Raw genomic sequence first — 282,858 nt, 5'->3', positions numbered from 1 at the left:
ATTTGCATGGAAATTACAAGACCTCGTTGTTTTTTACTGCTTAGTAGTTTTCCATTGAGTAGATATACCAAATATTCTTTATCCATTCTTCATTTGAGGGTCATCTGAATTGTTTCTAGATCCTGGCTATTATACATAATGCTGCTATGAACATAGTTGAACAAATGTCCTTATAGTATGATAGATCATCCTTTGGCTGTATGCCCAAGAGTGGTATTGCTGGGTCTTGAGGTAGATTGGTTCTCAGTTTTCTGAGAAATTGCCATACTGATTTTCAAAGTGGATGTATGAGTTTGCATTCCCATTACCAATGGAGGAGTGTTCCCCCCATTCTGCATCTTCTCCAGCATAAGCTATCTTTGGTGTTTTTGATCTTAGTCACTTTGGTGTAAGATGGTATCTTAGAGTCCTTTTGATTTACATTTTCCTGATGGTTTAGGATGCTGAACATTTCCTTAAGTGTCTTTTGGCCATTTGAGGTTCCTCTGTTGGGAATTCTCTGTTTAGATCTGTACCACATTTTTAATTGGATTATTTGGAATTTTGATATCTAATTTCTTGAGTTATTTATATATTTTGTATATCAGTCCTCCTTCCAATGTAGGGTTACTGAAGATCTTTTCCCATTCAGTAGGCTGCCTTAAACTTTTGCTATTTGCATTTGATATGATAGTATATATAAGTGATGCCAAATACTCTACCAGAGAACTCCTACAGCTGATAAATACCTTCAGTAATGTGGCAGGATACAAGATCTAATAAAAAAATTAGTAGCCCTCCTATATACAAATGATAAAGAAGCTGAGAAAGAAATCAGAGAAACATGCCCATTCACAAAAGACACAAATAACATAAAATATCTTAAGGTAACACTAACCAAAGAAGTAAAATACCTGTTTGACAATAACATTAAGTCTTTGAATAAAGAAGATGAAGAGGCTATCAGAAAATGGAAAGCTCTTTCATGCTCTTGGATAAGTAGGATCAATATAGTTTTACCTAAAACAATTTACAGATTCCATAAAATCCCCATCAAAATCCCAACACTAATATTTTGTTGAATAAATAAAATGTAAAAAAAAATTTTATCAAAATTTACAAGCAAAAAATAAACATCCACAACAATGACTCTGATCCCAACTGAGTAGTGATTGACAGAATGTGGTATCTACTGAAATAAACTGACAGTGTCAGAAATAGGTGTTTTGTTATTGTTATTGCTGTTGTGATGGTGGTAGAGGTGGTGGTAGAGGTGGTGGTGGAAGTGGTAGTGGAAGTCGTGGTAGAGGTGGTGGTGAAGGTTGTAGAGTTGATAATGTTTTGAAGGTGGAAGTGGTATAGTTGTCAGTGGTGGTGAAGTGGTGGTAGAGGTGGTGGTGGTTATGATGGTGGTGGTCGTGGAGGTGGTGGCAGTGAGGTGGTGGTGGAGATGTTGGTGGTCGTGATGGTGGTGGTTGTGGAGGTAGTGGTGCTAGTGAGGTGGTGGTGGTAGTGGTGCTGAGGTGGTGGTGGAGGTGGTAGAAGAGGTGTTTGTGGAGTTGGTAGTAGAGGTGGTGGTGAAGGTGATAGAGTTGGATGTTTTGAAAGTAGAAGTGGTGTAGTTGTTGGTGGTGGTGGTGAGGTGGTAGTGGAGATGTTGGTAGTCATGATGGTGGTGGTCGTGGAGGTGTTGGTGTTGGTGGTGATGGTTCTGGGGTGGTGGTAGTTGTGGTTGTAGTGGTGCTAAAGGTGATGGTGGTCATGAATTGGTGGTAAAGCTGGTGGAGATGGTGGTGAAGGTGGTGGTAGAGGTGGTGGTGAAGGTAGTGGAGTTTTTTGTAGAGGTTTTAAAGTTTGTTAAGTCTGTATTCCAGATATATTAATAAACTAAGAAAGAATATAGCTGTAATTTACTATTGATCTGGCTAATAGCTATTTTGATATAAAGCAACTTCTTGGGTTACTTAGATGGGAACCCCTGAAGTGCACACCCATTCACATCTCACCTGCAGTGCACACCTGTCCACATCTCACCTGCAGTGCACACCTGTACACATCTCACCTGCAATGCACAACTGTCCACATCTCACCTGCAGTGCACACCAGTCCACATCTCACCTACAGTACACACCTGTACACATCTCACCTGCAATGCACACCTGTCCACATCTCACCTGAAGTGCACACCCGTCCATCTCTCATCTACAGTGCACACCAGTCCACATCTCACCTGCAGTGCATACCTGTTCACATCTCACCTGCAATGTACACCTGTTCACATCTCACCGTCAGCGCACTTCTATCCACATCTCACCTGCAGTGCACACCTATCCACATCTCACCTGTTGTACACACCTATCCAGTCCTCACCTGTTGTACACACCCATTCACATTTCACCTCTTGCACACACCCATCCAATGCCCTGTACAGACTCTTAGCTGTCAGTGTTGGCTCTTTTTTTTTTTTTCCGAGACAGGGTTTCTCCGTAGCTTTTGGTTCCTGTCCTGGAACTAGCTCTTGTAGACCAGGCTGGCCTCGAACTCACAGAGATCCGCCTGCCTCTGCCTCCCGAGTGCTGGGATTAAAGGCGTGCGCCACCACCGCCCAGCCAGTGTTGACTCTTTTAAGATACTGCATCACTGTGAAATATGAAATCATTCTAACATTCGTGTGAAAACCCATTTGCTAAATATTCTGAGTTCTCATTCTGACTTTCTAATGTATCTTGCATAGAAGACTTCAGAAAGATGAAATCTGTGTTTCATGAGTTATGATTGATACCTGCTTTCCTTACAGTTTTTCTTATGTTGAAGACAAGGGGAGAGCTTAGCCCTGATTAAAACAGCAGCAACCCCATGTCCATATACAAATACACACAGGGAGACGGTGCATGGTGGACCTTCCACATGCTTTGTTCTGACGGTTGCAGTGACTGATGGTTTCCTAGTTCACGTTCACAAGGCTAGGATTCTTGTTTCAATCATCCTCCACGACACTAGAGCAACCCAACCTTGTCTCTGTCACGACAGTTTGCTGGCATTTCTTTGAGACTGATATTCTCTCCCAAGTGGTTGCTTTGGTAGATAATGAATTTGTCCCTGCCTCTAAGTATCTACTTCAGTACTCTCAGAAGCCACCACAGTTTTCAACTTTTCAAGCTGCTTTTTAAATAATTCATTTTTGAATAAATGCTGAAACCACCACCTGGGTGTTTTTGTGCTCAACAAACATTTTATGTAATGCTGAGTCCTTAGAACTCACAATGTGAGCCAAAACTCTCAGAGGACAATCCTCTCCATCAGCTCTGTGCCTTCCGGACTACAGCTAAGAGCTGCAGTTTCCAGGAGTTGTGCTTAGTAAACTCCAAGACAACAGGATCATTTCCCTCTCTTCCACTTTGGGCCACCCCTGCAGAGGATCTGGGAGATTGGACTTTGAACCTGCTCTTAAGAACCTTATTTAGCAGTGTTGTAGGATACAAAATCAAGGAAGATATATCAATTGTGTTTCTGTACACTGTCTAGTTCTTATTGATTTTTTTGTGCTATACGTTTTTCTCTACTCTCCTTCCTGCCTCTCCCCACCCCTTCAAACCTCACCCATGGTCCCAATGTTCCCAATTTACTCAAGAGTTCTTGTCTTTTTCTACTTCCCATGTAGATTAGATTCACATATGTCTTTCTTAGGGTCCTCATTTTTGTCTCGGTTCTCTGGGATTGTGAAGTGTAGGCTGGTTTTCTTTATATTGAGTGAGGTAACCTAGACCCAGAAAGACAAATATATGTACTCACTCATAAGTGACTTTCGACACTATTTAATTTTGAAACATCATTCTAAATATCATCCCCAAAGAAGGAAAACATTGAGGGCGAATCTTAGGGCAGAAGTGTCACAGCCTTCCTATATGGTCTGTGCTTGCAGAATTTTAAAAATTGTGGATACAGCCAAGAGATGAGGAAAAGGAATTTTTAACTAAGCTCTAGAAAAGATTACAAAGAGCAAAAACACGTTCTTGTTTTCTTTGTCTTTCTATGAATCCAAGCAAATAAAACAAAAAAGTGGCCCTGACGCATTTTAATTTTAGGGTATGAGCGGAATGAAATGAAAGACTGGGGAGCAATGCCTACAAAATGCTAAATGATTCCAAGAATAGAAAGCAAGTGGTCAGCATCCATCAGGACCTCTCACAGGTTCCAGGCACAGGGCCCGAGGAGAAGGAATCACTAGGCCTCCTGAGCTCATGAGCACAGCAGGGCGGAGAAGGATCTGAACCAACACACAGTTCCCGTCAGTGTTTGGCCTTTGCAGGTCAGACAGGTAGGTCAGTTTCAGAGCTGCAATTGGCAGGGGTTTGCAGGTGAGCTGTGCAAGGCAGGCCAGGTTCCTGTTTCTGGAGTCTGAGCCAGGCACAAGCGTTCCATTCCATTGTGAGCGCGAGCACTCGCGAGCATGCATGTATCCTCGTTGCTAGGAGACAGAGGGATTCCATTCAAACTGAACCACGGACCTGCCTTGGCAGGACGCTCCTGTGGCGCTTTTGCGGTAACTTGTCTGTGTTTCTAAGTTTCAGTGTGGGGTTTGGAGGGAAGTGGGTGGCAAAGGCAGGGGGATAGGGAGGGTAGGGAGGGCCTTGGCGGTCCTGGGTATGAACCTTGCAGGAAGACACTGATCATGATGCGCAGACACAAACACCAAGTGCTTCAGGGCAGGCACTGGTATGCCCGCAAGTGGGTCTTCTGCCTGGGCTCTGGGTGCCTTGAGGACCAAACCGAGCAGTGTCCTAAATCCTTCATCCCGTATATACCTGAGGAACAGTTCCAAAGGGCGGCCGCCACGGGTGACTTGTCTACAGTGGAGCGCTTTATCACGCCCCGTATAGACCCCGTGGATAATCAAGGCAGGAGGAGAAGGTGAGAGAGCCTGTGCTGGGAGATGGGCAGGAGGGGTGGGGCCAGGCAGGCCAGTCAGGGAGAAGCTCCACCTTCCAGGGTTCCTTCCTAAGGGAGGCTTTGCTTCTGCTTTCACTGAGTCTATTGCGTTTTCTGCCAGCCTTAGCTCCTTAAGCATCTGGAGTCTGCGCACCTTGGAAGGGTCTTGCTTTTGGCCTTTCTCTATGGGAAGCAAAACAGTTGGTTCTTGAAACCTTTTACATTGCCTCTTTTAGAGCATTTTATCGGACATTTTAAAAATGATTTAGCTAGTAAGACCATATACATTTAATTTAATTTATTAAGTATATAAAGACTTTTTAGAGTTCTGTAGATGAGTGTTGTGCTTGTGTGCAATTTTTTTTTGCACCACGTGTGTCAGAGAGGGGCTTGGGATCCGCTGGAGTTATGAACGGATGTGGACTGCCAAGTGGGTGGTAAGAATCAAACCCAAGTCCTCTGTAAGAAAAGTTAGAGTTCCTACCATCAAGCCATCTCTCTAGCCCTTACTATACATGTTTTTAGTACTAAATTATATACTGCAGAAAATTGTATCATGAGATAGATTTTACCATACGACATCAACATTAAGATTTTAAAAAGGTACCAAAAAATCTCATATCAGGGTGACCCATGTTTACTTAAGGATCTTATAAGGAAATTTTGAACAGGGACGGTGACTATGTTCAGACCTCCTCCCTTGATGTGATGTGATGTGATGTGTGTGTGTGTGTGTGTGTGTGTACGGATGTGAAGACTAGAGGCTGACATTGTCTTTCCCTATTGCTTTTTATCTCACTCACTAAAATTGTGTGTGAATGTGTGTGCACACACACGTGTATGCATGTGTGTATGTGAACACACTCACATGCTTGCATACTTGGAGGTCAGAGACAATACTTGGCAGTTATGTTCTGCCACATTGTGGATTCTGGGAACTGGACTCAGGTTAGCAGGCCTCCTTGTGGTAACTTGCTGAGCCAGCCTGTGGTCCCCACACCTCAGTTTTTGAGACAGGTTCTCTCATTCACCCTCCTCCCCTTTGTATTTGATTTACTGTTCTGGAGCTTACTGATTTATATAGACTTGCAGGCAAGTGAGTAAACTCTGGAATTATAATTGTGAAGCAATCCCACACCAGTTTGGATTTAAAGGGGTATTAATTGAGGGGAAAAAATCTTACAGAACACCGACAACCAGGAAAGGAGTGTAGTTCCTGGAGCAACATCCAGAAGCAAGAGAGGGAACAGAGGGCTGCTGCTCTTTTTTTTAAAGAGAAATAGACCACGCCCAGTGGGCTGGTATCTCAGCAGCTATTGGCTGAAGGAGCAGAAGGCGCTCCCACACCACCTCCCCCTTTTGTTTAAGTTAGAGAGTTCTAAACCTACTCCAAAGTTATATACAATAAGAACAAATATCTTATCCTAACTTGCTTAAGTCTTGCATAATAAAAACTTGGCCAAGTCATGAGAGGAAAGTAGCTACAATTATCTAGTCCTGTACTCCATCGAAAATCTGAGAAGGGAAATAATGTTACCTGAGTAATTAGGAAGTGTAATCAAACAACTTCCAAAACATGCAACAAATCACAGAGACAACTGGCTACCTGGTCAATCACCCAAAGTCACATTTGCAGCATTGAAGCAACCAACTTTGACTAAGGCCTAGAATAACTGACAGATTATTTTTAAAGGCAAGAGATTTTTCAAAACCATCTTACCCTGTCTTGGCAAGATTTGACAGTTCTGCTTATCCATTTCCAGATACTATGTATTTTGTCAGTAGTGGAGGTATGGGCAGTTCCTTGCCAAGAAGCCGTTTTTGCCAAGAAAAGACAAGCTCCAAGTGGAGTGTCTTTGGTGCTCAACATTCTCTTGGGAATAGATTGGTGTTGCCAGGAGCGATTGTGTCTCACTACCACAGAACTCTAAGATTAAATTAAATGCCATGTTCTATACCTCTTTGAAGAGGTTGAAGATTATTTATAAAGAATATAATCTCTATGTATCTAAAGAACCTGATCAGTCTAACTATAAATATGACAGACATAGATGACTATTGATCTACAATTCTTAATACCTATCTAAATTAAAGACTAAGAGAATAAACAACTGTGCAATAAATGAGGACAATGACCTCCAAATGTAAACAATGTATATCAATACATAAACAATATATAAGTATCTAAATCAGAGGTAGAAATGTACACTGCAATATGGTAAATATATATCAATCAATCAATCAATATATATATATCAATACATAAAAAATGTTTTAAACAGGTAAATGCATGCATGCATACAATATTCAATATAATTTAACTTTGTATCCATATACAAAAATCCATGCCAATGTATTTGTCTATAAACAATAACTCATAAATACCAATCTATTATCCTATCATCCAATTTTCCCTTTTTTTTCCAAAAAGATCCCTGAGCTTATAAAATTTCTCCCCCAACCCTCAACTAATTATAATCAACCCCTAAATGATGTCCCTACAACCCAAGGACAAACTTTACTGGGAGAAGAGGTGTCGTCCTCTAGAATTACTTCCAGCTGTCGTGAGGGCAACGTTCTTTCTGGGGGATCCTGTGAAAGTAAAATGATGGTTAAATCTCAAGATCAATGTCTTTTAAAATTGCAAATAGTCTGTTTTCTAAACTCATATTTCTTTCTGTCCCATATCATGGCTCTCAACATGAGACAGAAACTCCAGAAACTCTGGGTTTTTCTTTTAACAACAGGCTTGGAATTAGAGAGGGACCGAGCCAGAGTCCAACTTCAAAACCAGCTCTATAAATTTAGAAATATGATTTAGTATATCTTAGATTTTTATACTTACAGAACCTATTCAGTTCTCTTGATAGTTTCTATTGGGTAGTTATTTTTCCATCTGTCAGTATTCAAACATCCAGGGTCCCTTGAATTTTTCAAAGATGAGTGTTTTCCTGCAGAAATAAGAACAGAACCCTGTCCCCATTCTATATGTTTTTCTTACCACCTGTATGATTATCATCATTGTGGATGAGCTGTCATTTCTCCTTTCCACATGTGCCTCCTGTAATTTTTCCTCAACCATCGTCAGTTCCTTTTCTGCTTCAGCTGTCAACTCTCTGGAATGATTCAAATCTTTGTCACCATCTAAGGTTGTGTTTAAATGAATTATTAGATCAGGTGTTATCCCAACAGCTAGTCATAGACTGAAAATGTCTCCTAACAATCTTTGAAAGTCATTAAGAGTCTGTAACCAGTCTCTCCTAATTTGTGCCTTTTGTGTCCTACTTTTCTATAAACCTATTCTATAACCTAGGTAATTAACCGAATCTCCTCTTTGAATCTTTTCAGGAGCAATTTGTAATCCTCATTTATGCAAAATTATCTTTATTTCCTCAAATGTTCTTTCTAAAGTATCTGTTTGAATTGAATAGCAAAATGTCATCCATGTAATGGTAAATTATAGACTTAGGGAATTGCTTATTATTTCCAATGGCTGACTTACAAAGTATTGACACTGACTGGGGCTATTGAGCATTCCCTGTGGGAGGACAATCCACTGGTGTCTCCTAGTAGGCTGAGAGTTATTATAAGTAGGCACTGTGAAAGCAAATTTTTCTCTATCTTTTTCTTGTAAAGGTATAGTGAAGAAGCAATCCTTCAAGTCAATAACTATAAGAGGCCATTCTTTGGGGTAACAGAGAAAGCAGAGGAATTTCAGACTGTAGAGGGCCATAGGTTGAATTACCTTGTTGACAGCCCTTAGGTCTGTCACTATTCTCCATTTGCTAAATTTCTTTTTTACAACAAACTAGAATTCCAAGGGCTAGTTGACTCCTCAATATGTCGAGCATGTAATTGCCTCTGTACCAATTGTTCTAAAGCCTGCAATTTATCTTCAGCTAAAGGCCATTGTTTAACCCATATTGGCTTCTCAGTTAGCCATTTTAAAGGTAGGGCTATTGGTACCTCTAAAGGTTTGTTAGTTGCTTTATGTTCTTGTACAGCCTGAATGGCTGGTGACCTTTGTGCATAGTACCTTACTACATCCTTTCCAGAATTATGAGTTCCTGGGACTGCAGGAATGTTGTTAATCTGGGTATTCCATTGCTGTAGCAGGTCACGGCCCCATAAATTTATTGCAATATCAGCTACATATGGCCTTAGCTTTCCTCTTTGACCTTCTAGCCCAATACAGTCAACCCATCTCATGCTTTGTTTAACTCAAGATATGAGTCCAATTCCTAGTAATTGAACATCTGCCTCTTGAAGAGGCCAATTTGGATGCCAAGATTCTGGAGTGATGATACTCACATCTGCTTCTGTGTCTATCAAGCCAACAATCACAATTTCATTTATATGTACTCTCAGCTTTGGTCTCTGATCATTTATAGAAGTTTGCCAAAATATACGCTTCTTATTTACTAATTGAATTTCTGACTTATTCTCCAAATTTGAGCCATCATTTAGAACTTTATGGACTTGTACAGAAGCTTTTAGAGTTTTTAATTTTCCTGATGTGACCTGTCCTCCACGGTTACTGGGAATGACTGGGCCACTTTTGGCTTGGGAGCCTACAAGAGGCCCATCAGGGAGTTTCGTGTCTACACAGCTGTAGAACTACTGTTTCATGGTGCTAGGGATTCTGAGCTCAGGTCCTGAGGATTACAGAACAAGAATGTTACCAACTGAACCATTGGGCCAGACCCTCTTTTGTTCTTATTTTATGCTAAGTTACCAGGGGGCACCAATATCACACAACAGCAGATTTTACAAAGTCCACTTGCTTCCTTGCTCATTAGTGTAGATCTGAGGGATGCCTTAGTCTTTTAAGGTGGATCTTCATAAAAATACAAAGTAGAAGAATAAATTACTGTTTCCAAAATACTTTTGCTTTACTAGTGTTTTCTTTAAAGCACTGAATTGTCCCACTGTATTGATCCATTATGTCAATCTATTTATTCTACCCACACTATTCAAATATCTACTATACACCATACACGTTCTACTGTCTCTCAAGAGCCTCCCATTCCTGCATCTCTGGGATGGATCCTCCTTGATCATGGAGGATGATTCTTTAAAATTTATTTATTTATTGAAAAACTATCTTTTCTCATTTTATATCGATCCCAGTTCCCACTCTCTTCCTTCCTCCCACTCCCTCCTCTTTCCCTCTATCCTACCCGACCCCATCCACTCCTCAGAGAGTGTAGGGTTTCCTATGGGATGTCAACAAATTCTATAACATTGCTTTGAGGTAGGATCAAGGCCCTCCCCACTATATGTATGCTGAGCAAGGTATCTCTCCAAAGAGAATGGGTTCCAAAAAGCCAGCACAGTAGGGACATATCCTGGTCTCACTTCCAGTGTCTCCACAGTCTGTTCCAGTCATACAACAGTCACCATGTTCAGAGGGCCTAGTTTGGTTCTATGTTGGTTCCCCGCTGTCAGGCTGGAGTTGGTGAGCCCCCATTAGCTCGAGTGATTTTTTTCTATGTTCTTGAATTAGTTTTGCCAGCATTTTATTGAGTATTTTTGCATCAGTGGTCATAAAGGAGATTTGTCTGTAATTCACTTTCTAGACTGCATTGTGTGGTGTGTATATCAAGGTAACTGTCACCTCATTAAAAGAGTTTAACAATGCTCCTCCAGTTTCCATTGTACAGAATAAAATGAGGAGTATTGGTATTAGCTCTTCTTTGAAATTCTAGTTGGAATTCTGCACTGAAACCATCTGGCTTTTTTTTTTTTGGTTGGAAGTCTTTTAATGACTGTTTGTATTTCTGTAGGGGTAATAGAGCTATTTAAATTTTTATGTGGTCTTGATTTAATTTTAATTTTATTCATTTCTTTTAGATTTTCCAATTTTGTAGAGTACTGGCTTTTATGACCTAATGAATCTCTGGATTTCCTCAGTGTCTGCTGTAATGTCCCTCTTTTCATTTTTGACTATATTTTACTTTGAAATTTGTTTTGTTAGATATTACACCAGCTTACTTCATAGGTCAATTTGATTAAAATGTCTTTTCCTCAGGGACTTGAAGAAAGTTCCTCTTTGCTAAAAAAAAAGGGGGGGATTATATCTAGCAGGAGAACTTGGGGCCCTCTCTTTAACACATGACTGGTGCCTATTGTCAAGGTTAATGCTTTCTCAACCCCAGCTCATGTTGTCTCCATGGGGGTCATGCAAAGATAGGGGACAGACCACCAAAGTCTGTTAAAACAGAAGCAAACTTTATTCTGGGAAAAAAATTAAAAAAAATAAATAAATCCCGTTGGGACAAAAAGCTTATCATCTAGCAGAGACTATAGCCAAAGTTGGACTTGTGAGGCTGTGGCCAAGGATGGTTTCTGAACTCCCCCCATTTTTTATTAAATTTTATTGAGCTCTTCATTTTCCTCTGCTCCCCTCCCTGCCTCTCCCCTCTTCTTCAACCCTCTCACAAGGTCCCCATGTTTCCATTTACTCAGGAGATCTTGTCTTTTTCTACTTCCCATGTAGATTAGATTCACGCATGTCTCTCTTAGGGTCCTCATTTTTGTCTCAGTTCTCTGGGATTGTGAAGTGTAGGCTGGTTTTCTTTATATTGAGTGAGGTAACCTAGACCCAGAAAGACAAATACTCACTGTACTCACTCATAAGTGGCTTTTAGACACTATTTAATTTTAAAACATCATTCTAAATATCATCCCCCAAAAAGAAAACATTAAGGGTGAATCTTAGGGCAGAAGTATCACAGCCTTCTTATATGGTCTGTGCTTGCAGAATTTTAAAAACTGTGGATACAGCCAAGAGATGAGGAAAAGGAATTTTTAACTAAGCTCTAGAAAAGATTACAAAGAACAAACACATGTTCTTGTTTTCTTTGTCTTTCTATGAATCCAAGCAAATAAAATTAAAAAAAGTGGTCCTGACACATTTAGCTTTAGGGTATGAGCTGAATGAAATGCAGAAAATCGTATCATGAGATAGATTTTACCATACAACATCAACATTAAGGTTTAAAAAAGGTACCAAAAGAATCTCACATCAGGGTGACCCGTGTTTGCTTAAGTATCTTATGAGGAAATTTTGAACAGGGACAGTGACTATGTTCATACCTCCTCCCTTGATGTGACATGTGTGTGTGTGTGTGTGTGTGTTTGGCAACTACACTGTTTGCCAAGAAAACATGACTTTCTTGTAGTTATCCACCTTACAATGGCTCTGAAAGTCTTTCTGGCACCTCTTCTACAATGATGCCTGAACTTTAGGAGAGGGTATGAGATAGGTGTTTCATTTAGGGCTAAGCATTCTGCAGAGACCAACTGTAGGTCTCTGTCAATCACCATTTACTGCAAAAGGAAGTTTCTCTGATGAGGGTTAATGGGGCAGTTACCTATGGGCTTAATAAAATAGATAGAAGTCAGTTTAACACTGACCTCTATGGGTATTCCAAATGAAATATGCACACCTACATTTTCAAACCTTATTATCTACAAATAAAAGAAAACTTACAATATTGTCTTTGAGGTCTGGGTTACCTCACTTGGAATGACTGTCTCAAGCTTCAACCATTTACCTCTGAATTTTATGACCCAATTTTCTTATCAATTGAATAAAATTCCATTATGTAAATACACCACATTTTCATTCCCTACTCATCAGTTGGTAAACATCCAGGTTCTTTTTACTTTTCTGAAATTTGGGAATAAGACAGCAATGAACATGGATGAGAAAGTATCTAGCAGACTCGTTGGGTAGATGCCTAAGGACTGGAATAGCAGGAACATGTGGTTGATTTATTTGTAGGTTCACAAGGAGCATCCGACTAATTTCCATAGTTGGCTACACCATTTCTCACTCTTACCAGTAGTGAAAACCTGTTCCTCTTTCCCAATATCCAAGTCAGCAATTTATGTCATTTTGGAACCTTATCCATTCTGACTGTGATGAAATGAAATCTCAAAGTAGTTTTAATTTGTATTTTTCTGAGAAATTGCCTAACTAACATCCAAAGGGGCTGTCCAAGCTTGCATTCCCACCAGCAATGCAGGCGTGTTCCCTTTACCCCACACCTCTCCAGCATAAGTTGTCATCAGTGATTTTGATCTTGGAAATTATTACAGGTGTAAGATGGAATCTTAGAGTTGTTTTGATTTACATTTCTCTGAGGACTAAGGATGTTGAATATTTCCTTAAATATCTTTCAGCCATTTTAGATTTTCTTCTATTGAGAGTTCTTTTAGGTCTGTACTCCATTGTTTTTTATTGGATTATTTTTTCTTTGAATGACCAATTTCTTGAGCTCTTTTTATATTTTGGAGATCAAACCTCTGTCTGATGGGGATTAGTGAAGATCTTTTCCCATTCTGTAGGCTGTCATTTTGTCTTATTGATCTTGTCCTTGGCTTTAAGAAGCTTTTCAGTTTCAGGAGGTTCCATTTATCAATTGTTTCTCTCAGTGTCTGTGCTGCTGGGGTTATATTTAGGAAGTGGTCTCCTGTGCCAATGTGTTCAAGTGTACTTTCCACTCTGTCTTCTATAAGGTTCAGTGTGGATGGCTTTATGTTGAATTCTTTGATCCATTTGGACTTGAGTTTTGTGCATGGTGATAGATACGGATCTATTTTCATTCTTCTTCATGTTGATATCCAGTTATGCCAGCACCATTTGTTAAATATGCTTTCTTTTTTCCATTTGATATTTTTTGCTTCTTTGTCAAAAATCAGGTGATTGAAGGTGTGTGGATTAATATCCGGGTCTTCTATTCAGTTTCATTGGTCCTCCTGTCTGCTTTTATGCCAATACCAGGCTGCTTTCAGTACTGTAGCTCTGTAGTAGAGTTTGAAGTCAGGGACTGTGATGCCTCCAGAAGTTCTTTTATTGTACAGGATTGTTTTGGCTCTCCTGGGTTTTTTGCCTTTCCATATGAAGTTGAGTACTGTTCTTTCAAGGTCTGTGAAGAATTTTGCTGGGATTTTGATGGGCATTGCATGGAATCTGTAGATTACTTTTAGTAAGATTTCCATTTTTACTATGTTAATACTGCCTACCCAAGAGGATGGGAGATCATTCTACTTTCTGGTGTCTTCTTCAATTTCTTTCTTCGAAGATTTAAAATTCTTGTCATACAAGTCTTCCACCCTTTTGGTTAGAGTTACTCTGAATATTTTATGCTATTTGTGGCTATTGTCAAGGGAGTTCTTTCTCTGATTTCTTTCCCAGCCCTTTTATCATCTGTGTACAGGAGGACTACTGATTTTTTTTAATTAATCTTGTAACGTGCTACATTACTGAAAGTGTTTATGAGTTGTAGAAGTTCCTTGATAGAATTTTGGGGATCGCCTATCATATCATCAGCAAACAGAGTTTGACTTCTTCTTTTCCAATTTGTATCCCCTTGATTTCATTTAGGTGTCTTATTGCTCTAGCTAGGACCTCAAGAACTATATTGAATAGATATGGAGAGAGTGGACAACCTTGTCTTGTTTCTGATTTCAGTGGACTTACTGTGAGTTTCTTTCCATTTAGTTTGATGCTGGCTGTTGGCTGACTGTATATTGCCTTTATTATGTTTAGGTCTGTTCTTTGTATCCCTGCTCTCTGTAAGACCTTTATCATAAAGGGATGTTTTATTTTGTCAAAAGCTTTTGTGGCATCTAATAAGATAATCATGTGGTTTTTATCTTTTCAGTTTGTTTATATGGTGGATTACTTTACCAGATTTTTGTATGTTGAACCATCTCTGCATCTCTGGGATGAAACCAACTTGATCATAGTAGATCATGGTTCTGATGTGTTCTTAGATTCGATTTGCTAGTATTTTATTTAGTATTTTTGCATTAATGTTCATGAGTGAGACTGGTCTGTAATTCTCTTTCTTGTAATGTCTTTCTGTCGTTTGGGTATCAGGGTAATTGTAGCCTCATAAAAAGCATTTGGCAGTGTTCCTTCTGTTCTATTGTGTGGAATAATTTGAGGAGTATTGGTATTTTTTTTTGAAAGTCTTGTAGAATTCTGAGCTGAAACCATCTGGTCCTGGGATTTTTTTTGGTTGTGAGACTTTTGTTGGCTGTTTCTATTTCTTCAGCAGTTATAGGTCTGTGTAACTTGCTTATCTGGTCTTGATTTAATTTTGGTAAATGATATTTATCAAAAAGTTGCCCAGTCATCATTTAACATTTAAAAAACATAAACTAGACTCTGTAAATCACAAACTAAAAATTAAACATGCTTTTAACACTATATGATTTGCAGGACAAAGATACATAGAGAAGCCCTGTCTCGAAAAGCCAAAAATTAAAAATAAAAGAAATAGAGTTTAAAATAAAGCCATGTAAAGATGGAAAACAAACAGAGAATCTGGATACTGTGTGTTATTATGTTTTCTTTGAATTGTTTGCTGAGGAAGAAGCAACAGCTGACAAAAGATAATTGTTTATAAATGTTGCTGAATTAATCCAAGATGAGTATTTTGAAAACACCTTGACTTCAAAATTGAAGTTAAAAAATATGTTACTTTGGAGAAGAGGTTTTACTTCTGTTTCCACAGGAAATGAGAGGCTATGGATTCATTCTGAGTTAAGAAAAATCAGGTTTGATCAAGGAAGACCACCTAAGAAATCTCTGGTAGGAACAGATGGCCCAGATTTTTGAATTCTATATCTAGAACAGATTCAAGGCTGCTGCCTGAGATGATCAAGCCTCACAGGATTCTCCAGTCAGGACTTGATCATAATTCTAAATTTTCTTTAGGTCCCCATAAGATTATCAGTGCCCCCAATCAGCAGGAAGCAGCCTGGAAAACAATGCCTACATTCCCAAAAAAATGGACTATGAATATTTTCTTTTGTTTAGAATGTTGGTTACAAGTTGTTATAGGTAATGGTCAGGAGAAAAGCTAAACAAAAGATATTGGGTTCAGAGTTCTTGTTCCTTAAAAAAAGGAGGGGGTGGTGTAGTTCCTTCTGTATTTGTGTTCCTTTCAAGAAACTGCCTTGGCTTTCTGATAGAGCAGAAATCACATAGGCGGAGTAGACAGAATGGAATGCTGGGAAGAAGGCAGTGTGGCAGACACCATGGTTCTCCTGCCCAAGACTGACGCTGGTTAGAAGCTTTCCCGGTAAACCACAACCTTGTGATGAACACAGATTAATAGAAATGGGTTAGATCAAGATGTGAGAGTTGGCCAAGAATAGGCCAGGCAGTAATTTAATTAATACAATTTCCATGTGGTTATTTCGATTGTAAGCTAGCCAGCCAGCTGGGAGCCAGGTGTACAGGACAAAAAACAGGCCCGCACCTCATACTACAGATGGGAGTGCTATGGGACAATGGTTTGTACCCTTTCAATTGTATTTTAATAAAATGCTGATTGACCAGTAGCCAGAAAGGAAGTATAAGCGGGGCAACCATGCAGGAAGTAGAGGCAGGGCAATGAGAACAGGAGAATTCTGGGAAGAGGAAAGCTTGGTCTGCAGTTGTGACCCAGACAGCCACAGAAGCAAGATGTGACTGACTGCCTTGCCGAATAAAGTACCATGCCAGATGGCTAACATAGACAAGTACAATGGGCTAATATAAATATTAAGAGTTAATAAGAAGTCTGAGCTAGTGGGCCAATCAGTTTGTAATTAATGTAGACCTCTGTGTGATTTCTTTGGGACTTAACAACTGTGGGAACCAGGCAGGACAGAAAACCCTCAGACAACAATTGCCTGAATCCCTTCTTGGCTTTTGACTAACATTGCAACTTTCCTAGGCCCTGACAATGATAACCTAATTTCAGTATGAAGTAGTTAGGGAAGAAAACAGATTGCCCCTTGTACAAAGGCTAGAATGTTAGGTCAAAAGGAAAGTTCCTGGCATAGGAAACAAAATGGCTACCTATAGGACCTATTGGCATACCAAGAAAGGTACCCATTAAAACCAAATCTATCAATGGGTAAATTCATTAGCTGAAATGGTTCTACAGTATGATAGGGCACTCGACCCGCTTATGCAGGACAAGGAGGTTATTGTGCAGCTTTAAGAAAAGTTCTTAAAGGCTGGAGAGATTGCCCAGCAGTTATGAGCACTATCTGCTCTATCAGAGGTCCTGAGTTCAATTTCCAGCAACCATGGTGCCTCATAACCATCTGTAATAAGATTCGGTGCCCTCTTCATGCAGGCAGAACACTGTATACATAATAAATAAATATATCTTTAAAAAATCCTTGTTTTTATGCAAGCCACTTGAAAATCATTAGAGAAAATTGACAAGGATTCGATTTACTAACAGAAAGAGGTGGGCTTTGCCTCTTCCTCAGGGAGGATATAATAAAAGACAAGATCAGACAACCCTAGACAGATCTCCAAAAATGTAAGGAACAGTTTGATGCCTTGGGCTGGTGGCTCACTGACAGTCCAGTATGGAATTGGATGCCTCCCTTCTTAACCCCTCTTCTCCTCTTCTGAATCCTACTAGTGACACCCTGTCTTACAAACCTCTTAGCTGGATTTTATCAACAAATTCAAAAGGTTTTTAAATGTGCATCTGCATTTTTTGTGTGTCTGTGTGCCTCCAGAAAACCAAGACACAGAGTCAACAAAAAGCAACCAAATATGTGGTGATACACACTGGGAACCCCAGCACTTGAGGCTGGAGGACTGCCACAAGGTCAACCATCACAAGCTGGGGCCACTGTGGTGGTTTGAATGAGAAAAGCACCCCACAGACTCAGGAATCTAACAGCTGGTTCCCATTTGAAGATGTTTGGGAAGGTTTAGGGGTGTGGCATTGGAGGAGGAAGTAGGCACTGGAAGCAAAGAAAAAACTCCTTCAGTCATGGTGTTTAATCCTAGCAACAGAAAGTCACTTATAAATTGGTAACTGGGTATCTGTTGCGCACACACTTAATCTCAGCACTTGGCAGGCAGAGGCAGGTAGAACTCTGTGAGTTCAAGGCTAGCTTGGTCTACAGAGTGAGTTCCAGGAAAGTCAGAGCTACACAAAGAAACCTTGTCTTGAAACAAACAAACACACAAACAAAGACAAAAAAAAGCAGTGGACTTTTTTCTTTGATGGAGGAAATTCAAAGACTACATCTGTTTAATCTGTGGTTATTGTTGCTAATGATTATGCAGGTCTTTGATAAAAAAAAAAGAGCAAGTGGGCAGAATAAACACAAAATGGGCATTGAAGATAAAAAATATAAACGGAAGTTTCTGTCCCACCTGGTCCAGCAGCCGTTCAGTCCCAATGAAATACACAAAACTTATATATTAATTATAAACTGTTTGGCCTATTATCTCAGGCTTATTATTAACTAGCTCTTACAACTTAAATTAACCCATATTTATTATCTATCTTTAGCCACATGGCTTAGTACCTTTTCTCAGTTCAGCATTTTCATCTTGCTTCCTCTGTGTCTGTGTGGCGACTGCAGACTGAGTCTTTCCTCTTCCCAGAATTCTCCTAGTCTGGTTGCCCCCACCTATACTTCTTGCCTGTCTACTGGCTAATCTTTACAGGGTATAAGATCATTATCCTACTGAAAAAAAGGGGCTGGGGTGTACCTTTAATCCCAGAACTTGGGAGGTAGAGACAGGTGGATCTTTGAGTTTGAGGACAGCCTGGTCTACAAAGCAAGTTCCAGGACAACCAGGGATGTTACACAGAAAAACTCGGTCTTGAAACATCAAAATAGAAAAAAAAAAAAATAAAGAAAAAAAAACAAGAAACATTATTACACTGAAGGCATGTACCAAGAGGCTGGAATTGTTGAAATTAGTGCCAGTAAAGAGGAGGTCTGCTCTGCCCTGGGACAGAGGAAACAATGTCTTCAGAGCAAGACCCCACCCAGTTAAGCTTCCTTCCACCAAGGCAAAAGAAGCATGTGGCAGGGGAATTCTTGCTCTCTTAAGAGGTCATTATGTGGCGCTGTGAAAGTGAAGCCTTGGGTGCACTGGAAACCACAATGTATTGGAGATGCCAGACTTGTGGGACTGCTAAGGACAGCTGCACACAAAAAGTGGAACCAGCCTGAGAGGTGTGTTGACAGCATAAGGCTGGGGCGTGGCATCATGTCAACCCTCTGTCACTAGGCATGGAGCTACCAAGTTTGCTCTGGCATCTTTTAGCCCAGCATTTTTCACTATGCTCCTACTGCCTTTTGGAATGGTAATGTGTATTCTGTGCCACTGTATGTAGGAAGTATGTAACTTGCTTTTTGATTTTACAGGGGTTGCATTTAAAAGATTGTCTTGATTCTCAGAAGAGTCTTTGGACTTTTAAGTAGTGTTGTAACTGAGAAAGACGACGAGGATTTTGAAGTTGGACTGAATGCATTTTTTTTTCAGCATGATATGGCAATGCATCTATGGGGGCTGCCTTAGTTAGGGTATGTGTTGCTGTGAAGAGACTCTGTTGTAATATGAGCGGCGGGGCTGTGTCTCCGGCATCCGGCCACCTGCATGGCTTTATCCAAAATAATTACATGGAAATTGTATTTTTTTAATCATTACCTGGCCCATTAGTTTTAGCCTCTTATTGGCTAGCTCTTATATATATTGATCTAACCCATTTCTAATATTCTGTGTAGTACCATGAGCTGGCTTATCAGGAAAGATCTTAACCTGCGTCTGTCTGGAGTGGGAGCATCATGGCGACTCCCTGATTCAGCTTCTTTTTCCCAGCATTTTGTTTTGTTTATTCCATCCACCTAAGGGTTGGCCTATCAAATGGGCCTAGACAATTTCTTTATTAATCAACCAATAAAAACAACAGATTAATATAAGACCCATCTCCATCAAGACTCCATGATCACAGCAACTTTTATAAAGAAAAACTCTTAATTGGGGCTGGCTTACATTTCAGAGGTTTAGTCCATTGTCATTACAGTGGGAAACATTGTGGCAAGCAGACAGACATGGTACTGGAGAAGTAGTTTAGAGTTCTACATGTGAATCTGCAGGCAGCAGGAAGAGAAGTGAATTGCTAGGCCTGGTTGGAGCTTCTGAGACCTCAGAGCCCACCCCCTAGTGATGTACTTCCTTGAACAAAGCAGGGCTACTCCAGTAGGGCTACACCTCCTAATAGTGCCTTTCCCTATGAACCTATCGGGGCCATTTTCTTTTAAACCACCACATTCCACTCCCTGGTTCCCAAAGGCTTGTAGCCATAACCTAATGCAAAATGTGTTTAGTCCAACTCCAAAAGTCCCCATAGTCTTTAACAGTCTCAACACTGTGAAAGTCCACTCTACTGTAATCCCCTGTAAAATCAAAAAGCAGATCACATCCTTCCAATATATTATTACACAGGATATATATATATATTACCATTCCAAAATATGGGGATGGGAGCAAAGTGAAGAAATACTGGACCAAAGCAAGACCAAAACCAGCTGGACAAACTCCAAACTCTCCATCTTCATGTCTGATGTCAAAGCACTCTTCAGATCTCCAACTCCTTTCAATTTTGTTGACTGCAACACATTTCTCTGTCTTGGGCTGGTTCCACTCCCTGTTAGCAGCTCTCCTCAGCAGGTATCCCATGGTTCTGGCATCTCCAGCATCTTGGGGTCTCCAAGGCAACCTAGGCTTCACTTTCACAGCTTCATACAATGGCCTCTTTAGGACTCCACCCAGTGACACTCCTGACACAGACCTGGCCTCAGTAGTGTTCCTTAGTCATGGAGGAAGACTCTATAACCTCTTTCTTCTATCATTGACACTAAAGCCAGAATAACATGGCTAAATCTGGTAAGTTCTGCTGCTTGCTGTGGCTGGAAAGTGGCCTACTTGTTCATTACATCTTCACCAGCTTTCCCTTTTCCAGGGTTTCTTTCACTACCTAAGCTTGTCTGTACTGCAACTTTCTCTGTAGGTCTCAAACTAAGAGGTCTACCTGTGTCTGCCTGAGAAATGTGGGGGTTAAAGGCATGTACCACCACACCAAGTCCTAAACTTTTAATTCCGGTTCACAAATTTGAAGTTTAGCTAGATGGGATTTTGCCCTGAGGTCACCACTTCCTTTATTTTATTTAACGTTAGAATTTAATTTGTTTATTTCCTTGAACACAGGACTTAGCTCCATTCCACTTCCTGGTGCATTTCTCCTCAAATTGTACATTTCCTAGTTTTCCTTGCACAGCTTGTTCTTTTCCATTATAGATCTTCCTAAGAATAAATACTAATAACGACATGACAGAGTCAATACTAGGCTTTTTTGAGATTTCCTCTGCCAATGCAATTATCTAAACTCTTCAAGTTAACTTCAGGCAGATTTTTTTTGGACAGATAGAAAGCAGCCACATTCTTCACCAACAAGAGCAGTTTCTAGGCCACAAACTAATATTCTTTTCCTCTAAAATATTGAGTTGGTCCCTCACAGTTCAAATCACCCTCAGCACCAGTCTTCCATGTAACTATTAGTGTGGCTCATTAAGCCCATTTAAAGCATTCAGCTGCTTTTCTAATCCACAGTCCCTCAAACAGAAGCCTTGCCAGGCCTGTCACAGCAAACCCCACTCCTGGTACCATCTTCTTAGGGTTTCTATTGCTGTGAAGAAACACCATGACCACAGTCAGCAACTCTTACAGGGTTCTTCTGTGTAACAATCCCAGCTGTTCTGGGAACTAGCTCTGTAGACCAGGCTGGCCTTGAACTCAGAGATCCACCTGCCTCTGCCTCCCAAATGCTGGGATCAAAGGTATATACCACCACCACTTAGCAGGAAAGCTTTTAATTGGGGCTGGCTTACAGTTCACAGGTTTAGTCTGTTATTTTCATGGCAGGAAGCATGGTGGGCATGATGGCATGTAGGTAGACATGGTGCTGGTGAGGTAGCTCAGAGTTCTACATCTGCATCTGCAGACAGCAGGAGGAAAAGACAAACACTAGGCCCATTTTGAGCTTTTGAGACCTAAAAGTCCATCCCATAGGGACATATTACCTCCAGAAGGCTACTTCCAGTGAACCTATTGGGCCACCACTGGGGTCAGGAAGTAGAATGTGGTGGTTTGAATGAGAATGGCCCCCTAGGCTCAGATGTTTGAACACTTGGTTCCCAGTTCCTAGTGCTGTCTGGATAGGCTTAGGAGGTGTGGTCTTGGTAGATGTCACTGGGTTGACATTTCTGTAGCTCAAGCTGGACTCCACACTCTGAGGATGCCCTTGAGTTCTGATCCTATAGTGAGAGCTACGGGCTGCGTTCCTGCAGCCTGGCTCCCAGCCACCGGCTAGCTTTACCCAAAATAACAACACACAAATTGTATTCATATAAACACTGCTTGGCCATTTCTATTAATGTGTGTAGCACCACGAGGTGGTCACTTATCTTGCCTAACCCATATTTAGTAATCCGTGTAGCACCAGTCTTACCGGGAAAGATTCAGCATGTCTGACCTGGAGGCTTGCTTCATGGCATCTGCCCTGGAAAGGAGCAACATCGCGCCTGTCTGAGGCGTCTTACCTCACTGCCTTCTTCCTCCCAGCATTCTGTTCTCTTTACTCCACTCACCTATGTTCTAACCTATCAGGCCAAGCAGTTTCTTTATTAATTAATCAATGAAAGCAACGGATATATGACACTCCCACATCATTTCCCCTTTTTCTGTTTAAACAAAAAAAGGCTTTAACTTTAACATAGCAAAATTACATATAACAAAACAGTTATCAAGTAAGAATTACAGTTACAATATTTATATCTATTTTATCTTTTACCATAACAAAGGAAAACTATAACTATTACTAACCATCTTTCAACTCCATCAAAGACTCCAGAAGGACACAATATTACCTAAGTAAATGAGAAGTAAGCAACTTCTAAAACTCTAGAAATGACAGAGACATCTCGCTGCCTGGACAGTCACCCAAAGTTTCTCTGTACTGTTGGGGCATCCATCTTCGGCCTACAGGTCCATAGTATCCAGAGACATTTCCATGAAGCAGGAAATTTCAAAGACAGTTCAGTCACTATCTGCTGTGTCCTGCAGAATGTCTCACAGACTCTTTCATGAATCAGGAACCCCAAAAGATCATCTCACCTTTAGGCAAGTTCAGCAGTCCTCTCTCTGAGGGTTCTCTGTGTCCAGTTTATGCAACAGTCCAGGCAAGAGCAGTTTCTTGCCCAAATGGCTATCAAACTCCATAAGGAGCCTCTTCAATGCCCATCTTCCTCTTGAAGTTGATTGGTGCTGTCAGAAGCGGACATGTCTCATTGTCATGAAAAGCCCTAAGTTATTAAAACATTAAATGCCATATTCTGTAGTCTTTGAAAGATATGAAGAATGTCTATCTAAAATATATCTATTCACATCTAGAAAATCTAACTAACATGACTACAAACTTGAGTGTTACTAATGATTATCAATTAACAACCTATATACATTTTTTACATGAACTACACAATCACAATACCTTAGTCAAGGTCAGAAATACATATACATATAACAAGATTGACCTTAAATTTATATCAATAAAGTCAAATCCATACCGATGCAAATTATTCAAAACTATATGATATCCCCCTTTAAATGTAAAAGAACATTTATAAACAATATTTGGGAATATGGGCGCAGTTTTTTCTCTCCAAACTGCTTCGTGCTGAATGGGGTGCTGTTAATCAGATCTTTCATGGTGTAACCTGTGTGCCAGGTTCATCTCAGTCGGCAATTGAGTAAAGTAATTTTTTGAAGGTGTTCACAGCAACCCTTCAGGAGGGTGTGGTCCATCATACCATATTGGAATAGAAGCAATCCACAGGGTCTCATCCTCTGTGAAAACAAAAGAAGAAACTCCTTTCCAAAGCATCATGTTCTTAGATCCAAATTTTAAAGTCAAGGTATTTTCAAAATATCTATGTTGGATTAGTTCAGCAGCAATTATAAACAAATATCTTTTAGCAACTGGTGCTCTTTCCTCAGCATTCAAACAATTCAAAGAGAGCATAATAGCATACAGTATCAAGCTTCTCTGTGTAGTTTCCATCTTTGTGCAGCTTTGTTTTAACCTCTATTTCGTTTATCTTTACTTTTAACTTTTTGCTTTTTGAGACAGGTTCTCTGTATATCTTTGACCTGGAATAACTCTGTAGACCAGGCTGTCCTTGAATTCTCAGAGATCCACTTGCTTCTGCTTCCCAAGTGCTGGGATTAAAGGTGTTTGCTACCATACCTTGAACTCAACAGAGATCTGTCTGTCTCTGCCTCCCAGGCAATGGGATTAAAGGTGTGTCCTGCCACACCTTGAGGTCACAGATGTCAATTCACCTCTGCCTCCCAAGTGTTGGGATTAAAGGTGTGTACCACCACACCCAACTACTCTCTTTCTTTCTCTCTTAACTTTAAGAACTTTAACTTTTAGCCTGCATATATTTTTCAAACACTGTAAATCATTTAGAGATTTTGTCTTTGAATTTCTCTTTACTGTATATGTCTCTCTTTTTCTGACAACATGAGCCTTTAAATTACTGAGCAATGTGGGTAGGATTAAAGCCATGGCTTTGCAGGCTAGATCCAACCCATTCCTTAGTTTTCCAGCCTCATGACTAAGGTACTGGCTGTAGCCATGTTTATTGCCACAAGTCTATGGCATTTCAAGGTCCCTGCCAGCAAGCAAGCTGCAATAGTATGTCCACAGACAACACCCAAGTCCTCTCTCTGTAGCCGGCCCTCCTGCCTCAAACAGTCAGAGTTTGCCCTGGCAGGGCAGCCTAGAAAGCTGGCATTTTTAAACGGCGCAGCTTTTTTCCTGCTACGGCTGAAAACCGAAAAGCATGCGTTCAGCTTTTCATCAACACCATTTAAGTATTTCGTGGCAGGACCTCTTAAAAGAGTTACAGGGTTTTGCAGGAAGCCTCTCTTAGATGAGAGCGCTTGCTTGCCTCTAGCAAGCAGAGTAGACCCGAGAAATTGCTGCTACCAAGAAAACATGAGGGGCTGGAGAGATGGCTCAGCGGTTAAGAACATTGACTGTTCTTCCGGAGGTCCTGAGTTCAATTCCCAGCAACCACATGGTGGCTCACAACCATCTGTAATGAGATCTGGTGCCCTCTTCTGGGGTGCAGGTATGCACACAGGCAGAACACTGTATACATAAAAAATAAATAAATAAATCTTAAAAAAAAACAAAAAGAAAAGACCAAATTGTTAAAAAAAAAAAAAGAAAAGAAAAGAAAACATGCTTTATTCTTTCCCAAGCTTTTTCAGGCTTTCTGTGGATTCAGTTGTCCACCCGTTGGGCAGCCATTCTGTAGATGGAGCTGCGGGCTGCATTTCTGCAGCCCGGCTCCCAGCCACCGGCTAGCTTTACTCAAAATAACAACACACAAACTGTATTCATATAACCACTGCTTGGTCCATTTCTATTAATGTGTGTAGCACCACGAGATGGTGACTTATCTTGCCTAACTCATATTTAGTAATCCGTATAGCACCAGTCTTACCGGGAAAGATTCAGCATGTCTGACCTGGAGGCTTCCTTCATGGCGTCTGCCCTGGAGAGGAGCAGCATCACGCCTGTCTGAGGCGTCTTACCTCACTGCCTTCTTCCTCCCAGCATTCTGTTCTCTTTACTTCACCCACCTATGTTCTAACCTAACCAATGAAAGCAACTGATATATGACACTCCATTTAGATATTCTGGCCCCATTTAGATATTCTAGCATTACATCTGGCATTACATCTGGCTTGCTTCTGACTCCTGATGCTAGGGACTATCTCCTGTGCAATGTGTGCATATTTTTCTGCTCCAAATTTTCCTTTGCAGAAATTCCTGGGATTTTCTACACACCAGGCCAGCGTGTATATAACACTGAACGTCTCAGCTGAAGTGCCACCCTTTCAGATATGTCCTAGGTATTCTGTCCCCTCCCTGCTGTTCCAGCTGCACCCTGCTTCAGAAGTATGTCTATGTTCTTTGTAGATATCCTTGGTTTTTGAGAAAGTCTTACCAAGTAGCCTTACTGGGCCTCCCAACTTGCTGTCCTCTTCCTCCCAGTGCTGGGATAGCAGGTGTATGCACCATTCCTAGCTTACAGCCCTGAGGGCCAGTAGGCTTGGATACCAATGAGCAAGCTTGTGCATTCTGAATTTGGATATGGCTTACATATCTGTGAACTCCCTTTAGTTAATCAAAACTTTAATGATTTCACTTAAAAGTTTTTTCCTTTTATGTGAATGGTTTTGCCAACATGTATGTTTGTGCACCACATGCCTGGTGCCCTTATTGTTAGAAGGTGGCTTCAGCTCTCTTGGAACAGGAATAACAGGCTGTTGTGAGCCACCATGTTCATGCTAGGAATAGAATCTGGGTCCTCTTGAAAAGTAGAAAGTGCTCTTACCTCTGAGCCATCTCTCCGGCTACACCTTCCCACTGCCCCAACTGCACGAACTTTGGAGACAGTTTTATGTACTCAGAGCCCAAGTGGACCTCAAATTCAACATGCAGCCAAGTTTGCACCTGAATTCCTGATCCTCTTGCATCCACTTTCTGACCAATGGGATTATAGAAATGGACCACCAGGCACAGCTAGTGTCTGATGTAGGTGGGTCTTGCTTGCTGGCAGGGACCTTGAAACACCATAGAGTTGTGGCAATAAAAATGGCTACAGCCGGTACCTCCCCCATGAGGCTGGAAAGCTAAGGAATGGGCTGGATCAGGCCATCAAAGTCATGGCTTTAATTCTCTATAAAGACTCACGTGGACATATAAGCATCCTCCTGAATATTAACCTTCATCAGGCGATGTAAGAAGACAGAGACAGAGACCAACATTGGAGCACTGGACTGAAGTCTCACGATCCAAAGGAGGAGCAGGAGAGAGAGCACGAGCAAGGAACTCAGGACCGTGAGGGGTGCACCCACACACTGAGGCAATGGGGATGTTTTATCGGGACCTCACCAAGGCCAGCTGGCCGGGGTCTGAAAAAGCATGGGACAAAACCGGTCTCGCTGAACATAACGGACAATGAGGACTACTGAGAACTGAAGAACAATGGCAATGGGTTCTTGATCCTATTGCACGTAATGGCTTTGTGGGAGCCCAGGTAGTTTGGATGCTCACCTTAATAGACCTGGATGGAGGTGGGTGGTCCTTGGACCTCCCACAGGGCAGGGAAACCTGCTTGCTCTTTGGGCTGAGGAGGGAGGAAGACTTGATTGGGGGAGGGGGGAGGAATGGGAGGTGGTGGCGGGGAAGAGGCAGAAATCTTTAATAATTAAATAAATTAATTAATTAATTAAAAAAACTCACGTGGTCACAAAAAGAGAGATATACAGTAAAAGAAAGATTCAAAGTCAAAGAAAACTTCTAAATGGTTTACAGTATGTTAAAAATATATGCAGGCTAAAAGTTAAAGTTCTTAAAGTAAAAAAAAAAGAGTAGTTAGGTGTGGTAGTACACACCTTTAATCCCAACACTTGGGAGGCAGAGGTAGATTGACCTCTGAGACTTCAAGGGGTAGAGGTAGGTTGACCTCTGTGACTTCTAGGTGTGTCAGCATACACCTTTAATCCCAATGCCTGGGAGGCAGAGACTGCGGGGTCTCTGTGAGTTCAAGGACAGTCTGGTCTACAGAGTTATTCCAGGACAAAGATATACAGAGAGCCTGTCTCAAAAATAAAAGTAAAAAAATAAACGAAATAGAGGTTAAAATAAAGCTGCACAAAGATGGAAAATACACAGAGAATCTTGATACTGTATGCTATTATGCTCTCTTTGAATTGTTTGAATGCTGAGGAAAGAACAAAAGCTGCTAAAAGATATTTGTTTATAAATGCTGCTGAACTAATCCAACATAGATATTTTGAAAATTCCTCAACTTCAAAATTTGGATCTAAGGACATGATGCTTTGGAAAAGTTCTTCTTTTTTTTTCACAGAGGATGAGATCCTGTGGATTGCTTCTATCCCAATATGGTATGATAGACCACGTCCTCCTGAAAGGTTGCTGTGAACACCTTCAGAAAATTACTTCACTCAACTGCCGACTGAGATGAACCTGGCACACAGGTTACACCATGAAAGATCTGATTAACAGCACCCCATTCAGCATGAAGCAGTTTGGAGAGAAAAAAACTACATCCGTATTTCCAAATATTGTTTATAAATGTTCTTTTACATTTAAAGTGGGATATGATATAGATATAATTTACATTGGTATGGATTTTAAGGTCAATTTTGTTATATGTTTACGTATTTCTGATCTTGATTAAGGTATTGTGATTGTGGAGTTCATTTAAAAATGTAATGTAGGGCTGGAGAGATGGCTCAGTGGTTAAGAGCATTGCCTGCTCTTCCAAAGGTCCTGAGTTCAATTCCCGGCAACCACATGGTGGCTCACAACCATCTGTAATGAGGTCTGGTGCCCTCTTCTGGCCTGCAGACATACACGCAGACAGAATATTGTATACATAATAAATAAATAAATAGATAGATAGATATTTTTTAAAAAATGTAATGTATAATTAGGAAATATAGGTTGTTAATAGATAATCATCGATAATAGTAAAGGTTGTAGTCATGTTAGATTTTCTATATATATATATATTTCAGTTAAATAGGCATTCTTCATATCTTTAAAAGACTACAGAATATGGCATTTAATGTTTTAATAACTTAGGGCTTTTCATGACAATGAGACACTCTGCTCCTGGCAGCACCAATCTAGTTCAAGAGGAAGATGGGCATCGAAGAGGCTCCTTATGGAGTTTGATAGCCATTTGGGCAAGAAACTGCTCTTGCCTGGACTGTTGCATAAACTGGACAGAGAACCCGCAGAAAGAGGACTGCTGAACTTGCCTAAAGGTGGTCTTTCGGGGTTCCTGATTCATGAAAGAGTCTGCGAGACATTCTGCAGGACACAGCAGAAAATGACTGAACTGTCTTTGAATTTTCCTGCTTCATGGAAATGTCTGCTGGATACTATGGGCCTGAAGGCCGAAAGATGGATGCCCCAATGGTAAAAAGAACTTTGGGTGACTGTCCAGGCAGCGAGATGTCTCTGTCATTTCTAGAGTTTTGGAAGTTGCTCATTTCTTGTTTAATTAGGTAAATTATATCCTTCTGGAGTCTTTGATGGAATTGAAGAATAGATAGATGGTTATAGTTTTCCATTGTTATGATAAAGATAAAATAGATACAAATATTATAACTAATTCTTGCTTGATAACTGTTTTGTTTTATGTAATTTTACTATGTTAAAGTGAAAGCCTTCCTTTTTTGTTTAAACAGAAAAAGGGGAAATGATGTAGGTGGATCCTCTTTCTATATGTTGCTTTCATTGGTTAATTAATAAAGAAACTGCTTGGTCTGATAGGTCAGAACATAGGTGGGTGGAGTAGACAGAACAGAATGCTGGGAAGAAGGGAAGTGAGGCAGTCGCCATGCTTCTCCTGAGACGGACGTAGGCTAGAATCTTCCCCGGTAAGCCACCACCTCACGGTGCTATACACATTAATAGAAATAGGTTAATCAAGATGTGAGAGTTAGCCAAGAAGAGGCTAGAGCTAATGGGCCAGGCAGTGTTTAAAAGAATACAATTTGTGTGATGGAGGAAGGTCATTGGCTAATAAAGAAACTGCCTTGGCCCATTTGATTGGCCAGCCTTTAGGTGGGTGGAGTAAACAGAATAGAATGATGGGAGGAAGAGGAAGTGAGCTCAGATGCAGGGCAGCTCCTCTCAGAGCCAGAAGCGATGAAGCAAGCTGCCAGGTCAGACATGCTGAATCTTTCCTGGTAAGACTGATGCTACACAGATTATTAGAGATGGGTTGATCGGGATATGAGAATTAGCCAGTAAGGGCTAGAGCTAATGGGCCAAGCAGTGTTTAAAAGAATACAGTTTGTGTGTCGTTATTTTGGGGCATAAGCTAGCCAGGCAACCACGAGCTGGGCTGTGGGAAGAGGCCCACGGCTCCCCACTACATTTGTGTGTTATTTTCGGTATAAAGCTAACCATGCAGGAGCCAGGCGGGAACACAACCCGCAGCTCCTTCTACAAGTGTCAGTTTTAAACAGGACTACACTTGAGTCTCATACACTTGTAGGATCACAAGTTCATACCTAGGCTGGGCTACATGGGGAGATCCTGTCTCAAAAAAGTAAAAACAAGGCTGGCCAGATGGCTCGTTAGGCACAGACACTTGCCGCCAAGTTCAGGATGGAAGGACAGAACTGACTCTTGCCAGCTGTTCCCTCCATGTGTGCAGTGCCACACACCAACATTTGTGTCCATAGGACTCCTACAATATTTTATTTTAAAATCAGAAATCGGGTATGGGGGCACACACCTTTAATCCCAGTACTTGGGAGGCAGAGGTAGGTGGATCTCTAAATTCTAGGACAGCCTGGGCTATACACAGAAACTACCTCGAAAAACCAAATAAAATCAGAAAGTGGCCTGGAGAGATGGCTCAGTAGTTAAGGACCAGGGTTCAATTCCCATTACCCACATGATGGCCCTCTTCTGGCCTATGTTAAGCACTTGAATACATATGGCGTGAACTGTGCACACACATGCACAAATAAAATTTAATCTAAGAAAATAAAACAAGAGCAGTCAGGTATAGTGGTGGTACACGCCTGTAGCTCCAGTGCTTTGGGAGCTCAAGGCCAGGGCTGGAAATGGTGCAGCAGAGCAGCAGAGTTCAATGCCCAGCACCCAGAGGGCGCTCACAACTGCCTGTAAAAGTAGGTTCCGGGGTCTGACACCCTCTTCTGTGGACACCAGGGATACACATGGGTACACAGGCATACTACAGGAAAATCCATTAACATAAAGTGAAAAATATTTATCTATCTATTTATTTATAGGCAGGGTCCTGTCTTTCCTGGAACTCACTATGTAGAGTAGGCTGAATTGAAATCCTTCTGCCTCCCTGAGTGCTGGGCTTAAAGGCATACACCATCATGCCAGGAAAAAATTTTTAAAAATCTAAAAAACAAATTAAAAAAAAAAAAAAGAAAAAATGTTCAAGGCCAGGCTAGGCTACAAATGGTCTCAAAACCCTGGAGAGAAGTCTAAAATAACTCAGCCAGCAGGTAGACTAAGTGCTTTCCAGTATTGTTCCTAACTTGATCCATGCGAAACCAACTGCCTGTTCATCTACACAATTTGTTCTGACAAAGCCACAGTATACCACTGAATGAACGATTAAGACAGCAGGTTTGCAGGGCATGGTGGTTATTTTAATCCCAGCTTTTGGGAGGTAGATGCAGTTGGCTCTCTTTGGGTTCCAGACCAGCCAGAATTGCATAGTAAGATGCAGGCCACTGGGCTGCAGTGAGTTCCTGTATTTAAGGAAGAGATTAAAAAAAAAAAAAAAAAACACTATTAATAAAAGACAGCAGGTTGGTATGTCTGTAATCCTGCACTTGGGAGGCACTTGCAGGAACAAACATTTGAGACCAGATCAGGCTTCACAAAAACCTTGTCTCTAAACAGCAAAGCCAGGATTGAATGGCGGAGGAATCCCTTTATTTTGCTTATCTATTAATATAAAATCTACCTTCAAAATGGGCTGCTTTCCAACTAGCACCATGAGCTCCAAACACGAGGCAGGGAGAGTGTTTGTGAGAAGTATGTGTTCACTCTACTAGTGCAACGCAGTCTTCTGCCAGGTGCAGAATCAAGCAACCAGCCATGATAAAGCTTTTATTTTTTTTTTTATGGGGGGAGGGAAGGACAGAGTCTTACCATGTAGACCAGGCTGGCCTCGAACTCCAGAGATCCTCCTGCTTCCGAGCATTGGGATTAAATGTTTGGTTCCCTCCACCCCCATCGGATACTCCCTAAAAGTACAACAAATTCAAAATTAACAGGTGTCTCCCAACTCTCAGAAGCACATGCGGTTTCCATTACCTGTTTCCCTTCCATTTCCAGTCTAGATCTATAAGATAACGGCACAAAACGGAAGTTATTTCTCCCGAGGCCACTGAAATACAGTGCGCTAAACTCGGAGCCCGCCCTCCCACCCCAACGTCTACAGGAGAGCTCCGCGCCACCGAGCGACAGGAGACCCGGAGCCCTAACACTTGACATCCTCCGTTTCTTGGTTTGACCTAAAACTCCAGGTGACCTTGGCGCTTCCTTTCCTCCTCGGTTAGGAGTTTCTGTTTTCCGGAACCTGAGCCGCAAAGCGAACGCGAAGGGAAAGACGCCGGGCTGCAGCTCCGCCAGCTCGGGCCTGGCCGCCCCTCAGGCCGGCGACATGAGCGGCGCTTCTTCCTGTGTTCGCGCCCGGTACGGATGCAGAGCCGAGTTGACTGCGTCGCTGAGACCCTGGAGGTTCGCGCGCTCTGCGGAGGCGGCGGCTCTCAGATTTGCCCTTAGGTCCCCTCTGCGCGCGGTCACATGGGGACACGCACTGCCCTGCAGACCCGCGCCTCGGGCTTCTGCAGCGGCGGCGGCTGCGTAGAACTCCGCCGAGGTCCACGTAGCGCGGGTCTCGGTGCAACCGCTGCCCTCCTTAGCGTCCCAATGGCCGTACCATCTCCTCGTTTCTGAGAGCAGAAGGCCCTCATCCCACGCCGCCGTCCCGAGGCAGGACAGAGGACAAATCCGAGTTCCCGGAGCCGTCCGGGGCGCTTCCGACAGGAAGCCCCGCCCTCCGGGCCGGAGTGGGCGTGGTCTCTGGACAGCGTCTGTTGCCCCGCCCAACTGCCTCCCAACGGCTCTCTGGGTCCGGCCGTGCAGAGGGGCGGCGCGACCTGATAACTGCGCATGCCTGCACATGCGCAGAATCAATGGGAGCGGCTCACGAGCCGGCCCCTTCCAAATCCAGCGTCTCCGCCGGCCCCCATCTCCCAGCCTCCTCAGCGTGGCGCCGACGCTGCGTGCGGCGCGGGTTACCCAGAGTGCTCAGCGCTGGGGCAGCTCACTGGAGTTTGGTTCTCGAGGCGGCGGTGTTGGTGGCGGCGGCTCCTCCGTCGGCTCCTCCTCCTCCTCCTTGCTCGGCGGTGGCGGTGGCGGCGGCGGCGGTCCGGGGCCTGAGCTCCGGTCCCCTCCGCTTCCCTCCGTCTTCCGCCATCTCCCCTAGCGCCCCGACCTCCTCCGGCGCCGCGGGGAACATGCGGCTCCGTTCCCGGAGGCTGGCGAGTGACTGACCCGCGTCCCCCCGCCTCAGCCTGCCCGCCCGCCGGCCCGGCCGCTCCCCCCCGCTTGGCTCAGGCAATGACAGCGGCTCCGGCGTCTCCGCAGCAGATGAGGGACCGGCTGCTGCAGGCCATCGACTCCCAGAGCAACGTAAGTGACTGCCTCGATATCGGGGACCGAGGCCGCATGTGCCGGGACCCTCCCCCTCCGACGCAACCCCGGCCAGGGGGCCTCTCCCGGCGGCGTCCTGTCCGCCACAGTCGCTGCCATCTCGGCCTTTCGTTCTCCTGGGTCCGGGGACCGCAGGCAAGGCGGGCAGCCCGGCGGCTCAGGGTACCTGAGGCCGAGGCTTCGCGCGGCCTGGACTGAGGGATCGCTCGGGATTGAGATCAGATGGCTGGTTCTCGGTTGTCTCGGCCTGACCGCCCTTGGTGCTCCCCACCGTGCCCCTCTGCCTCTCGACCCCCTTGCGGGGGGGCAGGGTGGGAAGCAACTAGTGTCCCTTCGATGGCTCAGAGAGCCCGCGTCTCCCGAGTCTCGGCCTTCCTTCCTCTTCGGTCTTTTGGCTGAAATCGCCTTCTTGGGTTCAGGGAGAACCTTAGGCCCTCCTTATCCCCAGCCTTGCAGCTTGGGATCCCTGGAGAGTCTCCCCTCTCTTTTTGACTACCTGAATATAACCTCGGTTAAACTCTTCCTGGGGTCACAACTTAGGAAAGACGACCCTGGAGAAGGTGGGATCCTTTCTGTTACCTTTTTTGGCCTTAATGCACCATTGTATGTCTGACCAGTTTTGGTACTGAATTTTGCCCATCACAGTTGATTGTTCTCTCTCCCCTACCTTCCGGTTCTCTTTCCATCTCTCTTGCCTCACCTGAGCAACGCAGCCTGATGCTTTGGTCTCATAGCTTTCGAGAGTTAGCTGTAAGGGGTCACTTTATGTCTCATCTCCCTCTGCTAAGGGTCCTATGATCAGAGGGGCAGCCTTTTCTTCCTGTATGAGCATCTCATCTGTCCTTGTGTTTTTTTTTTCAAAGGTTTGTTGGCAATGTTGGGAGGGGGAGTCCTTGTTACAGGCAGGAGCAGGGCCGTGGAAAGATGCACAGGCATCCAGGTATGAAATGCTTGATGGGAGACCAGGAAGTGGCCTTTGAGATCACTTTTTAATATGCTTGAGATGGAAGAAAAAAAGATCATCTTGGGCTTGGCCAGGTAACTGCGGTTTAAGCAGGGAGGTTCTACCTATGCTTGACTTGTTACTCTTAGCAATGTGCTGTGTTCTGATGTGTTGAGAAGAATTCACAGTGATTTGTGCAGTCTTGGTAGAAATGGAGGTGTCCTGATCTCTGTAAGATCTGCTTGACAGATCCAAAGTAATTCTCGGCTTCCTGATCTTCAGGCCCCATTAGGATCACCTTGATACTGATTTAGCAAGTATTTTAGACATCTTTGGAGGTGGAGTAGGGACAGGCTAGATAAACTCTTCTAAAAAGTCTTTTTTTATGTTTTTTTTTTGGGGGGTGTCTAGTGACTGATGTTGCTGCAATTACATGATTAGGATATTAAAAGATAAAACAAGTAATATGAAAATGTAGCCTCAGTGACTTTTGCATCTTTTATGAAGCCACAATGTTCACAGTGTAATTTTTTGTTTGTTTGTTTGTTTTGAGACAAGGTTTCTCTGTGTAGCCCTAGCGTCCTGAAACTCACTTCGTAGATCATGCTGCCTCGAACTCAGAGATCTGCCTGCCCCTGCCTCCCAAGTGCTGGGATTAAAGGTTTGCACCATCACCATCCAGCTTCCACACTATAATTCTTAAGTCCTGTATATTCACTCCTTTGCTGAGAAATTATCAGGGATCTGACTGCTGCCTGGGAGAGTGTTGGGATCAGCAAGTGCTTTGACATGCCATCATGATGCTGTAGATCACATGGGACAGGGACCTTGGGGGTCCAAATGCTAGCTAAGGCTCTGACTAAAAGGGTTCTTCTGGAGGTGTAAGAAGGAAGATAGCTGGGTGTTGGTGGCGCACGCCTTAATCTAAGCACTTGGGAGGCAGAGGCAGGTGGATCTCTGTGAGTTGGAGGTCAGCCTGATCTACAAGAGCTAGTTTGAGGACAGGCTCCAAAGTTATAAGAAACCTTGTCTCGAAAAACCAAAAAAGTGGGTGGGGGCAAATTTTAGTTTCTTTTTCTTTTTCTTTTTTTTTTGGTGGGGTAGAGGGGAGCAGGAGTTAAGACAGAATCTCTGGAATTCACTATGTATGTAGACCAGGCTGGCTTCACAGACGATCTGCTTGCCTCTACCCTGGGATTATAGGCATGTGCCGCAGTGCCTGGCCCCCAAACTTAGTTTCTTGAATCTTTTCTTACTATACTCATTGTGTTCTGGGTAAAGTTCTTGGAGTGGAGTATATATCTCAAAGGACTGTAGTGATAAGTGACCTCATTGTGGTAGCTGGAGTCGAGGACTTGTCTCTGAGTGTCAAGGGAAGTTTTTCCCTAAATGCAGCGTGTCAGTGACCATCCATGAACACTGCTAGGTGTATGTGACAGGTGCTGGCTTTGCAGGACCTCTTGGTAGAACTCAGCCTGGAGGACAGTCCTTGATTTCTTCCTGAGGCATTGAAAGGTACCCAAGCATTTGCTCTTTCTCCGGATTGCTCAGGACCCAGGTAAGAGCTGTGTGCTAAAACAGGGCCCTCTGCTCTGCTCTGCTCAGTTATGAATTCTACTACTTGGTAATTGACACATATTTAAGTTGTTCGTGGAAAAAATACAAAAATGGGGACAGAGTTGAAGAGTTTACACTAAAATTAACCCTCTTCAGAGAGAAGTGACAAAGATTGGTGTCATGTAACGCTTACCTTTCTGAGCGTGCAATTATGGTTAACAAATTTAGCTGTTGCTGGAAAGTCAATGCTAGGCAGCTGACCTACTGTCCACAGCCTCTGAAGTTGGGAATGACATCTGTCTGCCCAGCTTCTTGATCCAGGAGGTATCCAGAGGAAAGCCATCTTTGCTCTGTGTTCTAGTCTCAAAACAGCAAGCATTGTCCTTTCTGCCAGGCCTGTATTTCAGAAAGTTCCTCTCTCCCTTCCAAAAAGCCCCTAACAGACTTCCAGAACTATGAGAGCTTCAGTCACCTCAGTGTGTGTGAGCTCAGGGTGTTGACAGTCTCTAAAGTATGTTGTAGGTCTGCTTGTGTCTTTTGTTGAAAGTAAAGGTCAGTGGTATGACTTAATCTTTCACAGAAATCATAGTGAGTCCCCCTTTGGCCAGTGACAGGGTTCTTAGTCCTAATGGTGCCCTCCCTGTTTGAGGAAATCCTGGGCTGTGTCTTCCTGAGATGTTGGCTCCTTGTGGTTGTTCCGTGTCTTGCCTCCTTTTCTAGAGAAGAGTCCTGACCCCTTTCTCCATGATGGTTCAACTCTTGAACCTGTGACTCAAAAGCTGCCTTGAAGCCCCCGTTTTTTCAAGAAGCCCTGGGATTGCTCTGTGTCCTGAAGGCCAGCTGTGGAAGGGCCTATCTGGAGCCTAGATGACTGAGAAAATCACAGGTGACTTGAGATGTGTCTGTGGAGAATGTGGGTGTGACCTTGTGGAGGGATAGTACAACTTCCTGGAAAACTAAGTAGTGGTCTAGGATGGGGCTTGTCAAAGCAGGTTTGTGACCCTGGGTCACAGTGGGAGGCCAGAGAAGGCTTGTAAAGGAGGACTTGATCCAGCTACTGCTACTGCCAGACTCTGGAACAGGAGATCCCAGGAGCTGCTTTCTTCTTCTCACTCCAGAAGAAGCGGTCACCATGGCTGTCATTTGGAGCCACTTGCCTCTGCTGGCCTGTAAATTCTTTGCTGCAAAGTAACTAGTGGGCAGTCGTGGAAGAGCTCCTTCCAGGCCTCGGTTCAGATCTGGGAGGGCTGCTGTGGTCTAAACGAGTTGTTCTGCAAGGCCTTCTCCTGTGTGCTTGCTTCAGGAATTGATGCAGGGTGGATTGTATGATCTTTTCTAGCTGTTGAAGAAGATAATGGACACCCTTAGTTAGTTTGTATGGCACCCTGGCTGTTCTTCTCAACAGCCCCATAAAGGGAGGTGGGATGAAGCCATTTGCCTTTCTGATAGCCTAGTGCTAGTGGTGTCTGCTGTGGACAGGAGAGGACAAGATGCTTTTGTTTCTTACCAACTTCACGTAAGGTGACTGGACCAGAGTTGGGGACTTACCCAGGGTTAAGTGACAACGCTTTTGACACTGAATAGTATTGTGTGTGGTTGAGAAATGGAGACATGACCTTGGTCAAGGCATAAAGCAGGGGTGAGCTGGTGTGAAGAGCAGAGAGGCAGTTTGCTTTCATGCTGGTCTTGCTGCTACTCTGGCTCAGAGCACCCTTTGTAGTTAGCGCCTGTCGTGTTGGGGTGTTAGCCTGGTGGAAGGGTGTCCTGAGCCTATGCTATGCATTTCCTGAGTAGGGAAGGCTGGCCTGCTAGTACTATGTGATTGGAGCTGGATGATAGCATCGCAGGGGCTATTTCCCAGTGCCAGTAGGCATGGAACTGTACCTTGTCTGTGCTCCAGCTTTGCTTTCTGCTGCAAGGTGACAACTCTTGATACTAACTTAAAATGCCAGTGATCCTGCTGGAAAAAGGATGCACGAACTGAGTGTGTCAGTTCTGCTTGGTCCTGTGCAGTGGTATACCTCTTGTTCTCTGCTGTAACTAGGATTTGGGAGAAGATCAGTGTGGCAGTTCTAACTTTGGGAAACAAGGTAACAAATCTCACTTTGGAATCAGATTTTGTTTGATTTTTTTTTTTCTCTGCAGAAGGTAGACTTTGTCTTCAGATAGTTTTTTAGGTGGTCCTCAAAGTTGGAGGCCCTAGAGGCCTGGAGAGCTGTCCCCACACTAACCTGGAAGAAGGGACTTTTGTCCTGGACAAAGTATTATATTGTATTGTCCCTTGACTTAGGATATTGCTATGTGTGCCAGACAGATATCTCAAGGTGCCAGGATCAGGGTTGGGTGAAGGGGCATCTGCTCCAGCAGCCCTCAGCACCACTAGATACCAAACTGGCCCCAGCCTGACTGCTGGGAGACTGTCTGCTTCTCATAACAGACTCCTGTAGCTAGGGCTGGTCCTTTTCATTTCCTGGGAGTGAGCTGTCCTGAGGCTGCCTGACCCTATACCTGGTTGTGAGAATAGGCAGCTGAGTTTGGGGTTCAGCAGGTAATAAGCAGGCAATGTGTTTTCTGGGTGGCCTTACTATGTCTACACTCCTTTCATTCTCAGGACACATGTGTTCTCTAATGTAGGGTCCTATGAAATAGGATGCCTTTCCTAGTGAGGTGACAAGCTGCACTGTGTCTAAACGTCCCCCCAGTCTTAGGTCTGGGAGGCCATACAGTTACATCTTCAACACCAAAGGGGCTTGTGGTTGATAGAGAATTGTGGTAAATCTGAAAAGGTGCCTGAGGAGTTGACTGTTTCTCTCTAGTGCTTAATAGTGCTTTGGGTAGTAAGCAGACTTGAGTGCACTCAGTTCCCTGCCTTTGGGGACCTGGAGCCTGGCAAGGAGGAGGCCAAAATGGTGTACTGTGTGTGACTGTCTGAGGTGCGGTGTTTGACCTTAGGGCTGCAACTCTTGAGCCCAAATGGAACACTTTCCCTGTGTCTTATTTGCAAGTAGGATTCTCTCTCTCTCTCTCTCTCTCTCTCTCTCTCTCTCTCTCTCTCTCTCTCGGGAGAATTGCAAGTTAAGGCACATCTGTGAAGGTCAGAGGACAAGTTTGTGGAGTCAGTTTTCCCCTTCTGTGTTTATGTGGATTCCAGAGGAGTGCACTCTGGTTGCTAGGCTTGTGCACACTGCCTCTATTTGCTGGGCCATCTTGCCAAAGGTAGAATTCTTTTTTAAAAATTTGTGTGTGTGTACCACATATGTGCAGGTGCCTGGGGAGCCAGAAGAGGGCATCAAGTCCCTTGGAGTGGCTGTGAGTTTCTTGATATGGGTGCAGATCCTCTTTGGGTCCTCTCTTAACTGCTGAGCCATCTCGCCAACCTATTTATTTATTTATTTATTTATTTATTTATTTATTTATTTATTTATTTATTTAGAGTCAGGGTCCCTCTGCCTCCTGATTGCTGGGATTAAAGTCATGCACCAACACCATCCAACTAGACCTTTTTTTAATTAAAAAAAAGATTGACTTAATTTATGTGGGTGAATGTTTTGCCTGCATATATGTACCATAAATGTGCTTTGGGAGGATTGTGAGTTACCATGTGGGTGCTGGGAACTGAACCCAGGTCCTATGTGTAAGGGCCGCAAGAGCTCTTAGTCTTTGAACCATCTCTCTAGCCCAATATATAATTCTTTTTGATTTTGTTTTCTAACGCAGGGTTTCTCTGTGTAGTTTTGGCTATCCTGGAACTCACTCTGTAGACGAGGCTGGCCTCAAACTTAGAGATCGACCTGCCTCTGTCTCCTAAGCACCACCACTGGCCCAAGGTAGAATTCTTGAGAGTATGAAATGGCTCTGTGGGATGCACTCTCATCTAGAAGTTCAGAATTAAATGTTTTATAGCAGGTGCAGGTGGTTAGCTCTTCGTTTGTCTCTAGTGTGAGGGGAACAGACTTGGAAGGAGTAGTCTGGTTGGACAAACTGAGCAGTTTGTCCCGTGGACTCCGAGATGGAGCTGTGTACATTTCAAGCTATCTGAGAGGACTCCTGGAGGACGTGGACGTGGGATGAGGCTAAAATTTCATTTTCTTGTTTTAGTTGTCGTCTTGCTCTTCCGCCTTCGGCTAGCCTGTAACTCTTGACTCAGCCTTCCAGGCAACTGGTACTATGTGAGTGTAGACCAAGGGCAGAAGATAGGGATCCTGGGAGAAAACCCTGCTGCCCTTAAGGCTGCTGTCTTGGATTGTCAGCTAGTTAAAAAATCCAGGGTCACCAGGACCCTTGGGCTGTGTGGTGGCCCTCTACTTCTGTGGTTCTCTCTGGATTGTTGTGGGGAGAGTCTCTTCAGGTGAGGTGAGGTAATGTGCCCTCTGGCATGCCAGGCAGCTTCATCACTATCCTGGATCCATCCAGTGGAAGCCCAGGGGCCATCGGAACAGAGAGTTCTACTGGCCTTGGTGGCGCAGGCCTTAATCCCAGCACTTGGGAGGCAGAGGCAGGAGGATCTCTTGAATTCCAGACCAGACTTTGTCTATACGGTGAATTCCAGGCCAGCCAGGGCTATACACAAACCTTGTCTCAAAATAAATAAATTAACATTTAAAAAGGTTTTTCCTGAGCTCAGAGATAGGCATGGTGTCTTCTGTTGGCAGCAGCAGCAGTTGTAACAGCCAGTGTCTCTAGATGAGTACACTGGCTTCTAGGCATTTGCGTGCTATTTTATCCTGGAAGGAGGCACTTGTCTTCAACTAAGGGGCCAGGAGAGACTAAGCAAACTGGGTCTCTAACTAGTGCTGGGTGTCCCTGAAGCTTGGGCTCAGTCCTAAGAGCCAGGATCTAGCTCAGAGGCTCCACTATAGTGGTTTGAAGTGTTTTGCTTGTATACATATTTATTCACTTCCTGGTTCCTGCAATGTTACCTCTTTTACTTAAGAAAAAAACTTTTTTTTTTTTGATTTTCGAGACAGGGTTTCTCCGTAGCTTTTGGTTCCTATCCTGGAATTAGCTCTTGTAGATCAGGCTGGCCTTGAACTCACAGAGATCCGCCTGCCTCTGCCTCCCCAGTGCTGGGATTAAAGGCGTGTGCCACCACCGCCCGGCAAGAAAAAAAACTTTTAAAATGAAAATTGATATATATTTATGTGTCTGAGTGATGTGTATGCAACATTGGTGCAGGTGCCTAAGGAGGCCAGAAGAGGGCATCCTATCCCCTGGAGCTGGAGCTGCCAGAAGTGTGAGCTGTGCTGGAGCTTACTTGGGTCATAGGGATTGCAGGCCGTCTCTCCAGCATATCCCTTTCACTCACTTTTAAACTCTGGGCTCCTTTCCTGCAAGAACTCATTTTCATTTCAGCTTTCCAATCTCCTGTCCTCTCTTGTGTGCTTTGTGTAGATGTTTTGTTGTTGTTTTTAAAATTCTCAAGTTTGGGTGTGGCTCTGAAGTGACATTTTCAGCTGGGAATCGTCTTAGATGAGAAAGCTGGTCTCCCCTGTGTTTGACACCTGGGAATCAATTTTGTACGTACTCTGGTGGGGAGCTCCATTTATCCCCATAGCTCCCTCTTTTTTGGAAATCATTCTTTTTGAAATCCACGTTTCTTCCTGTGTAACATTCATTATTTAAAACCCTACCAAGCTCACGGCACATGTTTTCATTGTTATTGTTGTTGTGTTTACTTATTCATTTAGAGGTAATGTCTCCCTGTGTCGCTCTTGATGTCCTGGAACTCATTATGTAGACCAGTCTGGCTTCTGCATCTGTAGTGCTGGGACCAAAGGCATACACCACTATGACAGGTCACTGTGTGTGTGTGTGTGTGTGTGTGTGTGTGTGAGAGAGAGAGAGAGAGAGAGAGAGAGAGAGAGAGAGAGAGAGAGAGAGAGAGAGAGAGAGAGACCAGATTTTTTGGAGCTGGAGTTACCGGTAGTTTTGAGTCATATAACATGGGTGCTGAACCACTGGAAGATCAAGTGTTCCTAATCACTGAGCCATCTTTTTCCACTTTCCCCTAGTTGTTGTGTTTTGGCTAGGTTTGAATGCCTGAGCTCAAGGGATGGATCTTCCTCAGCCTTCCAAGTGCTTGTAACTAGTGGCCTGCCCCACACTGACCTTTGATTAAGGGGTCTTGTTTTCTGCCTTTTTTATGGGGTTAGAAGCTCCTCCTAGTGCCTGCTGGGTTGTCTGGGAAAGGGGCTGGTTTGGAGCTGTGTTCTCAGCTCTTAAGTGAGCAGGTGAATATCAGGTCCTGCCATCTTTCAGTGCTTCAGAGCACATGTGTGGAGATCCTGTGAGGCAGCTGTCTGCTCTGGGAACTGAGGTTTGGTGGCCACATGGCTAGGAATCAGGCTGACTTTGGAGCTTGGTCCTTGTGCTGGTTGCTTGCGCTGTTACCTGTGAGAGGCCAGTGGGCACTCAGAATGCCTTTCTGCCTCCTGTTCGTGTCCCAGTTTGGTTTTTTTGTTTGTTTGTTTTTTGGTTTTTTTTTGTTTGTTTGTTTGTTTTATTGCTTTAAAACAGGTCTTGCTGTAGCTGTAGCCTTGGCTGGTCAGAAACTTGCTATGTTGACCACACTGGTCTCGAACTCATAGAGATTCCCCCTAACCCTGTCTCCTGAGTACTAGAATTAAAGGCATGTGCCACCATGCCTAGCTTCACGTTCCAGTCTTTAGACCAGGCCACAGTTACCTCCTGATAAACTGAGAGGAGAGTCAGACAGACTGAGTGCCTATTACTTAAAATGCTTGGGCATAGAAGAGACTTGGAGTCTTGGTTTTTACCATGTTCCTATAGACTTCCCTTCAGTGTCACTACTGAATAATGTCACTACTGAGGGAAGAAAGGAGGGAGGTCTAACTGCTGCAGCGACCCCTGGCCCTCTGCCTTTATGCCACGTGATTTGTTGGTGGTTGACTGGCTTGTATTGACTCTGGTCAGGAGCTCTGTGGTGTACACATCAGTGGTTCATGATTTGCTGAGAGGACTGTGGATAGTGATGTTGACTCCACTGTCCTCTTTTCTGTGGTCAGCTCCTGCACTCTTTGAGTAGCCATGTGCTCAGTCTTGTGTGAGGGACAAGGTGGTAGCCACTCGAACCTGAGCTGGGTGGACCCAATAATTGTGGTACGTGTGACAACAAAGCAAGCCATTGAGGGACTGTGTATGTATATCAGTAAGACATAGCCTCTTGGAAGGGCCTAGAGTTTGTCTCCTGGATTACTTATTGTGCCTCACTTCCTTCATTAAATCTTGGCCTGGCTCAGGTCAGGTGGCCACATCTTCCTTGGGATGAACTCTAGTTATCATGGTAATGGTAGACTGTCTTATTTTGTTTTGTTTGCTTGCTTTCTCTTTTCTTTTTCAAGACAATGTTTTTCTGTGTAACCCTGGCTGTCCTGGAACTTACTCTGTAGACCAGACTGGCCTCGAATTCAGAGATCCACCTGCCTCTACCTCCTGAATCCTGGGATTAAAGGTGTGCTCCACCACAGCTAGCATTTTCTTTTCAATTAAAAGTTTTTATTGGGAATACAGGGACCAGGTATACCAGGGCGCTCATGTGGAGATCAGAGGACAACTTTGTGGAATTAGTTCTCTTTATGTAGGTTTGGGGGGCGGGGGGGGTCAAACTCAGGTTGTCAGACTTGCATGGGGCAGGCAGCAAGCACTTCTACTGGCTAAGCCACCTTCTCTAGCCTGTCTGTTTTCAGGACTAGCCATCCTGGAATCCACTTAGGGTGAATGCTGCCTGGCATTACCTGCGTGTCTGTCGTGGGACCTTCTGTTAGATGGGAAGGAAGCCTCTGGCTCACTAGTTTTCATCATTTCCTCCAACATTCACTTAGTTGGCTGGTGACTGGACACCCATTCTTACATCCTTGGCTAACTTAGCAGTGCAGCCTGCTGCTTTACCCTGAAGTCTCATGTGATATCGCCATCAATTAGCTGGGCCCATGGCTGGATCTGGAGAGCTATCTCTGGAGGGCCAGTGAGTCCAACTGAGATGGAAAGTCCAGAGTAAGTGGAGGGTGGTTTGCAAGAAGAGAGGCCTAAGTGCTGCCTGTTAGGGTTTTACTGCAAGCTCTGAATTTGTCTGTGATCATCCCCAGGTGCCAAGTAAGCTGTTAGCTTGTCCTGGTGAAGGTATGGTGGTTTGCCACTTTGGCCCTCACTGTAGTTGAGCGTCCCTTGGTGCTGCAAATCATCTCTCCTTGTGCTTGAGGAACTGCAGAGTCCACACAAGGGCCCCAGGCCAGAGCCCACAGCCTGTGTGGATTGAGGAGTCCCAGGCTTGGGAGCAGGAGGTCTGGTTTGGTCTGATTGCCCTGTCTGTTTCCTCCTCTCTCCCATCTCCCTGGTTAATCTGGGGAACTGGAAACTGGTACCTGTGCTTCTGGACTGCGGCTTCCCTTAGGTTGACCAGACGACAGGCCCAAGGGATGCTTGTTGTGTGGCCACTGCTTTTTCTTGCTCTGTATGCTCTGGGCTGCATGAGAGCCGGTGACTCTGCTCTTGCTAGGTGCTGGCAGCCTGGGGCTAGCTGATACCAAGGAGGTTTGTGAATGGGTGCTGCTGTCACAGGAAATGAAGTAGCTGAGTTCCCACTCTGACAACTGGTGGCCACCTAGGAAGGGCCTGGAACTGACTTCCCAGGAATGGGATGTTGAGTCCCCAGTCCAGGCTGCCATGCTCTCACTCACTTTTTCTCTCCTCCCGAAGCTGAGTCATCACTGTAGTTTGGGGTTAAAGTTGAGGTGGGAGAAGGGGAGGGAACTTCATTTTATGTTGTTCTCAGTGTAATCATTTATGTGGGGAGGGGTCCTCAAGCATAGGCGGTCTTCCTCCATGTGGTGTCAAGAACAGCAGCTCCTTCTGGACCAGCCCAGGCAATTGTGTGGAATCACTGTCTTATCTCCAATTTGGGGAGCTTCTTCAGGAGCATCTGTCCAGATATGGGAAGGGGGGTGCTGTAAGAAAGTGCTAATGCCCACAGGAAGTTTCTAGAAGAAGCAGGATCTACTGTGCAGATAGAAACACAGTAGGTTCCCCAAGAGAGTCATGAAGGTATAGACTGCAGGACCAACAGGTTGGCCACCCTGGTCTGGTCTGGGATTAGAGAGACCACACTTTGTGGTGCATTTGGCTGGTTATGCATGTATGGGGTGCTGCTGTGGAAGGTGCTCACATTGCACTAGTCCTTCCAGGAACTAGGGACATGACCTGGCTCCCGTCGCATATGGTTTCTATCCCACCAGATAGGGAGTATAAAGTGGCATTGTTGGATTTGTAGAATGAAACATCCATGGGCACCAAAGTACCCGCTCTGTTTGTCACCCCAGAATTCCTTCCTGGGTTGCTGCATTGTCTTTGTCCCCATCATGATGCAGCCTCACAGTGAGCCCTAGCCCTTGCCTTCTTACTATGTTGGTGTTCCCTTTCTGTGTGTATCCCCTTCTGGGACCCACTGTCCTTTACCCATCACTTTGACTATACCAGCACCACATGAAGCACTTACCTGGGTTCAGAGCTCTCTCCTTGTGGTGTTGGGCCTCATCTGTCCAGCACCCTTCCAGCAGCCCAGTTGCAATCAAGTAGGTACATCTTCATCTCGGCTCTGAGTGTGCTGAGCTGTGTTCTTTGGTGCTGTGATCTACCATTCTAGGCCACCTGAAATGATCCTGGGATCCCCTACTTCAGGAGATTAAATTTTGGGGCTTCTAGTCATATGACCCTGTATCTCTTCTTGGTTAGTCTCAGAGCCAGTTGCTACAAACCAAGATTGGGTTGTTTACCTGTTGGGACCCACTGCTGACTACCAAGGATCCTCAGTTCCTCGGACGGCATATGTTGAAGACAGTTTGTCTCACTTGTAACCTGGCCTCACTGTTTGCCTTCCACCTTGGAAAAGCATAGGTTCACAGCCTTTTCTTCTCAGGAGGATGTAGACAGCACTGGCTCTGGAGGCTGTTGAGACTGGAATACAATAGCCAGCTCCACTGCCATCCAGTCCCACACCTCGGTCTGGTCAAGTCATAGGGCTCTGTCTTCCTGGCCAGTGATTAGATCGGGGAAGCACTGCGACCCAGGAGAGCCTGTGGAAGTCGTAGCGCTCTGTTGGTGGGGTTGGCGTTGGCGGAGGTGGGAGAGGTGGGAGACGCTTGCTGCTGGGTCAGGCCTTCTGAGTGAGCTGACTGTTCCCCCTTGGAGCTGGCTTTTCTGTCCCTCAAACAATGAGAGTCAGGACAGAATTGTGTGAGTGCTTTGACTCCTAGGCTCAAACTCAGGCCTTGGCTGGTGGATCAGCTCCTGAGCACAGTAGTGCCTAAGATGAGGGGAATGGATTAGGTTTTTTGGGAGGGGGGGGAGTAAGGTTTCATGAGGCCTGGTTATAGCATGAACTTGGCAGTGTGGGGATGATGGTGAGGACTTGGCAGGTCCTTTGGAGAACCTTGGAGAACCTTGGTTCCTCCTGTGGTACATCTGACCTGTGTGTGTCACCCACTCTCACTGAGTGACAAGGTTGTGCATGCTGTTGGGCAGGACCTGCATGAGTGCGTGTGCTCTTGGTCATCTCAGTTGCTTTCTGCTAACCTTGGAATGAGTGTCTTAATGTTTCCAGGCGTGAGTGCCTACTGTGATACGGGGCTAGTGTCATCCTGTGGGGTCTGAGGTGTGATGGTGGTGTCACTATTTAGTCATCGTGCTTGTGAGGGATGCACTGTTTTCCTGCCCCACAAGGAAGGAGTTAGGATTATGGTTCCATGGGTAGTGGTGGCTGCAAATGCCTTTAATCCCAGCACTTAGAAGGCAGATGCAGACATGTCTCCAAGTTCAAGGCAGCCTGGTCTACAAAGCAAGTTCCAGGACAGTCAGGTCTACACAGAGAAACCTGGGAGGTGGAGGCACTTCCATAAGATAGGGATGTAGGCATGCATTTAAAGCATTTTCTTAATTAGTGATTATTGACGGGGGAGGGCCCAGCCTATTATGATCCTAGGTTCTATAAGAAAGCAGACTGAGCAAGCCAGTAAGCAGCACTCCTCCATGGACTTTATATCAGCTTCTGCCTCCAGGTTCTTGTCCTATGTGAGTTCCTGTCCTGACTTCCTTTAGTGATGGACTACAATGGAAGTGTAAAACAAGTAAACCCTTTTCCTCTTCTACTTGCTTTTGGTCATTGTGTTTCATAACAGCAGTAGAAACCCTGACTAGGACATGGTCTCTCTGTGGTTCTGACTGTCCTGGAACTTACTATATAGAGCAGGCTGGGCTCAAACTCACAGAGACCCACCTGCCTCTGCCTCCTGAGTGCTGGGATTAAAGGTGTGCGCCACCACCCCTGACTAATTTATGTCCATAAAGAGTAATTTTTTTTGTGTTAAGAATATATATAACTCAAGCGAGAATAAGACTTAGAAACTTCTTCTTGGTCAGTGTTGGAAACTTTGCTAGAGCTGGGTATGGTAGTGCACACCTTAATCCCAGAGGTAGAAAGAATCTGAGTTCCAGGCAAGCCTGGGCTACATAGTGAGATACTTACTGTCTCAAAAACAAAACATTACAGGCGTTGGCAGATCTAGACCTAGATCCTTTTTTCGTTTGTATGAATGTAAAATACAGTTGTATAAATGGATTTTAATTTCATTCAGACTTATTTCAAGTATTTCAAAACAATCACTCATTCATGCAATGTGGTGTCAGTGTAACAGTGGTGAGTTCTTCAGAGAAACTCACTGGACAAAGTGTGTCAGGCCTATGCCTGGTCATCTCCTGTTGGTTCCAGAACCTTGGGTACCAGGTACACGGATTCTAAAGTGTATTATATAAAATGCCTAGTCTGTACACAACTACAAATACTCACATATAATTGATTTACTTATGTATGTATTTTGGGGTTTTGAAACAGGCTGGCCTTGAACTCCTGACACTCCTGCCTTAGCCTCCCAAGTGCTATGGTGACTGGTATGCAGCACTGTGGCCAGCTGCATATGTTCTGAATCATCTCAGTGGTTTGCACCCAGTAAAGGCTGAACAATATGTGTGTGGTTGCTATACTGTATTGTAGAGGAAATGGCTGGCAAGGTGTACACCTGACGACCTGACTTCTCCCTAGACACAAACAGTGCAGAAAAGAACTGATATCTGCAAGTTGTTCTCTGACTGTCACACATGCATACATAGTATACACACTTACACATGCAAACATACACATGCACATGAAAGACAAAAACAAACTCACTTCATTCACAGTTTCAGGGCTTTTGAAGACTTCAGACTCATAAGTACAGCCCTGTTAGCGTGTCTGTGTTTCCACCAGTGGCTGGCTTCAGAATCCTAAGTGAGGTTGGGAAGAACTTGCCTGCTCCCCACCATTTGCTCCAAATGTATGCACCAGGACCTACAGAAATCAAGCTGCGATAAATTATGGGATAAATAAAACCCACAGGAAATAGTGTTGAGAGTTTTATTTTCTTCAGTTTAATTCTTGATACTGATTCCCAAGGTTCTTGAGCAGTTCTGGCACCCTTACTGGCTTGGATAGGACAGGACTCCCATGGTGCTGAAGAGCACAAGCTTTGGTGTGTGCAGGTGGAGAACTGGCTGCCCTGGTGCTTGTTGTTTCTCTAACTGGGTTGCAGGCTGCAGAACAGCCTCTTGTAACTGGCTTCTGGAATGTTTCTCCTCTTTCTCCTTGACTACATTCATTGCAGACTGAACTGGGACACGGGGTGTTGGTCGTTTTTGGTCTGAAGCTTGACTGGAGATTCTAGGGCTATAAGGCTTAAGTGGCCTACTCCCTGGCCTGTCAGCATAGCTCTTAGTGCATCAACACCATTGCCCCAGAAGGAATGTGAGCCCTATGAGGAAGGGGCAGGACAGGCGACTCTGGCTATGTACCTGCTTGCTCCTCAACAGGAATGGTGTGATTTGATTTTCTTCATCATTAGCATTGAATGCTCAGGTCTCAGCCCTGTTCCAGGGTATAACCCAGATAGATGGCTTTGTACTTGCATGTGCAGATGGCTTTCCCCTATGTTGGAGAGCAGGTACCGCCCCTTTGGAAGCCAGCAGCTTATCTCCTGGCCACTCCACCCAGGTGACTGACCTCACCACTGGGCTACTCAGAATTAACTGGGCTTCAGAATGCCATGTGTTCTGCTGCTCTCAGAGAAGAAACCCATACTCACTGCATCTTCAGGCTGCTTTGTACCAGCAGCATGGGTTTCTTTTTCTGGTTAATCAAATGCCTAGAGTCACAGGAGCCTTTCCTTCTGGCAGCCATGCTCACCTGACCTTGCCCATCTGGAGGTGGGCATGACCAGTGGCTCTGGATGGTGTACTCTGGGAGAGGTGGCGCTACAGCATGCTTCTGTCTGGTTGTTGGTGCACTACTGAGTGCATGCCCTGGTCTTTGGCAGACTTGCATTTGGAATGAACGATGGAGAGGCAGAGCTGGCCTGTGGGATAACAGATCTTTCATGAACACATCTAGCCATCACATGAAGGCTTCAGCTTGTTGTGCTAAGAAAGAAACATGGTGAAGTACTTGGCCACAGGGCCTAGAACTGCCACTGCTCCCTTCTGAGAGTCTTCATCTGGAGGACGAACCTTTCGCCGCCTCCTCCAACACTCATGGGTCTTTACTGTGCCCATCTCCTTCCATACTCAGAATCTTGCACCTGCTCTTCTCCCCACTTGCCTGTATCTCCAGTCTGCTATTCATGCTATCCTATCTGGATATGTGTGTGAGGAGCTAGGGGTGCAGCTAGGCTCACTCTGTGTGCCCCCAATCATAATGGTTGGGTGAAGAGACTCCATGATAGAGCATTTGCCTAGCTTGCACAAGGCCCTGATTCCATTCCTAGCACCTCCCAAAACTAGCAGACATGGAGTTCCCAGCATCTACATGGCAGCTTATAAATAACCACCTGCAACTACGGTTCCAGGATGCTCTCTTCTGACTCTAAGAATACTAGGCATGGTGTGGTCCACATATATACACACAAATAAAACACACACACACATATAAATACATTTTATAAAATAAAAGTGCATGCCCATGAGTGCCTTTCTCTTTTAAGTTCTCCTAATTTTGTCTGTCCAGTTACCACAGTTCTCTTTATAGACCTCTCTCTCTCTCTTTCTTTCTCTTTTCAAGGCAGGGTTTCTCTGTGTAGCAGCTTTAGCTGTCTTTGAACTAGCTTTGTAGACCAGGCTGGCCTCAGACTCACAGAGATCCACCTGCCTCTGCCTTCCGAGTGCTGGGGTTAAAGGCGTGAGCCACCACCGTCAGGCTGCTGTGTGGACCTGTTATTTCCTAACAGCACAGGCACCTGTTTCAAGTTCACTTTGAGATAGAAATCTGAAGCACGTCTTGAACGTTAGGATGAAGTGCTCTATTGTCTTTGTTCTGAGCAGCATTTTGAGCCATCTGACACCTGTTTGATTAGTGTAGTGGTTTAGAGGATATTCTCCGTCCTCAAAAACCCATTCAGCCACAGTCACTTCAGTTCACACCTGGCACCGCAAGTTGGTAATGGCCTGTAGGCAGCTGGTTCTGTTGAGCACGGTGAGGTATGAGGTGTGTTTTCCTGAGTTCCTCTAGAGAAGACAAAGTTCAGAGGTCCTGAATGGACATGTTTCCAAGCTTCCCCTTCCCCCAAGTCTAGCTCTGAACCTTTAGGTCTTGAGCAGGCCTTGATTGCTGGAAATTTGTAAAATGCAGCCTCCTTCCCGAGGTTTGGGGCTATGTCTTTGCAGTGGTGGCCCAGTGTGTGCCTCCTAGATTGGGTGAAGGTGGTCACAATAATGGAGTAGTTTCTAGTTCCAGTGAGAAAGTTACCCCAGGACCCTCTTAGCAGAACGAGGGTGTGGGTAGAATTTACATAGATCTGCCGCAGGTGGGAGAAGTAGTGAGTCCCATCAAGCCTTGTGCACCCCAGCGTTCTATTCCTTCTTAGTGCAGTCCTTCCAGCACTGGCCTGATGACTCCCAGTGGTTCACAGCTCCCAAGAGCCTTGGGCATCCACAAGTGGCCCTGTGAACTTGGGACTGTGGATATTATATCTTCTGCCTAAGTATTTTCTTTGATTCTCCTTGATTTTCAGTATACAGCAGTTAAGGCACTGCTGACAACTGTCCCTGATGCAGTGTCCTGTCTTTTGAAAGAAAGACATGTCAGGAGTGTAGAATATGTTCCACATATAGAGGATATGGCCCAGAACATTAGGAGGTAGTATGCGCAGCTTTTAAGTGAACTGTAAGACAACACAGATGAGGTAGTGCAGCCTTTAATCTTAGCACTTGGGAGGCAGAGGCAGGTAGATCTATGAGTTTGAGGCCAGTCTGGTCTATATATGGAGTCCCAGAACAGCCAGAACTATAGAGACTTTGTCTCAAAAACAAAAGAAACCGGGCAGTGGTGGCGCTTGCCTTTAATCCCAGCACTCAGGAAGCAGAGGCAGGTGGGTCACTGTGAATTCGAGGCTAGCCTGGATTACAAAGTGAGTTTCAGGACAGGCTCCAAAGCTACAGAGAAACTGTGTCTCGAAAAACCAAATAAACAAGCGAAACTTGGTGGTGGCAGGTGGTGGTGGTATTTGTCTGTGATCAGAAGGAGTCAAGGTAGGATCCATGAAGGATGGCTGCTTACTGACTATGTTATTCTTCCTGGCCTGCTTAGTTTGTTTTCTTATATAGCCCAGGACCATCTGCCCAGGGGTTTTGCTGCCCACAGTGGCCTGGGCCCTCCCTCATCCATCAAGAAAATGACCCATAGGTTTGCCCACAGGTCAGTTAAGCTTCCCTCTTCTTGGATGTCTCTAACTTGTGTCAGGTTTACAAAAAAAAAAAACAACATAGCCGGAACTGGGCAGTAATTGTGCAGACATTTAATCCCAACACTCGGGAAGCAGAGGCAGGCGGATCTCTGTGAGTTTCAGGCCATCTTGGTCTACAGAGTGAGTTCCAGGACAACCAGCGCTATACAGAAAAACCCAGTATGAAAACCAACTGTACAAAAAAACTAACATACACAGTCTGTATCCCAGCACTGAGACTGCTAAGGCTGAAAGGTTGCTCTAGCCTTGGAGTTTAGTGCCAGTCTGGCCAACACAGTAAGTCCCTGCCCAGAAAATAAATTCTGGGATTCTCTCAGTTATTATTCTCCAGCTAGTTCACTTCCCATGGCATGTCTTGTGGCTTCCTCCAATAGAAGCTTCATAGATTCTCTGATAGGCTTAATAGATACTCTGATAGGCAGCAAGAGTCGCTCTCCTGAAATGGCTTCCTGAGGCTTACTGACAGAGCTGACTATCCCGTGTGCTTGAAGGCACATAACATAGGCCTATAAGGCACTACAAATGCCTGGTGGAGAAATCCGCAGTACCAGATTTGCAGGGGAAGCTAATGTGGGTATCCCTTGCAGGCAGGATGGGTGGCCTTCACAGCTCTGCTAGGAGCTGCCTTACTCAAGCAGCCATGTTCAGGTGTGGGAAGGAACTCAGAGGTAGAGCTGCTGTTGTGGCTCTAGACTTGCCACTTCTCTCCTGGGGGCCTGGAGAGAGTGCCTGCCCAGTCCCCAAGAAATCAAGGCAGCTGCCATTAGGCGCTTGTCGTATAGTGTAGTCTGTCTGGTCCAGGTTTTTGGTTTGGGTTCTGTAGGCAGTGTATTAGTTACTTCTCTATTGCTGTGATTGAAACAAGGCCAAGGCAACTTCTTTCTTTCTTTTTTTTTTTTTTTTTTTTTTTTGGTTTTTCGAGACAGGGTTTCTCTGTAGCTTTGGTGCCTGTCCCGGAACTAGCTCTTATAGACCAGTCTGGCCTCGAAGTCCCAGAGATCCGCCTGCCTCTGCCTCCCTAGTGCTGGGATTAAAGGCGTGCGCCACCACCGCCCGGCTAAAACAAGGCCAAGGCAACTTCTTGAAGGAAGAGTTTGCCTCTCCAAAACAAGTTAAGAGCTGAACACCATCAAGCTGGGTGTGGTGGTGCATACCTTTAATCCCAGCACTTGGGAGGCAGGTCTCTGAGTTCAAGGCAAGCTTGGTCTATAGTTCGAGTTCCAGGACAGCCAGGGCTACACAAAGAAACCCTTTATCAAAAACCAGGGGAGTGACTAGAGAGGTGGCTCAGCAGTAAAGAGCATTGGCTGCTCTTCCAGGGAACCTGGGTTCAATTCCCAGCACCGACGTGGTGGCTCACGACGGTCGTAACTCTAATTCCAGGGGATTCAGTAGCCTCACACATGTATACATTTGAGCAAAGAACACCAACACACATAAAAATAAATAAATACAAATGGGGGGCTCAGTCTGACATCATCGTGGTCTGGAAGCATGGCAGCAGGCAGGCATGGGATGCTGCCTTGAAATTGCCTCTGCCAGGAAATGAAACTGCTGCTTTCCAGTTTAGCCTCCGGAGTTCTTAAGACAAGGCAGAGGTAGCCACATTCTCTGCCAAATATTCCAAGAATGGTCTCCAGCCCAACTGCTGATACTGTTCCCTCTGAAACCTTGAGCTGGGCCTTCACAGTCCACATTACTCTTAGCGCTACTGTCTTTCAGGCTATTACTAGCATGGCTCATAAGCCGCGCGTACAGCATTCAACCATTTTTTCTAGCTCAAAGTCTCAGTCTTCAATATTCTTCCAAAAAACCAGCATGGTCAGGCCTGTCACAACAGTAGCCTAGTACCAACTTTGTCTGTTTCTGTTGCTGTGATAAACACTATGACCAATAGAGAAGGAAGCTTATTTGGGTTTATGGTCCAGAGGGTTAGAGTCCATGATGGTGGAGCAGAGGGAGCAGGTGTGGCTAGAGCGGTTGAAAGTTGACTTTTTTGTTTTGTTTTCGTTTTTTGAGGCAGGGTTTCTCTGTGTAGCCCTAGCTGTCCTGGAACTAGCTCTTATAGACCAGGTTGACCTCGAACTCACAGAGCTCCACCTGCCTCTGCCTCCCGAGTGCTGGAATTAAAGGCTCACGCCACCACTGCCTGGCGAAAGCTCACATTTTAAACTACAAACACACACATGCATACACACATGCACACGGAATAGTGTCAGGTTTTTGAAATCCCAAAGCCTGACTTCCTCTTGACATACTGTGTCCAGCAAGGTCACTCTTTTTTGTTTGTTTGTTTTAGTTTTTCTGCGTATCAGCCCTGGCTGTTCTCGAACTCATTGTGTAGACCAGGCTGGCATTGAACTTGCAGATCTGTGTGACTCTGCAAGGTTACTCTTAAACCTACCTACAAAGTGCCACCAACTGGGTACCAAGTATTGAAGTACCTGAAACTATAGGGGACATCTCATTCAGATCACTATAGGCTGTATACCCAGAAATGGTCATCTTGAAATGGTCATGGGGAGATGGAGGTTGTTGAATGGGGAGAGTGTGGCATCTCACGGGAGAGGGCACAGGTAGAGAGAACCCACCTTAGGCTCTGTTCAGTTGTGACAGATGGTGGAAGTTCCAAGCAGTATAGTTGGTTACTGGAGGCGACCTGAACGCATAGGGAACTAGAAGGCCTCCAGGCCCTGTTCTGGCATTTCTGTGCCTTTTGAAGACTGTAGTCTTTGTTGGTTGATCATACTCTGGTGTCCCTCATTCCCTGAGCAGCTGGCATGTACTGACACCGGGTCTTCAGTGTCTCTCAGTCACTCCCCTCCACTCCCGCATATGCAGCCTCCTATCTTAGTAGCCTGTGTGGTATGGGCTCTTTGGTCTGTGCCTGGAACCTTCCCTTGCTTACACCCTAACCCCTTTCTGCCTACCATCATCTCGTTTCCTGAAGCTAGCCAGTGCTGTCTGCCTGGCATTCTCTACTAGAGCCAGAGTGAGCTATTTAAACCTGAGCCTTTCACTTCTCAGGCAGAGCATAGCCTTAGGTTTCTCCCTAAACCCTGAATCCCACTTGGCCTGGTGCTGTCTACCCACCCTCTCTGGACATGACTCCCCTTCCTGATCAGCCTGTACACTCCCACTTTCTCTTCGTCTCTAAGAGACTCCCTCTGTTGCCCCTCATTGGAGGCCCCCCAACCCAGCCCTGTCTGCCTGCACTGTTTGAAGTACTTTTTATCAGGCGTCTGTGCCCTTTGAGGTAAGCAGTAAGCTGTGCTTCAAGGCCACAGGCTGTGTGTTGCTGAGAAAGGGAGCTGAGCAATCAGACAAGAGCCAGTGCATGGCCATCAGATTGCCTGTGCCCCAACCCCAACTGTTTGATCCCAGCCAGATCAGTCAGGTGACCTCTAAGTTCCTTGGTTGGCTACTTCTAAAAAGATACAGTCATTTGTGAAGTCTGTGGAGGAAATGCTTGATAGTATAGTAATGCCTGCTTACTTCCACTGAGCCCGAGCCCCCCCATACAAACATACACTGTGTTTGCCGCAGGACCCCAGAGGCACCTCAGCTCATGCTTGAATAGTGCAGAGGTGTGAGAAGAAGGTAGTATTGGAGATTAATAGGCAAGAGGCAGGGGCCTGGGAAGTAGCTAGAAGTTTAGAAAGAAGTTTCTGGGTTTGGTGACGTGGTAGGAACAGTTTTTGGTCAGATGTGGGGCTGCTGTGCATTTTAAGGAACCTGGAGGATTGCTGTTAACTCTGATGAGAGGCCAGGCTTCTTTGCACCAGCTGTGTATATCCTGAGACTCCAGATACAGGTTCAGGGCTGGAGGCAGGAAGGGCATGGAAGTGAGGCCCCAAGGTGCCAGGGAAGGGGTCTTGTTCTCTTGGACTGGTTGCTTTAGAGCTGCTGTGCTTGCTGCTGCCAATGGCAGCATACAGGATGTGCTTCTCTGTCTTGGACAGCTGAGGGCAGGAAGGAGTTTGTTTCTGTGATGGGTGGTTTAGTTATATGCTTTGGTGGAAACTCTGTGCTTCAGGGCAGAGTGCTGTGGTCCTCACTCAGAGTCCTGGAGCACTGACCCTACAGCTGGGGAAGAGACCTTTCTTTAGCCAGCCTAGTGATGCAGGTTTTGAGGGACATTGCTGGGTTTTGCTGGTGGAGCCAGGAAAATTGGGTGTACTTGGACTACTTCTCAGAGAGGATGGGAGTTGCTGTCTGGTTCACTCATGTCTGCCCTACTGTGAATTCTTGAGATACCCAGCTTCCTCAGGACCAGATGAATTCTGGTCCTCTGTCATACACACTAGCACAGCACAGGCTCTCTGTCCCTCATATTTCTCTACTTTAGCCTTGCCTTCTTCCTCCTCCCTACTTAGGTGTTTGTGTGCCCTAGAACATTCTACTTGTCTCTACCGTCAGCAAGGGACACTGGGAGGCGGGGCTTGAGGATTGTTATTCCCTACTCTATGGGAAGCTCCCAAAGAAAATCTGGAACAGTTGGATGAGAACTCAGGACACAGCAGGGCTTCAGGTTGCCAGCCTGGGCTACATAGCAAGATACTGTGTCAGAAAACTGGGGGAGGGGGTGTCTAACCAGAAGTTGGCAATATGAATAAGCACTAGGCAAGGGTTAAATAGCAAGGACTGTGTATGCTCTGCAGCTAGGTACCTGTATTCCCACCTGGTAAGGAAGGCACTGTCACCCTCATTTTGCTCAGGAGTTTGGAGTCAGGTCCAAAACTTGTTTTCTGTTTTATTTCTTAGTGAATATATTACATTTTTCTGACTTTGGCTTTATGTCCCTTTGTGTGTGTGTGTGTGTGTGTGTGTGTGCGTGTGTGTGTGTGTATTGGCAACTTTTGGGAATTTGTTCAGTCTACCATCTGGAGATGTAACTCAGATCATCAGGCATGCACAGTAAATGCTGTATCTGCTGAGCCATCTCACTGGCCTGTGCTGGTTTTTGGTGACAGGGTTTCTCTAACCCTGCTGTCCTAGAACTTGCTTTGTAGATCAGGCTGGTCTCAAACTCAGAGATCTGCCTCTGCCTCCTGAGGACTGGAATTAAAGGGATGTACCTTCTTGGCTGAGTTTCATCTTCAGTGTTGTGAAGGACAGTGGGAAATAGTGGCAACAGCTGCTCCCCTTCAAGAGGAGCTGCCAAATAGTCTGACTTTGTTGGACATGTGGCATTTGAGATCGTGCTAGGCAGAGCTGGGGCCATACCCTTCCTGGGAAGTGGGGGAACGGCCATGCTTTCCATACAAATGTCTTAAAATCCCATCCAGCTGTCCTAGAAAGAAGTCCAGGCCCTTCCGTCATCTTAGCCATGTCTGGTGGACTTGCTGTTAGCTCTGCTGCCTTGACCTTGTGGTGAGGAAGACCAGACTCTCCCAAGCAAGGTGTAGGGCAGGTCAGGACAACCTTTGGGCTCACCTGTCTCATGACTTGTTTGCCCATTTGGGGCTATAACATAGGGTGCCACACACAAGGGCCACAGGTAAAAGGGACTGAGCAGCTGGGAAGGGACAATGAGCTGTAGAGTCTCATCCCAAGCCTCACTTAACCAGCACAAAGGAGAAAGGTCTTAGGAGACTCAGTTAGGCCTTGTTACCCCCTTTCCTTTAGGAGAGAGGTGGGTTTACTTAAGCCTGCTGACCTGCCCCAAACTCCAGGAGCATCTCCACACGGTGCCATCATGTCCCTGAAGGGATGATTGCTTAGTAGGACATGGCAGAGCCTCATTTCCTTTCTGATTCTCTAAAGGAAGGACCCATGGGTGCTCTCTGGTTGAGGCTGGATCAGAAATACAAGCCGTAGGAGTTTCTGGACACTGCCTCCCCATACCCTGCTGGTTGCTAGAGACATGCTGCCATGCTTGTGTAGAGTCAGATCGAGTGACAAGGACAGGAGGGCAGTTCAGACACTTTGGCAGTGCTGCCAAACAGGAGGGCTCAGTTTCCTATAGTTCTTTTCGAAGACAGCACATTTACACCCCCATTCCCATGATGGGATGATAGCACTGTGCACAGCTGAGGATTGAAAACACTTAAGGCAGTAGCAGTTGGCAGAAAAGAATTTGGACGCTTGTGGCCAACTGGAGCCACTGGGATCAGATTCCTAAGGAAAAATTGAGGGAAAGAAGGAATTGTGAAGATACGCTTTCCAGTACTGGCTGCAGGCTGTTGTGAAAGTGGGGTCAAACACCAGAGGAGGAGCCACACTGAAGGTGCAGATGGGGGGAATGCAGGCGTGTGTACTGTGAAAGCGTGATGTTTAGGACACACCGCAGGAAATGGTTACAGTGCCTGCACCAGAACACAGGAGGCCCCCCAATGACTTGGTTCCCTATCCAGTATAGCCTTTGAGATTAGGCCTGATACTGGTCTCTGCACAGTCTGTACTTTATACTAACATGCTCAAGTTATTGCAGGGTATCTTGTCTTGGGCATTTGATGACAGGGATCCCAAGTCTCACCACAGGGCTCCATCCTCCAGCTTTTTAGCCATGGTGAGTTCCTGGTCTTTGTGCAGCTCTAACCATGTTGAGCATGTAATTGGTTCTGGGCCAGAACAGAGTGCTGGTGTGGTCCCTTAGTCTAGCAGGGGTAGGGAGTGGAGCACCTAGCCTTGTCCTGGTCCACTAAAGACTACCCAGTGCCACTAGCCTCCCAAATGCCTCATGGCCTAGTGAGCTGTGGTAGCCTGCTGGTGTGTCCTCATCCTAACCCCTGAGTGCACAGACTTCTGTGTTTACTGCCTTGAAACTTTCCTGTCACCAAGTTCCCACAGCGGTTGTGATGTTCGGTCTGTGCCTGCTTTGTACTTCATACCTCCTTACATAACACTTTGGAATCAGCTAATGGTTTCCAAGAAGGTAGACTGAAGAGCATTTTTGTGGTCCTGGCACCTTCCAGGACCACCACTTTGAAAGAAAGCAAAGATTCTCAAAAGCCAGTTGGCCTTGTTGAGAAAGTGTGGCTTGAAAGAGTAATAGCCCACACTACTGACTAGGGCCTCAATGGAACAGAAGTGGTCTCTGTGCCTGGCTAGAGTCTCCCCAGCCCACTCCAGGATGGCACGTTCATGTTCGTCATGAGAATCATTTCTGTCCTTGTCACCCCTCATGAGCAGCAGTTGAATACAGGACAAGTGTGCTGTCCAGACACTGACTTGATGTATTTAGGGCTCAACTTGCCCCAGAAAGAGAGACCTCAAATATTTGTAGTATTGGAGTAAACATGGCACCCAGTAGGGAGGGACCTCTACTGTTGGGATCCCTGCTGTGTGTCATTGTGGTAGGCATATTTTGAAGTGGAAGTAAGCAAAACCTAGATCCCTGCACTCCATGAACTGGCTTGTGTGTGTGTGTGAATTGCAGAGAATCAAGAGAACTGGTGTGAGGTGGGCTCTATGTGCCCACCCCTTGCTGGAATGGGCAGACTTTCATGGTGGTTGGGAATGGGGAGGTAATATACTGGCTTTTCCTTAGGCCCAGCCTGGAGAATCTGCTACAGTTAAAATGACCATGACTTCATCCTGTTGGCATCTGACAGATGTCACTGGGGGCCAGTGTTGGGGAATTTGTTCTTTTCTCCTTGCTGCCTGTGATCAGTGGCTCTGCCATTTCTCGTTCTGATTTGTGATGGGCACCATAGATCAGTGACTCACCCTGAGAGCTGACAGTCCAAGTGCAGGCAGGCTGTATGCCACTCTTTTGTTGTTGTTTGTTGTTGTTGTTTTTTCAAGATAAGGTTTCTCTGTAGCTTTGGTGCCTGTCCTGGAACTAGTTCTTGTAGACCAAGCTGGCCTCGAACTCACAGAGATCCGCATGCCTCTGCCTCCCAAGTGCTGGGATTAAAGGCGTGCGCCAGTACCTCCTGGCATCTTAAAGTTGGGATATGTAGTGATGTTGCAAGGCAGTGGTTGGTGAGGCAGTTGACTGGACCCTAGGAATACCCCATCCTGTGTTATGGTCTGTCACTGGTCCCACCCCCCAGGAGCTACCAGTATCTCTGCTGGAATCTAGGCAAATACTGGGGGTTGGGGAGGTAAAAAGGGGTCATCCTTATGGCCTAGAGTTCTGAAGCTGAGTGGATGAGGCTGTGGGTGTGCCACAAGTGTGAGCAGTACTAGGAGATAACCAGCTCCCTGCCACATGAGAGTGACTGAGTTCAGCTCTGTACACTTCCTGTGAGTTTAGGGTTGTCATGGAGATACATCTGGTGAGGGTGAAGCAGGAGCCCTCAACCTACTGTTGAGTACAGGTTGGTGCTGGGTGGGGGGTTCTGAATCCCCTAGAAGGCCCCATTAAACAAGACCTCCGGTCCCTCACTAGAAGAATAGTATGAAAACCAGGACTCCAGGTGGCTCTTCACAGACACAGACCACACACCCAGGGTGGGGCAGTGTGCCAGACTCCTACTTCTCTGTCTCACGGTGACTGCAACGCTTGCTGCAGGTGCTGTTATGGGGAGTCACTGTTGTTCTGGAAGCTAAAGCTTCTCTGCCTTTTCTGGGAAGTTGGCTCCTACTCCTGGTGAAGTACAAGGAAACATCACAGGCAGGCTAGAAATTAGGCTTCCTGACGGTGACACTATTGTCAGCACAACTCCTGAGGGCCAAGCCTTGCTGGCCCTGCCTAACTCAGTGCCAGCCTTTCCTTTCCCACTCTTCTGTGAGACGTGTCTGTAGGATGTGCTAAGTTCCAGGAAGAGGAGCTAATGCTGACTAGTGCCTGATGGGGTCTGATGTTAAATCAGGAGTATATTCTGTGTCTTTGTGTCGGTACTTAGGAGACTCCTGGGGTTCTAGGTCCAACCGTTGTCCTCATTTTACTGGAGAGAGACAGAGCCCAAGGAACTGTTTCTTCTCCTGGGGTTAGAGATGCTTGTTCCTGTCCTCCATAACAAAGATACATTCTTGCTGTGGCCTCACTGCTCCTATATTTTGTGCATGTTACAATACCTTACCCCCAATTTTTCAACTCTACTAAACTATAATTAACATACAATAGTGTTGTATGTGTGTGCATAGTGGATGGGTAGATGCATGTAGAGATCTGAGGACAACTGCTTGGGGTGTTTTCTCTAGTCACCTTTACATGGGTTTTGGGATCAACTCGTGGCTAGGCTTCTATGTTGACCCCTTGGGTTGTTATAACTTCTAAGATGATTTACCACCATATTCCCACCAGGAATGTAGGAAAGGTCTAACCCCGGGGGTATGGTGGCACGTGCCTATCAGTCATGTCATTGCCCAGGAGGAAAGAGGATCAGAAGTTTGAGATCATCCATATGAATGAATGGGGGGGGGGGAGTGCTAATTTGCTCATGCCTTGTCAACATTCTTTAGTTATTCATGGAATATGTGTTGATTTCTCATGGGAATTTTACTTTGCATTTCCTAATGACTGATGGTGTTGCTCACCTCTGTGTGTCTGCTCTTTGTATGACGTAAAGTCTAAATGGGCCATTTGCCAGCTGGCCACCCACCACATTTATTTGCCTGATTATTGAATTAAAGGATTCTTGTTACTGTTGTTTTGTTGGTTTTTGTAGGGTGTGCATGTGTGCAGGTGCATATGTGTGCGTGTAACTCAACTTCTGCATGCATGTGTTTAAGTTAGAGAACAATAAGAGTTGATCATCTTCTACTGGGTGTATCCTAGGGACTGACAGCAGGTTGTCAGACTGGCTGCTCAGGGAGTCTCTGAACTCCTTGTGAATTTCAGAATCAGCATGCTGCTTTCCTCAAAAGATTTGCTTGAATTGATATTGATCTTGAGTTGACTGTTGATGAATTTTGGAAAGTGGTGTGTTGTGATGCAGAACCTTGATCTCTGCACTGACTGATGTCTGCTTTATTTTCTCAGCTGTATTTGCAAGTTTTCAGTGTTGAAGTTTTAGATGTAGTAAAATTCATCTGTAAATATTTATCTTGATAATTCTTAAAGAATTAAATTTAACATTCGTTTATTTTTACATGTGCACATATGTGGAAGTCACAGGACAAGCTGGAGGAGTCAATTCTCTTTGGTATGGGGATTAAACTCAGGTTGTCAGGTTTGGTGGCAAATGCCTTTACTTGCTGAGTCATCTCTTGGGCCCTTCATATTTGCTTGCTCTTGTCAGTAGGGATTGGTTTGGAGTCTGACTTGAACCTGTTGTGGAAATGCTCCATCCTGTAGCTTTGCTCAGAAGCCCTAAGATCTTCCCAAGGACTAACATGCACTTGGGGTGTGATGATCACCCCTCCTTCCTGATTGGAAGACCTGTCTTTGTCTTGCAGAACCTCCTCTCCAGAGCTGAGTAGAAGAAGTGGTCACTCGTTTCTTATACTGCTCTGAGGGAGGACACAAGTGTGATCTTGCTGAAGTGAGGCAGATTCTCTCTCTGCCTGGCGGCTGGGTTTCTCCAGGGCCAGCTGCCTTGCCGCCCATGCTTCTGTCTGTCTGGTTTGTGCTTTTCCTTTTGGCCTTCTCTGTTCACTTACCCTGCTTTTCAGATGATAGCCATCTGCCCCATCTCCTCTCCCTCTGCTGCTTTCCTTGTTTACCTGTTCACACAAGTGTCCTCACCTTACTGGAAAGACATGGACATCATGGAGCCAGGTATGTGCCAGCTGCACAGGGCCAGCAGGTGAGGTTGGTCACGAGCTTGATGTATGGAGAGACACATGTCCTGCTGGGTGCAACTCCTGGTGCTTGGTCCCTGGGCAGGAAGCTGCCTTGTACGATGCCTTCAAAGTGCTTTTGTGTCACTTCCTGCTCTGATCCCAGCAGGTGTGGGTGGACTTTCCGTGTGTAGTGCACTCTGTGCTACTGGTCTCAGGGAGACAGGGTTATGGTGACACTGTTCAGACCTTGGTCCATAGGGATGGAGACTGCTGCTTTCCATATTCATAAGATATATGGTTTTAGACTGCAGGATTCATATAGAATAGCTTATGTTCAGGGTTTTTTCATTTTGGGTTTTTTTGTTTGTTTTTTAATTATTTTTTATTTTATTTTTATGTTTTGAGACAGGATGTCTCTGTAGTGTTGGTTAACCTGGAACTTGCTGTGTAAACCAAACTGGACTCAAAGTCATAGAGATCTACCTGCCTCTGCTTTCCTTGGGACTTACTTATTTTATGTATATGAATGTTTTGCTCACATGTGTGTCTGTGTACCACGTGTGTGCCAGTTGTGCTCTGAGGTCAGTAGAGGGCATTGGAGCCTCTTGAATGGTTATGAATGGTTGTGAGCCACCATGTGGGTGCTGGAAAATAGAACCCTGGTCTTCTGCAAGAATAAATGCTCTTAACTGCTGAGCCATTTCTCTAGTTTGGTGTTGTATTTTTGTTTGTTTTCTAGCACTTCTCACCTCCACATATTAGAGATGGAGGGTCTCTCTCTGTAGTCTGGGCTAGCCTTAACTCACTCTCCTGAGTGTTGGGATGACAGGCATGCAACACCACAATAAGCTAACAGGCTGTGTGTTGGTGTTGTGCATGTGCAGGAATGAGTATGTGCATGTGAAGATAAGAGAAGAGCCTCTTGTTGTTGTTACTATTCTTATTTTTGAGGCAGTATGTCTCATTAGCTTGGAGCTTGCCAAGTAGGCTTGACTGACTGACTGGCCAATGAACCCCAGGGACCTACCTGTACCCCACCTCTATTGCTGAGATTGTAAGCACACACCTTCACACAAAAGTTAATTTCTCTGGCTCCCGAGTAGGCTATTTGAAACAACTTTTTAAAGTATAAAATTCTTCAGAAAAGTACAAGTTGTAAAAGTTATTTACATAAATAATATTTATTCATGTGTATGATGTGTGAGCTGCCCTGGAGGCCAGGCCTGGTTCCTGTGGGTGCAGCAGACCAGGTAGTGCACAACATGTTGTTTGTGGCTTCCCACGCTCATGGGAGAGAAACTGGGCTCAGGTCCTGCTTTGGGCTGGTGCAGGATGCCAGGTGACTCCCACCTTCTGCTCCTGATCAGCCCAGGTGTGTGCACAGCCTCACTGCCTGTGCTCAGCTGGCTCAGGAACCTGCTTCCTAACAGTTCCTGAAAAGCTGGCTTGCTCTTGTTTGAGATCTGCCTTGTGTACAAGGTGTGGACCTTGGGAGCCTGCTTCCTAACAGTTCCTGGAAAGCTGGCTCGCTTTTGTTTGAGATCTGCCTTGTATACAAGGTGTGGACCAAGTACTGTGTTCCTTCCTCTGGTGTTGAGCCATTTCCAGTCTCCTGGAGCTGGTGTTCTTACCAGCTCTTCCTATCAAAGAGAGGCCAGGTGGAGGAGCCCCACTCAGCCTTCTGTCTTCAGACACTTGATCACCAGGACCCTTCTGTGAGGATTGATGGCATAAATAGAAAGCTGTGCCTGGTTTGCAAGCTTTCCAGTTACATGGGTGGAGCAGCGGCAAACTCACAGCTGACATGTGGGGCAGCTCAGAGCACTCATGAAGGACCTGTGGACTGGATCCATGGTTTGGAGAATCTACTTTGCGTCTCTGTTCCTGACCAAAAGCCAAAGGGGAGGGAGGGTTGTGTGAAGACAGATATGCCTCCTCTGCCTTTCTCTTTGTTCTTAGGTAGCTTCTGTTACTGAATAGGCTAGCTGTGCATGCTGCTGCTCCAAGCTTTGGGCTTCCTTCTCCTGGGTGCTTTATGGTGTACAATAAGTGGTCTGCGTGCTGTTTGCACCCAGACTGGGTTCTTTATCTCCTGGGCCAGGTAGTGGCTTGCTCTGCCTGTCAGTCAGTGGTCTTTCTTTTGCAGGGCAGGCAGGGTCACTTAGACAATGACGGGCTACTTAGGTGCTGGCTATCCCTTGGGAGTAGGTGGGTCCTATTGATAGGGAAAGGCTTTTATAACTGCTGGCAGTGTTTGTGGGACTCTACCCCACTGTCTTTTTTTCTGAGAAGCAGTGAGTGGGAAATCTGGCCCCAGTGAATTTGAGGTGCTCACCGGGTCCGAGTGGAGAAATCTGCCTTAATCAGGCATCCCAGGAGCTCACATGATCCATGAGACTGATGGCCCAGGGGACATGCACCCCAACAGGTTCCCTGGCTCATCTAGGTATAAGCCAAAGAAGAGCAAGAAACTGTTTCTTCCAGACCATGTCCTGCAGCACCCATTCTGTCAGCTGGGGGACAGAGTGCCGGGCTCAGCAGGGAGTACACAGCACACTGAAGGCTCACAGATTGCCACTTCTGTGGCATGTTTTGGTTTGGAAGGCGCAGCTTGCTTTCTGATCAACACTTCCAGAATCTTTTGAGTTCGGTGGGCTTTATAAATTTTTGTCTAGACCATTTTTCATTAAAAAGAAAAAAAGCCACCAAAAAAAAAACAAACCCCACAAAGACACTTTGTGTTGGTTTTTCAAAAGTCATTGGTGCTGAAGCTTCACTCAGCTCCTGGGCAGGTCCTGAGGACTGTGCTGCACAGTGCGGCTGGGAGTGCTGGTGAGGCACTAGGCCACCAGCATGGTTCTTAGACCATCACTGTATATGTCAGCTTAGGGATCCTGTTGAGTATGAGTTGTGCTGGGATCTGCCTGGTTCTTCATTAGCCCTTCAGGAGAGGCAAATGACACAGCACTGAGGGGCTTCACACAGCTTCAGGAAGCGATTAACTATGTGCTTCTCTGCTGTTACAGGTCAGGGTGAGTACATTACAGGGTGCTAGGTGGAGGTACCCCACACACTCAGGAAAGCAGGTTGTGCATGGTGGGCAGAACCTTATCCAGGCCAGTGGGAAGAGTGTTTTGCCTTCTGTGGTCCATGTGTACCTCCCTGCCCTTCATGGGCTCAGTTTCCTTGCTGTACTATGAAGCTGCACAGCCCTTGGGTCCCATTAGTGCTAGTGCCTCTGGGGTACAATGGCAACTGCCAGCATCTGGGGTTTGGGTGGTGAGCTGACCTGTGGGGACACTGGAACTCTAAGTCTTGGTGTCTCAGTTCCATGTTTCAACTTGTGGCTGGAATTTCCCGACAGGTTTCTTAGGTCCCAGGGGTTTACCAGCACAACCCTGGAGTAGGAATCTGATGGTGCTGTTCTAATTGTAGAACCAAGATTTACCATGAGGCCTGGTGTCTCCTGTTGGGTTTTATTTTAACAAGGACTCCAAGCCTTTGTTGGGGATGGAGTTTGCAGAGATAGTCTGGTCGTCTGGAGAGTCCAGAGTGTGGTCTTCCACTTTGCGATGCTCAACTGAGGATGGTGAGAAGCAGCTGGCAGGAGGCAGGACTTGGTAGACAGCACTTTCCACAGGATAATGTGGCTTGGCTTAAACACCCCTGCATGAAATATCCCCCCCCCATCTTGATGTTCTCTACCTGGCCTCATGTACCACATGATGGTAGTATTTGCAATCCCTTTGCCTTCGGGTAAGAAACGAGGGTTCATTCACCCCTCAGCTTGCCAATTCCTTGCTTGGCCTGCAGCCCCAAGAACCTAGATAAGGTTGTGTAGGTATGCTTCCTGCACTTGCCTCTCCCTGCACACAGAAGTTCTTAAGTTAGTACCATCCACCTTGGGACTCTATGTGACTCCTGTTAGAGACCCACCTCTAGTTGGGCCCTGGCAAACTTTCAGAGTACCATAACTCCTGGGGGTACATTACTTTTTGACTCAAGTCTGTCAGTAGCTCAGGAGCCTTCAGGGTTCTATGAGGTACTCTTGGAGTCTCCACTGATGAATGGCCTTGTAGTCTGACTTCATGTAGCCTGGAGGCATTGGCAGGTGAGCACTCACTGTACCTCCAATCTCCCAGAGTTTCCTAGAGCCAGAAAGACTCTAGCATAAAAGTAGAGGGAGGAGTAGTCAGTGCTTCTGATGGGTGCCACTTGTCATATCTGGGGCTTGACAGTGCTGGACCTGGTGGTTTCTGCCTGGCTTGTTTCTCTTCCTCAGACTCACAGTGAGGTGAGCCCCAGGTGTCATGGGTTTGCCTAGAAGTTGTGAGCAGTACAGGCTGTGGTCTCATGGTGAGGGATGGCCTTTCTGCTTCCTTGGTTCTTGTGATGTAGGTCCCTGCCTGACATTAAGTATATGCTTCCTGTTACTATGACGAAATGCCTAGCACAATCAATTTAATGTTTCAGTGGTGGTGATGGTGGTGTTTGTTTTTGTTGTTGTTTTTGCTTGTCATGCATTGATTGAAGTGGGGGCATTGCCAGAGCATGATCATCTCATGGCAGCCAAGAAGGGAGATATAGGACAAAGAACCTAGTGTCTCCTTAGGGCTCTTTCTTAGGGCTCCATTCATAAATATTCATGTTTCATCTGGGCCTGTGGTGGTTCCTTGCCCCACTTTTGTATGGCCACCACAGAGATGCTACCTGCTTCCCTTTGCCCCTGCTGGCCACTGCAAATAGGCTTTCCCATGGGCATTTGAGCCACTGTGCACAGGCAGGTAGTACCACACTGGGTGCCCAGAAATGCAAATAAAAAAAATGGACAGGGCCTGTAACTGATGGGGAAAGAAGGGGGAGGCACACTTGGCCACACTGCTTGCTAAGGAAATACAAATTGATCTGTGCCTATCCATCTAATGAACAAGTGCATAGCTCAAGGCCTGGTACCTGAGCTCTCCTGTGGTAGAGCTTTAGCAGGGAGTTTGGGCATATTTGGGCATTGGGAATGAGTCACAAAGGACAAAGAACCAGGCTATTCCTAACAACAGCTATAAATGACCCTCGGGCCTTCAATGTGCTCTGTGAGCTACACATCTACCCTGAAGCTGTCCTTCGGGGCACTGCCATGGGTTCCCCAGGCAGCGTCAGAACAGGACCTGTGAGATGAGTGGATGAGTGTTGACACACAGATACATGGAACAACCAAGAAAACACTGGTGGTCTGTTATGGTGGTAACAGTGGATTAGCCCTGACAGCCTTGTCCTAATAGCAGAACACCTGAGCCTGCCTGCCCACATCACTTCTTCTAGCTCATCCCTCACTGCTTTCTACCTAGGCGGGTTAGCTAGCCTGCCCTGGCCACTGCTGTGATGCCTGGTCACTTGACTGACTCCAGATTGTGGCCCCAGCAGTGTGGGCCTTAAAGGTGTGGCAGGTGGTTCCTCAGGTGAGTGGCCTGCAGCTGCAAGGGGACACCGAGGATATGGCATTTTCTTCAGGGTCTTCTGGAAGCCCACACTGATAAGGTGGCCCATCAGTCAGGGTAGAGCCATGGGACACTGAGCACCTAGGCAAAGGCCCCTTAAACTCAATCCGTGCAGCCCATAGTAGACACTGACTGCACAGCTGAGCATTTCTGATGCACCAACCCAACACCTGGTTCCCCAGGTGTTCTGTCCCCTTCTCCTGTCTGACAGCAGGATGGTATCTGTCCAAGGACAAGGACGCTCTGTGCTGCCAGGCTACTGGGTCTTGGGCAGAGTCCTCTCTGCAAGGACTGCTGATCTGGACTATATGGGAACGTAGGGCTCTAAATATACCAGGGTGAGGTCACTGGGTGGAGATGAAGCCATGGAACAAGCTCTGGAGCCCAGTGGTACTGAGATCTAGGCCAAGGAACACTGACTTTGCCTTCCCTTGGGAATGACCTCCTCATAGCACACTCTTTGCATGGGATCCCTACCTATCGCATGTCGGAGGATAGGAGCCATGTCTGTAGGCAGGCCAGGCACCCCTGAAGCAGCAGAGCCAGTGTTGTAACAGTCATCTGAATGTGTTACAGACCTAGTCTCAGACAAAAGTGGAGGCCTTTGTTCCCCAATGAGGGGACTAGCTTGTCAGGAAAGACTGTGGGACAGTGTAAAGGGCTGCTGTCTGCTCTGTGCTCCCTACAGCTTCTCTCCCAGGAGTCAGAGCCCTGAGGGAAGGAGGTGTGATGACTGCCTTCAGCTAGAAATAGGCAGACTAGAAAAGCTGGGGGTGCATGGGTCCTACAGATTGTCTGCCTCCTGGTCTAGGAACCAACCTTGTACCTCACCTGTCAGGCATGACTAAGGTGTGGATTGGAGACAGGAACAATTCTGGGTTACCCATGTGAGTCAGAGAACTGATGTGATCAGGATTCCTGGGGCTGTTATTGAAAGTGGAGGGAGGGCTTGGGAGGCCAGGGACATGGTTTCCGTGAAACTAGGAACAACATTTAGGTGACATCAAGTAAGAAATTAGGGATCCTGACCTGTATGAGTAGGGAATGGATCCTCCCCAAGAGTGTTCAGGAAGGAGGAAGTTCACTGCCCCAGGCTATGGGTGGGCAAAGTAATCAAAACATGAGTAGTAGCCAGCAATTGGGTAGCAGCAGGAGACTGACACTACTGACCTGCAGGTTGATCTTCTGGTCACTGGGTTGTTTGTAGTGTGCCACGTAGAACAGCCTCCTGGGAGCTAGCTGACACCCCTCCCCCAAATGCTGGAGCCGCTGCTTGGCACCCAGAAACAATCTACAGGGGTGTGGACTGCAGCCCCACTTACAATGACAAGAGAAGGCCTAAGTGACCCTCGGCAATGATATGCTGGCATGTGACATTCAGTGACTGGCCTGACCTAATGAGTGTGTGCATACCTGGTTCTACCTGGGGATGTGCTTTTCTCCTTGTGACCCGGTGTGCCAGGTGTATGCTGTCGGTGAAGGGGGCTTAGGGCTGTGGCCAGCCAGCTTGGCTACCAAGAACCTGCAGTGCCATGGCACTGCCGCCCTGTGGGGTTCTTCAGTCTGCAGGTGTCCTGAGAAGTGTTTAAACAGAGACTCTTCATTGTGATAGGTTCAGTTTGTTAGTAGTTTTGACAGTTGGTGCTCTGGACTCCTCGGGAGCACCTATCATCCCACAGTTGCAGATCCTCTCTTGAATTTTTTTGGAGCTTGGTCTTAGCTTGCCATTTAGGTTTGGGGTTCACTGAATTTTCCATGTGCATGTGTGTGGAGCACATAATCACACATGCATAAATAGACCCAGGTTAATGCTGGGAATCATCACTCACTCCTCCACCTGTTCATTGAGACACATCTCTGAGTCAAACCTGGAGCTCACCAACACAGCTAGTCTTACTAGCCAGTTTGCTCTAGGGACCCCATCTTTCCCTTCCAAAGCTGGAATTACAGGGGGCTGTCCTGCAACCTGGCAGGTCCATGGGGATTCTTATGTGTCACAGCAAGTTCAAGTGCCACTCTGACCATCTCCTTAGCCCGTGTTTGGTGCTTTGTCATATTTGCTGGTTGGTGTCTGCTTTCTGAAATGTAGCCCTCCTGGGTACACCAAAGCTGTTCCCACTTACTGTATTTGTCAGTGTGGCTGTGCTGCTGGAATATCCAGTCATATCAGTCATAGCTTTGGTCCTACCGTCTCTGGCCCTGTGAGCCTGCCATGTTTGAACAAGTCAGTGCAGTGATGCATGGAAGGGCAGGCCCTTCTTGAGTGGGATCCCAAATATGAGCCTGTGAATTGTTAACCTCCCTGTCACTGTGAAGCTCAGTGCTAGTGCTGACCCTGTCTGTTCCACACAGAGCCTCCCAGTGTCTCCCTCTGGCCTTCTTTCATGTTCTTGAGGCTGCATTGCTGCTCAGGTGTTGTGCTCCAGAGCCCCTCCTTCTGGCCATGTGACATACATCTTATAGTCTGTAACATCCTGCTTTGTTCAGAGACTCTTTGAAGTCCTTGGGAAGATCATCAGGTTGACTAGTTTATTGTGATCATCTTGCTTTCCTCGGAGCCTTTGTGTGTTATATGTGGTAATTCCTCCAGTCATTGTCCAGAAGCCTCACAGCAAAGCTGTCTGTCATACCAGGGGCAGGTCTGTTTTCATGGCCGTGGGTGGGTGGGTGAGTGTGTGCATACAGGAGATGGTAATCAGGGTTTTGATGGTGCTGTCACCTTAGAAAGCCCTGGGCTGCTTGGCTTTCATTGGGAGAGGGCAGAGCCCTGAGCTGATAATGTGGTTCTTGTTCTTCAGATCCGGAACATGGTTGCAGTATTGGAAGTGATCTCCAGTCTGGAGAGATACCCCATCACCAAAGAGGCACTGGAGGTAAGAGCCATGGCCCAACCTTGGGCAAAATGGGAGATGAGGGTAGCCCCCAGCCAGCTTCTTCCTGTGGCTTAGGCTCTTGGAGTCCTTCAGGGGACCCAGTGGGCAGTGTATCCAGGACATCAGTCTTCCCACAGAACTCTTCAAGAATGAAGGTTTCTGATTTCACTGCTGGGCTCCTTCCCATACCCTGCACACCTCATAGCATTTTTGAGACATAGCTTGAGCTGTGCTTTATTTAGGCAACTGGTTGGTGGCCCTATCCTTTATTTGGGGATCAGGTCTTAGGCTGTGAAAGGTGCTCACCCAGACACCCTGGCAGAGCAGTTGTGTGGCCGTGAAGGCACAGACTCTGCAGGTCCCAGGAGTCAGTGGACCTGTTCCTGAGGAAGCCCCTGGGTTCCAAATCTAAGGATTCATGCTGCTGTATCCAAGAAGCTGGCAGTTTGGGGGCAGGTAGGGAAAAGGTGAGCCAGGAAGGGCAAGCTTACTGGCTCAGCTTCCTTGTCCTGCTGCTATGTTCTCATTCTCTAAGCATGTGTCACTCTCTTGGTTGTAGGAGACACGACTAGGGAAGCTCATCAATGATGTCCGCAAGAAAACTAAGAACGAGGAGCTGGCCAAGCGGGCCAAGAGGCTTCTGCGGAGCTGGCAGAAACTCATTGAGCCCGTGCACCAGAATGAGGTGGCACTACGGGCACTGGCAGGAGCTGCAGGCTCTGCCAACGGGGGCGCACACAACTGCCGGCCAGAAGTGGGAGTGGCCAGCACACCCAAGAGCATCCATGACCTGAAGAATCGCAACGACATCCAGAGGCTCCCTGGGCAGCGACTAGACAGACTGGGTAGCCGTAAGCGCAGGGGGGACCAGCGTGATCTGGGCCACCCGGGGCCACCCTACAAAGTTTCCAAATCTAGTCCTGACCCACTAGTCCCCAATGCATCCCCTCTCCCCACTAACGGGATCAGTGGGAGCCCAGAGAGCTTACCCAGCCCTCTGGATGGTAGTGGGCACATGGGCTCTGATGGCAGCCGCCTGGAGCCCAGCGAGAACGAGAAGCACAGCACCAAGATCCCTGTGAACGCCGTGCGGCCACGCCCCAGCTCCCCTGGCCTGGGCAAGCCCCCCGTGCCCTGCCTGCAGACCAAGACTGCGCAGTTGCAGCATCTGGACAGGGCGGATGAGCCGCCAGGCCCTCCCCATCCCAGGGGGGCCTCTCGCTGCTCCTTCAGCCCCCGGAACTCACGGCATGAAGGCTCCTTTGCCCGGCAGCGGAGCTCGTACACAACGAAAGGCCCCATGTCCAGCCCCTCCTCACGCCCCCAACCACTGGACACCATACAGGTGCCGTCCCCACTCCCACTGGCCCAGCCATCCACGCCCCCTGTGCGGCGGATGGAGCTCCTGTCCAGCGCTGAGAGCCCTGTACACTGGCCAGAGCAGCCCGAGGGCCACCCGCGGCTGACAGGGCCATCCTGCAGGGTTGGGTTGTCGCCAGACTCTTCCAAGGCGGACAGTGATGCTGCCTCCTCGGGTGGCTCGGACAGCAAAAAGAAAAAGAGGTACCGACCTCGAGACTACACGGTGAACTTAGATGGGCAGGTGCCTGAGGCAGGCGTCAAACCTGTGCGGTTAAAAGAGCGAAAGCTCACCTTTGACCCCATGACGAGACAGATCAAACCTCTGACCCAGAAAGAGCCGGTGCGGGCTGACAGCCCCGTACCCACAGAGCAGCCACCTAGGACAGAACTGGACCAGCAGGAGGCCAAAGCCAGTCTCCAGAGTCCTTTTGAGCAGACGAACTGGAAGGAGCTGTCGCGCAACGAGATCATCCAGTCCTACTTGAGCCGCCAGAGCAGCTTGTTGTCATCGTCTGGTGCGCAGACCCCAGGCGCACACCACTTTATGGCAGAGTACCTGAAGCAGGAGGAGAGCAGTCGGCGAGGAGCCCGCCAGCCTCATGTGCTGCTGCCGCTGCCCGTGCCCACTGACCTCCCCGGGCTCACTCGGGAGGTCACACAGGACGATCTGGACAGAATCCAGGCCCAACAGTGGCCAGGGGTGAACGGGTGTGAGGACACACAGGGTAATTGGTATGACTGGACGCAGTGCATATCGCTCGACCCACATGGCGACGATGGGCGCTTGAACATTCTGCCTTATGTCTGCTTGGACTGAGCACTTGGCCTGGTCATCAAGTGCATTCTCACCTTGCAGGGGCTAGGCTGGCCAGCCGGGAGGGCGGGCATGAGGCTCGCTCTCCACCCTCCTTTTGTGAAATGCTGCTACCAGTTTACTAATGATTGCAAAGGAAGGGCCGCTCGGAGGGCAGACGGCAGAGGGAGTTCAGAACTCTATAGCAAGCCAGCTATAAAGCGTTAGTCCCCCAGCCCAGAAGAGGTGCGAAGTACCGAAGGCGGGGACCTCAGTGGCAGGCAGGCACAGGAACCCTGTGGGAGAGGTTACCTTAACAGCAACAGACGCACATCTCATCTCTGCATCTCCTGCTCTTTGGCTCTGGTGTCTCTGAGGTACAGGCCACTTCTCCGGTCTCTGTCAAGCCAGTGTTTTCTTTCCTTCGTGTTGTGCGCTAGAAGCTTCTCTGCTGTGGTGAGCCCTGGCATTGGGCGGGTGGGCCAGCTTCACCCACACTGCACAGATGCCCACCCATCTGTATATGGTTTCAGTTCAACCCCAGTTCTTAAAGAAATGCTGCAGAAACTTCAGTTTTCTCATTTATTTCATCCTTTTTTTCACCTGACCACCAGCCAAATGACTTTTCCTTTCTTTTTTCCTCTTCACATCTCTAGAAAATGCCATCTTTCTAAAGCCCTCAACCCACAAAGTTCCCGAGGGTGCTACTGGCGTGAGTTGCCCTGCTGGGCGAGGGGAATGCCGTCTGTTCGCTGGAAACACTCATAACCATTCCTTTAGATTCGTTTGCCTTACGGTTGTCATAAACGCGATTTGCAAAAACAAGGAGCCTTAGTGAATGTACAGTACCTAGACTTCTGCGTCCGCGCAGAAGGGAGCAACTTTGCTATTTGGTCCAGTAAGTGGACACCTTGTGATATAAATGTGGAAATAAAAAAAAAAAAAAACATTTGCACAAACCAGTTTTTGAGTCATTTCTCATTTTATACTTGATCTTTCTCTGGAGCCCACAGCTACACCCACTGTTCCCAGTCTTGGTGGTATCCCATTTTAACTTGCTTCTGTGGCAGCAGGCAGGGCCCTCCTACCTGCCTTTCATTCATTTGGGATCAACCACATCACCCACCCAGAGAAGGCCCCTTCTGCAGGCCATGTAGCTGGTGACACCTTCCCTCCCCACCAGTACTTTGTGACATGGCAAGGCCCTGAGCAGCGCTCCGGCTGAGTGCACTAGAACTATCTAGTTTTCTCCTCTTCCCAAAATCAATAAGCCATGATTGGCTTTCCAGGTTTGTTTTCTATTCACTGAGATAGACATCTGTTTAATTTCATAGACGAGCAGACAGTTACCCATAAAACAGCTGCATGGGGTCAAGTTCTAGAACAATCTGATTTTTAGGACCACAGCTAACCCATAATCACAGTTTTTTTGTTTTTTGGTTTGGTTTTGGTTTTTTTGTTTTGAGAGCCAGTACGGATTTACAAGGCTTGGTGCAGGATGGTACCACTCCCATTAAAGGCCCATTTGAAGAGGTGGAACCCAGCTGTGTGGCCCTGGGCCCCTGGGCCAGTGTTCACTCGTGAGCGCATGTTCCTGTTGTGAGATGAAAAGGCCTTCACAAAGTTGCCAGGGCCAAATCCAATAGGAGATAAAAGCAACCAAAACCCAGTTAGTGACGAAAGGCTGTGTGCCCAGCTGGAGGGCATTAGGGTACCTACAGAGGCTAGCGTCCTGTCACCGGCTTCTTGTCTCAGACCCGGGCTTTGAAACAAGCCCTTACTACTCGGATCCCAAGGCGCAGGGACTGGCACACCTGTGTTGAGTATCCAGCAACTCCAAGGGGGGTACACACGCGCTACCTCGAGAACAGGGATGAGCTACAAACACACCCCCGACACTCAGCCGAGTTGGGCTGCCATTTTCTAAACCGCTAATAAAGACACTGTAAAGGAGAAAGGCGAAGTCGGTGAGATGACTAAGCGGATACACGGTTGCTGAAGCTAGAGAACAGGAGTTCGATCCCCTGAACCCACCTGGTGGAAGGAGACAACAGACTCAAGTCCTCCTCGGACCCCACCCTCTCACACACATGAATGAATACATTTTTAAGGGACCGGAACAACTCCCACAGCCACTCGAAAGCACACTATCTTCGGAATCGAGTTTTGTCGCTAGGATGACGGTGCTGAAGTCTTGTCCTGCCTCGGGGCTCTCGCCAGCAGCTTCAGCCCGGCCAGAGGGCTCTGCAGACAAGTGTCGCAGGAAGCGCCCCGCCCTGGGTTGTCAGAGGAGGGTGACACCTACCGCACAGCTTCCGAGGACCGGCGTCCTCCGGAGGCTCGGCTTCAGTCGGCATTTCTCCTGAAAGATCTTTTGTTAATCCGGTTCGGGCCCTAGGCATCCCGCTTTCCCAGCCACAAGTGGGCGGGCCCGCGTCGCCCCGCCAGCCACGGGAGCGCGCCGCAGCGCTTCGCGCACGCGCGGCGCCTACGGCGCGCCTTCCGGAAACCTCCCAAGTGGGGTGGGGCCCTCGCCGAAGACGTGTTTGCGGGCGCGTCGGCGGGCGGGCGGTGATGACGCGAGGGAGTCAGCCAATGGCGAACGGCGATGACGCGCGGGCCCGGAGGCCAATGGTGATCTGCGCCTGCCGGCGCGCCCGCCCCCGGCCCGCGTCGGGCGGTCGTCCGGCGGGAAGGGGGCGGCCGCTCGGGCAGGATGGCGGCGGCGGCAGCCGCGGGTCCCGGCGCGGGCGCGGGGGTCCCGGGCGCGGGGGGTGGCGGCGGGGCGCGCGAGGGCGCGCGGGTGGCGGCGCTGTGTCTGCTGTGGTACGCGCTGAGCGCGGGCGGCAACGTGGTCAACAAGGTGATCCTGAGCGCCTTCCCATTCCCGGTCACCGTGTCGCTGTGCCACATCCTGGCGCTGTGCGCTGGGCTCCCGCCGCTGCTGCGCGCCTGGCGCGTGCCACCCGCGCCGCCCGTGTCGGGCCCCGGCCCCGGCCCCGGCCCGCACCCGACGTCCGGCCCGCTGCTGCCGCCGCGCTTCTACCCGCGCTACGTGCTGCCGCTCGCCTTCGGCAAGTACTTCGCGTCGGTGTCGGCGCACGTCAGCATCTGGAAGGTGCCAGTGTCCTACGCGCACACCGGTAGGTGCGGACGCGGGCCGGGGCGCACTGCCTGGGGCTTCGAATTATGGGTACGAGTTCGCGGGCCAAGGCGCGGCCGAGTCTCGGGTTGGAAAAGGTCGGAGGAGTTAACCGCGCGCCGAGCAGAACTGACTCCAGCTATTGGGGTCGGGAGAAAGCCTTACAGAGAGAGAAGGTCGGCGTCGGGTGTACAGGCTGCCGGGACTGCCCGCTGAGTGCTTTTCCTCTCTTTGCAGTCAAGGCCACCATGCCCATCTGGGTGGTCCTCCTGTCTCGGATCATCATGAAGGAAAAACAGAGCACCAAGGTAACCCCGGCTGAAACCCTGGCCAGGGCGGGATTCCCGGTAACTGGCTAGGTTGATGACGTGGTTGGACCGTGGCAGTCCTCGAGCTTCCTGTCAAATAAGGAAGTCAAGGTGTCAGCCCCCTGGGCCTTCCCCAATATCCCACACTCATTTCAGACAGCAGGTGTGTGGGAAGGGGAGATGTCCTCTTACTTATTGTCCCCAAGTGCCACGTCCCTCTGAGGTCCATTCTTCCTGTTTTGATTCCCTACGCTGGTTTGTTGATTGATGATGCCTATTGGGTCCCGTTTTGGCAAGTCACCAAGGAACAAACCAAGTTGAGACAGGTTTTCCTTCTATTCTTTTTAAACATTTATCTGTGTGTGTATGCTGTGCCTCAGCATGTATGCGAAGCTCAGAAGACAGGAGCCCATCTCATCTTTCCATGGTGTGGACGCCTGAGATCAGATACAAGTTACCAGGCTTGGCGGAAAGGGCCCTTACCTGTTGAGCTATCGTGTCCTCATTTTTCCTCACCAGAAAGAATGGTCGGTGCTGGACAGCTGGATCTGATGTGAGATGCTAGGCCAGAGGAGTTTGATGGTGGCAGAATCCAGCCAGTTCTTAGAAATTAAACCTTTGAGGAGCCTAACATGGTATGATGGGTCTGTCATGCCAGTACTCAGGATGCTGAGGCAGGAGGATGGAGAAGTCCAGGATAGCCTAGGCTACAGAGCTCAACTTCGTCTCAAAAAGTCTCGGAGCTGGTCATGGTGGTTCACGCCTTTAATACCAGAACTAGGAAGGCAGAGGCAGGTAGATCTCTATAAGTTTGAAGCCAACCTGGTCTACATAGTGAGTTCCAGGACCCTGTCTCCAACAAAAAGAACGAGAGAGAGAGAAAGAAAAAGAAAGAAAAAGGTTGTAGCTCAGCGTGGAGCCCTTACTGAGAACTCACAGGACAGGGTTTTGCCACTTGTTTAAACCAAGGTTGTGATGATCTGGATGTGGGCCACACAGGGCACCCAGGGCTCAGGGTTGCCTGGGAAATGCCACTGTCCCAGCTGGAAGCCATCTCACCCTGTTCTACAAATGTTCATTTTCTATATATGTCCTATAATTGGTTTAGCTCAGAATGGCTTCCCCCTGAATCACTGTAAAAACTGGGCCACCTCTAAGTGAGCTTTGTCCTCGGGCCCATGTTCATCCTGGCCAGCCCTGTCTCCATTCATGGTGATGTCAAGTGGGGCTGGCCTCCTGGAGTGAGTTGCTGGGGAGGCAGCCAGGTGTGTCACCTGATAACACACCTTGTGTTTATCAGTTTTCCTTGTCACTGGGAACATTGTACAAGTGCAGGTCCTGGAGACTGGCCCTCTTGGGCAGAGACCTGCCCTGCGAGGCAGATAACTCGGACCTCTGAAATCCCTGTTCTCAAGGGAAGATGCGGGATACTGACAGGGCGAGTGGACCATGGCCAGGAGTGCAGGGGCAGGCATCCAAGTCTCAGTGGTCACTTGCCTTGAGGACAGAACCCTCTGCTGCTAAAAGCCCGGCCTGTCTTGCTTTGTTTTTACACATTTTGTGGAGACGTGAGTCCACATGGAGATTAGGGGACAGCTTTCAGGAGTTGGTTCTTTACCCACAAGGAGTTCTGGAGATCAGACTCAGATTTGGGGGGCCTTTATGTACTGAGCCCACTAACTGGGCCCCATTGTTTTTGATACAAAATCTCTGACTGGAAATCCACCTGGCTTCCTACCTTGCTGGATTTTGTTTGTTCTTAGAAACGGGATTTGAAAGTAGCCCGAGCTAGCCTCCTTTTTTCCCCATTTGTTTATGTATTTGCCTGTCTGTGTGGAGGTCAGATGGTAGCTTTCGGGTGAGTCGGTTCTGCTTCCACCGTGTGGGTCCTGGGCATCCAGCTCAGGTGTCAGGCGTGGCAGCAAGTGCCTTTCTCTTCAGCCGTCTCACCAGCCCCAGACTCTTGGTAATCCTCCTGCTTCAGCTTCCTGGGTGCCAGAATGCTGGGCATGAAGATGGGGTCCCCCAGGTGAGGGATAGGCCCACCTGAGGTTTCCTGTAGTTCTGAGTGGTGGATAGCCCTAGCCCAGCTGAGCTCCTCTGCCCCCTGCAGGTATACCTGTCACTGGTCCCTATCATCAGTGGAGTCCTGCTGGCCACTGTTACAGAGCTGTCTTTCGACGTGTGGGGGCTGGTCAGTGCCCTGGCAGCCACGCTCTGCTTCTCCCTTCAGAACATCTTCTCCAAAAAGGTGTGTGTTCCCGCTATGCTGCTTGCCTACAGGGGCCAGAGCAGACGGCCGGGCAGACCCTCCTGTGCCTTCTGTCTGCCTGCGTCTCTGTTCCTTCTTTTGTTTTGAGAGCCGGCCCTAACCTAACCCATTCTGCTGATCTCTTGTGTTCCTTTTTCTTTACAAGTCTTCCTGTTACACTTTGTTTACATACTTGGTGTGTGTGTGCAAGGGCACCGCCATGGCCTGACTGTGGAGGGCAGAGAACAACTTGCAGAAGTCAGTTCTTCCTCCATGTGGGACCTGAGCGTTGAACTCAAGTTCTCAGGCTTGGTGACAAGCCTTTACCCATTGATCCATCTTGCCAGCCCTTCCACATTATTTCCCACTAAACCTGCCACCACCCCCCTTTTTGTCCCATGAGCCCCTGGGATCTGCCTGCAGTCCCCACCACCAAGTGCTTGATTTGCACACACACTTAGCACTATAGCCCACTTCTATGTGGGTGCTAGGGATCTGAGTTCAAGTCCTCATGCCTGAGCCATCTCCCCAGCCCTCCTTTCCTTTCTAGGAACTTGTATGCTGAGCATGCCTCTGAGGTGTGGTCACTGACCCCATCTGGTCTAAGCTGCTCATCAGTGGTTACTGTGTGGTGTCACCCTGCTGCAAAGCTCAGCCGTGGCTGCAGCTCAGAGCTGCTGGGTTCTACCTTCAGCACAGTGGGTCTCCTTATTAGGAATGTGACTTATTTCCAACCTGTTTTAAGAAATACATCTGTGAACCTCTGCAGAACGTGCTGCTGGGTGCTTGGGTTAGGGCATCCCCCTGCGGTAGACCATGGTCTGCAGTAGGATCTGTTTTTGGCTTTTGCCTGACACTGCCTGGTGGGACTCAATAGGCTAAACCAACCTGCACTCAACTCAGAGGGATATCAGCCAGGCATGATGGTACCCGCCTGTCACAAGCATGTGTGGAATGAAGTCAGGATCGCCATGAGTGTGGCCAGCCTAGGCTACAGAGAAAGACAACAGATGCAAATAAAAAAATAGCAGGGGAGGGGGGGCTTCAGAGTACCTGGCTCACCGCACCCTCCCCAGCCTGTGTGCTGCTGGGTCAATTCTGTTCTTCTGTCGGCCCTAGCCCATAGGACAGCACTTTGTCCAGGCATGGCTGTGTTCCTTCCTAAGCAAGCAAGCCCATCTGATACCCAGTCTTGGATATCGGATTCCAGTCTCACTGGGGGCCGGAAACCCAGGCCTTGTTGCTGGTCAAGTGTCGGCGACTCTAATGAGGTGCTCTCCCCTCAGGTGTTGAGGGACTCCAGGATCCACCACCTGCGGCTGCTCAACATCCTGGGCTGTCACGCCGTGTTCTTCATGATCCCCACATGGGTTCTCGTGGACCTCTCCACCTTCCTGGTCAGCAGCGACCTGGTGAGTTGATCAGGGAATGTGTATGTCTTCACTAGCATGTGCTGAGCATGTGCTGCTTCGGGCACTGCAGCCGTGTGTTCCTCCTGGACACTCTTGAGCATCTGTCAGTGCTGGTCTGTCTTCTGTCCCTGTAGTAATACCTGAGGCAGGCTAGTTTATAAGAACATAGGAATCTTTAGGTCTCAGGTCTGGATACTGAATGTCCAGCATGGAGTGTGTTCTTCCGAGGGCTCCTGCCACGTCCTGTGACATTGCGTAAGAGTGACAAGAGCATGTGTGGGAGGAGGAAACCAATCTCGAACCAAGAGCCTGAGGACCAGGCTGACAGAGCCCCTGAGGTGGTGGCTCAGGGTTTCTGGGTTTCTGTCGGCGTGCTTGGCCCTGATGCGTGGGAACTGTGCTGAGCACAGCGGTGTCGCGCTCTGACACTGCTGGAGTGCGTCCAGAAGGGATTCACACTTGTGTTTTCAGGATTTAAGTCTCCTTAATTCAAAACCTAAGTCCAAACGGACTAAAACCCAAACTCTGTGGGCAGCTGTAGGAACTAGAGTCCCGGGAAGGAGAGGCTGGCCCCACTGCTGTCTTAGACACAGCCACGGCACGCTGGAGACGTCGCTCTGGAGTGCACGCACTTACCTGTGTACACACATGCTCTTTCTAGTGGGGCACTGGTCACAGTCTAGAGCTGACCAACGGGGAAGTATTGGTCCCCGCCAAAAGCTGCTAGAAAGCGGAAGCTCCACCTGGTAGGTGGAAGTGAGGAACTGGGAAATAGCCTTGCTGGGAGGGGGACTTTTTCTTCTCCTTTGCTTCCTTAATGAAGTCATTCCTACTACAAAAAGCCAGCAGGTTCTGAGCTGCATGTCAGGACTGCCTCGGGGCTGGCTGTGGCCAGGACATCACTTGCCCTTGACCCCTCAAGGCCCAGGCTCCACTCAACACGACACACAAAACAAGGGACACTTACCTTCTTGTCCCAGGATGCAGGAAGCAGAGACAGGAGGATCAGAATTCAGAGTCATCCTTGGCTACATAACAGGTTTGAGGACAATCTGGGCTACATGAGACCCTGTCTAAAAAGGAAAGGAAATCCTGGGCATCAGCTAGTGGGACCTGTGAGCACTGCCCCACACAGCGTCCCGGAGACTGGGTGGACCTGTGGGCCAGGGCACTGTTGGACAGTGAACACTAAGCACAGAGCTTCAGAAAAGGCTTTGACCATGGTCGCCGTGGGCTGCTGGAGTTTGAAGCCCAGTAGCCTTCTGTGCAAGACTCCAGGAAGGACCAGTGTCTTCTGCTGTGTTGTCCTGGGCATGCTCCATCCTTAGGAAGCACATGATGGAGGGAGCGAGCCAAGTCCTACAAACCGTCTCCTGACTTGCCCCGTGACACACATTGTCCACACGCGTACACCATGATGTTTTGAAATACTTGAGTGGTGTCTCCCCGGTACTTGGGCACGTATATGGGAGGACCAAGACCTTAAGTCATCCACAGCTACATAGGCCAGCCTGGGCTACATGAGACTGTAATTCCTTATCTGGAGAAAGAGACCTTCCAGACCCTCTGTGCTGAACCTTCCTTCCTGGATGAGCATAGCCCCCACCCCTCAAGGCAGAAGCCTCTTCACACCAAATGGAACCCATCACAGCCAGCCACAGCTGGACAGTGGGGATCGGCAGATGTGGGAGCACAGCCCCACTGATACACCCTCATCCCAGCTCCTGCATCACATCTCAGAGAGCATCTGCTTAGAGGGGCCGGGAAGATCCTAAGAGCCAGAATCCCAGGGAGTCCACTGTGAAGCAGTCTCCCTAGGAACGGCTGCATAAACAAGACGGGGACAATATCAGCGGACTTGCCAATCTGGAAGGGAGAAAATCTCACAGGGTCCACCCCAGACAAAGAATTACAGGCCGCTAACGACTGCTGGGAGAGGGAGAGTTAGCCTTTCCCAGGAGGACCCTGGCTGTCCAGTGCAGGGTGGTCAGCTCTGAACCCATGCACACAATGAAAGCAGGCTCAGCAGGTTGTGTGTACATGTGTGTTCACACATGCACGTGCGTGACAGTAAAGAAAAGGCTGTTACTCGGGCGCCTGCAAGGGGCTGGCAGGAGGAAAGGGGTAGGAGAAGCGGTGCGATTTCATTTCAGTTAAAGACATTTTTAAGAAGGAAAGAAGAGCTTCTTTTTCTTCTGGAAACACCAAATGGCGGATGACGCCGGTGCAGCGGGAGGGCCCGGAGGACTCGGGGGCCCAGGATTAGGAGGCCGTGGCGGCTTCCGCAGAGGATTCAGCAGCGGTCTGAGGGGCCGAGGCCGTGGCCGAGGACGAGGCCGCGGGGCTCGCGGAGGTAAAGCTGAAGACAAGGAGTGGATTCCCGTCACCAAGCTGGGCCGCCTGGTTAAGGACATGAAAATCAAGTCCCTAGAGGAGATCTACCTGTTCTCCCTGCCCATTAAGGAGTCTGAGATTATTGACTTTTTCCTGGGAGCTTCCCTAAAGGATGAGGTTCTGAAGATCATGCCCGTGCAGAAGCAGACTAGGGCAGGCCAGCGGACCAGGTTCAAGGCTTTTGTCGCTATTGGGGACTACAATGGTCACGTAGGTCTCGGTGTCAAGTGCTCCAAGGAGGTAGCCACTGCCATCCGAGGGGCCATCATCTTGGCCAAGCTTTCCATTGTCCCTATGCGGAGAGGCTACTGGGGGAACAAGATTGGCAAGCCCCACACTGTTCCTTGCAAAGTGACAGGCCGCTGTGGTTCTGTGCTGGTGCGTCTCATCCCTGCCCCCAGAGGCACTGGCATAGTCTCCGCTCCTGTGCCCAAGAAGCTGCTGCTGATGGCTGGCATTGATGACTGCTACACATCAGCCAGGGGCTGCACTGCCACCCTGGGCAACTTTGCCAAGGCCACCTTTGATGCCATCTCTAAGACCTATAGCTCCCTGACCCCGACCTCTGGAAAGAGACTGTGTTCACCAAGTCTCCTTATCAGGAATTCACTGACCATCTTGTGAAAACCCACACCAGAGTTTCTGTTCAGAGGACCCAGGCTCCAGCTGTGGCCACCACATAAGGGTTTTTATGCAAGGAAAATAAAAGTGAATTAAGTCTGTTAAAAAAAAAAAGAAGGAAAGAAGAGGCCGGGCGGTGGTGGCACACGCCTTTAATCCCAGCACTCGGGAGGCAGAGGCAGGCGGATCTCTGTGAGTTCGAGGCCAGCCTGGTCTAGAAGAGCTAGTTCCAGGACAGGAACCAAAAAAAAAGCTACAGAGAAACCCTGTCTCGAAAAATCCAAAAAAAGAAGAAGAATGGGAGCACAGCGCCTCTGAGATGCCGCCGTACCGTAGTGACACCAGTGAGTCGGCAGAGATTGTCCTATGCGCTGTAGGGCAGTGCCTGTGATCCCATCGCTCAGCCATGATGTAGAAGATTGCCAGAGAGTGAGGGCAGCCTGGGCTACATGGCGAGTTACCGCAAACTGGAAACAACCTACAACAACTGAGGAAAAGCTGGTATAGTCATGAAATGGAATATTACCTAGTAGTGAAGAATATCCTCTTGTTTCTCACAGCCCAGACTAGTGTGAGGCTGAATGGAAAATGCCTGGCTCTGTGTTCTGTGATTCTGTTTATCGAAACAGTGTGCTAGGGACAAACTCCATTGCAGTTGCCAGGTTTAAGGAGAGGGTGAGTGCTGAGGAGCCAGGAGGGCATTTTGTCAGGAAGCCATTGGGGCCTCAGTTGTGGCTCACTGTGCATCCTCTCTGGGCTGGCCACTCAGTTCCCAAAACACATAAATCTGTGAAGCTGAAGTCCTTCCTGCCATGTCTAGGCCTCCTGGGAGCAGAGCAGCACCCCCTGAGTGACCCCAGCGGACTCCTACCCAGCCAGGGCCTTGGGGCTTTTGACTTGGGTGCAGCAATTCCCATCCCCCAAAAAGCTTTATTACGGGAACAGGAAGTGCATCCAGTTTCCGCTCCTTGCAATTTTCCTTCTCTTCCTTTAGGATGTGTGTGTGTGTGTGTGTGTGTGTGTATGTATTTGTGTGAATGTGTGTGTGTGCACGTGTGTACTAGCTCAGCCTCCTGCACCTTCCTCAGTAGCTCCCCCTTGTCTTGCTGATGTAAGATCTCATTGACTGGCTGCCAAGCCTCAGGATCCGCCGTTTCTGTCCCAAGCTTCCTGCCTCTAGCAGTGTGCTCTGTATATGTGCAGCTGCATGGTTTCTCTTGTGTTTTGTTTTGTTTGTTTTTCACATGGGTGCTGGGGTCTGACCTCGGACATTTTCCTGACTGAGCTGTCTGTCTTCCCAGCCCACCATGGTGTTTTTGAGACAGGATCTAGGTCCTGTATGATCTTCCTGTCTCTAGCTCCTGAGTGCTAGAGTAGAAAGTGTGCCCGCCCGCCTGGACTGGAAGCTCAGTATGATTGGGTTGGCTCCGGGGGTTACTCTTGTGGGTCTTCCTTCCCTGCTGTCTCCCTGGCATGCCTGCTAACCACCATGTTCAGAGAGGGTCCGGCTGGGACTTGTGACCGCCACAGGATGGCTGGAAACTGACAGCAGGGCAGGAAGGTGGGTGTGAGGGCCGTCTGAGGAAGCTGATGCCCAAGACTGCCCCGTGTCCTAGCTGGGCTGCTGCATTCTGCTGGCACCTGTCTGAGAATGGGTGGTGGGCTCGGGGGCTCTGTGTTCCTCTCTGGAAGGTGACATAGTTGATAATGTCACCCGTCTCCTCGGGTCCTTCTGGTTTGACACTTTCACTTCCATTTGGTTTGGGGTTTGGGTGCTGGAACCCATGACGTCGTTCGTGCTCAGCACATGCCCCACCACCCCGCTGTGTCTGCTCCAACTGTAGAGAATGCTTTAAAGGGGAGAGCTATGCGATGGCTCAGTGGGGAGACTGCACCAGGAGACGGGGGAGATCCCTGCAGCAAGCTGCACCCTGCCACACACACACACAATTTTGGTGGCCTTTTGAAGAAAAATTAGATGTTATGTGTATGGGTGTTTTGTCTGCATGTATGTCCATGTACAACATGTGTGCCTGGTGCCTTCAGAGATAAAAAAGAGGGCATGTGATCCCCTGGACTGGTATTACAGACAATTGTGATCCTCTATGTGGGTGCTGAGAATCTAATCGGAAAAGTACTCTTAACTGATGAACCATCTCTGCAATCCTTTGGTGGCTGTTTTTGCATCTCTGACAAGATACCCTCAGCTGGGCGGTGGTGGCACACGCCTTTAATCCCAGCACTGGGAGGCAGAGGCAGGTGGATCTCTGTGAGTTCGAGGCCAGCCTGGTCTACAAAGGGAGTTCCAGGACAGGCTCCAAAGCCACAGAGAAACCCTGTCTCGAAAAACCAAAAAAAAAAAAAAAAAAAAAAGATACCCTCAACCACTGCACCATGCAGTGGAGTGGTCAGGAGGGTCAGAGGTCATGTGTAAACTGGTAAAATGGCTCAGTGGTACAGTAAAGGCATTTGTTACCAAACCTGTCTCCCACCAGTTTGAGGCCAACCTGGGCTACGTAAGATTCTGTTTCAAAAAAAAAAAATCTAACCACCTGCTGCACATGGTGACCATCTGCCCCTCCCCTATTGATGCTTCCCACCTGTCTCCATAGGCCTATGTGTCTCAGTGGCCCTGGACTCTGCTGCTCTTGGCAGTTAGTGGATTCTGCAACTTTGCACAGAATGTCATCGCCTTTAGTATCCTCAACCTCATCAGCCCACTCAGCTACTCAGTGGCCAACGCCACCAAGAGGATCATGGTCATCACTGTGTCCCTCATCATGCTACGCAATCCAGTGACCAGCACCAATGTGCTAGGCATGATGACTGCCATCCTGGGGGTCTTTCTGTACAACAAGGTGAGCATTAGGGGCCACTGTCCGCCAGCCAGGCACAGCCTAGGGGAGGGACAAGAAGGAGCCAAGGAGGGTAATTCTGGCTCTGGGTTCCAAAGGTGCCTTACAAGGTGGGTGGGTTTTGTGTACTGCATAAAACATACCCTCCTGCATCTGTCCTGAGCTCTGTCACGGGTGCACAAGACCTGAAGCTTCCTTGTATCTTACTGTTTGTTTTGGAGCAGAGGCTTGTGTAGCCCAGAACAGCCTTGAGCTTCTGACCCCCGACACACACACACACCTCCCAAGGGAGTGGAAAGACAGATGTCTGTTCCATCTGGTTTATGCAGCGCTGGGGTGGAGCCCAAGTCTTTGTGCATGCTAGACAAGCGTTCTACCACAGAAGCATCCCTCGTCCTTGGTTTTGGGGTAACCTCTTTGTTGGTGGTGGTGTTTTGTTTTGTTTCAGTTTGATTTTTTTTTTTTTAGAGTCTCATGATGCCCAGGCTGGCCTCAAGCTCACTGTGTAGCCTAGACTGGCCTGATACCCTTGCCCTTCTGCCTCTACCTCCTTAGTGCTGGGGTGACACTCCCCCACCCACCCAAAGTTCCCTTGTGCCTCATTACTCTCTTTACACAGACCAAGTATGACGCGAACCAGCAGGCTCGGCGCCACCTCCTCCCTGTCTCTACGTCAGACCTGAGCAGCAGAGAGCATCTGCGGAGCCCGATGGAGAAGCCCCACAATGGTGCACTGTTTCCTCAGCAGGGCGACTTCCAGTATCGCAACATTCTCCTCACAGACCATTTTCAGTACGGCCGCCAGAGCCACCCGAACTCTTACGCCCTCAGCCGCCATGACGTGTAGGCGTCATCAGGCCAAGCTTCCTACACCACCTCTGTAAGCCCAGCAGCCTGGCTGAGCACGTAGCAGGCCAGCAGGGGAGCCCTAGAGCCTGATGGGCTGTGGGACATGACCACAACATGGATGGCCACAGGCTCTGATCCTGGTTCACTCTTCTGCTCAGAGGCCATGCTCTGCTTTGGTGCACAGAGGTGCCCCCAGTACATGGCAGAGGTCTGATCTGAACTTCTGGTGACAACAGAGACACACTCTGCAGAACTGGCATTGCTGTGCCGGCAGTCCTGGAAGCTAGCAGGAGGTGGCATCTGGGGCTTCAAGGAGAGGACAGCAGGGCTGTAGTCCAGAGGTATGGAGAGCTGACACAGGTGCCATTACGTGTCCTCAGCAGCAGTGCTCCAGGATGCTCCACAGCAGTAAGCCACTTGCACTTTAGTGCTGACTTGGGTGCCTACAGTGACCATCGGTTCATTAGTGATTGGTGTGACCTTCCTCTGCCTTGTGAGTGTCAGAGCAGGACACAGCCCTCCACTCCTGGTCTGAGTGGCCCTTGGACTCCTGAAGGGGTGGCCAGTGTTAACCTTGGTTGCACCCGTACCCTTCTGATGTTACAGAAGGCAGGATGATGGTAATGGCAATTTCCCCAGAACCTCAAGTTTCCCTGGAGAAGCTTTGGAGCCTAGGTCCCGGCAGGCACTGCACCAGGGCTAGCCAGTGGGTGGAAACCATCTTGATTCATTTCAAAATATGGGCTGTTTGTTACTGGAGCAGTCCCTTGGAGCTCAGTGGTAGCGAGGTGATGCTGAAACATCTTGAAGCTGCAGCCAGAGTAGCAGAAGATGAAATCTACACTCCAGATATAGTGTCGCTTGTCAGTGAGGAGATGGCGTGAGGGTCAGGATCTGAACTGTGTCCAGCGGATGGGACAGCCGGCCGGTCTTAAGTTTTTAGTTAAGAGTCAGTTGAGGCTGGGATGGTAAAGTGCCTCCTCCGCGTGCATGTGTCAGTGGCTTCCGTCTCCAGCATCACAGAAAGCAACATAGTGGTGCGGGCCTACCTTTCCAGCACTCGGAAGCAAGGTCAGGGTCCTCGCCTACATAGTGAGTTCCAGACCAGCCTGGACCACATGAGAGCCTATCTCAAGAAAAAGATCGGTTTTAGGGACTGGCCTGCTGGAATACATCCAGGGGTTGAGCCAGGAGGATGGACATGAGTTTGAAGCCAATCCGGGCTACATAATGAGACTGTCTCAAAAGCAAAACGTTTGGGGACTCATCCTGGTGACCTATTCCTATGGTCCTAGCTGCTCAGGAAGTCAGGGCAGGAGGGTCTCCCAACCCTGTGAATTCAAGGCCAGTGTGGCAATGCAAGGAGAACCTTTTGGTTCACAGAAATGTGGGTTCTGGTGTGGGCACAGCAGGCCAATAGTGGTACCCAAGGATTGTGACATGTTTTCTTTGGCAATCAAGGCACCAGTTTTGGGTTTTTTTGTTTGTTTTTGAGACAGGGTCTCATAGATCATGCTGACCTCGAACTCATAGAGATCTCTCTGTCCCTGCCTCTTGAGTGCTGGAATTAAAAGCATGTGCCACCACACTCACCTGGAGACGTCCCCACTAAGGCTCCCGGACTGATCTTCAACTCTTGGCTTTCTTCTTAGTGTCCTTCGTGCCTCTGTCTCCATCTCTAAGCACTTAGCTGACAAGTGTGTCATGGTGCCCCAGTCCTTAACTCCTGGTTTGTTGGGTACTTGTGCTCTTGAATAATTAGAGGGTTTTTTTTTTTTTTTTTTTTTTTTTGGTTTTGGTTTTGGTTTTTTGAGACAGGGTTTCTTTGTAGCTTTGGAGCCTGTCCTTGAACTCACAGAGACCCGCCTGTCTCTGCCTCCAGAGTGCTGGGATTAAAGAAGCTCTCCACCACCGCCCCGTCCAGATTAATTGGGGTTTTATATCCGAGGTTAGTTCATTCACAATGCCATCCTCAGGGCAGTCCTATCTGCCTTGCTTGCTGGATTGCAGAAGTTCAGAGCCCATCAGCACAGTGGGAAGGGCACCTTGATAAGGTGGTCTGGTGGGTTTCCTCCCTGGGGAAGACACTGAGACACTGGCACTACAGAAGTCTCTGGGTGTCCCTGACGCTGTGCTGAACTCAGAATGAATTATGTCTTTTTGGATTTCCATGATGTTTCTGTGATATGTGTATTAATGCATTTTCCTTTTCCAGTGTGAGGTTTGCCAAGGAGGGAAAGGCCATCTCACTTTTCTTACAGTTTATAAATTAATAAATGGGATATTTAATTCTGTTCATAGGCTCTCAGTGCGTATGAACACTAGAATGGATGTGATAATCAGGTAGACCAGGTGGCTGCGGCTCAGTGGATGCGGTACTCAAACCTGTGCATGAAGCCCTGGACTCCATCCTCAGCATCACATAAACTGATGGTGGTGCATACCTGTTACCCCACACTCAGGAGGCTGAGGCAGTTAAGAGCAGGAGTTCATGGTCATCTCTGGTAACATAGCCCATGGTTTACCTTGACCCACTCAGTGTCACATTAGCCCCCTAGTCTTGCTCGCCCATCGTGTTCACCTCTCTTCTGGGATTCATGTTAGAGAAATTTTGTTGCTCTTTCCATATACCCTTTAAATGGCCAAAACACTTATCCTGGCCCACCCGACTCCTTCATTTTGCAGAAGGGGAAACAGGCTTAGAATGGTTTCGAATGTCTGTTCACTATAGAATACTCAGTAGGGCTTCTTGTAGTTGTTTATTTCTGTGAGATGGTGGCTGCCTGTGTGGCTCAGGCTGACCACAGGATAGAGGGCAGTCCTCCATCCTCAGTCTCGGTGCTGAGGTGACGCAGGACTGCCACACCCTGCACCTTATTTTACACCGTTTATTCTAGGGAAAGAGATGAGCTGAATCTATTGAGGCAGGGAAGTACTTGAGGCTCGATTTCCCTGTGTGTTGGAAGGACTCCGGGCTCCCAAACCTCTGGGTCTGAAATGCAAAACTGTCATGTTCTTGTTTTCCGTTGTCGTCATCCTGAGGCTCCAGTGTCATAGACTGTTCTGTGGATTGCTATTCACCAAAAATAAACGATGGTCTCCAGGGGCTTGAGATTGGATCTGGTTTGTCAGGAAAGGTTTCCTTGCGCTCCCAGAAGCATAAGATGTAAGGAGACTGAAAATCCAGGGTAGGGAAATGGCTTGAGCAGCCCTTGCATGGCAGGAATGGAAACCAGAATTTGGACTCGTGCCCCACTTGCCATCATAGTGCAGGGGAAATGGAGCCAGGATCATCAGAGCAAGCTGACTGTTGGTCAGCTCCAGGTTCAGCTGGGGGCTCTGGCTTCTGTGTGAGTAGAGGACTAATGAGATGGCTAAGTAAGTAAAGGTGATTGCTGCCAAGCCTGGCAATCTGTGTTCAATTTCTGGGACCCACATGGTAGGAGAGAACCGATTCCTGCAAGTTGTCCTCTAACCACATATATACTGTGGCATGCACACGCCCACACAGAAATACTCTGAATAAATAAATACTTTAAAACTTTGAATGTGTGTAGAACAGCTAGGGGAGACACCTGATAGCAATTTCCAGTTTCTGCAAGTAAAAGCATATGTACACTCCTGTATATATACATGGTCACCTACGTGCGAACAACGTGTACACAAACCACATATGTATGCAAGGCATTTCCTTAGATAGCCTTATGTTTTGAGACAGGTCCTCACTCTGCAGCCCAGGCTGACCTCAGATTCATGATCCTTTTCCTCAGCCCCAGGGTTAGTTGCTGCTGTGTACTTGGCACCTGGTCCAACAAGCCCCATGACTCCTCCTGCCTCTACCTCCCAGCACTCCTGGCTTTTTATGTGGGTGCTGACAGTTTGGACTCGGGTCCGCATGCCTTTGTAGCAAGCACTGGCTGCTCCCTGAGGTTGATTCCCAACATCTACATGGTGGCTAAACAACCTTCTAACTCCAGTTCCATGTGACCTTTTGGGCTCTAGGCACTGCACACATGGGGTATACAGACATATATGCAGGCAAACGCCCATACACATAAAATCTTTAAAAATACAGGATCAAGCCGGGCGGTGGTGGCGCACGCCTTTAATCCCAGCACTCGGGAGGCAGAGGCAGGCGGATCTCTGTGAGTTCGAGACCAGCCTGGTCTACAAGAGCTAGTTCCAGGACAGGCTCCAAAACCACAGAGAAACCCTGTCTCGAAAAACCAAAAAAAAAAAAAAAAAAAAAAAAAAACAGGATCAGGGGGCTGGAGAGATGCTCAGAGGTTAAGAACACTGGCTGTTCTTCCAGAGGATCTGGGTTCAATTCCCAACACCCACATGGCTGCTTACACCTGTCTGTAATTCCAGTTCCCGGGGATCTGATATGATACCTTAACACCAATTCACGTAAAATAAAGTGAAATAAATTTTAAAAAATACAGGATCAGGCGCTAGTGGTGCCCACCTTTAATTCCAGCATTTAGGAGGCACAAGCAAGTAGATCTCTCTCAATTTGAGGCTAGCCTGATCTACACAGCAAGTTACAGGACAGAGCTACACAGAGAGACCCTGTCTTGAAAACCAAATGAATAAAAGAATGAGGTAGACCCTTATACATAGCAGTTTTCAAACTCTGTCAGAAAGCTTAGGGTCATCCTTGGCTACACAGGCCAGCAGGAGCTTCATGAGACCATGAAGCTTAAAAACAAAAGTCTTAAAAAAAAAAAACCTCATGGGGGCTGGAGAGATGGCTCAGTGGTTAAGAGCTTTGCCTGCTCTTCCAAAGGTCCTGAGTTCAATTCCCAGCAACCACATAGTGGCTCACAACCATCTACAATGAGACTTGGTGCCCTCTTCTGGCCTGCAGAGATACATGCAGGCAGAACACTGAATACATAATAAATAAATAAATCTAAAAAAAATTATAAAAACTCATGGTGAGAATATTGTTTTGTGTTTATTGTTTCCTTTGGAAAGTAATATGCTGGAGATACCGTGTTACTAAATATTCTTACCGAGAGAGAGAGAGAGAGAGAGAGAGAGAGAGAGAGAGAGAGATGCTATCGATCACCTCTTGGGCTGCTGGCTCTATAGAGTCCAGTATCCTTGGTGTATATTCGCTAAAGCCAGTGTTCAAGCTGAGGGTGGTTGTTGTACCAGAGTGTGTGGTTTTAGTTTCCTGACCTTATCTGTTTCCTGTGCTGTAACAGATGATCTAACACCAGGTGGTTGGTAAGTCATGGTTTGGCTCATGGTACTGGTGCTAGGGCGCCCCAGAGTGTAGTTCTGTGCTCATAACCTGGTGAGGACCTTCCTGCCACACGCATGATGGCAGTGACCTCCCCACAGGTCTCTTCCTAGGCTTTCCTGAGATTTGCAGCAGTCCTCCCGCTTCAGGTGCTGTTTGCCATGCTTGACTCTCGCTCTTCTGTGTGAGGCATCTGGACTCCTGCCTCCACCCTCAAGTGTTGGGCGTACTGTCCTGTAGAGCATTCACATGTGCACGCACGCACGCACCTGAAAGCTGCTGGTTCAGCCAGGCAATCATCCCATCACCGAGGAAGCTGAAGCAGGACTCCTAGTTTGAAGAAGACTAGGTTACATCTGTCTAGATAGCAGTATTTAAAAATAAGCCATCACATCAAAGGTGGGAGAACCAACACCTATGACCTCACCATTAGGAACCACTAATGTTTCCATCCACAACTATTACAAGACTCAAATATGCAGATGGGATGTTTCCAACCATGAAATTTGGGGTGACCTGTTTAAACCATAGCTGGGTGGCGGGCCTCCCCTCACTGAGGGATGACTATTTTGTTTGAAAGAAATGCTGGGACCCAGCTTTCTTGCTTTTCCTCAGTTCAGGGAATGGTGCAGCCACAGTGGGCACATTTTCCCAGCCAGTTATCCTCATCAAGATCATCCCCATAGCCGGGCGGTGGTGGCGCATGCCTTTAATCCCAGCACTCGGGAGGCAGAGACAGGCAGATCTTTGTGAGTTCGAGGCCCGCCTGGTCTACAAGAGCTAGTTCCAGGCCAGACTCCATAGCTACAGAGAAACCCTGTCTCAAAAAAACAAAACAAAACAAAAAAAAAAAAAACAAAACAAAAAATCATCCCCAAAGGTTCACCCAGAGGTCCCTGGGCTTTTCATTCTAGATTGTACTAAGTATATGGTTGGCATTTCACAGGCACTCATGGCTACCAGACTACTACATCTGTTCACTCAAGATAGGATCTCATAGTGTCCAGGCTAGCTTTGAACTCTTGGTAATCCTCCAGGCTCTTTACAGCACATCCCAGGGCAATAGTGGATCAGATCACATCTTGTTAACAGAAGTACAATCTGCTGGGTTGTTGGCACAGTAATACCCTAGGGAACAGGTGAGCTTCAAGGCTTGGCAGGTAGGGACACATGTGCTCACTCATCCAGCAGATCAACTGTATTCCCTCAGAGGCTGCCAGGAGCAATGACTGGGGAACGGGGTGGGGCTAGTTACCTCTCCATTGGGCTGTGTGATAGCTTTTGTGTGTGCACCCACAAACACATGAAGAAGGCAGAGGATGTCAGGTGTCCTGCTTTATTTCATTCTCCATGTTATTCTCTTGAGACAGGATCTCTCATTGAACCTGGAGCAAGGCTGGAGGCCAAAGAACCCAGCATCCTCCTGCCTGACCCCACAGCAGAGGTAACAGGCACATGGGTATGGCCACTCCTGGCTTGATGAGGTTGTGCGTGAAACCAAACTCAGGTCCTCACACTTAGACAGCACTCTTAACCGCTCAACACTTCCCATTTTCTAACCATTTATTTAATATATGTGGGAGGTACACATCCATGGTCACATGTGGAGGTCAGGGGGTTACTTATAGGAGTCAGCTCTTCGACTTGGGTCACCAGGCTTGGCAACAAGTACCTTTACCCACTGGATAGGTCTCATGAAGCTTAGGCTAGCTTTGACCTCACTATGTAGTTGGTCTTGAACTCCTGACTCTGATTCCTGTATGTTGGGCATTGAACTGAAACCACACCCTATGGCTTTAGGACAATTATGTGGCTGTCTGTTGAAATACTGGGGGTGGGACCCTGGGCCTCACATATGCTAGGCAAGCACGGGTCTCTGTGATGCTTGGCCATTTTGTTTATTTATTTATTTATTTATTTATTTATTTATTATGTATACAATAGTCTTTCTGCATGTATGCCTGAAGGCCAGAAGGGGGCACCAGACCTCATTACAGGTGGTTGTGAGCCACCATGTGGTTGCCGGGAATTGAACTCAGGACCTTTGGAAGAGCAGGCAATGCTCTTAACCACTGAGCCATCTCTCTAGCCCCATGCTTGGCCATTTTGGTTTCCCTCATATTTTGCAGCGTTCTGTGAGCAGTCAGGGCAGCTGCCATGGTGAGGGGACCAAATGTGTTGCAAAGTTTTGGTCTTGGCTTGGTGGACAGGGAGTCATTCAGGTTCCCAAAGAGGTTCATTAGGAGGCAGAGTCATTGCCTAAGAAGGGCAAAGCCCAGCTGAGTAGCAAGGAGGCAGGCCTCCCTTGGCAGAACCTAGTTGCCTAGAATTATTAGGGAGGTGAAGGACAATGGGTTGGAAAATAGAAAGCAAAGGCCCAAGTGTGATGGTGCATGCCTTTAACCCCAGTGCTGGGGAGGCAGAGGCCTTGTGCAGGGGTGGCAGTGGGTATGTGGAGCAGGCTGGTGAGATGGCTCAGTGGGTAAAAGCACTTGGCAAACCTGACGACCTGAGTTCAATTCCTGGGGACACTGGAATGGCAGTTAAGAGTTGTCTGACACTTTCCCCCAATAAATAAAACATATTAAGCTTTTAAAATATTTACTTTCTTACGTTCCACTGGTCTTCCCATTGCTTTCTTTCCCCCCCTTGATTGTTCTAGGCAGGGTTTGTCTGTGTCTGGCTGTCTTGGAACTTGCTCTGTAGATCATGCTGGCCTCCAACTCAAAGATCCACCTGCCTCTGGTGGGATTAAAGGCATCCACCACCACAGCCCAGCTATATTGTTTTTTGTTGTCTTGTTTGTTTGAGATAGGGTTTCTCTGTGTAACAGTCCAGGCTGTCCTGGAACTGGTACTTGTTTTGTAGACCAAGCTGGCCTTAAACTCACAGGGATCTGCCTATCTCTGCCTTCTGAGTGCTAGGATTAAAGGTGTGTGCCATTACCGCCCGGCACAGCCAGTGTTCTTGATGGCTGAACCATCTCTCCAGAAACCCTCCCTCACTTCCATTGCTTTAAACCAGGGTATTTGAGTGTCCCTCCTCAGGACTGCAAACAGGTTAACAACGAAAGTGGTATTCATTGTCCCACATCTCATCCACTGTCATGGAGACGGTAAGGAGTGGGCTAGGGGAGAGCTCAGAGCAGCTGAAGGGAAGATGGGTGAGTTGATTTTACCAGTAAGTTAGACCCCTAGTCCATGCAAAATGCTGGGTAGACAGGCTTAAGCAGGAGTGTGACCCGGGAGAGTGGACAAGGTCACTGTCCCTAACCCACCAGCTAGTTGCCTTGCAGTTCAAGATGATTGGATGGGGGTTAGGGCAGTCCGGATGCTGGAAAGATCAAGACAGTGAGTCATGAGTTATGTCAGGGAAGAAGTCTGCAGGGCGCAAGAATGTTCTGGAACAGTCTCAGGTGAGCAGATGTAGACTTTGGTTTGCTGTGAGCCACACAAACAGTTCTGATGAGACAATGTCATTTGGGGATTACAGGCTTTTTAAATTATTTTATTGATATTTTGCCTATATGTATGTCTGTGTGAGGGTGTTGGATCCTGGGGTTACAAACAGTTGTTAGAGGTGCCATGTGGGTGCTGGGAATTGAACCCAGGTCCCCTGGAAGAGCAATCAGTGCTCTTAACTACCGAGCCATCTCTCCAGCCCTTTGTCTGGCTCTTACACTGAGTTCTTGGACATGAGCTCAGGTCATCTTGCTCCAGAGCCAAGCACATTACCGCCAAGTGATCTCTGCAACTCCAAGATTAGGACATCATGAAGGGTTTTCACAGCAGACAAGACAAGGTTTCCAGGAGGGGCAGAGGCACTCTGAAAACTGTAAGGATACCTCACAGACTCAACTGCATCTTTCCTCCTTGTATAATCTTGGTGTGGATCTTCCAGCGGCTAAGGTATCCAAGAGAATTAGAAGTTGGAGATCCCAGCTAAAAAGCCAGAAGACACAGAGGCTCACAGTTAAGGGCTTGGTGGCCAGCACAAATGCAGAAAGTAAATCCATGCCAGAGATGTCAGCACACAGCTCCAAGAGATTCTATGCACTCTTTCAGCCTCCGAGGGCACTGAACTCACCTGCACAAACCCACCAGACACATACATACATTAAAACAGACCTGCTTTTCTTTGTTTATCGAGACAGGGTTCTTCGTATAGTCCTGGCTGTCCTGGAACTCGCTATGTAGACCAGGCTTGCCTTGAACTGCCTGCCTCTGCCTCATAAGCGCTGGAACTAAAAGGCGTGCGCCACCATGCGTGGTAAACTAAGATACATGGAATTTCTTTTTTGTTTGTTTTCCTTTTTAAAGCTAATCGTATAGCTTCGTGCTTGCCTAGCATGCACGCTTTCCTGGCTTCCAATGCTAACTAACACCCTATAATCCCGGCGCACGCCTGTCATCGCCAACAAAAGGATCGGGAGTGCAAGATCACCCCCACGTATACGAGGAGTTAGAGGTCAGTTTGAGTTTCCTGAGACCCCATCTCCAGAAAGCAGAAGTAAATAATAAAATACGTAAACAAAGGAGATGGCTGCCGACGGCTGCTTTCAGTTCTCCTTCCCTAGGTCAGCACACGTCTGCACGGTCGCTTCAGAAGACTCGTCGTTGCTCCAATTCTGTCTGAGGCCGATGTTGGGAAGTCGGGCGCCCCCAGTCCTTCCAAGGCGGAATCGTGTGATTCGCCAAGCCTGGACGGTGCACGAGGCTGTGAAGGACGCAGAGGCCTGAGAGCGCCCGGACGCTCTCGCAGCAACGCAGAAACCCAAATGCTCAAGCCAAGTTCGCTCCACACGCTCTACCGCGTAGCGGAACGGCGGCCGGTCCCGCGCAGGCGCCAAGAATCTCCCACGCATGCGCCTCGCTACCCACCGGCCCCGTGCGTGTTACGCAGCCTCTTCCCGCCCTCTTCCAGTCCTCACTTCCGGGGTTTCCCAGCGACCGCCGTAAATGGCGCGCCAAAGCGACCCGCGAGGCCGTCGTAAACGGCTCCCTTTGCGCCACTTCCGGCCGGCTTCTGCGGCCGGTGCTGGTGGGCGATCGTGAGGCGCCGGAGGTCGTTCCCAGCGGCTGCAGCCATGGAGATGCCGCTGCCGCCAGACGGTGAGGTCCATCCCTGAGCGGAGATCGTTAGGTTCTCCCCGCGTGCCCCCGCCGGCTGGTCGTGCCTCTCCAAGTTCCCGGCTCGGAGACGAAGCGCGCTACGGCCTCGCCGCTCCTCCCGCGGCCTCTCCCGTGGGTCCCCGCATTCCAGCGCGCGCGCTTGGCCCTATTCAGGACCCGTACACCGCCGCCTCGCTGCGGCCCGCCCCAGAGGACCCCGGCCCGATCCCCGGGTTCGAGCTGCCCCCATTGACGCCTTTTCCTCCGTCCTGCAGACCAGGAGCTTCGAAATGTCATCGACAAGCTCGCTCAGTTCGTGGCTCGCAACGGGCCCGAGTTCGAGAAAATGACGATGGAGAAACAGAAAGACAACCCGAAATTCTCGTTTCTGTTTGGAGGCGAGTTCTACAGTTACTACAAATGCAAGCTGGCTCTGGAGCAGCAGCAGCGTGAGTCCCCCCGGCCCTCGCCGCCTCGGCATTCAGTCCGGGCCCCGCCGCAGCCTTTTTCTTTGGGGTCGCATGTTTCGCGGTCTGCAAAGCCGGGCGGTTGTGTCTCTGACTGTTCTTTCTGTCGTTCCTGGGGCCCTGCACCAAGATAGACTGTTGAATCTGTGTGCCATAAGGAGTCATACATTGAAGTGTCATAAACTCTTCCCGGGCGCTGGTCGGGAGTTCCTGGATTGTCTTTGCCCAGGGGATGACGGTCTGCAGGAAGGCGGGAAGCAGAGACTTGTATCTGGGGCAGGAACTGTGTAGCCCATCCTAAAAGCTGAGACCAGAGGTTTCTGTGTGTTTCAGATGCATAGATCAAAAAGTTTCCCCTTTAGTTTCTACAGCGCTTTTTCTTTTCTTTTTTTCCTTTGTTTGTTTTAATTGGTTTTTGACACAGTTTCTCTGTGCAGCTCTGGCCATCCAGGAGCCAGCCTTGTAGACCAGGCTGGCCTCAAACTCAGAGATCTCTGCCTTCCGAGTGCTGGGATTAAAGACGTGCACCACCCTGCCTGGCCTAACTGTATCTTAAAATGTCCAACTAGGTGAGCATCAAGAAACACATGATAATAAAAATAAAATTTAGGAGCCAGATGTGGTGGGTCAGCCCTTTAATCCCAGCACTCAGAAGGCAGAGGCAGCTGGATCTCTGAGTTTGAGGCCAGTCCCGTCTACACATTGAGTTCCTGTACTAGCATGACTGCATAGACCCAGTCTCAGAAAACTGGGGAAAAAATAAAATAGTTAGGAAGCACAGCTGGTCTGTGAGGTCTCACACTGTAGCCCAGGTTGGTCTGGCAGCATGTTACTCGGACTGGCTTCCAACTCAGGCCAAACCTGCACCAGCTTTTCAGGTGTTTGGGATTACAAGTGCAAGCCAGCATACCCCAGCTTTGAATGACAACATTGTACCGGGTAACTCTAATGCCTGGGTGAGCTGTTGGAATGAGTGCTTGCCCTTACAAAGCTACGGGCATTCAAAGGTGACAGCTGCCAAGCCACAGTCCTGATGCCAAATACTTTCTTTGGTGTGCTCTGGCATTATGTTGTGGGTGGTTGATAGAAAACTTGTATATATCAGACTTTTATAGAAAACAGACAAACTTGAGCCCATGGAGCACAGGGACTTGAAGAAACTGTATGTTCAGAGAGGAGCCACCAGTGGCCACAAGTGTGAGCTAAGGGAGGGTTTGGTATGGAGAGTTCTGATATACCAATGTGGACTGGAGCCTGTGGGTCATAAGGTTTTGTCTCCTGTTTAGTCTTGGTAGAGGTCAGCTGTTTGATGTCACTTAGCCTCAGAGCGCCAAGTTCATAACCATCCTAAGGCAACAGAGAGCCACAGAGAGTTCCAACACAACAGGCTGGATTTGGGGAGAGAGGTGATTGATAGTCACCCCTTATAAGGGGGTCAGCGTAAGCGTAGAGGCAGGTGAGATCAAAGGTAGACCAGGGGATAGGTGAGGGGTGGCAACGTGGGAGTAAGTTTTGATAGTGCCTGGAAGCTGTACGGGAAGTCTGCCCATACTTCCCATCTGGACAGTCACTTGTTGGGGCTGCAAAAGGGAAAGGAAAATGCATGGAAGCCATGGCAGGTTGGAGCTGGGATCAGGAGGGCTTTCCGAGAGCCGTGCCATAGTAGGATCTACTGAACAAGACAGGGACAGCCAGGGGTAAACTGGAGGGAGAGTCTTGGACAAGCTGAGGGAGGAGGGCACAGGCTGAGGGTGGTAGGTGGTGGAAGTTCAGAAGAGGGTTTGGGTTTGACCGTAAGGGTGGAGTTGCTTGCTGAGGAGCTATGAGCGTCACCTGGACATTAAGCTCAGAAAGGGCTGTGGGCTGACTCAGTATTTTATCACTAAACCTTGGACTGGTCTAGAATGGAGCTCAGCAAGCACTGTGGTGAAGGCTAGTGCTGAGTTGTTGGTTAAAACTTCTAGTCCACCGTCACCTGGCCTTATATTTGCAGAGTGCAATAAAAGTGTGCGTTATGGGCTGTTGCCTTTCCTGTAGATCATCCGCTGGGCAAGACTGCTCCACAGGCCGTCTGCTGTGTGCACAGGACACAGTTCTCCTGGGTGTGATGCGGGCAGAGGCTGAGTAGAGTGAGGCTATGTCTACCCTCATCTGGATGGACCGCTGGGAAAGCCCAGTGCTGTCATGAGTGAAGGTCTGGGCCATCAGTGGCTCCTCCAGAGTGGAGCTCTCCTCGGAGGAGTGTGGGATTTACAGCTTAAACCAGGCCGACTAAGGCCTAAGTGATACCCGCCCCCTTGCCATACCTTCTTTGTTTTTGTTCAAAGTTCATTTCCTTTGGGTAAGCCTCAGAGGCTCCCACAGATTGGCCATGTTGTTGGCATCAGGCAGGGCCCAGAAGTAGAGGGTAAGCAGGCCATCTTGTTAAAGTCCTGCCTGCAGGCAGGGAAGTCCCTTTTCTCCAGACATACTGATCCCTCATCTGGCCAGCATGGGCCCAGACACTTACTGTCATACCACAGGAGGTCTGGCAGGTCTTGGAGACACTCCATCCCTGTGTGTGCTGGCCAGACCTTCAGAATATGTCTTGAGTGAAGGGAGAGTTTAGGGACCAGTCCCATGGAACAAACACACCCCTAGGGTAGATACCACATCTCCAGCAATGGCCATAGTACCTCAATCCTGGCTAAGAAGGGAAGATGGGCAGATTCAGCCTATGTGGTGAGGAGGTGGTACAAAGGCAGCATTGATGATCTCCAGGAAGACCAGGCACAACAAGGGAAAAAGAGCACGGGCAGGTTGGCCGTATGAGTTGGAGAGTGAACTTAGCTTTTCTTCCATCAACTCCTCCATACTGGTCAAACCTGATGCATCTCAGGGAACCTGGGGCTGGCCCTGGGCTCACAGGACCCATCTCTCTCCTACCAGTCATCTGCAAGCAGCAGGCCCCAGAGCTGGAGCCAACTGCAACCATGCCCCCTCTGCCACAACCTCCGCTAGCTCCCACGGCACCCCTCACTCCGGCCCAGGGCACCCCGTCAATGGACGAGCTCATCCAGCAGAGCCAGTGGAGTCTTCAGCAGCAGGAGCAGCACCTGCTGGCCCTGCGTCAGGTACAGCTGTTTCTTGGGCTAGTGACCATGGGGTCACCTTCCAGTAGGACTGTGGAACATTCACAGGTGTTGCTAGGTGGACTTGTGGATGCCACCACCTGGTGACTTGGTGCCTATCAGGCTGAGTGAGTAGGGAGGGACCTCATTGGCTAATCTGTTAGGCTGATCCTATTGCCAAGTTCTCTAGGGAGGAGAATCAGAAATGAAAGGAGTGATGTAAGGACCTGGGTACTAGCCCCAATTGGTGTTTCCTTGCTTGCCCTTGTCACACACCAAGCATGTGTGTTTGCTACCCAACATAGACTGGACACCAGACTGGCCTCTTAGTCTTAACTGGCTTGGTGGCCCATACTTAGCATTTGTGGTTTGGGTTCTGGTTTGGTTTGCTTTGCTTTGCTTTTGAGACAGCATCTCCCCAAGCTGTCCTAGAATCACAGTCTTCCTGCCTCAGCCTCCCAAGGGCTAGGATCACAGGTGCCTACCACATGTTCACATATTAGCCCTCATTCCTGCCTCCCTGGCTTCATTTTCCTGTTAGTTGAGGCCTGTTCTGCCTACTATGGTGCCTACCGTCACAGGATTTGGCATATGCTAAAGACAGATACCAGTGTATCTGCTAGAGCCCCTGTTCACACCACCTGTCCCTTATGACCTTCCCAGGAGCAAGTGACTGCAGCTGTGGCACATGCAGTGGAGCAGCAGATGCAGAAGCTGCTGGAAGAGACACAGTTGGACATGAGCGAGTTTGACAACCTGCTACAGCCCATCATTGACACCTGCACTAAGGATGCCATCTCGGTGAGGCTCAGTGTGGGGTGGGGGTGCCGTCACCTGCCTGACCACCCACTCACCCTGGCCTGACTCTCAGGCTGGGAAGAACTGGATGTTCAGCAATGCCAAGTCCCCACCACACTGCGAGCTAATGGCAGGCCACCTGCGCAACCGCATCACCGCCGATGGAGCACATTTCGAGCTGCGGCTGCACCTCATCTATCTGATCAATGATGTGCTGCACCACTGGTGAGTACGCAATCCCTCGGGCCATAGCCCACACCTGTAATTACGGGTCTCCCTCCCAGCTAACCAGACCACCCCTGCCACACACACACTGTCCACTGCATCCCCTCCCAGGACAGTCTGGCACCTCCAGAAGGCAGGCCTTGGGTTCTGCTGCCTCCTTTCTACTTCCGCAGCCATCGTGTGTCTGCTTTAGGCTGCTGTCCTCCCTCCCCACCACTGCTCCTCACAGCCAGACACATGGCTACTACACTGTGTGGGCCCTGCCTCCCTCTGTCCAGATATATCCTGAGGGCTGCTTTTGATGACTCTCTGGCTATCAGACTTCTCCTCTGTGCTATGGCTCCAGCCTCTTAGGGCCTGGGAGGTGTGCCTCTGCATGGCTACCGGGTGAGGTCGATGGAGGAAACCAGAACCCAGAACTCTGGCCAGAGGCAGGTGCAGGAGTCCATGCTAGTGTCACATGCTGACAGTCAGCTGGTGCGGGAGTCCATGCTAGTGTCACATGCTGACAGTCAGCTGGTGCGGGAGTCCATGCTAGTGTCACATGCTGACAGTCAGCTGGTGCGGGAGTCCATGCTAGTGTCACATGCTGACAGTCAGCTGGCTGCCTCCCTGCCTTTCAGCATGACCATGACAGCCAGGACACCTGATAAGTGCATGACTCCCAGGAGAGCAGGAGGAGCTGGCCTGCTCCCTGCCTCATCTCCATGTCTGTCCTGCTGGGAAGTGAGCAGTGGCTCTGCTACCTACGCCCTCCTGCACTGCACCTTTTTCTCTCAGTGGCTTGCTGCTGCCTCTGAGGACAGAGCCTCTGCTCAGATGGCCTCTCCCCCACTCCCTGCTATACTCTTCACCTGGACTCACACAGAAGTCTGGCCTGCAATGCCTTTCGTTACCCAGCTCCTGCCAGTCCTTGCTGCCCTGTGACCTCAGCTGTGGGAGCTGAAGCTGCTAGCCTCTGTCTGCATCTTTCCTGGGTCGGCATATGGTTGCTGAGCCACTGTCACACAAGAGGCCTGGATTCACCATACTGCACAGCTGGAGGGGCCTTCTTGGGCTGTTTCTTCCTCTTTGTCCCCTCTCAGTGGCACTGGGCACAAAACCCAGGGTCTTGGCACATGGCATGCAAATGCTGTGCCTGGGGCTGACCATAACCTTTGTGGGTGGTTAGGCTCCAAGAAGCCTCCTCAGAGGCCCTATGGGGCTGGGGAATCCCTGCTGAGCGGGTTGTTGAGCCTGCTTGGGCACAGTGGTAACTAGGTCCTGACCACAGCAGCCCCACTGCGCCCTTTGCACACACGCAAGCCCTTTGGTGGGCCCTTCTGATAGTAAGGCCTTGTTCTGAATAGCCCTGGGGTGCACACTCGCTTGTCTCCCAAGACAAGGCACCTGCATTATAGGTAGTCCTGTGTGGTTGGGGGCATTTCCTGAGGAGAGGGTGCTGTGGCTGCAGCAGCATGGTAACGGGTGCGTGGCCGGGTCCCGCCCCAGGGCCCTGACGCGCGGAAGGTCTCTCCCTCACAGCCAGCGCAAGCAGGCCCGGGAGCTGCTGGCTGCCCTGCAGAAGGTGGTGGTGCCTATCTACTGCACTAGCTTCCTGGCTGTGGAGGAGGAGAAGCAGCAGAAGATTGCCCGGGTATGAGGCCGCTGGGCTGGCTGGGTGGGTGGGTGGGTGAGCCGCTGGGCTGAGGCCGCTGGGCTGGCTGGGTGGGTGGGTGAGCCGCTGGTATGAGGCCGCTGGGCTGAGTGGCATGGCCTCTGCCTCACCAGTCTTCCTCTGCACCAGCTCCTACAGCTCTGGGAGAAGAATGGCTACTTTGATGACTCCATCATTCAGCAGCTACAGAGCCCCGCCCTGGGACTTGGCCAGTACCAGGTGAGCGCCACACAGCAGGGGCTACCCATCACTACAAAGTCTTAAACTGTGGATGTTTATCTTGCATACCTTTTAGCTATCGGGTCCCAGAGTGGTCCCTTGACTGGTGGTGTTCTCTCCACCAGGCTACTCTGATCAACGAGTACTCCTCAGTGGTGCAGCCTGTACAGCTGGCTTTCCAGCAGCAAATCCAGAGCCTCAAGACACAGCATGAAGAGTTTGTCAGCAGCCTGGCCCAGCAGCAGCAACAACAGCAGCAGCAGCCACAGCCACAGCCACAGATTCAGCTGCCTCAGATGGAAGCAGAAGTGAAGGCCACACCCCCACCAGCAGCACCTCCCCCAACCCCAGCACCTGCTCCCACCATCCCACCAACTACCCAGCCAGGTACGCGGTTCCCTCCACCTCTTACAACTGAATGCCTTGGCCAGACAGTGGTGGCACATGTCTTTAATTCCAGCACTTAGGAGGCAGAGGCAGGCAGATCTCTATGAGTTCGAGGCCAGCCTGGTCTAGAGAGTGAGTTCCACGATAGGTTCCAAAGTTACAGAGAAGCCCTGTCTCGGGCGGGGGAAAACCAAACAAAAAAACAAACCTGAATGCCCTAAACGTCATTTATTCCCCTGGTCCCCTGGCCACCTGCTCCACAGCCTGCCCACCGCTGGGCCAAGAGTAATCCGCTTATGTGCTCAGACTAGGCCAGCAGTGTCTGCTCATCATGGCCCCCAGAGTAGGAAAGAGGAGGCAGGCTAGTGCATTAATCCACACTTGGTACACTGTTCAAGGTACCAAGGGCTGGGTGAGCTCAGCACGTGTGTAGCCCAATCCTAAACATACAACAACACACGTCTGATGTCGTGTTTGTAGTGTACATGTGTATGTGTGTAAGGACCACGTACGAAGAAACCTGGGTAAGGTCTGAAATGAGTACTCAGGAAGCTGAGGCAAGAAGATTTTAAGTTCTAGACGAGCGAGTACTTGCCATGCAATCACAAGGGCCTCATTTTAAAAGTCAGGTGTAAGGTGGGCAATCAAGGCACACGCCTTTAATCCCAGCACTCGGGAGGCAGAGGCAGGCGGATCTCTGTGAGTTTGAGGCCAGCCTGGTCTACAAGAGCTAGTTCCAGGACAGACACCAAAGCTACAGAGAAACCTTGTCTCAGGGAAGAAAAAAAACAAAAACAAAAAACAGAGAGAAGGCTGGGTAGAGTAGTGTGTGTCAGCTCAGTGCTGGGAAGGCAGAGGCAGGCAGATTCCTGGAGTTCAGTGAGACACTGTCTCCAAAACTGAGGTGGAGACCAGTAAGGCGACTCAGTGGGTAGAAGCACTTGCAGGCATCTGATGACCTCAGTTTGATCCCTAGGATCCACAGGATGGCAGGAGAGAGCCTGCTGCCAAGAGTTGCACTCTGACTACCACGAGATGAGTTCACTAAAAAAAATAATTTGAGCTGGGCAGTAGTGGTACCTATTTTTAATCCCAGCACTCAGGGGGGTAGGGGCAGCTGGATCTCTGTGAGTTCCAGGACCGCCAAGGCTACACAGAGAAACAGAAACCCTGGGGTGGGGTGGGGCAGTATGTCAACTTATAGACAAAACAGTGACGTGTCATGAGCATTGAGAATGTCCGCTCTTGTATCCCTAGAGGACTGTGGTGGTGACATTGGCAGCAGTGGCTTTCAGTGACTCTAGGAACACAGTTCAGTTCTGTCCTGGGCTGGGTTGGGGGTGTTAGGCTCAACAGTCCTCCTCCTCCTGACAGGCCGCTCCTAACTGACTGTCACCTGTGTTTAGATGACAACAAGCCTCCCATCCAGATGCCTGGTTCTTCAGAGTACGATGCCTCGGCAGGTGTTCAGGATCCTGCAGCTGCTGGCCCTCGGGGTCCTGGCCCCCATGAGCAGATCCCGCCAAACAAGCCCCCGTGGTTTGATCAGCCTCACCCTGTTGCTCCTTGGGGTCAACAGCAGGTACGTCGTCTATTGAGAAGACGTGTGTGACAGTTAAAGGCCTGCTCTGTGTGCTCCTAGTAGGGTCCTGTGGGGCAGCAGGCAGGGGGCGGCCATAACAGCCCAGGGACAGTGGACCCTGAGCAGACGCCCGGTACCACCATTGTTTGGGCCACTCAGGGTCCTCTTTGGCCTGTCCTTACTAGTGCAGCTTTCAGGTCTGTCAGGAAGGATAGAAGGAAGATGTGAAGTGGTGAGCTTCCCCCAGAGGCTGCAGGTGCTGCCTGCAGTGCCAAAACTCTGGGTGACTCAGACCAGAGCAGAGATCACATGGGACATGACCAGCCCCGTAATTTGCTAGGTGAGATTGACTGGAGCGTCTGGGTACAGCATACTTTCCCATCAATGGGACATGGCCATGCCACTGTAGAGAACACTTACGGGTGCCAGGGATGTGTCTCTGGGCTGAGAACTACAGGTCTCAGATCTGAGCCTCACCCCTCACCTTCAGGTTTAGTTGACAAGAGATGCACATCCCTGTCAACAGTACCCATGTCCCAGTGTGGGCTGTGAGTCTGCTGGTGGGCACATGGGAACCTTTGAGGGAGGTATGTGACAGGCTTTGCGTAGGCTCAGTATGATCTGTGGGATGGAGGGCTGGTCCATTGAGGCTTACCAGCCAGTATGGCAGTTCACCACCAAATCTGGAGGTTACAGGCGTTAGCAGCCCATGTAGAGATGGTAAGGTCCTGGATTCTATCCCTAGAAGTGGGGGATAGAACCAGGCTTGTAGTTGCAGTCTTTGGAAGGCTGAGGCAGGAGGATTGAGTTTCAGGCTATCCTGGAACTGGAGTGGAGCGCCGCCCATACCCCTCTTCCCCCAGTAAAAAAGACCTTGAAGCCAATCAGGCTTCTCATCCTGCCTTCATGGTACCTTAGAAATCATCCTGCACCAGGCAGTGGCAGCACATGCCTTTAATCCTAGCATTTGGGAGGCAGAGGCAGGTGGATCTCTGTGAGTTCCAAGACAGGCTCCTAAGCTAGCTACACAGAGAAACCCTGTCTCAAAAGAAAAAGAAATTGTTCCTGCTATTGGATTCGTCTCAAAAAAAAAAAAAAAAGAAAGCAAAAAGAAATTATTCCTGCTATTTGAGAATTCAGCCTTCTGCTTCTCTTGGAAGCCAGAGGAGAGAGCACCCTACTTACCTGGCATGGATCATGTAGCTTGCTGCCAAGCCTTGGGAGTGCTGGGGGACCTGTTGTGGTCTTTCCTGTACCAACCTAAGAAAGGCAGCTGTTGTCCTGGAGAAAGAAACAAGGACAGGTGTCTAGGCTGACCTCAGGCAGTATTCTGGATGAGAGGGTCTCTTGCTATAGAGTGGGGTGGTTTAAGGCACATGGCCCAATTTGTTGGGATGTTTTGTGGCGTGGTACAGGATGTACCCCTGATATGTCCCACTAGGGATCTGGTGCCTGTTGGGCCTGAGGGAGACACATTTGGTCCTGCTTGCTTTAGATGTGAGGTTGCAGCCCCAGTGGGGACCTAGGAGAGAGAGATAACTGCAGACCTTGATCTCATGTCTGTGTTTTGCCTTGCAGCCCCCAGAGCAGCCTCCATATCCACACCACCAAGGTGGACCACCTCACTGCCCACCCTGGAACAACAGCCATGAGGGCATGTGGGGCGAGCAGCGTGGGGACCCTGGCTGGAATGGGCAACGAGATGCTCCCTGGAACAACCAGCCAGATCCCAATTGGAATAACCAGTTTGAAGGACCATGGAACAATCAGCATGAGCCACCACCCTGGGGTGGTGCCCAGCGTGAGCCGCCTTTCCGGATGCAGCGGCCTCCCCACTTCCGTGGGCCCTTCCCACCCCACCAGCAGCACCCACAGTTCAACCAGCCTCCACACCCCCACAACTTCAACCGCTTCCCACCCCGCTTCATGCAGGATGACTTCCCCCCTCGTCACCCTTTTGAGCGGCCACCCTACCCTCACCGCTTCGACTATCCCCAAGGAGACTTCCCCGCAGGTGAGTGGGTAGGGCAATGTAGGAAGGCCTGTTGGGGTGTCCCAGGTATGCCTGGCTGTCAGTGTTGTGGAAGTGACAGGTATAGGATGGGTATGGAATGGGCAGACAAGGGTGGCCTCCACCCTGCACCCACACGCACAGGCCACCTGGACTTTTCTGTCTGTACTTCCAGCACCATATTCCTGCTCTTGCCTTGCTGTCCTTCCTGGCTGTTCGCCCATCTGAAGCTGTACCTGTGTCTTCTTGTTTCTTGTGGTTGCTATGTCAGCCTGAGCTGGACACAGAAGGCATAAGACAAGAGAGTGTGCCTCAGTGGTAGAAATCCACACCCTACTCAGGGTCCTCAGGGCTGGCCTCAGGAAGGCTTCCTCTGCATGTGTCCTCCCTGTTCTCTTCAGAGGACCTCAGGCAGTTGGGGTGGAGTCCAGCAGAGTAGCCATAATGTTATGCTTCAAGGGCAGCTGCTGGCTCAGCTGTCTTGAGTCCTGGCAGAGAAAGACCTCAGCACATCCCCAGGGAGGAGGTGGAAGTTCAGCTTGGTGCCACTGGGTGCAGTGGTGTGGCCCTTCAGTCTTGTCACTTGAGTCCCCTTAGTCGCACCCATATCTGTGAGAGTTCCAGGCCTCCTTATTGGCCTTCTCACTCCACTTGGCTACAGAGCAAGCTGGAGACAATGTTTTGTTTTGCAGAGATGGGACCTCCTCACCACCACCCTGGCCACCGCATGCCACACCCTGGGATCAATGAGCACCCGCCCTGGGCCGGGCCCCAGCACCCTGACTTTGGCCCTCCTCCCCACGGCTTCAATGGCCAGCCTCCCCACATGCGGCGACAAGGTCCACCTCACATCAACCATGATGACCCCAGCCTGGTCCCCAATGTACCCTACTTCGATCTTCCGGCGGGGTTAATGGCTCCCCTTGTGAAGGTGATACTGGACAGGGTGGTAGGTGGTAGTGTATTGTGGAAGGAAGGGTGTGCTGATGTTGGGCTGGGTTCCTGCCCTGCCGCTGTCTTCTACTGTGTGGCCAGGGAGGACTCTGCAGGGCACAGGCAATAGCGTGTTCTCCTACAGCTGGAGGACCATGAGTACAAGCCTCTGGACCCCAAAGACATCCGCCTGCCACCCCCCATGCCACCCAGCGAGAGGCTGCTCGCAGCTGTGGAAGCCTTCTATAGCCCACCCTCCCATGACAGGCCGAGGAACAGGTAGGGAGGCTGGGCCCCAGGCCTGGTTGAGCCTCTGCCCTCCTAGTCCAACTTGCAGGTGAGGAGCTGGTTCCTCCAAACATTCTATGCATTGGTCTCGGAGGCTGGGCATGGAGTACAGGCCTTGTGCCTACCATGTCCTTCAGTGGGAAGGAGGTCTAAACACGTAGCAGAGCCCTAGCTGCCTCCTGGTTAGCTTCCTCCCTGGCCATTATGGCCCTTGGAGGCCATCCCAGGTCTCTCATGGGGGCCTTGTCTTACAGTGAGGGCTGGGAGCAGAACGGCCTCTATGAGTTCTTCCGAGCCAAGATGCGAGCAAGGCGGCGCAAGGGCCAGGAGAAAAGGAACAGGTGATCTGGGTGGGTGTCATGGAGCCAGCCCCGTGGTGTGTGGTGCCCTAACTGGCCATCCTCACTATGGCATTTCCCCTGCAGCGGCCCCTCCAGATCACGCAGCAGGTCCAAGAGCCGAGGCCGCTCATCATCTCGCTCCAGCTCACGCTCCTCGAAGTCTTCGCGCTCCTCCTCACGCTCACGATCCCGCTCCCGCTCCCGCTCCTCCTCACGCTCCAGGTCCAGGTAGGCATGTGGGGCATTGAGAAGCCCGTGCACTGCTCCTACCAGCCTCCATTGTCTCACTGTCCCCACAGAAGCCGTAGCCGGTCACGCTCTTCCAGAAGCCGCTCACGCTCCAGGTCAAGATCCAGGTCCAAGTCATACTCTCCGGGGAGGCGGCGACGCTCCAGGTCCAGGAGCCCCACCCCACCGTAAGCCGCTGGTGTGGGGTATTCAGAGGCACCCCTATTGCTAAAGGGCAGGTGGCATCACTCAGACCAACTGGGCCAGCCCGCAGGCCCTTTCCTGCCATGCTTAAATGGCTGCTCTCGGTGTTCTAAGTCCCATTATAGAGTTCATCAGCTCACCACATAGCTCTCTTCATTCCAGCTCTGCAGCTGGCCTGGGTTCTAATTCAGCACCTCCCATACCAGACTCAAGGCTTGGAGAAGAGAACAAAGGCCATCAGATGCTGGTGAAGATGGGTGAGTACCTGAGTCAGTGCCAGCTTCCTGCATGGGACCCTGCTGGGGGTTCAGTGGTCACACACAGCCTTGCCATGTGCACCTTCTTTGCTCCCTCAAGGTTGGAGCGGGTCTGGTGGCCTTGGTGCAAAGGAGCAGGGCATCCAGGACCCCATTAAAGGCGGCGATGTCCGTGATAAGTGGGACCAGTACAAGGGCGTGGGCGTGGCCCTGGATGACCCTTATGAGAATTACCGCCGCAACAAGAGCTACTCCTTCATCGCCCGCATGAAGGCCCGCGATGAGTGTGAGTAATGGTGTGGGTGGGCAGGGCGGGCATAGTCCTGCTGGAGAGGTGGAGTGACGGCCCTGTTCTCACACAGTCTCCACGTTTGGGGCGAGAAAGGAAGAGAAGGAAGATTAACACAGGCCTCAGGTGGCGCTGCGCAGTGTGGAAGGGGCTCCAGCTTTGCTTGCCCATGTCCTGGAGGAGGTGCTGCAGATACCTCGGCCTCTCGGTGCCAGGATAGCAAAGCTCAAAACCAAGACCACCCCACCCCCACCCCCAGTGATGCACAGCCCAGAGCCAGGCAGTGAGACCCGCACTGCACCCAGCAGCTGGTAAAGGTCACAAGGAATTTCATTTTGGTTCCACCTGGTTTTGTGTTAGAAAAGAGTGAAGGCTGACTCCTGATGTGTGGCGTCGGGAGACCCTCCTCCTCCCTTCGTCGTTTAGCTGCATTTTATCCCTGTCCTCAAATGTTAGCTGTTTGCTATCACCTGGACACAGCTTCCGAGGAGACAGGGTCAGGAAAAGATGGCCTCCAGAGTCCCTCCACCCAGCACAGCCTCAGCCTGCAGCTCCCGCCTGGGGAGCCCAACACCAGCGAGGAGCACCCCAGAGCATGGGGTGCCATGGAGTGCGGGGCACCAGCCGGGCAGCATTTCCTGTGCTGTTTGATTTGTGTGCCCCAGCCATTCCCAGAGGGGGAGGGAGGAGGCCCGGGCGCTCCTGGGGCTGCAGCAGCCTGGTGCCAGCTGTTTGTACAGACTTTTGAGATGTTCTTTTCAATAAAATGCAGAGCCCTCTACAACTTCTCAGCACCACATAAGACACTTGATTTTTGTTTTAGATTTCCCATAGCTGTGATGTGTGCAGACGTGTCTGACTCGGGACAAACAAGCAGACACATGTGCTGTTAACCACTGATTGTGGATTTTACTGTTTTGCCTTCAAATAAAGCCTTTTGTAAAAGATCAGTTTGTCCACCTGTGGGTGAGATGTGCACATGGGCATTGTGCAGGCTGCTCCGAGGTGGATGCCAGCTGTGTTGGACACCGTGCTCAGAAGACCTGTCTCAGCCCCTGGCGTGGAATATTCCCCAAGGGGCAGCTGCTTCCCTCTTGGATGATCCAGACATCTGGCATGTGCAGTCTGTTGCATTGACTCGTGGCTCCATCCTGCTTTGAGTGCCTGTGGCAGGTCCTCAGCTGTCCTCATGACGTACCCACAGAGCCACAAGCTGGTCAAGTGGAGGCTTAGAATCCATGTATGGTTGTTATTGAGCTGAGATTAAGCAGGAGATCCCCAGCCTTATCTGCCCCCACATGAATGAGATGGACAGAGGTACCCAGGTAAGCCTCACCTACTGGGACTTGAAGTGAAGCTCCTCCTTTGCCTCCTGAAGGGCAGCCTCCATGGTCAAGGGTGCAGGCCTGTGACACCTAATGTACTGTAGGACACAGGATGGTAAATAAAATATGGCTGGGCCCTTAGCCTGGGAGGCGGACTGCCCCAAGGTGCTACATTCAAGATGTTTTAAAGTGAAGAGCCACGCTGGGTTCTGGGTGACGTGGTCAGGCTGGGAAGTAGTGATCTGAGGACTCACTGAGCTGGGTGTGGTGGTGGCACACACCTGTAATCCTAGTATTTGGGAGGCTAGGGTGGGGGAATGTAAAGTTCTAGGTCAAGCCTGGGCTATACAGCAAGACCCATCAGAAATAATGTGGAGCCTACAAGATAGCTAAGTGGGGTAAAGGAACTTCCTGATAATCTGACCTCAATCCCCAGGACCCACATGGACGGAGACTCCTGTCAGTTGTCCTCTGAATGAAAGGAGCTGGGTGGGTATGGTGGTGTATGCCTGCCATCACAGCACTTTGGAGCGAGGATGAGGCAGAAGGCTTGCCATTTGCCTGAGGCCAGCCTAGAGACAGACCCTGGATCCAGAATGAAAGCTGGGCAGATGGCTCTAGCTGAAAGCACTGGCTGCTTTTTGCAAAGGACCTGGGTTTGGTTCCCAGCACCCACACAGAGACTCACAAGTGCCTGTAATTCTACCTCTAGGGGATTTAATGTCTTCTGAGATCCTAAGGTACATGTATACATATACATATATGCAGCAAAATGCATGTAAAAAGAAGAGGGTCAGCTGAGTGGTGGCACACACCTTTAATCCCAACTCAAAAGACAGGTAGGTGGATCTCGAGTTCAAGGCCAGCCTGGTCTACAGAGTGAGTTCCAAGACATCCAGAGTTACAAAAAGAAACCCACCATTAAAAAAGGAAAATCAAAATCCCAGCAAAATTCTTCATAGACCTTGAAAGAACAATACTCAACTTCGTATGGAAAAGCAAAAAACCCAGAATAGCCAAAACAATCTTGTACAATAAAAGACTTTCTGGAGGCATCATAACCCTGACTTCAAACTCTACTACAAAGCTACAGTACTGAAAACAGCCTAGTATTGGCATAAGAACAGACAGGAGGACCAATGGAACCGAAGAGAAGACCCGGATATTAATCCATACATCTTCGAACACCTGATTTTTGACAAGGAAGCAAAAAATATCAAATGGAAAAAAGAAACCATATTTAACAAGTGGTGCTGGCATAATTGGATCTCAACATGCAGAAGAATGGAAATAGACCCATATCTATCACCATGCACAAAACAAGTCCAAATGGATCAAAGACCTCAACATAAAGTCAGCCACACTGAACCTTATAGAAGAGAAAGTGGGAAGTACACTTGAACACATTGGCACAGGGAACCACTTCCTAAATAGAACCCCAGCAGCACAGACATTGAGAGAAACAATAAATGTGACCTCCTGAAACTGAAAAGCTTCTGTAAAGCAAAGGACACAGTCAAGACAAAACGACAGCCTACAGAAGGGAAAAGATCTTCACTAACCCCACATCAGACAGAGGTCTGATCTCTAAAATATACAAAGAACTCAAGAAATTGGACACCAAAAGAACACATAATCCAATATAATAAAAATGGAGTACAAACCTAAACAGAGAACTCTCAACAGAGTAATCTAAAATGGCTGAAAGACACTTAAGGAAATGTTCGACATCCTTAGTCATCAGAGAAATGCAAATCCAAACAACTCTGAGATTCCATCTTACACCTGAAAGAATGGCCAAGATCAAAAACACTGATGACAACTTATGCTGGAGAGGTTGTGGGGAAAAGGGAACACTTCTGCATTGCTGGTGGGAGTGCAAGCTGGTACAACCCCTTTGGATGTCAGTGTGGCGATTTCTCAGAAAATTAGGAAACAACCTTCCTCAAGACCCAATAATACCACTTTTGGGTATATATCCAAAGGATGTTCAATCGTGCCACAAGGACATGTGCTCAACTATGTTCATAGCAGCATTGTTTGTCATAGCCAGAACCGGGAAACAACCTAAATGCCCCTCTACTGAAGAATGAATAAGGAAAATGTACATTTACACAATGGAGTACTACACAGCAGAAAAAAATAACGACAGCTTGAATTTTGCAGGAAAATGGATGGAACTAGAAAACATTATTTTGAGAGAGGTAACCCAGACACATGAAGACAATTATCACATGTACTCACTCATAGGTGGTTTTTAAACACAAAGCAAAGAAAGCCATCTTACAAACCACAATCCCAGAGAACCTAGAAAACAATGAGGACCCTGAGAGAGACATAGATATAATCTACATGGGAAGTAGAAAGTATAAAAAGATAAGATCTCCTGAGTAAATTGGGAGCATGGGGACCTTGGGCAAGGGTTGAAGGGGAGGGGAGAGGCAGTGAGAGGAGCTGAGAAAAATGTAGAACTCAATAAATATCATGGAAAAAATAAAAAATAAAATGAAAAAAAAAAAGGAAGGAAAGAGTGGGGAGGGTGCTCTCTAGTGTTAGTCCAAGAAACAAGCAGCTGCAGCCTGTTTGGTCTGGAAGGGCACAATACCCATCCCTAACATGGTGTCCAGAGTGGAGTCCAGCCTGAGGGGACAGGCACCCCAGTCCCATTGCTAGCCCACCCAGGCTATGACCAGTTACCTCTCTGGTTTCCTCCAGGGTGTGGTAGTGAAATGTTTCCCCATCCAGGGACTGCAGGAGGGATGCGTGCAGATGGCGACTGGCCTCGAAGAACTGCTGTGTCAGGCTCAGCTGCTGCTTCAGCATGTCATTCAGCACCAGCACTGCAGGGCTGTAGGCCGTCAGGGCTGCAACCAGCACAGCCCATGTTGCTCAGTGGCTCTCCAGTGCCACCTGTGCCGCCCACACCCCCTCCCAGGGTCCTCAGAGTCCAGATTCCTGCAGACCTGCTGTTTTCTGGCCAGTCTGCCCTCACAGCCATGAAGCTCTTCCTGAGTCTCTGTTCTATATTAACCACACACATGTGCTCCACTTAAGGTCAAGAAAAATCTTTAGCTGGGCATGGTGTCACATGTCTGTCGTCTCAGCAGAGGCATATGAGGCGCTAGGATCTGGCGCTACAAGCCAGCTTGGGCTATGTATGCCCAGAAAACCTCCCACCCCTACCCCCAGTCCACCCTCAAAGACATAAAATGTTGGGCTTTTTGGGTTTTGTTGTTTTTGTTTTAAGAGATGAGGTTTCACTGGGTGTTAGTGGCACTTATCTTTAATTCCAGCACTCAATAGACAGAGGCTTGGCGGATCTAAGCAAGTTCGAGGCCAGCCTGGTCTACGAAGTGAGTTCCAGAACAGCCTGGGCTACACAGTGAGACCCTGTCTCGGGAGGGGGGTGGGAGTGGGAGAAGAGAGAGGCTTCACTATAAACTCCTTCATTCAAGTGATTCCCCTGCCTCCGCTGCCTAAGTAGCTTTGATTACAGGCTTAGGATCGCCAAAGTAGGGACCTTAAAAGAGAACAAAACTGGAGATAGGCAAAAATGACCTAATAGTGACCGCCTGGCAGGGCTGGGACAGACTCAAGGCTTCTCTGATAGCTGACCACCAGCCCATGACTCCTAGACTCCTGGGGTTGGTTAAACCTAGGTGTCCCTTCACCAAAGACAGAAAGAGGTTCTAACCACCTTCAGGCTGTTCAACACCACCCTGTCAGCTGCTGCAGCACCCTCCCCCAGGGACTCCCCAAAGTCACCTTTAGCTAGTATTGCCTGTGCTGCAGGAATGGCTGGGCACTGTAGGGAAGGAGCGAGGTCCCAGCTGTCTGTTACCTTCTATAGCGTCCGCGCTGACAACGTGACTGGCGATGGGTGCTGGGTCCACGTAGGCCCCTCCGAGGGTGGGGCCAATGGCCGCCATGCCACCAGCTGGCGCAAGACAAAGATGGGCTGCTGAGTGTGGTGCAATGACTCTAGCACAATGACAATGAACTAAGCTGCAGTTGCCCATCCGTCTCCTGGATTGCTTACTGGTTGGTTGGAAACGGGTCTGGACACCATGGTACGCAGGTTTGCTTTGAGCTTCTGGGCACCAGAAATCTCCTGCCTCATCCTCTTGGCATCCAGAACCACACATGAACAAGCATCTTTGTTTCGTCTACTTTTCTGTGTGCGGATGTGTGCGTGTGTGTGTGCATGTGCAGACTGATGCTGCCATCAGGAATCCCCCGTGCATGTCCACTTTATTCTGGGCCTTCTGGGGCTGGGATGAGAGGTGGGTCACCACAACCACCTGGCGTTTACATTGGTTTTGGAGTTCTAGGCCTTAATCCTCATGTTTGCAAGGCCAGCACCGGGCCACTGAGCATCTTCCCAGTCTGCACTGTGGACTTTAAAAGCTAATTCAGGTTTTCTCCAAAGACAGGCTGGGCTCAGTTCTCAGAAAGCTCATCCACCTTCCACAAAGCCCAAGTCCATCATCCCCTGATGATCATCATCATCCCCATGCCACAAGTGGTGGCACTGGCCTGTCACCTAGCACTCAGAAAGCTGAGGCAGGAGACCAAGCTCACGGTCATCCTCAGCTACTGTCCAATCTGAAGCCAGCCTAGATTAAAGGAGACCCTTGTCTCAAAAACACAAACAACCCTAAAAGGCATACGTGGAGCAAGGAGGGGGCTTAGTACCTTCCAATGGCCTCCATTGACCGCCGATGCTCTTTCACCACTGAAGAACATCTAGGGCCCGGCCCCCGCGACAACAACGTCAAGTGAGGCTAATATACAGTGAATCCCCAAAGTCAAAACCATCAAGAGAACTGCAGCCTTCCCCATAAGAGGGGGAGGTGTGAACAGTGTAGCCCCCCGCCTGCAGCTGATGAGAGAAAAGGTCCAGAGCAATGCTGGTGAGGAAAGAAGCCTGAGACCACAGCTAGAAAGGACTGAAACATCTGGAAAGTCCCAGTGGGTGTGATAAGAGATGCTTTCAGAGTACACTGGCGCCAGGCGCGCACCTTTAATCTCAGCACTTGGGAGGCAGAGGCAGGCAGATCTCTGTGAGTTGGAGGCCAGCCTAGTCTACAAGAGCTAGTTCCAGGACAGACTCCAAAACTACTGAGAAACTCTGTCTCAAAAAAAAAAAAAAAAAAAAAAAAAAGGAAGCTTACTACACTAGCTACTAACATCAAACATGTGACCTGTGGATGGCAGCCCTTGAAAATTGCAGTCTGGACTGCACCTAGTGAGGACCTGGGTGCAAGGGTTGCAGACAGGTTGGTGGATAGGCATTCTCCTGTCCCCTCCCCATAGCAGGCACCCGGAGCATTCTGCCCCAGTACCTGTGCCCTAAATGTCCACAGACTTAACTATCATCCCAGGGTCTGGACTGGCCTTAAGTCTTTGGTTCTGAAATTTAAGTATCAGAGCTAGGAGGCCAGAAACACACTAGCTGCCGCCTCCTTATCCTGGGAAGATGAAACAGGGGGCCAACATCCTCCCAAAGCTGGTTAATGGCAAGAGCCCAGATTGGAGGACCTGTCCTTTTCTGCCTGCTACCAAAGACACTGCGGTGTCACCTGGGCCCCTTGCTCACCCCTGCTCCACTGACCAGCAAAGGCAGGGTCAAGAGTCTGCACGGCTGTCTCCTTCATGGCTCCAGCCACACCTTGGCCCCACTTTGTCTTTGGGGACCGTCTGGGAAGACGATCTGTCTGCCCGCTGGACGACAGCTGCGATGAAGTGTCCAGTGTCTGCTCAAGTGACGCTTCTGAGGCCAAGGGGCCAGAGTACTGCTCAAAATCCTCAGAGTAAACCAGGCTGGCCTCAAGCGCAGTGGGAGTTTCCACAGACGGCATGCTGGACACACTTGGGGACTGGACAGCTTCGGCAGAACTGTCACCCAGGTGCTCCGAGACTTCAGTGGCAAGGCCCTCTTCCTCAGCAACCACAGTGGCCACGCCCTGAAATGCAGTGCTCTTGTGCCGGGTAGCCCTCTGCTCTTCCAGCCGAGCGGGTGACATGGGTGGAGAGCTTCTGCCTGACATCCCTTCCTTTCCAGAACCTTCCCCCTAAAAGGAGCAATGGCAGCAGAAGTGGAGGGAATTTTAGAAAGGTTAAAAATGCCCCTTCAGCCAGGCACAGCAGCGTACATCTGTGACCCAGCACTCAAGAGAGGATCGTGAATTCTAGGCTAGCCTGGGCTACACGAGAACCCGTCTCAGAAAACCAAAAGTAAAAATAAAGACAGCTGTGGTGTATCACACTTGTAATTTCATTCCTTGGAACACAGAAGCAGGAGGACTGCTCCATCTAAGGTCATGCCTGGCTACAGAGTGAGACCCTGTCCCCGATATCCCCAAAGAAAATAATTAAAAGTATTTTTTCTGTGGACTGGAAAGATGGCTCAGCAGGAGGAGGCAGCACAACAACCTGAATGAGATTCCCTAGACAACATGAGGGTGAAGAGCAGACCCCCACAGCGTACACACATGCACACACATACACACGAGCGCGCACGTACACATTTGCCTCCAGAAACATATAATTAAAAAATAAAATAAAAATACTCATTAAAAGCCAAGGGGTGGTGGTAGTCCACACCTTTAATCCCAGCACTCGGGAGGCAGAGGCAGGTGGATCCCTGTGAGTTTGAGGTCAGCCTGGTCTGCACAGTGAGTTCCAGGACAGAAAGGGTTACATAGTGAGACCCTGTTTGGCAGGGCGGGGGGTAGTGGTTTCATCACTTCTTGTTTTTTGGAAAAGGGTCTCTCTATGTAGCTAGCGCTAGCTATTGTGGAAGTCACTGTGTAGACCAGTCTGGCCTCAAACTCACAGAGATCCTCCTGCCTCTGCCTCCTGAGTTCTGGATTAAAGGAGTGTCCACCAGACCTGGCTTGATCACTTTGTTTACAAACATTATTATTACATTGTGTGTGTGTGTGTGTGTGTGTGTGCATTCGCACACCACCTATCTGCACGCCTATCTCCTCATCCTCCTGCTATTATTAATTCCAGGACTGTATTAAAGAGCAGTAGTGAGAGGACGCACCCCTGCAACTCTCCTACGGTTGTCTTAAACTCATCACTTAGTTCTCCACAGACACTGACTGATGGATTTTCACTGGGTACCTGTAGAACCTCACTGTTTCCCAAAGTCCTTTCCTGCAAATGCTATCAAATGCCTCTCCGAAGTGGATGTAATAGACATGAAAGTATTTTCCAAAATCTTCGTATTTTTCTGCCACTTGCCTCAAAGTGAAGATCTGGTCAACTGTACTCCTGTTAGCTCTGAATCCGCACTGGGCCTCTGCCCTTGATCCTCTGCAGGATAATGGAAAAGATCTTGCTGCTATGGCACAATAAACTAATGCCCCAGTAATCTGAGTAGCCCAGCATTTGGCTGACCATACAGCACTACTTGCTGAAAGTCCAAATGAGCTTCAGGCCATGGTAAACAGTCAGTGAAAACTTTGGTGTGAAAGTAAACACTGAGAAGACTGAGATACATTGGAAGGGAGCACAAGGACTTAAACATCGTAATAAAGAATCCGAACCTCAGGCAAACAGTCAGCTTTGTCTATCTGGGAAGAAACCTCAGTCCAAAGGACGGAACTATTTCAGATGTCAAGAGGAGGACAGGGATGGCAAGGGCTGCATTCCAGGCACTGGGAAAGGTTTCGACAGCAACAAGATTACAAGTGTATGAGACACTTGTCTTGAGCTGACTTCTTTACAACTCTGAAACCCGGACAATGAAACGCTCCTCAGAACAGTGACTGAATGTGTTTGAGATGGCATGTCTCAGGAAGATTCTACATGTAACACAAAGAGACAGGCTGTGCAAGCATGACCTTAAGAAACATCTCCAGCTACAGAAGGAAGTAAATTACAGCGCTTGAGATACTTCAGCCATGTTATGAGAATGAATGACGACAGATACCCGAAGACAGCACTGCTTGGAGGAGTGCAAGGGATAAGGTGAAGAGGAAGGCCCAAAAAACACTGGGTAGACAGCGTAAAGGAGGACTGGGGACCTTGGGTGTGACACTAAGACAAGCATCTAGGATGCCCGGGATAGGGATGCCCGGGATAGGACTGTCCGGGATAGGGATGCCTGGAGAGCCGCCATAAACAGGCTGCTGGCATAAATCATGAAACGGTGATGTGTGCGTACGTGCAAGTGAGCGCACCCGTGTTAGTGTGTGCGTGTGCGCGCATATGCAAGTGCACATAGTATTCAGAGTGTGCAAATGTGAGCTCATGAGTGTAATATAGTGCGTACATATAAGTGCGAGTGCACTGTATTGTTCTGTGTGTGCACATGTAAGCACATGTGGCAGTCTGAGGACAAAGTCAGGAGTCAGTGGGAACTGTGGCTTGGACTCGGGCTGTCAGCCCACGGGGTCCCTTCTGGACTTAGTGTCTCTTTTCTCTCTGTCTCTGTCTCTGTTTCTTTTCTTTTTTGTTATTGTTTTTCAAGACAGGCTCTCTCTGTGTAGCCCTAGTTTGTCCTGGACCTCACCATGTAGACCAGTGGCCTCAAACTCAAGAGATCCATCAGCCTCTGCCTCCAGAGTGCTGGGAATAAAGATGTGCACCTCCCCCACCCTCCGGCTAAACGGTGGAACTTATGACACGTGAGTCAGAACATTCTTTGGTGACCACTGCAGAACACTGAGCGGTTTCCCTGGCCTCTACCCGTGCAGATGCTGGTGCCCCAAATTCAACCAACAGGTCTCTAAATGTTGCCAACGTCACCAAAGGGACAGGACCGCTGTGGCTGAGCCCTGCAGCCTAAACGGAACATTGCAGCTGCAAACTTGCTGCACTCTAAATGACTCATGGAGCACCGCTGTGGCTCAGAGGCAGAACACCAGCCCAGCACAGGCCCCAGGCTCGGTCTAAACAAGTGACTAAGGGCTGCTGCGGCAGCTCCGGTGAGACACGCACCCGGCAATCGTGTCCCCGGGACTCACAGGGAGAAAGGAGAGGCACTTTACCCTCTGTGCCGCGTGTGGGCTGTGGTGCACAGTGCGCATACACACAAAACGGGGAAATGTGTGGCACACGCCTTTAATTCCAGCACTGAGAGGCAGAGGGGAGAGGATGGCTCTGAGTTTGCAGTCAGCCCAGTTGATAGACAGAACTCTGGACTGGTCAGGACTATAGACCGAGAGCCTGTCTTACAAATACATACATACATACATACGTGCATACATACATACGTACATACACACATACGTGCATATATACATGCATAAATACATGCATACATACGTGCATGCATACATACGTACATACATACATACGTGCATATATACATACATAAATACGTGCATACATACATGCGTACATACATACATACGTACATACATACATAAGTACATACATGATAAATCAGTTCAATAAAATGATCCATCATACTTACTTTCTGTTCCACATCTGATTTCTCTCCATCAGCCAGAACCAGATCCTCAATGGACAAAATATTAATTCTAAAATCTGTAATTTAAAAATAAGTGCACCGTGAGATGGTGAACTGGCTCAAGCGGGTAAAGCAGCCAAGCCTGACAGCCAGAGCTCAGTCCCTGGGACCCACAGAGCAGAAGAGAGACCAACTGCTGTCCTTAATGCCCCGCGGGCCCCACAGCAGCTCACAGCCGTCTGTAATGGGATCTGGTGTACATGCAGACCATGAACCCACACAGAAAATGCATAAGTAAGGAAATCCTTTGAAGAAAGAAAAAGAAGCCAAGCAAGATGGCGCTGGCCTTTAATCCTAGGCATTCAGGAAACTGAGGCAGGTGGATTTCTGAGTCTGAGGCCAGCCTGGTCTACATAGTGAGTTCTAGGACAGCCATGCTATGTTGAGAGACCTTATCTCAAAAAGAACAAAAGTAACAACAAAAAATCATGAATCTGAGAGAGGAATTGATGTGTGGGGGAGACAGTCCCAGAATGCATTGCACACGTGTATAAGATTGCCAAAGAACAAAACTACAAAGTTAGTACAGTGGCATGAAGAACATAGCCAATTACTAAAATGTCAGTTCTGACTGGGTGGTGGTACACACTAATCCCAGCACTCGGGAGGCAGAGGCAGGCGGATCTCTGTGAGTTTGAGGTCAGCCTGGTCTGTACACAGGACAGGCTTCAAAGCTACACAGAGAAACACTGTTTCAAAAAAAAAAAATCAGTTCTGCCCCTCGAAGTTACTCAACAGAACCATCTCCTGCCCTTCTTCATCCCACCCAGTGACAATATGACAAAGCAGCAAGACACCCCTGCCACGCAGTCCACAGAAGTCAAGAACCCACTGCCAGGTCAACTTCTGTTCTCTGAATTATCTAGTGTGGGATGTAGTCCCGAGGTACAGCACTTGCCTAGCATGCAGGAGGCCCTGAGTTCAAAGCCCAGCACTGCTAAATGAACCCATTAAATAAATAGCCCAGGGTGTGGACTGTTCCTGAGACAGGGCTGCAAATAACCCAGGTGGGCATCAAACCCAGTAGGCACCTGAGGGTGACCATGAAGCCCTGGTCCTCGTGCTTCCCTCCTGTCCTCTTCTGTGCCAGGACGACAGATGGGCACCACTATCACCAACACAACCACAACTTTTCATTTCTTTTTTAGATGTATTTATGAGTGTTTGTCTTCACGTTTGTGTGTTTAATAACTGCAGAGTCCAGCAGAGGGCATCAGATCCCCTAAAACTGGAGTTATACGCAGTTTTGAGCTACCATGTGGGTGCTTGGAACTGAGCCTGGGTCCTCTGCAAGAGCAGTCAGAGCTCTTAGCTACTGAGCCATCGCTCCAGTGCCACCCACAGCTTTTGAGTGTTTCCCTTTCTCTGACCAAGGGTAGGCTATGAGAGAAGAACAGACTCAGGCCCAGACCTGGCGCACAGGCCCGCCTTCTCAACACTCAGTGGGAGTCACCGATTATCTGTTAGCTATTATCTCAGTGATACAAGGACTGCGTGTCGTGCTGGCCTCCATCTCCACAACGCTGCTCTAGTGGCACTGAGAGAAAGATTGTCAACCAACGGCAGTTCATCTAGGCCTGCTGCCAGTGTGACAGGATCACTACCCACTTACCCCCTGCCCACCGCAATGCCCTGGGACAGCAGGGGAATGGGTTACCATGGAGACTGTCATCAGCAGCTTCTGAGACTGACTCCTCTGAAGACCCCACCTCACTCCTGCTGGGGGAGGAAGCCAGTTTGATGCACCTCATCTTTGAAAGGTCATTTGTGTTGGAAGATGAGGATGTGAAAGAGGCTGTGTCCCCAGCATTGAGAGTCCAGGGGGCGTCTAGCTGAGATGAGGGATGAGAAGGCTTTGAGCTGGACGGGTCCACAGAGAGCAGAGACAAGACTTCTGGCTGAGCTGGAGGCGGGTCCTGCTTTTGTAAAAAGAAAGGGCTGAAGTCACCAACACAAACAACATGAATTCTTACCATTCCATGGAGCCACTAGTGGGTGGACGACCAGCAAGATGGCTCAGGGAGCAAAGGCGCTTGCTGCAGAGTCTGAAGGTTTGAGTTCATTGGGACCCATGTGGTGGAGGGAAGTGAAGTGACCTTGGCAAGTTGTCCTCTTAGCTCTGACACACACTAAAGTGGGTGTGCATGCATACACACACACTTACTTGCAAATAAATAAATGTTAAAATATATATATATATCCAAGCAACGGTGGTGCACACCTTTAACCTCAGCACTATGGGAGGCAGAGGCAGGTGGAGTGAGTCTGAGGCCAGCCTGGTCTACAGAGCAAGTTCCAGGACAGTTAAGAATGTTATGCAGAGAAACCCTCTCTCGAAAAACAAACAAACAAACAAAAAATCCCTCTCTAAGGGACAATGGCAAGTAAAATACCTGCCAAAAGACGTGAGTCTGACCCTGAAATGTGGGTGTGGACACTTTTCATTCCACCTCTGGTGAGGCTGACACCAATGGGTCCCTGGGACCACTGGCCAGCCAGTCTGGGCTCAGCAGTGAGCCTCAGGTCAATGAGATCTTGTAGGGACAGCCAAGACTGACCTCTGAATTCCACACACCTGCACACATGTGTCATACAAGTACACATTTGGATGATCACGGGATTGGGCGTGGCTGAGAAAGGTTCCGAGTTTCTTTCCTGGGTGCGGATTCTGCACCCAGCCTAGCTAGCTGATGCAGGTACAGTCAAGGAGGAGGCAACTGCACCCCATTCGTCCCACCCAGGTCAGTGAGGGTGAGCAGAACAGATGAAAGAGCCCTGGAGAAGGCCGCAGGTATCAAAGTAGGGCCTAGAACCTTCCGGAACTGAGCTGCACCAGTGCCTCTTTGAGTGACAAGCATCTTCAGTCACCTGACACTTGCTCAGAGCAGATGTAGGAACTTCCAAAGTGCTTCAGGACGGTTATGTCTGGTACCCACAAGGTGACTGAGAAAGCATCGTGTAACAGCCCAACCCTGCACACGTGACAGAGTGTACCAGGGGGATAGGACTGAGTCAAAAGTATGCACACCTGTAATCCCAGTGCTCAGAAAGCAGAGGCAGGCAGCTCTCTGTGAGTTCGAGGGCAGCCTGATCTACACTGCTAATTTCAGGACATCCCAGGGTACATAGAGACCCTGTCTCAATAAAAAACAAAACAAAACAAGCCGGGTGGTGGTGGCGCACGCCTTTAATCCCAGCACTTGGTAGACAGAGGCAGGCGGATCTCTGTGAGTTCGAGACCAGCCTGGTCTACAAGAGCTAGTTCCAGGACAGGCTCCAAAACCACAGAGAAACCCTGTCTCGAAAAAAACCAACCAACCAAACAAAAAACAAAACAAAACAAAAAACAAGAAACTCTCCCCTCCATGTAGGCTCACTCTTGTAGTGCCAAAAGGTAGCACTCAGGGTGCAGGGGAAGCAGGACCCAAGGTCCTGCATGCTGATGACAGCAGCGCTAGGCAAGAGCAGTCAGCTGCTGGGTCAGCGGCATCAATCAGCTTCCTGACTGGACTTAAGGCCCTTCCACAGGGGTCACCCAAAACTGCTACTTTGAACTTAAATAGAATCCGGGCCCAGAAGAGTCAGGCTTGGGGAAATCAAGACATCGAGAGCCATGCTTTGGTATCAGTCACCCTGGGCTACGGTCATCAGCTGTCTTTCGGTCACTTCTGCTCCTTAAGTATCCCCAGGAAACTCATTCATTCTCCAAGCTGGACCAGTGCTAATTTTGGTTTCTTTTGTCACTGCCTCCACCTGGGCTGGGATGTCTGGTCTCATCTCCCTGGTGATGGTGCCACACCACAGCTTGCTCCCACGGGCTAGTACAGCTTCCTCACACAACCCAGGCACAAGATCACAGTAGGCTGAGCCCTCCACATCAATAAACAATTAATAAACATCAATAAACAATTCTTCAGAACACAGTGGTGGGCCCATCTGATGTGGGCAAGCGTTCGACTGGAATTCTCTCTCCCAGGTGGCTTCTGGCTGTGTCAGGTTGACAAAGCTAACAAGGATGAGGCACTTGCTGCTCTCTAAGGGGACCTGAGTTTGGTTCTCAGCACCCGCATCAGGTGCCTCACAACCCTCTCTAATTCCTGTCTCTGTAGGCACCTGTGCACACATGGGGTGTCACACATACAGACGCACATATATGCACAAAAGCGGGGGGGTCTCTGAGGTGTAGCTCACTAGCTGACCATCTGCTTGGGATGCTCAAAACCCTGGGTTCCATCCCCAGAATCACAAAAATTCTAAAACATTGAAACCAACAAAAGAAAAGCTCACCGAAGTCAACTTTCCAGGATCGCTCCTGCTGGCTTTGGTGCCAGTGAGCACCTGGTTCATATTTGTTTCTTTCTCTCTAGAAGACTCCGTCAAGCTTCTGAGCAACATTTTCATTTCCTCTTCGTCACTGTCGGGAGCATCACATTTTCCAGCAGGTTCTTTCTGTCTAGGTGGTGGGACGCTCTTCCCTTTCTCCACCATGGGCTCCGGGGACCTAGCTTCCGTGGGCGGCTCTCTCCTTTTCAAAAACCTGCTACCTTGCTCTCTTCGCCCGTCGCTCTTTGCTGTGGGGCTTTTACAGGCTTGTTTCTGGAAAGTTCTGTGTGGATGCTGAGAAGGAACATCAGACGCTGTGTCTGTCCCCTTCAGACTTCGCCGCTCGCTGGTCTTCGAGTCAGACTCCGTGTCAGACAAAGCCGTGGGCGCCTGCCTCCGCCTCCGGATCTTGGTTTCAATCTGGGCCAGCTTCCTGAGGGCCTCATTGGCTCTGGTCTTGGAGGAGACAGCGGGGGGCCTCGAGCCCAGCCTTGGCCCCCTCCCTGGCGTAGTCTCCTCTTTGGGCATCAGATATTTTTCATCCACCGTCTGGTGTCTCTTTAGGATTCTGTTCTGCCCCAGTGTCACTTGGCCAAGACTTCGGGCTTGAATGTTTCTCATCCCTTCCATCCTTGAGTCCTCTAAGAACATATCACTGAAGTCAAATACACCATGGCAAGGCCCAATGGGTCTTCTTGTGGAAGCCATTCTAGAAAAACCAAGATTGTGTTTTTAGTTTTTTAAAGTATTCATTTATTTTTGTTTCATTTCATTTTGCTTTTTCAAAACAGGGTTTCTCTGTGTAGCCTTCACTGTCCTGGAACTCACTCTGTAGGTCAGGCTGGCCTTGAACTCAGAGATACACCTGTTTCTGCCTCCTGAGTGTTGGGATTAAAGATGTGCACCACCACTATCTGGCTAAAAGTCTTTTAGTCAGCTGTGATGCTACACACCCTTAATGTCAGCATTCAGGAGGCAAAGGCAAGGTGAACCTCTATGGGTCTGAGGCCAGCCTGGGCAATGGAACTCACTTCTCTTTCCCCAGTGCTGGCCCTGGGGGCCTACCTAGCTTCAGGTGGCTCTTTCTTCTTTAGAAATTCGCTACCTTTCCCTCTTTGGTAGCCAGCCAGTCAGAGCTATGTAAGGAGACCTCAAAAAAGACAAAAATTAAAAATATGTGGATGTGTACACGCTTGAGTGTATGTTTGTGCACCTTAATCATGCAGGAGTCCTTGGAGGTTAGAAGAGAGGTCAGATCCCCCGGGTGCAGGAATTGAACCCAGGTCCTCTGCTAGAGCAATCAGTGCATCTCTCCAGCTCTTCTTTTTAAAAATTATCTTAACATTTGATTGGATTTTATTTATTTATTTATTTATTTATTTATTATTTTTGTTGTTGTTGTTTTGTTTTCTGAGACAGGGTTTCTCTGTAGCTTTGGAGCCTGTCCTGGAACTAGCTCTTGCAGACCAGGCTGGCCTCAAACTCACAGAGATCTTCCTGCCTCTGCCTCCCGAGTGCTGGGATTAAAGGTGTGCACCACCACCGCCCGGCTCATTTTATTTATTTAGTATGTGTGTTTGCACTGTGGAGGTCACAGGACAAACAACAGAGCATTTGGGTCTCTGCTCTACCATGTGTGTTCTGGAACTAAGTTCACACCTTTCCAAAGTGCCATCAACTCACTGACCCAATGCGGTTACTTATAAGACTCCCTTATGTTGGCCGGGCGGTGGTGGCGCACGCCTTTAATCCCAGCACTTGGGAGGCAGAGGCAGGCGGATCTCTGTGAGTTCGAGACCAGCTTGGTCTACAAGAGCTAGTTCCAGGACAGGCTCCGAAACCACAGAGAAACCCTGTCTCGAAAAACCAAAAAAAAAAAAAAAAAAAAAAAAAGACTCCCTTATGTTACTCGCCTGTGTGCCAAAGCTCCCACGTGGTAGAAAATCACAGTGCCTGACAGAGAACAAACACAGTTGTCTCCACACACAAAGAGGAAAGAAAGAAAAAGATACAGGGCAATAAAATCTGGAGTAAGTCACTCCAAAGGGGCCGGTGAAACGGAAATGTATGAACATATTCATAGGTCATTCACAAAATACACAACTGGGAAATAACTCAGATGCCCATGAACTAGTGCGCAAACCGCGGGAGTAGGAAATACAGTGGATAGGGTGATATTAACTTGTAAAAGGGAGGGGAAGAGTCCTAGCTCAACCCTTGCCCACAACGACCTGAGTTTATTCCGAGAACCCACATGATGGAAGAAGAGAACTGATTCCTGCAATTTTTCCTCTGACCAAACAAATAAATGTAAAAACTTTCATTGTATATACTTTTTAAAAAGTTTTATATATTCACGAGCGCGGGGGTGCATGTCCGCAATCTCAGTACTTCGAAAGTGCTGCACGCGGGAAGATCAGGAGTTGAAGGGCAGCCTCGACTACACAGGGAGCTCTAGGCCAGCCTGGGCTACCAGAGATGCAGACTAACATAACACACAAGATAAAGGAACTAAGCAGTACACACTGTCGCCACTCAGTTTCCTCGCCTTTGGGAGCAAGCCTTACGGGATCACGGTCTGGCACGCTCCAACTGGCGAAACTGAGGTGCGGGGATGGCGCCCCTTTCCCGAACTCCCCCGCGAGCCCAGATGCTCACTGTGAAGTTACCTGAGGAGCTGCGTCGGCCTCTTCTCGCATTGCCTGGCCGCAACGACAGAGCCTGGCTTTTGCCGCAAAGCACAGGTCCCGGGGTGCCGTTGCCCCAGGAGACTGCCCCAGGGCCATGGGAGACTACATCTCCCATCGGACACCGCGCTCCACCCACCAATGAGCGCCTCAGGTCATAATCGCGAGGCGTCACGGGAGTGGTAGTTTCAATGTGCACTCTCAGGGTCCCTCAGGTCACAATCGATACGCATGACGGGAGTTGTAGTTTCTGGGTCGCGCCCGGTGGGCAGGGCAGACGCCTGAGAGCCAAAGAGCGAGATTCGCGCGCTCAAGGATGGCCCGGGCCCGGGTGTCGCTCTGGGCCATCTGCATGCTGCGCGTGGCGCTGGCCACTGTGTACTTCCAGGAGGAATTTCTAGATGGAGGTGAAGGCGATGGCCGTGGTGGCTGGCGTTCTCGTCCACCATCCGTGCTCATCATCCCTAGCACTTGGCAGCGCTAACCCTCCTGTCTCCCCACAGAGCGCTGGAGGAACCGCTGGGTGCAGTCCACCAATGACTCCCAGTTCGGCCACTTCAGAGTCTCGTCGGGGAAGTTCTATGGGCATAAAGAGAAAGACAAAGGTTAGTGTAGAGTGTGGAGTAAATAGAGTGGCGTTAGAAAGCCGCACGGCACCCTGGCGGCGCACCCACCACTTAAATCACGGCATTGAGTCACATGCAGGCTCTGCCCTACCTTGTACAGGTTTCCATTAAAATTGGTAGGGTTGTTTTGGTTTTAGTTGAGACAGTCTCATGTAGCCCAAGATGGCCCTAACTCCCAGCAGTTCTCCTGGGTCAGCCTCTCAAGTACCGATTACTTTTTATGTATCCTATGTATGTTTGGGGGAGGCTGTGTACCCTGAGCGTTGGAATGACAACCAAGTGTTCAGGAGTCTTCTTGAGTACTGGAATGATAACTGGACCAGCAAGAACGAATGTTTTGGTATGTTTTCAGTAGTTGCCCAAAATTGCTTCATTTCATAAAAGTTAGAACAAGGCTGTGGCACACACGGGTGAGAAAAATCACAAGTTCAAGACCAGCTGGCTCTGGGCCAGCCTAAGATATAGTCAGATCTTGTCACAAAACAGACACAGTCGAAATGAAAAATGGAGCCAGCAAGATGGGTCAGCAGGTAAAAGAGTTTATAGCCAATCTTGATGACCTGAGTTTGATCCCCAGGACCCACAGGGTAGGAGAGAATCTATACCTACAAGTTGTCCTGTGACCACTACACATGCTCCCACATTACAAAATAAATAAGTAGATGTAATTTTTATTTTATTTTATTTTTATGAGATATGGTCTCTCTTTGTAGCCCTGGCTGCCCTGGAACTCAGTGAGATCCGGGATTAAAGGCGTGCAGCACCATACTTGGCTAAAAAATGTAAACTTTAGCCGGGCGATGGTGGCGCACACCTTTAATCCCAGCTCTAGGGAAGCAGAGACAGGGGGATCTCTGTGAATGTGAAGGCAACTTGGTCTACAGAGTGAGGTCCAGGACTGCCAAGGCTGCACCTAGAAACCCTGTCTCAAAGAAAGAAAGAAAGAGAGAGAGAGAGAGAGAGAGAGAGAGAGAGAGAGAGAGAGAGAGAGAGAGAGAGAGATGCTGGCAGGAGGATTAAAGGTCAAAGTCATTCTTAGCTACATAGCAAGTCAAGGACAACCTGGGCTAAATGAGAGCTTGTCTGGAGAAAAAAAGATGTTTTATCTGAGACAGGTTCTCTCTAGGAAGCCCAGACTGGCCTGGTACTCCAGATTCTTCTGCCTCAGTCAGCCCCATGCCTGGTTCACAGGTATAAGTCACTATGCTGGGAAGTTGCATTTTGGTTTCTCGAGGCAGGGTTTCTCTGTATAACAGCCCTAGCTGTCTTGGAACTTGCTCTGTAGACCAGGTTGACCTCGAATCTTAGAGATCCACCAGCCTCCAGAGTGCTGGGGTTAAAGGCTTGAGCCACCACGGCCAGGCTGGGGAAGTTTTTATTGAAACATCTGCACCACAAATGAAATGCAGTCACAGCAGTTCATATGCATATCCCTTGGATGCTACAAAGTAGCTCAAGAATTGAGACGGAGACCTGGTGACCCCAACCAGAGTTGGGGTGGGGCTCAGTCTTGCCTAGCATGCCCAGAGCCTCTGCACTACAGAAACGGTGTGGAGAGAGCAGAAGGAAGGGGGATGAGGAGAGAAAGGTCAGAACTTCCAGCTAAGAAGCCAGCAGCTGGTGCTTGGGAGGCAAAGGCAGGCGGATCTCTGCGTTCGAGACCAGCCTGGTCTACAGAGTGAGTTCCAGGACAGCCAGGGCTACATAGTGAGACCCTGTCTCAGAGGGAGAAAAAAAAAAGTAGTATCAATAATAATATAAAATAATTTTAAAAGAGAAACAGCCCCCCAGCTTTATGACTAAAGTGGGTAAACCAACTATGGCATGAATGAGCCAGAGGATGTAGCTGTCTGCCCACTGATTTTCTGTCCCACAAAACCCTCTTGAGTAAGAACAACAGATCGGGCCTGGTGCCTGGGCTCTGGAAATCTGGATTCCCTGCATGGTCTCCAAGGACCATGACCTGGCAGTCACAGATGGAAAGATGGTAACAGGAGAGAATATGGCACCTGACACAGAAGTGGGGAATTGCATGACCCTTGGGACTGCCTGGCTGTGGGGGTAGGAGTGGGGTGGGGCTCTGAATCCCATGTGGGAATGGGGAGCTAGCTTGGAATTGAGGCTTAGGTGTGTGGATCAACACCAAATTTGGACCCTTGAGGTAAAGGAGCTTGATACCAAGACTAACTCCCCACGTGAGCCCTGGGACCCACATGGTTGAAGGAGAAACCTGATTGTCGCACGTTGTACTCTGACCCTCACATGTGTGCTATGACGCATGCTCTCTCCCCTCACCCTCACACACATACAAAATAAATAAATGTAAGCTTAAAAATTAAAAGAGCCAGACGTAGTGGCATACAGGATACAGACACAAGCAGAAGTCTGTGAGTTCAAGGACAGCCAGATCTATATAGAGATACTGTCTCAAAAGAAAGAAGGAAGGAAGGAAGGAAGGAAGGAAGGAAGGAAGGAAGGAAGGAAGGAAGGAAGGAAGGAAGGAAGGAAGAGAAAGAAAGAAGCAAAAAACCAAAATACCAAGTTCATTTTGGGGAACTTGGGGTTTGGTTGGTTGCTTGCTTTACTGGTTTTGGGTTCTGCTGTTTATTTTGAGATGAGGGTCTCACTATGTAGCCCTGACTAGCCTGGTCTTGCTGTGTAGACCAGTCTGGCTTCAAACTCATGGATATCGGCCTGCCTCTACTTCCCCAGTTCTGGGGTTTAAGACACAAACCACTTCAACCAGCCACAATAATTTTTGATTTTAATATTTTAAATTATTTTATTTCTGTGTAGAATGTTTTGCCTGCTTGCATATTTGTGCACCAACTGTGTGGTCCCTGCAGAAGTCGGAGGAGAGCATTGGATCCCCTGGAACAAGAGTTACAACCTGTTGGGAACCACCATGTGGGTGCAGGAATCAAACCTAGGTCTTCTACCAGAGCAGTCCGTGCTCCTAACTCCTGAGCCATCTCTCTTGCCCCTGATTCCTGCTCCTGACTCCTGAGCCATCTCTCATCCCCTGATTCTATTTTTGGTTTATTTGAGATAGGGTCTCAGTATGTATCCCTGACTGGCCAGGAGTTCACCATCCATCTGCCTCAGCCCCAGCATACTAGGATATGGCACCATACCCATTCAGCTAAGCTGCCGTCAGGTAGCAAGGGAAAACAAATACATCAGAACTGGCTATTATGGCTCACACCTGTCATAGAACCCTGACGATAAAGGCAGGAGGATGAGGAGTACAAAGTTATTCTGCTGTGCTGGCTGCTTTTATGTCAACTTGACACAAGCGTGGGTCGTCTGAGATGATGGACCTGCAATTGAAAAATGCCTCAGTAGCGTTGGCCTGTAGAGGAACCTGTGAGAGATTTTCTTGTGACTGTTGTGGGAAGGCCCAACTCAGTGTGGACAGTGGCACCCCTGGGATGTTGGTCCTGGGGTATATAAGAATGCAGGCTGAGCAAGCCATGGGGAGAAAGCCAGTAGGCAGCCTTGCTCCATGGTTCCGCTTCAGCTCCTGCCTCCAGGATCCTGTCCCAACCTCCCATCATGGTGGACTATGAGCTGTAAGCTGAAGTAAACCGCTTTTTTCAGATTGCTTTTGGTTATGGTGCTTATCACAGCCCAGAAACTTACTAAGATACTTGGCTAAATGGGGAGTTTTAGGCCAGCCTGGGCTACATGAGACCTGTCTCCCAAAAAAAGTACTGCTTTGTTTTCTTCAGTAGCTATACAGCCTTCATTGTAGATTCTTTTTCTTTCTCGTTTTTTTTGTTTTTCGAGACAGGGTTTCTCTGTAGCTTTGGAACCTGTCCTGGAACTCCTTCTGTAGACCAGGCTGGCCTCCAACCCACAGAGATCCGCCTGTCTCTGCCTCCCTAGTGCTGGGGTTAAAGATGTGTGCTTCTATCACCTGGCTCACTGTATATTCTTGCCTCATCAAAATTAAGGTAGCAAATTAAGCTTTTCCATATTATATCTAAGGTTGCGGTATAGGCACGTGTGTGCACTGAAGAGATCAGAAAGTGTCCTGTCTGTCACTCTCCACCTTATTCCCTCACTGAACCTGGAGTTTGGATGGTGGCCACACCACCACACACACACACTAGCAATGAAGTTACAGACACGTGTAACCACACCTAGCTTTTTTAAGTGAACACTGGGGATTGACGTTCAGATCCTCCTTCTGCCACCTCAGTGAGGACTCTCACAATCTCAACCGTCTCTCCAGCCCCTGCTTTTTTTTTTTTTTTTTTTTGCTTTTCGAGACAGGGTTTCGCTGTAGTTTTGGAGCCTGTCCTGGAACTAGCTCTTGTAAACCAGACTGGCCTCGAACTCACAGCAATCCGCCTGCCTCTGCCTCCCAAGTACTGGGATTAAAGGAGTGTGCCACCACCGCCCGGCTCAGCCCCTGATTTTTTTTTTTTTAAAGATTTATTTATTACATATACAACATTCTTTCCATGTATGCTTGCAGGCCAGAAGAAGGCACCATGTGGTTGCTGGGAATTGAACTCAGGACCTCTGGAAGAGCAGTCAGTGCTCTTAACCTCTGAGCCATCTCTCCAGCCCCATCAGCCCCTGCTTTTTAAGTGTTGTGTGTGTACTTGCCAAGACACAGATATAGAGGTCAAAGGACAATGTGTGAGAGTCGGTTCTCCCCTTGCCATGTGGGTCCTGAGGACCCCACTCAGACTTCACAGCAAGCACCCTGACCTGCTGAGCCATCTTATTAACCTGCTGTGTTGATTTTGAGGTGGTTTCGTGTAGCCAAGGCTGGCCTCGAACACCGGGCCCTTCTGTCTCCTCCCGATTACTTGGATGGTTACTTGGATATACCACTCCCATCTATGTGTTGCTGGGGATGGAGCCCAGGTCTCTGGCACAGTAGCTGAGCTTCCAGCTGAGCCGCACCCCGGCTTAGGAATTTTATAACACGAAGTCTAACAGCGGTGGAATTGAGAATGTGGTCCAGGTGGCTGGAGAGATGGCTCAGAGGAATATAGCACTGGCTGCTCTTCCAGAGGTCCTGAGTTCAATTCCCAGCAACCACATGGTGGCTCACAACCATCTGTAATAAGATCTGGTGTCCTCTTCTGTACTGCAGGATATATGAAGGAGAATGTGGTCCAGAGGGAGAGCCGGTGCCGAGGATGTGGTCCAGGGGGAGAGCCGGTGCTGAGGATGTGGTCCCGGGGGAGAGCCGGTGCTGAGGATGTGGTTCCGGGGGGAGAGCTGGTGCTGAGGATGTGGTCCCGGGGGAGAGCCGGTGCTGAGGATGTGGTCCCGGGGGAGAGCCGGTGCTGAGGATGTGGTTCAGGGGGAGAGCTGGTGCCGAGGATGTGGTCCAGGGGGAGAGCCGGTGCTGAGGATGTGGTCCAGGGGGAGAGCCGGTGCTGAGGATGTGGTTCCGGGGGGAGAGCTGGTGCCGAGGATGTGGTCCAGGGGGAGAGCCGGTGCTGAGGATGTGGTCCCGGGGGAGAGCCGGTGCTGAGGATGTGGTTCAGGGGGAGAGCCGGTGCTGAGGATGTGATCCGGAGGGAGAGCCAGTGCTGAGGATGTGGTTCCGGGGGGAGAGCTGGTGCTGAGGATGTGGTCCCGGGGGAGAGCCGGTGCTGAGGATGTGCCAGGTCCTGTGTTCCCAGCACCTGGGAGGCAGAGGCAGGGGATCTCTGAGTTCAAAGCCAGCGTGGTCTACAAATCGAATTCCAGGACAGCCAGAGTGACATAGTGAGACTCTGTCTCAAAAAAGAGTGTATTTTTGTAAATTGTGTGTATGTGTGTGTACCAGGCACGTGTGATAGTGTAGAGGGGCAGAAGTGCCCTGACATGTATGTGGAAATTAGAAGACAGCTTTTGGAGTTGGCCTTCTTTCTATGACATGTGTCCTCAATTGTCTAACTCCGGCCATCAGGCTTGGTCACAAGCACCTTCACCCACTGGGCCCTCTCACTGGCCCCAGCAAAGGATGCATCTTAAGTCCACAGGTGTCTGGGTGTGTGAAGCGCAGGTCTCGACAGCAGAGAGCTTCTTATGGCATACTTCAGCACAAGGCTGTAGGCGGACGTTTCCTGTCCTGACTGTGTTGGGTCCCAGGAGAGTCGCACAAAGATGGGGACAGACCACCAAAGTCTAATAAACCAGAGGCAAACTTTATTCCAAAAACCAGATTCCAGGAAAACCAGAAGCAAATGTAATACAAAAAAATAAAAAAACACCGCAGAGCACAGAAGCTTATCAGCTAGTTGAGAGCACAGCCAGAGATAGTGTTTGTTAGGCTGTGGCAAAAGGCCAGTTTCTGAACCCATCTTTTTATAGTAGGGGCACCAAGCATTAGGTCTGAACAAAGGAGTTTTTACAATCTTTCCCAGGTCAGTCAACATAGACCCTAAGGAGGGGAGTGAGTTCAAACATCCATGGGTAACTAGGCAGCTATCATGAAATATGTTTCAGAGGAGATTATAGCGAAAGTCACTAATTGCAAGAAAACAAGTGTCTTTAGCAATTAGTTAGAAAAAGGGACTGCTAGTAATATCAGAAGGTTAACAAATTAGAATTAATTGGTTCTTAGGCTGGGAACTTAGAAGACAGCAGAAAGCTTTTCACACTATCTCAAGGTAAAACTCAGATACAGACTGCCATACTTTACAACCCCCATTATCAGAGCTCATTAGTCAAACCAGGTGTTTGCACCTTGTCCTCTGTCTCTTCTGGTTCCTCCAGGCAGTGTATACTGGAGCCTCATGCCTCCCCTTCGTTGGTGTCAATTTCCCGTAACAGAGACAGTGCCTAACCCAGACATCACGTATCTCTGTCTCCTAGAGGTTAACTCAGTTCATATCTGTCGTTTATCAAGGAAGGCCAGGACACTACTCTGTTTGCAGGGAGAAGCTCCGGCCTTGTAAATAGAACAGCCAGTTGTAAAATGAAATGACCTAGGCTGATGGAGGCTTCTTAAGCGTCTGAGAAAATAGCTCACTGTGAGTGACTGACCCTTGATCTGCTGAGAAAGCTTCTGACAGTCTGTTCTCATTCTCCTGGACTTATAACTTTATATTTCTTTATTTCTACATTCCTATTTCTGGAATCTACATTTTTATCTTCTTATTCTTGGACTCTTCAACTGCCTGGTCCCAAATAACCACTCAGAGGCTTAATATTACTTATAAATGTTCAGCTGATAGCTCAGGCTTGTTACTAGCTAACTCTTACATTTAAATCAACCTATTTCTAGTAAAATCTATGCATTGCCACGTGGCTCATGGCTTTACCTGTCCTCTAGCATGTCTGCTGGGTGGCTGGCTGGCGTCTCTCTGACTCCGCCCTCCTTCTTCCCATCATTCTTAGTTTGGTTTTCTCACCTAACTTCCTGCCCAGCTACTTGCCTGTCAGCTTTTTATTAACCAATGAGAATAACACATATTCATGGTGTAGAAAAGGACTGTTCCACAGCACACTAGGGCTGCTTTGTGCACAGTAGGTAATGCAAACAGGACCTCTGTTATTGGGAGGTCACTGGAGTCATGAATTTATGGTCCCTACAAGTTGCTGAGTTCATCGTTCGACTCAATCAAGTTTGTTTTCTGTTGGAAGGCCTGCAGACAACTCAGAACAGCCGGTTCTATGCCATCTCTGCAAGCTTCAAGCCGTTCAGCAACAAAGGGAAGACCCTGGTAATCCAGTACACAGTGAAGCATGAACAGAAGATGGACTGTGGCGGTGGCTACATCAAGGTATTTCCCTCCGACCTGGATCAGAAGAATTTGAACGGAAAGTCTCAGTACTACATCATGTTTGGTAAGTTCAGCAGGGAGGGCAAGCATTTCCAGCCTCACACTGAGGCTCCGCCGGCAGAACTAATGGAGTAGTATTGAACCTATCTGACCCAAGGTTTGTAGCACTGTTAATAAACCAACGCAGGCTGATGTTCTCAGGACTAAGAATCAAAAAGCCGCCAGGCGGTGGTGGCACACACCTTTAATCCCAGCATTCAGGAGGCAAAGTCAGGTGGATCTCTGTGATTCTAGGCCAGCCTGGTCTACAGGGCGAATGCCAGGACAGATTCCAAAATACACACAGAAATCCAAAAAATCAAAAAAACAAAGGACTCTGAATCTGAACCTGGGGTTTTTGTTTTTAATTCATTTAATTTACATACATGTATGTGCAAATGTACATGTAGATGACTGCAGAGGTCAGAAGAGGCTGTCAGTTTCCCTGGAACTGGAGTTACAGGCAGTTGTGAGCCATCATATGGGTGCTGGGAACAGAACCTGGGTCCTCTGCAAGAGCAGCCAGAGCTCTTTATGGCTGAGCCATTCCTGCAGCTCCAGTAACTTGAGGGAGTCAGTTCTTTCCTTCCTCCATTTGAGTTCTGGGAATTGAATTCAGACCTTCAGGCTTCACGGCAAGTGCCTTCACCTGCTGGTCGTCTCACTCGCTGGTCCTCAACGTGACTTTGTTTCAAGGTGTGAGCGGAAAACATACATTTAAAGAGTGAGATGCTAGCCAGGCCATGGGGCACTCTTAATCCCAGCACTTGGGAGGCAGAGGCAGGTGGATCTCTGTGAGTTCAAGGTCAGCCTGGTCTACAGAGTGAGTTCCAGGATAGGTTCCAGAGTTACAGAGAAACCCTGTTTAGAATAACCAAAAATCAAAACCAAATCAAACCAAACCAAACAAACAGAACAAAACAAAAACAGAAACAGAGAAAGAGAGTGAGATGTTAATGGTGGTCATAAACACACCTCCCCATGGTAAACTCTGCCTCCCCAGCACCTAGGAGGGAGGCTGGGAGATTGAGAACCAGATGCCAGCCTGGTTAAATAACAAGACCTGGCCTCCAGAGATTCAAAACAGTGATAAAGTCTGGGGTTTTAGTGGGGACATGGGACAGGTAAAGTCAACACCCCTTCCCCAGAGTGACAAACTCTGGCTGCTGAAACAAGTCCAGACTGTCAGACAAGGGAGGTGGGCTTTCCGGCCCCTTCTCAGAGCGCAGTAAAGCATGAAAGATTCAAAGTGTGGGCTGGGGCTGCGCTCAGTTGCTAGCATGCCAGCTGCTTAGCATGCAGAAAGCTCCGGGTTTTCTCCATCCCTGGCACCTCAGAAAGCCGGCATCATCCCAGTTCTTGAGAGGTAGAGGCAGGAGGATCAGGAGTTTAAAGTCATCTTTAGCTACAGAGTTTATGGCCGGCCTGGGCTACAATGACACCTGGTCTCAAACCCCTCTAAAAGTGTAGAAAATAAAATAAAGATTGGGGAGATGGCTCGGGGGGTAACTCTATTTAAGTTTAAATTCCCAAAAGTCACATAAAAAGCCAGATGTGACTGTGTGTGTCTGCAGTCCCAACACTGGGAGGTAGAGACGGGTAGACCCCTGAGAACGCCTCAGGCTGGCGGGCTGGCTGGAAGGACCAGCTTCCGACTCAGTCAGGGTCCTATCTCAAGGGTGTAAGATGGCAACTGACAGAGAAAACCTCATGTCTTCCTTCTGCCCTCAGCATGTGCACACAGGCAGAGCATTCTACACGTTCATGTGTGTTGACAGAGGTTTCTGTCCCACCCAGTCCCTCAATAAACACGCAGGGCTGGGCGGTGGTGGCGCACGCCTTTAATCCCAGCACTTGGGAGGCAGAGGCAGGCGGATCTCTGGGAGTTTGAGGCCAGCCTGGTCTACAAGAGCTAGTTCCAGGATAGGCACCAAAAGCTACAGAGAAACCCTGTCTCGAAAAACCAAAAATAAATAAATAAATAAATAAACACGCTGAAACTATATTATTTGCAATACTGTTTTACCAATAGCTTAAGCATATTGCTAGCTAGCTCTTACATCAATAATTAACCCATTTCCGTTATTTTATATTTTACCCTGAGGCAAGGTTCCAGCTAGCTGCTCGTGTCTTTCTCTTCTGGAAGCTCCATGGTGTCTCTTTGACTCCTCCTTCTTTCTCCCAGTTTGGTCGAGTTGTCTCCATCGCCACCCCCAGCTCTACTCTACCCTATCACAGGCCAAGACATATTTTGTTTTGTTTTGTTTTGTTTTTAGAGACAGGGTTTCTCTGTAGCTTTGGTGCCCTTCCTGGAACTAGCTCTTGTAGATCAGGCTGGCCTTGAACTCCCAGAGATCCGCCTGCCTCTGCTTCCCGAGTGTTGGGATTAAAGACGTGTGCCACCACCACCCGGCCCAAGACATATTCTTTATTCATTAACCAATACAAGCAACACATATACAGAAGGACCTCCCACACCACGTGTGTACGCATCACACATGCAAGCATGAATGTGCATGCACACATATGCACACACACACACACCTTGTGCTAAAATGATATAAATTCTTTGGGCTGCAATGTACCCAAATGATGAGCACTTGATTGGCTAGTGTGAGACCCTCTGGGACCCACTCTCACCATTGTAAAAAAGCAAAAAGACCAAACAGCACAAAATGCCTTAGCTCTTTTTGTGCTTTTTGTTTTGTTTTGTTTTTTGAGACAGGGTTTCTCTATGTAGCTTTGGAGCCTGTCCTGGAACTTGCTTTGTAGGGCAGGCTGGCCTTGAACCAACAGAGATCCGCCTAGCTCTGCCTCCCAAGTGCTGGGATTAAAGGCATGTGCCACCACTACCTGGCTTCTTTTTATGCTTTTTAAAATTGCATTTTATTTTCCTGTAATTTTTTATTTGAATTAAATCCAAACATTAAAATGAGTGTTTCTTATTTTAAAGGACATATATATTTGGGGACTGGAGAGGCAGCTCAGTGGTTCAGAATGCTTTCTGCTCTAGTGGAGAACCCCAATTCAGTTCTCACACCAGAGATGGGTGGTTCATAATCACCTGTAACTCCAGATCCAGGGGATCTGACTCCTCCTAGTGGCCACCACAGGTACTGGCACACACGTACACAGATTCACAGACATACACACAGTCACACAAAATAATCCTTTCTAATTTATTTATGCGAGGCATGCATTGCCATAGTGCACATGCGGAGGTCAGAGGACACAGTGCAGGAGTGGGCTACCTTCCTCTCAGCCTTCTGAGCCTTCTTTCCAGCTTGCTGTTTTGCTCTGAGTCAGGAACTGTATGTGCCACCCAGGCTGAAATCGGTGATCTTCCTGCCTCTGCCTCCCAGCACTGTGAGCTCAGTGGTGGACACTACCCAGTTGGGCCTTGTTTTCTTTCTTTAAAAATTTTAAAACGATTTCTTTTCATTTTATGTGTATTGGTGTTTTGTCTGCGTGTGTGTCTGCGTGTGAGTGTCAGATCTTGGACTTACAGATAGTTGTGAGCTGCCTTGTGGTTGCTGGGAATCGAACCTGGGTCCTGCAGAAGAGCAGTCAGTGGTCTTAACTCCAGCCCCCGGGGCCTTGTTTTCTTGTGCATGCTGAGTCACAGTGTGGTTGAAGGTGGCTTTGGCAGGAGGGAGCCAGGCACCAGACCTCTGCTTCAGTGTCTTCTGGTGAAGTCAGAGTGCCTCGGACAGACGTGTCTCCTCTCTGTGTTGGGGGAGGATGCTTAACTGAGTGTTTCTGTGTGCTGATGCAGTCTGGAAGAAAATTGAGAGCACCTATTTTTTTTTTTTTTAGGACCTGATATTTGTGGATTTGATATCAAGAAAGTTCATGTTATCTTATATTTCAAAAATCAGTATCATTCGAACAAGAAGCCGATCAGATGCAAGGTGAGCACACTAACGTCACAGTGAGCAAGCGGCTCTCTCCATCCGCCCTCGTTCTCCTTCCCTCCCTTGTCCTCCTTGCCCTCCTTTATTCCTTTCTTTCCCTCCTTCCCTTATTTCTTTTAAGCTTGTTATTTGTAATTGTGTGTGTGTGTATACACACATATTTGTGCACACAAATATTTTTGTTTTTTTGAGACCTGGTTTCTCTGTAGCTTTGGAGCCTGTCCTGGAACTAGTTCTTGTAGACCAGGCTGGCATCGAACTCACAGACATCCACCTGCCTACTTTTGCCTCCCGAGTGCTAGGATTAAAGGTATGCGCCACCACTGCCCGGTTCCTCGCTCAGATTTTAAGATAAATAAAAAGAGCTAGGCATTGTGGTATGGGCCTTTGATTTCAGTATTAAGAATGCAGAGGCAGGAGGGTTTCTCTGAGTTTGAGGGCAGCCTGGTCTACACAGTGCGTTGCAGACCAATCAGGACTACATAGAGAGACCCTATTTCAAAAAGGAGAGGTGGGGAGAGCAAAGGAGCCAGACTCACTTTGGGTGCGTGAATGACTATAAAGTGATGGACAGAAACGCCATCCCCTGCCCCAGAACGTTTTAGCAGAAGATAAGGAAAGGCCACTTTAAAGGGTCTGTCCCAGACGATGCCTCCCTGGCTGGGTGGCTAATAAATCCTTCCCACCTCTCCTAGACATTTTACTCCTTCTGAGGGGAGTGGGAAATACCGTTTCTCTTCTGTCTAGTCCCTGTTGAACGGGGGCACCCATACCTCTTTAGTTAGAATAAAACTCTGATGGAGGAAGGTCATTGGTTAAAAATAAAGAAACTGCTTGGCCCTCATAGGTTAAAACATAGGTGGATGGAGTAAACAGAACAGAATGCTGGGAGGAAGAGGAAGTGAGCTCAGACTCGACAGCTCTGCTCTCTGGAGCAGATGCCATGCTCCCCTCTCCTGGGCAGATGCAGGGCAGCTCCTCTGAGAGATAGCCACCATGCTCTCCTCTCAGAGGCAGACACGATGAAGCTCTGACCCAGGATGGACATAGGCTAGAATCTTCCCGGTAAGCGCACCTTGGGGTGCTACACACATGAACAGAAATGGGCCAAGCAGTGTTTAAATGAATAGAGTTTGTGTGTTGTTATTTCTGGTGTAAAGCTAGCCATGCAGGAGCCGGGCAGGACGAAAAACAGGCCCGCAGCTCCTACTACAAAACTCTCCTGATCAGTCCTAGAGTCAACAGAAGCAGGTGACACTGGCTGGTGAAGGCGAAGGCATAAGTCACAAACACCAGTTTGGAATTATGATTAATAAAATGGTTATTTATTTAAAAGGGAAAAAAACTTACAGATCACCGTCCCAGACAACGGCCCTCTGCGCAATCAGGAAGGAGTCTAGTCACTGGAAGTGGAGCAGGAAGAGCGCGAGGAGGGAAGTGGCCGCTTTTTTAAAGGGAGAGAGACCACGCCCCAATGGGCTCGTATCTCAGCGGCTATTGGCTGGAGGAGCGGAAGGACCTCCCGCAACACTTCCCCCTTTTGTTTAAGTAAGAGAGTTCTAAACCTACTATGAAATTATATACAATAAGTACAAATATCCTATTCTAACTAGCTTAAGTCTTATATAATAAATAGCTTGGTCAAGTCATGAGTGGAAAGTAACTACATTTATATAGTCTTCAACCCCATCGAAGATCTGAGAAGGGAAATAATGTTACCTGAGTAATTAGGAAGTGCAATCAAACAACTTCCAAAACATGCAACAAATTACAGAGACAACTAGCTACCTGGGCAATCACCCAAGGTCACGTTTGCAGCGTTGAAGCAACCAACTTTGGCTAAGACCTAACACAACTGACATACCATTTTCAAAGGCAAGAAACTTGTCAAAACTATCTTACCCTGTCTTGGCAGGATATGACAGTCCTGTTTTATCCATTGATGCACGCTCTGTATCTCGTCAGTGGTTGAGGTATGGGCATTTCGTTGCCCAAAGGCCAGTTCAGCCAAGAAGAAAGGCTCCAGGTGGAGTGTCTTTGGTACTCAACATTCTCTCGGGAATAGAGCGGTGTTGCCAGGAGCAATTGTGTCTCACTACCACAAAACTCTGAGTTAGATTAAAGGCCATTTTCTACAGCTCTTTGAAGAGGTTGAAGACTATCTATCTATACTGAGTATAACCTCTATGTATCTAAAGAACCTGATTAGTCTAATGTAATGGAAAATTCTTTCTTTAGTCCTTTACTATTGACATGCTTTTTATGAAATTCTGAGGCCTGCAACATGCTTCCAATCAATAATTGATCAATCTCAGCATTGCCTTGTGCTAGAGGACCAGGCAGACCTGTATGGGACCGGATGTGTGTTATGCACATCAGACAAAGCCTATTCCTGATTATGTCTTGCACCTGGATAAACAATGAAGTCAATTCTGTGTCATCTGGTATAAATTCAGCAGTTTCAATATGCAAGATAACTCTACCTGACCAGCTAGATCAGTGACTGAGTACAGAGAGATGCTACCTCAGTATGGAAGGTGGAGAGCCATCGAGGAAAACATGTGACCTCAGTCCCCGGTCTCAACATGCAGGCACATACACCTACAGGTGCCTTGCACACATATGCATTGTACACATACATACAGAGAACAGAAATGTACAAGGGCTAGAGAGATGGCTGCTCATGCAAAGAACCTGGGTTTGCTCGCAGCTCCCATACAGAGGCTCACAACCATCTGCAACTCCAATTCCAAGGAACAGAAACCATTTTCTGGCCTCTGTAGGCTGTGTTTATTGAGGGGGGGGTCATTATGTAACCCCGGTTAGCTTGGTCTTACATTCACAGAGATCTGTCTTCCTCTGCCTCCCAAAAGCTGGGCATTAATGGTGTGCGCCATCACATCTAGGAAAATAACAGCTTTTAATCATTTGTAAGGCTGCTTCCTGCATGCTTTTAAAAGCATTCTTGTGGGGGCTGAAGAGTCAGCGGTTAAGAGCACTGACTGCTCTTCTGAGGTCCTGAGTTCAATTCCCAGCAACCACATGGTGACTCACAACCATCTGTAATGAGATCTGGCACCCTCCTCTGGCGTGCGGGCATACATAGAGGCAGAATATTGTATACATAATAAATAAGTCAATCTTTAAAAAAAAAAACAGATTCTTGTAGCCAGGTGGTGGTGGTGCATGCCTTTAATCCCAGCACTCGGAAGGCAGAGGCAAGTGGATCTCTGTGAGTTCAAGGCCAGCCTGGTCTACAAGAGCTAGTTTCAGGACAGGCTCCAAAGCTACAGAGAAACCCTGTCTCAAACAAAACAAAACAAAAACCAAAAACCAACCAAACAAACAAAAACCATTTTTGTGTTCTGTCCACTCAAAGGCAGAGAAAATCTTCCAAGAATATGAGGGCTTGAGGCCGCTTTTAGCGTGGTGAGCAGAGTCCTCCAGCCACACGTCACAGAATAGTCATCACCAGCCTGAATATTATGGACTTGCCCCCATAACCTGCTGCCAGAGAACCTTCCCCTGCCTGCTTCCTTGTATCAGCAAGGAGCTAGAACTGTGACGAGCCCTACTAAACACTGAAGACTAGGGAAAGAGATGGCTCGGGTTAAGAGTGCAGAGGACCTGAGTTCAGACCCCACCACACATGCCAGGTGGCTCACAACTGCCTTACTCCACCATGTGGCATCCAGTGCCCTCTTCTAGCTTCCACAGGCATCTGTATGCATAAGCGCACACACACACGCGCGCACACACTCATACACACATACACACACAGAAGCATTCACACAGTAGAACTAGCTAGTTCTAGCTAGTCCTAGAACTAGTTCTGTAGACCAGGCTGACTTTGAACTCAGAGATCTGCCTGCCTCTGCCTCCTGAGTGCAGGGATTAAAGGTGTGCCACACACACACACACACATATTTAACACAAAAACAATCTAAGAACAAGGGGTTGGCAAGATGGTTCAGTGGGAAAACCCACCAAACCTGACAACGTGAGGTTGAGCCCTGAACACCACACGGCGGAAGGAGAGACTCTACTTCCCAAAGTTCTATGTAGTAGGAGCAGTGGGCCGCTTCCTGCCGCCCCGGCTCCCGGCCGTCTGGCTAGCTTATGCTCCGAAATAACAACACACAAATTGTATTCTTTTAAACACTGCTTGTCCCATTAGCTCTAGCCTCTTACTGGCTAATTCTCACATCTTGATTAACCCATTTCTAATAATCTGTGTAGCACCACGAGGTGGTGGCTTACCAGGAAAGATCTTAACCTGCGTCTGTCTCGGGTGGGAGAATCATGGCAACTGCCCAACTTGGCTTCTTTCTCCCGGCATTCTGTTCTGTCTACTCCGCCTACCTAATTTTCTGTCCTATCAGGGCCAAGGCAGTTTCTTTATTAACCAATGAAATTAACACATAGACCGTCCTCCAGTTCTAGTCTGTTCTGACCTCCATACTCTAAGGATGCACATGTGTATACACAGATACACATAGATACAAATATAATCTATATTATCATTATATTGTAAATATATCGCATGACCTGTGGCTCCCAGTGCCCTGTCAGGAGTCCGGGTTTACAGCAGAGATTCTGTCCACGATAGGGTGGTGAGATGCTCAGCAGGAAGAGGTCTTGCTGCCAACCTGAAACCTGAGTTCGATTCCTGGGCCTCACATGGTAGAAGAGGAAAACCCAAAAGTCCTCTGACCTCCACCTACCAAAGAAAATGTAATAAAAAGAAATCTGGAGAGATGTGGGAGGGGCCTAGAAAGACAAGTTGAAAATGTCATTATATTTTTTTTTAACTCAGATAAAAAAATGACTTTGGCTGGGCAGTGTGGCCTTTAGTCCCAGCACTCTGGAGGCAGAGACAGGTGGATCTCTGAGTTTGAGGCCAGCCTGGTTTACAGAGGGAGTCCCAGGACAGCCAGGGCTATACAGAGAAGCCCTATCTCAAAACAGCAACAACAACAACAAAAAATTGACCTTGGCATTTTAGGGTGTTGAAATGTAAAATTATAAACCTGTGAGCTCCAGCATAAACAACCAAAGCCAATTTGTAATCTCAGCACTCAGTCGAGGTAGGAGGATCACCATGGGTTCCAGACCAGCCTGGGCTATAGAGTGAAACCCTATCTCAAAAGACATCAGAGAACTCAGGGAGAGAGGCAGGGTGTGGTGACTGGCACCTGGCTGAAGCAGGAGGGCAGTTGCCAGTTGGAGTATATGGAGGAGTGAGCCACCGTCTCAAAAGGACAAAGGTGGGCTCGGGAAGGAGCTCAGACAAGGAACTGCTTGTTGAAGAAGCAGCCCAGGGACTTGAGCTTGAGCCCCAGCCTGGAAAGCCAGTGTGAGGTCTGCGTTGTAAGGAGACAGCAATCAGTCTAGCCCCGCTGTTGAGCCCCAGACACCCTGTGACTGAAAATAAGGAGGGCAGCGATAGTGGGAGGAACCTGACCCAACCTCTGTCCTTCACGCAAATGCACTCAGGCTAGTCAGAGGCTTGTGGTCTCCCTGCCTCAGCCTCCCAAATGCCAGGGGCAGAGGCCTGTGCCACCCCCAACACACCCAGCTCTGTTTTATCTGCACTGCTCTCTGTGTGTGTGTGTGTGTGTGTGTGTGTGTGTTGTGTGTGTGTAGGTCAGAGGACAGCCTGTGGGAGTCATTTCTCTCCTTCCACCAATGTGGGTCCTGCGGGTTGCATTCGGGTCACCAGGCTTGGTGGCAAGTGCCTTCCCCCACTGAGCCATCTGCCACCCCTGGTTCCTGTTTTAAAGTACACATCTGGACACACAATAAAAGTGCTCCTCACTGTGGCTTCTGTGCAGGTTGATGGCTTCACCCACCTCTACACCCTGATTTTAAGGCCAGATCTTTCTTACGAGGTGAAAGTTGACGGCCAGTCCATTGAGTCCGGCAGCATCGAGTATGACTGGAACCTGACGTCGCTGAAGAAAGCAGAAACTCCATCAGCAGAGGCTAGGGACTGGGACCAGGTGGACGGTGGCAGAGCCCAGGTAGGTGGGCCGTAGCCTGGGATGCGGTGAGGGTCCCTGGGGCCTCCCTGCACTGCATCCCTGCCACACAGACCTCTCTCCCTGAGGACTGGCACACACTCAAGGGACTGCAGAAACAATTTTAATGGGGTGTTCGTTTTTCACAGAGACTCACTGTGTAACCCTGGCTGACCAGGAGTTTACTATGTAGACCAGGTTGGCCTCGAACTCACAGAAGTCTACCTGCCTCTGCCTCACAGGTGCTGGCACTAAAGGTGTGTGCCACCAGGCCTGGCCATTGTGGGATTTTAGTCACAAAGATATTAGGTCCAAATCAGGGACAGGCTCTCACAGGAAATAATAACAGCCCAAGACAGTTTGCTTCTGGCCTGTAGCTTTCTGGTGCTCCATTGTCGTGAGGTTTCTATGCAGTTTCTCTCCCTCATTCCCTGCTTCCACCCTAAAATTAGCTGAAGAGAGCAAAACCCGTCACGGCCACAACACAAGCCAACAGACAAACAAAAGCCAGGTGGGCACACGTGCTGGCTTGGTGGGGCACACGTGTCGCTTCATGGGGCACACGTGTCGCTTGGTGGGGCACACGTGTCGCTTGGTGGGGCACACGTGTCGTCACTTGGTGGGGAACACGTGTCGTCACTTGGTGGGGCACACGTGCCACTTGGTGGGGCACACGTGTCGTCACTTGGTGGGGCACACATGTCTCTTGGTGGGACACACGTGTCACATGGTGGGGCACACGTGTCGCTTGGTGGGGCACACGTGTCACTTGGTGGGATTGGCAGTCCCACAGCCTTGGTGTCTTCGTTAGGGTGACTATCACTGTGATGAAACTCCATGGCCAAAGTAATTTGGGAAGGAAAGGGTTCCATCACTGAAGGAAGTCAGGACAGGAACTCACACAGGGCAGGAACCTGGAGGCAGGGGCTGATGAAGAGGCTGTGGAAGCCATTGCTTACGGGCTTGCTGCTCATGGTTTGCTCAACCTGCTTCTTTTTCTGTTTGTTTTTGAGACAGGGTTTCTCTAAGTACCTCTAGAACTCACCGGGTTGGCCCCAAATTCACAGAGATCTGACTCTGCCTCCCGAGCACTGAGACTAAAGGAATGTGTCACCACTTCCTGACTCAGCCTGCTTTCTTATAGAACCCAGGGCCACCAGCCCAGGGATGGCATTATCCACAATGGGCTGAGCTCTCCCCATCAACCACTAATTAAGATGGCCAGAGAGATGGCTCAGTGGTTGGTTAAGAGCACTGACTGCTCTTAACTATAAGGAAAAGAAAACTGCCTACAACCCAGTCTTATGGAGGAATGTCCTTCCTTCCCTCCCTCCCTCCCTTCCTCCCTCCTTCCCTCCCCCCCTCCTTTCTTCCTTTTTCCCCCTCCCTCCCTCCTTCCCCCCTCCCTCCTCCTTCCTTCCTTCCTTGGTGCGGGAGAATTGTCTGTATTCTGTCAGTCATGTTTTAAATAAACGCTGATTGGGCCAGATCACCGAAGAAGCAGGATGTGACCTGTCCCACTGAAAGAGGTACCGAGCCATGTGGCTAACATAGATAAGAATAATGGGTTAATATAAGCTACAAGAGCTAATAAGAAGCCTGAGCTCATGGGCCAATCAGTTTATAAGTTATGGAGACCTCTGTGTGATTCTTTGGGGCTAATGGCTGCGGGAACTGGGCAGGACATAAACCCCAACAAGCAGGACCTAACGCTACACTTCCTTCCTTCTTTCCTCTCCCCCCCTCTTTTATTTTGGTTTTTGGAGACAGGAATTTTCTTTGGAGCCATGGCTTTCCTAAAACACACTCTGTAGACCAAACTGGACTTGAAACTCAGAGGTCCGCTTGCCTCTGCACCCCAAGTTCTAGGATCAATGGTGTGCACCACCAGCCTCTGGAAGCATTTTCTTTCTTTTCTTTTCTTTCTTTCTTTCTTTTTTTTTCAGTTTATAAACTGATTGTCCCATTAGCTCAGATTTCTTATTAACTCGTATAATTTATATTAGCCCATTATTCTTTTTTTTTTTAAAGATTTATTTATTTATTATATACACAGTATTCAGCCTCCATGCCTGCAGGCCAGAAGAGGGCACCAGATCTCATTACAGATGGTTGTGAGCCACCATGTGGTTGCTGGAATTGAACTCAGGACCTCTGGGAGAGCAGTCCGTGCTCTTAACCTCTGAGCCATCTTTCCAGCCCCTTAGCCCATTATTCTTATCTATGCTAGCCACATGGCTCTGTACCTTTTTTCAGCGAGGCAGTCACATCTTGCTTCTTCTGTGGCGGACTTACCTGGAAGCATTTTCTTAATTGAGGCTTCCTCCTCTCAGATGACCCCAGCTTGTGTTAAGTTGACATAAAACTACCCACCACACTTGGAAACCACTCTAGTGAACAGGAGAGGGTATTGTGACAGGAGTTAAGGACCCGGCCTGCTAATCTGTTTCTAGGTTTTCCAGCCTATATGCTGGTGCCCACCATCTTCTGTCGGCCATCTGAGCTCTGTCCCAGCTCCACTGAGCATGTTGGCTCCTTAGGTTCCCCTGCCATCTATACTAAAGAATTTTATGGGGGTGGTGAGTTGGCTCAGCAAGAAAAATGCTTGCTGCTAAGCAATGAGGACCTGAATCTGATCCCTGGATGTTGTTGGTTCCCAGTTGCTCAGCTCCAAAATAACCACACAGAAACTGTACTAATTAGATCACTGCTTGGCCCATTGGCTCTAGCTTCTTATTGGCTAACTCTTACATATTAATTTAACACATTTCTATTAATCTGTGTATCGCCATGAGGCTGTGGCTTACTGGGTAAAGTTCCAGCATCTGTCTCCAGCGGGGCTACATGGCTTCTACCTATTCCACCTTTCTTTCTCCCAGCATTCTGTTTAGTTTTCCCAGCCTAGCTAAGTTCTGCCTTGCTATAGGTCCAAAGCAGTTTCTTTATTCTAGTGGTAATCACATCATCCAGAAGGGACTCCCACATCACCTGTAACCCACGTGGTGGAAGAGAACTGACTCCAGCGAGTTGTCTTCTGACCGCCACATGCACACATATGCATAACAAGTGTAATACAAACATTTTAAAAGCTTTCCTTTTTCCAGTGTGCCTCTGGTGTCATGCTTTCCTTTCTATATTTGAAGGACTGGGAAAAGCATTTTCTGGATGCGGGTGCCAGCAAGCCAAGCGATTGGAACAGTGAACTGGAAGGGGACTGGCTGCAAAAGCCACCATACCAGGTGTGTGGCTTCTTCCTGCAATGACTCTGGACCCTCGTAGTGGGCCTTGCCTCTGTCCCCACCTGTGCTGTTAGAAAAGAATATTTTCAGTGTCACAGGAAGTAAAAGTAACCTGGCAAGGCAACTTCTTTTTGTGAAAAGGACACATCGTGACCCAAGCTCGCTAGTAAGCACATGGGCGGGAAGTTCGTTTAGTTTTTATTCTAACACAGGTGGTGACTGTGTCTCAAGGGAACCTGATCGTACAGTCTTTTGAGGTTGGCTACTTTTGAAAGAGTTTATGCAAAGGAAATGAAGGGAAGGAGGAAGGGATTGGGTAGCTGCAGGCTATCAAGTTCCAAGAATTAGGTGCAGAGTGCTTTTAATTAAAAAAAAATGTTTTTAACCAGGTCAGGGAAGCTAAAAGATTTGCATGGATTTTTTTTTTAAGTAGGGGAAATTAAAAGACTTGAATTCCTTTTATAAGTTGCAGAAAGATTCATGGAATACTGGCCCTTGGTGGACTAGCCACCTTGGATAGGAAAAACCAAGAAACAAACCATTTCTGGTGCCTGTGATCCAAGCCTGGCAAGCATCTACCTTTCCAGGATGGCCTGAAACCTGAGGGCATCGATAAAGATGTGTGGCTCCACCGGCAGATGAAGCCTGCCCACTACCTGACGCAGTATGACCTCTCAGAGTTCGAGAACATCGGTGCCATTGGTCTGGAGCTGTGGCAGGTGACTTATCTTTAAGTTTGCTTTGCTCTGGGGCTGGAGAGATGGCTCAGAGGTTAAGAGCATTGCCTGCTCTTCCAAAGGTCCTGAGTTCAATTCCCAGCAACCACATGGTGGCTCATAACCATCTGTAATGGGGTCTGGTGCCCTCTTCTGGCCTGCAGGCATACATACAGACAGAATATTGTATACATAATAAATAAATAAATATTAAAAAAAAGTTTGCTTTGCTCTAATAGCTCTGGGCTGGACCTTGCTGTGTAGCCCAGGTTGGCCTTGAAATCATTATCTTTTTGCCTCGGCTCCCTCCCGAGTGTTGGGATGCTAGGCATAGGCCACATGGCCTGCTGATTTAATAACTTGAACTTTAACATAACCCGCTTAGTACACAACTGTCGTTTTTCCGTGTGTGTGTGTGTTAAACACAAGTGGGCAGAAGCCAGAAGAAGATGTCTAGTGTCTAACTATGTCACTCTATCTTACTCCTTTGAGAGAGGGTACCCGGAGCAAGTCTGGCATCCAGTGAGCCCCAGCATCCCCTGCCTCTGCTCTTCCTGCCCCCCAAATACTGGGAGTCATAGGCACCTGCACAACCATGTCTGGTTTTCCATATGGGTGCTGGAGATTTGAACTCGGGTCCTGAAATGCTTTCTCAGTGACATTCTCACCTATTGATGATCTCCAGCCCTTGATGTATTATTTTTTATAGCTGTGTGTGAATTGTGTATGTGCACATGCGTGCAAGTGTCCTTGGAGGCCAGAAGAGGGTGTCTGATCCCATGGAGCTGGAGTTCCAGGCTGTCATGAGACACCTGGTTGGATCCTATGACCTGAACTCCAGTCTGCTGCAGGAGTGGCAAGCACTCTTAGCCTACAGCCCTCTCTCGAGCCCCAGCCTGTAGTTACTTTTCATTGAACACTTTTGTTATCATGTGGTCTTGAAGACACAGCATGTGCCTGACATTTCTGCCCCATAGAAGCCCCTTCCTTTGGAGCTGACTGTCACTCCTGTCGGCTGTGGGATGTGCACTAGGGGTGGTGCCTGGGCTTCTGTCCCAGCTAGCCCCCAGCTGATGCCCACTAGCCACACTTAGGTGCTAGCAATGTAATCCAGGTCCTCCTGCATAGTAAGTGTGCTCCACCTCCACCTTTGGGGCACCCTGAGCCGCACTGGATTATGCTTTGCTATCGTAGAAATGGGTTTAATCACAGCCAATGACAGCTGATCATGGGTGCATACTGAACTAAGCTCCCCTGATCATGAGAAAGGTTCATCGCCCACTGATGAGGGCCCATTTCCATCCATAGGTGAGATCTGGAACCATCTTTGATAACTTCCTGATCACGGATGATGAAGAGTATGCAGAGCGGTTTGGCAAGGCCACCTGGGGGGAGACCAAGGTAGGCACAAAACACCCAGCTCACTGTTTTTGCTGTTGGTTTGAGATAAGGATCCACTCTGTATACCACGCTGACCTCAAACGTACCCTCCCCTGCCTCCCAAGTGCTGGACTAAAGGTGTGCACCGCCAAGCCTGGTTTTCTTGTCTGTAATTACATCTGCACATGGGTGCAGTGTCCACAGAGGCCATCAGACGGCGCTGGATCAGTCGTGAGCTGCCTTGTGTGGGTGCTGAGCACTGCCTCAGGTCCTCGGAAGAGCAGTCTGTCTGAGCCATCCTGCGGCCCTTGTGTCCTTGAGAGGGGGGCGTCTTGGTAGAGCTCTGCCAGCAGTGGAACTCTCCGAGTCACTCACAGGAGTCTGCTCTCCTGTCTGCTTCCCAGTGCTGGAACGACGGACGTGTGACAGCAACCGCGCTGTGACAGTAGTCAGCGTCACAGTCCTCCAGACTGGCCTTCACCTTACTGTCAGGGTGACCTTGGACTTCCGATGACCGCGCCTGTGTGCAGGTGCACCATCACGCCCAGTTTTTCCCAGTCCAGGGCTAGGCAAGCATTAACTGAGGCATAGGCACTCTACCAGCTGAATCCACACGCTCTTGTGTGTGAGCCCCAGCCCCAGCTCCGGCCTCTCCTACTCTTGTCCCTTCAGGGTCCAGAAAAGGAGATGGATGCCATACAGGCCAAGGAAGAAGTGAAAAAAGCTCGCGAGGAGGATGAGGAGGAGCTGCTGACGGGGAAGTTCCGCCAGGAGCTGCTGACGGGGAAGTTGCGCAGGCACGACAACCATTTCAGCAGATTCCACAGGCAAGGCGAGCTGTAGCCGTCCCCACTCTGAATGAAGAGGACTGGCCCAGCCTCCACTAATACACTCTGAATGTCACACACGTCTGCATGGTCATTTGTCCAGTTCCTAAAAAACAATTCCATGTGTGTGCTGGGGTCCCCTAATTTCCCCCAGTGCACAGATTAGGAGGTTTCCCTCGGCTGCCTCTGGGGCACACACCTTTAATCTCAGGACTTTGAGGCAGAGATCTCTGGGAGTTTCAGGCCGGCCTGGTTTATATATCACATTCTAGGGCAGCCCTAGTTACATAGTGCGACATTGTCTTAAAAAAAAAGTTTCCTCTACAAAGAACAGACCACTGGAAGCCCAAGACCTGTAAGAGTCTGGCCATAAATGATATACCTTTTTGAACCTCTTAAATATTTTCATGAAATAAAAGATGGTAAAATGAAATTTTAAAAAATTATTTATTATGTATACAGTGTTTTGCCTGCATGTATACCTGTAGGCCAGTAGAGGACGCCAGATCTTATTATAGATGGTTATGAGCCACCATGTAGTTGCTGGGAATTGAACTCAGGTTCTCTTCAAGAGCAGACTGTGCTCTTAACTGCTGAGTCATCTCTCCAGCCCAGTAAAATGAATTTTGAAAAATATTTTATTTTTTTACTTTAAAGATTTATTTTTTTTAAAATTTGTGTGTCTCTGAGCGTTTCTGTGTTTGTTGTACCACATGCAGTTACCCATGGAGACCAGAAGAGGGCGTTGGATTCCCTGAAACTGGACTTACAGGTGGTTGTGAGTCACCTGACATGGGTGCTGGGAACTGAACTCGTCCTCTGGAAGAGCAGCCAGTGCTCTTAACCACTGAGCCCCCTAGTTTTCTTTTGAATTATTTGAAAGATTTATTTATACGTTTAAGTGTTTTGTCTATGTGGTGCTTTGAATAAGAATAACTCCCATAGGTTCATGTATTTAAATGTCAGGGAGTGGCACCATTAGAAGGGATAGCAGGTGTGGCCCTGTTGAAGGAGGCTTTGAGGCTCCAAAAGCCTACATGTGGCCCAGTGTGTAGACAGAAGTCGTCAGCTGCCGCCCCAGTGCCATGCCTGCTGCTGCCATGCTTCTTGCCATGATGGTCAAGGACTCTATTCTGGAACTGTAACCCCCAATAAACTCTTCTATAAGCTGCCTTGGTTATGGTGTCTTTTTAATTGATATTTATTGAGCTCTACATTTTTGTCTGCTCCCCTCCCTGCCTCTCCCCTCCCCCCTTCAACCCTTGCCTAAGGTCCCCATGCTCCCAATTTACTCAGGAGATCTTATCTTTTTATACTTTCTACTTCCCATGTAGATTATATCTATGTCTCTCTTAGGGTCCTCATTGTTTTCTAGGTTCTCTGGGATTGTGGTTTGTAGGCTGGCTTTCTTTGCTTTATGTTTAAAAACCACCTATGAGTGAGTACATGTGATAACTGTCTTCATGTGTCTGGGTTACCTCACTCAAAATAATGTTTTCTAGTTCCATCCATTTTCCTGCAAAATTCAAGCTGTCGTTATTTTTTTCTGCTGTGTAGTACTCCATTGTGTAAATGTACCACATTTTCCTTATCCATTCTTCAGTCGAGGGGCATTTAGGTTGTTTCCCGGTTCTGGCTATGACAAACAATGCTGCTATGAACATGGTTGAGCACATGTCCTTGTGGCATGATTGAGCATCCTTTGGATATATACCCAAAAGTGGTATTACTGGGTCTTGAGGAAGGTTGTTTCCTAATTTTCTAAGAAATCGCCACACTGACATCCAAAGGGGTTGTACCAGCTTGCACTCCCACCAGCAATGCAGAAGTGTTCCCTTTTCCCCACAACCTCTCCAGCGTAAGTTGTCATCAGTGTTTTTGATCTTGGCCATTCTTTCAGGTGTAAGATGGAATCTCAGAGTTGTTTTGATTTGCATTTCTTTGATGACTAAGGATGTTGAACATTTCCTTAAGTGTCTTTCAGCTATTCTAGATTCCTCTGTTGAGAGTTCTCTGTTTAGGTTTGTACTCCGTTTTTTAAAATTGGATTATGTGTTCTTTTGGTGTCCAATTTCTTGAGTTCTTTGCATATTTTGGAGATCAGACCTCTGATGTGTGGTTAGTGAAGATTTTTTCCCATTCTGTAGGCTGTCGTTTTGTCTTGTTGACTGTGTCCTTTGCTTTACAGAAGCTTTTCAGTTTCAGGAGGTCACATTTATTAATTGTTTCTCTCAATGTCTGTGCTGCTGGGGTTCTATTTAGGAAGTGGTTCCCTGTGCCAATGTGTTCAAGTGTACTTCCCACTTTCTCTTCTATAAGGTTCAGTGTGGCTGACTTTATGTTGAGGTCTTTGATCCATTTGGACTTGAGTTTTGTGCATGGTGATAGATATGGGTCTATTTTCATTCTTCTGCATGTTGAAATCCAATTATGCCAGCACCACTTGTTAAATATGGTTTCTTTTTTCCATTTGATATTTTTTGCTTCCTTGTCAAAAATCAGGTGTTCGAAGATGTATGGATTAATATCCGGGTCTTCTTTTCGGTTCCATTGGTCCTCCTGTCTGTTCTTATGCCAATACTAGGCTGTTTTCAGTACTGTAGCTTTGTAGTAGAGTTTAAAGTCAGGGATTGTGATGCCTCCAGAAGTACAAGATTGTTTTGACTATCCTTGGTTTTTTGCTTTTCCATTCGAAGTTGAGTATTGTTCTTTCAAGGTCTATGAAGAATTTTGCTGGGCATTGAATTGAATTTGTATATTGCTTTTGGTTAAAATGTAATTTTAAAAAATGCCAGGGTAAGCCGGGCGGTGGTGGCGCACGCCTTTAATCCCAGCACTTGGGAGGCAGAGGCAGGTGGATCTCTGTGAGTTCGAGACCAGCCTGGTCTACAGAGCTAGTTCCAGGACAGGCTCCAAAACCACAGAGAAACCCTGTCTCGAAAAACCCAAAAAAAAAAAAAAAAAAAAATGCCAGGGTAGCAGAAGAGATGGTTTATTGGTTAAAGGTCCTTGTTGCTTTTCCAGAGGACCCAAGTTCGGGTCCCACTCACACGTGGAGGCTCATAGGTGCTCTTAACTCCATCTCAAGGGCATGCAGCAACCTCTTCTCTCCTCGGCAGGCACTGACGTGCATGTAGCAGACACACAGACATGCATACATAAATTACAATAGAACCAAAAACGAACCTCAAACCAAACTGTCAGGCCACACCCACATCTGCAAACAGAATCAGAACCAAGTCTGCAAGTCTGTTTAGTAAGTCCACTGGGTTATACCGACACCGCACAGGGCCCACGCTGGACTTGGGTGTCATGGTACTTTTGTCTGTTCCTATGTTCCTGGGAAAAATTCAGTAAACCCTAAGCATTTGTAGGGGCTGCTAGAGTAGAGAGGTTAAGACGGAGCCTGAGTTTTGCCAAACTCCGAGATACCGACCCAGACTGGGTGGCGCACAGAGGGCTAGGAACAGGAGAAGCCTAGAGCATCCCCAGCAGTGAGCCCTCCACCCACAGGGAGGCCCGCAGCCTGGAAGGGAGGCCTACTGCCCTCTGGTGTCCCTGCCCCTCAGAACCTGCCTAAGCCACGTCCCGGGCTCGTTCCTTCCACTCCAGTCAGTCTAGGCACACGAGTCACGCCCCCAGGCCGCCCACCCCGCCCACTCCGGGCCAGCTGTGCTCCCGATGCCCCGCCCCTGGTCCCCACTAGCAGGTCTACTCTGGACGACTGCGGTGATCCAGGCCGACTATAGCCTGTAGGCTCCGCCCTCGATGGTAATCGTGCCCATCCCAGTCAGCCTGTGCGCTAGAACCGGTCCATCAAGGCCCTGCCCCTCCGGGCAGACGATGCTCGAGGCCTCGCCCCTCTACTGCAAAACTGCGCACGTGAGGCCCTGGGTTCCCATCTGCGCATGTGTACTCTTGTCCTCCAGCCCCCAGGCCTGTCATCGCGCTGGCCGGGCTGCGCGCGCAACGCATCCGTCTTTCGTCCTAGTGCGCACGCACGGCTCCGCCCCCGCCCCTTCGGCACTCGGGAGGCCGAGTCCGCACGAAGATGGCGGCGCCGCTGGTCCCCCTCTCGCAGCAGGTACGGTGCTGGGGCGCGCCGCGGGACGGTGCAGGCGGCTGGTGCAGTGGGAAGGGCGAGGCACCGCGGAAGCGCGGCTCCAGGGAACGGCGGCGACGGCGGCGGCGCGCGCCGAGGGCTCGGGCGGCTCTGAAGGTGACAGGCCGGCGCGGCCCGCGGACTCTCGCGCCCGGCGACCCTCCGAGAGGCTGCGAAGAGGTGACGGGGCGCGGCCGCCGCGCGTGTCTGCTCCGTCGGGCCCGGCCAGGCTGGCAGGGGCCTGTGAGCCGCGTCGCGCTTCGTCTCCGCGGAGGTGGGCGAGGACAGTGGGCCCAGTTGCCAGTCTTTGTCTCCCGCGGGGTCGGGCGTCGGGGCGGATGGCGTCCCTGCGTGGAGCCGCGCGGGGATCCGGGACGCGCTGCAGCGCCTCCCGCCGCCCAGCCCTCCTTCCCCAGGGAGCCGCTTCCGCTGCCCCTGAGCGCTGCGAAAAGCGCGGATCCCACGCCCCCACTGTGGGCGCCGGTCTGCGTCCTCAGAGTCGCCCGTTCTTTTTTTTTTTTTTTTTAAAGAGCATCAGACGCCACAGGGATGTCCAGAAAAGCCACGAGAAAGCCTCTGTGCTTCTAGGCAGAGTCATTCATTCATTCTTCAGCCCCTCTAACGTGCGTGGGGTCAGGTGCTGGGAGCGCAGCAGTCTCTCACTGACAAGGTCGCTGGTCAACTGGAGGTGACACCCATAAAAATTAGAAAGTACTCCTGTCCTGCTAATTTGCCAAATTACCCGTTTGTCCCCACAGCATATTACAAGCCCTTTGCTAGAATCATCTTGCATGGAGTCATGGTTACCAGTGAGGAAACACCTTTTGTTTAGATCTTGACCCTAGCTCTTCCTCTTCCTGACTGTCCTTGAAGCAAGCTTCTTGGCCTCGCACACATCAGTTACCTACTATTTGAGCTATAAAATGCATTAGCGGAAGGTGAAGAACTATGCCCAGTTTGAAGCTCTTTTGTTCCCATCGCTAAATTTGGGTGTTTGGGACTAGAAACAACTGCAGGTATGAGTGCCAAAGCCGGTAGGAACTGATAGGCAGGTTGGTGTGCCGGCTCAGCTGGGCCGAGGGAGAAAGAAATGCACGGTTGTAAGCCCTACAGGCAAGCACTAGCCGCCCAGCAGCCCTGACACTAAATTAGCAGTGTGGAGACCAGGGGTTATTAATTAGCGTGTTCTTACAGCACCGGTGAATGTGTTCTGATGTGAGATATGTGTTAATAGTCTGGCTTCCAGTTTCCAGTTCCTGGTCTCACTCCATCCTCCTGCTCTAGGCTTCCCAGTTGGAACTGCAGGTGATGTGGCCTGGACATGAGGTATCATTGTTAGTAGGCTTGGAAGGGATGTCTCCGTTAAGCCCATTGAAGGAGTGAGTGCTCTTGGCTGTGCTTTCTTGATAAAAGTGTGTGTATGTGTGCACTCCTGTTTGCAGAGACCGGAGGACAACCTTGGGTGTCCACCTCTTTTGTGACAAGTTCTCATTGGCCTGGAGTTCATCAATTATGGCAGTCTGTCCAGCCAGCAAGCAGTTCTCTACCTCCCCAGCACTTATAAGTACATGTCACCATGTGGTATTTGTGTGAACTCTGGGGAGAGAGCATGATTGTTACCAACCGAACTGTCTCTAGCCCAGGCACTACCTCTGGCTTTTGGAAGAAGGTCTTTTTAAAGTTTCTGATTTTGACATTGGCCATAATTTGGATTTTTTTTTTTTTTAATTTGGGCCATGGTAGTAGCTGGTGGTTATTGAGTGCATGGGAGTTGGGTACATGCTGTCAATTTTTCCAAAACACCAGAATATTAAGGAGGAGGTTCCTGGCTAAGCATGGTGTTGACTCTCAGCTAGCGCTCCAGAGACCCTGCTTCTGATTTACTGATAAAGTAGCTGCAGCGTAGGATGGTATTTTGTCACAGAGATGTGACCCATGCAGAAACATGAGTCAGTTCACGAGATTCACCTTAGAACCTTGTGGAATAGAATCCTGATTCTCCTTTTCCCGGTGAGCACCAGATTTTGACTTGCCTGCCACATGCTCTCGTTGGCACCACAATGTGGCCAGTTTTCTGCTCCTTGAATATTCCAGCCGTCATGGTGTCCCTGAAGGCTGTTCCTCCTTCCTGAAGCACTCTAACATTTTCCCCTTCTGTGATTTGGCTCCTGGTTCCTTCCCTTCCTTCAGTGGCAGCTCAGATGTCATCCTTCCCAGAGAGGCCATGTGTGCCTCACACGACCCCACAGCCTTCTTTTTAGTCCTCAGAGTTGCTTGTTTGTCTGCTGTGTCTGTGTCAGACCTGTCACCAGTGGGAGGACAGGCTACTTGCTCAGAGGTCCAACATTCAGGAAGTGTCGTCCAAGTGGGTAGTAGTCCCCACGTGGCCTTTCTTCCCTGTGTGGGATGAGCTGTGGGTGGGAACAGGAGCTGAACCAGCAGTGGAGACGCTAGCTTGCTGTGGCTCACAAGTTCAGGTTATACCTTCTAAACTGCTTCCCGTCCATGCTTGTATTTTTGTGTTGATTATTTTAATATTATTTTTATATTTATTTAGTTTATTGTTGTGTGTGTATGTATGTAGGAGTGTGTGCCATGGTGCATGTGGTGGTCAGAAGGCAACTCTTTTTGTGTTGATTCTCCATATGAGTCCAGAGTCTTGCTGGTTGCTCAGGCTGGCCCCAAACTTGTGCTGGCTCTCCTGCCTCAGCCTCGAGGACTGTGATCACAGATAATACCTGACTGCACTCTATCCCCTTATTAGCAGAAGGCCTGGTTCACAACTCCCTTGCCTGCTCCTATAGGGGCAGTGTGCTGAGGGCTGAGTGCAGGGTTTCACTCACACTAGACAATTACTTACTGAGCTGTCCTTAAATTTATGTGTGTGGAGGTCAGAATACAACTTAGGAGTTGGTCCTCTACTTCCATCATATGGGTCCTAAACACCAAACAGGTCGTCAGGCTTGGTGACAGCCATCCTTACTTACTGAACCATCTTTCTGACACTAAGTTGCCCAAACTGGCCTTGAACTCACCAGTTCTGCCTCGCCCTCCTAAGTACTGGGATTACAGTATGTGCCACCTGCTCAGCTTCTATACCTTTCCCTGCCTTGATTTATTTGCTTATATGTATGTGTGGGTGTGTGGGGGGGGTGCGTGCCTGAGTTAATTATACCACCTGTGTGCAGGTGCGCATGGAGGCAAGAGGGTGTCGGCTTCACTAGAACCGGAGTTACATGTGGGTGCTGGGAACTGAACCTAGGTCCTCAGTAAGAGCAGTTAAGTCCTCTTAAAGGCTGAACCACCCATCTTTCTAGCCCACTGTGCCTGCCCTTGAAGCTCAGACCCAGGTGTGAGACAAGGTCCTTAGAGCCAAGCCTCGGAGCTCACATAGGACCCCAGGGAAATCAAGGGGAGGATTCTGGGATACCATTTGGATGGTTGAGGTGTTCTGAACAGAAGACTTCGGTGTGGTTGAGCTTCCAGCCACAGGACCAGTGGAACTCCACTGCTCTTCTTTCTCCACCAGCCCCAGAGGACATTTCCTGTTATCCTCTGCCTTCCTTCCCAACACCACCCTGGCCATCGGATCTGCAGTTCTGCCTCTACTTCCCAGCAGATTGCACATGAGTGCCAGCAAACCCAGCCTCCACCTTGCTCTCCCTAACCCAGGAACCCTTCTTGCTCTTTCAGAGGTGCTGGGACAGAGCCTGAGGCCTTGTGCACAGCCTCCTCCTTTGTCCACTCAGCTTCCTCCTTTCTGGTCAGGGGCTTTTGCCATCTCCCACCTCTCTGTTTGCCTTCTTTTTCTCTGCCTTCTGGTCCCAGCCTCCATACCCAGCACTCTAAATCTGCCATCAGCAGATGCTCCTGACACACCCTCTGCCACCGCTTCGGGGCCTGCTGGACTCTGGAATAGGCCACTTCCTGAGCCTTGCAATTCTCTGGGGCATCAGTCTCATTTCCCTCTTTTCTTCCTAACACTAGTGTGGGATCTTCTAGCCACTCCCTTGCTCCAGAACCTTCCATTACTCTCATTCTCTCAGCAGAGGGATAGGGAGTAGCTCTGGTAAAGTGAGTCTGGACTGGTGAGCCAGCACCCCAGGCCCACTCTGCTCCGCTCTGGCCCACTTGGCCTTGTTGACTAGCCTTGCTACTCCAGCCTCACGTTCTGACCCTTGTCTTCCACTTACCAGCAGGCTCTGTTGTTGCTGGTGCTGTAGTGGCGCAGGGAGACTGCTGACTTCCCTTCTGCCCTGCTGGACCTCAGATTTCATCCTGCCCGCTCCTTCTGTGGGTCTGCTGTTCATAGTCCTCACCCTCATACTGAAGGTACCGCAGACTGGAGGAAAGCACCTGCTTTCACGTCTTACTTCCAGGGGATTTGGGGACACTTTATTGAACCAAGTACTGTGGTTGTAGGTTTTGATTGTTTCCAGGGCTGTGGATGAAACCCAGGCCCTTGCACTTGACAGGTGGTGCTTTACTAGCAAGCTATCCCCCAGCCCGTCTAGAAAGACCGTTTATCACATGGGAAGAAGCTGAGACCGCAGTAGGCAGGTGACTTGTGAGGTCCCATACCTGTGGGTGCCACATTGGAGTTGACCCACAGCTGCCTACTGAGGAGGCCCCCCACCATCCCATTCTTCTATACAGCCTGCTGGTCACCCTGCTCAGAGCTCTGAGCCAGGCTAGTGTGTCTGGAATGAATGTTGAGGGCCTGGGGACCCTCATTTGTCCCCTTGTGCCTGTGTTATCTTTCTGAAAGGCTGGTGACTGTTCAGTATGCCTTGATGGACAAAGAGCAGGGGTCTGGGGCAGATTTGGCCCTGGAAAAACCGTACTCCCCTGGCTGCTTTGTTGACCTGTGTTGCCTGCTTTTTGCTGACTCCTGATGCCCTCCCAAGCAAGATCACATGCTTCCTTCCTCAGCGCCCCCCCCCCCCCATTCCCATGCCCGTCTTTGAGCCTGGGTTAGCTGCTTTTAGGAGCCAAGTGCCTGTCTTTGCCTGAGATGCTCTGGGGAGACCTCTAGACTGTGTTACCAGCCATGATGCACAGCTGCATGTTAGTCTCCTCAGCTTGGCTTCCCTGGAGCAGCCAGTGTCCCTCTAGAACGCCGTTCTGTGCAGTGGGTCTAGGCGGGCAGCCTGTCACCCAGCATTAGGTAGGCAAAGGCAGGATTTCTGTGAATTGAAGGACAACCTGGATTGTGTGGTTCCAGGTCAGGCAGGACTACGTAGTTTAAACCTGACTAAACAAAGCCAATACACATTGAGAGAGAAGAGGGGAGGAGCTGTATAGTGGGTTGCTGGGTTAATCATCTGGGTCACTCTGGTCATTGTTGTGGTTGTTTACTGTGTAGAGGGGTAAAGTGAGTCGGAGCCATCTGGTCCCTGGTTGGGGTTGTGCCTGGCACTTTTACCTGGCCAGGCTCTCTGACCCAGCTCTTTTTATTGTGCTGCGGTTTCCTGTCCTGGAAGGATTGTTTCCAGGTATCAGACACAGATGTCACTGGCTGCCTGCAGTGACTTCTCCTCAGAGCACCTGCTTGTTATATCCTTGTACTTTTTTAAAAAACATTTACATATTTGTGTGTGTTTGTGTGGACATGAGTGTGTCACTACTGTGTGTGTGGTCAGAGGACAAGTGGCCCCAGGCTTGGCTTTTACCTGCTGAACCATCCATCTGGTGGTCTTCAATGTTTTGTGTACATTGTGTACATTTTGGGGGAGAGGGTTAAGACAGGTTTATCACCTGGTCTCATCTAGAACTTGCCTTGCCATCCTCTCTCCTCACCTCCTGAGTGCTGGCATGCCTGACAGCACCTGCCTTCCATGTTCTTTTACTGTGGGTAACTTAGGGACAGAAGGAGGAAGGTGTTTGGAAAATAGGACGTGGTGTGTCTGGACTGCAGATGAGTCTGGGACAAAAGGCTGACAGGAGGCTGCTTGTCTAGAGCTGGCCTGAGGCCAAGGGTTGCAGTGGAGTGACACCTACCCACTGTCCTCAGGCAGGGTCACAGCTTGCTGATGGGTAGGGTGGTGGCTCCAGTGGTCTAGGGCATGATGGATTCCACTCCCTGTGGAGTTTGAGCCATTAGCTGTTGTGGCTGATACAGTCTGCCACGCTTAGTTTGGTGTAAGAGTGCTAGGGTCTGAATCAGCATCAGTGCCTCATGTATTCTATCTAGGCAAGTGCTTTTCCTCTGATTTCCATCCCAGAAACACCGATGCTACACATTTGACTCCTGCTACTTGCTGCATGGGAGATCTCTCACCTTCTGTTTCTAGCCAGGCTTGCATCTTACTGACTGAAAGCTGGAAGAGGCATAAGAAGCCCTGCTTGAGAAGGGCTGCTGCTCATCAGCATCGGGGCGGGGCGGGGAGCATCCCAGGGTTCCTATCTCCTAGCACTGCCTGCCTCGTTGGCTGCCCAGGGGCCTTTGCACCTGCAGTGGCCTGTCTGGAATCCCCCTCCCCTTCTTCCTGTTCACCTGCTCTTCCTGCCTCAGCTGGGCTGTCTCCTCAGGGAGCCTTTTCTCACAAATGACTATCTGGTGTGATGGACACCCTGTGCTTTGCCACATGCCTGCTCGTGATTTCTGTATTCTTGCATTCTCTCTGTCTCATTTAAAAACAAAAACATCTTTTAAGACAGGCTGTCATAGAGCCCAGGCTGGCCTGGAACTTACTGTGGAGAGCAGGATGGCCCTGCAGTCTGGTCTCCCTGCCCCTGCCTCCCAAGTGTTGGGATGACAGGCATGCACTACCATGACCATAGTATGTAGTGCTGAGGGTGTACGCTACAGCCTTATGCATGTTAAGATAGTGCTCTAGCAACTGAACTATATAGCCCTGGAAATATATATATATATATATATATATATATATATATATATATATATATATATATATATTGAGGCAGCCCCCCCAATGTAGCTCAGGCTGGCCTCAAAGTTTCATCTCCATGTTTCAGTCTCCTGAGTAGCTGGGTGGTCACAGCAGCTGCTGTGCCTGGCTTGGGATCCTCAGTAGAGTGATTGACACGTGATATATATGTTGCCTCTCCTGCCAATGCTTTTTACTCATCCTGTATCCCAGGGCCTTGATATTAACTGCCAGGCTGTTAGGGAATATGAGAAATACTGGGTGGGGCTGTGTTGGGGCCAGCACTGCCACAGGGAATGCTGGATGTGCAGTGGCAAAGGAGCTGGTCAGAGGGCTTCAGGAAGAGCAGCGGGGTGGCTCATGGAAGGGATGTAGTCAAGAGAAGCAGTAGCTGTGGGGACCTATGAGGTGACTCATTGGGTAGAGGCACTTGCCACCAAGCCTGATGATTTGAGTTCAGTTCTGGAAGCCACATGGTAGAAGGAGAGACCCAACTCCTGCAAGTTGTTTTCTGACTTCCACAAGTGCTGTGCTCATGCTCATCCCCTCATTCAACAGATGAATGAAAGAAGTAGCCATCGCCTATGCAGACCAGAGCCTGAGGCTAGCCCTCCGTGCTCCAGGGCAGCCACGGGACACCTCTTACCTCTGCTTTACAAACTCTTTGGAGGATGGAGAGGGCCTCATCACAGGAAATTAGCCTGCCCTTTCTCCTGCCCCCAGACCTTATTTTTCTGGTGCTGGAAATGGAAGCCACTGACTCACCCATGTTAGAACGTTTATCTTTGCTGGAAAATGTGAAATTGAAAAGCATGCTCCTTTTGGATTAAGAGAAGCCAGTTTTCAAGCTGGTGTGTGGCTGCAATTTTAAGCAACATTATTGCCCCCATTGGGCTGGATGAACCCTCAGGTCCCCTCCCTGTCTCTGTTGGAGTCCTAGATGCAGCTGAACCTGGTGGGGTCTGGAAGGCATTTGCCTCTTAAGTTTGGTTCTTAGGAAGGATCTCTAAGGCTGTCCCCATCACTCCTGGGAGCTTTAGAACCTTGTGGGTGGGGCTGGGAGTCTGGGCTGGCTGGGTCTGCTGAGCGCCCTGTACCTTGGATTGGTATCCTCTCTCAGGCCAGATTCTTTCACTTGAGGGCTCATAGCTTAGTGGCAGGTATGTGCCTGGTGTTGCTATGGGGCTAAGGGAAGCAGAGAACAGCCAGTCACAGCACTCAGCATAGCAATAATTTGTGACACTGCCTGGATGTGTGGTGACCTCAGCTGGCAGGAAAGGAAGGAGAGAGTACTGCTGTGAGTGTGACTGAGGGGTAGTGGTGGATGTGTCGCTGTGAGCTTGTGGGTGAGTGACTAGCCTGCATGGTCTCTTTAGGGTTTTCTGTCATTGCAATGGCATTCAGTAGAGACTGGAAACTTTCTCCTCTAGTCTTCCTCGGCCTGGTCCGCAGTGGTGTGTCCTTGCCTTTGGAATGGTGAGGCCTCTGAGTAGAGGAGGGCTCTGTGCTAGCTAGCAAGAGGGCCATGCAGAGGGGATACTGGGTTTCACTCTTTCTTATCTAGATACACTTTGATCCTGGTCCTCTCACCCAGCCAGTGCACTCCTGTGCCTGTGTCAACTGATGGGCCTCAGCTCAGGGCCTGCTGTCTAAGGACTCAGCTAGTAGCTGGCCAGTGACCAGGGTTATTGATGTCACCAGTGGTTGTCCAGAGTGGGAAGGTGCAAAGCTCAGGGTGGGATCGAGGAGTCCCGGCAGATGGGAAGCACCCCAGGAGGAGGTCAGATGCATTCAAACTCAAGTCCTAGGACCTGTGTCCAGGTAGGGACAGCAGACCAGGCCGGGCAGTCAAGCTGGAAGATGTAAGGTAACAGCCCTAGGGCCATGGAGGAAAGGAGTCTCTTACGGCCAGGGTGTCCTTGAGAGAGTGATGTGCAGAGTGGGCTACTCCGGAAGTCTACTGAGCTAAGGTGCCATTTGGGGTGACTATCTCCAGGCTTTCCAGGGTGCTGTTCAAGCACAGGCAGAGTGGGAGAGGATGGTCTCTGAGCTGGGTGGTGGGCTGTGTCTGGAGACTAAGAAGTCTCGGCTTCTGGGTAGTGTTACCTGGTATGTGTTGACTGTCCCCTAGACAGACTCTGAGAAGACTGCTCTGAGCAGAGTCTTCCTTTCTACTGCCCCAGCGCTTTAATGGCATCCTGCTCACAATCACATTTGCACCTCAGGTTCTGCCAGGGTAACAGCCACTCCCCTAGCCCTGCATTTCCTTCTGCACACTAAGTCTGAAAGGTCAGTGTGGGGGTGCAGTCCTCCTGGCCCTCGGGTCTGTAGCCTTGTTACTCAGCGGGTGCTCTTCTGCTGGGATGACTCCTACACCAGCCCCCAGTCCTGTCGCTGTTGTTGGATGATCGCTGACATGGTCCTCCCTGCTGCTGGGGTGACAGGTCTCAAGACACTTGGCTTCTGTCGTCCTCTCCTGCAGAGCCCTGGATCTGCTGGATCCTTGCACCAGCCATGAAGCCCCTCATGTGTCACACCGTCCCTGTCTGTCATTCTGGGTTCTCTTTGTTGTAGACTGTCCTTCATGAAGCTCAGAGCACTGTCATGCACACTGCACCCTCAGGGCCTCATTGATGATGGAATAAGCAAGCAGGGGAGGAGTAATGGAGCCAGAGGCCTACCTCTTACCTCTCTTTGGGGAAATCGTTTGTAGAGGGTTGGAGACACTTGAGTGGAAGCAGGGTAGATAGGATGAGCGAGTGAATCAGTACAGCCGAGGACCACAAGGCCTTGGTGGTGGAATGTGGAGACTGAGATCCAGAGAGGAGACCTACTGTCCCAGGGTTGCCCAGTGAACCAGGGCTCAGCTAGGAAGGGAATCCACATCTGTTGAATAGCGCAGTTGACCCCTGCACAGAGCTGTTTACTTTAGCTCAGGCTTGCCTGGAACTTAGAGCCAGCCTCCTGCTTTAGCCTCCTAAGTGCTAGGGTGACAGGCATGTGCCACCATGTCAGACTGGGACTTCTTGCCTTAGTGAGGTCAGTTAGGGTAGGTGGAAGAGCTGGCAGAGCCAGGTATGCTGTCTGAAGGTGGGCTTATCTCAGAAAACTGCTATTCCTGACCTGGGGTCATTTCTTGTAGTGGAGGCTGGGATCCAAGGTCACCTGGTAGCAATTGATGCTCTCCACTCTTGAATCTGAGCTCTGGCAGTGTGGATGGAACAAGTGAGACCTTAAGATTTTCCTACTCTGTTCCATGTGATCTTAACCACTGAGCCATCCGTCTCTCCAGCCCCATTTGAATTCGGGAAGTTTCCTTCCTTCCTTCCTTCTTTCCTTCCTTCCTTCCTTCCCTCCCTCCCTCCCTCCCTCCCTCCCTCCCTCCCTCCCTCCCTCCCTCCCTCCCTCCCTCCCTTCACTTCTTTTTTGAGACAGGGCCTTTCTCTCTGTGTGTAGCCCTGGCTGTCCTGGAACTCGCTCTGTAGACCAGGCTGACCTCTAACTCAGAGATCCTCCTGCCTCTGCCTCCTAAGTGCTGGGATTAAAGGTGTGCGCCACCACGACCCAGCATAAGAACTCATTTTTATTTGTTGCTCCAGTGCTGTGGATGGAACCCAGGACACTGCATGCACAGTAAGTGCCTGGGATGGGCCTGGCCTGAATGTGTAACCAGGTCTTGTGTGCAATCAGCAGGCGCTCTGGCTTCTAAACCGTCACCTAGCCCTGGATTCTAAAGATTTGTCTCCTGTGCTTTCTCCTCAGTGTTTCGTATGTTCACATTTTACATTGAAGTCTGTGCTCATTTTTTTTTTAGTTTTCACCTGTATCTTTTATGTGTCAATCACTAATGTGACCAGCAGCTGTGGTCCACTTTGTTCTGTGTTTTGCTTCCTCCAGCACTGTGCTGAAAACTACCCTTCTGGCCACCAGGCCACCTCCTTCCCTCATAATCTTCAGATGAGGCCCCTGGTGTAACTTTTACTTCTTAAAAAGAAATTATCACACTTATTTATGTTGGGGGACACTATAGTATGTGTGTAGAGGTCAGAGGACAACTTACAGGAGTAGGGGTCAGACTCAGGTTGTCAGGCTTAGTGGCAATCGGCTTTACCCACTGAGCCACTCACATCTCATTAGAGTCCATTGGAACGGGGCTAGGGTCTGACCCAGTAGTAGAGCTAGTATGTGCCAAACTCAAGGCATTGCAAACATGGGGTATCGTGCAGGGCAGTGTGGTGCTGCAGTCCCGGTGCTTTGGAGGCTGAAGCAGAATGACTGCTGGAAGTTGAGATCCGTCTGGGCTACATAGTGACATCCTGTCTCCAGATGCCATAATAATAATGAGCAGATGGGTCCATCTAGGCTCTGCTCTGCCCTACATGGTGCACACTGTCTTCTGCCCCATTATGCCATAGCTGCAGAAAGCCTTTCTTCCTCCTCTTCTGGCTTGTTTATTTTTATTTGTGTGTGTGTTGGTTCCTGCATGAGTTTATTCGAAATGTATATTCAGGTGCCTGTGGAGGCCAGAGGAGGTGTCAGTTCCCTGGAACTAAAATTAAAGATGGCCGTGAGCTGCCTGACCCAGGTTTCTGTAAGATCAGTATGTGCTCTTACGCACTAAGCTGTATCTCCAGCACCCTTCACCATTCATTCTTTTAAAAAGGGAGGGAGGCTAACAAGATGACTTAGTAGGTAAAGGCACTTGCTGCCAAGCCTGACAGCCATGAGGTCAATCCTAGGACCCACAAAGTGGGAGAAGAACGAGTCCTTTGACCTCCACTTATAAGCTGTGGCATGTTTGCATACACAACTTTTAATTGAAATAGAATTACACATGTACACACATTTTTTTTAAAAAAGTTTAAATATAAATTAAAACTTTAAGGTTGATGAGATGGTTCAGCTGCTAAAGGTTCTTGCTGCCAAACCTGATAATATGAATTTGACCCCTGGGACCTACATGGTGATGAGAGTCAACTCTCACAAAGTTGTCCTCTGACCTTTGTGTACACTGGCATATACACATGCATAGGCATATATTTTAATTCTGCTTTTGTGTGTCAATCTGAGAATGATCCCGCAGTTAGCAGAAGTCTGGCTGGAGTTTGGAGGAGTTGCTTACACCTGCACATCTGGGGTGCATAGGTCCAGCTCCTGCAGCTGCATTGTTCCACCTCCAGAGCAGGGCAAAGAATGTGTGCATGTGCTTCTGCCGGCTCTGCTCCATGACTGGTCTTGACTTTGCCAAGTAGACAGCAAGGCTAGCACTTCTGTTCTGTAATACAGGCTGTGCATTGTTTTGCTTGAAATCCCAAATGAGCAGTACCCCCAAATCCAAAAGTTCTTCAGACATGGCTCCACAGGCAGGAAGTTACACACCTGCCCTTCTGGGACTAGCTTGCATGAAATATGGTAGGAAACTCCTAAGCTGTGTGTGTGTGTTATGGTAAAAATAAAATGCTGTGGATACCCAAGGGCGACAGTGGGCAGTGGGCCATGAGACCATGTGCAGGTCCCCAGGCGGTGGCAGGCAGTGGGCAGTGGGTCCTGAGACCGCAGTGGTCCATGTGGCAGATAAGAGACCAAGATGGATAGGCATGCCATGCAGAGTGAGGTTGGATATTTGGTTAGTGGGTTATGGGTGGGAAAGGGAAAGGTGGTAAGGGGAGAAGGGAGAAGATCAGAGAAAGAGAGGAGCGGGGGGTGGGGGGGAGAAGTGGGGAGAAGAAAGAAGGCAGAAGCTGCTTCTTTGGGAGAGAGACTGAAGAAGGACACTTAAAAGGAATCCCACCTAGCTCAGAATTGAGGAATAGACAGTTATTTATTTAGGGGTAGACTCACAAATCAGAATCCTCTTCTGGACGGAGATCAGAAACTGAATACCACAGCCGGAAAAGAGAGCAGATGGCATAAATAGTGTAAGAGGCCACACCCCAGTGGGTGGGTAACCACTGGCTATAGGACTTCCTACAGCACCTCCCCCTTTTGTTTAAATAAGAGTTCTAAGCCTAATACAAAATTATATACAATAAGAACAAATATATTCAATAATTATCCCATCCTAACTAGTTTAAGTCTTGTATAATAAATAACTTGGACAAATCATGAGAGGAAAGTAACTACAACTATCTAGTCTTCAACCCCATCGAAGATCTGAGAAGGGAAATAATATTACTTGAGTAAACAGGAAGTGCAATCAAGCAACTTCCAAAATGTGCAACAAATGACAGAGACAACTGGCTACCTGGGCAATCACCCAAAGTCTCATTTGCAACGTTGAAGCAACCAACTTTGGCTAAGGCCTAGAATAACCGACAGACCATTTTCAGAGGCAGGACACTTTTCAAAACCGTCTTACCCTGTCTTGGCAAGATTTGAAAGTCCTGCTTATCCATTTCTGGATACCATGTACCTTGTCAGTGGTTGGGGCATGGGCAGTTCTTTGCCCAAAGGCCAGTTTTGCCAAGAAGAAAACAAGCTCCAAGTGGAGTGTTTTCAGTGCTCAACATTCTCTCGGGAATAGATCGGTGCTGCCAGGAGCAATCGTGTTTCACTTCAACAGAACCCTAAGTTATTTAAATGCCATATCCTACAGCTCTTTGAAGTGGTTGAAGATTACCTATCTATGCAGAATATAATCTCTATGTATTTAAAGAACCTGATTAGTCTAACTATAAGTATGACAAACATAGATGACTATGGATCTATAATTCTTTTTTTGTTTGTTTGTTTTTTGTTTTTGTTTTTTTTTGAGACAGGGTTTCTCTGTAGCTTTGGAGCCTGTCCTGAATCTCTTGTAGATCAGGCTGGTCTCAAACTCACAGAGATCTACCTGCCTCTGCCTTCCGAGTGCTGGGATTAAAGGTGTGCACCACCACCGCCTGGCTAGATCTATACTATGTAACTTAAAGACTAAGACTTCATATTAGAATATTATACAATAAACAACTGTGCAAAAACTGAGGACGATGACCTCAAAATGTAAACAATGTATAAGTATCTTGATCAGAGGTAGAAATGTACATTGCAATATGAGAAATATATATCAATATATAAAAAATGTTTTAAGCAGAGGTAGAAGCATGCATTCAATATTCAGTATAATTTAACTTTGTATCAATATATAAGAATCTATACCAATGTAATTGCCTAAAATAATAACTCACAAGTATTCACTCTATTACTATTATTATTAGTGTTAGTAAGGTCATACCAGTCTATTATCCCATCCAATTTCCTTTTTTTTTCCAAAGAGATCCCTGAGCCTATAAAAATTTCCCCCCCAACCCCCAACCGTATACCAATTATAATCAACTCCTAAATGATGTCCCTAATCCTGAGGACAAACTTTGTTGGGAGAGGGGAGGAGACTGAAAGACAGAAGAGACTTCCTGCAAGCAGGAGGGATGATCTGCCTGCCTCAGCAGAGGGGGTGAATGGGGCTTGTCTCTTAAAGGGACAAGACAGATCATTACAGTGTGTGCTCCTGGGAAAAGCTGAGTTCTATGTTTAGACTTGAGTTCCATTCAGAAGATGGTGCTGTGTGGTATGAAAGAGCCCTAAAGCCCTGCTGACCTGGGCACCTTATAGCAGGATGTTCTGCCAGCATAATTGCTAGTGGGGGATGGCCTGCCTTTCTCAACCATTTTTTTTCTCTTCCTAATTTTTACCTTCCTCCCTCTTCCCCTCCTCTCCTTCCCTCATTTATTGAAGTGGTGAGAATAAAACCTAGGACCTTGTCCACACATTGATGCTCTACCACTGAGCCCCAGCGTTGTCTCTTTGTTAATTTAAAATTATTTTATTATTATGGGTGGTGGGAGAGCATTGCCACTGTGTGTAGAGGTTAGAAGACACAGTGTATATATGGAGCCACCCCTCGCCTTCCATGTTTGTGTAGGTTCTGGGAGTGAAGCCAGGTCATCAGGTGTGGTGATTAGAATACAGATGGCCTCATAGACTCATATTTGAAGCTTAGTCACTAAGGAGTGGCAGTATTTGAAAGGATTGTAAAGATTAAGAGGTGTGGCCTTGTTGGAGGAAGTGTGTCAATGGGGCTGGATTTTGAGGTTTCGGAAGCCCATGCCAAGCCTAGAGTCTCTGTCTATGTGTGCAAGTCATACTGCCATGATCAGCTTCTCTTTCTGACTGTCCCCCCTGTGAAGTTCCTCATTCCCAGGCCCTGCCTGAGCTCTGGCCTGGCCTAGAGAGAGCTGTTACTCTGGGGGTCAAACACCCATGTAGTGGAGTCTCCTTCCTGCCACATACTTGCCACATGACGGAATGTAGGCCAGCATGCCCTGGGGGTAGGGCTGGCATGATAGGACTGGCACTCATACCTCTGCAGGGCTGTGCTTTGAATCATATGGGAGTCTAGGCTGTCCCTTCTTACTGTGCCCAGCGCAACCAGGATTGGGTATGGGCTCCCCGGGGAAGCAGCAGGCTGCACCTGTTTTCAGATGACTTTGTATGCTCAGTGTCTAATCACGGCTGCTTTGGTTTTGTAAAGTGCGTCATTGTGGAGCCTCGAAAGTGCATTTTCCCAGGTCACATGCCTATGTAACTGTCCCACACCCAGCACTGCTACACATGGGCTGTCTTTGTAGCAAGTTAGAATCAAGTGAAGGCCTCCCAGCCTGGAGCTCCTGGAACTTCAGCACTCACTGCTTGCATGGGCTCGCGTATTATCTGCCCTATAGCCTTGCCTTATAGGAGGATTGAATGAGTAGCTCAAGACCAGGCATGGTGGCATGCATATACCGCCAGTAGTCCCAGCCTTAGGAAGCAGAGGCAGGAGATTGCTGAGGGTTTGAGGTCCGCCTGAGATAAATCGTGAGTGCAAGATATGCCAAGAATATGTACCGAGACCCTGCCTGAAAATGAAATGAGATGGAAGTGTTGGATGTAAGACATTGAGTGAACAGTGAGGAGTGTCCTCCATCAGGAGGGGTAAGATGGTCTCGGATATCCCAGGGTTCCCTCAAACTCCACACCAACCTGAGATTGCCCTGAACTCCTGACCCTCATGCCTCCACTTACTTGGGGGAGTTTGGGGATGGCAGATGCGTGCTGTCATGCTCCGCTATGATCTGTTTATTAGGAGAGTGGATTATACATTTTCCTAGAAGTCTTAAATTCTTTATTATTTATAAATGTTGCCACCTACTAAGGGCTTTAGAGCTTCTAGACCCTCCAGATTAGGGGCTGGGAGCATAGTTCAGGTAGAGCTAGACTAGGATCAGTCCTGAGGACTGAACACACACACACAATAAGCCCTCCTCAAAGAGTCACATTCTTTAAAAAAAAGGTGTGTGGGTGAGGAGTGGAGCTCTTGGCAGGATCCTGCCAGGATTAGGGTTGCTGTGATGTGATTGCTAAAGCACCCCCTCCTCAGAGTTGCTGCCATGTTCCATATTCTCTAATGCGCATGAATTGTGGTGTTGCAAAGCTGCTTCAGCAGCAGTGTGTAAAGCTGTACCATGTCCTCTTCCTGCCATCTCACCCCAGCTGGAGGAGAAGCTGAGGGACCTCGTGGGTGGATGCTATGTTGGCTATGTTGTAATGGACAGTTATGATGTCCTGGCTGTGTAGTGGGCCTGCCCCTGCAGCTTCTTGCCCTCAAAGTCTTGTCATCTGGCTGGTTCCTCTATGTCTGTGCCTCTCCCATTGGGGTCAGACTTGTGAGCATAGCTTGTGTGGCAGCTGTGGGTCCAGTGGCCTCTGTCCTAGCTTGGGAGCTCACTCGGGGGACCACTGCCCTTATCGTGAGCTGGCTGTGACTGAGGTCTTTGCTCATGCTTGTTTCACAGATTGGCCATGACTGAGGCTTGGGTGGTGTCACAGTGAACACTAAGGCAGCCTGCAGGTGTCACTTCAGTGTCCCTGGGAAGCCATGACATAAGAGGGATCATGGCTTATGTCTCATTTGCCCTGCTTTCTTGTGTCTGTCCACAGTATTCCAGTGTGAGCACTAATAAATAAAACCTTTGCTGTTGTTGTCCTGCCCCTAGGCTTATGGGACTGTGGCTTCTCAGGATGGATGCCTAGCCCCAGGGGTGGAACAGGCTTTCGTGAACCTGGCTGTGGCCGCCTCTCTGGATACTGGGCTGTTTCTCTTGACCATGAATCTGGTAGTTTTGCTTGTTTTGGGTTTTGTTTTGACTGGGGCCGGCTCTCTCTGTGTTGCTCAGATTAGTTGGTTTTGAACTCATTGGCTCGAGTGTGGCTCTTGTTACTTCTAGGCCCTTGGGAAGCTTGAGCCAGATGGTAATAATTGCATTGACATGCACCAAACCTACCGCTGTCTATCATTGAGCCACAGTGTCTTGAGAGTGGATGCTTGGTGTACTTGGGTGCTATGGAATTGAACTACCTCCAAAAACCTGAGGAAAATATTTTCAGTCTAGACTTTACCAATGAGACCTGTGAGGTAGATGAGCTATGGCAGGTACTGTGCCATTGGCACCTTTTCTCACACATGACAAACAGCCTGTCTCCTTTCTGTCGGTCTTACTGCTCTGGGGAGGTTGTTCTAGAGACTTGCTGAAGTATTTAGTTATGTATGTGTGTGCATGCATACTGCATGCCTGGAGAGGTTAGATGATAACTTGAGGGAGTCCGTTCTCTCCATCTTATGGGTTCTGGAACTCAAATTCAGGTTATCAGGCTTGTAGAGCAAGCACATTTACCTGCTGAGACGTCTTGCTAACCCTGCATAGTGGCATTTTCATATGTTCTTTCTCTAGCATTTGCTCCAAGCCTTAGGTCTTTTCCTGCTGTTCCACCTCTCCCCCTCTCTCCCCTGCAGCCCTCTGTACTTTCCCTCCTGCCTCTCATTGTCTGGGTATTTTGCTCTGCTCACAGGTGCCTGGTTCCCCCAGAGAAACTAATTATAATTGCATTGTTTTGAATCTGAAGTGATCTCGTGCTGATTAGTGCTGGTTCAGAGGTTGGGGTTCTTGCCCTGGATTATCCTTTTGCAGTCACAGGACAGCATCCCTTCTGACTCAGTCTCTTGACCGCTAGCATCACAGGCAGCCCAGGCCAAGGAAGTTTATTTATTTGTTTATAAAGACAGAATCTCACTATGAAGCCCTAAGTAACCTGAAACTCACTATGTAGATCAGACTGGCCTCAAACTCACAGAGATCCTCCTGTCTCTGCCTCCTGAGTTCTGGGATTTGAAAGTGTGTGCCACAACTTAAGGAAGGTTTGATAAACCTCTTAGGAACGCTCAGCTCTCAGTCTCCCTGCAGCTGTGTGGATGACACCCTTTAACTTACCCATATCTCTCTTCACTCGACCCTGGTGTGTTTTGTGCTGGATGTCCAAGGCTGGGCCATTGGTCTAGAAGAGATTTGCCTCTTGTAAGCTCTGGTGGTTGGGAAGACCAAGGAGGGCACCTACATCTGGCCAGGCAGAGGGAGTGAGCAGAACACTCCCCTGTGGGGACAGGGTGATACCAGCCTGATGCTTCAGAGTATGGAGCCCCCTTCTTGACTGTTACTTCTCCCAGTTCTCACTGGGATTGATGCTGCCTGCATTTGAGCTTCAGCCTCCATAAAACACCAACATAGGGAAGCCCTTTTCATATAGTCACTTTTTTTTGGGAGGAGGGGCAGGGTCTCATTACATAGTCCAGGTTGTCTTGACTCACAAGACTTCTGCCTCAGCCACCCCTCTGTCCAATGCTGGGAGACCCCACTGCTGCGTAGTGGCTGTTTACTTCCTCACTGGGGTAGTTTGCTCCCCCAGATGACTTCTTCCTCCCCATAGAGGGGTATCCTGTTGAGGCCAGTGAGGGACGGAGGTGGTAGTTAGAGCCCGATAAGTGACCTTACTTTCCGGGCATGTTCTGGGCTGAACAGGGGTGTCATTGGTGTGGAATGGAAGACTCTTGGCTTCCCGCACAGATGAGTGGATGCTTTCAGTGTGAGGCTGTCTGCATCCTGGAGGATGCTGCAGCATGAATCTGGGTGCTGTCACTTGTCGGGAGACTGGCAGAGGACAGGACGGGTGCATTCTGGTGACACAGGGTCACATCCAGAAACTCCACCCACACATGGGGTGAGGAAGGAGGCTCCATCACTGCCTCTCCCTCGGCGAGCCTCAGTGCTGGGGTTTGGCTTTGCTCTGGCTGCCAGGTGCACACATTTTTACCAGAACCAGGGTGTATTTTGGTGATGGCAGAACATTGTGTATTGTCACCTTAGGAGTCTGGCAGGAGACCACTTGACCCTAGGAGTTCAAGAGGAGCTTGGGACTGGGTGTGTTTCTGCCTCTAATATCAGCACTCAAGAGCCTGAGTCAAGAGGATCACTAGGAGTTTAAGGCCAACCATGGCTATCTAGCAGTGTCTTGTTCCAACACAAATGAAACAAAACAACCAAAGACCTGAAGAGGAAAAAGCCCAAGGCGGGAGGGTACTTTTGTGCTGTCAGGCCATATGTCCACTTGTGACCACTTTCTGACTTTTCTGTTCTGTTCAGATTCCCAGTGGAAATCCATTATATGAATCTTACTACAAGCAGGTATGCCTAATTGCTATCTTCTTGTTTTACATTTTAATTTATCTTACTGTGCAGGTGTGAATGTGTTCACTTGTGCCATCGGGTGCCTATAGCAGTCAAGGAACAACTCTTGGGGTCAGCTCTCTGCTTTCGCCATGTGGGTCCCAGAGATCAAATTCAGGCTGTCAGACTTGGTAGCAGGAACCTTTGTCCACTGACCATCTCTCCAGTCCACCAGTACCTTTTTATATATTGTGTATGTAATCATGTGTGCATGTGTGTGCTAGTGCTGGAGATGGAACCCAGAGGCACCCATCTTTGTTGTTGAAGTTGGGAACACACTTAAAGCAACTTTTTGTGAGCACATATGGAGACAGCATCTATGAGTGGGTGTGTTGGCTCCTGTGAACACACATGGAGATAGCACAGCTACTACCTCTGCATCTGTAAGTGACCGTGTCAACTCTTGCTGTCCTTGTTCAGGTGGACCCTGCCTACACAGGGAGAGTTGGGGCCAGCGAGGCTGCGCTGTTTCTGAAGAAGTCGGGGCTCTCTGACATCATCCTGGGGAAGGTAGGGAAGATGAAGCATAGTCTCCTAGCTATGCAGATCCTCCCTGGGTAGGGCCAGGACACTCAGCGCTTCTTTGCTGTAGCTGGTGGAGCTAAAGGCCTTTAGAACTAACCTTTCAAGCCCATCCTAGCATTTGAGAGGCTAACGCAGAAGGATCATGAGTTCCCAGCCAGCTTGGGCTAGATAGTATAACCTGTTTTGAAAAAATAAATCAAAGCAACAGTGCTAAGCATGGCAGAGAGCTCCCTTAATCCCAGCTCTCTGGAGGCAGAGGGCTATGGATCTCTGGAGTTTGAGGTCAGTCTCAGATGGTGGTCCCCGTCAAGGTAGAGTGCTTCTGGTGTCTTGATAGCTGTGGGTTTGCATTGCTATGTAATGACTGAATAGGGAGCTAAGTGGGCATCTGGGGTTCTTTGGGCCCTGCCACCAAATAGCTGTGTGCCTGGCAGAGTTATCGGTCCCAGCGCCCATGGCAGAGAAGCAGTCAATGTGACTTGTGACGACAGTCACACTTATAGGCATTTTTATGTCTCCACAGATATGGGACTTGGCAGACCCTGAAGGTAAAGGGTTCTTGGACAAACAGGTATATATACACACACAGAGCAGGGGAGGGGCTGGGCACCCCTGAGGCTGGGCAACTTGTACATTTCTTCCACTGTTTGCTATCATCCACACACAACTGCCAGGCTCAAGTGAGGAATTCTCACTTTGGAGTACAGGTCTGTAAGTACCCAGCCCCTGACTCGGTGACTGCCTTTGACTGTCTTGGGCTGTCTGAGCCTCTTTACTGCTGGTGTCATAGAACTGCCCTGACAGAAGCAGCTCTGGTGAAAGGGCACCTGTGGCTCACAGCTCCAGGCACAGCCACTTGGGACAAGGCAAGCTGGAACCTGAAGTAGCTGGTCACATCCAGTCAGAAGCACAGGGACAGGGACCTGAATGCTCTCTTCTGTTCATTCAGCCCAGGGCCTAGCCCAGGGGTGTTACACCCACACATCCCAGGAACCTCTCACAAGCCCACCTAATTGAAGCAGCTCCTCACTGAGACTTCTTCTGAGGTAGTTCCCATTGTGTCACTAAACAGCAAAGGGGCTGGAGAGAGGACTCGGCTGTAACCAAGTTCAGGTACCAGCACCCACATTTGTCAGCTTACAGCCACCTCTAACTCCAGCTCTGAGGGATCCGATGCCTTCTTCTGGCCTCTCAGAGCACCCACCCTTACATACATGTATAAATACATACACACCTTTAAACAAAACAAACCTAAATATCGTGATGAATTTACCAGTGATTAAAGCACTTTAAAGATTTAAGGTAATTAAAATAAATTGTACTGTGTATGGTAGTGCACACCTTTAATCCCAACACTCAGGCAGCAGAGGCAGATGGATAGATCTCTATGAGTTTGTGGCCAGCCTAGTCTACATATGGAGTGCCAGGCCACCAAGGGCTACACAGTGAGACTTTGTCTCTTAAAAAAAAAACAACCAAACAAAAAACCCCACAGGGGTGGAGGGGAGACTAGAAAAAAAATTGTGTGTGTATGCGTCCAGACCATGGAGGTCAGAAGGAGGTGCTAGATCCCCTGGAGGTGAGGTGATCGGAAGTTGGGAGCTGCCTGATGGGGTGCTGGGAGCTGAACTCTGTGGGAGCAGCATGTGCTCTTAACCACGGAGCTATGTCTTCAGCCTAAAGACTGTTGTTTTTCAAAGTAATTTTAGAATTCTCTAAAGAGACCAAGCGTAGTTGAGTGGGTTCCTACACACCCTTTCTAGCCCATGTTTGTAGCCAGCTCTTCCCAGGGATGCCTGGTCATACAGTTCCAGTGCTGTGTCACTGCTGTGGTTACAGCACTAACCAGGGCTTGCAGCCGGGCCGGGTGTACCATGGAGGTGTGTACAGATCAGCCTGACTCTCTCAAGCCTCCCCTTGGAGCCCTGGGATCTGCTCTTCCGGAGTATTCTGAGTGGAATTGTGTTTGTCCCGAAGTTCTGGCTGTGGGAGCCTTACACAAGACTTTACAGTGCTGTGCTCACAGGGCCTGGGTGCAAGTGAGTTCCCCAGCTCTTCCCCCAAGGTACTGTCTGAACTGTTCTGTGTCCTAAGGCCTCAGCCTGTCCGTCTGCTGGCCACTGACCACCAGCACCTCCCGCCCTTGTGATTGGGTTGCTCGGTTGCTTAGTGAAGGTGCTGAGGGACCTGATTTGATCCTCTGACCACCATCCTGCCCTGTTTTCCTGTGATTCTCCACAGCTTCTGTGAACATCTCTATGAAAGGCGTAGCTCTCCCCGTGTTCTTACGCCAGGAGAAAAGCTCTGCTGTGGGGTGCATACCTGCCCTAGCCTGTGTCACTGATAAAACCACAAGCACCTGGAGAGGAAGGGTTACTTGATTTACAGATTACAGTCCATCATTGAGGAAAACCAAGAACTCCGGGCAGGAACTGGAGCAGAGGCCATGGAGGATCAGTGCTTCCTGGCTTGCTTCCCTGGCTTGCTCCATATGGTTTGCCCAGCCTGCTTTCTTACAGAATTTAGGACTGCCAGCCCAGGGGTGGCACTGTCTGTGTGAATCATTAAGTTCTTTTTCAGCTGACTTTATTTTCTTCTGGTTGACAACTCATCACAGAACACAGGTCCTGCTGGCACTCAGGAGGCTGAGGCGGAAGAATTGAGAGTTCCCCTTTAGACTCAACTGCATAGTTAAAAGAATCTGTTTCTAAAAAGGAAGCCAGAGGAATGCTTACTGTTCTTGCAGAGAATTGAGTTAAGGCCCCAGTACCCCCAGGCAGGACTGCTCACAACTGCCTGTACCTCTGGGCTCTGAGGGTGGCACACACCTTTAATCCCAGCACTTGGGAGGCAGAAGCAGGCAGATCTTTGAGTTTGAGGCCAGCCTGGTCTACAGAGCGAGTTCCAGGACACAAAAAAACCCTGTCTTGAAAAACCAACAAAAGAAAAAGAAAGAAAAAGGAGGTCAGTGAGATAGTCCCTCCTGTGAAGGTGCTGCCAAGCCTGATGACCCGAGTTCAGTTCCTAATCCCTAGACTCACACGGTGGAAGGAGAGAGCTGAATTCCCTCAGGATGCACATGACCCTCTTCCCAAATAAATACTAATAGGTCTTCCTTCCTTCCTTCCTTCCTTCCTTCCTTCCTTCCTTCCTTCCTTCCTTCCTTCCTTCCTTCCTTCCTTCCTTCCTTCCTTCCTTCCTTCCATTTTTTGAGACAGGGTTTCTCTGTGGTTTTGGAGCCTGTCCTGGAACTAGCTCTTGTAGACCAGGCTGGTCTCGAACTCACAGAGATCCGCCTGCCTCTGCCTCCCGAGTGCTGGGATTAAAGGCGTGCGCCACCACCGCCCGGCTACTAATAGTTTCTTTAAGCAAAAAATTTAAATCCAATACCTGGGCTGAGGCCCGGTTTAGGAGAAAAGTTCTGGCATGGTATTCCTGAGGCTTCAGGTCCTATGCCTGCTCCACAAAAACAGAAAACAAAGCAGGCTGTGTATATTTGAACTGTCAGTCATTGTGAGCGTGTGGACTACTCCAGCATTGTGACCTAGGAGCATTGCCTTTGAGAAAATCTCTTTGCTTGAAACGTTTCAGTGCTCAGTACTCACCAGTAGCTGCCTGCTATGGTATCTGTGGTCATCATAGTGGAAGTGAGAGCTGTTCTGTCCTGCCTTATGCTGTTCATGCCTCCTCTTTTTGGGTCCACAGGGTTTCTATGTTGCACTGAGATTGGTGGCCTGTGCACAGAGTGGCCATGAAGTCACCTTGAGCAATCTGAGCCTCACCATGCCACCACCGAAATTTGTGAGTGTGCAAGCCATCATACTCTCTTGGTACCTTGTGTATGCACATCTGTGTGAGTGATGCTTCATGTTTTCTCTTGTCTTTCCTGTGAGATGCGTATATCATGAAATTCCCCATGTTTTACATGCGCAGTTCAGCTAGCATGGTGGCACGCCTTTAATTCCAACATTCGGAAGGCAGAGGCAGGTGGATTTCTGAGTTCTAGGCCCTAGGCCTACCTGCTCTACAGAGCTAGTTCCAGACAGCCAGGGCTATACAGAGAAACCCTGTCTTGAAAATAAAGCAAAATAAATAAAATGCATAGTTGGGTAACCCTTAACACATTATTACAGTGTTGTGCAGCCGTTAGCCTGAGTTCCAATTCTCACCTCCCAAAAGGAAGACTTTGGGCCATGTCTTATTCTTCGTCTCCCCATCTCCCCGTCTTTGGTAGCCACCCATCTTCTTTCTGTGTAGGTTGTCTTTTCTGATGCTGCTCTCAGTGGAGTCCCACAGAGTATGGCCTTGTGTGTACATCTTCACTCAGTCTCCCAGATCAGGACACTGTACTGTTGTGACTGTGGCTGTCCGTTTGCTGAGCTCTGTGATGTTGCCTCTACCTTTGGCTGTTGGGAGCAGCACAGCCGTGAATGGATTTGCGAGTGCACCTGTGGGTTTATACCTGGGAGGGGAGCTGCGGGGTCATAAGTCATTCCCTGTTTGTGACCTTCCCACTTTGGAATGAGATCCTTTTGGTTGTGTTTGCATATGTGATCCTGTCCTTTCTTTCCTCAGCATGACACCAGCAGCCCACTGATGGCCACACAACCATCTACAGAGACCCACTGGGCCGTGCGTGTAAGTGAGGGGACAGTGCCATAGTTGATGCGTGCCGTGTGTATTGTTTGAAACATTCGGAAGCACCTTTGCCATCTCTATGTCGTCATAGAATCGGAGGATCATATCTGTGCTTGGATTTTGTTTTTAAGATTTTATTTTTAATTGTTTGTATGTCTGTGGTGGGTATGTTGCCCTTGAAGACCAAAGACCACAGGGTTGGGGGAGTGGGGGGCGGCCTGGAGCTGGAATTACCAGCTGTTGTGAGCCACCTAACTAGGGCATTGGAAGCTGCACTTGGCTACTCTTAACCTCTGAGTCATCTCTCCAGCCCTTGTTTATTTTGTTTTTTGCTTATTGAGAAAGGGTCTCATGTCATCCAGTCTGACATCAAGCTCAACTTGTAGCTAAAGCAGCTCCCATCTTCTGATCCTCTGCCTCTGCCCCCTAGGATGGGGAGGGCAGGCACTCTCCCTCTGCCTCTGCCCCCCTAGGATGGGGAGGGCAGGCACTCTCGGCTTGAGAAATCAATTTTCACATTCTTTCAGTGTAGCTGGCAGCTGTGTAGGAGCAAAGGAGCTGAGGATCTGAGGTTGCAGTTAATTTCTTTGCTCTCAGGCTGCATCTGGGGCTGTGTTGCTTGTATTGGTTCTTCAAGATAGAGAAGAGACACACTGCTATACAGCCGTCCAGCTCTGCCGTGACCCATCTTTTCCCTCTCTGAGATGCCTACTGCTCTGCAAAAAACCTCACCCAGCTCTTAAGGTGTTCCTTTTCCACGTAGAAGGACAATGTGGTCCTGCCCCTTGGAAGGACAAACAAGCACAGTGGCTGTCTTAGTGTCTATTTCAGTGAGGAGACACCGTGGCCACCACAGCTCTTAGAAAGGAGAGCATTTCAGTGGGGATTCCTTATAGTTTCAGAGGTTTAGTCTATTAGCGTGACAGGAACCTGGTGGCATGTAGACAGACATGGTGCTGGAGAGGAGCTGAGAGTTCTATATCTGTATCCACAGGCAACAGGGGGAGAGAGAGCCACTGGACCTGACTTGGGCTTTTGAAACCTCAAAGCCCACCCACAGTGACACTTCCTCCAACAAGGCCACAGCTCCTAATAGTGCCACTTCTTGGTGACCACGCATTCAAATCTATAAGGCTTTGGGGGTCCGTTCTCATTTAAACCACCCACATTCCTACATCCTGGCCCCCATAGGCTTTGTAGCTATAATACATTCAGTCCAATTTCAAAGTCCCCAGTCTGTTTGAAAGTCCAAAGTCTCTTCTGAGACTCATGACCACCTCTCTTTGTCTGTCTGTCTCTCTTTACAGGGTTTCTCTGTGTAGTACTGGCTGTCCTGGAACTCACTCTGTAGACCATGCTGGCCTCAAACTCAGAGATCCTCCTGCCTCTGCCTCTCAGTGCTAGGATTAAAGATGTGCACCACCATGCCTGGTCCTAAACTTATCTTTAATTTCTTTTCACAAGTTGGAAGTTTCGCTGTTTGGAGTCTTGTTTGAAGTCACCACTCCCTTTATTTCACTGAGCACTGTACTAACTCCATTACATTTTCTAATGCCCTTTTTCTCCTTAAACTGGACCTTTTGTGATTTTCCTTGCTCAGCTTGCTCCTTTTTTGTGTTAGATCTGAATGAGAGTGACTACTACCAATAGTCAGGCTGCGGAGGTGCACACCTTTAGTCCTAGCACTCAGGAGGCAGAGGCAGGAACACAGATGCGCTTCTTGCCCCTCTTCTGGACTTGTCCTGCTTTTTCATTAAGCAATAGTTTGAATCACTTTTGCCTTGCTAAGAGAAGAGGAAGGAACCTATGACTATCTCAGGGCAAATAAAAAAAAAAATCAGAAAGCTGGGCCAGGCAGTGGTGGGACACACCTTTAATCCCAGCAGATTTCTGTAAATTCTGTAAATTCAAGGGCAGCTTGGTCTACAGAGTGAGTTCCAGGACAGTCAGGACTATACAGAAAAACCCTGTCTTAAAAGACAAAAGAAAAGCGAGAGAGTGACCTGTTGTTGGGTTTTCTTTTACTCTAGCCCCATGTTGGAACACTAAAATGTTTTTTTTATTCTTTTGGCTTTTATTGTGGAGCCTGCCACTCAGCTGTCAAATCACGTGGAGGGAGGCTTATCCTTAATTATAAACGCCTGGCCTTAGCTTTTCTTAACTTATCCCAACTACCTATTGCTTCGGGCTTTTCCTTTTCTTACTTCTGTGTATCTTACTCTCACTCCTCCATGGCTGGCTGGGTGATTGACCTCTGACATCCTCCTCTGCCTATGCTTGGACAGACCTTGAGATTCTCAGGAAGGGCTTTGCCACCAGACTATACCCTTAGCCCTGTTTAGTTTGTTTCTCTGACACAGGATCTCCTGTAGCCCAGTCTGACTTCAAATCTCTATATAGCCAAGAATGACCTTGGGTCCCCACCTCCACCTCCTCAGTCCTAGGATTGCAGATGGGCCCTGTGGTTTATGCAGTGCTGGGGATGGAGCCCAGGGATTTTTGTGTATGCTGCACTGAACCACAGCATACTTTAAAACTTCTTTCTTAGTGATGAGATTAGAATTTAAGGCTTCACTGTGCTGAGCCCCATCACAGCTTATGTTTGAACTTTGAGAAGCAAGACTTCTGCTCTTTAAATTGAAGACAGGGTCTCCCCATGTAGCACAGGCTAGCCTGAAGCCCTCCATCTTCCTAGTTCCATCTTGAGTGTTGGAATGAGAAGTATGAGCCATTGGACCCATTAGAGGTTGATTTGGACCATGTTTGCTACCAAACTAGACATCTAATGAGGTTCCTTGAGACTGCAAAAGCATCGCCCTACTTGGCTAGGTCCCTTTTGCCATGAGGCAGAGCAAGATATGGACCAGCTTCTCTTCTGCTCACCATGGCCCTCAGGCCACAGTGCCAGGGAGCTATCCCCCCAGGCTATAAATTCTCCATCCCCAGCTTGCTCACCCTAGAACAGCTGAGCTCTGTATAGACAAGCCTGGATTTGAATCCAAACTGTGTACTCTGTACTCATTCCAGCTCCTTCTTTCCTGGTAGGTGGAGGAGAAGGCAAAGTTTGATGGCATCTTTGAAAGCCTTCTACCAGTCAATGGTCTACTCTCCGGAGACAAGGTCAAGCCAGTCCTTATGAACTCGAAACTCCCTCTGGACGTGCTGGGCAGGGTAAGGCCTGGGTGCTCTCCCATCCCGTCCTGTACCGTGGTGTGTCTGTCCGCTAACAGTCACCTTTTCCTCCCACCGTGCACTGTGCCACCAGGTGCGTCCTGTGTGTCTGGCTCTTCTGTAGTTGAGGATCAGGACTGCTCTTCTGCTGCTGGGAAGATACTGGCATCCATCTTATGACAAGAGGCAGGGGCAGAAGGGAGATGGCTAGACGTGCCTGTGAGAGCAGAGCCTGCTCCAAGCCTGCCCAGCACTGAACCCCTTTCTTTTGTGTATTTGTTTCTTTCCATTTCTTTTTAAAACAGTGTCTGCACAGGAGTAGATGTGCGTGACGACTTCAAAGGACAACTCTTCAACTGCTGGCTACTGTTTCCAGACAGGGTCTCTCCCTGGACCTGGAATATACTAAGTAGCTGGTTGGCCAAGAGTCCAGGCTTCATTCTGTCTCTGTCTCTCCAGTACTGGGGTTACAAGTGCATGCTACCACACCTAGCTTTGAAGAACAAGTGACATTGATTTTTTTTTTGAGATTTCATTGTGTTTCCCTGGTTGACTTGAAACTTATTATATAGACAATATTGGCTTTGAATTCACAGAAATCTATTTGCCTCTGCCTCCCAAGTGCTGGATTAAAAGCATGTGCCACCATGCTATCTACATTTAAAAACTAAGTGTGTGCATGATAGTATGTGTGCACACCGTTGTGTATCTGTGAAGATCAGAGGACCTAGGGAATCAAACTGAGCTTATTAGGCTTTGCGGCAGCACCTTTACCTGCTGAGCCATTTCATTGGCCTTTGTCTTCTGTTTTTAAGCAGATGCTTTTTCCTGCCTGTCAGTTTTGAGGTTTAAGCATTTTCAACTCTGTTGCGGGTTTAGAAATAATCTTAGATATTCCTTTTTTGGTTTTATCATTTACCCCATCTTGACTGGGGATAACCTTAAATTCCCAATCCACCTCCATAGTGCATTTCATCTGTCTGTCTGTCTGTCTGTCTGTCTATCTATCTGTCTATGAGCCTTAGTTTTAGTGGCTGTGGACATGCATACCTATAATCCCAAGAGACTGAGGTAGGAGGATCTAAAGTTTGAGGCCAGCCCAGTCTGTAGCAGGACCCTGCATCAGGAGCCCCTCATCAAAAATGAACCTCAGATTTGTTCATATTAGTGTAGTGTGTTTGGCTCCAGACCCCCCAACTATAGGCATGATTCCTTTAGAGGGATGTGGCTGTGGCCTAAGACTTCATCCTGCCAGCCTGCTGCCTGGTGTATGTGGGCCAGGCAAGCTTATTGTCATCTGTGAGGTCTTGCTACAGAGGGACCATGGTTGTTCAGTCAGAGCCCAAGGCCCTAGCCTCCAGTAGAGCCTAAAAACAGCAAACATTGTCCTTGGTGGCTCTCAGAGATCATTTCCTGATGCTCATTAGATGTGCTTCTGTCACAAGTTCTAGCTTACAGGCGTGTGCAGCATTTCCAGTTACATTTTAAATTAGGCTTTAAAATCTATGATACAGGGCCTGGAAAGATGTCCTAGGGCTTAAGAAAACTACAGAGGACCCCAGTTTGACTCAAATTTCAGTTGAAAGAGTTGCCTGGGATGTGTTTTTTATTCTAGCCTCTGTAGGCACAGTGAACATGTTTTAGGAAGGGTATAGGTCTCAGCTTTGGTCATCAGCTCCCTCAGAGGATGGTTTTCAGAGAGCTGCAGGGTGGCAGGGTTGTTTTGATTTCTTGTTTTGATCTTTTTAGGTAGGGTCTTAGTCCGTGTTCTATATTGCTGTGAAGAGACACTATGATCATGGCAACTCTTAAAAAAGGAGGCATTTAATTAAGGTTTGCTTACAGTTTCAGGTTAGTCCGTGACCATCACTGCAGGAAGCATGGTGGCAGGCAGGCAGGCAGGCAGGCACAGTGCTGGAGCAGTAGCCGAGCGCACACATTTGATCCACTGGCAGAGATGCAGGGAGAAACTTGATCTGACCTGCTTTGGGCATTTATCTTGCAGTGACACAACTCTTCCAACAAGACCACACCTCCTAATCCTTAACAGCTGAGGACTAAGCATGCACATATGTGAGCCTATGGGGGCCATTTCCATTCAGACTACCACAGATAACCTGTATACTCCAGGCTGGTCTTGAGCTTCCAATCCTCCTGCCTCAGTCTCTTGTCACAAACCAGCTCTTAAATGCTTTTTCTCCTCCTCTTCCTCTTCTTCTTTCTCCTCCTCCTCCTCTTCCTCCTCCTCCTTCTTTTTCTCCTCCTCCTTTTCTTCTCTCTTTCTTTCTCTCTCTTTCCCTCCCTCTCTCTCCCTCCCTCTCTCTCTTTGTGTGTGCGTGTGTGTGTGTACATATGTATGTGTGTGTGTATGTGGGGGGGTGTGGAAAAACAGGTACACAGCTTCTTAAGTGCCTCTGATTGCTGTGGCCTCATTCACTATTAACTCAGATGTTGCTTGTGCTGGGTGAGACTTTATAGGCTACTTCCTCCCCTTGTATCTGTCTGTCCGTTGCAGGTCTGGGACCTCAGTGACATCGACAAGGATGGACATTTGGACCGAGATGAGTTTGCTGTGGTAAGTCCTCTGTGTCCTGCTCTTCCCTTTTTGCGGCCTGTGGAAGTACTCACGGGGTGGGTGTGGAACATCTTCTAATACTTAGAAAAGGTTCAGGGGCACAGCAGAGTCCGCAGCTGCCTTCACTGATCCAGTGTAGTCTTACAATACCTGTTCACCATCCTTCCTCCTTCTCCTCTGTCTCTTTCTTCTCCTCCCTCCCCACTTCCTCACTCTTCCTCCTCCCATCCCCCCCCATACACATACACTTTTTCCTGGATCATTTTCAAGGAGATAAATTGCAAACACAGTGCCTTTATTTTTGTAATAATTGGAGCTGGTCCTTTTTTTTAATTTTAATTAAATATCCATTCAAATATTTACACTTCCTTCCCTCCTCCCAATCCCCTACGAGGGGTTGGTTCACCAATTGAGGCAGTGTGCCTGTTCTAATGGGAGGTCACCAAATTCAAGCTGGACCGGGTCTGAATGAGCATGTGATCAAACCAGACTCTGATTGGAGCTGGTCTTTTTGTTTGTTTGTTTTTGTATTTTTTTTGAGGCAGGGTCTCAGATAATTGGAGCTGGTCTTCTTTTGTTTGTTTTTGTGTTTTTACAGAGAGACAGGATTTCACTGTGTAGTCCTGGCTATCCTGAAATTCATTCTGTAGACTCAGCTGGCCTCAAACTCAGATATCCGCCTGCCTCTGCCTCCCAAGTGATAGGCTCAAAGGCTTGTGCCACTGCTGCCTGGCTTGAAGCTGGTCTTAAACTCCTGATTCTTCTGCTTCTTATTTCCCTAGTTTTAGAATTATACATGAACAGCACCTGGACTTCCAGTTACATTTTAAAATAGACTTTAAAATCTGTGATATTGGGGCTGGAGAATTGTCTCAGGGCTTAAGAGCATAGCAGAGGACCAGGGTTTGATTCCCGTCTCCTACATGGAGACTCACAGCAATCTGTAACTTCAGTTACAAGAGATCTGACACCCTTTTCTGGCCTCCATGAGCTCTGCACACACCTAATGGACAGACACACGGGCAAAACACTCATAGATATAAAAATAAATCTCGAAAATCTGTGATTTTTGTCAGTGTGTACCTGTCATCCTAGTACTCAGAAGGCTGAGGCAGGAGGATTGGGATTCATATCAAGACTGCCTCCATATAAATAAATACATAGACATGATTTAGAACACGTCCCTCTGCTCCCCCTGCCTGTCCTCTCTCTGTCCCCTCTGGGATCTACTCCGTGTCTCCTGAGTATTTTGAAGTAGAAGCTCCTTTCAGGGTCTGTGCACTTCCAGATTTCAGAAATTTGGTAATCAAGCCCTGGGGCTTAGTGGTCATACCTCATACTGATGGACTCAGGACTGTTACATACATGTATTTCACTTTTCCTGTCTGTTCTTGGCTATTACAACTTTTTTATTGCTAATAGATTAATAATGATTGAAATAAAGTAATTGCAGCAAAGACTGGGGCTCAGTGGGTAGAGTACTTATTAGCGTGCACAAAGCCCTGGGGTCATCCCATGCCACATAAATCAGGTGTGGTGGCACATGCCTGTAATCTCAGCACTCTGGAGGTGGTCACGGCAGGAAGATCAGGTGTTCAAGGTCAGTTATTTAGTGAGCATGAGGCCAGCCTGAGAAACATGTCTCAAAACAGTCATGGCAATGTACTGTAATAGAAATGTTATGAATGTGGTCTTTTGTTTCTGGAATTTCCTACCTAACATTTCAGACCACGGGTAACTCAACTTGGCAAGGAACCCTCAGATCTGGCTGTGTGGTGTCTGGGCTGTTGTCTGTGCTCACAGAGAACCCTCAGAACTGGCTATGTGGTGTCTGGCGGTTGTCTTTGCTCATAAGGAACCCTCAGAACTGTGTGGTGTCTGGATGGATGTCTGTGCTCACTTCACTTGCCTAAATTCAATATGGCTCAAGAAGCTGCAGAGGAGGCTGATGTCTGAGAAAAGATGAACAGATTCCTTGGAGCCTTTAGGGGTTCCCATGGCTCCCAAGACTGCACGAGACTCTCTTTCAGTTCTGTGGCCCCTGCCCCTCAGTTCCTTTCTCTTCTCGTTGGCACCACAGGCCATGCATTTGGTGTACCGCGCCTTGGAGAAGGAACCAGTGCCCTCTGTCCTGCCCCCATCCCTCATCCCACCCTCCAAGAAGAAGAAGACAGTGTTTGCAGGAGCTGTGCCTGTCCTACCTGCCAGCCCCCCACCCAAAGACAGCCTCCGCTCCACGCCATCCCATGGCAGCGTCAGCAGCCTCAACAGCACAGGCAGCCTGTCTCCAAAGCACAGTGTCAAGCAGACTCAGGTCAGTGTCCACTGTCTGGTCCTGCACCTACCTACGTTCCTTCCTTCCTTCCTTCCTTCCTTCCTTCCTTCCTTCCTTCCTTCCTTCCTTCCTTTTTTTTTGTTTTTTTTTTGTTTTTTTTTTGGTTTTTTGAGACAGGGTTTCTGTGGCTTTTGGAGCCTGTCCTGGAACTAGCTCTGTAGACCAGGCTGGTCTCGAACTCACAGAGATCTGCCTGCCTCTGCCTCCGAGTGCAGGGATTAAAGGCGTGCGCCACCATCGCCCGGCCTTTTTTTTTTAAATTGATTTGTATTGAGCTCTACATTTTTCTCTGGTCCCCTCCCTGCCTCTCCCCTCTCTTTTCTTTTATATATGAGGGTGCCCTTGAATTTGGGGCTTAGATGTTCAGTATTGAGATTTCCTCTTGATGGATTTTTCCTGTGACTAATATGAAATGTCCTTTGTCTCTTTTGATTGATTTTAGTTTGAAGTCTGTTTTGTTAAGTATTAGGATAGCTACACCCACTTGTTTCTTAGGTCCATTTGATTGGAATATTTTTTCCCAACCCTTTAATCTGAGACGATGTCTATCTTTGAGGTTACGGTGTGTTTCTCGTATGCAGAAGAAGGATGGATTCTGTTTTTGTATCCAGTCTGTTAGCCTATGCCATTTTATAGGTGGGTTGAGTCCATTTATATTAAGGGATATTAATGACCAGTGATTACTATCTCCTGTTAATTTAGTTTTCTTGGTTGGTGATGTTTATTTGTGTACTTTTCCCTTCTTTGGAATTTACTGCTGTGAGACCATCAATTGTCTGTTTTTGTTGGTGTAGCCGACTTCCTTGGGTTGGAGTTTTTCTTCTAGTATTTTGTGTAGGGCTGGGTTTGTGGCTAGGTATTGGTGAAATCTGGTTTTGTCATGGGATATCTTGTTTTGTTCTTCTGTGGTGATTGACAGTTTTTCTGGGTATAGTAGTCTGGGCTGGCATCTGTAGTCTCTTAATGTCTGCATAACACTTGACCACGACCTTCTGGCTTTCATTGACTCCAATGAGAAGTCAGATGTAATTCTGATAGGTCTGCCTTTATATGTTATTTGGCCTTTTTCCTTTGCAGCTCTTAATGTTCTTTCTTTATTCTGTATGTTTAGTGCTTTGATTATAATGTAGCGAGGGGACTTTTTTTTTTTTTTTTTTGATCCAGTCTGTATGGTGTTCTGTAAGCTTCTTATATCTTCATAGGCATATCTTTCTTTAGGTTGGGAAAGTTTTTTTCTATGATTTTGTTAAATATATTTTCTGTGCTTTTGAGTGAAACTTCTCCTTCTTCTATACCTATTATTCTTAGGTTTGACCTTTTCACGGTGTCCCATATTTCCTGGATATTTTGGGTTAAGCTTTTGTTAGATTTAATGTTTTCTTTGACTGATGAGTCTATTCCCTCTATTATATCTTCAGCGCTTGAGATTCTCTCTTCCATCTCTTGTATTCTGCTGATAATGCTTGCGTTGCGGTTCCTGATCATTTTCTCATGGTTTCTGTTTCTATAATTCCCCCAGCTTGTGTTTTCTTTTTATTTATTTATTTATTTATTTATTTATTTATTATGTACACAGTGTTCAGCCTCCATGTATGCCTGCAGGCCAGAAGAGGGCACCGGTATAGATGGTTGTAAGCCACCATGTGGTTGCTGGGAATTGAACTCAGGACCTCCGGAAAAGCAGTCAGTGCTCTTAACCTCTGAGCCATCTCTCCAGCCCCAGCTTTTGTTTTCTTTATTGTCTCTATTTTAGTTTTCAAGTCTTGAATAGTTTTTTTCCTATGTTTGATTGCTTTTTCTTGGTTTTCTTTAAGGAATTTGCTGATGTCTTCCAATCTTTTGTTTGCCTTTTTCTCCATTTCTTTGAGGGAATTTCTCATTTCTTCTTTAAGAGTTTCAAACATTCTCCTGAAGTTATTTTTTAGGTCATTTTCTTCTTCATCATCTATATTTGGTTGTTCAAGTCTTGCTGTTGTAGGGTCTTTAGGTTTTACTGGTGTTGTATTGCTCTTTGTGATGTTGCGTGTGATCTTACCTTTTCTACTCATCTTTTCCTCTAATAGGTGTGGTGCTTGCTGTCTGTGTTCTGTTGATTAATGTAGGTGCCGGTGAATCCAAGACTCAGATGGTTGTTCCTCCTGGTACAGTCAGTGCCACTTTTCTAGTTACCCTGTTGGTCACTCCCGGACTCTGCTCCACTCCCTTGGAGTTTGCTGTCTCAGGCCTGCTCTAGCTTAGATTTTCGGCTCAGACCTGTTTCTGTAGATGTCCCTGGTCTGGATCTGTTCCTGCAGAGGTCCCTGGCTTGGGGTTGGTCCTGTACAGGACTCTGGCTCTGACCTACTCCCTTGGAGTTCCCAGGCTCGGATGCGCCCAGACCCGTAGAGAACCTTGCTTAGGCTCTGGGACCCTCAGAGGTCCCAGACTCATGCCTGGACCTGCAGAGGTCTCTGGTTCCTGCCTACTCCCTCGGAGGTCTCAGATTCACAGAGGTCCTGGCTCAGGCCTAGTTCCTCGGAGGTCCTGCACCATTATTTCTTTTTTTTTTTTTTTGTATTTATTTATTATGTATACAATATTCTGTCTGTATGTCTGCAGGCCAGAAGAGGGCACCAGACCTCATTACAGATGGTTGTGAGCCACCATGTGGTTGCCGGGAATTGAACTCAGGACCTTTGGAAGAGCAGGCAATGCTCTTAACCACTGAGCCATCTCTCCAGCCCCACCATTATTTCTTGACAGCAAAAAAAAGAGAAAACTTTGATTCAATTCTCTAAAAAAATTTACTAGAGCCGGGCGGTGGTGGCGCACGCCTTTAATCCCAGCACTCGGGAGGCAGAGGCAGGCGGATCTCTGTGAGTTCGAGACCAGCCTGGTCTACAAGAGCTAGTTCCAGGACAGGCTCCAAAACCACAGAGAAACCCTGTCTCGAAAAACCCAAAAAAAAAAAAATTGACTAGAGGTATGGGGCTGGAGAGATGACTGCTCCTCCAGAGGACCGGGTTTAATTCTCAGCACCCACATTGCAGCTCACAGCAGTCTGTACTTATGCATGTGATGCATAGACAATAACACCAATACGCATAAAATAAATAAATAACCTAGAAAAATTTTTAGAAGGATTCAGAATTAACTTTCTTGCTCACTTGCAGGTAAGTGAAATTGTTCCCTGGTATCTGTGAAGCCTGGGCTCCAGAACCCCCAGGGTGCCAGTGGCCTGCAGTGGTGTCCTCATTGAAGTGATATAGTGTCTTCACAGAGTCCAGAGTGTGTGCTCCTAGACTCTCCACATTCAGAGAAAAGACTCACCTGGGTTCAAGTCCCAGCACCCAATGGCAGCTCACAGCTGTCTGTAACTCTTGTTCCAGGGAATCTGATGCCCTCATGCAGACATACCTGCAGGCAAAACACCAATTAAAAATAAATAAGTTATTTTAAAAAAATGAAAAGAAAGCCTAGATGTTAGCTCAGACTAGAACAGGGCTCATGGGTAAGTCACTGTTGTAATATGTTTCAGCCGCCAGTAGCCTGGGTGGTGCCTGTAGCAGATAAGATGCGCTTTGATGAGATCTTCTTGAAGACAGACCTGGACCTTGATGGCTATGTGAGTGGCCAGGAAGTAAAGGAGATCTTCATGCACTCGGGCCTCACACAGAACCTTCTGGCACACATTTGGTAAGAGTGGAAGCCATGGTGGAGGTGGCTCTGAGAGGCTAGGAAGTGGGCAGACAGGAGGAAGGGCTCCAGTTTCCCAGGTGCCAGTGAACAGGGAAGTTGGGTCAGCCTTCGTACTGGAGAGCTCTGTTGGGACAGTTTCTCCACAAGCCTTACCTTGCTTCAGTTACTTGGGACAATCATTCTGCCTGCCACTTGGGTAAGCCGGAGAAGGCCTTGACAGTTTAGTGAAGTCCTACTTGAAAGGGCAACACCTGCTTCCAGCAGGGAGGAAGGTAGGGGGTAGGACCCTTCTTTGTTCCTCAGTATTATGGGAACCCTTTCCTGGCGAGATGTAACAACCCCCCCCACACACACACACAGGGCACCAAGGATAGACCCAAGTCCATACCACTGAAGTCCAATGGGACACCAATGACTTAACTGGGCTTGCAGTTGATAGGTGAGATGTTTCTTACAAGAGTGTGGGGCACCCCAGAAAGGCCGATGACCTCCACAGCTGCACTGATGGAGTCCGCTTCAGTTAACTTTCTACACTCGGTCGATCTTGGCACATCCTGAGATATCCTTAGCTATGTGAGATTAGCACAGAATTACATACAGTGTTTGGGATGTGTAGATGAGGGTCTAGCAACCCTCCCCACCCTGTCCTCCTATGGGAGACTGATTTAGTTAAAATTTCTATTGTTGTGATAAAACACTGACCAAAAGCAATGTGGTATGGTTTATTTTTGCTTACATTTTCAGATAACAGTCCATCACTGAGAGAAATCAGATAGGAACTCAAAAAGGAATGTGGAGGCAGGAGCTGAAGCAGGGGCCATGGAGGAGTGCTGCTTACTGGCTTGCTTGCTCCTCATGGCTTGCTCAGCCTCCTTATACAGCTCAGGACCACCTGCGAAGGGACCACCCACAGTGAGCTGCCCCCTATTTTCAGTCATTAATCAAGAAAATGCCCGCACAGAGCTGCCTATAGTCCAATCTGATGGAGACATTTTCTCAAGAAGCCTCTACCCAGATGTGTCTTGGTTGTGTAAAGTTTAAAAAAATCAGCCAACACAGGGACAGTCACGAGCCAATAGGCTCACTCTCAGGGTTCTCACGACTGTTCTGGTGTAGATGTTGGCCACTGTGTAACACTTGGTGCTGGGTGGAGGAGCCACCTTCATCCTCCCTCTGCCATCTCAGAATGGGGTTCCTGTGGTTGCCTGGTTCAGGGCCTTGAGTGACTTCCTGACCACAGCAGGAAAACTGAGCTGGTTACATGATGGCCAGAAAGAACCATCTTGAATAATCCTAGCCGGGCAGGGAAGAGAGCTGGCCAAGGGGCCGCGGTCACGGAGTTGCCTCTTTAGACAGGCTGCTGGCTCCTTCAGAGCTGAGCTGCTGCACTCAAGTAATGGAGGAGCTACAGAGAGCAGCCCAAGTCTGCTGATTTTCAGCAATGCTCTGCAAGTAGCTGCTGCCAGAGTGGGCCCTTGAAGACCTTGTGCTCTGCCTTTGGCAGATGACTGCATTTTAACATAACTGCATCGGTCACCAGTAGTGGAAGTGTTTGCCCCTCACGAGGCCATTCACTGCCAGTTCAAGTCTGGGGCATTCCTGTTCTCTCTTATTCCACACTAGGATCAGAGAGGCCAGAGGCAAGTTCCTGGTGGTACAGACACTGTGGCAGGGACTGTGTCTCCAGACCTCCATAGTGCAGCTCTTGTCCCCACTGACTCACACACCTGTAGATCTCCAGATTCTCCAGGAATCAGAGTGTAGGCCTGCGCCTTCTGCACTGGAGCTAATGGGGCAACTACGTGTCTACAGTACCTTGAATGAGGTGAACCAAGAAAGCCTTGACCCTTACAGTCAGCTGGAAGTGTATGCTAGGGGCAGGGTCCTTCCTGAGACCGGGCGCCTCAGTTGTGTAGGCCAGACCCTCACTCCTGTACTTTTGGCCTGTTACCAGCCTCGGGTAGGTGCTCATCAGCACTGGGGAAATGTGGAGGCCATGCTCAGGGCTTGCTTGGTAAGTGGGGCATGCTCAGGGTAGGTGGCAAGCACAGCTGTGGTGTGTAATTGCATCCCACGTCTCTCCCAGGGCCCTGGCTGATACGAGACAAACGGGGAAGTTAAGCAAAGAGCAGTTCGCGCTAGCTATGTATTTCATTCAGCAGAAGGTCAGTAAAGGCATCGACCCTCCTCAAGTCCTCTCGCCAGACATGGTTCCACCCTCGGAGAGAGGCACTCCCGTTCCAGTGAGTAACCAGACACCCTTGCTTCTGTTGTTCTCACCACCCACCAGAAGGTGGTGCTGGTGCTCCAAGAGTCCCTAAGTCCTCAGTCCCCAAGCCCAGGTTGGGGATGGGTGTGGGGTATCCTGTGACTGGGCCACCTGGAGTGTTCTCAGGCCATTGGCCAGCACTTTGATCCCCTGCTGTACCAGAGATGGGACTGTTGGCTTCCTGTGACTCTGTGTCTGACGTTTTATCCTAGGATAGTTCGTGTGCTCTCGGGTCCGGGGAATTCACAGGTGTCAAGGAGCTGGATGACATTAGCCAGGAGATCGCTCAATTGCAGAGGTATGTGACTGCCCTCTTCCCTGGTGGCTCGTGATGCAGTGGCCTTGTGTCCATGCCCCCAGTAAGCCTCTGAGGGACGGGAGGACACAGTCTTTTCAGATCTGCTTCTGTTTGGGTCTTTGTTGCTCTGAGCCCACACTGTCCAGGTAGCCTCAGCAGGTTGTGGCTACCCAGTTGCACAGGGACACAGACAGCAGGGATGAGCCCAGCTTAGGAGAGAGACCCTCGTCTGGAGCACCTGGTCTGCACAGTGGGCCAGTTCCTCACTGCCCTTCACCACAGTGGGAGACTGCTGCTGCTCTCCATGTCACTCCTCATGGCTCCCGAGCCCAGTTTTGTTTCCAGTCCTGCCTTTCAGAAAATTCTACCATGTCTCCTCACGCCCACAACAGCTCCTCAGAGTCCACTGTTTGTTGTGGTGCTGGTTGGCATTCATGTGCAGACCTTTGTCCCTAGTGTCCCTCTACTCTTGTTGAGTGGGCCCTCAGTGTCAGACTACTGAGTAGCATTTCCCTGGGTGTGGAATGTAGGGATGGTATCTCTGCTACAGTCATGGAACTGAGCAGTGTGGTGACATAAGTGTGTTATGGAGATGCCTGTACCAACTGTCTGGGGTGTTGGAGCCCATGGAAAAGGTGTGTGCCTGAACTTCTCTCTGGGTCCTTGCCCCTTTGGGCCCAAGCTCTCCATTTTCTTGCTGGCTGTCAACTGGGGTGGGGGATTGCTAATGTTGGAGACCACTCTTATACCTCCCTGTTTACCTCCTGAACCTTCAGAGTTCGTAAAGGCTTGGCTAGTCCCTGTCACACTTAGGAGTCTCCATTTTCCTCTTTGACTATCAGATGGGGAAGACACTGTGCTCTCAGGCAGTGAGCACTGGGAGAGGGGCCTCTTGTGTGCAGGTTCGCTGTGCCCTAGGGTGGGGGATTGTTGGTTAGTCCAGGAGTGTTGCTGTAAAGAGTACCTAAGACTAGGTAATGTATAAAAGAGAGCGGCTTCTTTCCCTCAGTTTAAGAAACTGATCTATCTGGCCTCTGATGAGGACCTCAGGACATAGGCTGTCACAGTGACATAGGACCAGTTTTATGGCAAACCTGAGGGGACAGGACACATGAAGGGTCAGGGTCACAGCTGTGTACCATGAGTATGGACTCACTTTTTCTGCGTTGTCTTTAAACCTGCAGAGAGAAGTACTCACTGGAACAAGACATCCGAGAAAAGGAAGAGGCCATCAGACAGAAAACCAGCGAAGTACAGGTATGGATGCTGCATCTTGGCTTGTATTTTTTTCTTCTGATACAGGGTTTCTCCGTGTAGCCCTGGCTGTCCTGAAACTCACTCTGTGCACCAGGCTATCTTTGAACTCACAGAGATCACCTGCCTCTGCTTTCCCAGTGCTGGAATTAAAGGTGTGTGCCACCACTGCCTGGCAGCTTGGGCCTGCTTTGTGCTGAGTGTAGGGAACATGCTTTAGAAACAGCTTTGGGGTTGCAAAGTGTTTTTGTTTCCTTGCTGGCATCGGTGATGGAACCTGGGGTTTCATTCATACTTGGTAGGCAATGACCATAAAAAACCCTGCCTCACCTGTGCTCAGGTGCCAGACAAGAACCCAGGACCTCATGCTCACCCTCAGCCAGCACGGGGATGGAGCATCATCTTGCAGAGGTCCAACAAAGCCACAGCCAAGCCCAGAGAATCTTTTAATCTCTCCTTGTTCAGGGCCATTAACAGTGTCAGTCAACACCTTCCCATTTCCCTAGGAGTTACAAAATGACCTGGACAGGGAAACCAGCAGTCTACAGGAACTTGAGACACAGAAGCAGGATGCCCAAGACCGCCTGGATGAGATGGACCAGCAAAAGGCCAAGTTGCGGGACATGCTGAGTGATGTGCGGCAGAAGTGCCAGGATGAGACCCAGATGGTGAGTCCCACGGTGTGGAAGATGTTCTGAGTGTCCCTAACAGCCAACAGATGACCGAATGCCTGGAGTGGAATCTCCCGACCCGTGAATGATCCCTCCATCCATAGAGATCAAGTTGCAGAATTGCATGGCTTTCATAACCATGGCCTGGACACCTGGCTGTGGTCTGTGTCCCACATCAGGAAACAGCTCCGGGTGCCTCTCTGCCGCTTCCATTTTACGTGCATTGGTATAAAGGTGTCAAATTCCCTGGAACTGGATTTACAGACAGTTGTTAGCTGCCATGTGGGTGCTGGGAATTGAGCCCAGGTCCTCTGGAAGAGCAGTCAGTGCTCTTAACCACTGAGCCATCTCTCCAGCCCCCCATTCTGCCTTTTAAAAAATGTTTATTATTATACTTACTCATTTTTTGTGAAAGATTGTGTGTGTGTGTGTGTGTGTGTGTGTGTGTGTGTGTGTGTGTGTGTGTGTAGGTTAGAGGATTTCAGTGGGGCTTCGTCCTTTCCTTTTACTCTGTGCACCCACCCTGATCTTGAGGCTCGGCAGCCTCCATGTGTACCCACTAATACCCACTAAGCACCTCCCCAGCTTCACACAGTGGAGAAGTTCGATGTCTGTCTTTCTGTCCCTGACTCGTGAGCTCCTTGCCTGTCACTTCAGATCTCATCACTGAAAACGCAGATCCAGTCCCAGGAGTCAGACTTGAAGTCTCAGGAGGACGATCTCAACCGGGCCAAGTCAGAGCTGAATCGGCTGCAGCAGGAGGAGACACAGCTGGAGCAGAGCATCCAGGCGGGACGTGCCCAGCTGGAGACCATCCTCAAGTCCCTGAAGTCCACGCAGGATGAGATCAACCAGGTATTTTGACGGGGCTGGGGGCTAACTGAAGCTGGGTCCCCTGTGCGGCTGCACTGTTACTTGGGCTTTTTTGTCTCACCTGCCTGTGTGCTGTGGGTCAGTGGTGCTGAGGAGATTAACTGGCGGGGGCTTTATGCAGTGTGGCTCAGGGTGCCTGGCATGCTGTTCCATGAGTGCTTGGGCCTCTCCTGGCACCTGGGAGGAAACTCTGACCATGCCCTGTCCTTCTGCATATAGTGAGCATTGAATTTTGTGGTGGTCTCTGGGATGCAGGCCACAGAAATAGGATGGTACTGGGCTTGATACATAGGAAAGAAAACCTGTGTCCTCTAGACTGAAAGTGCTTGCCTGCAGGTTACAGACTGGCAGGGCAACGTGGGAGTTAATTCTTTGGGATTGTTTTTAGGCTTTTTCCTCCCTCCTTCAGAGTCTTACATGGAGGTGGTCCAAGATGCACATAGAATTGCTGATAGAGTAATAGTTGGTGATGGTACTAGACAGATGTCACTGTGTAGCCCCTGCAAGTCTGGAACTGACTATGTAAACCAGTCTTTCCTTGAATTCATAGACCCTGCCTCTGTCTTGAGTACTGGGTTTAAAGGTGTGTGCCACCATGGCCATCATCATTCCTTTGTTTGTTCTCGTTTTCATTTCAGTTTTTTTAGATTTGAGGTTTTTGTTGTTGTTGTTGTTGTTGTTGTTGTTCTTGAGACAGACTCTCATCGTATAGTTCAGGTCAGCCTTGAATTTGTGACATTCTCTGCCTCAGCCTTTGCAGGCCTTCCGCTGGCTTCTCCTCTTCCCCTTCCTCTTGTTTTCATTAGCAGATACTACACAGCAGGTATCATTTTGACGTTCCTGTGTTTGCCTTCCCATCATTCCAATACTTGTTTTTAAATTAGAGGAGACAGAAAACAACAATTGTAATCACAAAAAGCTGGACGTAGTAAGCATGCCTTTAATCCCAGCTCTTGGGACACAGAGGCAGGTGGGTCTCTGTGACTTTAAAGCTAGCCTGGTCTACGTAGTGAGTTTTAGAACATCCAGAGCTATGTAGAGAGATCCTGTCTCAAAACAAAACAAAACAAAACAAAAATAAAGAAACAGAAGTTGGGTCCAGGACCAATTGGTTACACTGAGCTGTCTCTGTTGCATGTGTCACTGTCCTCCGTGAGTTCTCTGTCTGGGAATGAGGGAAAACATGCGCGTAGTGAAAACCTGAGGGGTAACAGATTGCCATCCCAGATTCTGTATAATTGTAGTTGATTGAGAATTGGCAAATGTTTGGGGGAGCAAGTGCTCCTCTGGGGGTTGGACTACAGAGCCCTGGAGCAGTAGGGTATCTTGGTTTTCATGGATCAGTGCATCCTGAGTAGTATACAGCATGCGCAGGGCAGTCCTTCCCATGAGCATGATCCCCTGCATCCTGCTGGCTGCACCTCGAGCTATTCTTGATGTCCATGTCCATCTTGCAGGCGAGAAACAAGCTGTCGCAGCTTCAGGAAAGCCATCTAGAAGCTCACCGGAGCCTGGAACAGTACGACCAGGTGCCCGATGGGGTCTCTGGTACCAGCCTGCCTGACCTGGCCACCCTGAGTGAAGGCGTCTTGCTGGCAGAGAGGGGCGGCTTTGGAGCCATGGTAAAGGTCGAGTAAGCGTCACCTGGTCCTCGTGGGCTCTGCTGCAGCTGCAGAATCTGCACACAGCACTGGCTCCCTCGGTGTATGGCACCCCTTGTTTTTGATGGCAATCTGCACAGGGCCCAGGGGCTGGTGGTCAGATTTATCCAGCTGTGAAGTCCAAGTGTTCCATTTCCACAGAAGTGTTTCTTTTTTTTTTTTTTTTTGGTTTTTCGAGACAGGGTTTCTCTGTGGCTTTGGAGCCTGTCCTGGAAACACAGAAGTGTTTCTGTTGTAGAGGACAAACCTAACCAAAGCCAATGTGGTCCCATGCAGTTCTGTGTTCCACTGATGGTGCTCTTGGGGTGCACGTGTGTTCAAGTCCAGTGATTCTGAAAGATGAGAAAACCACTGGAGGTACAGCTCGTAGTGAGCACCGCAGGTCCCAGATTCCATCCTGCAACGCACATTAAAAACACCGCAGCTTGTCTGCCTTCCAGGTGCTGTGTGGTCAGCTGTCAACTGGCCTTTCTGGGAGAACCTCAACACTGTGTGGCCTTTACTGCTTGTGAGCCATCAGCCCAGGCAGTGTAACCCTTCTCTCAAGTTGTCAATGCCCGTTGTTGGAGCCATCAGTCCCCGCCTACGGATATCTCTGTGGTTAGGCTTATGAGTCCTGGTATCTGGGCTGCTATGCTGCTCTTAACCACTTGGCCGCCTCATCTTCCAGGGCTCTGCCTTGCTCCGGCCCTGCTGCTTCTCCCTCTTTGTCCTTTCCCTTCTTGTCTTGTGCTCTAAACACAGCCACCTTTCCCTCTCTTCTCTGTGTTTCTTTCTCATCCAAGAACTTACAGGGAAGTCTGTAAGTCTGTCCCTTGTGTCTGCCCACAGAAGTTCCCTTCACTCCTGGACTCAAAAGCAGGTGACTTCCTGCCCACCTCAGCATCTCAGGCTTCACTGTTCCATGGGATTCCCATGGATTCCCTGCGCTGTGGCCTGTAGCTGGTTTCTTGTGACTACCCTCTCCACTTGGTCTCGCCATTGCTTCCCATGCAGCTGGCTTGTCCTGTGTCCTGGGCCAGGGAAACGCTCACTCTAAGCCTGCCCTTGTAGACTGCTTGGTTTGTTGTTTTCTGTCTGTCTCTTGAAACAGGATGTCACTGCAGGCCAGGCTAGCCTGGAACTCCAGAGATTCCAGTTTGGGGGATTAAAGGTGTGTGCCTGGCTCTCCTTGGCTTTTATCGGGCTCACATCCTGGGCTGCATCTTTGCAGTGGGTGACAGTTTGCTGGTGGCTGGTCATTTCTGCTACCACCTGAGGCTTTTGTACCTGGGTATTTTTGTTCATTGTTGAAACAGGTGGAGTTTGCATGGTTGACTGTCACTTGTACAGTGTAACTGTCAGATATATTACCTAAAAACTCAGTACTTGTGTCTGAAGGAACCCACATCTCTTTGTACAAATAGTTTTAAGATAACTTCTGGGGCTATTGCCATTTCTTAATATTAATAAACACTTTGAAGCAAGGGCTTTGTTCAGTTTTCCATCTGGGGACTGTCTGGAGCAGAATGCTCCAGTTCTCTTCATGGGGTGCAGCTAGGGGCTGTGCTTATGGAGAACAGTGCAACCAGAGTGGACATCTAGAACTTTCTGCAGGCGATTCTTTTTTTTTTTTTTTTTTAAATATTTATTTATTTATTATGTATACAATATTCTGTCTGTGTGTATGCCTGAAGGCCAGAAGAGGGCGCCAGACCTCTTTACAGATGGTTGTGAGCCACCACGTGGTTGCTGGGAATTGAACTCAGGACCTTTGGAAGAGCAGGCAATGCTCTTAACCACTGAGCCATCTCTCCAGCCCCCTCTGCAGGCGATTCTTGAGTCACTGAGTTAAATGTTAAGTTCCCATGGTGGAGACATAGGATCTTAAGGCCATGCTAATTTCTGTATGTATATCCTTAATTACTTTTTCTTTCACAGTGCTGTAGGTGGAGCCCAGGGTCTAACATGTTAGCAAAGGTGGAGCCCAGGGCCTCATGTGTTAGCAAAGGTGGAGCCCAGGGTCTCGTGTTAGCAAAGGTGGAGCCCAGGGCCTCATGTGTTAGCAAAGGTGGAGCCCAGGGTCTAACATGTTAGCAAAGGTGGAGCCCAGGGTCTAACATGTTAGCAAAGGTGGAGCCCAGGGCCTCACACATGTTAGCAAAGGTGGAGCCCAGGGCCTCACACATGTTAGCAAAGGTGGAGCCTAGGGCCTCACACATGTTAGCAAGTACTTAACCACCAAGCCTTGAACCAGCCCAAAGTCATGTTTATTTCTTGTGACTGATGGGTACACAGCCCACCCAGCAGAGAAAAAGCTGTGAACCATCCCATTTGTTACTTTGACTCATCAGCACAGTTAGATCCTTGGTCCCTTTCAGCCCCGGTAACATGCAGGACCAAGGTTATGAACTCCCAGCAAGTAAAAGAGAGCTACTTAGCTGGTTACTTGAACTCAGCTGAGAATGGGAATATTAAATCAGGGCAGTTAGCAGGAGCTCCAGCATTGGGCCACTACCCAACACACTTTTCATTTTGTTTTGTTTTGTTTTGTTATTTGAGGCAGGGTCTCATGGTATAGCCATGGCTGACCTGGAACTCAATTATGTAGATCAGGCTGGCCTTGGGCTCAGAGAGATCCATATGCCTCTGCCTCCTAGTGCTGAGATAAAAGGGATGCACCCCACACTCAGCCCCCAACACTGTAAAAAGCAGGAATGTCACAGAAATTTTTTGGTGCCCTCTGTGACCATATCTGTACTCTGAAAGCAGGCAGAACTTAAGGCTAATTGCTGCCTTGCTTTTGAAGGCATTGTCTGCATCTGAACACATGGCTCATCAGTGGGGGCTTGCCTAGTGTATGTGAGGCCCTTGGTCCCATCCTCCATGCTGCAAAACCTAGTAATTGTATGAAATTAGTTAATGTGTTTTACCTCTGTGAAGGAACTTATCACCCATCCTAATGTAGTCACCGCATCATTGAGTGACCACATGATTCAGTGTTCTGGATTGGTTCGTTTCTGGGCATATGCTGACAGCATGTGTCCCGTATTTGGAAGTGCCACAGGCCTGTACTTAGCCTTGTATTCTGTCTCCCAGAGTGACATGCCCTTCGTTCTGGCTGGTAACTGGCTGTGTTCTCATTTGTGGGTAAGGAAAAGCCTTCTTTCCAGCTCCATTTCTTCCTTACTCTTAATGTGAGCCAGTGCCTTGGCTACAATGCTGAGCTGTACCAAGCTGTTCTATGGCCTCCTTCGGGAACGATGTCAAAGCTGCATGAGGTGTGCGATTTCTCCTGACATTGCTGCATAGGCCCCACCATCCCACCATGTGAGAACTGGTAGTGCACTTCACAGACACGTTTGTGCCATTGAAACCCACTCACTCATCACCCTCCCTTCAGAATTGTAAGCAATAGATAGTACTCTGCCCTGTCCATAAACGGCAGCGCAAACTTCCTTTCTGAGACCAAGCTCCATCCCTCATCCCTTTGTCTCTTAGAAACAGCCCATTCCTCACCCAGAGCTAGTACAAGAGTCTTCTGCCTGACTCGGCTTTCTTAGGTCATAATCTTCTGCCAGTGTCTCTCTGTCCTTGAACCCTAACAGCTGTGTGCCCTTCCTTTGCCCATGGTGTGGCAAAGAGGTCCGTCTTCTGCCTCAGTGCACGGGGCAGAGTCTCCCATCACATTCCTCTCCGTCCTGAACCCCAGCAGCTGCACTGGGGTGTGCATCTCGGGGCTGGCAGCACCCAGGCGTCTTCAGCAGATGCTGCGCTGACTGCATCTGTGCTTAACCTCCCTGAGCGCCAGGCCTGGCTTCCCTAGGAAGGCCTGTGCCCAGAAGCTCTGAAGAATTGGTCCCAGGTAAGAAGATGGCCCACCACTTCTTCAAGTTGTAACTACTGCTTACTATTTTTTTAATCTTTATTTCTTCATTTCCTGATAATCTTGCTGTGTGGCCAAGCTGGTCAGGAACTCTTGTCCGAGGTGCTGGAAGCCTTATTAGGATGTGTCCCTTTAGACACTTGTTTGCTTTCACAGATGCTTTTTTTTCACAGATTGCTTTGACTGACTTGGTCATGGGAGAGTGCTGCTGTAAGAAGCCATCTGCTAGCCATGATAGCGTACACATTTAATCCCAGCAGTCAGGGAGGCAGAGGCAGGCTGATGTGTGAGCCCAAGGTCAGCCTTGTCTACATAGTGAGTTCCAATCTAGTCAGGGCTGCACAGCGAGACCCCCTGTCTCCTTGGGGGAGGGCAGGATTCCAGTTCAGTAGCCCAGTTTCTTGGAGGATTGTGTCTCTCTTAGGCAGAACAGACCCCTGATTCTCAACCCAACATTCTGCTTGCAGGGGTCACCCCACCCCTTGGTCCATTTCCACTATGGAAAAGCACTCTTCAAAAGTAAATGTTTTTTTTTTTCCTGCTGCTTTGAATACACTTGCCAGTTTCTAGAAATAAGCACCTTTTTATATAAATGCAAAATGCCCTGCATGCTTTAGCAACTCCCACTACACCAGGGTCACCCCAGACCTTACTTCCTGCTTGAGCAGAAACGGCCCACTTCTTTCTTGACATAGAACTGTGGGGGCTGGGGGCTGATGGCACTGCCCCCCCACCATCATTCCACTTTCTGCCCCTGTGAATGTGGTAACTCCAGGGGCTTTTTATGAATGGGATCACACAGCATTTATCTCTCTGTCACTGACTTCTTATTTCTATTTAGCTTCACATCCTCAAGTCTCCTCTTTTTCTATTTATTTCTTTTTATTTTTTAAAACAGTCTTTTCTCATTTTACATACCAATCCCAGTTCCCTTTCCCTCCCCTCTTCCTGCTCCCCCCACCTTCCACCCACCCACCATTCACTCTTCAGAGAGAGTGCGGCTTCCCATTGGGAGTCAACAAAGTCTGACACATCCAAGGCCCTCCCCTTATATTGGGGCTGAGCAAGGTATCCCTCCAAAGAGAATGGGCTCTAAAAAGCCATTCAAACACTAGGGATAAATCCTAGTCCCACTGCCAGTGACCCCACAGACTGCCCAGCTACACAGCTGTCACCTGCATGCAGAGGGCCTTGTTTGGCTTATGCTGGTTCTCCCGCTGTCAATCTGGAGTCAGTGAGCTCTCACTAGCTCAGGTCATCTATTTCTGTGGAACCATCATAATCTTGACCCTTTTGCTCATATGATTACTCCTCCCTCTCTTCAACTGGACTGTGGGAGCTTGGCCCAGTGCCAGCTGTGGATTCTGCATCTGCTTCCATCAGTTGCTATATGAAGTTTCTATGATAACAGTTAAGGTAGTCATAAATCTGACTGCAGGGGAAAATCAATTCAGGCACCTTCTCCACTATTGAAGTCTCCTCTTTTCACAGCAGAATTTCCTTCCTCTTCAAGGTTGGATATTATTCTACCATATGGGTGGATTAGATTCCATCTATTTGCTCATTTCCCTCAGTGATGTTATTAGAGTTGTTTTAGATTTATTGCAACACTGCAAAGCTGTGGTGCAGAGTTTCCATGTGTGCCATGCCTGGTTTCTATTGCATCTCAGCAAATAAACCAGCGTCTAGGGTTGTTTTTCTAAAATGTCCATTTGTGGGACTACTCTTGAGGTATTCTGTCCTGGCTCACACTGTGTCGAGTGCAGGTCTGATTTAGGTGTAGGTCAGAAGTAACTCAGCGCCTGTTCTTTCTTCACAATCCTAGGATGATCCTTTCAAAAACAAAGCCTTACTGTTTAGCAACAACTCCCAAGAACTACATCCAGACCCTTTCCAGGCGGAGGACCCCTTCAAATCCGACCCATTTAAAGGAGCTGACCCCTTCAAAGGTACACCCAGCCTGTGAAAGGACTGTTGTTTCCCCTCCTTTTTAAATGTTTTCTTACGTGTATGGGCTTTTCACCTACATGTGTATGCATCATGTATATTCAGTGCCACTAGAGGGCACGAGAGGACGTCAGAGCCGCCATGTGGGCACTGGGACTTGAACCTGGGCCCTCAGCAGGATCAACTGACACTAAGCCACAGACTTTTGTTTTTTGTTTGTTTTGGAGATAGGATTTCTCCATGTAGCGTGGCTGTCCTAGAACTCGCTCTGTAGACCAGGCTGGCCACGAACTCACAAAGATCCTCCTGCCTTTGCTTTGCTTGTGTTGTGATTAAAGATGTGTGCCACCAGGCCTGAGGAGCTTTCAGATTTTGATCTTCGATGTAAGGGACAGATCCAGCAGCTTTGGCTGTCACAGGTCATTATGACATGACCAGGACAACCACTGTCTCTATTCTCTGACTAAGCAAGATAGGAGGAAATACAGGAATCCAGAGTGGAGAAAGAAAAGTGAGTTCATGAAGATTGTAGTTCTTCTGTAGCCAGCCAGGCATCTGAGCCATCTTAAGTGTTTTCCTGCTTGAGACTGCCACTTTCACCCACGAACTTAATGTGGCAGGGCCAGGGTGCACAGGGTCTACTTTTTTCCCTTAAACCAGGCAGGAGACACGTCTGCACTGTCCTCCACTCAGCTGACTGCTGCTCTCTTTGCTCCAGGTGATCCCTTCCAGAATGATCCCTTCGCAGAGCAGCAGACGGCAGCCACAGGTAAAGTCTGGCTTTCTTGTGTCCCTGACAATGCTCAGTCTCTCCAGACTCTGGGACACGGTCACTTGTGCCATAGCTGCCTATGTTGGATGTGTTACGTAACTGTCACACGTGGGATTTTCCACCACTCATGCCAGGGACTGTGATGTCATAGGAAAAGACAGCCATCATATGTCATGTGTGCCTTTTTTTCCTCCTGTGTTGGCATTGCCTAGTGTGACCAAAAGCCTGGATTCCTTCTCCAACCACAGAAATAAAAAAGATTTGGAATATTTGCATCCCAGCAGAGACTCCCATCCTGTCCAGTGCCTGGTCCACCAGTGTGCTTCCTGATTACAGAGCAGAATGTACCTATCACAGATTTCTCCTTTAACCCCAGAACTCAGTAACTCAGTAGGCAGAGACAGGTGGATCTCTTGAGTTCAAAGCCAGCCTGCATAGCAAGATCCTGTCTCAAGAAACTTCTAACTGTTGTATGTGTGTGTGCCACGTGTGGAAGTCAGGGCACAGCTTGCAGGAGTCAGTTCTCTGCTTCCTCCATGTGCATCAGGCTGTTAGGTTTGGCAACAAATGCCCAGTAAAGCTTTTGACAGATGTGTGAAACCGTGGAAGTTTGAAAGACAGTCCGTCACCCAGAAAGTTCTCGCTTGTGGCCAGTGTCCCATCCTAACCCTGGGGCAACTGATCACTCACGAGTTGTGCCTCGTTCTGAGCCTTCTCTCCCTGGTGTCCACTCCTTACCTCTCCCTGGTGCCTGCTCCTTATTACGTATTTCTAGTATCTTTGCTCACCAGTTGTGCCCTCTCTTTCTAGACCCATTTGGAGGGGACCCCTTCAAAGAAAGTGACCCATTCCATAGTTCAACCACTGATGACTTCTTCAAGAAACAGACAAAGAATGACCCATTTACCTCAGACCCCTTCACGAAGAACCCTTCCTTACCTCCAAAGGTGAGTAGAGTAGTCTCTGTGTGGGGTCCACTTGAGCAGGTCTGATTTGATGTGTGTTTGGATGGGGCTGTGGTGTTCAGGAGGCTGGCTGGCTTGGCCAGGAGCTGGGATTACAAGGGTGGTCTCATTCCTGGTCAGTGAGGCGGCTCCCAACACTGTCTGTCCATTGCCAAGTCCTGCCTTGTGAGCCAATGTAGTACAGTACCAAGTCAGGGCGAGGGCAATTCCTCAAATAGCTCTTGTCCCTTCCTGTCCCTCTCCTCTGCTGTGGTCCTCTGCCTCCCACCTCCACTCCATCTCCTCTGCTGTGGTCCTCTGCCTCCTACCTCCACTCCATCTCCCACAGCTGCAGTAAAATATCACGAGTAGCTGGACACTTGTTGTCCTCTCTGCTCAGGAGGGTGAAGGTGGGAGAAGAATTGAGCCCAGGAGTCCCAGGTCATCCTGGGCAATATGTATCTATATGAATTTGTGTGTGCCACACGTGTCCAGGTGCTCACATCATATCCCCTAGAACAGGAGTTCAATTTGCTGTGAGTTACCTGACATGGATGTTGGGAACCAGACTCAACAAGAGCACCAAGTGCTATTAACCACTGAGGAGTCCATAGCCCCTTGTGTGTGTGTGTGTGTGTGTGTGTGTATACACTTGTCAGTGCCACAACATATGTTGATGTCAAGATAACAAATTGATATCTTTTCCACCAAGTAGGTTGTTAGGATTGTTGACTTAGATTGTCAGACTTGACAGCAAGCACCTTTGCTTGATGAATTGTCTCTTGGCTGTGCTCTGGGATCTAGGTGGTGCAAATCACTGAGTTAGGTAACTTTTGAGTTATCACCCTCTTGGGTGTTGGCATGTTTTCTGTTACTCTAACAAAATTCCCAAGGCTGACACTTAATAAAGCAAAGAGGTTTATTTTGGTTCAGAGTTCTGGAGTAGTGTGGCCACTGGTTTTGTTGTGGGGGCAACATAGCAGCAGCCAGAGAAGGAAAACAGCCCTGCCCAGAAGGAGCATTTTTGTGGAAGTAAGGAACCAAAAGGCTGAGAGGTGCCAAGCTTCTTACTCTTCCCTCCATGTAACTTTCAGAGGACCTGACTGCCCCTGCCAGACCTGACGTCATGTTACAAGTGACCTCATGTGGCTGGACATATAGCCAGGGCACAAGTGCACTCAGAATGCTGTGCCAGTTTCCCTTCCGGCTGTTTATAGAATATAAGAAACAAGAGAATTCCAGGCCATCCTGGCCATCAGAGCAAGTAGTGAGGCATTGTGAGACACTGTCTCAAAAACAAAAACGAAACCCCAACGGGGTAGGTGGTGGTGCTGGGGTAACGCGGTGCTGGAGTGGTGGCTCGGCAGTGAAGAACACAACTGTGAAAACCTGAGGTGGGCGTGCAGAACCCAGCACCTGTGAAACAAGTTACCTGTGATCTTGGACATGTACAGCGTGCCCTGAGCTGGATAGAGACAGGAAGATGGTTGGGACTTGATGGTCAGCCCAGCTTCAGGTTCAGTAAGAGACTGCCTAAAAGAAATAAGGCAGAGGCTGCCTCTGGCCTTTGCTGTACACACTCAAACCCACACACTTAGAAACAAATGGATTTCATGTTGAGACTGGGGTCCCATCCCCAATATAGCTCATTATGTATGTACAATTTTACATCTTCTAGAATCCAGTCCCTTTGCCCAACATGTTGGAGAGTGAATCACAACCTATAATTGTTTTTCTGTTGAGATTTTTTAAAGAAAAGATTTTAAGAAGTTTTTACTTTATTTGTATAGGTGTTTTGTCTTCATGTCTGACTATATACCACATGAGTGCCTGGTGGCTATGGAGTCCAGAAGAGGGCATCAGATCCTTGCACCTTGAGATACATACAGGTGCCGGGAGCCCAGCTCTGGCCCACTGGAAGGACAGTCAGTGCTTGAAATCACTGAGCCACCTCTCCAGCTCTGAACTTTTTTTTTTTTTTTTTAAATGAGACAGGTATTCTCTGGCCTGGAACTCATAAATCTGCCTTTCTCTGCCTCCACAGTGCTGGCAGCATTTGTTATTTTTGCTTTGATCCTTTCTATATGGATCTCTCTCTATCTTCTATTTCTCTTTTTCTTTTGAGGCATATTCTCTCTGGATAGTCCCAACTGGCCTCAAAAGCCTGCAGCAATCCTCCTGCCTTGACCTCCTGTGTGTTTGGATGACAGGCACGAATTTAAAAGAGTTAACCACTCCATTTTATTTATTTATTTGTTATTTATTTATTTTGGCCTGAAACAGGGTTTCTCTTTGTAGCCTTGGTTGTCCTGAACTCACTCTGTAGACCAGGCCTGGCCTCAAACTCACAGAGATACACCTGCCTCTGCCTCCCCACTGCTGGGATTAAAGTCGTACGCAGCCAAGCCCTTTAAGTACTCATAGAATTGGCCAGGCATTTGTCATTTGTCATTTCTGACAGACTTCCCTCCCGTTATTGGGCCACACCGTCAGCACCTCACTGGGGAATTCTAGGCAAAAAGGTTTTACCCCTGAGCCATGCCTCTAATCCTCACTGAGGGATTCTAGGCACGGGCTCCACTAATGCCAGATTTTAATGCCCTCTGTGTCTGTGGCTTTGGCTCACTTCTTAGGCCTCCATTTTACCGGTAATTTGTGGGGACAGTAGCATTGGTTGCCTGCTGCAGGGTGCAGGTTGAGGGTTACCCTCCACAGCCCAGGTTTGTCTGAATCACCCCACCCTCCCTGAGGTGTGCTATTGCTTATGGCATTTGAAATTGTTGGAAAGTACAGGTATGAATGGGTAGATGACTGAATAAATTCTTTCTCTCTTGTCCCTCAGCTCGACCCTTTTGAGTCCAGTGATCCTTTCTCTTCCTCCAGCATCTCCTCAAAAGGATCAGGTGAGACCTGAGGCTCTCCCCCTTCTCCCCACCACTTTACACCTTAGTAATTCCCTCAGTCCCTAGATTTGTATAGCCTTAGGTAGACCATAAGGCCGAAGTGGATGCTCCCATTCCACATAGGCCTGTCTGTCCCAGCAGGAGCTGGCGTCCTTCCAGACAGTCTATCTGTTAACACCAGTGCTGGCGGCCATTTGCTCATTGTCCTTAATGGGAATAGTCCACAGTTTCCAAGCATGGTGGCCCTCACCTCTGACCTCAGCACTGGGATACAACCTAGAGGATCTGGTTTTGAAACAGACCCAGACATGGTGGTGCACACCTTTAATAAGCCCACCACTCAGGAGTCAAGAGACAGGAGGATCTCTGTGAGATTTAGACCAACCTGGGCTACAGAGTGAGACCTTATCTGAGAAGCTGGGGATGGGGGACCTCTCCTAACTGATGGCCCCCCACACACATAGACTGTGTTGTGCCGGCCACCCTCAAATGGCTCATTCTCTCCATGTCACCTGCTTCTCCTGGACTGCTAGGTCGGCAGAACCAGTCTCTCCTTTGATCACTGTGATCCATGAGCCTCACAGAAGCCATCTTCCCAGAGACATTCATGGCCCCGGGTTTCCTATTCCTGGACCCTAGGATTACCTCTTGATGCTTAGGCACATCTCTTCAGACCATAACCCCACTGTATTGGTGCTTCTCACAGATCCCTTTGGAACCCTAGACCCCTTTGGAAGCGGCTCCTTCAGCAGTGCCGAGGGCTTCGCTGACTTCAGCCAGATGTCCAAGGTAAGACTCCTCCCAGGAAGTCCCAGCCACAGCTTGTGTCTACCTGCCTCTTGTGGGTGGGCAGATATAACTGTTGCCACAATGTATGTGCTTGCACTTGTCACAGTCTTTGAGTGCAGCTCTACACAGCAGAGAGCGGATAGGGCCTAGAAAATGCCCTGACCTGGGATAGGATATATTACCTGTGTACATTTGAAGCTGCCATGGCCAAATCCCTCCTGGTGCAGTCATTCCACTGCCCATCTTACTCCTCTGTGACACTCAAGGTCAGGGATGGCCCAAGGCAGCACAGTTGTCTGTGTGCCTAGGGAAGGAAGAGTCAGACGCGGTGGTCCCAGGAGGCGTGACAGGCCTCAGGTTTAAGGTGTCTGGAGAAAGTGGACCACACAAATGTCTGGAACCTCCAGGGACCAACTCCTGAGGGTATTGAATGGTGAGGCAAGCTCACAGCAGAGGTGAACAAATACGCACATGAAGACAGCTTGTACTGTTCAAGGACGGAAGCCATAGCCGTGTTCTCAACAGGGTCCTGTAAAGCTTCCCTGTCTGCTCTGGCTCTGTGACGCACAGTGGCTAGTGTCACTCACTGAGGGGACATGGAGTCTAAGAGCTCAACATCTTGAGCTCAGCAAGCAGTCAGCCCAAGTAGAGCAGCTCAAGGCCTAGGTGGGTGCGCATCTTCCTCCAGCACTTGGTAGTGGCTCAGGTGACTTGGAGGCTAGCCTGGGCTACTAGGAGCTAGCCCTGCCGGAGAAGAAAGCTGCAGGGCTCATCCTTATGAAGAACTTGCTAATCTGGAGTTGTGGTCTTAGTGAGATGGACTTAAGTCACCAGTCCCTGCCCAGCACGCCAGTGAATGTATGTTGGTATCATCTTTGGTAATGAATTAAAAAGTCAAACCAGCTGTAGCAGCAAACCGTGGATGGCTGAGGCAGCCAGCCTGGGCTGTGCAGGGAAGCACTGCCCCCAAACAGCTAAGAACAGTAGTGCTACAGGTGTGCTCTCCTGTCCTGCCTGGCAGGGCATCATATCTATGCTTGAAACATGTGGTGTGCCTTGCAAATGTTTCTCATGAGGCTCAGTTTCCCTAGCAGAATCCATCCTTCTACCGGGGCCAGGTGGTGGTGAGAGTCACCAGGCAGCAATCCTGTCCCCTATTGGTTTGGTTCCGTTCACCTGAAGGAGGCAGTAGGAGGGCATTCTGAGGGCACGGGCATCCCTTGGTATCCATAAAGATGTATTGCATGATGCCCAGGGGATATTAAAATCCTCACTAGCATCCCTCCTGTGATTTAACTCAGTGCCACAGACTGCATGTCTGGGCGGCTTCGAGTGTCCATGGTTCTTTTGCAGTCAGAAGGAACGCTGCCTGTGTGCACTCACTGTCTTTCTGTCTTCAGTGTGAGGGTGGTGGAAACCCCAGGAGATGGAGGCCAACCACATGGGGTCCCTGCCCTCCCCCACCATGCCTTCTTTTCACTCTGTCCCAAGTGTGCAGTCACTCTCAGGTGCCAAAGGCTGGCAGCTGTAGCAACATGCAATGTGACATGCTGCTTCCAAAACACACTTGACATGCTGCAAGTTTTGAACACAGTGACAGACCTACACAGGTGCACAGGGAGGCAGGCCTGGCTTCCAGCACACTCAGGGGCCCATACATGCAGGTCCAGGAGCTGCCAGTACCTCGGCAGCACCTGACTTTGGAGAAGCAGAGGCAGCCCTGGGAGCCCAACTCCTACAGTCAGGGCATGTTGGCCACATGGGGGCAGCAGCTTATAAGGGCTGGTGATCAGGAGCTATGGGCTCCTTTCTGAGGAGCCAACTGTTCTTGGCTTGGAACCTGTTCCCTGTTCATTGTCCGTCCCAGGGAAGGCCTAAGCAAGTGTACAAGGTATCTGCAGTTGTAGGTTGCTGATGGGAAGGGCGTTTTCTCCACTGCCCTGTGGCTAGACACTGGCTGGTTGCCCATGCTCATGTAAGCAGCCCTAATTAAGCTCAGAATCACAGAAACCAAAGACGTGGAAGTAGGAGTGAAGAAGGGGTTTGTGGGAGTGGAAAGGAATGACAGGACTACGGGAATACATCACACACGTGTGAAAATGTTAGCGAGTTCTAAGTGTTCACTGAGAGGTCATGACCATCTGTGTGGCTGGGGGTCAGGGCCTGGGCCTCTCTCCACCTGGGATGCTGGGATTTGAGACTGGAGTAGATGCTAGCTCCTACCCCTATCGAGTCCTTCCCTGTCCCTCTGCCCAGTTACTGTCCAGTTGCAAAGGTCCCCTTCTCCTGATGAACCCCCCAGATAAGCCTCTGTCTCCCCCCTGCCCCCCACAACTGGGATAGGAAAGCCAGGCCCACTTCCTGTTCTCGGCACCAGGCCAGGACACAGTTGGCTGGGACTGTGGAAAATCCTGTCCCATACACTGTTTACACCATCCTGCGGCTCTTCAACTTCATGACACTTGTAAAGCCTGTGCCCGCCCCACCCCCACCCCCCACTGATTTTCCTCTCTGGTTACCTTGTTAGTTTTCAAGAACAACACCCGGTATAAATAAGTCTGGAGGGAAATGAAAGTAGAGTGGTGAGGGCTTTTTTCTTTTAGCTTTCTTTTTTCTCTTTTTAACCATCACCACCACCAGCCTTCTGCACCTGATCAGGGTGGGGCCGCAATGCGTGCCGTTCCTCACTCCTCAAGTTAAGAGTGTCCTACCTCACACAGCTGTGCTGAGGAAAGTGACAGCAGGCACCTCAGGGAGCCCTTCAGGCAGTGGAGGGCTCTGTCTTAGGGGTTCTGCTGCTGCAATGAAAGTCTGTGACTAAAGCAACTTGGGGGAAAAGGGTTTATTTGGCTTCCACTTCCACATCACTGTTCATCATCAAAGGAAGTCAGGACAGAAACTCACAGAGGACAAAAACCTGGAGGCAGAAGCTGTGGAGATGCTGCTTACTGGCTTGTTTCCCCTGACTTGCTCAGCCTGCTTTCTTACAGAACCCAGGACCACCAGGGATGGCCCCACCCATCATGAGTTGGGCCCGCCCCATCAGTCAGTAATTAAGACTGCAGGTTGGCCTACAGTCAGATTTTGCAGAGGCATTTTCTCAACTGAGGCTCCCTCCTCTCAGATGACTCCAGCTTGTGTCAAGTTGACATAAAACTAGCCAGGACAGGTTCCCAGAGGAATATCTAGGCAGTTGTTGAGCTTTGGTGACATTTGCTTGCTTTAAAAATGAGTTCCCCCGACTGCAGGTGCGGTCAGTGGCACGAGCCTGCAGAGCATGATCAGGGCCCTGGGTTCATCCCAGCACTCCAGCCGAAAAGGAAATCAAAGTAAGTAAGTTCTCTAAAGTGTGTTCATAGAGCACTTCAGAATGTAAATAAGGCTAACTTCTTTCACCTTCTCTCCACCCGCACCCAGAAGAAAAGCCACCTGTGAAGTAGCGGGGTGGATGACAGCCCATTTTCAGTGACTTTTCAACCTTGTCGTGGTTTTTTTTTTCTTTCTTTCTTTTTTTAAAAAAATCTTTGCAGTGGTGCTAATGGAACATAGGGTCCCCTGCATGCTAGGCAGGAGATTCACCCTTGAGCCATGCCCCCAGTCCTTTTTGACTATTCCTCAAAACTGCTTTCCAGAAGGTCTAAGCAGTCTACATTAACACAATTCTGAGGCCGTTGCAATGGTCAGCTCACTCCTGCCTCTGAATTCTTGATGTCATTGGAAGCATACCTGTTGCTCCCCAGTTCCCAGGCTTCACAGGAACCTCGACTAGGAGAGAGCCTGATCCCAAAGGAAACATGGTGGTAAACCTAAAATCATCAAAACTAGGGATACAAGCTGGCCTGGTGAAAGACATCTTTAATCCCAGCTCTTGGGAAGCAGAGGTAGGTGGAGCTTTGTGAGTTCAAGGCTAGCCTGATCTTCATAGTGAGTTCAGGTCAGCCAGGGCTATACAGTGAAGACATTTCCTCAAAAAAGAAAGAAAGGGAAGAAAGGGAAGAAGGAAGGAAGAAAAGAAAAGAATAAAGCTGGTACTGGGAAATCCCTGGGCATTGTGGCACTAGACAAGATAGAACACTAGAGGAGAGCCAGGCTGACACAGCTAAGCCCCAAGGAGACATTGCAGCTAGCCAGAAGGTCAGAAGCATTGTCACCAGGTGTCAGGGTTTCCCAAGTCAGGAGACCAGGGAACTGTGTCCACACTGCACCCTCTGTCCACTTCTGTATTTCAGGCCCCAGGCCCAGGACTGTATCACACAGGCCATCACACAGTTAGACCTTCAGCTAACAGGTGACTTCTCTTTGGGAGGAGTGGTGCAGGTGTTGTGGCACCATGTGGAACTCAAGGATAGCTTGCTTGAGTCAGTGTTTTTTTCCACCATTGAACCTGAGGATCAAACTCAGGTCAACAGGCTTGCTTGCAAGTACATTGAGCCTCTTGCCAACATCAAAAGACTCTGAGAGGCACACACCTTTTCTGTTATCCTGTGTCTTGTCTGGAGGCTAGAGAAGCATGCATATAAGGGCAGCCTTGGGTTTATAGTGAGACCCTATCTCGAAAAATCAACCACTAGCCTGTAGATGGCCCTAGTCTACCTCCTTCTGCTCCCCAGAGGCAGGAGGAGTTGAGGGTCTGTAGACACAGGCTCCAGAAAGAGATAGGATCCTGCTTGTGTGCCTCACCATATTCTTAGCCTGTGGAGACCCATCTTGGGAGCCCTTCCCCAATGGATGCCTGAACCTCGTATTCACTTTCCTCTGCACCTGCAGTTCTGACACAGTATGACTTTTAAACAAGGCACAACTGGCGAATGAACAGTTACAGTATGCTGCAATGTTACTTGAGATTCAGGAGCTGTTTTTCTGGAACTCCTTCTCCATACTCTCAGTATGAGGGACTGTGACAAGGTGGGGGCCGCTCTATTCATTATGGCATCTCTGCTGATGTATCCAGTGTGTGGCAGACATTTTCCCTAACTCTTCCTTTCCAGGACACTCTTGACAATGAGGCCAATTGTCTCTGTCATGTCACAGATGGGAAATCAAGGCAGAGAGCTGGGCTGGGATTTCAGCCCAGCTTGGGAAACCCAGCTTACCTCATACCATAGACACATGCCATAGGTGCTGCAGCACCTGGCTTTTCCCGGGGTACCAGGAAGCTCAGGTACTTGACCTGTTGGCTGTGTCTCCAACCCTAGAACGCTGTTTTCTTTTGGAGGAACTGCCTTCTCCCCTGAAGCCATGTGTGTCTCCTTCAGCCTGAGAATGGGGAGTTCTCGGTGTCTGCCCTTCAGACAGTGCCGTGGAGTTAGTCCAAGTCTGGGTAGTAGACAAGCTGTACTAGCCCTGGGTCAGCACTGACGTGCGGTACAGTCTGGGCAAGCCTTCCTGTGCCTCAGTTTACCTGTGTGTGATGGCAGTAGGGCTCTCTCACAAGTCCTGGGGAAGAAGGTGAGAGTAGCAGGACCAGGCCCTGAGAGGCCTGGGGAGGAGCTGTAGCTGCTGCAGGCCCTGCCGTGCCCCTGCTGCAGGCCCTGCCGTGCCCCTGCTGCAGGCCCTGCCGTGCCCCTGCTGCAGGCCCTGCCGTGCCCCTGCTGCAAAGAACTTGTGACTGGAGCCCAGCGTCTTCCCTGTGACCGGATGAGCCACACTCTCCCCACCTCTCCAGCAGTGCGATGGGTGCATTGTCTGAGTGCTGCCTTGGGTTCTGGGTGCTTTGGTGACTCTGTCCTCGGCCTGCCCTGCGGGGAGGAAGTAGAAAGCACCCACCCTCCCCTCACTCTCTGGGTTCCTTTGAGGAGTCTCATGTCATTTTATTCTCACGTCTGCCCAGTGCTGTAGATACCCTGTGGTGGCAGCTCTGCCATCACACCTGGCTTGGTCCTTCTGGTTTTTGTCAACAGTGAATTTATCTGACCTGGACTTTACTATTTTATATGTTGGGTGAAATGTGTTCTTGTTTACTTTGTTTAACATTTTGTTCTTTTTGAGAAAGGGTCTGTCTTAGTTAGAGTTCCTTTTTTTTGGTTTTGCGAGATAGGGTTTCCCTGCGTAACAGTCCTAGCTGTCCTGGAACTAGCTCTTGTAGACCAGGCTGGCCTCGAACTCACAGGTATTCACCTGCCTCTGCCTCCCAAGCGCTGAGATTAAAGGTGTGCACCACCACGGCCCAGCTCAGTTAGAGTTCCTATTGCTGTGATGAGACATCGTGACCAAAGCAGCTTAGACAGGAAAGGGCTCACTCCACCTCCACCTCCACCTCAGAGGAGGTCAGGACAGAGATTCAGATGCACAGGAGCCTGAGGCTGGGGCTGATGCAGAGGCTATGGAGGGAAGCTGCTTACTGGCTTGCTCCCCATGACCATCAGACCAGAGATGGAACTGCCCTCAATGGGCTGAACCCTACCCCATCAACCAATAATTAAGAAAATGCCCTACATGTTTGCCTGCAACCTAATTTTATGGGGACATTTTTTTTAATCTTTTTTTTTTTTTTTTTTTTTTTTTATTCCAAGACAAGGTCTCTCCTTATAGCTCTGGCTGTCCTGGAACTCACTCTGTAGACCAGGCTGGCCTCTAACTCAAGAGATCTGCCAGCCTCTGCCTCTCAAATGTTGGGATTAAAGGCATGTGCCACCATCACTCAGCTGGAGGCATTTTCTTAATTATAACTCCCTCTTCTCAGATGATGTTAGCTTATGTCAAGTTGACTTTGAATTGTCCATGACAGAGTCTCACCCTGTAGCACCCTGACTGGCCTCAAACTCAGACAGAGATCTGTCTGTCCTGGGGTTAAAGGTGTGTGGCACTGTATCCAGTCAGATATTTCACTTAAGAAAGAATTAGTTTATGTGTTTTGTTTGCATATATGTCTTATGCAGCATAGCTCTGTTAGACTCCTGGAGCTGCAGTTACAGGTGGTTGTGAGTTGTCATGTGGACCTCACAAGAGCAGCCAGTGCTCTTCATCATCCATTGTCCATGCATTTCACTTAATTTTTTTCCACCATATTTTATTTGTGTAAGTGTGCCAAATGCCCCAAGTTGCACAAGTATTAGAGGAGTTTCTTGTTTCCACCATGCAGGTCCAGGGATCACAGCAATCCCTCTTAGCATTTCCATTTCTCTTTCCTATTTTCACGCTCTCCACCAGGTGTGATAGTACCTGCCTGTCCTCCTAGCACCCAAGAGACTGAGGCAGGAGGATCAGGAAACCTACCCCTTGCCATACCACAGAGATCTTTCTCCCACATGGGAGGCTCCAGCTCTTCCCTGCAAGTATCTCAAATGATCTGGCCACTGTGCTTTGTCCACTGTCTGTCAGAGGGTGTCTCCCCCATAGGTAAGAGGCACTGCATCCCTATGATGCTGACACACAGGCACCTGCCAGCCACAGACACTGACCCTGAACCGGGAAGGATGCCATGAGTGGTGGGAGCCCTTTACCAGCAGGGGGAGGCCCAGGCCCACCACTGAATCAGTGCCAAGACAGAGTGATTATTGACAGGCAGGACTCAGACCAGAGTGGGGTCCATCTGCTAAACTTCCCCTGGGGTCTCTAGTACTTGGCCGAGTTCCCAGGGGCCTCATAGAGCTTCACAGTCCATCGTATCTCCTCCTCATCATCTATGCCCTGGCAATGCTTACGTGTCATGGGCAGCCTGTCTATGGCGGTTCTCCAGCTGCTCCTGTCCTGGGCAGTCCTAGATGCTTTGTTACTGTCACACCGAAGGTCCACAGTCCTCCTCTGTGCTGTCTGTCTGGTGTCTTTTAGGCCTTCCTCTTCACCTCATCTCATGCACCACCATACCTAGCTGTATTTATTGTTTTGTTTTTTGAGGAGATGGGCTCAAAGGAGGCCAAGACTTGGCACCTGTGCGCCCTGAAGAGCGCTTAGAGTGTGCTTGGTACACCAGCCCCATGTGTGGTCTGACTTCTATTCACCACCCCTCCCTCCTCCTCCTTTCTCCACCCATCCATCCACCAGACTACCCCCATCAGTCCACTGTGCATCTCCCTGCTGTCCTCCACCCGTTTCCCCATCCATCTGTCCTGCGCTTCTCATGTTGCTGTCATAAAATATCCCGGTCCATCACTGTGGGGAAGTCAGAGTGTAGCTTGAAGCAGCCAGTCATACTCACAGTCCAGAGCAGGGGATAAATGCGTGAATGTTTGTATTTAGCTCTCTATCTCTGCTTATAGAGTCTGTGGTGCCACCCACAGTGGGCAGGTGTTCCCACCTCAGTTCATGTAATCGTAATCAAAATGGTCCCTTCTCCCATGCCTACAGGCCAACCTTATCTAAACTTGGAGCCCTCATTGTTGAGAATTGCTTCCTTGGTGATTGTGGATTTTGCAGGTTGAGGATTTAAACTAACCATTCTACCACCCATTCACTACACACCCATGCATCTACTCACCCATTTAACCACATCAGTCTATGCCTTCATCCATCTACCCTCACCCACGTCACATCCACGACACGTCCCACCCATGCTCACCCACAGGTCCCATCCACCCTTACCCACATGTCTGTCTATCCATTCACCACTCCACACATCATCCACTCCCTCATCCATCTGTTTATAACTGTCTTAATTTCAAACAGGAATTGGGGCTTTAATTGAGACTAAAGCCTTGGGTAGGGAAACAAGCTGAAGTAGAAGTAGCTGCCCCGAGTGGGTAGAGCTAACGGAGGTAGTGTGATTGTGCCAGCAGATGAAGGGGGCAGGCACTGGAGCAGACACTCCAGCCTGAATCACTCAGCGGGCTGCAGCATACAGGCTCTGGGGGCATAGAGAGGGTCTGTTCCAGCATCAGGCCAGCAGAGGCTAAGGCCATACGCATCTCTGGACATGAGCTGAAGTCCCAGGAACCCATGTGTAATGTTGAGCTGAGAAAGATCCCATAATGGAGCAAGAGAGACCATTGGGAAATAGGGTTACCCTCTGCAGCTTGTATTGGTGGCTTCTCTTTCATTCAGAGGGCCTGACTTTTGAGGGTGGAGGAAAGTGGAGTCTTGAGAGGACCTTGGTCTTGCCAGGGCTCTTGGTGCGGGAGTATTTGCCCAGTGCCTTCTTTTTAATGTCTGTTTTTGCCTCTTTCGTGTCCTCTCTTACAGCCCCCACCTTCTGGCCCCTTCTCCTCCTCCTTGGGAGGCACAGGATTCTCAGATGACCCCTTTAAAAGTAAACAGGACACTCCCGCTCTGCCTCCGAAGAAGCCCGCTCCTCCACGGCCCAAACCGCCCAGCGGTCAGTACGCTTCCTCCTCTCGCGGCACCCGCCCGTGGGGACAGGGCGGCGGGCACAGGGCCCCTCGATTGAGCAGTCCAGAGTAGAGTAGACCCCAGGGTAGGAGAGTTTCCCCTCTGCCCCAATACCTCCCCATTGCCCTCGGCTTGAGCTGTGTGTGCTATGCTATTTCCCTGTCCCGAGGTGCAAGCTGTGACAGTATCCACATGAAGGTCCCCCTGAAGGCGCCTGCATCAGTGTACCTATATCTGCACCATCCCTTAGTGTACAACATCTTCCTGGCCTCATGCCGTTCCCACGGTGGCTGCAGCAGGGACCCTGAGTGTTGGGGTATGGTGGTAGTTTTGACCCACCTGGTCAGGAGAAGGCTGCCCCAGAGGGGCTTCCTGCCCTCTTCCCTATAACCTCACAATCCTAAACCCTGCTCTCCAGAGAGGGCCACTGTGCCCTCCCCTAGCACATCCTGAGTATTTGTGACTCCCATATGAAGGGTTGAGGACAGAGCTCAATGGCCTTGCATGCCTGAAGTCCTGGCTTTGATATCTAATACTGAAAAAGAGAAAACATTTCTTTCCAGTCCCTAATAAGAGCAGGTGGCCACAGGGCCACAACTGTCCCTACAGGCTCCCGTCCATCATCCATCCCACTCTGCTATCCAGGTTGTCCTTGGCAGCAGGACACCTTCATAGACCACCTACAGAAGATAGAGGGAGGGTTATCCTGAAGAGGCTGCCCTCCCCTGCTGTCACCAGTGCCCCTCAGGGACAGGTTGGCAGACTGTATGATGAGAGCATACTCTGTGAAAGGGCGGGAAAGGGGCACCTGTAAAAGACCCTGGCCTGGAAGTACAGGGAGTCCTTCCACTGTGGGCAGCACCCTGCACTCCATCACCTTGGGTGTAGCATGTAAACACATGTGCACACCTGCACATACATGCCCCTCATTCACAGGCAGTGTGTGTGCATGCCCACATGCATGTTCCATCACTGAAGGCTCACATGCACTTTGAAAACAAAGGCTTGAATGTGTGTGTACCTATGTATGTTTTGCGTATGTACTCATGGTGTCAAATGTTAGAGTGTCAAGTGAGCATTCATTCCTACAGTGTGCCCACTGCCTGTGTCAGATGTGCCACAGGCATTCACCTGCACACCTGTAAACACTACACTCACTCTGCCTCATGTGTGTCCACGGATGTGCTCTCATGGACACAAACAGTGCTGACACTGTCCCACATGTCCTCCCATGTCCTTGTGTGTCCTCTCCTCACGCTGAATTTAGAGAGCAGGCAGCTTGTGAAGTGTTGAGTGCTCAGGGACCCCATACCTCGCATTGCAGTTGAGTCTTCTCAAGAATCGGCCCAGGATCGGGGCCTCAAGGCCCTCAGCCACCTGTTTGAGGCTCTGAACCTGGTGCATTTTCCATGATGCAGATCTGGGTTCTGTCACAGCCACTGTGCCTTGGGTGTGTGTGCATGTGTGTTCTTGCTGTCTGACTTTGGGAGGCCTGGTGCATCCCTTAATTTTTCTGATGCTAGTGAGACCCTGTGATAGACAGGGCAGGCAACACAATGTCTACTTACCACAGAGGAAGGGGAACAAGAGGGCATGGGGCCCACCCAGAGTCACAGGGGAAGATGGCATCTGCACCTGGACTTGGTCCCCATGTCCCCTCCATCAGTTGTCTCTTGTTACTTGCCATTTGCTCTTACATCAGCAATCAGGAGAACCCAGCCAGGAGGGTCCCAGCATCCTGAGAACTGGGTCTCTCGTGCACTGTAATCCTGAGCAGCTGCAGAGTACCTGTGGGGGCCTAAGCATTTTTCATTTCACTCTACCCAGAAGCAGCAGCTGGACAGAAAGGCGCGGCCATGTACACACTGCTGGGTGGTAGGTACAGATGTGTGTGGGCTGCATGTAAGCCCAGCATCCTATGCTGTGGTTGTGTCAATCTCATGCTAGTCTCTAACCATGCAGGTACCGCCATGGTACCAGTGCACAGCCCAGGACCCTCCCCCGCCTTAGCTGACTTGTTAATTAGCCCTGTTTGATGGGAAAGCATTTGGCATCAAATGCCTGGTTCATGCATGGATTTGGAGCCCAATCTTGCACTTCTTCCTGTGTCCCATCCATACCACACATGCCACAGCTACTCTCAGGTGGATGGGGCAACAGTTCACACTGACATGGCTGGACTTGCTCAGGAGCCAGGGCACTTTCTTTCTTCTGACCACTTAAGAAGGGACATAGCCAAGCTGAAGTGGGGCCTTTATTTTATTTTATGTCTGAGACAGGATCTGTCTCTGTCATAACCTGGAACTCGACAATTCTCCTGCCTCAGACATCGTGCCTCATCATGCCCTGTTTTGGGATGGTGCTTTTCTGCCCACCCTTTTTCCATTGAGGAAAACCACATGACCAGTGTACAGCAAAAACAGCCCTCAGCTCCATCGTTCAGACCCTCGCGATATCACATGTGAAATTCTGCAGTGGGAGAGCTGGTCCTGGCATGGCTAGGAGGGGATGGAGGAGGTAGGGCACCCTGCTCCCAAGGACCCCTACGGGTGAATGTGCCTGGCAGAGAACGTGTTACAATGGCAGTGCTTCTCCAGACTGTTTCAGCTGATTCAAGCAGGAATCGTGAGTGACAGTGGCTTTCCTCATTGTGACTGCCCTGCATGTGAGATGTGCTACCATCTTCCTGCCCTGGCTTTTCTAGCCCAGGGACAGAGACTCTCTGAAAGACCCTGCAGAGTCCGTGTGCCTGGGAGTGGCCACTTAGCTTTGGTCAACCTTTCCAACAAAAATCTAAGGAGTTGTTCAGTCAGGCTGCTTTGGGGACACGAGGACCTCAGGCAGATGTCCATGGGCTGCCTTGGACACGTGCCCAAAGCTCACCTGCCTCAGTTTTCCACAGCCTGGGTCCAGGCTTGTAAGTAAAGCACATGGCATGATGAATGGTGTACAGGTCTGCCTTGCATTCCTGTGCACCTAGCCGTCCCAGGTGCAGGGTCCCCTGAGGGTTGCGCTCAGGATGTATAGTTTGAGTCTGGGCGGCATATAATTACATGCTGCGTTCTCCCAGCTCCATGTCTCTTGGGGTCTTCTGTTTGTCCTAGCTCATTTCAGTTCACCTAGGGATCAGCTGCATCTGTTGTGGTGCCCCCCACCCCAATGCCTTGAAGCTACAGAGTATGTAGGCTGCTGGGGTGTGCAGAAAAGTTGGGTGTTTTGAAAGCACTGCATTTTCATGCCTGGAGATCTTTTCTAGAAAGGTCTGTCAAGGTATTAAATAACCTGCAGGTGTCTGTCTGAGCCTGAGGCAACTGACTGCTTTCAGACGCATGCAAAACAGCTTGAAAACTGCCAGTGAGCGCACACCTCCCCCAGGTAAACAGTGGTGTATTTTCTGCAACGGACGAAGACGGAGATCAGTCAGAACTCACCGCTAAAGTTTCTAGGTAAAAGTTGTTGATTTGCAAAGAGAGAAACAGATTTTTTTTTTTTAAGTGCAGGAAACGGCTGTGTGGGCGTCAGTGATTGGGCTGCCTGAGATAGCGGAATCCTGACGAGCCCCACCCTGCCACTTCCTGCCAGTGCTGCCCTGCGGCTCCTAGCAGAGCCTGCCCGCTGCCCCAGCGGCACCCACTCACCAGCCAGTCACCTTTAACCTCTCCCCGAGTTAATGATCATCTTTATTACTACTCATGACCTCTTCTCTACAAGGCCAGGCACACGATAGGGATAAGGTCATAGTAGCTTTTTGCCCCTTCCCACAATGTCACTATCAGTACATTTACGTTAGCAAATATCTCTCACTCAGGCAACATGAGAATGGTCTGGACTTGTATTGAATTTGATGCCCTTTCCAAAGCAGAAGCAAAAAGTCACTTCTTAAAAAAAAAGTCACTTCTACCAGGACAGACACATCCTCTCCCACCCGTGTGAGATCTATGCAGAGTGGCATGAGTTCCTCACAGGGTCACTGTGGCCGGCAGAGTACAGGCACAGAGAATGTTCTAGGACCATAAGCATTCCACTCCAGTGTGCTTTCAACCCTCCTGTGAAGTCCCAGGCCAACGACAGAACCTGCGTGTCTGGGCCCTGACACTGGCCATACTGTGCGCGAGCCTCTCAGTGCTGCGTATTGTCAAATGGCATCGCCATCTGAGCCTGTGGTTAGCACCTCTGCCCTGAATATAACTACTTTAATTCCGTTCCCACGATGGTGGCAAAGAGATAATGCAGCGGGTATACTAGAGAGTTTAGAATGGGACACACTTATTCCATTTCAGGAAGACGCTGGCATTTGCTAGCCAGCCAGGAGGGGCAGAAGGCACCCAAGCCACCTGAGACACCTAAACTGGTGGAGCACCATCACCCCCATTTTGCCCTCACTGTACCCACTGCCTGTGCAGATGCTGGCTGAGGAGGCACCCATATGCTGAAAGGGCTGCTTCCCAGGCTATGGGTTAATCCATGCTTCTCCAGCTGGTTGCAGTAACCTTGCAATTCCCGTTCTGCAGAGTTAGCAGAACAGTTTGAAGTAGAAGTATTTGCCTACCTTGTCACACCCACCCCACTGTACCCAATAGGATGATTCCAATGGATGTCCTGTAACTCCATTACCTGGTATGCAGTAGCGGGTAAATAGTACTCCAGGGGTGGTTCACATCCAGACAGTGGAGGTCCTGGGGAGCCTGCGGGACATAAGCCCAGAGAAATAGGGTCTTCCTTCCCACCTGCATCTGTGGTGATGAGTGGGCACAAGCAACTAACTTCCAGGCCCTCACTGAGCTGAGGGTCTACCGTTGACTCACCTAAAGGACTCAGGCTATTGGCTCCAGGTACAATCTCCCCGGCCCTCTGGCAGGGTCAGTGTGGTCGCTCACAGCTTGTCAGAAATTTCACCAAGTAGAAGGGCTGGAGAGATGGTTCAGTGGTTAAGAGCACTGACTGCTTTTGTAGAAGTCCTGAGTTCAATTCCCAGCAACCACATGGTGACTCATAACTGTTTATAATGGGATCCAATGCCCTCTTTGTCATGCAAGTATACAAGTAGAGCACTCATGTACATAAAATATATTATAAAAAAAAGAGAGGAGCTGGAGAGATGGCTCAGTGACTAAGAACACTGGCTGCTCTTCCAGAGGACCTGGATTCAATTCCCAGCACCCACATGGCAGCTCACAACTGTCTATAACTCCAGTTTCAGAAGATTTGAAACCCTTACACCAATGTCCATAAAATTAAATATTTTTTTTTTTTTAAAAAAAAGGAAAAAGAAAAGAAAAGAGAACCAAGTAGGGTTCCTCCCCCTCAAGCCTCCTCGGGCTCCATGAGCCTGTGACCCTTTCCAGCATAGGTCATTCATTCCCACTGCAGACATCACGGTCTGTGCTGAGTTCCTCCTTCACAGAGGTAGCATTCTGGCTGTGTTGGCCCTTGTAGGGAAGAACAAAGGTCCCTGGCAGCCCCACGGCTGTGCATAGCAAGCACTAAAGACTCCCCACCGCCACTTCTCTGCAGAGAACATCTCCCTGAACGCCCACTGGAACAGAAGGATCGTGTCAAAAGTGACTTCTCAGAAGACTGATGTGTGCCAGAAATGGTGGCTTGTGCCTGTGATCCCAGCACATGGGGCATAAGGTCCCAGGGGGACTGCAGAGTGAACACCAAAACAAATGACAGAACACAGGGCAGGTGGTTTGTAGCAATTTGTGTCAGCCCTGCCCCCAGCCTGTTTTCTTCTGTAGGCTAATGTCACCCCGTTCACCAGTTCCTCGTTAGAGATCAGAGTGGCCCTTGTGGAAACTCAGAATTGTCTCTCTTGCTTCAGACCTCTTTGTCTTTTGTGGACCCTTTCCATGGTGGGGCAGCGCCGTGGCTGCCAGCCCCGCAGACTCCCATGACCCCTGCCCGTATCACAACAGACAAAAACAGCCCAAGCACAGGTGGGGATAACAAATATTTGTTCAGCTTTTCTCCTCAGCTCAGACCCAAACCTCATCCTGTCCCTTCTGATGCGCCAAGCAAGACTTCTCAAAAATTGGTAAATATTCTGGGTGGGAAGTTTTGGCACCACGATATGATCCGGTACCTCAGATTTTTATCTTCTGGACTATGCTGCTATACGGTGCTCTGATCTGCCAATGTGCAGAACTGCCTGCAAGCCCGCAGTGGCCTGGACACCAGGGCTGCCAGAACTGTCAGTGGGAGAACGGAGGTGTGAGCGGAAAGGACTCCTTTCTTATGACAGTTGAAAGTTTGAGTCAGGCAATCTGATTTCTCTCTCCTCTCTGTCCCTACGTAGTCTCTGCTTTGTTGGTAAGCTATGAGCAAAAAGAGATGAGATCCTTGGTGACTTCTTGGTGTCCCTCACCTAGTTCCCGACAGAAGGACTCGCAGAAAAGCCTGGCAGTGAGAACGACCAATGCTGTCCAGGGCAAAAAAGGACAGTAACGGTGTGTGGGTGCCCATGTCGGTGCATGGCAGTGTGGGAACGACCTGGGTTGCAGTGGGTAATGGCTGGGGTGGGGCAGCTGCCCTGACCACAAACCTTTAGTCTTTGTTTTCTAGTTGTCTTTTTTAGGGGGTGTTTTTCCTGTATTTATCTCTCATCTGCAGAACTGCGTTTTCTAAGTACAGCAATGAATTGTGTCAACAGAACTCAGAGTTTGACAGGGGCAAGCACATGCTCTCTCTTGGGTGCAAATTTTTTTTTTTTTTTAATTTTTTCCCCCCTTTTACAGCACAATGTTGCACTCGACAGCCCAGACTGGTTTGCCTGGAACTAATGATCCCCCTGCCTCCGCCTTCTGAATACACCAGAGCCCGGTCCTGATATTTGATATTCTCCTTAATCAAATTTCTAGGGCCCCTGCACCCCAGACCTCTTGACTGTTCTTCTGTATCAGTCACCCTTCTTGAAACTGATTATTGAGATCCAGTGTGTTATTCAAGCCTGGCTCTGGGAAGGAATGGCTCGGGATCCCTGAGAAGCAAGCCCAGAAAGGCAAAGGCACTTCCCTGATCTTTAGTCTCTGGCTGTGCTGACTTTCTGTGCTGGGAGACAAACAGCCTCGAAAACCTGAAAAATAGAAAAATTAAAGAAATTCTTCCAGGGTGGGGCCGGCCACTGAGTAATTTTTTTTTAGCAGAGTGTGCTGTGGTAAACCATGGAGTTCGTGTTGTTTTTGCCGAAGTCAGTGCTGTGTGTGGTTTCGGTACACCGCTCGGGTGGCTGTTGAAACTGCTGTGGTTTCCACATACGACCTACTGTGCTTCTTCAGTCCCCTCAGCTAGTGCAGCGGCCGGAGAGCACGGCCAGGGGTACCATGCCCCCTGTGGCATCAGTTATCACGCACCATCCCGTTAAATTTTCATGAAACGTTTTTATTTTCATTTGTTATTTTGGGGCGTAGCGGGGACGGGGGGTCATCTCATTCTCCCTGCCAAGCCTCCCAGTTCAAGGTGTGTGCCACCATGCCTGGCCAAACAGTTCTTTTATTGTTGTTTATTTCTTCCCTTTGTTTTGGTTTTCTACATTTATTTGCTTGTGTGTGTACTTTGGTCAGTGACACACAGGTGAGGCTCAGAGCAACTGTCAGGACAGTTCTTTCATTGTGTGAGTTTGGGGATTGAACCTAGATGTCAAGCTTGGGAGCAAGCAACTTTGTCTGCTGAGCCATCTTGCCAGTTTTGTCTTTGAGACATGGCCTCAGTCTTTTTTAGTTTTTTCTGATCTCTTTTCCGCAGCCATTTCTCCATACTCGTGTCCCAAGAGCCAAAAGCACTGTGAATTTGCTTCCTACTGCTGGGGTAGACAGAGTGACTTTGTCACACCCGGGATCAGCTTCACCTCGAAAAATGGGGAAAGCGATGAAGGAGTTAGCAGAAGTGGTTACATAAAAGCAGGAACTAGACCCAGCCTTGAAACAATACAGCCACCAAAAATAACTCAGTGCCAAGTAGGAAGCCACGGCCAGGGTCTTCCTTCATTGCTCAAGTTGTGGGCACAATCCAGGGCCACACCAACCTGCAAGTGGCAGGGACCTGCAGCACCCAAAACACAGGCACCTAAGAGAAAACCGTCCCCCTCCTGAAAACAAGAGGCAGCAGTTGCTCCTGGCGGGTTTCATGAGCACAGTCGCGATGTCTAAATAACGGTTTCGGCTGCAGCGAGTCTTGGTGTGAAAGGCTCTTTTCATCTCTGATCGCCTCTCTGCTCTCAGAAGCCTCAGTTGACTGCAGCCGGCTAGGCTCCTGACTGCCCTCCCACCAAAACAGTTTTTTGTGTCTTGTTTAATCCCCAAGCCAAGGGAGAAAAAGCTCTTCATTAAATAGACGAAGAGTGGTCCAGAAGTGGCTAGTCGCCTCCTTTCCCTGCTTAGCCTCAGCACACCCTGCAAGAAATGTCCTGCTCTTAAATTCTTACTGTTCATTGTTTTTGAGACAGAGACTCATGTAGTCCAAGCTAGCCTCAGACTCTGGTAGCTAATGTTGAACTTGAACTCCTGGTCCTCCTGCCTCAGCCGCTGTACTGGAATCAAAGGTGTGGCTAGCCACGCCTAGTTTTTAGTGGGTAGGGAATGAAACCCAGTGCTTCACTCGGGGCTGAACAAGCGCCCCACCCTTGTTTATACTTTAGATGGGGCTGGCTAAGTAATACAGTCTAGCTTCAAGCTCATAATCCTTCCTCAACCTCCCAAGTACAGGATGACAGTCTACATAACACGGTCAAGGCCAGCCTGGGTTACATGAGACCATTTCTCAAAAAACAATAATTTTAACAATAGTGACCTCTTCATAACTGGGGGTCAGGACTTCTAGCCATGAACTTGATGGAGGGGTATGGAGACAGGCTGAGCAGGCAGCAAGGCTGTGTGGAATCCCGGGGGCCAGCTGGTTCAGTCCCTAGCCTAGGATCTTGCCCAGTAAGTACTAGATCTGCACAAGCATGAGTTAGTGTGTATTTATGCATGGTAGGGCATAAGATAGCATCTAATTTGAGAGTGCCCAGGTTTGGGATCACTGCAGAACCCTGGGAGGAGAGTCAGTGTGGTTCTGGAGCTTTTCTAGTACTCTAGTACCTAGGGAACTCAGATTTTGTGCTATAACGAGCTACATTTCATCAAAGGCCCACAGCCCTTCCTCCCTCCCTCCCAGCTCCTGATTGGGCACTGAGGATGGGGAGCAAGGTCCAGACTCAGGGGCGGAGGTTCCAGACTTCGAGAAGAGAATGAGAAAGCACATAGTGACTTGACCACCAGGCGTGGCAGGGAGGCATCTGAGCCAACAAGTGGGCACTGGAATGGCCTCCACAATATGACCTTGCATGTAGATGGGCTGTGCAGATGAGGCCGAGTGCATGAGGGGCTGATGGGGAGGGCTCTGTGGCAGGACTCCTGGCAAGAGGGGGGTTGTTTAGGGTGGAAGTTACAGAGACAGTGACCAGAGAGGGTCCCCAAACGAGGACAGGGACCCCTCCTATGTCACACTCCTTTTGCCTGGGTGAGGCTCCCAGACCACAGGATGAAGGAAGAGGCCCAGGACAACAGTTGGGCCCTGGGTCAGTACCAGAAGTGTGCTGGAGCCTTGCGGGCCTCCCCAGCCTCTGCTGGCTGCCTTTTTGTTCGTGCCTGTTGGGTGGGCTTGCTGGTGATTGGCCTGCAGGGATATTTGGGAGTGGGAGAGAGATAGGCTTTAATAAGCCACAGGGGTCAGAACCTCTGTAGAATGAGGTGTGTACCTATCCTTCTGACAAGGGCTCTTTTATCTTTTTTTTTTTTTTTCTTTTTCGAGACAGTTTCTCTGTGTTGCTTTGGAGCCAGTCCTGAAACTAGCTCGTTTAGACTAGGCTGGTCTCGAACTCACAGAGATCCGCCTGTCTCTGCCTCCTGAGTGCTGGGATTAAAGGCATGTGCCAGCATCGCCCAGCTATCTTTTTTTAAGCGGGGGAAGCAGCATCCCGAAGGAACAATACAGTGATGCTCACTGGACTCCTCCCATGGCCATGCACCTGCTGCGCCCTCCTGTTACCAGGTTCCACTCCAGATGTGTCTTGTGAGTGTGTGAAATGCAGTGGTATAGCAACTGCAAGAACCCTTGCCTACCCTGTCAAGTCCTTACCTCCTGGTGGGGGCAGCAGGCCACTACTGTGTGAAACTTCTCATGGTGCTACACCTCTAGCGTTAGCTAAGCTGAGAGACAGCCTGGCTCCAACTATTGCACTTTGCAGCTGTCTGGACCCAGGCTGCCATTGATTCTCAGCTCCCGAGTATCATCCTGATAACACCCCAGTCTCCTTCCTCCACCACACATGAGGAGAGAACTTTTCCTTCACGAACCCCAGAGCAGAGAGTGGAAGGTGTGAATTGAGTTTGGAGCCCTAGATGGCTGGAGTGGGGTGGCTCAGTGGTCTGGGGGGAACAGAATACAATGCTAGGACTTTTTACTTGCATTTTTTCTTTTGCTGGGGGTGGGGGGTGAATGCCGTGGCACATATGTAAGTCAAAGTACCTTACAAAGCTGCCTGTCCCTCCCATGTTGGTGCCTGGCGTGGCTCAGGTCGTCAGGGTTGGTGGTAAACGCCTTACCTGCTCAGAAATCTTGCCAGCCAAACTGCTGTCAGGCTGTGCACTGGTCTACTTTCTTTCTGAATGATGATTTTGAAACCATGAGAGCCGGTGTGGGTAGTTCATTAACACCAGGGAGCTGTGCTGACCTGGCCCTTGGGACTGATGTCTCAGCCATGTTGGATGTCCGGACCCTGTGCTTGGACAGAGGTGCAACATCAGGATGCAGGAGTACCTGCCTGCCTTGGAAAGTGTGTGGTTGGTATTTGTCATTTGTAATCTTGCCCTGTGCTCTGCTCTGCCTGTGACCTTGTCACCAGGGAATCCTCCCTGCCCCCTCTTGCTGTCCTTAGATGTTTTTACTGTATCTCTCTGCTCAGCTGTGATGGGAAAAGTGTGATGGGCTGGGCTAAAGTGAGTCACGTGCAGACAGCCTGCCTGTCTCATCCTAGGTATTCTCTGAGTGGAGTAGTAACTATAGGGAAGTGTGGGCCAGTGACACCTCAGAACCAGGACCTCGGTACTGGGAACCAAACTTGAGTTCTAATGTGTTTTTAACTACTAAAGACAGGTCCAATTTTAGCTGCTGGTGGGTCTGTGTGTGTTTATGTGACCTGAAGTGATCTTGGGCCAGGTGTGGTGGCACAGACCTGCCATCCCAATCTCTTGGTAAGGTGAGGCAGGAAGATGAGTTCAAAGCCCAGCCTGGGCTGCATGGGAAGACCCTGTCTCAAAAATAACTTTAAAGCAATTAAATCATTCTTCTGGCACCGCTCACAACCCTGTTGTTCCTCTATTTGGGGTTATTATCAACAAACAGCATGCTGTAACAAGTAGAGTGGGCATAGGGTCGTGGATTCCAGACCCCCCCCTCCAAAAAAAATATCAGAGTCCCCAGGGCCACTGCTCTCCCCAGAGAGGCAGCCAAGGGCCCCACTCTGTCCTCCACCCTGTCATAGTGAGTAACTTGTATTTCTTTTTTTGTTTTTGTTTTTGTTTTGTTTTTTCCCTAAACTTTCCAGGTCAGAGTACACCTGTAAGCCAGCTTGATTCTTCAGCCTTCCCCGAGTCCCCCGATCCATTCCAGCCACTCGGGGCTGACAGCGGCGACCCGTTCCAAAATAAAAAGGGGTTTGGGGACCCATTTAGTGGCAAAGATCCATTTGCCCCCTCCTCCTCATCTAAACCTCCTAAGGCCTCTTCCTCCGGCTTTGCCGACTTCACCTCTGTAAGTTGAGTCCTCCCTCGGCTGCCTTCCTGCCTGGCTTGCTGCTTCTTGGGGGTGGGGGTCCCTCTGCAGCTACAGACACTGCTCCTCCTGCTGCTGGCCCCTCCCACCATCCATCTACTACTTTTGTTAATTATTCTGCACTGGCCTCTAAGAAAAATAGGTTGTCTATAAAGATAAGAGCTACAGTTTAATGGACTGCAGGAGGATGAAATTTCTCCTGGGAGAGTGGCACGGAATGTGCCTGATCTTTGTCCCTCAGAGGATATTGTGTTCACTGGGTTTCTGTTTGAGACATGGTCCCTATGTAGCAGAGGCTGGCCTGGAACTCAAGAGTCCACTTGCTTCTTCCAAGTGTTGAGACTAAGGTGTGTGCCACCATGCTGGTCCAGTGAATTTTGGAGATTGAGCGTGCAGGCACTTCCCAAGACTGACTGAATATTTCCTCAGGCCCTCGGAGTCTTCAGAAAGGACTCTGAGCCAGGGTCGCAGTCCTGCCTAAGCGCATTGTGCATGTAGGAGAAAAGAGTCCAGGCAGGGCATCCGAGAATGAGAGATTCGGCTATTTTCTGTTCTGTTTTGTTCTTTCCCCAATTTCTGTTTGATTTATTAGCAACGATGAGAAAGAATCCACCCTAGACGACCACCCTGGAACCTCTTCTCTCTTTCAAGGGTTCAGAGAGGCCACTTTCCCAGGCCAGGGTCTTCCTGGAATCAGCCTGGCTCCTTCGGGGCATTCTCAGCACCTCTGCCGCCTCAGGGCAGCCTGTGCTCTGAGTGTACTGTTGTCCCATAATCCGTGTCATTTTCCCAGAAGCGTTCCTTTGTAAAGGTTTGTGAGTTCCTCGCTGGGTTGTCTTGGGAGGCATTGGGATCACTGCTTTGTTTACTCATATCTTACTGTTCTTCGAGATAAGCACAGACTGTAGTTTGTAGCCTAGAATTAGTAGTCGTGAACTACTGATCCTCATGCCTCCAAACAGACCTGGAGGGCTGAAGCGTGGCTTGGAGGTGAGAGACTGGCAGAGCCGCATTCCCACTACAAACAAACAACCCAAAGCACTTGTATCAGGGCATAGTAAATACCCAGGTGCTCCCCAGCTGTTAGTGACATCCATGGGATGTGGCTGTATTGCGGCTTTATTTGAATTACATAAACAGAGCTGGGCCCAATGACACTTACCTCTTTTCCGAGTCCTGGGAAGCCGAGGCAGGAGGATCTCGGGGTTGAGGCTAGCCTGAGGTACATGGGGAGATGATGTCTAAAAATAGTAATAATAATAATACATTGTTCCTGGCCCTCGTTTGGCCCCTGGGGAGCTGTGACTTTTCCAAGATGCAGCCCATTCATCTCTGTTGGTAGCACACACAGTGTGCCTTTAGAAAGAGACAGAAGCTCTTTGAGTTTTTTGGATAGCACCAGGTGTATTTTCGTGTGGGAACTATTAACCAACAAGGCCAGGACTGGTGCTGTGTCCAGTCCACACCAGCTCTCTTATCTTAGCACTGGGCAGGTAAAAGCAGGAGAATCAGGAGTTCCAAGTCAGCCTGGGCTACGAAAATAAAATAGTTCGTTTAAAAAAACAAACAAACAGGGCACAGCTGTTGCCACGTGACTCCAGTGCTCGGTTTAGGCAGGGAAGAGTGGTGGTGGAGCTGAACCACAGTGTAGAGAAATGACTGTGGCCTTTCTGAAAAGCCAGTTCACTTCCTGTGCCCGCACCGGCGGAGCGCTCCGTTCCTCTGCACAGTTTCTCGTAAACACCAGGTTCCGAGCTGTGCCTGGGCTAACGACTCTGTTGTCCCAGAGTGCTTACTGGCTTCAGGTTTATGTTTCAAGTTTATCAGTTTGTTGTTTTGGTCTCGTCTAGGCTAGCCTCAAACTCTTAGCTTCTGGGTGCTGGGATGTTGGGTCCTGTACCCATACCTAGATTAACTTTTCATTTAAACACCCTCATCTCCAGATGGGAAACCAAATCCCGCCTGGCCTGTGTTCCCATCAGCATAGTGCGGTCCCCACCTGCGGCAGGGGTCCAGTGGGATCGCCCTCCCTGAACCTGAGTGCTGTGCTGGCTGTGCAGGCTCAGAAAAGGCTGTAGTCACCTGTGGAAAACAGCTGGCTGGGGTAGACTTCTGGAAGCTGATGTCACTCATGCAGGCTGGCCATGTTGTCCTTGGCACCTGCTGTGGCACCCCAGAGCTTTCTAACGGTGAGCCATTTCCCTCGGTAACTTTGGAAGCTGCTTTTTTTATTATTATTATTATTTTCAAGACAGGACTTTTCTGTGTAGCCCTGACTGTCTTGGAACTCACTCTGTAGAACAGGCTGACCTCGAACTCACAGAGATCCATCTGCATCTGCCTCACAGGTGCTGGGATTAAAGGCTTGCACCACCACCGCCTAGCTTTAATGGAAGCTTCTTTTCTTGGGCTCTGGCTATAGCTCAGTGGGTGGCGCTCATGAAGCCCAGGGCTCCATCTCCAGCATCCAGTAGTTGAGAAGTTAAAGATCATCCTCAGCTGGTTCAAGTCCAGTCTGGGCTATAAGAGACCCTGTCTCAAAAAAGGACTTGGTAGTTGGTACCTTTAATCCCAGCACTTAGGGAGACAGATAGATCTCTGAGTTGAGGGAAACCTTGGCTGTATAGAGAGAACTTTTCTTGAAAACAACAAAAAAGTTTCTTTACATCCTGGCAAGCAGGGCACAGTGGTGCCTATCAGAGGCCCAGGGAATTCCAAGTCCCTGCCCTAGAAAACAGCCACAAACAGCCATTCTGCCTCGGGCCTCACGTGTGTTCCTTAGAAGCAGCCAGGGGTGCGAATTTAGCAGAACAGCTGACAGCCTGCACAGCTTCCCTAGGAGCCAGGCAGACATCAGATTGACTTCTCTGGGCCTTGCAAAGGTGTCCATGAACACACTGAGAAGTGGAGACAGAGCCTGTCTGTACGCTCCATGCAGACAGATTTCAAGGGGCTTCAGAAATAAAAACTTCTTGACCAAATTACTTCTTGACCAAATTCTCAATGATGATGGTGTCTGAGAAAGGGGACTCCTTGCAGCTGACAGTACAAAAGGGAAGCGGCACCCAAGCTGCTGCTCAAGGGGCACCTAAGACACCCCAGACTCAGGTCACCCCTATGTGACCCAGGAAAACCAGAAATGGCTTAGTCTAAGCATCTCCAATCAGAGCTAGTCAATACTACTGAGAAAATATCCTTGCTAGAAACTTCTCTCGGCCCAAGTGCGTGAGGCAGATCTGTGTGGGGTTCTTTCTCTTGGCCTCTAGCTCAGAGGCACCCAAGTTTGTGGCATGAGTGAGGTGCAGCAGAGGCGGGGGCTTGTTCATCTGGGCTGTGGAGGATGAAGCCCTTCTTTCTGTGGCCCATCTTTTTTTATTTTGCTCCCCACGAAGTTTTGGGAAAATTTCGTAAGACAGTGAGGGGGAACAGATGAGGGGACCGAACCTGAGCCCTGGTGAGGGTTCCTGGGCTCCACCCCTTCCCTGGGGGGCCACACTCCCGCCAGCAGCATAGCTGAGTAATACTCCAGGAGATGCCTTGTCACTGGCTGGGAAGTCACAGTCCTGTTCTGGGACTCTTCGGTTCCTTGTGGCCCCCATATCTCCCACCTAGACTCTCCAAGGTCCCCAAGCCACTATCCGTGTCAGTTACTGGTGACAACGTACAGACAGTTCATTCTGAGGGCCCAGTGCCCTGGTGAAGCAGCTGCCTGTGCTCCTCTCCACTGTCCTTCCCTCCTTCCCCAAGGAGGTTGTGTTTCATCCCTTGTCTGCTGATGTCTGTCTGCTCTCGAGGACACAGATCTCCACATCCACTAGAAGGGATGGTGATTAGGGGACTGTTGAGGTCCCTATACAGGCAGTGTGCTGGCTCCCTGGGCGCTTGAGGCCTCTCAAGAGGACTTGGAGGAATTAAGTAGCTGGGAGGGTGTGGCTCCAGCCTAAGGAGGATGGAAACTTTGACAGTTGGGGTAGCTGAGGCAGGAGGATTGGTCAGCCTGGTCTCCATAAGGAGAACCTGTCTCAAAAGGAGAGAGAAAGCTGGAGGATGTGCCTCCAGAGTTGGTGGGCCTGCCTGCTAGAACCTTCCAGCACCAGGCCAGGCTGCCTCTCTCTACAGGGGTGGGTGTCTGGTCCTCCAGTTGGCAGCTCAGGTTGGATGCACCTTGCTTCTTTGTACATGAGGTGACGTCAGGGCCCCTCCGCCCACATTCTGGGTCCCCCTCTCACTTTCCCAATCTTTTTTTATAGTTTGGCAATGAGGAGCAGCAGCTGGCCTGGGCCAAGAGGGAGAGTGAGAAAGCGGAGCAGGAGCGGCTGGCAAGACTCCGGCGGCAGGAGCAGGAGGACCTGGAGCTGGCCATCGCGCTCAGCAAGGCTGACATGCCGGCTTAGGCGGTGCAGGGAGGCCGCCCATGCTCAGCACGCGCCCCGCTTCAAGCCGTGCTATGCCACAGCCACCAAAGCCAAGGACAAGCTGGCCGCAGAGCCTTGGGCTTTGGGGCCTTGTTCAGAGGCAGTAGATGCAGCTTACCCCTGTGGTTGGGCCAGGAGGGCAGCTGGCTTTTGGCCTGGAAGCTGCGGGTCTGTGTGCAGTGTGATGGCCATCAGTCAGGCTTCACCTTCCAGGTCATTCAAAGGCAGAGGAGGCCTCCAGTCTCCTGACTGCAGACAGGTCCCACTACTAGACCCTCCCCACATCCACAAGACAGCCCCCCACACATGATGTATGCATTCGTTGTATAAAAATGAAGTTTGAGTGATTAATATAAAATATTTTAATACAAAACATGAAGCTCCCTTGTTTTCAGTCTAGGAACGTGGGTCAGTGGCTCCCTGGCAGACTGAGGACAAGTGCTCCTGCAGCAGGGGTGAAGAGAAGTACTAAATTGTTTGCTTGTGCATGGTGCGTGTGTATGCCTGTAGGTGCTGGCAGAGGCCAAAGGGGCTATTATATCCCCTGGAACTGGAGGTACAGAAGTTGGGAGCCATACAGTGTGAGTGCTGGGTCGCCATCTTGGTCCTCTGCTAGACCATACACACTCTTAGCTGCTGGTCCAGCCCTGCACTGCACTGCATACTTGTCTTTTTTATTTACTTATTTTTGCATTCCATTTATTTATTGTGTGTGTGCACATGCATGAATCCATGGTGCACAGTGAAAGGGCAGAGGTCAGTTCTTTTCTCCAACCCTGTGATACCTTCAGATTAGAATAAGGTCATATTAGCAGCAAATGCCTTAACCCAGCGAGCCATCTCACAGGGCCGTTTTGTTGTTGATAGTAGTGGATTTTGCTTTTTGTTTTTATTAAATGTGTATGACTGTTGTCTGCATGTATGTCTGTGCATCCCTGGTACCCATGGAGTTGGAAGAAAGCGCCAGAGCCCCTGGAGCTGGAGTTACAGAGCCACCATGTGGATGCTGGCAACTGAACTTTGGTCATCTGCAAGAGCATCAAACACTCTCAACCACTGAGCCATCTCCCCACACCCGCTCAGTTACTAAGCTTTGAAGGCAATTTATTATCACAGATAAGCCAGTTTGACTTATCTGTTTTCTTTTTTTTTTTTTTTTTTTTTTTTTTTTTGGTTTTTCAAGACAGGGTTTCTCTGTGGCTTTTGGAGCCTGTCCTGGAACTAGCTCATGTAGACCAGGCTGGTCTCGAACTCACAGAGATCCGCCTGCCTCTGCCTCCCAAGTGCTGGGATTAAAGGCGTGCGCCACCACCGCCCAGCTTATTCGTTTTCCAAAATGCATCCTTCTCCCTCTGCAGGAGACAAGTGCTTTTGAAATGCAGTTTGCTGGCACACCCTAGGACAGAGACAAAGGTAGGCAAGGGCAGTTGGTCAGCTTGTTCTACATGAGTTCCAGGACAGCCAGGGCTGCATAAAAAGATCATGTCTCAAAGAAAGTGATGCAGGTCAGGCACCTGGAATCAGAACTGCTTCTAGATATGCAGCTTTCTGAGTGAAGATAAATCAGATGCTCACACGGCCGTCTATCACTGGGGCAGGTGGAAATGCTGCCTGGCCGCGTGAGGGCCTCTGGCCGTGGTGGGAGATGACCTGTTTCCCTAGAGCTCAGTTTATTTCATGTGTTTAGAATCTGACTTAGGGATGGAGTGGGGAGCTGGATAGATGCCTGCTGCTCTTGCAGAGAACCCAAGTTTCATTCCCAGCCCCATATCAGACAGTTCAGCTGCAAGTGTCCCCGGCTCCAGGACACCCACTGCCCTCTTTGGCCTCCTTGGGTGCGCGTGCGCACACACACACACGCACACACTTAGTGGTGGTGCACGCTTTTGACCCTACTGCTTGGAAAGCAGAGGCACAAGCAGGCAGATCTGATTTGGGCCAACCTGGGCTATGTAGTGACTTCAAGGTCGCCAGGGCCCCGTAGCCAGACTGTTTCAAAATAGGGACTAGAGAGACAGCTTAGGTTAAGAGCGCTGTCTGTTCTTGCAGAGGACCCTGGCTTCATGTCCAGCACTCACGTGATGGCTCACAACTGTCTGTACCTCTGCTCTAAGGGAATCACTACCCTCTTCTGACTTTGAGTACCAAGCATTTATGTGTTGCACATACGTTTATGTAGACACACACTTACATATATACAGACAAACCTGTTTGTTTGTTTGAGACAGGGTTGCTCTGTGTAGCCTTGACTGTCCTGGAACTCGGTCTGTAGACCAGGCTGGCCTCAAACGCATAGATCTGCCTGCCTCTGCCTCCCTAGTGCTGGGATAAAAGGTGTGCATTATCACTGTCCGACTTCTTTCCCAGTTTTTTTAAAAAGTGAATTATTAGCCTGGGCAGTGGTGGCGCATGCCTTTAATCCCAGCACTCAGGAGGCAGAGCAGGTGGATGTCTCTGAGTTCGAGGCCAGCCTGGTCTACAGAGCAAGTTCCAGGGCAGCCAGTGCTACACAGAGAAGCCCTGTGTCTGGAATGAAAGAAGAAGAAGACTCTACTAGCTTCAGGAGAAAACTATACTAGCTTCAGGAAGCACAAACCTTCCGTCGCCTCTACCAGCAGAAAAGCCAGGAGTCCTCAGCAGCTCCGTTCAGGTCAGGTAGCCTGCTGTGAGATGTCTCCATCAAGGTATTTGAAAAGCCTTTGATTTGTGGCTTTATTTTCTTACTCTAAAAGCTCCACAAAACTGCCTGCCTATGGAGGCATGGAGCTTCAGGTGACACTGTTTTGGCATCCACCAGCTGTCAGACTTGACGACAAGCACATCTCTACACGACCTCTCCAGCCCTTCTCTTTCCGTTTTTATGACCATTTTAGATTTAGGCTCACAGGTGTACAAGAGTTCCAGAAGCCCCTCGCGTCACGGCCTGTTCATTTGGTCAGCAGTTACCCAACCAGCTGTCATGGCTTGAAGCTGCCCCAGCTTCCCCTCAGCTCCTGTGCCATCCTGGGTCCATGTGGGCCTTTAGCCCTCGGTTTACTTGGCTTCTGTGGGCTCTGGCCTTGGGCATTTCCCACCTCCCTTTGATTGTGTGTGTGGGTGTTCGGCCTGCATGTGCCTGTGTACCAGGTGTGTACAGTGCCCTCTGAGGTCAGAAGAGGGCGTCGGATTCCCTGGAACCAGAGTTACTGGCTTCCCAAGCAGTCGTGTTGTAGTGGAACTTGAACTTGGGTCATCTGCAAGAGCAGCCAGCACTCTTCACCCTGAGCCAGCTCTCCAGCCCCAGCCTTGAGCCTTTTAAGGCGCAGAGATGAGGTATACTGCCCACATCCCTCCTTGGGATTCATGTTGTTCACAAGGCTAGAGGAAGGCTACAACTTCATGGGCAGAAACACACAGGCGTGGATACCCTATCTGTGCACTTACCATGCAAGCATGAGAGTCTGAGTGCAAATCCCTAGACGCTCTGCAAAATAAATCCAGGCAAGGTGGCCAAGCTGTACCCCCAGTGCTGGAGGCAGAGACAGGAGGATGTCTGGGCTCGCTGGCTAGCCAGGTTAACCAATCTTAGCTCCAGGTTCAATGTGAGACCCAGTCTTTAAACAAAAACAAAAGATGGAGAGAGACTGAGGAAAACACCTGACGTCAATTTCTGGTTTCTACAGCCAGGATACACACAGGATAGCCGCACAGAAGAAAAAGGGTCCCTACAGCCAACCGGGTGTGGCAGTGCACACCTGATCCCACACATGGGAAGCTGAGGCAGAACTAAACAGCTGTGGGAGAGGCCGTGTCTCAAGAAAGGAATAGCAGGAAGATCTGCTGCCTGTTGTGCAGTCCTGCACTCCACTCTAGGACCACAGAAGCTGGGTTTGGGCATGCACACAGTCATCCCAGCACTGCAGAATCCAGGCAGAAAGTTTGGGAGTTCAAGGTCATCCTGAACTACAGACCCTGACTCAAAAAATTAATGTTTAATAACAAAAAGCCTTTAATCCCAGCACTTGGAGGCAGAGGCAGGAGGATCTCTGTAGTTTGAGAACAGCCTGGTCTACGGAGTGAGTTCCAGAACAGCCAGGGCTACACAGAGAAACCCTGTCTCGAAGAACAGCAACAATAATAATAATAGTAAACAGTAAAGGGGGGCTCGGGGTGGTGTTCAATGGCAGAATGTCCTCAGCTTGGGTTTGGGGGAGCCACTGCCTGTGCCAGGCAGATGGCAGATGAGCTGAGTCAGGACTCAAGAGGTGGTGTTTTGCAGACTCTGCGATTCACCGTGCAGATGGCCTGAGGTCACGTTGAGGGCGGTTGGGAAGATAGAAAGAGTCAAGGTACAGAACTGCCCCAGCCCTACAACAGTTTATTACTGCAAGGTCAGACTCCTATGAGACTGAGTCCCAGCTTCCAAGCCAGTTTATGAGATGGCCGTCCATGTCCTGAGCCCCTTCTATGGGGCTATTTTAGGACCAAACAGGAAGCAGCCAGAAAACAAACTTGCCACCAAAAATAATAGACTTGCTATTTTGGCCCTTTATCAGCTCTAGTCCCTTTCAAACAAGGGCCTCCCACCCTACAGGTTTTTTCCTCAGTAAAAAGTTCCTAGGCACTGGACAAACTGTATCAGGAGGTGAGATTGGGAAAAAGAAAAAACATAGGGGGAAATGGAAACATGATCATTATCTCTTGTTTATTCCAAAGAAATTCCATGTTGGGGGCAGCGCCGAGCTGTGTGGACATGCGCAGGTCTGTAGGATGAGCTCTGGTTTGTTTTCTGACTGATAGACGGGAACCTCAACCATGGGTCCTGTTTTCCATCTTTTCTGGGTTTTGTTTTGTTTGAGGGGAGGGGTTCTGTAGCCTCCAGTTCTCTGTGCAGCTAAGGCTGGCCTTGAACTCCAGCGCCTACTTCAGCCTCCTGAGGTTCACCCTCGTCTTCATCAGAAATCCTTTATCAGGGACCGGGATGTGGCTCAGTGGGCAAAGGCACTTGCCACCAGGACCTGGTTCAGTCTCTGGGACCCACTTGGCAGAAAGAGAAAACTGACTCAAATTCTCCTCTGATGTCCACGTGCACATGTGCACACACAAGCTTGTGGCACGTGGATTCCCCCACAATCCATCAATCAATGCAATAATTTAAAATACTTTTAAAAAGAGAAAAACTGTTAAATGTCTGTTTTGTCAATGGGTAGTGGTGGTGCACGCCTGTCCTAGCATTTGGGAAGCTAAGGAAAAGAGAGTGGAAGTTTGAGACTAGCCTGGGCAACATAGCAAGACCCCTCCCAATTAAAAACAAACGTGACTAACTTCACTGGCTGCCTAAGAGAGAGGCGCAAACCCTGCCTCAAACATCGACTCTGAAATGGTCGATTTAGCTTGATAAACACAACCCGGAATCATTTCACTCAGCCGTGGCAGCATGAGGTACGGCAATGTCATCTCAGCACGTGGGAGGTGGAGGCAGAGTAAGGACTTTAAAGCCAGCCTGGGTTTCTTGAGACTGTCTCACACAACAGCAAATAAAAACTAATAACCAAGGATGGGGACAGACGCCTTTAGTCACAGCACACAGGAGACAGAAGCAGGCAGATCTCTTTAAATTAGAGCTAGCCTGATCTTCATGGCAGGCTCAAGTCAGCCAGGGCTAGTAGTAAGACTCTGTCTCTAAATAAACAAGTCTCGCTGGCCAGGGAGATGGCTGAGTGGGCAAAGGAGATTGCAGCCAAGTCTGAGGACCGAAATTCTAGCCTGGGATACCCACATAGTAGGAGCTGACTCCTGCAAGTTGTCATCTGACCTCCACCTTGACCATGGCCCTCGGACATGTACGCACATATTAAATAGATAAATAAATGTAGTTTTAAAGGTGACATTAGCATTATGCTAATCTGGGTGTGGGGAGCACTCCTGATACCTGGGCTACCAGGTGAGACCGTCCTCCCCTCCAGAAAAGTTGGCTTTGTTTTTATGGGCTTTGTTGTCAGTTTCTTAGTTTTGAGATGGTCTGAGGTGTCCCAGGCTGGCCTCACGCAACGTGCAGTGGTGGATGACCTTGAACCCCACGATCCTCCGCCTCGGAAAGAATGTAGGGGAGCAGGAGAGGGGGTCTCAGTCATACTCAGGCCGTAGGGAGTCTGAGGCTGGAGGACCAGGGATGCCATACCTTGTACCCCCCCCCATAGTTTTTCCTTTGTTTTGTTTTTTTAAAGGGAAACTTGCGGATGTGACAGTTCAAAGTTGCTCTCTTTTCAAACTAGGAACAAACAATAGAAAAATCTGGGCTTGACTGGCCTGGCTTCTGTAGGCAGCCTCTTTTGTGTGAGGCTCAAGACTGGGAGGAATTCTCTTTGTCACGTCAACTGAACAACCTTGGTTAGGTCCTGATCCTTCCCAAGGTCAGAGAACCAGTTCATCCTGGCTCCCAGACTGGCCTCTTGGGTTTCAGTCGCTTTGTCAGACCTGGTACCACAGCATAGAGCCAGACACTAGTACTCACAAGTTTGCTGTAGAACTTTCCTTCCTGGGTGAGGCCTGGCCACACTGAGGAGCATGCTGGTTAGGAAACAGAGCCTCGTGTAGCTCAGGCTAGCCCTAGTATGCTACATAGCTGTGGACCATTTTGAGTGCCTTCATTTCCCTTGTGCTGGGATGACGGGTGTGCCACCTGGTTGATGTTGGGGATGCCCAGGGCTTGGTACAGGCTGGGAGAGTGTGCTGCCTACTAAGCACCAGCCCCAGAACAGGGCTTGCTCACAAATCTGTATCTAGCAGGCAGTTAAAGGTTTTGAAGCAGGTGGAGTGTGGTCCCATCTTGTCAGGACATTGCCTATGTCAGAGAGTTTGAGATCAAAGTGGGCAACAGTGTGAGAGTCTGCCTGCAGCACAGCACACAGCCAGGGCTGGTGAGATGGCTCAGCAGTCTCAGGCTCTTGCTGCCAAGTCAGAAGACCTGAGTTCCAACACAGGCCCCACAGGTGGGAGGGAAGCTGGTTGCCCTTGACCTCCTCAAGGAATGAACAAATTAACAAGAAAATGGAAATAAATTCCCAGAACTAAGCGGTCCCAACCGATCCTCTTTGTCTTTCCTTCCAGGTCAAGTGACAAGCTGGCTCTCCCACAGAGAGCAGTTCCTCTGGCAACCCCCGGGACTTCAGCCTTCCCCCTGGGAGAACTCTGATTTCTTGGGGTTGGTTCATTGTTTTAAGAATCTAATAACCAAAGAGAGGGGCACAAGCAGAAAGGTCAGGAATTCAAACCCACTCTCAATTGCATAGCAAGTCAGAGGCCAGCCAGGTCTGTGGGAGACCCTGTCTCAAACAGCAGAAAATGGGCTCAGCAAGTGAAGGTGTTTGCAGCTGAGCCTGATGACCTAATGGCCCCATGGACACACATGGCGGAAAGAGGCAACAGCTTCCAGCAAGTAATCCTCCGACTTCTACGTGTCTGTGGAAGTGTGCACAGGACAGATGTAAAACCTATCCATGTGCACGGGACAGATGCAAAACCGATCCACATCCTGTGAGGGTACGTGTGTGCCTGAGGCTCTGGGTCTCACACCATCACTGCAGAACCCCCAAGTCCCCCCAAGACAGTAGTAAGTAAAGCCTCCCCCACAAAATAAGCAAGCCAGCAAGTAGAGTGTGGGGGGTGGGGAGCGGCGTGAGAAAACTAGCAAATGGCGTGAGTAGCGTTGGTCTCCGGTGTTTGTAGGAAGACAGGGTGACCCCCCACAGGAGTCCCTCCAAGAGAGACACAGCTACAGCAGTTGCTCAGCAGTAAACGCCAGCTTCAGTGAAGGACAGCAGATGCTCTAGATCTGAGGACGGGATATCCCTGGCCCCACCTCGGGCTGCTCAGTTGCTTCTGCTGTTGCCGCTTCCCCTCAGTATGGGTGTGGAGGTCAGAGGACAGCTTTCAGGAGATGCTCTTCCTCCAGCCTGTGGGTCCCAGATAGAATCCCAGTGTTCGGCCTTGGTATCAAATACCTCTACCCAGTGAGCCCTCTCACCAGCCCCTCCTTGAGACGCTTTCCAACATACTTGTTAACAGACTGTGATCATATTTCATTCCCGTTATGCTCTCCTGCCCCCTCACGATTCTGGTGACCCCCTTCTATTAGGGTGACCCCTATGCCCAACCAGATCCCCTTCTAGTGTGCACATGTGTGCACACGTGTGACCCAAAGGGCCGAAGAAAATGTCTCTCCATCCCTTGACAGCCATGAACCTATTAACTACCTCTCACGCTCAGGGATGGGTGAGCTTCCTGAACCCTCCCCCATCCATGATGGAGTGCTGAGGGCCCAATCTGTGCAGGTGGTGACAGCTGACCAACAGCACTAAGGACCACCATGTCATACGTGGGAGACAGCTATCAACAGTTCTCTGTCTCTGACCAGTAGACCAGGCTGGTCTCAGACTCACAGAGATCCATGCGCCTTGCCCAGGCACTGGGATCTAAGGTTTCTGCACCCACCTGGGAATTTGGCTGACGATGGGAGACCCTGCCTGCTGCTTTCTGAGGGATGGTGCAGGCTCACTGTCCCCAAAGCCTTCTGGAATCTGACTGTTCACATGACCCCTTGACGTTGGGGTGTCTAAAACCAGGGTGCTAACTTTAAAGGAAGACACCCCCCGGGTGGAGAGGCCACTGCCCTCTGTGGCATGGCTGGGCAGCATCACAGCTGGTCACAGCTTCCACAGTGGTTATTTTTGTAGCTGACAATGAGCCTTACTGGAAGTGGCTTGGCGCTCAGAAAGTGTCTGCATTCAAACTTGAGCGCTTGGAATACATAAACCCCTGGGAGCCCACAGCCGGTCCAGAGCGTGGCCCAACCACTCTAAACTCTTCACAGTAGCTAGACTGATTCTGCCTTTGAGCCCCTGTCCTCCGCTGTGCCTGCCCATCCTCCTGTCTTCCCAGGGTCGTCAGTCCCCTGCCCCTATCCCTTGTCCAGAGAGACATTCTGACCCGTAGAGGGGAGGAAACACTCCTTTCCAATTTCCAACTTTTTCCTTCTTTTTCAAGACTCCAGACAGAACCCCGGGCTTTGCACAAACGGGCTTTGCACAAACGGGCTTTGCACTCTACTTCCCAGCTAGGCTTCCCCAGTCCAGCGGCGCACAGCTTCCAAAAGACACCACAGAGTGTGCACGCGTGCGTGCACACACACACACATACATGCACTTTCACACACACATTCACACAAACACACACCAGAGTAGGTGCAGGAATGCCCTGCTGTTGACTGGTGGGAACTGGTGTTCCGCTGTGGCCACCAGCTTCTGAGATGACAAGCCTTCCTTCACAGACTCAGGGATGACTCAGAACGATCCTCAGAGCCCCTGGCAATATGGCCCGAGTCACCCCGGGGCCACACTGAGGAAATGAGGCATCAGGATGTGTTTGAGGTTTTGGGGTTCAACTGAAGTGCTCTGGGAATATGGAGAATTCTGTTCCCAGAGCCCAATGGGTTCCTCTGGATCCAGACAGGGACTAAGTGGCCCCCCAACTCCTTGCCCCAGGATTCCCTCTTTGTTCTGGAATACCACTGAATACAAAGGCTCTGGTTGCTGAGTTTGTTTCTCTTGATTTTGGGACAGTCCCCAAAAGGCCAACCGAAGGTTAAGGTTGAAAATAAGGTTTGCTGAAGTGAAGGTCGGCAATTCAGGGCGTGCCACAGCAGGCTGCATAGGAGCCTGCTAGGAAGAGCATCTGCTGCTCCTCGTGGAAAAGGTAGTATCTCTCAGCTGTCAGTGATAATTCATTCGCAGTATAGACAACTGCTGACAGCCTGCAGCCAGGACGCCGATGCTCCCATGGGACTCAGGTGTGCCCCCCTCCCCCGCACTCTGCACGCCGATGCTCCCATGGGACTCAGGTGTGCCGCCCCCCCCACTCTGCGGCGCCAGGACGCCATGGGACTCAGGTGTTTTCCCACGCTCTGCAGCGCCAGGATTCCGATGCTCCCATGGGACTCAGGTGTACCTCCCCCCCCCCCCCGCACTCTGCAGCGCCAGGATGCCGATACTCCCATGGGACTCAGGTGTGCTCCCCGCACTCTGCAGCGCCAGGACGCCGATGCTCCCACACGCTATGCCGTGTCTAGACTCTGAAGCTCCTACAGGACTCTGGTGTGTTCCCCACATTCTATCCACATTGATATCCTTGATATCAAAAATTCTTGGATGCTAGATTTCTGTCTCTTTCAGGGACAAAGTCACAAGGACAGGCCATAACTGCTGTCTTCTCTGTTGACTTCAGGTCGTGGTCCCTCTCCCTGATAGTGCCTGGACTAGCACAGGCGGCAGAGTACTCATGGGAACCAGAGTGGGTTTCCCAGATGAGGGATGCAGAGCTGGGCCATGGATTCCGGAAGGGCCTTTGTAGTGTAAGGAACATTTTACAGAGAAGTGCTGCAGAGAGCAGAGGGAAGTGGGTAAGGAAGCGAAAGGCAGGAATGCAGAGTGAAGGTGTTTTTCTCAGTGCTCTAAAGCTCCGAGCTCTACTGCTCAGACAGCCCCAGCCCCTCACTGGGGCACTCTAGGCAGGGGCTCCACCCTGAGCCACACCCCCAGCCCCTCACTAGGTCTACCACTGAGCCACCAAAGCCAGCATTTCTTGTGCAGGCTTGATCCCCAGCCCCAGCCACTTTTACGCTTTGAAGACAGGTTCTCCTTTTTCAGTCCAGGCTGTCCCGGAACTTGTGATCCTCCTATCTCAGTGTTTCACGTTCTGGGAAGACAGGTGTGACAGCATGCTGAGGACCTTTATTCCCAAGTCTCCCTCAGTTCCCCTTGTGGAATGTGGGTCCGGTCTTTGGAGGTGTCCAGGCCACAGCTGAGAGGCGAGGGCGAGTGGGCCGGGTGTGAACAGCACATACCCCACAGGCTGCTCCCAGTTCCAGCAGCCCTGGCTGCTGCTAACCCGCAAGTTCCGGATGGCACCCAGAAACTGGCCCACTGTCCGGGTCTTCCAACACCCCCCTAGCTGTCACCCCATTTCATAGAAGAGGAAACCAAGGCCTAGAGTGTGGTGGGACCCAGCTGACACTGAAGTCACTTGGTGTGAATCCGCAGATGGCTTGATCAGACTTCTTTCTGTAGCCATTGCTTGTTTGTTTGCTATTGAGTCTTTTGTAGCCCAGGCTGCCCTCAAACTCACCCTGTAGCCTTGAACTTCTTACCCTGCGGTGCCTGAGTTTGGAGAGCTGGAATCACGTGTGTACCACCACGTCTTTAGCACGTGCTGCGGGAGATGGGCCCAAGGGCCTCGCGCTAGCTGGTCGAGAGTTCTGCCCGCCTAGACAGCCAAGACCTTATCTGTATCTTCTTTGTAACGTCTTCTGGTCTGTGGTGAAGGGTGTTGGTCTCCAGGCACTCTGCCGTGGAGGTGCAGCTCCACACTTTAAAAAGCAGCCCTTGTCCCTTTTAGCTTTTTATGTTTAAGGGCTGGAGAGATGGCCCAGTGGTTAAAAGCACATGCTGCCCTTAGGGGGCACCTGCTCCACACAGCTGGATATACTTACATAGGCACACCTGTATACATCAATAAATACATATTTTTAATTTTAAAATTTCAAAATTTTGAGACAGTCTCAGTAAGCTGTTCAGATAGGGTCTGGACTTGAATCCCTCTGCCTCAGCCTCCTGAGTAACCAAGGGAATTAGCCTTCACCACCTCACCCAGCGACAAAGTTGCTTTTTTATGTGATCTCATTGGAGACAGGTTCTCACATAGCTGAGGCTGGACTTGAACTCCTGATCCTCTGGCCTCAGTCTTCCTAGTTAGTGCTGGGATGGCAGGAACACACCACTAGGCCTGCTAGGTATGTTGTGACATGTTGGGTGTGGTGGTGCATGTCTGTGATGCTGGGAGGCCATCCTGGGCTACAAGGAGTTCCAGGCTGGCTGGGACTGTTGTGCGTATTTATTCAGTACAAAGGAAGAAGCCAGCCCCCACTTCTCCCTGGAGATGGCGTAGAAGGTCAAGTACAGTGACACCTGATTGTCATCCTAGCTCCCAGGAGGAGGACCATTCTCCTTTACACAGTGAGTTCAAGGTCAGCCTTGGGCTATGTGGAAGTCTTTTTTTAAAAAAAAAAGCTGAGTGTGGTGGCGTGTGACTTATTTCCCAGCACTCGGGAGGCAGAGGCAGGAGAATCTCTGAATTTGAGGCCAGCCTGGTCTACAGAGTGAGTTCCAGGACAGCCAGGGCTACACAGAGAAACCCTGTCTTGAAAAGAAGAAGAAGGGGGAGGGGAAGCAGCATAGTTTCAGTTTGGGAGGTGAGAAAGTTGTGTAGAGAGATGGAGGGTGATGGTTACATAACAAAAGTTCAGTGAGCTGAGCTGTGTTCTTGAGAGTAGTTCCCTGAGTCATCTGGCTCCAGAACCCTGGGTACCTCACCAGCACTGCAAGGTGGCAGGTTTTTGTTTTGGGTTTTTAACCACAATAATTAAGGAAGAAAGGCTGGGCAGGCTGCGGGCACATGCCTGTCATCCAACTACCAATAGACTGAGGCAAGAGGGCCATTAACATATGACTGGCTCAGAATAGAGGGGAAAGGTGCAGGGGTTGCGGCTCGGCAGGTTAGTCTCTGCTCTGCTGACTGCAGTTCTGATCCCAGCACTGACATCTGGAAACTCAAGCTCTGAGGGATGAGATACCACTTTCCGGACCTCAAAGGAGGTCGTTCACTCCCACCCAAAGTGAAAGAGTTATGGGCATGGCTTAAGGGAGGAGCCCCTGCCTAGCATGGTGGAGTTTCATCCCCAGTATCATAAAAAAGGAAAAGAAAAGCTTCTAAAGGTACAAGCTGGAGAGGGTAGAGGGATTTCCGTGTCCTCATTCCTAGTTTCAAAATTCTTTGCGCAGTTGTGGAGGTAGCTCCCAGCGCTGACAGAAACTTGGCCAGGTATTTACCCATGGAGTTCCGGTTCAGAACCAACAAGATCTTCTCCCAAAAATCCAGAATACAGAACCCTTTGATACACGAAGGGGAGGGTGTGATGGGTCAGAGGGGAAAGGAGGGTCCCCTCCCAGCTAAAAGTCATTGCAGAGAAGCCCTGCCACAGGACACCAGGCTGAAGGCCACTCTCTGCCCTGACCCCTCCATGGCTCCCTAGGGCCGCCCATTCCTGCCGCTGGCTTATTCCTTTCTCTTGGAATGTATTCCTGATGGGATGACCTCTAACACTCCACTTCAGGAATCACACACCACTGCTCTGCTGGTGGATGGGGGACCCCCAGAGACAGAGACTGTAGGGCTCTGTAAATATGCTGATGGGTTGGAGGACAGGTGGCAGGGGCACGGAGGTCCTGCTGTGAGAGATCAAGAGCCATTGCTTCATCAGACTCAGGGCCCCAGGGGGCAGAGGGGAAAATCCAGGACCTGCGAGGGGAGCTATTGAGCAGGGTGGTCCATGAGTCACAAGTAGTGGTTCTGGCTTTCGGGATGTGTGGGTTTCTGCATTCCTGGGCAGAGAGCTGTTGGATGGCAGGTGTCTCCTGGGGCCTGTGTCTTGAGATGCCATCCCAGAGAAACAGCCTTGCACTCTTGTTTTTAGAGATGCTCTGAGGCCTCAGGTGTCTTATTTCAGTGCCCCTTAGCCTGTCCTGTCCCGATAGGTAAGTGCATTTCTGCTGGATGTTCAGTGTCTTGGCAAGAGCATGTAGGGGTGGAAGTGGGCTGGCAAGATTGTTCTGTGGGATTTTCAGGGCAGAAAGGATGCTGGGAAGAAGAAAGGGAGATGCCAAGAGACAAGCAAGACATGCAGGAGGAGAGGTAACAGCCATGAGCCATGTGGCAGCACACAGATGAACAGAAATGGGTTAATTTAAGCTGTAAGAGCTAGTTAGAGGGCTGGAGAGATGGCTCAGAGGTTAAGAGCTATTGCCTGCTCTTTCAAAGGTCCCAGCAACCACATGGTGGCTCACAACCATCTGTAATGGGGTCTGGTGCCTTCTTCTGGCCTGCAAGCATACACACAGACAGAGTATTGTATACATAATAAATAAATAAATATTTAAAAAAAAAAGAGCTAGTTAGAAATAAGCCTAAGCTATCAACCAAGCTTTCATAATTAACAGTGTCTCCACGTCATTACTGGGGAGATGATGGTCCTAACTAAAACGTCCGACTACAAATGGCATCCAGTGTGGGGTCACGCATTTCCACATAAGAACTGAGAAAGCTTAAAAAGGCTCCAAACACAAAAACCAGAGCCAGATGCGGCTGCCTAGTCCCCGAGTCTCTCACTCAGGCCACAGTGCAGGGATGTCTCATGGATGCTTGCCTTCGGGCTTGAGGCGCCAGCATGCCATAAACTAACCTGTGAGCTGGCTTAAGATTTTGCTCACGGTGGCGCACGCCTTTAATCCCAGCACTCGGGAGGCAGAGGCAGGCGGATCTCTGAGTTTGAGACCAGCCTGCTCTACAGAGCTAGTTCCAGGACAGGCTCCAAAGCCACAGAGAAACCCTGTCTCAAAAAACCAAAAAAAAAAAAAAAAAAAAAAAAAAAAAAAAAGATTTTGCTCATGCAGGCAGAAAGGGTTACATATACACTGTAAAGCAGATTCAGACAGAAAAACATTTGAACAGGTCACAGTGTGTTTAAAAATGTGTGTAAACTTTTTTTTTTTTTTTTGGTTTTTCGAGACAGGGTTTCTCTGTGGTTTTGGAGCCTGTCCTGGAACCCGCTCTGTAGACCAGGCTGGTCTCGAACTCACAGAGATCCGCCTGCCTCTGCCTCACGAGTGCTGGGATTAAAGGCGTGCGCCACCACCGCCCGGCTTAAAATGTGTGTAAACTTAAGAAAGAAAGGAAAATAGGTATTGGCAATCATAGAAAAAGAAATAGTTTATAAATAATAAAAAAGAATAGGCCGTGTAGAGATGGGAAATACACAGGGAGTCTGAATCCTGTATGATGTTGTATTTTGTGTGTGTGTGTGTGTGAGAGAGAGAGAGAGACAGGGTTTCTCTGTAGTTTTTGGAACCTGTCCTGGAACTCACTCTGTAGACCAGGCTGGCCTCGAACTCACAAAGATCCGCCTGTCTTTGCCTCCCGAGTGCTGTGATTAAAGGCGTGCACCACCACCATCTGGCAACTTTAAATTTTTTGATTGCTGATGAGTAAATGATAGTTCCTGGGAGAGACTGGGTTATAAAAACTATTAAATTAAACCAACCTATGTATTTAAAAATGCCTTAACTTCAAAATGGAAGTCAAAAATATGTTACATTGGGAAAGAGGTAATGCTTCTGTTTTTACAGAAAACAAAAGGCTGTGGATTCATTCAAGGTTGATAGAGATCAGATCTGATTAGAAAAGACCCCCCCCAATAAAAAAATTCTGGCTACCGACATAATGAAATAAACCTAAACAAAAACTGCATTACAGGTGGCATGTATTTTATCTTCTCAAACATAAAACAAAAAAAAATCATCTTTGGCTGACTCGTGTACAATGCACAGTCCATGCTTTTATTAATGCAGATACATATGTTACCTTTGAAAATTTATGTGTTTTCAGAACAAGGGGACCAGACACCAATGAAAATGGGTGTCACAGGGGACCCACCCTCTCAGAGCGCCTCTGCTGCAGTCTCCTCAGAGTTCTGCATCCAGAGCAGCTCCAAGACTGCTGACTGAGGTGTCCAGCCTAACAGCCTAGTCTAGCCAGGGCTTGACCATTATCCTAATTTTCTCAGGGTCCCCCAAAGACTCCAGCATCCCAAGACACCAGGAAGCAGTCTAGAGAGAACAGAACACCCACATTCTCAAGAGATAGGGTATGTGGTTTTTGGTCATTCCGTGGGTTATAGATGTTTGTCATTGTTTGGGGGGGTTGGTTACAAATTGCTATTGGTCATGGTCACAAAAAATAAAAAAAAACCGAACAAAGGAGATTAGATTCAGGAATCTATTTCTGAAGAGAAAAAGTGGATATAGTATAGAAATGATAAAGGGGTAGATTTTTATACCTGTTTTCAGACTAAAAAAACCCTACTAGTCTCAAATATTTCACATTGGTATGGATTTTTTTATATTGATACAAATTTAAGGTTGTTTTGTTACACTGTATATATGTTTCTACTCTTGTGTAAGATATTTTTGTATATTGATACAAATTTAAGGTTATTTTTGTTATAAGGTATATATGTTTCTACTTTTGTGTAAGATATTTGTATGTTGATACAAATTCAAGGTTATTTTTGTTATACTGTATTATATGTTCTATTTCTTGTTTAAGGTATTGTACCTATGCAGTTCATTTAAAAATTAATGTACCAGGGGTTTGCATTGGCCCTAGTGGTCGCTGCTGTGGACACCATGCAGATGACCGTGAAGGCGCTCCAGGGCCGGGAGTGCAGCCTACAGGTGCCGGAGGACGAGCTAGTGTCTACACTGAAGCACCTGGTCTCGGATAAGCTGAATGTCCCTGTGCGCCAGCAATGTCGGCTGTTCAAGGGCAAGGCCCTAGCAGGATTATGACAGGTCCCTGAGCCGCCTAACACTGGATGACATCGAATGTTTGGCCAGCCGCTTTCTACACCCTGAAGTAACTGAGGCTATGGAAAGAGGGTTCTCCAAATAGCATTCTGGGATTGGGGGGAGAAATTCCAGGTCAGGCCACAGCTGCATGTTGCATTAAATGTGTTCTCATGTCGCAAAAAAAAAAAAAAAAAAAGTAATGTACCAGCACTCAGGAGGCAGAGACAGGTGGATTTCTGAGTTCAAGGCCAGTCTGATCTACAGAGAGAGCTCCTGGACAGCAAGAAACTCCAGGACACAGAGAAACCTTGTCCTGAAAAACCAAAACAAAACAAAACACAAAACAAAAAAAACCAATGTAGTGTAAAGTTCTAGTTCTTTTTTTTTTTTTTTTTTTTTTGGTTTTTTGAGACAGGGTTTCTCTGTGGCTTTGGAGCCTGTCCTGGAACTAGCTCTTGTAGACCAGGCTGGTCTCGAACTCACAGAGATCCACCTGCCTCTGCCTCCCGAGTGCTGGGATTAAAGGCGTGTGTCACCACCGCCCAGCGTTCTAGTTCTTTTTTAAAAAATTTATTTATTTATTATGTACACAATATTCTGTCTGTATGTATGTCTGCAGCCAGAAGAGGACACTGGACCTCATTACAGATGGTTGTGAGCCACCATGTGGTTGCTGGGAATTGAACTCAGGACCTTTGGAAGAGTAGGCAATGCTCTTAACTGCTGAGCCACCTCTCCAGCCCCAAAGTTCTAGTTCTTGAAAGCTACTTAGTATAATAAAGAAAGACGGATAATAATTAGTCATCTATAACAATCAAACTTATAGACATGTTAGGTATGTTTTTAGGGTTAATCAGAGACATATTTTAAATAGGTAGATGGTCTTTAAACACTTCAGAGACCTACAGAATATGACATTTTAATGTTTTGATAACATAGGGCTTTTAAAGACAGTGAGACATGTCTGTTCCTGGTAACACCAATCTACTTCATAAAAGGATGGTGGTTGTCAAAGAGCCTCCATATAGAGTTTGCTTTCTTTTGTGGCAAAAGCTATCCATCTGAGCAAGGAACCGCCCTTGCTCCACTGCTGACAGTGTGCTATTCAAACTAGACAAGCAGGACACAAAGAAAGCAACTGCTGAACCTTGCCAAGAAAAGGTAGGACAGTCCTTCAAAGATTCCTGCTTCACAGGAAAGTCTGTCAGATCATCTAGGCCTGAATGTTGCAGAGGAAACTTGGAGTGTCCAGGTAGTCAGACGTCTCTATCATTTCTTAGTTTTAGAAGTATCTTGAACTGCACTTCCTGTTTACTCAGGTTATGTTATATCTCAGGTAATATTATATCCTTCTGGGGTCTTTGATGGAACTGAAGACTAGATAGTTATAGTTTTTCTTAGTTATGATAGAAGATAAATTAGGTACAAAACTTTTGACTCATCAGGAGAGGATAGATAATGTAATATTTTCTCTAAATTTTCCAAATACAAATGGACTGAACATTGTAAATATAATTCTTATCTGATAATTTTTCTTATTGTATATATGTTAGAGCTAAAACTTTTCCCTTCTTTTAGACAAAAAGGGGGAAACTGTGAAGATGTGTCACTTGGGTTGGTTTAATAAAAAGCTGAACACTCAATGGCTAGGCAGGATTTTTGAGGCAGAAAGGATGCTGAGACATCAACAGACAGGGAACAAACAAGATATGCCAAGCCGGGCAGTGGTGGCGCATGCCTTTAATCCCAGCACTCGGGAGACAGAGGCAGGCAGATCTCTGTGAGTTCGAGACCAGCCTGGTCTACAAGAGCTAGTTCCAGGACAGGCTCCAAAACCACAGAGAAACCCTGTCTCGAAAATCCAAAAAAAAAAAAAAAAAAACCAAAACACAAGATATGCCAGAGGAGACAACCACGAGCCACATGGCAGTACATAGATTAGTGGAAATGGGTTAAATTGTAAGAGATAGTTAGAAACAATTTCATTCACCCAGTTTTTATAAGTCTCTGTGTCATTGTTGGCGAGATGATGGTCCTGATAAAATCCGACTCCGACCACACACACACACCTCTTTTATCCCAGCACTCAGGAGGTAGAGGCAGGTAGATCTCTGGAGTTGGAAGCCAGCTTGGTCTACTGAGTGAGTTTCAGGACAGCCAAGTTTACACAGAGAAGCCCTATCTCTGCATAAGTAAGTAAAATTCGGGGTGTTTGTTGTCCTAGGCTTGCTGAGAGGGTAGGAAATTGGTCCATGAGGATGTCCAGAGTGAATGTGCTACGAGGATTCTGGAGGGACCAGAAGTAGGTCTGAGCTTCTCGGTCACATGATGGGCACTTGTCACAGGCTCTTGGTTGGGGCCGGAGGCTGAGCTAGTCTGAGTCACTCCCGATTGTCGGTGATGGTGGCAGGGGACAGGAGGATGAGGCCTCGGGAGTAAGGGCTGAGTGGATGAGTGGATGAATGGGGAAAGAAGGGGGAGCTCAGGGAGGAAAAGCTGGGTCTGAGGCTAGCCTGAGCTACATAGTAAGACCTTGTCTCACCAAAGAAATAAAGGGAGAGGGAGAAGGATGGAGAGGCAGCTGGACTTGGCCTCTCCATATAGCTGGGGATGGCCCTGAACTGATCTTTCTGCCTCTACCTCCCAAGTCCTGGTCAAGTGTGCGTCATCATGGGTATCTCTTCTGGTTCTTCTGAAACAGCTTCTGAAGCGCAGACTTTCCTTGAAGCAGTGGTCCTCGCGCTTGAGCCGCCCACACTAGTTATTCAGCTGTGCAGGTCAAGTCACGGCAGCTCCACTCCTAGTCCTCGGCATCCCATACATCCCCTGAGAGAGAAGATGCTCCCTGGCAGTTGAGAAGGGAGACTGGGTGGAGGACCAGTGTGGGAGACTGGGTGAGGAGCCAGGTGAGGGGCCTGAGTGGGGGACCCAGTGAGGGACCAGAGTGAGGAGCCAGGTGAGGAACTGAGTGAGGGACCAGGGTAGGGAACCAGGTGAGGAACTGTGTGGGGAACTGGGGCTCTGCTTAATATTCAGGTCCCAGAGATGACCTAGAGCCCTCTGTCAATCAAGCTGAGATGGAGTTACACTGGCACAGATAGGAGCAGGGGACCAGAACTGCATAGTACCTGTGTCCTGGTGAACCAGCTCTAAACTGTGTGGGGTGACTCAGCAGAGATGGATCCTCCCTGCTGAGAACGCCCTGAAGGGCCCCTTAGAGGCAGGAGACGCCAAGTGGGAACTTGCATCTTTGGAGTCTTCTGACTGCATCACTGCTCCCAGCTTCATCCTGTCTCCACTGTGATCCCTGCCCTGGGGACCATCTGATGTCCAGCCTTAGACCTCACAGGAGTCTGACCGAAACCCATGGGCTTTCACACGTTTGCTAAAATTGGTACAGTGGGGGCTGGAGAGATGGCTCAGAGGAGAGTACAGTCGGATGCCGGGTTCCCATGTAACTGCCGCGTGGCTGTGGTAACCCACCTGCAGTTCCAGCCTCAGAAGGCAGAGATGGGATCCCCAGAACATCCATGAGAGCCTGCCTCACTGGAGGAGAAAGGAGATGATCTATCATCCCGACCTCAACCTCAGGGCTCCACACACGTGTGTACATGCGGGTTAAAATACCTGACACGTTGGAGAAACACCATGTGCGCTGTTAGACTAGAGGATAAGAGAAGGAACACAGAGACCACTGTCCCCCAGCTCGCATAGGCACCCCTAGAAGATCTAACTGAAGGGCAGGAAAAGCAAGGAAGAGAACGTGAAAACCTTCACCATATCACTCTGGAGAGAAGGGTTACACTAACAGAGCTTGTGAAAGCAATTCAGTCATGAGCCAGGCACCCGCAGACAAGGCCAGAGTGGAGGGTGCAATGGCTTATAGACTGTGAACATTTTATAGCAGACTTTGGTTTTAAAGACACAGAGACCAATTTAATATGGATAGAGCTTTGAGACTGAGGAGGCACCATGAAGTTGGTTTTAAAATGAATCGTCTCTCTTTAGTTATCATTGGATGATATCAGAACTTGAAAAACTTTGATTTTGATTGTTACTATTTGCTGGCATTTTATGTCTTAAAATTCAGATCATGAAAAGGAATGTTGACACCGAAAGTTTACATATATGTGTATGTGTGTGTGTATCCCCATCATTTTGCATTTTGTATGTTACACGATTGTTTAATCCTTCTTAAATCATTTATATATTAAGAGTATTTTTGAAAAACAAATCTTCAGCAATTTGATGACTAAAAAGCTAGTTAAATTTTAAAGTATTTATTTTGTGAAGGTGGTACATGTGCCGTGCTGCAGGCATGGAGGCCAGAGGGCCACTGTAGAACTGTTTGCTCTTCCAATCATGTGGGTCCCAAGGATGGCAGGAAAATGTTCTGCCTTGGCAGCAACCGGTTGCCTTCAGCACCTTCCTCCACCGAGCCTCTCGCCAACCCTGACATTTAACATTTCCTCCAAGGCCAAGGATGGCCCTGCCTGGGATGCGGCCTTTAGTCTCAGCACTCTGGAGGTTCTGGCAGGTAGATCTCTGAGTTTGAGACCAGTCAGGGCTACATAGAGAGCCTGACTCAAAAAAAAATTAAATTAAAAATAAAACAGAAAATGGACACGAACAAGGTTGTGGAAAGTTTTTCTAGGGGGAGAAAAATGGTCCTGTGCCTTATCTCGTCCCAGAATTCTCAAGAATGGTGACAGAAATTTTCCTCACCCCGCTGGGCCACACTGCTCTTAGACTGGGCCCCCTCTTCAGCCTCAGAGTGGCTCACACGGGCTGCTCTGTGTATCTTTTAGTTGCCAGCCAGCGGGAGCCTTGGGGCAATCAAAAATGGTCCACACCGACTCCACCCCCAGTTCCAAAGGCGGTCACCAGAATACACAGGTAACATTTGTCTGAGAGAGGCAGAGGAATGGAAGGAGGCAGAATCCTTCTGGGCTGGCCCAGGGGGCACACTAATGCCCAAGCCCATTGCCGGAGGAGCCTCCGACCCCTCAGCAGCACACAGGAAGCAGTCCAGCAGCACCTGAGGCTCAGGTAGCCTGTTTCAGCGTCAGAGCCCTTCAGGGGACAGCTGAAGTACTTATGGGAAAAGAAAACAGCAACACACCAAACTTGAGGCCAGCCTGGGCTGAGACCAAAAAAGTACACAAGAAAAATGGCTCAAGGCTGTAGCTTCAGGGAAGACTGCAGGACTGTGCACGTAACTATTTACGTCTGAAGGGCTCAGGGTGTGGCTCCGAGGCGTAGCACTTTCTACCCCAGCAAAGCAAACCAAACCGGCAACAAAAACCATACCATGGGAGGGGGCACTCAGTGGTGGTGACACTTTTAACCCCAGCTATCGGTGATCTCTACAAAGTGAGTTCCAGGACAGCCAGGGATGTACTGTGAAATCCTATTTTGAAAAACTAAACAAAAAGGCAAAACAAAAAAAGATTAAATTATGGGTGCCTGGTAGTCTAGTTAGTTCTAGGGCCATGATCCTGGCACCACGAAATGTAAAAACAAATCAAAAACCAACACACACCAACCCTGTTAGGGAGTGCTTTCCTCCTCCAGAGATAGCTCTGAGCAAGAAGGGCCCGTGCCTGGGCTGAGGGCCCCTGTGGGTTTTGCAGAAGTGGTTCACAGAGGGCAGAGAGCTCACACACCCTCCCTTTGCAGCGGAAGCAAGCCTGAGCATTTACTCTCGAAATATGAATCACATTATCGTCCCCATTTCTGCTTTTCACAGATTACCAAAGAGCCGTCAGCTGTTTCCAGGGCCAGCGAGGCTCCGAGGCTCCGGGAGGGGGAGGATGGAGAGGAAATCCCTGCCTCTGTTGCAACTGGGGTGAGAGTGTGTTAAAATCTGCCAAAAGGCTATTTTCACTTTCTGGAAGTAAGTTGGGCAATTGTTAGTAGCCATGGTTGCTGGGGGCCGGAGCCCAGGGAGTCTGCCAGGCAGAGGCTAATGATGGGCATTGTTGGAAGACGTCAGTCTCCAAGACAACACAGATGGGTGACTGCAAAACCATCGCTGTGCCCGGGGCAGGAGGCACGCGTCATCCCAGCCTGTCCAAAGTAACGAAAATCAGTCAGGTGCCATGTCACCATGCTTACATGCCATTAGTTCAAACTTCTCAGCCGTGAGACCTTGAAGTTTTGAATCAAAACAGGGACTGTGAGGCAGTTCAGCCAGGCGGGGGCTCCTGCAGACTGTGACCTGCTAGGGGAGGCAACTCCAAGCGAGCGCTGCTCTCCACACCTCACTGCCACATGTGCAGTTTCCCCAAACACAAAAATAAAAAGATCCACCTCAACACTTGGGAGGCAGAGGAATCTGAATTTGTGGCTAGCCTGGTCTACACATTAAACCCCTGCTTCCAAAAATAAAAATTTAAAAAAAGCAGCGAAACGTCAGCATACTCCTTAAGTTTGGCTAAAACCCCAGAAGTTACCAGAAAAAGATTTTAAATTTTCCTTCTCTCCCCTCCTGCAGCTTTGATAGCCACATCAGTGGGACCAACACTTTTCCCAGCTCTGGGGAACAAGGGGGCAAATTATGGCTCAAAGTAGCTGCCTTAAAATAACCCGTGCTCAATCCTAAAACGCCATGTTGACATTTATAGAGAACCCACAGGCCCTGGCAGCTGGGGGCTGCAGCTGGTGACCTTGGCCACAGGCGCCACTCCCTATGCCCCTCAGGGCCTCCCCACTCCCCAGCCACATCACTGCGGTGATTCTTCCAAAGATCCAAAACTTTAATTAGAAAATACCAAGTCTTATAAAAATGAAGCAGGCGGCAAAGATGCCATCGTCTCCCTTATAGTAAATACAATCTGCCAGTCACTTATATACAATATCATAAAAAAGACACGGGGGACAGTACACTCAAAGGCCATTTCTCACAAGGCATCTAGCCTCGATCCTCTAGTGGGGACCCAAGGGAAATAAGTCAATTAATTATTGCACCATTTTGAAAACATTCGTCACAGGCTCCTGTCTTCTTCCCCGGGGCCTTCAGTCACGGTGGGGGCCAGAACTGGTGGCAGTCATGCCACATTCCCAGCCCCGTCCTCAGGGTCCAATAAATAGCAGTCAGTTTGCAAAAGGACCGTGCCCGGCGCGTGGGACCCGCCACGGCCGTGCATGGAGTAGCCAGGTCTACCCAGGCTACATATGTCGCTTCATGTGCAGGGCCAAGTGGTCGGACCTGGAGAAGGCGCGGTCGCACAAGTGGCACTGGAACGGCCTGTGACCTGTGTGCTTGCGGTAGTGGCGGGTAAGCTCGTCTGAGCGCGCGAACTTCCAGCCGCAGCCGTCCCAGTTGCAGTGGTAAGGCTTCTCACCTGCGGGGGAGGCAATGGCAGTCAGTTTCCCCGAAAGCCTAGTTCTGGCACCCAGCGCCCAACGGCACCTGCTCCCTCCCTCTCCATTCTCATCTCCACCCACTTCCAGTCTGGAGAAGAATCTTGTGCTCCCGAGGCTGTCTCAGGTGCGCCTCTCCCCTAACATTCTCTGATAAAGTATGGAGTACACTAGGCTAGCTGTAAATTACTGATCCTCCTGCTTATGACCACTGGTGCCAGGCGTTATATGCAGGGCTGGGGATGGAAATCGTGTCCTCCGCAGACCCTAAGCCCGCACTGGTGCCCCAAGCCAACATGTTAATCTGCCACGCCCCCTTGCCAGGACCAATGTTTGGTAGCAATATGTACCATTTCCCTTCCCTCCGTAGCCTAGCCTGGGGCTGAACTCGCGGTCATTCCCCTGCCGCAGCTCCACCCCACTCCCGGTGAGGCCAGGCGCCCACCTGTGTGCGTACGCAGGTGCGCTTTTAGGTGCGAACTCTTGGTGTAGGTCTTGCCGCAGTTGGCATAGCTGCAAGTGTGCGTGGCGGCGCGCTTGCGGGGCCAGGAGCGGCGGCCGCGCTTGGGCTTGGCCTCCAGCAGCTCCAGCGGGGATGAGGGCGGCGTGAGGAGACCGCGGGTGGCGGGGGGAGGTAGGCCCAGGGCCGCCGCCGCGGCGGCCGCGTCGTCAAAGAGACCGAAGGCGCCGGGCGCGGGCTGCCCGTAGTGCAGCGCGGGACCGGGGCCGCCGAAGCCGGGGCCGAAGGGCGGCGGGAACGGGTTGCGGGGTCCCGGCGCGGGGAGGCGCGTGGGGCCGTCGGGGCTGAGCGGCGGCGTGTCCGGGGGCGGCGGGGGACGACCGGCGGGGCCCCGCATGCATGCACCTGCCGCTCCCGGGGCGCCCTCGAGCTTAAGCCCGCGGGTCAGGCCGGGCGCGCAGCCGTAGCCGCCGCCGTCCACCTCGGGGGGCTCGGCCTTCACCAGCCGCCCGGGGGGCGCAAGGACGAAGCGGCCGTGCAGAGTCGGGCCCGGGGGCGCGTCCAACTCCGGGCGCAGCAGCTCGGTTCCCAGGCCTGCCGCGGGGGTGCCGTAGGGCGGCGGGGCGCCCGGCTCCGGGTAGTAGAACGCAGGCGGCGGAGGCTGTGGCGGCGGCTCGGGAGGGTTCTCGGCACCAAGACCGTCCAGTCCCATGGACAGGATGAAGTCCAGAACGCTGTTGAGGTCCTCATCGGTGCCGCTCGCCTCGGGCTCGTTGCGCGGCCAGCGCTGCTGGAGACAGGACACGGAACGTGAGCCCGGAACCGCCTTTTGCTCCCCGGTACCCCAAGGTCTAACTCAACTCCCAGGCGCCCGCGGTCTGCACCCGGTGTTCACCCATCCCATTATGTGTGCGCGGGTCCTCAGCCCCTGCGCCCGAGATCTAACTAACTCCCCGGAGCCTGCGATCCGCACCCACAGGTCGTCATCCTCGCGTGGGGTCCTCACCTCCTGCGCTTACTTCTCTGTTCCCCCACAGCCTGAGGTATAACTCTCCGCAGCCCTAGGTCTCCCCCGCCGCCCGCGGTCTGCGCCCTGGCGCTTGCCATCCCCAGTCCTCGCCTCTGCGCCCACATCCTGTGGCCTGGTCCTCTGCTGCCCCACCACCCGCGGTCCCCCATCGCCCTCACCTCCTGGAGGCCGCGCTCGCACGGGCTGGCGAAGGTGGCAAAGGACGGCAGGATAGGCTCGCTGAGCGCCATGGCAGAGACTGTGTGTGTGGCGGCCCGGCCCGCCCAGGCCTTATAGGCGCGGCCGGCAAGGGGGGGCGGGCCAGGAGGCGGTGGCGGAAACGCGTCCCGGATGGGGACGAGCTCTGGACTTAGCCTAAATTTAGCCGCGGTATATAAGCCTGGCGGCGGCGGCGGCGGCACCCACTGCAGGAGCCCGGGCTGCTCGCCCCAGACCCCACCCCCTGTGTCCAAGGCCCGCCCCCGTCCGTCCCCATGACGACGGCGTCAACACTCCGGGCACAACAGCCAGACTAGCATGCGGGGGTGGCACCTGGGACTCCGCGGGGAACACGGGCTGAGGCTGAGGAGGCTTCCCCGGTGTCTCCCCAGCCTCAGGCCCTCGGAAACCTAGACCGATGCATGGGAAGTCTGGAAGTCTGTTGATCAGAGAGACGCTCTGTGAAATTGTTATGTGAGCCTGACATGTAAGCTACTCTGGAAGCTAAGGCAGGAGAAAGAAGAGTTTGGGGCCTGTCTGGGCTGCCGGAGAAAGTTAAGGGGCGGTCATGTAGACTCTCTTGTCGCTCAGACAGACAAACACAAGGAAAAGCATGGTGATATACACCTATCCTCTGAACACTTGGGAGATTGAAAGCATTAGGTTCAAACCAGCCCTGACTACAGGAGACTCTGTCTCAAAAAAACAAAACAAAGCAAAAAAAAAAAAAAAAAAAGTGGAGCAGGCAAGACGGCTCAGCGTTTGCTTTCAAGCCTGACCCACAGGCCCCAGGAGGTGAGAATCTATTCTCATATGTCACCTTTGACCTCCACAGCGCACTGTGGCACACATGCCTAGACACACACACACACGCGCGTAGTAAAAAGTTGCAATGCAATAATTAAAAGTTACAATCAACAGCTGGGCTCCAGTGGTGCACACCTTTAATGCCAGCACTCGGGATGCAGAGGCAGGAGGATGTCTCTGAGTTCGAGGCCAGCTTGGTCTACAAAGAGAGTTCCAGGACAGTCAGGGCTATACAGATAAATGCTGTCTCAAAAAACAAAACAAAATAAAATAAAAAGTATAATAAGTAGATAAATACCAAGTATTGGGTCTGGGACCTTTTTACCTCCCCCATGAACCTCAGATAAACCCTTCACGTGCAGGGAAACTGAGGCCAGGGTGCTGGGAAGTGTTGTCATCTGGCTGACACAAAGGGCAAAGAGTGCTTCCAGTGGGGGATGGGCATGTCAAATAAATATGCATAACACCCACAGGGCCCAAGCAGAAAGAAGGAAATAATGGAGGAGGAGGAAGTGTGTGGTAGGGCAAGCCTGACCCACCCAGGAGCAATTGAGGTGAGATCTGGAAAAAGCAAGGGGGAGCCATCTGGGTAAGGGGGAGCAGTGTTTCAAGTCATACCTGAAGCAGGTGCTGAGGGGTGCAGTCAGCCTGGGTGCCAAGGATCCCAGGGGCAGCCCCTTGCAGCAGGGCTAGGTGGCTGCAGGTTCCGTATTGACCCAGCCTCTGCCCCTTACCCATGGTGTGACTCTGTGTAGAGGCCTTGCCTCTCTGGGATTTTCCCAACATCTGTGAAACACAGATACATCGGCCCCCAACACTCCTCGGGTCGTTTCCATACAACAGCAGTGTCTACACCAAACCCGCACAGTCCCATGAACTCTAACTCTCCGTGGAGCACCTCATCACAGAGGGGGAGAACATCACGTGTTTCTCACAGATAGCAAAAGCGGCCCAGAGCTGTTTGTTCCGGATCAGAACGCGGGGCGGAAGGAGTCTCACCTTCCCTTTGCCATAAGAAGCAAAAGATGCGATTTGGATCATTTCAGCCAAGGTTTAGGATTCTGGGGGAATTGCTGAGTAGGGAGTCTTGTTCGTTTTTATTTGGGGGGCGTGTTTTTCTCACATAGCCGAGGAAGGCAATCTCTCTGCCTCTCCCTGCCTCCAGAGTGCTGAGATCCCAACCAGAGGCCACTGGGCTGCAGCATCAGTAGGGGTTGAGTCTGTTTTGAAAAGCAGACTTCTTTTCCTTGTCGTTCCTAGACGATTCCGAGTGCTGTGACTTCCAAAGCTGTCCTGTCTTAGAGGCAACCCACCCGGTGGTATTACTGTGAGGATGCTTGCCTGTCATCCCAGCACTGGGGGGAGGCTTTGGACCTGGAAAGATGACTCAAAACAGTAAGGATGCAACTGGGGTTCAATCCCTAGGAGAGTCCTGGCTCCTGAGGTCCTCGGGCCTCCACACACTTTAAATAAAATAAAATAAAATACAACTTTTAAAACTATTGAGAGCTCCCAGGGTCTAGGAGCTCTGGCCAGGGCTCCAGCTAGGGCTTCCCGACCTGAGCCAGCCCTAGCCTGAGGAGTTTGGGAACTTCTCCTTTCCCGCAGGACAGGTGCTGGTTGCCTCAGTCGCCAGGCCCAGGCTGGCTGGGGAGTTTTTGAAATGCGGATTTCTCTTTCTGCATACTTTCTCCTTGTACTGCTTTGTTCTGACACGTGCGGGTCTTCTGTGCTCAAGCGCCTGGGCTTAGTCTTTTGAGTAATTTCAAATGGAGTGTTTTGTTTGCTTCTGGTTACCTTTGCATCTTTTGTCTTAGTTTATAGCTGTCCTTGGTCTTTACAAAGATTTCTCTCCTAGTAGGTGGCCTGCCTTCAAATTCTCGTAAGGGCACTCTTTGCAGGGTACATTTTGGATAAAGTGTCTTTTAATTTTATTCATTATTTATTTATTTATTTATTTAGAGAGCTATGCACCTCTTTGTGAAGTCGTTTCTCTCCTACTGTGTGGTTTCCGGGATTGAACTTGGGTTGGCAGGCTTGGTCACCAGAGCCTTAACCTCTGTGGCCCTCACTGGACCTTGGATTTTGTTTGTTTCTTTGTTTGCTTGCTTGCTTTGTTTTTTCAAGACGCTGACCAGGATCTTGAATTCTTGACTCCAGTCCTGGGATGACAGAGAAACACCACCATGGGCCTGGCTTCCATTTTTAACTCTGGTGGACTCCAACTTTTTGATTTTTCCTTCCTTGCTTGAGCCTCTGGTGTGGTGTCCTGTCGGCCCTGTGGTCCCCTCAGCTGTCAGGGACCTAACGGGCTTCTGTCTCTTTATGGTGACTTTGGGGCTGGATTGGGCTGGTACCCTGGGCCTCTGGGCCTTCCCCAAAGCCAGTCCTCTGCCTTGGAGTTTGGACCTCTGAGTTTGCAGGTGAAGAATGCACTTTGTGTAGCTGTTTTCCTAGTAGGACCCGCTCTTTCCTCCGTGGGAGCCGCTGCTCTTGGCCCGGTTCACTGGTAGTTCCCGGCACACGTGGGTTTCGAGGTGTCTTTTGACCTCCCTGCGCAGCCGCTACTCTTTTCTGAATGGGTTTTCTTTTAGTGTGTGTGTGTGTGTTCTTTTTATTTACTGCTAGAGAGAGAGAGGGTGTGCGCCTGCGTATGCATGCTGTGAAGGCACACCACGTACCACAGCACGTACGTGGAGCAGAGGAACTTGTGTCTCCCTCCTCCTACCATGTGTATCTCAGGGATCCAACTCATGTTGGCAGCAAGTGCTTTTACCCATGAGCCATCTCGCCTGCTCTTGTTTTTAGTTTTTATATTTGGTATTTGTTTTAGACAGGGTCTCACTGTGTAGCCCTGGCTGGGCTGGAACTCACAGAGATCCTTCTGCCTCTGCTTCTCAATTGCCTAAACTTAAAAAAAAAAGACCAGGAGTGGCGCACGCCTTTAATCCCAGCACTTGGAAGGCAGAAGCAGGCAGACCTCTGAGTTCGAGGCCAGCCTGGTCTACAGAGCGAGTTCCAGGACAGCCTGGGCTACACAGGGAGACGTGGTTTCGAAAAATAAACAAAAAGCATGGATTTACTTTATGTGTATAGATGTTTTACTGATTGTATGTCTGTGTACCGTGTGTAGTATCCTAAGAAGAAGGCATTGGATCCCCTGGGACTGGAGTTGCAGACAGCCATGAGCTGCCATGTGGGTGCTGAGAATTGAACCCTGGTCCTCTGGAAGAGCAGCCAGAGGTCTTAGGGGCTGAGCCATCTCTGCAGCCCCCAATGTGTGCCCCTTGATTATCTCTACATGAGGAGATGCCCTGGGATTGAAGTCAGATCAACAGCCCTATGTCTCAGAAAAGCTGTGCAGCTCTGAGGGGCACCCACAGAGGCAGTCCTGAAACACCCATACAGATGCTCAAGGTGTCCCAGGAGTCCTGACACACACCTAGAATCCCTGCCCTTCAAGAGTTGAGGCAGGGGGATGGCCATGAGTTCAAGGCAAATCTAGGCAACAGAATGAGAGAGAGATCTGGTCTCCACAAACAGCAAATCAGAACTGATAAGATGGCCTATTGGTGAAGGCTGAGCACCTGCGTGCGTCCCTGGAGCCCATGCGGTGAAGAGAGAGGAAGGCCTCCCATAAGTGGTCCTGAGTCCCCTCCCTGCACACCATGGCGTGCACACACACAAACATGTTTGCATACAGGAACACGAAATAAATGTGGCCTTCCGAAAGCAGCAGCTCGGGTTGCTGTGGTGGCCACCTGTCACCCCAGCACTGGAGAGATGGAAGCAGTAGGGTCCAGGCCAGCCTGGGCTACATGAGACCCTGTCGCAAAGAGAGAGAGAGAGACAGAGAGAGAGAGACAGAGAGAGATAGAGAGAGAGACAGAGAGAGAGAGAGAGACAGAGAGAGAGAGAGAGAGACAGAGAGACAGAGAGACAGAGAGAGACAGAGAGAGATAGAGAGAGAGACAGAGAGAGAGACAGAGAGACAGAGAGGGAAGAGAACTCAGAAGCCCAAAGGAGGTGCCAGGTAGGTAAACGGAGGAGAACCTCTGTTAGTGTCCTTGAGATTCCTCAGCGTGGGGATCAGCTCCGGGTCTGTCCCGCACCCCCCTCTCCATGGGATGCCCTCATCTCACGGCCCTTCTGTTTACACTTGGTCACCATGGCTAGGACAGCACGGTCAGTGCAGTCAATCATTGAGCTGGGCCTCATCAAACATTATTATTTTCATTAAATTGTGCTTAGCATTTTAGAATCTTTATTTTTGAGAATGTCACATTTGTGCAATGTTTTCTGTGGTTTTGATTGTTTAGACAAGGTCTGTATGTCACTGGCTGGGCCAGAATTTGCTATGGAGACCAATGTGGCCTAAATCTCAGAGAGTTGCCTGCTCCTCTGTCTCCTACTCCTCAACTGCTAGGATTAAATGGGTGGATCACCAAATATCAGGTACAATGTATTTATTATTATATTTATTTGTTTATTGAGGGACTGGATCTGTATGACTGAGATCCTTCCCAGCTGTGAGCCATGGACACTGCACTCCTCTAGGCTCAGGCCTATAAATCAGTGCTGTTTGATTGGCTGTGTCTGTGATCTATGATTGATTAGTGATGTCTGCATTGAGTGAAGGATTGACTAAGTAGTATGCATGTAGCTTTGCCAGACTGTCTTCATGGGGCTCAAGAAAACCTACAAGTTTCAAACTCTGGGCTAGAAATAAATGCTGATACTCAGAAGACATGTAGATTGAACTAAAGAAATATATGGTCTATATCCTCAGTAGTCTCAAACTCGTGTGTGTGTGTGTGTGTGTGTGTGTTTAGTCTTTGTCATTGTAGGAGCTCATGATCCCCTGTTTCTGGCTCCTGGCCATTTCTAGGTTCCGTTCATTTTTTTCCACAACTGGATTCTAGACCGCCCTTCTCTCCACCAGCTGTTTTCTCCAAAATTGTTATTGTGTGCAGTTGGCTCAAATCCCTGAGAGCAAGCACTCAGGAATGCGCCCAGTAAGACCTCACATAAAATACAGCTGAGCTTCCAAGACCTTCTGAATGCCCTGGAGGGATCGCAGTGACAGCAGAGGCAGAGGAGGGCACGCCCAGCCGAGGACCGAAGTGTTTCCTGCGCAGGCTCGGGACTGCTGGGAAGTTTGCGATTGCTAAGTTTCTTTTACTGAAAGTGCTTTCCAGTGGCGGTGCACACCTTTAATCCCAGCACTCCGAGCAGAAGCAGGAGGAACTCTTTGAGTTAAAGGCCAGCCTGGTCTACAGAGTGAGTTCTAGGACACTCAGGTCTACAAAACACAAAGTTTGATCCTGCTTTTCCTCTTTCTTCCCCCCCTTCTACCTCATCTTGAGATGTGTGGTTCTGGAACTCTCCCTGCTACACAGGCTGGCCTTGCCTCCATTGCTCAGTGCTTTTGACCCCTGGGCCTCCTGGGTGCAAGGATGGCAGATGTGTGTCCCAGGCCCAACTTTATGAAAATGGACTTCTTGTCCTCGGCTCTTGTAGCAAAATGCTGTGAGAAAAGTCACTGTCCAGTTGTCGTTGTTTCTGGTACTTCCTTATTTATGTCTGTCTGTCTGAGACAGGCTCTCATGTAGCCCAGGCTAGCCTCAACCTATGCCCCAAGGATGACCTTACCCTCCTACTCTTCCTCCTCCAACCTCCAGAGTGCTGGGATAGACCCAGGGCTTTTCAAATGCCTGGCAAGCCGTACTCTCATTGCTGGGGTGAACTGCACCCCGCCCCAACCCTCCTGGGCTCTGGTCAGATCCTGTCTCTTCCACACAAGCTTCAGTCTCGTTTGCATGGTTTATTGATCACCTGCTTTATGCAGGGCCTGGCACTGAGCAGTACCTTGTGCTTTCTCATAGAATCTCATCTTCATTCATGCAGTGCACTCTAGGGTTCCTCATCCCCCAGCAGGGCTGACGCCCGAGCCGCGTGTGTTCATAGCAGTCAGGTTTGCTGGGCTCAGCTGTCATCCAGAATTCAGGAGGCTGAGGCAAGAGGTTGGGCCTGAGTTTGATGCCAGGCTGGAGTTTACATACTGACGTCCTGCTCCCCAAACAAGAAAAGGGCTGGAGGGGCAGTTTGGCAGTTAAGATCACTTGTTGCTCCTGAGGAGGACCAAGTTCAGTTCCTTGCTTCCAAGTCATGCAGCTCACACTGCCTGGGGTAGGGAACCCTAGCTACAAGAGGCATTCTATGAAAGCTAAATCTCAGCTGGTATAAATGTGTTTCCTTGGCATGGTGCCACACTCCCACTCGTGGCTTCTTCAGCAGACAGAGGACTAAGTCGCCTTAGAAGATGCCATATGGTGGACAAGAGCAGATCCCAACCCTGCCTGCCTGAGCTTCCAGTGGGGAAGTGGGCCCGGTAGCCTTTAGTCTCCAGATCTTCAGTACTCACCAATCCTGTTGCCTCTCAAAGTACATTTAATAGATGCTGTGCTAGCTCTCATGGGCCACGTGTGGGTATGTCCATGCCATAGCAACATCCTGGCCGCCAGCTCCGGGGCAGGCGGGAAGCTCCAGTGACAGGACACAAATGAGGCTGCGCTGGGAGGTGAAGGGGAACGGGGCCTGGGAGGCAGCCTCAGGCCTGGCTGTGAGTGTGACGGTGGGCTTGGTGAAGGGTCTTGCTCAGCAGGCAGGAAGAACAGATGGCACACACCTGCCTGTGAAGATACAGGCGCCAGCTTCAGCTTACTGCTGACGGAGAGCTGGCTATCACCTGTCAATCATCTACTTACCACCTATCTGTTTTCTTTCTGGGTAGACCAGGCTTACCTAGAACTCAATATGTAGACCAGGCTGAGCTCAAAGGCACAGAGATCCTCCTGCTTCTGCTTCCTGAGTGCTGGAGTTGAATGAGTACACCACACCCTCCTATCGTTTGTCCGTCACCCATCTGTTCCTGTCCGTCACGCATCTACCCCTATCATCTTTTTGTTTTTGAGGCAGGTCTCACTATTAGGCTTCAGTTGTCTGTGTTCTTGCTGTGATAAATCACCCTCCCAAAGCAGTCCGACAGCGAGCTTTGTTCCGGCTGCAGTCTGAGGGTGCAGTCACCATATGAGAACACCAGTGCAGCAGCTGTCTGAGGTAGAGGGTCACATTGCAGGGTGAAGGGGGCTGCCGAGCTCTACGGCTTCAGCCATCCGGGGGGTGACACAGGGAACGGTGCCGCCCACCTCAGTTAAAGCCACCGTCAAGATAATCCTTCACAGATGTGCTCAGAGGCTCACCCAGTGTGATTCTAGTCATGCTATGTTAGCAGTTGACATCAGCAATACGGAAGTGCAGCCTAGCCTTACCCTTGTGTGCTGTCCCTGCCTCTGCCTTCCCCAGTATCGGGGTTCCAGGTAAGCATGGCCACATTCAGCTATGATCTGTGTGTGTACATGGAGGCCAGGGGTCACCAGATGCCAACCAATAACTCTCCACCTTGTCAATGGAGGCACGGCCTCTCACTGGACCTGGCGCTCAATGACTGGGCCAGGCCGGCTGGGCAGCTACCTCCAGGACTCTCAGGTCTCTGCCTCTGCAGCCTTGCATGCACCAACACATCTGGCTTTTTACATGGGTGCTGGGTATGGCACAAAGGTTCTCATACTGTTGTGGCAAATAATTTAATACTACTCATCTGTCTTCCTAGTCTGTCTGTCTGCATCTATCTATCTATCTATCTATCTATCTATCTATCTATCTATCTATCTATCTATCATCTATCTATCTATCTATCTATCTATCTATCATCTATCATCTATCTTTGAAACACTATTTGGCCTTGGCTGTTCCGGAACTCACAGAGATCTGACTGCTTCTGCCTTCTGAGAGCTGGGATTAAATCCTACCACACCTGCAGTTACAGTTCCTTATTTTTTATTTATTGTTCCCCATTCACTCATTCATTCACTGACTCTTTTTTATTATTTTTTTAGGTAGTGGTCCTTATGTAGCCCAGACACCCAGCTGTGGCCTTTTATTTTTGTAGAGGCTTACTGCAGCCCAGGCTGGCCTCTGTCTTCCTACCATGGCTTCCCCAATGCTGGGGTGACAGGAACACAGCAGGGGGTCTAAATTGAAACAGATGTCTTTCCCCTATTTTATTGTGTGCAACGGCAAGTGTGTGCGTGTAGATGTGTGTGTGTGAATGTGTGTGATTGTGAATGGATGTGTGTGTTAGCAGATGTGTGTATGTGAATGTGTGTGATTGTGAACGGATGTGTGTGTGAGCAGATGTGTTTATGTGGATGTGTGTGATTGTGAACGGATTGTGTGTGAGTGGATGTGTGTGATTGTGAACGGATGTGTGTGTGAGTGGATGTGTGTATGTGAATGTGTGTGATTGTGAATGGATATGTGTGTGTAGATGTGTGTGTGTGAATGTGTGTGATTGTGAATGGATGTGTGTGTAGATGTGTGTGTGAATGTGTGTGATTGTGAATGGATGTGTGTGTAGATGTGTGTGTGAATGTGTGTGATTGTGAATGGATGTGTGTGTAGATGTGTGTGTGAATGTGTGTGATTGTGAACGGATGTGTGTGTGAATGTGTGTGATTGTGAATGGATGTGTGTGTATGTAGATGTGTGTGTGTGTGAATGTGTGTGTATTGTGAACGGATGTCTGTGATTGTCTTCCATGTGGAGGTCAGAGAAAATTTGTAGGAGTCACCTCTCTCTTTTCACCTGCGTGTGGGTTCCAGGCACTGACTCAGGTCATGAACTTTCATGACAAGCAGTTTGTCCTCTGAGCCATCTCACCAACAACGGCTTTTGTTTTTGAGATTGAGCATTAATTTGTAGCCTAGCTGGCCTTGAAGTTGCGACAATCCTTCTGCTTCAGCCTTTCTAATACAGATGATGGCCACCAAAATCATCACCAAATTCTCCTTCTCTTAGCAGAAGACAGCAAAGTGGTTGAGTTCACCCAGAACAGGCAGTAGGAAGGTGGGGGAACCAGCACAGGGATCCCCGACAGGGTTTTCCAACCCCATTTCTAGGCCTCCATTCCCTAGATACCAGGACCTTTCTTTCACCCCTGGAGGATGGGCTGCCCACCCCTGTGCTCCAGACCTGGCCTTGTGGTGTCACAGCTGGAGACTGGGCTCAATTCCTAGCAATTGCAGGCTGGGGGCCACCATCCCCTTGCTGTCCTTGTCACAGACCTCTCAGGAGGCATTTAGGAAAAGCTTCTACTCTTGTCCCAGTTCACCGGGACACTCTTGCTGGGTGATCCGTAGTGTTTACCACAAATAATGTCTCAGTAACTGAGGAGAGGCGTCACGTGTGGGGAGCTGACTCAGACGATGTGCAGGGCACACTGCCAGGGCTTGAGTCACCAGTGCCTGTCACACCTGGCTTGTCCCCAGGAGAGATGGCGCCCTGAGGAAATGTTGGCTGAGTGCCCAGACAGCTCAGCGGGCAGCCTGGCCAAGTGCCACCTCACACAGGACAGGGGCAGAGCCTCTGGAACAGCTGTGGAGGAATGTGGGACCTGAGCACAGTCCCCAAGAGGCACGCTGAGGGCTTCCGCTCGTTTCTGGACATTTCTGTTTTAAATGCCTCCTCCTTGTCCTGTGAAACAGAGTCTGCTGTAGTCCAGGTTCTCGATGAATTCGAACGCTTCATCCTCCTGCCTCACTACACCTGACCTTTGCCGCAAGATGTCTTTCCTTCTCTTTTTAAAATATATTATGGGGGCTGGAGAGCTGGCTCAGTGGTTAAGGGCACACACTGTTCTTTCAGGGAACCCAGGTTTGATTCCCGGCATCCACATAGTGGCTCACAGCTACCTATAACTCAAATTCCAGGGCTTCTGATGTCCTCTTATGCCATCCCTGGACACTATACTTACACATATATGCAGGCAAAACACTCACACACTAAATAAAAATAATAAACATTGAAAAAAACAAACTTATTTTGCCCAGCTGAGATGGCTCAGCAGGTAAAGGTACCTGTAGCTAAGCGATCGTGGTGACCGGAGTTCACTCCCTGGGACCCACATGTTGGAGGGAGAGCCGACTCCCAAAGGCAGCCCTGTGACCCCCACAAGATTATGTTGGTGTGCCCCCCAATATAAAAGATGTATTTTAAAATTTATTCCTTTAATTCTTTATTTTTGGCAGGAACTGCCTCCACTTCCCAGGTGCTGGGATGAGGATGTGTGTCGCTATGCTAGTCCTCATGGCAGCCTAAACGTGGTAAATTTCCGTGTTAAGGCCGTCCCTCCTGCCCCCTTCTGCTGATCCCTGTCTCCTCTCTCCCCCTTTCTGCCCTCACGACCTACACGCATTTATCAGTTGAAGTCGGTTCTGTCTGTGAGAGAAGCCTGAGCTGTTTGAGCCCGGCTTATTTCACTTAACCAGAACTTTTAGCACCATCCACTTTCCTGAAAGCTTCATGATTTCATCTTTCTCTCCAGCTGAGTAATTTTCCACTGTATAAATGTACCATGTGTCCCTTATCTGCTCGGCAGCTAAAGGGCATGCAGGCCATGCGCATCTCCTGGCTGTTGGGAGTAGTCTCTGGAGTAGGCTGTGGAGGCCTGTGGGTACAGCTGGCCCCTGTGGTTAGTGTTTCTCTGGAACTAGCTCTTGTAGGCCGGGGGTCTCGAAGCTCTCATTGTTTATGTGCATTGGTGTTTGTCCCACTTGTACGTCAGGTGCCCTGGAACGTGAATTACAGATAGCTGTGAGCTACCATGTGGGTCTGGGAGTTAACACAGGTCTTCTGTGTTCAGTTAACCCCCGAGCCGTCTCTCCAGCTTGTATCTGCAGCCTTTTGAGGACTCTGCACCCTGATGTCATAGTGTCTGCACCAGTTTGCTCTCCCAGCAGTAAATAAATGTCCCCTTTCCCCAGCATTTGTCTTCAATTTTTTTTTTGATGGTAGCCACATTGATTGGGTGAAACAGCAATTTTTGTTTTGTTTTTTGTTTTATTTTTCAAGACAAAGTTTCTCTGTGTAGCTCTGTCTGTCCTGGAATTTGCTCTGTAGACCAGGCTGGCCTTGAACTCAGAGATCCACCTTCCTCTGCCTCCTGAGTGCTGGGATTAAGGCAAGTGCCCAGCCAAAATTAGCCATTTTTAAAGCAGATTACAGGGGCTGGAGAGATGGCTCAGCAGTTCAGAGCCCTTGATGTGCTCAGAGGTCAGGAAGTGCATGGCCCCTGCAACTCGAGCTCCAGACAGAGGATCCACCAGTCCTGCTCAGCCCTCACGGGCCCCAGTGAGAACACACACACACACACATACACACACACACATACACACACACACACACGATAGATGGATAGATATGTAGGTAGATAGATAGATAGATAGATAGACAGACAGATAGATAAAACAATCTAACAAAAATAAAAAGTGAACAGCTCAGAGGCCAGGAGATGCTTCAGTAGGTAAGTGAGCTTACTGTGTAAATATGAGGTTTGTACCCCAGCACCCACATAAAAACCCAGACATGATGGTGCACACCCATAACCCCAGCAATGGGAGGCAGAGGCTGGGGGATTTTTGGGGCTTAGTGGCCAGCCACCCTAGCTGTCAGCAAGCCCCAGGCAAGTAAGTGACCCAGTCTCAAAAAATGTAACAGATTGAGCAACATGGCTCAGTGAAGTCTCTATAGACACAAAGGGAAAATCACAGGCACCCCCTGAGCTCCGCACACAGCCAAGCCCATGTGCCCACATGCAGGCCATACCCAACACTGACATCTGCCTCCACAGGTGCACGCACGCAGGAAAACATACACATGCATACACCACATAAGAAACTGCACACACAGGAAGACGCACACGTGCATACACCACATAAGAAACTGCACACACAGGAAGACGCACACGTGCATACACCACATAAGAAACTGCACACACAGGAAGACGCACACGTGCATACACCACATAAGAAACTGCACACACAGGAAGACGCACACGTGCATACACCACATAAGAAACTGCACACACAGGAAGACGCACACGTGCATACACCACATAAGAAACTGCACACACAGGAAGACGCACACGTGCATACACCACATAAGAAACTGCACACACAGGAAGACGCACACATGCATACACCACATACAGAAACTCCAGCTAGGTAGACAGGTCCTCTGGGTATGATGTTCAAGGCTGTGATCCCACCACATCGGAATCCCAGGCCCGCCCAGGATATACGGTCAGAGCATGTCTCAAAAGACCAAACACAGGGGCTGGAGAGCTGACTCTGAGGTTAAGAGCACGGGCTGCGCTTGCAGAGAACTTAGGTTGGGATCCCAGAACCCACATGGTGGCCCGCAAATGTCTGTAACTCTGGGCCCAGGGGAATTAACATCCCCTTCTGGTTTCCATGGGCACCAGGCACAGTTAATAGACGTGTGCAGGCAAAACATCCACATACACAGAATAACTGAACAACAAAAATGGGAGTAGTGGTGTGCACCTCTAATCCCAGCACTCTGTGAGTTCGAGGCCAGCCTGGTCTATGTCTGGCTTCACGCCTTCCAGGGCTACGCAGGGAGACACCGTCTTACAAACAAAACACAGCTGGCCCAGAGCGGAAGGGCACTTGTGGCCAAGCCTGACAGCCTGATCTACAGGATGTGCATGAAGAAGGACAAACTGAACCCTGCCAGTTGTCCTCCAGCCTCCACATGTGGATCGAGACACACGCTGGACCACCTACCACCCCCACAAGAAATTAAAAATTGTAAAAAAAAGATTAAACTGAGTGGTGGTGGTACATGTCTTTAATCCCAGTACTCGGGAGGCAGACAAGCAGATCTCTAAATTCCAGGCCAGCCTGGACTACACAGAGAAACCCTGCCTCAAAAACAAACAAAAGAACTACTACAAAAATATTAAGAAAAAAATGGAAAGTAAGTGTTTGTGTGGAGGGAGGACTTGCACACGTGTTCAGTGCTGGTGGGAGTGCCTAGTGGGGCTGCCGTTAGAGCCTTCAAAGGGTTGACAGAGGCACTCCAATACGTGCAGCTCTGTTCTTACGGATTGAGGTGCACGTGTGCGTGCGCGCACACACACACAACCCTCTCATACTCAGATATCACACATGCACACACACTCACCCACTCTCTCTCACACACACACACTCACACACACTCACCCACCCTCTCTCACACACACACACACTCACCCACCCTCTCTCTCTTACACACACACTCACCCACCCTCTCTCACACACACTCACCCACCCTCTCTCTCTTACACACACACTCACCCACCCTCTCTCACACACACTCACCCACCCTCTCTCTCTTACACACACACTCACCCACCCTCTCTCTCTCACACACACACTCACCCACCCTCTCTCACACACACTCACCCACCCTCTCTCACACACACTCACCCACCCTCTCTCTCTCTCACACACACTCACCCACCCTCTCTCTCACACACACTCACCCACCCTCTCTCTCTCTCACACACACTCACCCACCCTCTCTCTCTCTCACACACACTCACCCACCCTCTCTCTCTCACACACACACACTCACCCACCCTCTCTCTCTCACACACACTCACCCTCTCTCTCTCTCACACACACACTCACACACACTCACACACCCTCTCTCACACACACACTCAGCCACTCTCTCTCTCTCTCTCTCTCTCTCACTCACACTCACCCACCCTCTCTCTCTCACACACACTCACCCACCCTCTCTCTCTCTCACACACACACACACACTCACCCACCCTCTCTCACACACACTCACCCACCCTCTCTCTCACATACAAACACTCACCCACCCTCTCTCTCACACACACACACACCCTCTCTCTCTTACACACACACTCACCCACCCTCTCTCTCACACACACACTCACCCACCCTCTCATACTCACACAATCACACACATGCACGCACACATTCACACACACTCACACCCTCTCATACTCAATCACACATATGTGCACACACACACACACACTCACACACCAGATGCTCAGGGCAGCAATGTCACAACAGCCAGAATGTGGAGTCCGCTCCCCAAGGGAACATTGCAGCTATGAGAAAGAACAAAGCACCAACTCACACTGTACCCTACATGGACCCTGAAAGACTGAAACTGAGGGACAGTACCCGGACACAGAAGGGCCATGGTGTCTTTGTGACCCCACTAATGCCAAACGCCAATTTCCAGAGACAAGAAGCAGATGAGGGGCTGCCAGGAGCTGGGAACAGCCTGAGAAGTGACTGTGGAGGTTGGGGTTCCTGGAAGATGGAATATAGAGGAATTAAACAGGGGCTGGTTGGATTTTCTATATTTTTAAATTTTTAATTTAATTTTTTGGGTTTTTGTTGTTGTTAAGACAGTCTCACTATGCAGTTGTGCCTATCTGCCTTCCCAGTGCTGGGATTCGAGACGCTTGCCACCAGTCCTGACTGTTTTGATCCTCTATATGTGTCAGATCTGTGCGTGCGCAGAGTCAGAGAGGAGTCTAGCCCCCGAGGCTGGAGTCACAGGTGGTTGTGAGCCGCCAGATGTGGATGCTGAGAGCTACAGTCAGGTCTCTGTGAGCAGCAAGTGCTCCTAACCCCGAGCTATCTCTCCAGCCTGGAACTGTCTAGTTTAAGAAATTCATTTATCTATTTTTTCAGTGTGTGTGTGTGTGTGTGTGTGTGTGTGCATACATAAGGAAGTCAGAGGGCAACTTTGCAGAGTCCACTCTCTCCTTCTCCCATGTGGGTTTCAGGGATCGAGCTGAGGTGGTCAGGCTTGGCAGCAAGCATCTTTACCTGCCGAGACAGCTTGCTGGCCCCTTTTAATTTAATTTGCTTGTTTGTTTATTGTTTTTTTGTTTTTCAAGACAGGGTTTCTCTGTGTAGCTCTGACTGTCCTGAAACCTCCCATAGTAACTCCCTTGAAGGTAGCAATGGCCCTGATGGCCACTGTTAGTTACTCCAGTGCCCATCATGGTAGGTGTGTCTGGGAACTGACCGCCACACCACACAGCCTCTCCTGACAGCCACCACCTTTTATATACAGCGTCTCCACACTGTGCTCACCCTGAGTCAGAGGGTGGAGCCAGCGCATCCCCTTGTCTGGAACTCTGGTCTGCTGCCAGCCTGTCCCTCAGCAACTGTTCAAAGTGGGTCCCTTTGGAGCTAGTGAGAACAAAAACCAATGGGCAGCCAGGTGTGGTGGCTTGCCTGTCATCCCAGGATTCAAGAGGCTGAGACAGGAGGATTGCCACAAGCTCCAGGACAACATAAACTACACCTTGAGATTATCTTTTAAAAAATTAAATTAAGCCGGGCGTTCATGGCAGTGCACACCTTTAATCCCAGCACTCAGGAGGCAGAGACAGGAGGATCTCTGTGAGCTCAAGGCCAGCCTGGTCTACATAATGAATTCCAGGCTACTTAGGGCTACATAGTGAGACCCTGTCTTTATAAACAAATAAACAAACTTCCTTAGCCTGGATGCTAATCTAGCATCTATGTCTATTCTGGCTCATGGACTTGGTCCATCCTAGACTCCCACTTAATACTTCAGAGGGTGGAGAGGGTGGCCGTGGGGATCTCTGAACTTAGTGCATGGTGAGTGCTTGGTCACACTGTCCTCAGTGACAGCTAAGCTGGAGGGAGCCCTCCAACACCCTGATTGTGCACACGTACACACACACACCACACCACATCACACCACACCACACCACAGTGCATGTGGTGGTCAGAAGCCAGCTTTGGAGCTGATTTTCCCGTCTCTATCTTCCGTCTCCTGGTGGAGGTGCTGGGGTTACAGATGCAGTTGCCTGCAGCCATCGTTTTCACTTTTTTACGTGGGTTCATGGTCTTAGTCTACGGGGGCTGCCTGAGAACGGAGCCACGGCTTAGTAACGCAGCACACACCTGCCAAGGCAGGGGTCTAGAGCTGTCACCTGAGCTGTGCACAATGTTGACTTCCCAGCCTGGGACCCCAGGGACACTGTGTCCACGTCCGTCTCCTCTCCTCAATGACACACTACACAGCTTTCTCCTTGCTCTGGATGCAGCAGGCAAGTTTCCTTCTCCCTCCTGCTGTATGGTATTCCATCAAAAAGCTAGCAGTCCCGCTATAATGTTCAAAGTGTTCTAGAGCCATCGGCACTGCCAGAAGCTGCAGGTACCGCATTACCGTGTGTGTGCATGTGTGTGTGCACGTGCATGTGTGTGCGTGTGTATATGTGTATGTGTATGTATACGTGCGTGCGCGTGTGTGAACAATGGACATTTATGGGGCTGAAATAATGGCTCAAATGGCTTAGCGGTTAGTATGTTACATTTCTGGCCAAGCTTTGGTTCCCAGCACACACATTTGGAGTCCTAAAACCACCTGTATCTCCAGCCCCAGGAGATTTGATGCACTCTTCTGGACTTCAGGCACAAATAAAGAATTTAATGTGTTTATTATTCAAGTACGAAATTAACAATAGTTAATAATAAGCTAGAGTTATAACATTATGCTGGATTATTTGTTATTAAAAACTCTGGAAACAGCTGGGTGGTGGTGGTGGCACACCTTTAACTCCAGCACTCGGGATACAGAGGCAGGCAGATCTCTGTGAGTTTGAGGCCAACCTGGTCTATAAATTGAGCTCCAGAACAGCCAGTACTATAAAAAGAAACCCTGTCTCAAAAATAAAACAGAACAAACCAAATTTAGGAATCAGGGTCTGGGGAGAGTGGCCAGTGGTCAGAACCCTGGCTGCTCTTCCAGAAGACCTGGGTTTGGTTCCCAGCACCCATACAACCCCTCACAACATCTGTAACTCTAGATCAAGGGGACCTGATGTCCTTTTCTGGCCTCTGGGCACTGCACATATGTGGTGCACAGACATACATGCAGACAAAACACATATATACATAAAACAATAAATAAATAATCTCCTTCTCCCAAAAAACTTAGGAGCTGGGCTGAAGAGGGTCCAGCAAGTGTTTACTGCACAGATATAAGAACCAGGGCCCAGATCCCTGGCACCCATGTAAGTACCAGGCAGGCGTAGCAGACACCTGCCATCCAGACTCTGGAGAGAGACAGGGATTCCTGGTGCAAGCTGGCCAGTTGGAACAGGCGAGCCCTGGTTTCAGCGGGAGACCTTGCCTCAGTATGTGCCGTGGAGGGCAGATGAGGCATCATCAACCTCTGGCCTCCACACTTTGTACTGCACCTATGCAGACATGCACGGGACACATCTCATACTCGTCCACCTACAATAGAAAAAGTAATAAGATTTTTTTTTTGTTTCTGTAGCTTTTCGTTTGATATTTTCAGACTGTGGTGGGCCACAGATCTCCAGAGGGCAGATCGTGGGTAGACATGGTGTTTCTTATTTCCTGACCATGAATAACATGGCTAGGAACACTCCTGGACATTTCTTTTGTGTGAATATAGATTCCTCTCCCAAATTAAATTTTTTGGGACAAGATCTTGCTGTGTAGCCCAGGTTAGCCTGGACCATGCAGTCACCCATAGCCTCTGAATGCTTGGAATTACAGGTGCCACCATGTCACCACACCCAGATCTTGTTCATCTTACAGGTAAGACTGGCCAAGAGCAAGAGTTGATCTTCCAATCGTAACCCCACCAAGGGGTGAGCAAACCGACCTGTGTTGTAGTTCAACTCACACAGAGTGGGCTTGAATTGGACAATGCTTTTGCCTTAGACTTCCAGAGTGTTGGAAGGACAAGCATGTTCCTGATGCTCTCTGTCTCCCTCTTTCTCTCTCCTCGGTTTTTCAAGTCCTGGCTGTCCTGGAGCTCACTCTGTAGACCAAACTGACCTCGGACTCAGAGAGATCCACCTGCCTCTGCCTCCTGAGTGCTGGGATTAAAGGCGTGCGCCATCACTACCTGGCTCCTTATCTTCTCTTAATGGGCACACTTAGTCTACCTTTTTCTCCTACTTACAGTAAGGATTCCAAGTTTCAGGGGTGGAGCCTCTGCCTAGAATCCCCAGTGAGGGGCTGGGGTGTGGCTCAGGGGTGGAGCCCCTGCCTAGGATCCCCAGTGAGGGGCTGGGGGCGTGGCTCAGGGTGGAGCCCCTGCCTAGGATCCCCAGTGAGGGGCTGGGGCATGATTCCGGTGGAACACAGGCCAAGTTTTCGCAGATCCTGGGTTCCATCTCCAGCACTGAAAAAAAGCAAGTGAAAAGATAAAGCGACCCTGACAACCTGAACTGCAGCCAGCACAGCGTTTTGGGTCCCATGGCTGGAACTTGTGAAGACTGAGACTGTCTAGCACCTCCCCAGCTCTGGCCTCCCTACTCCACTGCCGGTCCCACTCCTCTCTGGGGCAGCTGGGCGAAGCCTGAGCGTCTCCAGCGCTGGCTACATAAAATCTCTTGCCTCTTGCGTAAGTTCTGAGCTGATTTTTGGAAAATCCCGCCTCCCCACTTCTGCTAGAAGATTTTCTGGCGTCATCTAAACTCCCAACAGTAGGGAGGGGCTGTTTACAGGTTCCCATTGGAACACTATGTTTGAAAGCCAGGGCAAGATCTACCCGTGCCTTTGGGAGTGGAAAAACATGCTATTTGAGAGGGAAATAAAAGGAAAATGAAACAGAAAAGTGTTGGTAGGTTGAGCAACTTTGTGTTTTTCTTACTATTTTAAAAAAACCTGTAATCTACATTTCATTTTGTGTGTGTAGCTGTAGTAGTGACTGGCAGAGCAATGTCCCCGACCGAGTTCAATCCCGACACTGTGTGTCTTTACTTTGTTTGTTTGTTTGCTTTTCCTATGGGGGGGGGGGTCTTTAGTAGCCCAGGCTGGACTCTAACTCTATATAGTCTAGGTTGATCCCTTACTCATGGCAATCCTTCTGCCTCAGTCTCCTGAATGCTGGGGTAACAAGCCTAAACTACCAAGCTCTGGCAGGAGTGCTTTGAGACAGGGTCTCTTGTGTTCAGGCTGCCCCCCCCCCACACACACACACTCAAATGTAGCCTCAGGTGACCCTGAATGCTAATCCCCTGCCTCAGTCTTTGCAGGATCAGGCCGATGGTGTGCAGCCCCCTGTGCTTGGTGACCATATAGTTTGGGGATCCCATTAGCTGCTCTTGCTACTGGCTCCAGCCCAGGAGTCTGTTGTCCCCATTTCTCCCGGCCATCGTCTCTCGCTCGCTCCCGTACTCTGCCTGGCCAGAACTGGAGGTGCAGCCCAGACAATTTCTGTGCCTTAGGAAGGAATGTTCTGGAATAGTTTAGGTTTCTTCTGGCAATCTGACAGCTGAACCCCTCACCCTGTGCACCACAGCGGTATGTGGCAAAGAAGGACAAACGGCTCCTTTCACAAGTTGGGGGTGTGTCCCTCGGGCACTTAAAATAGCTAGGGTTTATTGCAGACCCGAGCCAAACAATCAGGTTTTTCTTGAGCCGTTAAACAAAAAAAAAAACAACTTTTCCACGGAAAAAGGGCGGTTTTTAAAACTATGTGTAGTAAGGGTTTTTTTTTCTCCTTTTCCGGAAGAGATGGGAAAGTCTAAAGTCAAAAGTGGGGTGTGTGTGTGTGTGTTACAGAGAGAGACAGAGAAAGAGAATTTGGTGGGACAGTATAGAATAAAACAATTAAATGTGGCCAGGTGTGGTTGTGTACACTTTTAGTCCCAGCACTTGGGAGGCAGAGGCAGGTGGATCTCTGTGAGTTCGAGGCCAGCCTGGTCTACAAAGTGAGCTCTAGGACAGCTTGGGCTACACAGTGAGACCCTGACTCAAAATACTAAAACAAACAAACAAAAATAAATAAATAAAGCCCAAAAGACTCAGCTAAAGGTTGATTGAGCCCCCGAGAATACTTTTGAACTTGATAGGTCAGTAACACCACTGACTTTATCGTATATGGGGAAACTGAGGCACAGACAACCCCCAGCTGAGCTCAGATTTGTGAGTGGCTTTTTAAAAATGATTTTTATTTTGCTGTGTCTGTGAGTGTGAGTGTGCATGTCCCTGCCCAGCACGTGTGTGGGGGTCAGAGGCCAGCTCAGGAGTTCATTCTTTCCTTCCACCGTGTGTCCGAGGAACTGAGCTCAGGTTGTCAATCCTGATGGCAGCCACCTCTACCTGCTGAGCCGTCTCACTGGCCCAGTTCTGTTGTATCTGAAGGAGTGGGTCTGCCAAAGCATATGTAGCCCAGG

The 282,858-nt window shown here is 49.1% G+C and overlaps 7 protein-coding genes and 1 pseudogene across 19 annotated transcripts; 6 read left to right on the top strand and 2 right to left on the bottom strand.

Annotated features, from left to right (window-relative positions):
* The first annotated feature begins 32,701 nt into the window (after positions 1 to 32,701).
* On the top strand, positions 32,702 to 73,591 carry Med26 (mediator complex subunit 26). The gene is made up of 3 exons (XM_057752578.1): positions 32,702 to 33,116; positions 70,381 to 70,455; positions 71,015 to 73,591. The coding sequence occupies exons 1-3, from the start codon at positions 33,045 to 33,047 to the stop codon at positions 72,632 to 72,634; spliced, it is 1,767 nt and encodes a 588-aa protein (XP_057608561.1). The 5' UTR covers positions 32,702 to 33,044; the 3' UTR covers positions 72,635 to 73,591.
* Positions 73,592 to 75,307: 1,716 nt separating this feature from the next.
* On the top strand, positions 75,308 to 89,549 carry Slc35e1 (solute carrier family 35 member E1). The gene is made up of 6 exons (XM_057752521.1): positions 75,308 to 75,753; positions 75,990 to 76,060; positions 78,174 to 78,311; positions 79,598 to 79,723; positions 85,351 to 85,596; positions 86,213 to 89,549. Exons 1-6 carry the CDS (start codon positions 75,327 to 75,329, stop codon positions 86,438 to 86,440), a joined length of 1,236 nt encoding a protein of 411 aa, XP_057608504.1. The 5' UTR covers positions 75,308 to 75,326; the 3' UTR covers positions 86,441 to 89,549.
* On the top strand, positions 81,932 to 82,861 carry LOC130862734 (40S ribosomal protein S2-like; annotated as a pseudogene).
* A 7,170-nt stretch (positions 89,550 to 96,719) lies between the features above and the next one.
* Positions 96,720 to 110,747, top strand: Cherp (calcium homeostasis endoplasmic reticulum protein). 2 transcript variants are annotated; one of them, XM_057752395.1, is made up of 18 exons: positions 96,720 to 96,804; positions 97,080 to 97,253; positions 100,200 to 100,384; positions 101,045 to 101,182; positions 101,253 to 101,404; positions 102,929 to 103,040; positions 103,191 to 103,280; positions 103,406 to 103,667; positions 105,074 to 105,249; positions 106,828 to 107,263; positions 107,953 to 108,191; positions 108,339 to 108,472; positions 108,736 to 108,822; positions 108,907 to 109,050; positions 109,122 to 109,238; positions 109,417 to 109,511; positions 109,612 to 109,797; positions 109,874 to 110,747. In XM_057752395.1, the coding sequence occupies exons 1-18, from the start codon at positions 96,780 to 96,782 to the stop codon at positions 109,912 to 109,914; spliced, it is 2,793 nt and encodes a 930-aa protein (XP_057608378.1). In that variant the 5' UTR covers positions 96,720 to 96,779; the 3' UTR covers positions 109,915 to 110,747. The 2 variants fall into 2 exon arrangements, with proteins under 2 accessions (XP_057608378.1, XP_057608379.1); XM_057752396.1 differs by lacking the exon at positions 96,720 to 96,804 and adding an exon at positions 97,709 to 97,840 and having other exon boundaries at positions 97,137 to 97,253.
* Positions 110,703 to 127,710, bottom strand: C20H19orf44 (chromosome 20 C19orf44 homolog). 3 transcript variants are annotated; one of them, XM_057752397.1, is made up of 9 exons: positions 127,608 to 127,710; positions 124,903 to 125,647; positions 122,273 to 122,534; positions 120,559 to 120,632; positions 116,725 to 117,199; positions 114,967 to 115,062; positions 113,823 to 113,989; positions 111,137 to 111,223; positions 110,703 to 111,028 (listed from the first exon to the last, which is right to left on the bottom strand). In XM_057752397.1, exons 2-8 carry the CDS (start codon positions 125,644 to 125,646, stop codon positions 111,137 to 111,139), a joined length of 1,905 nt encoding a protein of 634 aa, XP_057608380.1. In that variant the 5' UTR covers position 125,647; positions 127,608 to 127,710; the 3' UTR covers positions 110,703 to 111,028. The 3 variants fall into 3 exon arrangements, with proteins under 3 accessions (XP_057608380.1, XP_057608383.1, XP_057608382.1); XM_057752400.1 differs by having other exon boundaries at positions 116,740 to 117,199; XM_057752399.1 differs by having other exon boundaries at positions 110,704 to 111,028; positions 122,273 to 122,531.
* Positions 127,711 to 127,899: 189 nt separating this feature from the next.
* Positions 127,900 to 152,666, top strand: Calr3 (calreticulin 3). The gene is made up of 9 exons (XM_057752781.1): positions 127,900 to 128,032; positions 128,129 to 128,230; positions 135,851 to 136,054; positions 139,846 to 139,940; positions 145,778 to 145,966; positions 149,107 to 149,202; positions 149,790 to 149,921; positions 151,227 to 151,319; positions 151,971 to 152,666. Exons 1-9 carry the CDS (start codon positions 127,942 to 127,944, stop codon positions 152,139 to 152,141), a joined length of 1,173 nt encoding a protein of 390 aa, XP_057608764.1. The 5' UTR covers positions 127,900 to 127,941; the 3' UTR covers positions 152,142 to 152,666.
* Positions 152,667 to 156,149: 3,483 nt separating this feature from the next.
* Positions 156,150 to 236,709, top strand: Eps15l1 (epidermal growth factor receptor pathway substrate 15 like 1). Of its 9 annotated transcripts, XM_057752277.1 has the most exons (26): positions 156,162 to 156,209; positions 166,260 to 166,342; positions 175,606 to 175,647; positions 176,110 to 176,199; positions 176,738 to 176,785; positions 179,920 to 180,015; positions 180,790 to 180,852; positions 183,898 to 184,023; positions 186,539 to 186,598; positions 188,679 to 188,912; positions 192,451 to 192,608; positions 194,698 to 194,854; positions 195,093 to 195,178; positions 196,363 to 196,435; positions 196,939 to 197,100; positions 197,761 to 197,958; positions 199,434 to 199,598; positions 205,328 to 205,451; positions 206,168 to 206,218; positions 207,032 to 207,168; positions 210,008 to 210,068; positions 210,775 to 210,857; positions 219,975 to 220,107; positions 221,949 to 221,996; positions 231,706 to 231,911; positions 236,183 to 236,709. In XM_057752277.1, the coding sequence occupies exons 2-26, from the start codon at positions 166,334 to 166,336 to the stop codon at positions 236,324 to 236,326; spliced, it is 2,754 nt and encodes a 917-aa protein (XP_057608260.1). In that variant the 5' UTR covers positions 156,162 to 156,209; positions 166,260 to 166,333; the 3' UTR covers positions 236,327 to 236,709. The 9 variants fall into 9 exon arrangements, with proteins under 9 accessions (XP_057608259.1, XP_057608262.1, XP_057608265.1 ...); XM_057752276.1 differs by lacking the exon at positions 166,260 to 166,342 and having other exon boundaries at positions 156,150 to 156,209; XM_057752279.1 differs by lacking the exons at positions 166,260 to 166,342; positions 221,949 to 221,996 and having other exon boundaries at positions 156,156 to 156,209.
* Positions 236,710 to 259,582: 22,873 nt separating this feature from the next.
* On the bottom strand, positions 259,583 to 261,928 carry Klf2 (KLF transcription factor 2). Of its 2 annotated transcripts, none has more exons than XM_057752659.1 (3): positions 261,854 to 261,928; positions 260,651 to 261,455; positions 259,583 to 260,186 (listed from the first exon to the last, which is right to left on the bottom strand). In XM_057752659.1, the coding sequence occupies exons 1-3, from the start codon at positions 261,923 to 261,925 to the stop codon at positions 260,011 to 260,013; spliced, it is 1,053 nt and encodes a 350-aa protein (XP_057608642.1). In that variant the 5' UTR covers positions 261,926 to 261,928; the 3' UTR covers positions 259,583 to 260,010. The 2 variants fall into 2 exon arrangements, with proteins under 2 accessions (XP_057608642.1, XP_057608643.1); XM_057752660.1 differs by having other exon boundaries at positions 260,651 to 261,452.
* Between the last annotated feature and the right edge of the window lie 20,930 nt (positions 261,929 to 282,858).

Source organism: Chionomys nivalis, chromosome 20, assembly GCF_950005125.1.
Source record: "Chionomys nivalis chromosome 20, mChiNiv1.1, whole genome shotgun sequence".
Lineage (NCBI taxonomy): Eukaryota > Metazoa > Chordata > Mammalia > Rodentia > Cricetidae > Chionomys > Chionomys nivalis.
This window is presented reverse-complemented; position numbering and strand designations above follow the sequence as displayed.

Excerpts from the sequence above, each read along its gene's own strand:
- C20H19orf44 (XM_057752397.1), bottom strand. The coding sequence starts at position 125,646 with ATGGCTTCCACAAGAAGACCCATTGGGCCTTGCCATGGTGTATTTGAC. Across the intron at positions 120,633-122,272 it reads TGCTGATGACAGTCTCCATG|ATTTTAGAATTAATATTTTG; the intron begins GTAACCCATTCC and ends TTTAAATTACAG. Across the intron at positions 111,224-113,822 it reads CCCTGGAGGAAACCAGAGAG|TACATTAGGTGTCACAGGCC; the intron begins GTAACTGGTCAT and ends TGTGTCCTACAG.
- Calr3 (XM_057752781.1), top strand. The coding sequence starts at position 127,942 with ATGGCCCGGGCCCGGGTGTCGCTCTGGGCCATCTGCATGCTGCGCGTG. Across the intron at positions 128,231-135,850 it reads GCATAAAGAGAAAGACAAAG|GCCTGCAGACAACTCAGAAC; the intron begins GTTAGTGTAGAG and ends TTCTGTTGGAAG. Across the intron at positions 145,967-149,106 it reads TGGACGGTGGCAGAGCCCAG|GACTGGGAAAAGCATTTTCT; the intron begins GTAGGTGGGCCG and ends CTATATTTGAAG.
- Klf2 (XM_057752659.1), bottom strand. The coding sequence starts at position 261,925 with ATGGCGCTCAGCGAGCCTATCCTGCCGTCCTTTGCCACCTTCGCCAGC. Across the intron at positions 261,456-261,853 it reads GCGAGCGCGGCCTCCAGGAG|CAGCGCTGGCCGCGCAACGA; the intron begins GTGAGGGCGATG and ends TCCTGTCTCCAG. Across the intron at positions 260,187-260,650 it reads GCACCTGCGTACGCACACAG|GTGAGAAGCCTTACCACTGC; the intron begins GTGGGCGCCTGG and ends CCTCCCCCGCAG.
- Med26 (XM_057752578.1), top strand. The coding sequence starts at position 33,045 with ATGACAGCGGCTCCGGCGTCTCCGCAGCAGATGAGGGACCGGCTGCTG. Across the intron at positions 33,117-70,380 it reads CCATCGACTCCCAGAGCAAC|ATCCGGAACATGGTTGCAGT; the intron begins GTAAGTGACTGC and ends CTTGTTCTTCAG. Across the intron at positions 70,456-71,014 it reads TCACCAAAGAGGCACTGGAG|GAGACACGACTAGGGAAGCT; the intron begins GTAAGAGCCATG and ends TCTTGGTTGTAG.
- Eps15l1 (XM_057752276.1), top strand. The coding sequence starts at position 156,177 with ATGGCGGCGCCGCTGGTCCCCCTCTCGCAGCAG. Across the intron at positions 186,599-188,678 it reads ACCGAGATGAGTTTGCTGTG|GCCATGCATTTGGTGTACCG; the intron begins GTAAGTCCTCTG and ends TTGGCACCACAG. Across the intron at positions 192,609-194,697 it reads AACCTTCTGGCACACATTTG|GGCCCTGGCTGATACGAGAC; the intron begins GTAAGAGTGGAA and ends CGTCTCTCCCAG.
- Cherp (XM_057752395.1), top strand. The coding sequence starts at position 96,780 with ATGGAGATGCCGCTGCCGCCAGACG. Across the intron at positions 101,183-101,252 it reads GCACTAAGGATGCCATCTCG|GCTGGGAAGAACTGGATGTT; the intron begins GTGAGGCTCAGT and ends CCTGACTCTCAG. Across the intron at positions 109,051-109,121 it reads TCCTCACGCTCCAGGTCCAG|AAGCCGTAGCCGGTCACGCT; the intron begins GTAGGCATGTGG and ends CTGTCCCCACAG.
- Slc35e1 (XM_057752521.1), top strand. The coding sequence starts at position 75,327 with ATGGCGGCGGCGGCAGCCGCGGGTCCCGGCGCGGGCGCGGGGGTCCCG. Across the intron at positions 76,061-78,173 it reads AGGAAAAACAGAGCACCAAG|GTATACCTGTCACTGGTCCC; the intron begins GTAACCCCGGCT and ends TGCCCCCTGCAG. Across the intron at positions 79,724-85,350 it reads TCCTGGTCAGCAGCGACCTG|GCCTATGTGTCTCAGTGGCC; the intron begins GTGAGTTGATCA and ends CTGTCTCCATAG.